The following is a 222,148-nucleotide window of genomic DNA, read 5'->3' on the forward strand; positions in this document are numbered from 1 at the left end:
TTCACTTCGGCATTAGTGATATCTTCTGTTGAAGCCTGTTTGGGTGTTTCTCGCCTATCCTCCCGATAACTGTTGAATTATACTTTTGGCAGTCTCTTATGTGTCCGCCAAAAAACTTTCAGAGGTGCTTTTTATCTGTTACTTGGTATCTGAATTTGAAGCGCTGCATTCACCAGAGAAATGTAATTTAGCAGAATAGGTAGTGCTGTTTATATATTGCTCTTGCAAGACAGGTTAACTTGGAAGAGTGAAAGAACCTGTCAGTACCACATCAAGAATTGCTTGATATTAAAAGTCCTGGTAAGAACTTCATAGTGCGTGTTAGCAGCTAAGTGATTAAGCTTTTAGTCAGTATGCCACTAAAAATCTTGGAAACTACTAAAAGATTAGAGCTCCAGGCCCATGCGCTACAGCCATGTAGTTAAGTTCCCAAGGGAGCACGTAAATGTCCAACAACCTGCAATAAAGTGTAGCCTGGATTCTTTTTTAGTCTCTTTTGTTCTACAGGTTTTAAGCCAGAATTGGAGGTTAGTGTTTCATGCATGTTGAAGGCTTTAGGGGGAACTCAGTGATTCTTATTTATTTCGATGCATGCAGTACAGAATACTTCAACATCACTGCAAAGCTTGTGTAGCAAAACTGTTCAGTACAAGATATCCTTGGGAAAAACCAAACAGCTGCAGCAGCCTACATGAGGTAAGGGTGTAATTTTCAAATGTTTTAAAGCCCTAGGAAAAATGTAAAACAGTAAATCTGTATTTGACTACAACTACTTTGCTGTCCCCTTTACCTAGAGGTTTAGCTCCTTCTGTGTCCCATTCCTTCCCTGCTCTCATGAGTTTCAGGTTTGTGAGGTCTTGAAGCTCTGCAGCTCCAGTTGTACTGATTTTTTTCGTTTGCTTTGATTTTTCCTTAGCCAGCATAGTAAGTTATCTGCTAAGTACACCTTACCTCATTTTACTGGCAGGACTCGTGGCGTCTGCTCACACAGCTAAGCGATGATACAAATCACATTCATGTCTAACACAGCTAAGCTAGAAGTTTGTAGCAGATGCTTCCTTAGTTATTGAATGGGTAAAAGTCAAGTCCAGCAGGGGCCCACAGAATGGTCAAGGTTGGAAGGGGTCACATTGATGAGATCCCCTCTCGGTCTTCTCCAGGCTAAACAGGCCCAGCTCTCTCAGCCTTTCCTCATAGGAGAGATGCTCCAGTCCCCTCATCTTTGTAGCCCTTTGCCAGACTCTCTCCAGTAGTGCCATGTCTCCCTTGTACTGGGGAGTCCAGAACTGGACACAGCACTCCAGACCGCCTAGCACAAGCATTGCGTACCGGTTCCCAGAGAAGAGTGTGAGTGAACCAGCTAGTCCTCAAGTTTAGGCATGCTCTGGGTGTTTCTGTGTGCAGCATAATTTTCATCCTTGGTACTACTGGCAGCATTGCACATGTGAACTTTCCACATAACGTGGATACAGCCCTGAAAAAAGCTGGGGTAGATAGCTCACGCTCCCTGTCCTTTCAGCTGCCTTTTGAAGTGGATCGAGAGCCCTTACTACTTTAAGGTGCATGCTTTTTAAGGCATGTCATCTCTCTCCAACCCATAGCTGAGGTTCTGGCCTTCTCCCTCTCTCTTTGGCTTTGGTTATGGAAGGCTTATGCTGCACAGTGATGCCTGCTGAAACGAAGATGATGGTTTGGGCTTCAAGTGGTGTGCTCATTATAGCAGCAGTCTCCCTGCTTCACAGAGCCTCTCTTGCCTCGGGGGAAGAACCAAGCAGATATGTGTTCCTGGCAGGCACAACTGCCCTACAATTACACCGATGACTAGCCTGACCTAGAACCACCGGGCGAAAGACCAGACCTTGGCAAGTTTATCAAGCAAGACTAGTCGGATAGATGTGTAGCTTCCAGTTCTCCAGCTGCTACCACAACATAGTTTACCAAATTGCTTCCCATTTACCCTGTAATAAATTGTTGGGCTCTAAGAACAAGTGGAAGGCAATCCCAAGGGGTATGCTTTAGCCTGCGTAATCATTAATCCACATTCTCAGAAAATTAGCCTTCAGTCACAGCAAGGGAGGCAGTCACTCTGCTGACAAACAGCTATGTCAAGGTTCACTGAAAACCATACCTCACCCTCAGAATGAATGGCAATGTTTCCACCCTTTTGCCCAGCTAGTGAGTAAAATGGGCAGGCCTACCAGAGACATGGAGAGACATCACTGTTGTTAGAAGAGTTTCTGAATAAACAGACTAGCACTTTGTCAGGAACTGTCTTGGGTTTCCCATGGAATAATTGTTTCTCTGCAAGTCTAAAGAATTTGACAATCACTTAAAAAAAAAAAAAATTCTCATGGCAACTTCTTTCTTTGATATTTAAAACAAAGCACACTAAAAATGGTAACGTAAAATCTAAGGGACGCATTCGAATAGTGTAGAAAACTAAAAGGAACTTCAGCCTTTGTTTTGGTAATAAGAGTTTAAGAGCCAGCTCTGGAAGCCACCATGGGTTAGGCTGGTCAGCTCTTTAAACTCTCTCTCTCACTTGAAAATTTTCCTACTTTGCTAGACAGCGCAGAATAAGCTATAATTTGTATTATACTGAGCCTAATAATAATTATAGGTCATCAGTTACATGATTTTTCTTTTTCTGTCACTCTCTGTAAGCTTATCTATGCCCTTAATTTAAGATGGTCTCTCACCAATTGACACATCCTTACTTGTGGTGAAATGGCTAAGAATAATGAAGCGTCCTTGAGTTACCTGCTAAGAAATGAAATTACTTAATGAATGAGCCCAGTTTTGAAATTCTGTCAGCAACTTTACAAATTTTAAATTATGTAATAGACTCATTATACATGTTGCTTATTATGTAACTGAACGGAGAAATTCTTTTTGTAGCAGCCTTGCATGCAGATTTGTGGGGGGGGGGGGGGGGGGAAGGCTCTTAGTTATGAATTCACCACCAGTGAATGGAAAGTGTTGTATGCCTATCCTGAAAGCAGTTCTGCTAGATAAAGGTGACAAAATGAGGATTCAGGCCCAAAGCCTGTGAGATGGCTAGAAAAAAGTGCAAGTTTTAATAACAAGAAAGAAAAAAATTTACATCCAGCTTATATCTAATTGACCTTCCCTCACTGTTCATGCTATCTCAACGTACAAACCAGGGCTGGATCACACATTTCGTCAGACATTTCCCTTCAGGAGTTTCACAGGGAGGGCTCTGCTCTGTGCACTGGAAATTTTGAGATACGGAGCTGAGCTAAAGGCCTGGCCAAAGACGTGCATCCAGTTTCCGTGACGCAGACAGATGTAGAAGAAAGGCATTAAAAGGAGCTGAAAGGAACTTAGGTAGGTGGCTGGGAATAAGGTATTTACTCTCTATTTCTATCCCAGTTTCGCTCTCTCTCTTCCATCTGTCTGATCAGCTGTTCTTTGTGCCTGCTACATCTATCTTCAGCAAGTGCAGAAAAAGGCCCCGTTTAAGATATCTTTAAAGTATAAAGGTGCACGTCAGGGCCTCCAACACCAAGGCCCTAAAGCAGCCAAGTAGCTACAGGACTGTGCCAGTGCTACCTTAGACACAACTGGTGAGGGGACTTGGGGACGTTCTGTTTGTGCAGGGGAGAAAAGCCACTTGTGCTCACCAGTTTTGTCTAGTCCTACTGGCATTCTCCAGTTTAGGGTAACATTCATTTTCTGCATTGCAGTTTTGCATAGTTCTTCAGACTGTGCAAGAGAGCTAACTGAAGTAGCTGTAATTAGGGAATTTCAAATAATCTGCATATCAAAATAGAAAGGTAGAAGCCCTCCTCTTACTATCATTTTTCTCAAGCATTTGTGGTAATGATGTCATGTACCTCTGTTAAGCAACATAATAAACTCTATCACTGGAAAAAGGGAAAGAAATGATATCTTATAGAAACTATACCTGCAAAACACTGAAGTGCCTTTTTGACTTTTCTTTTTCTACTTTTCCTAGCTATCTTATATCTTATATATGTATTTATAATATAAATAATTCTTTCATCCTGCATTATGACCACGTTCACTAAAGTTGACACGTATGCAGGAGAAAACCTAATTCACGTTCTTACAAGGGTAAGGAAGCTTTAAAACCGCTGGTCAAACCTTTTATTTACTATTTTCTTCATTCATTTCAACACAGGCCTCTTTCAGCAATCAGAGCAATATGTACACTGTGCACAGTGTGGCAGTTACCTGGGGTGTGGCTTCTTCTGGCGCCAACAGCCAGATCCCTGCTGAATTTTACTGTGCCCTTTAGGGCTGTACTCCCGACTAGCTCTGATATATCAAGGCTTAAAAAAAAAACTATTACTATGGTGGTGGAGTACATTTTTGCAGTTTCTCATTTGGAGGACTTTGGCCTGTGTCAATATTTACAATATTTATTTAGGGGACACAGGGGACAACACCACCACGTGGCGATACTAACTGATAACGGAAAGACACATGTTATACTGTTTACTTTCCACGTGGCATGAAGAGCTGTTACAAAAATGACACAGGATTCAAAAACGACAAGGATTGTACAAAAACGACACAGGAAAAATCAAAATAGCTCCGAACTTGTGAGCTGTAAGACTGATTGTAACTGCTACAAACTCGCCACGACTGATCACTTTTCGAAATGGAGGCTTTCCCCTCTAGAAAGAAGGGGGCAAAATCTGCAGTGTCCAGAGGAAAAACTGAGGGGCTGGATTTCTGCTTTCTAAAACTGTATCTCAATTCCTATGTCACGCACTGCAAACGACTTGCTATACTACAGTTACCACAGATATTTGCAAACAAGCCCCCAGCATCCTCCTGCTCTAAATCCTTTGTTACTGTACCTTTACACAGACCAGTGCTGAACAAAAAACTACCGACGGACAGCTCCCAAACTGATTTCCGAAATCAGTCCCCCTGCACAGGTGTAACAGGTAGTAAGAGGCAAACTGGGATACAGCTATTGAAAAACTTACACAAATGTTACTTGCAGCTTTCACTGCTAAAGACACCAAAGACGAGACGTTCTGCTTTTAGCAGTTTTAACTAAACTAGTTACTACACTTCAGAAAACGCCCCAAACCCCCGAATCAGCAAACTACCGTTTTAAATTTTCAAATAAGAAAGATCAGTAGAAAAAGGGCAATTACATGCAGCGCGCTGTGAATTATTTAAATTGAAAATATCAGTATGCACCAGAAAACAATACATTTTCCCTCCTACTGCGCTGATTCCGTACAGACCATCTCGGTCCAAAAAATTTTTTTCAAAAGCAGAATAATCTAACTGCTTAATTAGAAGAGTCCGCTCCTTTAGCCGGGCCGTTAAAGAAGGCAGTGGGTGACGGCCAGCAGCGCTGATCGCCCCCGATACCGTTATTTGCTCGCTGAACGACCCCGCCCGCGGCGCAGAGGCGCCACGTTGCTGAGGGGGCCCCAGCGGCCGCGGGCCCCAACGGCCGCGGCAGGGCCGGGCCGCGGACGCCCCCAGCCAGGGCCCCGCCGCGCCGCCGCCGCCGGCCCCGGGGCGGCCTGGCCTCGCCCACCGGGCCGGGCCCGGCCCCCGCGCACCGCACCTCACCTCACCTCACCTCACCGCGCCTCACGGCGACGCGGCCGCGCGGCGCCGCCGGGCCGCGGGGGGGCGCTGCCGCGGCGCCGCGGCCGCGGGCGGCTCCGCCCCGCTCCTGCGCGTCGCGCGGCCTCGGGTCGCGTCGCGGGCGGCCGGGGCCCGGGCTGCGCGGCACCATGGAGGCGCCGCCCGTTACCATGATGCCCGTGACGGGCGGCACCATTAACATGATGGAGTACCTGCTCCAAGGTAGGCGCGGGCGGCGGGAGGCCCGGGGCGCCTCGGCGGAGGGGCAGCCGGTCGTGGCGCGGGGGGGGAGGCGGCGGGGGCGGCGGTGGCCTGCGGGGCGCGGGCGGGCGGGCGGCGCCGCTGGCCGCGGCGAGGGGGGCCGCTGAGGAGCCGCCTCTGTGCCCCGCAGGCAGCGTTTTGGACCAGAGCCTGGAGAGCCTGCTGCACCGGCTGCGCGGCTTGTGCGACAACATGGAGCCGGAGACCTTCCTGGACCACGAGATGGTGTTCCTGCTGAAGGGGCAGCAGGCCAGCCCCTTCGTGCTGCGGGCGCGGCGCTCCATGGACAAGAGCGGCATGCCGTGGCACCTGCGCTACCTGGGCCAGCCCGAGATCGGAGACAAGAACCGGCATGCCCTGGTGCGCAACTGCGTCGACATCGCTACTTCGGACAACCTGACGGACTTCCTGGTGGAGATGGGCTTCCGCATGGACCACGAGTTCGTGGCCAAGGGGCACGTGTTCCGCAAGGGCATCATGAAGATCGTCGTCTACAAGATCTTCCGCATCCTCATGCCAGGCAACACCGACAGCATCGAGCCGCTGTCTCTCTCCTACCTCGTCGAGCTTAATGTGGTAGCGCCGGCAGGACAGGATGTCGTTTCTGATGACATGAGGAACTTTGCTGAGCAACTAAAGCCTTTGGTTCACCTAGAAAAAATTGACCCCAAAAGGTTAATGTGATTGAGAAGGTGGGCAATCAAGGCATTGGTTGTGGTAATGTTTCAGAGGGGGTATTCTTCTAAAACACCTTTTGAGGGCAAATCAAAACTGGGGGAGGGGAATAAAGGACTGCATATCGATGTTGCATCACTTGCAGTTACTCTTTTTTCTTCATTTGTAGATGTGAATAAAAAAGGACACTTAAAAATTAAGAATAATTCCATTCAAAATACCAAAAAAACACTAATACCAATAGTTTTCCTCTTTGGAAAAAGTCAGTTAGAAAACATAGGGCCGAACACTCCAAAACATCACACTTACTAGCATTCATCCTTCTGTGTATCCACATCTCAGTGCTGCTTTTTTTAAACACCATACTCGCACACTACGTAGCAATTCTTTTTCTTGCAACTAATACCTGAAGTGAATATCCCTTAACGCAAGAGATGGAAAGTGTTCTTTAACAAAAGTATAAAACCAGGAACTCTACACAGTATAAGAGAATAAGTATAAACCTTTTTACAGTAAAATAGTAATAATATAGATAGCAGCTAGAACAGCAGATACTTTATAGTGGAACTGTTTCTGATAATAGCCAACGTTAGAATTTAAACGCAGTTTAACAATATTACAGTCGCAAGAGGTATTCAGAATCTCCTTTTACCTGTTCCATCTATTTCACTGAAGTTGAGTATGATAATCTCAGCTAATAAGATAGTAAATTACAGATTTTTTTTTTTGTATTAGAACCCTCACACCTGCTAGGTGATAGACAAAACTGAAACAAGTAAGATTCATTTAGTTGAAAACAATTAAGAGTACCATACAGCTCCGAATTTTACTGCAACAACTGTTTTGTTTAGCATCTCCATAGTAGGATAGTTCCTTACCCTTTATTTCAGTGATACTTGAAACTTATGTTTGAGAGTTTTCAAATATAGTTTAAACAAAAAAGGTTGGGAAAACCAATAAAGATAACAAAAGCATATTTAAGTTTCTCATACTTTGCAGTAACTTAGAAGGCAATCGTTTCACTTACTAATAAAATGCAGCACCCTCTGCCAGAGACACTGTCGCCTTTTAACACGCTACTCGGTGTATACCAGCTAAGGGTAATGACTGCCAAACACCACTCCTATGTGAAACTTTAGGAAGAAATTTCAAGTTAACTGCTTTCAACACTGGAATTTGGGCAGAATAAACCATGGTAACTGGATTAGTGCTCATTGAGTGTGTGCATCTCAAATGTTCCCCTGATGCATGCTTTAGGTCAGAAGGCATAGGAACAACTGAGTATTTTAACACTGATTCGCTAAGCCAGCTGGCTAAAGAATGGCATTATGTTGAACACACAGCAGTGATTTTCCAATAGCGTGTAAATGATGACACAGCCTATGTGATTTTGGTCATTACCTAGGCTTGAACCATTTTGAGGGTGAGGACACATCTACCATTCTTTTGTCCATACAGAAGCATGACTTACCCTTGTTAGATTGCACGCTATGCTAGGGTTTTGGATCTGTTTCTTTAGCGTCGTTCTATACGGCTCCTGTTGTTACATGACGTAGTTTTACTGGCTGTAGGAGGAGGCTGAACTTGCTGCATTGCTCCATCATTCAGTTTGCAATCCCACCCCACCTGGTGGAATTCCTCAATGTTGGTGTCACATCCTGCCTGGGTAATGCTAGCTGGGAATCTCTCTTGCCACAGGCTTCGAAGATGCACTGCCTGTCTCTTGTGACATGAAATCTTAGAAAGCAATTCAGTGAATCAGAAGAGTTCAGCATCATATGCTAGCTTTTCAAAGGGTGCTTTCCTTTAAGTATACACAAAGATGCATAGAAAACAGCAAGTAGGTAGGCCTTTCCCATTGCATCCAAAAATAACTTGGGAGAAGACCCTGAAAGATAATTAGCACATGTGGGGACAAAAACACAAAAGACTTGCTGAAGTGACTATACAAGGCTGTATGTGCTCATGCCATTGACCATCAACTTCAGTCTAAAGGCTCAGAAAAGTAACAGAGCAAAGAAGTCAACGTATCTCCTGGAGTAAGGTTAGCTGAGGCACTAAAAACATGCTGTAGGGTGAAAGAAACTTCAGACTTCAGTCTTCAGTGAATAGTCGCTTCAGATCTTCCCTGTTCCTGTATTTTTTCTCCTCTCTGAAAATGTAACTCGGAGAAGGTACTCAAACTGTGCACATTTAAGCACACTGCTTTTTGTAAGGGGGGAAAAGAAGGCTTGTTACTGAAATGGTGGTAGAGAGAAAAATCCCACATGGAATTCCAGGCAGACCAGCTCAAGCAAAGGGGACTGAATGGAAAGGTCCCTCTAATAAAAGTAAAGTTGAAGCTTTAGATGACAGACTAACTGTTGCATGGTTTAACTTCTCCAAAAAAAGTTCCTTTTAAGGAGACTTGGCTTAAAACCGAAAAATTGCAGTAATCCACGTTACCAAGCTGTCTTTATTCTAGCTGCAGTCTACACATAGAAGAGGCAGATGCGTAGAGAGAAATAGCATTGTGTCAGTGGCTACAGGTGGGAAAAATGAACATTTTCAGGCACATAAAACTCAAATATACTTTTCTCTTCCTGCAAAACTTTTATAGCCAAAGACTAAAATAGCAATACTACTGGTAGTGCACTGGTAAATTGTGTGGCATAATCCTATTGTTTTCATTTTCTAGAGCCAAATTAACTTATTCACATGACTGCGTAAAGTACCCAACATTTCCTTGCTAGCAACTGTGTATTTTTAAATTACAAGCATAACTTATGAGACCAAGAATGCAACTGTATTCCCTTCTACTACCTTTTTTTTTTTTTTTTTTTTTTTGGCCAGCTACAATAACTGCATTTTGCAAAGGCAGGGTCAGATAAGGGCTCTGCATGTATTGCATTGTACTTAAGGCCTGATACAGCCAAGCTCTTGAAGATTTCTGGTAAGTTTTCTTTCTGTCTAAGTAATGCTTTCTGTTTCAAACTGTTTCTCCAGTTTTACCTTCTTGTAATGTTTCAGCAGCTTTATTGATTACTACATAAAGAGCAGAAATCCCTGCACAACAAATAAAGGCAGGATCGTTACTGATCCATGAAGCATCAGCTATTCCTGCTATCAATAAAGTTTGCCCTACCGAAGGTCATCTGAAGCATAGTTCCGTGCCCTACTGAAGCATAGTTCTTAATGCTTCATGCTTTAGAAAGAACACAAAGTTCCTCCCCTGACAAACACTTCTCAGTCCTTGGTCTGGGTTCTTCCCATGGAAACATTCTTAACGATGTTACTCCTGTACAAGAGGAGACAAAAGCTTTTGTTTTGTGATGATCTTGGCTTATTAGTCGTAGTTACTCTTTTTTCCTTTTATGCTGATAAAACCTTCAGTCAATACAGAGGAAATCATCTTTGAGACTACCAAAATCACAATAACCAAGCCGACCATGGTCCAATTAGTCCAGCTCATCATCCACAGCTGCACAAACTAAACTCTTCAGCAGTACACAGGTTTGGGTAAACACGCACAAGGCTGAATCTGCTGATCGCAAAGAGGTGCCACCTACTGGGTCAGACCTACTGGGTCAGATTCTCCTGGGAACTTGCTCCAGCTGACTAGGTTAAAGCAGCCCCAACAGACACATGTGCAGCAATGACCTGTGTTTATGGATTTCGAGTCTTTGATGACAGGTGGATAGCTGAAGACTTTAAAGATCAAGATGAAGCGGGTGAAGTGGGAATTCCCACATGAAGTGGGAATTAGCACATTATCATAAAATATAGTTTTAAGCCAGCAAAATAACATGCACAGTGTTATTTGATACACAGAGGTCTCCATTCCCTTTATAGAAACAAATACATGCACTGAAGTCTTAAAGTGAATTTTAGAAGGCAACACTTAACAAAACCTAGTAAAAAAAAAAGAGTTGTTTACCACTTCTCAGTTCATTTTGGGAGATGCTGCCATAAAGTGTAGTCTCAATATAAAACATTTGAACACGATTCTGATACGCTAGTACAAACTGAGCTTTTCAATATAAAGACAGCTAATGTGTCATTCAAGTTTTCACGTCAGTAACCTTAATAATACAAGAAAGCTGCTTTCCCGTTAAGTTTTACGTGCATTATAGTATTATAATTTCATACATGATCTAGAAGTTGGATACAAGGTAGAATGTTTTAAATAGAAGTTTCTTCAAAGCACTATGTGTTTAAAAATAAGTACAAACCAGGATTTTTCTTCATAATATTTTTAATACTTTTCACTTTTAAATACTAGTTTTAAATTTGTGATTGTAACATGGAAGAGCCAACTTCTTTAAATTTTTAAAACTTATCATTAGGATCATAAAGCTATTATAGAACAAACAGTTACACTCTACACACTCAGGGTACTCAAAAATATGATTCATGTTTTGAGTCTGTAGATGAACAGTGGCAATTCAAATACAGTGTTATCTGTACAACTTGACAAAAATACAGGTGGACAATCTGATTAAAGAGAATCGGCACAACTTCAGATAAACCAGCTCAGCCCAATTACGTAAAAGGTACTTTTTTCAAAGTGCATGACATCTTTTCTACAGATAATTGGTGAAAATACGATGTTCAGATTTTCAGGCAGCAGAACGACCATCTCTCATCCTTATTGCCAATACAAGTTCTATCAAGTAATTTCTTTTGGATCTAGTTTGGCAACATATCCAAATTCTCCAGAACAGAGGCAGATATCATTCAGAAAACAGGATCTGATGGAGAAGATAGCTGCATTCTCAGTCCTTCAAATTCGTTCAACCTATAAAACATCCAGTATAGCCCCAGTCAGGGGCTGCTTCTGGGATGAAAACCATCGCTGTATCAATGCAACAGTTCCATTAACTGGAAGAGGAGAACTGAGAGTGCACGTATGTGGGGCACTGGAGGAACGGGTGGCCTCAAGGGACAAGGAAAATCTTTTAAAACTATAAAAGGAGGATTCCTTCCGGAAGGAAGGATATAACTGCTGCTCACACATGGACGATCTGAGAGGTCTACTGATAGTTTTATAGGTACTGACTGACCTCTTCAGGGTCTCAGTCTTATAACTCCTTCCATATTCGGTCAGAAACCTCTTACCGATCTGATTGGGCAGGGCTAGCTGTAGAGAAGTACCAGTGCCGTCATCTAGAAGTAAAATGTATTCTTTACAAATAGTATCTGTAGTGTAATTTTATTTACAGAATAAATCACAAAAGTACATCACATTTAGTGCAAATGCAACTAATGATATAAGATTTATATACTGCTTTGTAAACTTTCCATACCTTTGTAAAATAAAGCTATCCAATTAAATTAAGAAACAGTTACTTGCCTGTGTTCAACAACAATTACCAGAAATGGCAAATAAGGAGTTAAAACTTTTTCTATTTTGGACAGTTTTTCTTTGTTTTTGTTTTTCTTTCTTTCCTTTTTTTTCCCTCCTCTTTTTTTTTTTTTTTTTTTTTTTAAAGTTCCCATCAGTGGCTATGGTGGATGAACCATCATTTGGTTGATTGTAAAAAGAGAGATGTAGTACATTTGAGGTAATAAGAATTTTTTTTTTTTTAAACATCACTATATAAAATGCTCACTGGTGATATAGTAAACATGTACAAATTTTTATCTTATCTGCCTTACTAGCATTACCATATAGGCACTTTTCTACATATTCAAATTAACAGAATAATTCTGTAATAAGGCATATTCCATGCACACCATTAGAGAAAGGCAAATAAAAAAGGAAAAGTTATGGAGCATGAAGTCTGCGTGCATGTGTGTAATGTATTATGTATGCTCTCATCTCTATAGAGAAGATGAACAGACAAAAGTTTTTTCAACATTGTGCAGATGACATTTAATCATTTGCCAAATCTTCATTAAATAACTATCTTGTATTTACTTTCAGGCACCTACTACAATATATCAAATAAGACTTTCAGCTTTCTTTTGAAAAAAATATATCTGAATCTTTTGTTTTGAGATATACAGGTTAGTGAAACACCCGGCAGTCTCTGAATAGTCTCTGACTACAGGACATGAATAAAAAGATCTCATAAGTAAGTACTGGTCTGCCACAGTTCTCTCCTAATGAGCATCTTCAGGATCAAAGGCAGGCAACATATCTGACTCTTAAATTCTCACAGCAACTAAGGGGAACTTCCCAGTAAGAACTATGCATCCTCATAGCTCTGCTGTTTTTTTTGATTAAGAGGTAAGTATTAAAGTGACTCACATTTTCTACATGAACCTCATAGCACGACTTTAAGGTGAGGGGAAAAAAAACATGCAGGATCAAAATATAATGTACTCATCCTCATTTCCAGACTGGGAATGTTGTCCTGTGTAGTCCAAATTGCTTCAATAAATATTATAGTGTACCTTCTCACAGCTTTAGGAAAGCCCTGGATATCATGCAAGAAAGCAGTCCACACTTAGCATGGACAGATGACTTCTAGCTTTCAGCTTCTAGCTTTCACGCCCTCTCATACAGAATCTACCTAGAAATTTCTGGATCATGTTTAATAACAAAAATTCTGTAGCACATATTACATAACTAAAAAATACAATAGAAATATAAAGATATCTGGAAAAAAATAAAGCTTTTCACACTCTTGCTCCTTCAGACCCAAAGATCTTCATAAGAGTAAGACAATAGAAAAGGCAAAGTCATAAGGATATTGACAGCCCTCAGTTATTAACTGACATTTTACATAACAAGATGATTCATTATAGAAACCAGCAGCAATGAACTATGATTATACAAAGAAAACAAAACCTGCCAATAAGTCACCTAGGCTTTACTGAACTCCTCCCCTTCCCCCCTAAATACCACAGATTTTTGTGCATATAAAGCACATACAGTATGCTATATGTGCATTTGTCTTTTGTGCTTTTTAGACATGCACAAAAACTGCTTAAGTATCTTCGGAAGGGTTGACGGTAAAATTCTGCAAGTTGTTTAAAATTAAAGCAGTAACCCTTAAAGTTGGTGATTCAAAGTTGTACGTTCTTCCTCTTCTAAAGCAAGCAAATAAAAATAGAGCCATATACATGTTATCGATACATGTATTTATAATTACACACTGATTCAGCAAGAAAAGTTAGCAGGAGAGCGCTAGCGTTAAATAGTCAGCCTCGTGGTGTTGCAACATTTCTTCACTTCGGTATACAAAGCCTAAAACTTGGGCCATAAAAAGACTGTAGATCCTTCGTTCCAGCATGGAGTGCTCTGTACATGGTTACTTCTCCAGCGCGGAATGCTCACCCAGTCTTGCTCCAATCACTGGAGAAAGGTAAAGAAAATGAATTTTGAACACTAGCAGGAAAACAAAAAACGGTAAGAAATTGTTAAATCCCTCAAATGATTTAGAAACACTATCATCATATCTGAACTGTCAGCTCACGCGTGACAGTTAAAACTTTTTAACGGTTCACCTACACCACTTCTCTAACAATATACAATTAAAAACATGAATCAGATATTACAGGGCTATCTGTTCCAGAAAGATCAAATGACTAAGAGTTTTGGAGTTTGACATCACAAACAGAACCTAAAAACAGAGGTAGCCTGAAGTCATGCACAAAAAGTGGTAGAAAACACATTTTCAGATCACGCTTTAACGTTAGAACTACCAAATACTGCTGAGCAGCTGAAATTCAATGGTTTGACACTACCGTTGTACATAATGAAGTATATTGTAAGGATCTACATACTGTCACAAAAAACAACCAAAGACTTATTTAGCACAAAGGCTTATGTCTGACAAATTCAGAATGCTTTTTTCATTTCCTGCCACATCATCATTTAGTTTTTAAATTTTAAAATCATTTAGATTAGTCCAGTGACACAGACCACTGAAATACATCCACAGACTTCAGAAAGCCTCTGTAAATTCCTTTATTGGGCTCATCAGAAAGACTGAAAATGTAAGACAGCATTTTAAATATGCCAGTGATTGAATTTTTCTTCTGTCAGAGGGGCTCCACTATTAATCAAAATCCTAAATCAGAATTATTCTGTCAATAAAGAAAAATGCTTTGGCCTTCATAATATTCTATCAGATGTTTGATCAGAGCTAGAATTGAAAATATGCATTACGTTCACGCTAATGGTGATAACACATTTCTAGATTAGATTCCTTTATTTGGCCTTAAGTATTGACAGCAGTGAAGCAAGAAAAGAAAAAAAAAAAAGCATACCTGCCAATACTAAAATAAAATAGGCTTTCCTGCTGTTTTCTCTTGCACATATGATGTAAAACGCTTCAAGAACTTGGGATATTCTCGTTTTGCCACTGCCCGTAACACTGATGCTGGTGCCCATCCTCCTGGGTTCACTAGAAGTAGACATCAAGCTGGATTTAAATTGAGTTCCACAAACCATGTATATGGCCAACGTGTGGGTGTATAATATGAATATTCATTATGTCAGATTCCAACTTCAGACAAGATTGGGGATTAGGCTAAGCGCTCCCATACGGAGTTCAGCCATTATCTGAAAAGCAGGGCAGCATTCAGGTTGCATGATTGTAAAAATAGTAGGAGAGAGACATAGTGAGACACAGCAAATCCTATAAAAACCAGAAAAGAAGATTTATTGCTGCAATTCCTTTTCTGGAATAACAGCCAAGAACAATCAGTAGCAGGGTTTTTTGGTGGGTTTCTTTTGGTTTTTTTTAGGCCTTTACAACTTGTATTGTAACACTTCCTACTATTTTAAAACCCAAATTCAGTGCATTTTTAGGGTGCCAGTCTATTCAGAATACATTAAACACAATATCGGGTTTGTGAGTCTTTGGAGCCCATGCCCAAATGGAAGATTCCATTCCCTAAGTACTTCTAAAGGAACAACAGAAAAAAGATTTGAGTTCTTGTTTTAAAGAAAATAAGAGTCAGCTTATGGTTTGCTAACTTCTCAATAATTATTGCATTTGACTGCAGAACTCCTTCATGTCAGTATTTTATAGATTTGTAAAGCATTTTAAGTAAAATTTGAACAGATCCTAAAATACGTTCAAATTCAGAGGTCAAGCATTTTTCTGAAAGTTGCCACTTCTCATATAATCATGGTTCAACACCTGATTTGTCAATGAAAGCTTTTTAAAATAATTTGGAAACATCTAAATAGAAACCAAAGCAGCTTAGCCCCCTCAGTGTAACATCATACAATATTATTTATACCAGATTTAAAACAAATTATATCACTACTATACAGGGAAAGGGTTACTGGAGTCATGAATAATTGCTCAGACTTCCACTCTTTGGGAGGCCATGTAATAGGTGGTTAAAGAAAATAAGGAATGAGCTACCCTTAGAAATTTTTACAATTTACTGTATCTCAACAGTCCAATATTATTAGTACAATTCTAAATACTGGGTACAGTAACAATACAGTTTGGCTTTGACAACTGTGCAGTCAATTAGAAGAATTCTATCAGTTAAAATCCAGAGACGTGAGGACTGGATTATAGAGCCTGCAAGCATGGCGGGCAAGAATTGTATCCTTACCATCAGCAGCTTTTCGGCCTAACAGGATGAATCAGGAGAAGAACTTCACAGCAACAAACGAATAAAAAGCATACTACTACCGAAACTAAAAGCTATGCCAAATCAAGCCAGTTGCAGATGTTTCTTTCTCCTGCCCTCCCCTAAAAAGGGGTTTTTAGGACTGAGCTACACACTATTTTCATTTATTCCTTCTAGAATAACACACAATGAATGATTCCATTGATTGCTGTAGCACATGATTTCAGGTCTTTCTGAACATAAAGAACACAAATGTGATCCTAAAAATAAGTTGAAAAGAAAATTCCATCAATCTTTCGTCAGCACTCAAGTCTCCAGAATTAGCATACACGACGAATGCCATATCGCAAAAATTATACTTACCATTAGCTACATATGTAATCTTGCATAGGATATTGTCTCTGCTTATTTCCTTGTTCCCCTCTGGTGGGCTCACTAAGGTCTGACAAATCATAGCAATATTTATTTTGGCACGGACACATCGATTGTTCAGCTGCCAAAAAGAAATGCTTAGTTAGCCCCAAACCAAGTTTATTTCAGCATACTTGATTAATATTTTAATTTGCTATGAAGTCTGAGATACTCCAAAAGTCACGTTTCAGAGAGCTTGCATTCCAAAGCTACATGGATGTAACATGAACACGGATGAAAAGAAAGGTGCACAGTGAACAGGGAAAGGGTTAAAACAAAATGCCTGAACCTCAGATTCCTGTTTGCTTAATATATTAGTAATGAATTACTTCAGTTATTATGACAAGTGAATAAGGAAAAACATTCAAGTAACAACATACTAGCATCTACAAATATCAGTTGGTAACTATTCCCATTATAAATGGACAGTGGAACTGGAAAAAGCACAGAAATACTTCAAAGAAAACAGTCACTGCTACTGTCTGACAGAACCACGCCAGACCTGGGCAAGCTGAAGGTTTAACAGATCTGTATCTGCATAGTTATACAAGCTTATCCCCATACAAGAACTCTTCAGTGTTGTCAGACAGTGGTATGGAAACAAATCAATTCTTTCAAGCATTATCTTATGTCCCAGAAATTTTGCTTCCATTCTTCTGCAATACCTCAAATCAGCTGAGTGCTGAGAAAAGGCAAAGCAGCTTTTGGCTCTTAACAACTTAATCAGGTCATTGTATCAACCAATTTAAACAAATTGCGTTACTTCTCCTTAGAAGCTTTTTTTCCTTACAGTAGCATTGCAACACAATCATCGCATGACAGAAAAACGGTATTTTAAAAGCAGAGCTTGACAGAATGAAAACACCACTTACAGGAGCACTGTCATGTTCCACGGAGAAGTTGCACACAATCCATGTCTCAGGGTCATTTTCACTGAATGCTGGTATCTTTCTGATGGCAGACAAATACAGCACATCCCTTTGAGAAGCAGGCCACACCCTCTGTAGAAAAACAGCTGATTATAAGCTTTTCCAATTTTGCAAAATTAAGTATTCGTCTACTATCATTTGATAAAAGAAAAACAGAAGCGTTATAAATAAAGTCAGTCGTGTTATTTAAGAAAAAAAGGTTTAAGTTGCATGCAGTTTTCAGAATTAAAACAGAACACAGTTATGGTACAGATGCATACTGGGTTACATGGCTACATTTTATTTTAAGACAAACTCAATTTAAAAGAAGTTTAAGGCAAAAGCTTAAGACCTTTGAAAGGCAAGGAGCCTAGCTGCAACAGCTGTTTTTCAGCAAAGAGGCAGCTCCCCTACAGTTTTCTCAACGTCAGGTTTGCTTTTTAGTTAATACTTGTAGCCACTGGTTCAGTTTGTTGCTCAACTATAAGTAGATGTGTCTACGGTTAGGATATCTCCACACACATACATACCAAGAGAGAAAGAAACATTTTTAACAGAAGTATTTTTATAGAGCTATCCCTTCAGTGAGACAGATATGGTAAACTGATACCATCAAGAGAGAACGTTTCAGAAGCAAAATGTCTGATAAAATAAAATAAGCTACAGAAGCCCTTTTCCTGATATTCTGGGTGAGGGGAGGGAAGGGAATCAACTCTATCTAAATTTTACCACAGCACTGCTTTATTAAAAAAAAAATTAGTCTTCTGTTATGCCAGCTTTCAGCTACCTACACTACTGGCGAAATGGTCCAAGAAAACGATTTGTCTTAATATCTGAGTATACTAATACTCAGAACCATGCAAGATTACAGATGAATCTGTATACTTCATTGCCATTTTTTTCTTGAGCCCAACTGTTGTAATTGTTGGGCTAAACTTTGAATGAGCATTCTGATAAAGATACACCAGAACTGGTTGGTGGGGGGAAAAAATCGCAACTTAAAAGAATGAGCATATTATATCACTATACCAGCAAACATACCATCTCATAATGCAAATGCCTATGTCACCAACGTGCCTTATTGCAAAAAACGTGATACAGCAGTATGAGTTTTTCTTGCTTGCAGTCAGTGTTGACTTATTGCTTTAGTTTGTTTTAGATGACCTTGTTTTGCTGGCAGTGACACACACAGATTAATCTCACCTGTTACTACAAGTTCTATCACATACACATACAGCCCATTACGCCATCAAACCAACTTCCAAAAATTGACAAAGTTCAGTTTAATACAGAACTAGTTCTGAACTGTTGTTTTAAACAGCATTTAAGCTGTTGTCTAAGTGTTTCATAATACATTAGAACACACGTGCCCCAGACTGTCTCAATAAGGTGGTGTATGCAGCTTAAGTGCTATTACCTTATGTGTCTGGTAAATGATGATTGCGTTGTCAGCTAAAGTTTCCACAACATGGAAATTTTCAATTGTTGCTAAAAGAAAAAAAAAACACAATAAACAAGCATACAGACATGAGGTCAAGATTATAAACAATATGCTTAGTGATAAACAGAACATAAGAACCAATTCCTTACTTTCCCAGTCATTACGAACATCGACATTCCAGAAGTAGTGGCAAACTTCATGCCCTGTTACACCTTTAACTGCATGTGTTGCCTTCAAAGGATCTAAAACTATTCCATTCTCTTCCACCTCTCTTCTGTACACCTATGGTCAAAGATAGTGAAATGCAGAACAAAAAATGTCAAAACTGTATTTCAATTGTTTAAAGTTTAATCAGCTTTAAACAACAAACAAAAAACTTATCTAGAAGACTAACATAAATAATTTTCCATGTCAGTGCTCCCTAGTAACTGCCAATGTGGATGTTATCACATGGCACTTTGCATTAGGGCGAGCCGGTATTTTGAGAGTCTCTTATCCAAAAATGATTTAGCTACGTTATTTACCACTAGGCACAAGGATCACCACAAACATCTACAGTAGAGTAAATGAAACAGTAACTTACCATCATATAATATTTCATAAAAATTTATGTCATTTTGATACCAAATTTTAAGTAGGAGAAAAGAAGGAAGGAATCTGCAATGATGTAAAGCTCTTGCAAAAGTTAGATCGGATTCTGCATGATTGAAATGATTAGTGGCTGTAGCTCTTGTGGACTCCAGCCCTAACTTAAACAATGCTATTCTCAGAGAGAACTATTACCAGCATAACGTGCTGAGTGATAGTACTCAAAGAGAAAAAAAAAAATTATTAATAGCATACCATCTTATATCAGCGAAGCAAAGAAACAAAAGGTTAAACGATTTACCTTCATTTCTCCTTCTTCTACCACTAGCTGCCAATTGGCATCTCCTCCTACATCTTGTAAAGAATAAGTCATATGGTTTTGTACCATCTCTTCTACCTTTAAAGGAAAAAAAGCACAAATTTTTAAAACATTCCTTACATCTTCTTAGACTGGAAACTGTACAGTACTGGAAACCACAAGTCAAGGCTTCAGATCTTGTGCAGGAGCTGAACTTGAACAGAACTCTCTATTGAAAGTAAGGACAAGCAGATACTTCCGGCATTCAGAAACAAAAAGCAAAAAACTTGATTCAATTTCTGATTTCATTCTTCATAGGCACTTCCTATTCTTCCTTTGGGGCTCTAAACTGTCAAAATTCACTACTTCCACCTACTGACCACTTTATTTCAACATTTCAAAAATTACTTCACATCTCTAAACAGAATTATGATGCATTGGAAGATATGAAAGCCAACATTCAGTGAACAGCATTTAGAAAGCTAAACAAAGTCGGGGCGGGGGGTGGGGGAGAGGACAGACCACCTAAAAGCGTGAATACTATCAAAAACTTATATTGGAACTGCGGTCATGAGCAAAGACACCCTACTCTGTTTCAGCAGCATCTTTACACAGTTGCCCACTGGAAATAATTTATAAATAGAAATGCTCACACCCCAAAAAATTAAGATGATGCAGAAACTCCATTATTTTAAAATATTTTAGTTAGGTGGACAGCTGTGTGCTTTTCTTAAAGGTCAGGTATTTGATACATTTTAAGCATTTAATACACTTAATGCATTTTAATGAACAGCTCATTTTGCTATTCCATATAATCTACATGAAAGAGGTAGTGGGACAAGAAAAAGATTTTTTAAATCTGCAACCTTATTCTATAATCTTACGTTTCTTTTATTTCCCACTCCTCCCTCACCCCCTACTATTTCCAAATCCTGCTCAAAACCAAATTTAAGTTTAGCCCCCTAAAAAAGGAGGGAAGAAAGTAAGGTGTCCACTTGCCGTTTAACATTTATAAACATTGAAAACAATTTGATAACTTTTTTCCATCTACAAAACTTAAAGGTAGGTGACTACTAGAAACTTGCCACAGGTAAACCTGTGATTGTCACTGTTTTCCTGAATTACTAGAAATGCTTTTTTTTTTTTAATTAAACAGAAAGCACTTAAAACAAAGCTTAGCTGATTGATGAATACACTGATTAATCTTAAGGAGCGCACAATCACAAGATCAGTACCCTGAACCTCGAAGTGCTTTTTGCACAACTTCAAAAAAACATTTTACACATATACACACATGTGGCTTCATAATATATAATATTTTTAATTGAGCAAGCAGTAAAAGTAGAAAGCAAAACTACGGAATATTCGATAACCTTTTCTAACATGGTATGGAATTGAAAGATCTTGTTTACATTTAATATAAAGCAGTAACTTTGTACTGTATACCTTTTGGGTGACACATAAGACTAGGAAGAAAAAAAGAAATTGATCCAAGCCAAAAACATCTAAGTATAACAAAATAAAAAACTTTGGATGGAATTTTTACTTGATCCTATTTTAACTACAGATTTCGCTATAGAAACACAAGTTAAGAGTACAGAGTTTTTTTCCTCCTGTTGCAGGGAAGGCTACAAATTAGGAAAACTCATTACATTTGTGTTTCTGCTTCTATACAGGCCATCTTTTCCTGTCAGTTACTAAAGGGCTTCCTACAAAAGGTCTACTTTCTTTCTTGGAACGTTCTTTATGATAGCACAGCCCACGCGAGGTAAAAAGGTAGACTATTTAAAACTTCAGTTTACTAGCACTAAGCCACACTTCTTTCAGAAGAGAATCCTCCCCATGCTCCTGAACTTCCTCTGCAAGACTTTCAGGTCCCTATCTCTCTCCTCCCCCAGGTCTTAACCTTTTATGGACACGGTTTGCTTGTATATGTTTACATTTTGTATTTTGCCACTTCTGCTTTATGCTAAATGCAGTGGGAGGAGGAGAAGGGCAAGGAAAGAAGAGCCCAAGGCACCAAGAGCAGCGCGTTTCAAACAGTTTAAGGCCTTTGGAACTGCTCAGCACTTGGCTCCCCAATTCCTCTGAAAACTCAAACGGCATTTTTAGCAGGCGTCGATTTTTTCCCCCCTTCCTGGTCTTGCTTTAGAGAATAAAGCTTCATTCCCGCTAATAAGACATATGACTTGGGACATCTTTCAGACAGCTGCTATCCTGAAGTGAGCAGAAGTAGAGAGGGATCACCGCTGCAACTTCCAGAGCAGAGCGAATACTTTGTTTCGCTAACAAAAGCAATCACTTCCATCTGACCAAGGAACTGCAGTGGCCACAACTGGCTAGCACATGTCCAAACGCTACATAATTTACCCACAGGTCACTGTCTGTCAGCCTGCATCTATTCCAGCTGCCACCCTGGGCACAGAGCCAAGATTCACAGCTGCTTTGGTGCATGGTAGGACACACTATTCCCTCCAGGCTTCTGGCAGGCTGCAGGAACCGTCTGCAAAAATACTTGTATCCTCTATCACGCAGGCTTAGCCTACAACTAAGCGGGCAGACAGCCCGCTACAGCCAGCCTACAACAGCTCAACCTGTTTAGAGAACTGATAGTCCTTGAAGAAATGAGAAAGTCATCTGCAAAGCACTTGCAGAGTTTAAGCCCAAGCATCTCTTTCAGCTAACAAAGACAAATCGATTCCTTTCTGAAGGCACACTGAGGAAACAGCTCCCAATAGTATACATAAACAAAATAACTTCTTCGTAAGAGCCAATTTTTTTTTTTTAACCTTACTGTCACAATTACCTCCTTTTCCAAATATCCAAAAATAACGGGAGTGTAATACCTGAACTGTTCTTTGCCCCATCCAAAAGATTAGACAGTCTTTCAACTAAAGAGGGTGAAGAACCCCAGTGTATTATCAGTCAGTGGCCAGCATTATAAAAGAGTATTTCCCTTCTAATGAGGATTCCCCAAGAGTAGGAGAGGGATGTCAAAAGGTCTCAAAGAAGCTGCAAAGGTTTTACAAAAAGATTACAAAAGACTATCAGACTTTCAGGGAATTAAACAGTGGCATAACAGAAGGAAGCTACATTTTCAAAAGCCTGATACTAAGTTGTCAGTCACTTTAAGACAGTGCTCTTAAAACAGTTGAAATTAATCTAATACATTATGAAGCCAAATGAATAGCGTCTTGGAACCTATAATGCCTCCCAGCAAAGTTAAGCACCTTGATAATATTCAGCTTCCTCAACAGCCAAGTGAACAAGCTAAGCTGCGCCATGAATCATTCACATATCCAGTCCATTTTTAAACCAGTACCCTGATTAATTCTTAGGGAATTCTGAATATTCCTGTGGGACTTGAAACTGTTCTAGACTAAAAATGGCAGGGTTACTATTACAGAATGACGTGCTCAAATCATTCTACTACTCCCCATCCCCCAAAACTTTTTCCACAATCATTTTCTTTCCATAAAGTCCGAGTGGACAGGATGTGGTAATATTCCAATACATTCTCGCAAAAGAGATGGGAAGATATTGACCCAATTCAGCAAGTTTTCACCAGCTGAACCATATTTTTATTGCTATAGCAATCCCAGTACTCCAGAGAAGTCACAGAATATCTATCCGACTTTCTTATTTGAACTGTTCAGGCACATAAAGAGCTGTTGGGAGCCACATGGCAATAGTTACTACAGGAACTTTACCACTGTTTGTTCTGGAAAAAATAATTAACCTTCAGTTGCTAATGACAAGTCTCTAGTACTTCTTCAAAGTATGAACAGATACTGAATCTTCTGAAGGAGATACTGAGGCTCGCTGTCATCATATCGGTATCTTGATCGGAGAAATCTCTTCCATCTCAGGAAAGACAGAAGATGTTCCAAACCACGGTAAAAACGCACACCCTCAGGAAGACACCTTTAGCAGGAAGATCTTGCCTACAGGGGTGCCTCAGCAATCAACTATGTTTGCACTTCTCAGTTTTAAAAACAAAGCTGCAAATTTCTACTTGATCTTTTACTGATACTGAAATTCCCTTGGTATGACTGAAGTCTAGAAATGAGTCACATTTATTCAGAATCAAGACATCAGATATTCATTTGCCTTCTGAAAAGTTAAACCCTGAGCCTGGGGATGGATGTCTACAGCAGGTTGTCACCAAGAGAAGGTATCCTGTTTTTGCCTTCAAGCCCCTGTTGTCTTTCACTGCCTGCTCACCAGCACCGAGGCTCCAGAGCAAGTGGACTGACTTGTTGATCTGACAAATCTATTCTAGGGTGTGGGGGAAGAAGGTGAAGAGAGCAGTTTCCTATAAATTAACAAGATCACCTTTTCTGCAATGAGTCTATGAACTTGAAACTGCATCCTAAGGCACTGGGTAGTCACTTCAACTTAGTATAAGCCATGCAGAGCTGAAGAGCAACAGCCTGACCCCACACTCAAGTCTGTTTAACCCTGATCCTTATCTTTAACCTGATTTGCATTCTTGTGATGAGGACCTGGTCAACTTTGGACTTATTTTTGATGGCTAGTTTTTCAGCCACACTAGTGCTCCAATATTCAAATTTACCATATGCATGCACAAATGCTATCACAAACACAAAAGGCAAAAATGGCATAAGCATATGCACATTTCAGTGGAGTTTCCCTTCAACGGAACTAGCCATGTACTCACAGTCTGAGAGGCATCCAGTTCCTATCTTTGGAATCAAAGGTGCTCTTGCTTTCTACTATTTGATCACCATCCCCCCTCCCCCCAAAAAACCACCTTTAAATACTAATTTGACTACTAGCAGACCAGTCAGTCTGTCAGAGTTTTGTAATATGACCTGCAGACTTTTTGCCTTGCTGCAAGTCAAAATTCTAGAGATGTAACTGGTTGTAATAGGTCAAGGCAAACGTTGGGATTTCAGTCCAAAGAACAAGTCATTAAATGTTAGGCTTCTGCTCACAAAGCTGAGAGTAAAACTGACAGGTGGTATGATTCCAGGCTCCATTATTCAGAGGGAGCCCATTCCTTTTTTGACAAAACAGGTTGTTTAGTGTTAGTAAACAGCTTCCAACAGAACCAAATTACAAATCTCAGAAGGAAGTCCAGTTCTCCGCTTAACAGGAGGAACCTTACAGCAGCAATGGCATGTCTGAACAGTGTTTTGTTTTGTTTTGTTTTTTTTTGAGACTAAGGAGCAGACACATGAACCCACCTGTCTAGTCCAACCTTATAAACTATAATCTTCAGAGCAACCACAGAATAATTTTGTGCATTAATAGAATGGCACTATGACTACAATCCCATATTCGGGATGTCAGACTAACCCTCTGAAGGATAAGTGAATATATTCAAACTCTTCAGTAAGCTCTCATATCTGCAGTCTTGTTTAAGGAGGTGCATTATAATGACCTTCCAGTACTAAAACTGGCTGTAGAGGTGAAAACAATACTACTGAATCTTAACATTTAGCGTCTTAAAGTCATTACAAGCGATACAGAAACAAGAATAAAAGATAAAATGAAACCTTTGATTGATTTAAAAGCAAGAAAAAAATACTGAAGTTTAAAGTCAAGCCTATCTCCATCCCACACAAAACAGGTGTTATTCTACTTTTATAATAATCAGAAATGCAGATCAAGTTGTATGCATTTTTATTAAAGCTGCTGAAATCAATCCAACAGTCTCACAAGATTTGGGCCTCTGCAAGAGTGATATGCATGCAAGCAGAATGTAAAAAGACAACCATTTAGTATAGGAATAGAGAACTCCTTTGTTTGTCTCAATGTACTAGTTTAAAGCAAGCAGTGATTTATGTAACAAAAAAACCCAGGTTCTAGAGAAGAGGATGAAATACAGCAAAGATATGCAACCCCCACTCTAAGCATTCATACAGTACCTGGGCGCTGAATCTGTGAACATCATCAGAGGCACTGACTAGATCAATGGAAGACATGGAGGAAGAGCGACTATAGGGCTACCAGAGACAGACAAAGAAAAAACCAAGTAATCAGAACAAAGGCACAACAGAGCATTCAGTACCAACTTCCAAGCACAAGATAATGAAGAAAAGGAAAACAAAAGCACCATAAGCAGCAAGCACAGCAGCAAATGCTGATTTCATGCACCTATTATGTATTATACTCCCAGTGTAGCCTTGAGGAGGGTAGTGTTTCCAGTAACACTAAAAGTAACACTAAAAAATGCCAACTGATTCTGATACAAGTAACTGAATTTTTTCTAGTTTATTCCGCTCAATACGTTTTGTTGAAGGTCTCTTAAATACACTATCAAGTTAGCATGTTGTTTTTTCTTTTTTATTTAGTATCTCAACCTGACAAGCTTGATACTAGTCAGGAGTATGCTAAATAGCTACTCAAATCAGTATTTTTTTAAGTCAAGACAGAAAACAGTCCTTCTCCAATTCCGGTTATTTTAATTAGAAAAAATGAGTAATCTATTAAAAGTTACTAGAAACATCTACAAATTCAATCACACCTACCCATACAAAATATTAACAAACAGAAATATAAGTCAGCCCATGACTGTGAGACAATGGGAAACATCTTACCTTCTGGACAAATCTATGAGTCCCCACAGCAGAATATGCATCTCCAGAAGGTAAGGACACTGGCCAATGTAATCTGACTTTTTCACTTTGAGACTGCAATGAGATGGGTTTAGTTATTAGTAGTTAGCTGCTATTGGGTAGGTTATTAAACACATCCCCAACGCATCTAATGGCTACCACACTAAAAAAAAAAAAAGCTAATGCTGACAATGATAGCCATTAAGTTGGCATCTGGCTTGAGTTTTCAGTAAGCAAACGGGTCTGGAGACTCAATTACCTGTCCATCTACTTCAAGGCGTGCTTCTGGGTTAAGGAAAGTCCATCAGCAGTATTAAGGATGTTACATCAATGAAGTAGTACAACAGTAAATCAGAACTTTCATTCTCTACTAAAGAGATCCCAGTTTAGGTAAACTGTGTTGGGTACTCTATGTCCCACTGACAAGTCTTGTGATTCTAAACCAAATCACTGTATTCATTGTATTCAAAAAGCATAAACACCTTCTAAGACAGAGCGCACACTCTTCACTATTCCTTATCATTTTACACACTATTATGCATTCTCATATTCTATATATTTCATCCCACGCGCCTTATACCTTTTTGATATTTGCCACTGAAGTGTGTAAGAATAGTTAAAGAAATAACCAGAATCTACAGATATTTTGATAAAAAATACCATAACAACTGTCTTTATTTCACACACTTATGAGAGGGAGAGTCAAAAGAAACTTCAGGGCAATAACCAGATTTTGAGAAATACCTGTATCATTCAAATATGCACTTATTTGCATATTTGCATCACTTTCAAAGATTAGTTTTATATAGGATTCATACGTACTTACATACTTAGGAATCAGAAATCAGACACATTCAAATAAATTAATATCTCCCTTTTATAGAAAAGTTGTGAATCCATTTTCTCAAAATTAATATTAAGCAAAATATTTAACTGTACAAATATTCAGAACTGAATTATACGCATAACATGTCACTATAAATCATCTGGAGTTTTAGGAGTTACACCCCAGGACAGAATTACAAGGACAGAAATCATGCATGAAATACCTGCCATTAACACATTTTTTCAAGTATCAGTACCTACCTGTTCTTCCATTTTATCTTGTCTATCGAGAGCAGCTTCAACAGCGTCAAAGAATTCTTCTTCATTAATCAGACTATTAGGACCCTCCTAGACCATAAGAAACAAAATTAGTTCAGAATTCAAAAGATATGAGACATATTTAATATTAAACAAATCCATCTATCAAGTATATTACTGATTAAAGGGCATTTCTCTATAGACCTTAAGTCTTTTCATCCACATTCTTAAGACTATAGTTCATCTGAAAACTCTACTTGTTTAAAAAAAAAAAAAAAAAGATATTCCTGTTCTGTAAGTGTAATTTAGGGGTAGTTCTGTAAACAAGTAAAAAATATTTCTGGAAGCTGACGACTGAAGAACAAAGTCAATATACTTTGCCCTCACATTTAGGCTTTAATTATACATTTTCTCTTGCGTTAATATGCTTACTTTTCTGTCACACTGTAAACACTTTAGTTATGCAATTAGACTTCCTTCTGAATATTCCAAACCTTAGAGTGGATTTCAGATAAGTGCATGACATGATAGGATGAAATCCTGGGAATCGCTTTATTGAGAATTCTTGGAAAGATTAGTTTAATACTAAAACAGCAGGCAGAGTTGAGTCAACTACCATTAAGAACTCAAGACTAATATGTAAAACAGCAACTTAAAACCAAGTGTACAGCTTTGACTGTATTGTAAGACAGACCACGGTCTCACAAAATTTAAGAAGTACTTTACAACAGGGATATCTGGGAGAAGCAGAAATTTCTTTGTAGCTAATATTGACACTAGCTCTCAAAGGTTTAATTTTCAGTGTCTCTAATTTTTCCATGGTTTTTAATATTCTACCTGCTATGCCTTAATCTCAGAATATGTTTGACTGCAAATCAGCTAATCACTAAAAATGTGAATTACAACATGCAATTCCAACATGGTTTCCACTCCCTTACATGCTTAGCTTTGCAGTAGTCAGTCTCGCAAAGAACAAATTTAATTAAGCATGCGGCCGTTTATAAAGTTTTTTTTTTTTTAATTCACAGATAACACCGTTCAAAGATATTTAGGAACCATTTAGAGCCTTTAGAAGCTTTTTATTTCTAGTTACACAACTGAGGCAGCTGCTGGGCATTATGTACCAAGTTTGGAGATAGAAAGGTGACAATGGACCAGAATTCAGGGAAATAGATGCAAGAAGGGGAATATGGTGTTTGTTCCACAGTCAGGGAGCTCTAGAAGAGGAAGGGAAATATGAAGGCAGACAGGACAATACTAATGGTAGGACAAAAAACATAAAGGAAACCTGAGGATCAACATAAGGAATTGACGGAGGAAGTGAGAGGCACAGGGGAGAGCAGACATTGAAACAATGGGGAACAGAAACAGAAAACACCACATTGAACGCAGACAAGCCTCTACAGAGAGAGAAGTTCAAAGTTTTCCATCTAGAAATAAAAACTTTCCAGTTTCCCTATTTTGGGCACTACAGCTTTCTATTTTGGGAAGACTGTACTCAGGCAGTCTTTAAACGGACTGTTCTGTTACCACTTGAGTGTAGCTTTACGTTGGATAGGCTAAAATCTCACATGCCTACGATCCTTTCCCTATAGACACCAATATACTGTTTTGGGCTCACAACAGGATAAAAAGGAAAGACATAAGAACAAGAACATATGCAGATTGAAGTGTTCCAGAAGAGCACTTAATCAAAACACCTGAACATGTATCAAGATATCCCTAGAACATGGATCAACATCAAACCTTCCTCAACATATTAACATTTAAAAATGGGGCGTTAATGAAAGAGGATTCAACGTTTTCAGAGGTAGTACAGACATTTTCTGCTTTTGTAACCGTTCATTCAAAAACAAAACTACTTCCAGTACAGTTGGTTATAGGAATGACTTAAAACTGGAATTCAAATGTAAATCACTGAGGGAAGACCTGCTTACATTTTTAGCGGCCTGAAACAATAGCTGAAAGTGTGAACTGCTGTTCATCTGAAATAAGACATTCGGATTTTCTCTGTGGCCACAGAGTCTGCATTTGCCTGAAATGCCAGCAAGGATGGAACATATTTGGTTACCTTGCAAAAGGCAGCAATTTCTTTGTCTGCACTTATTTTGTTATTCAGCTTCCCCTTAAAGTAGGTTTTAGCTTGATTACCTTTCACAGAATCACAGAACAGTTGAGGTTGGAAGGGACCTCTGGAGATCATCTAGGCCAACCCCCCTGCTCAAGCAGGGTCACCTACAGCACATTGCACAGGATCGCGTCCAGGCAGGTTTTGAATACCTCCAGGGAAGGAGACTCCACAACCTCTCTGGGCAACCTGGTCCAGTGCTCATTCAAATTGAGAGAATGATTCAGTCAACTGAAAGAAGCCTATCAGTGCTGTCAATATTTGGGAAGGTGCTATTCAGAAGTATTAAAAAAAGCAACTATTTAATGGGTACGAAGACTACAAAACTAAGTTAGAACCAGAGGCTACAGAAAATGAAAACATTAGCAAAGTAAACACAGTGTATGTTTCTTTGCTGTTCAATTTCAGAAGCAAGTGAGGTTGGCTTTCAGATGACAATAACTGGAATAGTGAAAGAACAAAAGCAGCAGAACTCCCCTTTGTCCAATAAGGATACCTCAAAATATTTTTCTCCAAAAGAGAAAGTATATCTGTAAGTGGGAAGATAAAGACAACCCCCTACCATAAGCCTAATCTGTAGCTATGCAGATTTCAGTACCCTTTTAGTATCCTTGAAGAGATTTTTAAAAGCTCAGGTACTTGTTAGAAGCTTAGTATTTTGCACACTGTATTGCCCCTTGTCTCCCATGAAAGACATTAGCTGTATCAGAGGTACACAGCTGTAAGCAAGATTCTCTGCGCTCTATTTTATTTTCAAAGCAACTGAATCAAACCAAAGAATTTAAACATTTAGGCAGATCATTGCTTAAGAAAACATGAAGTGAGACTTAGGTTATACATCTTTTTCAACTCTCATATTTCCAGTTGTAACGAAACCAACTTTCTGTATTATAAAGCAAAGAAGGTATGCAGAGGTGATTTTGAACTAGGTTTAATCTATGAAAGTAGGTTACAGTATATTTTCGGTCTCTTTTGTAGAGATTCTTTTGGTAAGTACTGCCTAAGATGTTTACAAACGTGTTTATTTCAGAATTTCACTAGAAACTCAAGAGTAGTTAGATGTTGAGACAAAAGGAATTTCTGCTTTAGTTCCTGTAAATTTTAACTTCCATGAATAAATCACTACATTCATTTCATGCAGAGATGAGCAAATAAAAGGGTTCCTGTTTGGGAGCTGAAGCTTCAGATACTTTGACGGAGTAAAGAATTTGTCAGAAAGAAACAGGTAACCTCTGGTATAGAACTGAAACAGGCTACCTTCTGCCACTACTGCCTCATTGGCTAGCACAAGGGTCATATTTTGGGTTGAGATGAAAAGGGAATAAACTCAAACTTTAAAACACGTGTCATACCCAGCTACTTAGGGAGCCCGTAATCAGGTGGACAAAGCAGAACCTGCTATCCATCCATCTTTTTCTGTTCTTTTACAGTGCGTGCCTTAGTCACAGCAGACAACCGAAGCTCAAATATCTGTTCTACCTATTTCTATCTATTCTATGTGTCGAGTAAGCTGCATTAGCTCATATTATTCTTCAGAAGGCTGTTTAAATGTCGCAGAATTTGACTAAATACGTAACTGAGGAGAAAGCTGCTGAAACACGCAATTTAAGTGAAATAAACCTAAAAAATCTGTCCATCTGACCCAATCAATAGAGAAAGCATGAAACTGTGTATGAGCACTAGCAAGCGCATAAACACATCAGAAATTTCTGCAGGTAAAACTTTATGGACAAAAGCAGAGTAATGAAATCTGAGGAGAAGACAGATCCTTTCATTTTCAAGAGATTTAAGGATGGAGATTCTTCATCCACTTTCCAAGATGGAAAAATAAAAGTAGCATAAACACATACATCACTTGCACAAGCCAAACACCACAATTTATACACATACACGCATCCCTTTGAGAAACAAACCAAACTTTTAAAGCCTTAAGGTTCTTAATTTTCAAAAGCACAATTTATACCTCATAGTCCGGCCCTCCAAAATGGGACTTCTTCTTCAGCTCGGTCACAGCATTTTGGTATGCTTCTTCTATTCTTCTCCTTTTCTCAATCTCCTGTAAAATTACACGAGCATTTGAGGCAGATAGAATGAATCAACTGGCAATAGTAAATATGCCAATAAATGGATATGTTTTTTTCTTCCAAGTAAAGTTTGCAAGACTGCTAGATTTCCTGCTTTTCTGCTTTTATTTGCATACATGCATTATGTGTTTGTATTATATATACACGCATACATAATAGAAAGCTTAAGTAGCTACCTACCTTGGCAATACCTTCTTTAAGTCACGTGGAAAAAATTAAATCAGCAAGCAGAAACTGCTTTTTAACTTAAACATAGCTATTCCCGGGTCACTGAGGGTCAGACTTTGTATCTGACTGACAGTTCACATAAACCTCCTTGACATAGATGCTTGGGCACAGATAAGGAAGAGTGAATAGTAAGACTGGTAAAAAGCTAACTTGTTGAATAATGTGAGATAATAATGAGTCATAGCGTGTAAGCTTGTATCTATAATTAGCTTGCATAGGATCCACGTGAATCATTTCATGACCTCCACGCAAAGACTAACAACCAAACATCATTCTCCCATAACAAATGTGTGACTGTACTAGAGCCATCAGGGTCCACGTCATTGTCTGTTTCAAATAAAGCAGTAGTCATGCTGGAAAGAGACTGAGATTTCCTCCTTGTACTCTACACACTGCCACATGTTCCCAGTGAACAGGTATAAACACTCCTGTAACTCCTCCGCTTCAAAGCTTTAGTGCAGCAGATGTTTCCGTTCCTTTTCAGAATCACTTTCAGGTAGAAGACAGCGTTAACAGTCTTACAGGTGACAACTGGACACTGCACGTTACTACTTGCAGATACGAATACAATTGTTTAGCAACTGACTTTCACCTTTAGCAATTTAGTGGAAAACTGTTAACACACACTAACAGGCTTGATTTACTGCTGGGAATTCAGCATTCACATTCACTTTGAAACATGTACTTCAAGCTTTTCTTTAGAAACTGGAAAGTAAAACAACAATTGCCACGTGCTGTAAAGGACAATAGTATAGTTTTCCACAGGAGAAGTCTTAGAAAGAAGCAGCACTTAGATAAAAATCAGGATGGCCATCATCTGTACACGTAGGCCTTCCCTTCCCGAAATACTATCACAAACAGGCTATACCTGTTAACATTTACATTTCAGAAAAATGGGCAAGTTTCCCTATTTTGAAAATAATCAGAGAGCCCTGAAGATGTACAAGGCATGACAAGAGTATAAATCACTAAGAGAAGGCAGAGAAGTTTCACCAGAATACTCGGAATACAAATCACATTATCAGCAACTTGCACATTGAAGTACAGACAATTCAGATGCGTATCAGAAGACAACTCTTCACTCCAAATCTGCCAGCTTCTTTTGCAACACCACTAAATAATGCAGAAATTGAGAGACTGGTTGCGCAGCAGAAAAAATCACTAGCATATTAATATTTTAGAAAAATCTAATGAGACATTTCAGTTACAAATGTCAAGGTGGACAAAATAAACCACTCATTAAATATGTTTATCTTAAGGTAAAAGTTAATTTTCAGAAAATAAGTTCCTATGTAAATATCAATTAGTAATTAGTAGGACCAAAGGAAACAAGAAGTACAGTCCCATTGCTAAGGGCTTTGTTATGGATGTAAAAACGGACCGGATACTGGAGATTAAAAGGTCTCCCTATTTATCCCTTTTCTTTATTTAAGGAAACTCAACTTTAAAATACATTCAGGAGGCTCACATTGAAAATTTCACTGCCCTGGAACAATAAAACCACCCAACCTCATGATCAGATTCATTCCTACTTAACAACTAGGAAGAAAAGGTCCAAACCACAGCTGTAGCTACCTGTGGATTAACGGCACACTTTTGCATAAACTCTCTTCTTGTCTCCATTCTAGTAACAGAGAGCGACTGCAATTTTAGAATTTTATATTTAAGTGTACCATTTTAGCACCCTCTTTCAAAATCGAGATGTTTCTATGAGTTCTTATCAAATAAAGTTTCCAACCTTTAGAATGCAATTTTAAAACCATTCCTTTTCATCTATTTACAAAAATAAGTCGACTGCTTCTAGAGACACCCACTCTTCATAGCGCTGTATGCATCTCATTTCAAACTGTAGTCACCTCTGCATTCAATAAGTTCTGCTGAACTTGAGCTTCCTTAGAGACATTTTAGGAAAGTTATAATAGAAATTCTATTTTCAAGTTTAGCAGACTGATAAATCTACCAGATGCACCTTTAGATTAACTCGGCCCTCTGCAAGACAGGGGCTATATGGGATAGCCCCGTTCCCATATGAGGCAATTACACTTACGCTTTGCTAGGTAATTGTATTTATGCTTTGCTGTTAGATAAAATGCAACTCTGAATCTACTGGAGTGAGAAGGCTGGAAAGGAAAGGAAAGGACAGGACAAGACAAGGGCTCTATTACATTGGCACCTACACTACTTCCAAAATAGTCATTCAGTTTAGCCACTGACACTATTTGCTTAGTGACAAGTCTGCACAGAATGAACCCTGAAGAGGGAACCTGCTGACAGCCAGAAGACAAACTTGACTGCTCTCTTTGACTCCTCTGGCTGGTCTTTTACACACACTGAACACAAAACTACAAGAGCTCAGAAAAACCCTCCCACCTAGCACATAAACACAAAACAGCCGCCCAATTTCAGATAATTTTTTCCTTCTAATACCTCTCAGAGAAGGTTTTCTTAAACATTATCATCTGATAACATTTACTTCCTTTTTAGAGCAGTATAAACATCTGCAACTATCCAAGAGTACAAAGATCAACACACTTCTCCACCTACATTTATGAGATGAGAGCGCAACGGCTTTTGCCCAGGCCAATTGTTATACAGAAGACGATACCACTAAACAAAAGAAAAAACTGAAGACTCACAACTAAACTGAAAAAATGTTAGTAGAGCTCTGAACAGAGAGAAGTGCTGTCTCTAAATTTTACATTAGTCCTACCAAAATCACCTCTTCTAAAAGGCTAGCAATTAAGGGAGTCCATAAGAAAAATAATTACTTTGTATTAGAAATACATTACTTTGCCATGAGTGCGCCATAAACACCAGAAACCGTCATTGACAAATAAAACTTTGGAAAACCTTGCAAATCTACCAACACAGTGTCTTAGCACCTCCAAGTTTTGACAAGCTTTTACTACTTGAATTTATGTAAAATCAAGCGCTAACAAGCTTATGACCTCCCTTAAAATCTATTTGCTCATGTTGTACGAGGTATCACATCCACACAAGACCTGAAGTGAAATTCACTTTTAAGTTTATGTTAATTAAATACTTGAAGCTAAACCTAAGTGCTTTAAAGTTAGTCCACAGGTAAAGAAAAATCTGTGACAAATAACTGACAAACATTTTAAAACACTTTAAACTATGCCCAAGACAAATTCACTTCATCCATGCTCTAAGCAAAGTCCAACCAACAGGAGGGATCAGTGTGTGTTCAGCTCAGGGGAGAAGGCTTTGGGGTGGGGGAGGGGGCACCTAATAGCAGCCTTTCAATTCTTCCAAGAGGGTCATCAAGAAGAGTGAGTCTGGCTCTTCCCAGCAGTCCATGGTTGGAGTATGGATGACAATAGGCAGACACTGAAAACAAGAACAGTTCTAACCGGATATAAAGAAAAACTTCTTCACTATGAGGACAGGTAAGCAGTGGAACAGGGTGCCCAGAAAGGCTGTGCAGTCTCCAGCCTTAACAGTTTGAGACCAGATTCGATAAAGCCCTGAGCAACCCAGCCTGATCTCATAAGCTGCCCCTGCTTTGAGCAGGAGCTTGGACCAGAGACCTCTTGAGATCCCTTCCAACCTGAATTACCCTCTGATCCTGTGAACAAGCTTCTCAGTCCTGGATCTGCTCTTTCAACTACTAGATGCAGCAGTGATGGATTAAGTCTCAACAGAAGTGGCAATATAGCTAGATAGGACCGAGACTTCGATATATTGACAAAAAAAAAAAAAAAAAAAGGCCAGGAAACAGGGACAAGGATTCAAATGTGGATGTATTTTGCCCAATTGCCTTCATTCTTTCAATTTTGCATGCCAACAACACAAATGCAGTAAAGAGCTGAAGCATGATATACATCATGTGGAAATACGTTAAATTAAAACCAAGAGACAACAACGGCAAAAGGACTGCCCAGAACGCTAGCCATTGATGGCAGGATTCTAGAAGTCAAAGCCTGAAGAGCAACCTCACCATCTGCCAGCCATCTCATCTGAAGAGAGAAAATACTGCTCCTTTTGAGCTCCTACAGTAGTTGAGTAAGCTTATCACTGCTAATCGAATTGAGATTACAAAGCCACACCCCCCCAAAATCTAACCAATTAGTGTAAACTTATTAGCTTTAAGAAATTAAAGCAAAATAACAATATCTTACTTTGAACAGACCTTTAAAGTTGGAATTGATTATTCCTCAGTATTGTCACTATCTCTTATAATGATTAAAACACTTCAGAAATTTGCACATCACTTTACAAGCTTGGTAGTTAGGTCACTCTTAAAAGGCTGCAAGCATTATGCTTATTACTATGGAAAAGTGTCAGGCTCTTTACAGATACAGAAGATATAGGAATACTACCTGAACAAGGAAAAGAAAGAATAATGAAAAACGTTACTACATCACCCGCAGCCAAATGAGGCTTTAACACTTTATAGGAGTAAATAATGGGAGTACCTAAAACTAATAAATACTGTACACAAAAAATAAAAGCAATATCTGGAGTAGAAAGATTAAACAAACTCAAGCGTCAAGCTAAAGAAACGAATTTTTTCGGCAAAAGTGAAAGGAAGATGATCTTACCTTATCTAGCCTTTTTTGCCAGCTTTCCTCCCGTTTTACCATGAGTTCAATACAATGAGAGAGCGTAGCAAGGATTCCAGCAGTAGTTGCCTTGAAAGTTATAGCTTCTCCTTTAAAGTCTATGCCATTAATTCCTTTGGGTGTCACATGTGGAAACACTAAAAACAAACATGAATCATTCACTGATATCTACCTTTAACTCAGATGAACATTTTTACATGCATGCTTTATATTAAGTGTTTGAAGAAAATGTCACACTGGCTAGATAACTTAAAAATAAAAAATGCTAATAATTTTTCAGCTAGCCACACCATAAGGAAAGAGATTCAAAAGGAGGAATGCATCCCCTATGCTTCCTCTTGCTATACTGTATTTCCTCAAGTCTGCTTGTAATGCTGTATTACTCTGCACTCTGCAGATCATGTGGGTGGAGGGAGTGGTAATACTTTGTAACAATAGCAGTTTGACAGCTTGAAGTGAGGCCTAATTAAGACAGAGCAACCTTAAAACATATCTGATACAGTACTAAAGAAAGCAACAATTTCAAAATGCAATCAAACCCAAAATGTAATAGTCAAGGTTGTTTTAAGTAATTATATATTTTAAAACTCAAAGTAAAAGGTATATGTGTTAGATAAAAGTTGTATCAAATGCTGAATTATCCAAGTACTGTGGGTTTTGCAGTTCCAACAACTACTTCATGCTGTCAAGCAAGCCATCTGTTGCTAAGGCTATTTAAACAAATCACTTAAAACGTGTGACAAAAAAAAGTACCTATTATATGTCAAACTTATATGTAGGTTGACAGAATAACAAATCAAATACAACACATTAATGTCATAAATATTAGAAAGCAGAAGTAACATCCATGTTGTAGCTGACTGAGCCTGGCAAGTTAAAGCAACTCCTGCCATGCCATGGGGCAAGCTCATGACTTACCACCCAGCTGGAACCCCATTTTTTCACTCTGTCAGTTTGTCTGTGTGGCACTGTTTTGTGATTTAGAAAGTACAAATAAATATTTGTGCAAGTTTATCTAACGTCCGTCTGCAAGGGTGAACTAGAGCTTTCAAGCAGCTCAGTTCTTGTAGGGAACAGAAATGCATTTGCTGTTCTCTGACGGTAGAGTACAGTATCTGCACTCAAGGGAACGGAAAGCAACTGTCACATGGTCTGAAAGCAATGGCTTGATAAGTCTCCAGAGGTTTTATATACACCCTCCTTTCACTAGGCATCAAACAATTATCAAGTATATGATTAAAAACCATACACTACTTCAAACACCTCAGTTAAGCATGTATGCCGTGGCAGAATACAGCTTATTTTTTGTTTCGTGTGAATCAAGAATAATTCTTAAAAGCTAGAGAGGGTGGGGGCTGGAAAGAAAAGGAAGGTAAGAAAAAAAACCTGCTCCAGAAAGAATAATGTGCAGATCAGTCCTTCCTCCCCCTAACAGCTGCAGAAGGAACACGGAGGAGGCCAAAACTGAAAAAGTGTAAGCTGGCAAGGGAATGATGCAGTAGATTCACTGAGAATAATGGAAGTTAGACAAACAAAACCTTCACCCATAAAACACTTCTCTACTAACAAAAATTGCAGCTTATAGCAATAAAATAAACCCTCCTGCTGGTATAGCCTCTGTGTGCAGGCTTACCAGAACAGCTATGCTGCTTATAGATGTCTTTTTTTTTTTTTTTTTTTAAAAACTTAAGTATACAACATGCTAGATTTGCTGAAGAAAAAAATATTAGCTGTAGAACTATTTCAGATAACTAAAATTCTGTGTCCAATTCTGGGCTCTCCAGGTCAAGAGCGACATGGCACTACCAGAGAGTCCAGCAGAGGGCTACAAAGATGATCGGGGGACTGGAGCATCTTTCCTATGAGAGGCTGTGAGAGCTAGGCCTGTTCAGTCTGGAGAAGAGAAGCCAGAGGGGATCTCATCAATGTGTACAAGTATCTGGGGGGGGAAAGGGGGTGTCAAGAGGATGAGGCTAGACTCTTCTCCGTGGTGCCCAGTGACAGGACAAGAGGCAGAAACTGAACCACAGGAAGTTCCATCTAAACCTGAGAAAAAACTTCTTTACTGGGAGGGTGACAGAGCTCTGCACTGGAAGAGGTTGCCCAGAGAGGTTGTGGAGTCTCCTTCCCTGGAGACTTTCAAAACCTGCCTGGACGTGATCCTGTGCAACGTGCTCCAGATGACCCTGCTTGAGCAGGGGGGTTGGCCTAGATGATCTCCAGAGGTCCCTTCCAACCTCAACTGTTCTGTGATTCTGTGATAACAGATTGTAAGAGGACTGCAGCAGTACAGTCATTTCCTGGAAAAAAGTCAGTCTGCTTTTCTCGACTATCTTTAACTCTCAGCTACAACTCAAGAAGCAACTATAACAGTTAACATAAAACTGACCTACCATCATGAAGACAAAGGAAAATGTTTTACATTTCACTGCCTCGTCTAACCTTTTCAGAATGCTGAGATAAGTCATTTCACTGTTAGACATAAAACAGTTCAAATCACATTTGAAAAGCTTCACTTTCTAGCAGATGACCGCATTCTTAAAAACTTAACTATTCAGCTTTTAAGTTACAGAGACACATAGAAGTAGGAACACTTAAGTGTCTCCAAATAAAACAGATTACCTGACACGCATATTTATAATAAAACCCTCCCCACCCTCAATAAGAATTTCATTAAGAGGACTACTATTTGAAAACACGCTGCCATACAGTTTTGGCTATCATTAAGTCTATAAGTCAGTCCTCAATAATGAGTCTCAAAATAGAAGTGACTTGTACAGAGCTTGCAGTTTCACCTCAAGTCTGTCTCTTGTTCCTTCCAAAATTTTGGACAAAAAAAATTTTGTTGCAGAAAGGAGTAAAGGCTATTTCTTTCAACTGATCACTCAGAGACTCTTCACTATGGATGGCAGTACTTTGGTTTAGCCCTAATCACAGGAAACATATTTGTCTTCCTAGAACATGCCAGAAGGAGACTTCATGTCTTGGTTTCAACAACAGTTGAACTTCAGAATAGTAGAACTATTTGTCAGAAGATCTGTCTACCTGGAGAGCCTGAACAGCTTTCCTACTCCTTCTCGACTAGGCTTTTGCATACTAACTACCAGATTGGGTGTTTCAGAATTACATCTCGTATCAGGAAGATCTTCCATAGGTTCAAGTAAAAGGCTAACATGATTTTTTTTTCTCCTACCTTAATTTCAATTTGAGCATCTCAAGTCAAGTGGTTCCTTTTAAACTACCTTGCCTTTTCAGCATTGTGCTTTATTTCTGAATTGTTTCCACTCTTCTCTTTCACAGTAATAGATCTTTCACACCGAGTTTTTGTCTTCTTCAGTAGCTCTTTAGCCCTTCTCTTCTACACCTGTCTGTTGCTGTCTGTTGAAAAGACTGATTTTTCCTTCTTGTTCCCAAGATGTTTCTAACACTTTCCCAGATGTCCCAAACGTTATCTGTTTGATCAACGGGCTTTAAATCTCCTTTCCACTGAAATGGATTTTTTTTTTTTTTAAAAGACAGGAGATTAAAAAACAGAGATCCTTTATCTTTACATCTTACATCACTAAACTAATCCTAAATGAAAAGGAACAGCTGGGTACATAACTAATTTTTAATTGGCACTTGCCATTGTTCAACTACTGCGGATAGCACTAGGACCAATATGATTAATTTTCCTTTAAGAACCACCACATTACTTGGACAATATGCTAGTAAATATTCTTCCTCTATTCAGAGCACAAAAATCCACCATAAATTCCACTGTGTTTTATTTCAAATTCTCCTCCTTCAGTCTTCTGGATCATCTTCAATTTTTTAATTCTAGTACAAAAACATCTATCCTCAAAAAGGTTGCTTAAACAGGTTAAACCTGCTCTTATTTCTACATAATTTAAGGCCAAATCCCTTCATTTTCTTGAGCAGATAAATGGGTACTCTTCCTGATCAAGATTCTTATATTCTATGTTCTTAGAATATAAGATCCAGACAGGTAAAAATGCATCAACCAGGCTCTTGCTTAGTACTTCATACAAATGACCATTGTTTCAGTTACCAAGTTTTCTAAATGGAAAGCGAGCAATAAATTTAAAAACTTTCATAGTCCTCTCGAACATTTCACTCAAAGATCCCTGAGAACACAGAAGAAAACTCCCTATCCAAATGTCTCCTTCAGAACAGTACACAAAGCTATACAGTCATGGTAAGTTTTTCTTCCTACCCAGTGAAGATGCAGAAGAGAACAAATTTCAAAAGACAATGCAAATACATTCACTTAGTCTTGAGTCTAGCAGTTAGAGCACTCTCCTCTGTCAGGTTCAAATACTCCCTCTTATCACAGTAGGCTAAGAGGCTGAATTCATACTCTGCACTTGCTGGAGCACTCATTGCACAACAGTCCCATGTTTAGGATAGACAGACAACCATTTCTCAGCTACAATTTATCCAAAAGATTGTTCCAGGCTTTCCAAGACTATTCAAGACAGGAACCTGAAACCCAAGAAAACAAGGAATCTTAATGTCTGCTCTGAAGCTAAGCTTCAGGAAAGGGTCAAGTTTAAGATAAATCTTTCGTCATCTGTTAAGTCTGACTATTTTTCTACCCAGTACACCTGTCTTTTGGATAACCGTTCTTAACCTGAGACACCTATTTCTCTCTCTGCATGACTTAAGATCAAGGATTCTACTATAGGCCAGGAATATATTTCCAGTCAGGTGTTCCAGCACTCAGCTTTTAAACTTTACTTACAAATTAGAAACTGCAGCACAGAAAAACTAAAATGGAGATTAATCTCTTCCTTTTTGTCAATCATTTATATTAAAAGTTCATAAATTCAGGAATCATGAGAACTGGAATTGCAAGTTCAGCAAAAACAAAGGGTTGCAGCGGTAATTTTGTGCAATGAGCTATAACACATGATTTTAGATAAAGGCACTCATAGTATACTGGAATTTTTTAGCACAGAAGCTCAGAGACTTAATACAAACTCTTTACAAGAGGAATGTGGATATCACTTCAAATTCCTGTTAAATACACACACAAAACCTGAAGAAAGCAGAAGGAACCCACTTTGCATTTAAGTGTTCTAACATGGCCAGATGTACAAAAACACTTTCCTAATGACATTTCACATATCAAATTTATATATAGCAGATACACCAGAAGAATGCAAATATGAGGGAAAGTTCTAATGGCAAATTAAGCTGAAACTCCTACATCATCCTACAAAAGCTAGGTTTGACAAAGACATCTCTTTGAAAATGAATCATGCAGTGAAATTAAATTCTCACTTAACATTTTTAGAAGAAAGCTTTTTCGATTTTCTGAAGTTTGTTCTGATGACTTTGCAGTCCTCAAAAATGTAGACTTTTTGAATAAAATAGGATCAATGGATGTGTGGCTTGCCTACAGGGGAGTTTTGCAAGCTTATCTGTGCTGGTAAGAGGCATGAGGGATTTATTAAAAACTTCCGAGTTACGCACTAAACCTCCCACTTTAGCACTACAATTGACCCTTTGCTGAGCAAGCACTCACTATCATTGAAGAATCTACTCATGTAATTAGTTCTGGAAGTATGCAGAAAGCTCCTTTTCTATCCCTTCCTCTTCCTTCCTCCTAACAGTTTCAGCAGTACTCTAGAAAGAGAGCACTTAAATACAGTAACGAAAGATGCAGGACACGGGGACTACCGCAAATTGTTAAAAAGATAACAGAAGACACAGAAAAGGCTTGCTTTGCCCATATATTTTCCAGTTTCTTGCTGAAAGCGTTTACATTTTTAAAAATAGTTTTGCTAAGTACTTCTTTTGGAGACTCCATCAGATTCTAAACTGGAGCTGGTACAACTTCATTGTTTTGTGAATTGAAGCCTAACAATTACCTTTAACGGAACTGTCAGTAGCTAGAGAATGTAAACACTGGAATCACTTTAGTCAAGAAACAAGGGAAAGTCTCAGAATGATAGAAATACATTTTAAATGTATGTGCAACTTTTGGCAGGCCAGATTTTTAGATTTTTAGAATGGCAGGGCTTGCATGAGTTCTTCATATTTACTGCATGGATGCAGTGAGTGCACTGACTATAATCAGATTCTTTAATGCAAGAATAAAAATGAAAATTCTGTTCAACATTGGGAAATATCGGGGAAAAAAGTACTGACATTATAGTGAGTGAGAATCAGTACCATAATGCTGACTTAACCGCCACTTAGCCACACAACTATAGCTGGGGGTGGGAGGGGGTAGGCAGAAGGAGTCAATACAACAACATCTTTTTCAAAAGTTTGTAGTATGGACTTGACTTTGGACACAGGGGGTGACAGACTTCCTTGGGGTAGGAAAGTCTGACAAACCTGCACTATTGGCATGTGTTAAATTAAATACAGTGCAAAGAATCATGAAAAACAACTAATGAATGATGACCTTAACATAAGTTCCTGTCACACAAGTTCAAGTACAACTATTCTTGTAATTCTCCTTAGAAAAGAGAGTAATTACCAGTCTGCTATACCAGGCTAATCATACTATTCGGGAGTTTTCGGTGGGAACAGAGTTTAGACATACTTACATTTTTCCTTATTGCTGTTACTGTTATGTAAAAAATCCCCATCGGAGCGCATTGTGGGGAAATCATCTTCATCATCTTCTACCACTAAATTTGAGAGAGAATTTGTATGTCATGAAAGGGAGAAAACCTTTCCCCAAATTCTTTAGTGAGTGAGAGAACAATTAAGAGCACCTTCATGGCTAAGCAGCATTTAAGGAAACTTTTTTCTATAATAAAATCAAAACAGTCTCCAACTCCCTGCATGTATTTCTGAGGCCACTATCAATATTACGGTCAGCCATTAGAAGACTAACATTTGCTCAGTGTCTACATTTAGCTCTCGGTTTCAGGGTAAGAAAAAAAGGTAGCTCAGAGTTATAACTGGATAAGCAAGGAGCCATGATTCATCAGCTATCTGTTCTTCTACAGTAGAGTTTGCCAAAAAAAGTAGAACTGTGCTTATTATCTACTGTCTTCTCACTAGCAAAAGTTCTAGACTGCCAGAGCAAACTCAAGGATGAAGAGAAATGCCTCAGGAGAGCACACAAATATGACAACAAGCTGTGTTCCGAGAAAAACATTCAGAGGAATATAGGCATCCTTTATTAGGTCTACTAGGATCTCAAACAGGTAAAGTTGTTTAATACACTAGCTACAGTCAACATATCTCAGGAGCCTTCGATATGGCAGCAGGTTTGGCCTTATGAAAGAATGGATTGTTCCTAGTGATTAAAACTAACGTCCTATTGGTTTGTCACAATAACGGTAAGAGATGCAACAGTAAACTAACTTGACTTCATCTTACGGGGTTAAGCAGCTATCATTTGATAAAATCAAGTGCTTAGAAGAACACGATTTCAGTAAGGCCGATAGCTACAGTTTATTAACAAAGTAAGTAGATTTTTATGGGAATCCAACTTCAAAAATGAAATCAGTTAACATTGCTCATGCAGAAATATCTATGATTGTCATTCGGCTAAGAAGCAAGTTTAAGATACTCATCTAGCGTATATGGGATCAAACACTATTTCAAGGGCTATTGTTTACTGGGTAAAAAGTTAGATTCTACAGAGAAGAGTTTTTAATTACAGTTTTACCTTTGTCCCTCTGGAGTTCATCTTTGGAAACTGCATCTGCACAAGCATCAAAATACTTCTGTAAAGTATCAACCTGTCTACACAAGATGTCTCTGAAGGTTTCCATTTCTGCAAGTTTCTCACGTAAGCTATGGCCCTTCTGAAAATACAAGAGAAAAGCGCCTTAAATACTTCCATTTAATTTGCAGCAGTTCAATGCCTAAATAAAGAAATAGCTTTTCTACAACCACGAGGACCAAATTCTTCTGATAAACTAAAGCGATGAAACACTGTTAGCATTTAAAAATCATTAACATAAGAAATTGCATACAAGTGATTACAAGTGTATTCGTTTTGCCCACTGGTCTTATTTTTCTCCTGACTGCATCTGCTACTTCAGAGCACTCTACAAAAGCTGACAGATCTTGCATACAACCAGGTTTGTACCAATTTGCCTGAAAATAGTCAGCTCTAGCGTAAGATCTCTGTCAGGTAGACTAATTTTTTCCTCACCTTTCTTCTGTTGCTTCTCTGCTGCTCACTCATCAGAAGTGCAGCCCACCCAAGCTCAAGCGTTAAATATTTATATGCATCAAAACAAAGGAAAATCATCATTTGTCAGGCGTTATTAATCACTTTTCTGAAGTCAAGGAATCAGCATTCTCTTTCAGTCATAAGCCCTGCTATTTGCAGGAGCATGCTAGGAAAAGAGAACTCCTCCTACAAGTTTGATTTTCTTGCCATTGGAAGATGATGCCACAGTTTAAAAGGAACAACTGCACAGAGGCACGTGAAAGCTTCTTTTATCATCTGTCCATCATCACATGTTGAATTACTAACACTTACAGTAAACCAAAGAGCTGGTATTTTATATTTTTATAATTGTGAGCAATTCTTCACATATCTGAAAGTATTTCTTTTCCAGCTACCTAAGTATCTTATTCACACACCAGTACTAAGAAAACATTAGTCACTAACCTTGAACGAAGAGGTGGATGTTGCAGAGTACCCACTTGCTCCAGACACAAGAGACACCATGGATCCATGGCGTCGTAAACTTGACTCTGATCCATAGCCAGATTCAGTCTAAAAAACAAACATACATACGTACATACAGAACTAGAGTGCTAAGGCTTTTATTAGAAGAAGAAATCATGAAAGCAAAATTAATGACATTTCCTCCAAAACCAGCCCAATTGTTTCCTGCCAGGAAGCGGTAGGGGCTTAGTAACCCAAATTTTGCCTGCCAATTTAAGAATATAGCTTATGTTCTGTAAAGTTACTATGAACCTTTATTTTTTGATATCCTAATGAACTAGAAAAAATACTTATCCACAACCAATTATATCTCCCAAAAGAACAAGACAATAAATATTTAAGGGTTCAGAAAAGGCATAAAGTTTGTCCTTTAGGTATCTATAATCCCTACAAAGCAATTTCACACAGCATTCAAAGGAACTACAGCACTCGGCAACTAATCAAAGGATTAGCATTGCTTCAGTTCGAAGACAAACAGCCAGAGTCAATCCTTCCCAGTCATTCAAATGCCGCCACGTTACTGAGGCATTTTAGTTTAGAAGCAGCAAAATAAAGATCATTAAAAAAGCAGATATCATTGACATCTTAAATTCTGCTTTTTCCAGACTTCAGTAACGTTCTTTATATTAGACCTGTTTGAACTGAACAATTTGAATTGTTTTCAAAGGACATATAAACCTACGTAAAGCAAGGTGTGATACTGAAAGCAAGAGGGAGAATATAATAATAGTAACTAATTAAATTACATAGTCATGAAAAACATATCTCATGATTAAAATAGTACGAAAACGTTAATGTCTAACATCATTATGTTTGACAAATTTCTCACAAATGAAACTGCAGAAGCAGATATTGAGGAACTGGAAGAAAAATGTTTCTCTACAGGTTAATATGAGTGGGTCATGCATGGCCAAGAAGGAAAACCCTGAAACAGAACGCAAGAAAACAGGTAGTTGAGAGTAATATCTAAAATACTGTTAACATAAGAGTTTGATCAAGCAGACAGGGACAGCATTACGAAGGACCTTTAACAGGAATAAGATTCTGTAGTAGCAGAGAAGTTTCAAAGGAGCAGGAGGAAGACTGAACGACATGGAACAAGCAAGAACTAGCAATGAAATTCTAGCTGTTGAACTTCTTAAGGAAGAACTGGAAGAAGCATAGGTTTCAGGAGACAGAAAAGTGCTGATAAATTAAGATGCAAATGAACTTGAAGAGCATTAAAAACAAGGAGAAAGGAGAAAAACAGTTGTTTCAAGTGCTGGCTGAAACAGGACTATTTGGACAGTACTGAGACACTCGGGACACAATACTTATGTTCGGCCACAAAGGAGCAGCAGGACAGAAACACAGCTTTGGAGAAACAAAGATAAGACTGAAAAAGAAAACACGAGTCCCAGAGTTGTCCACATAATACCTGAAAGAACATGAGTGAATGAGATTATCCAGTAGAAACAAGGATGAAGGAGCAAAGAGTCAGTTTTTAACTGGTCTGTTTGAAGAACGAGGCAGAAGACAAGAACGTGTTGAGCAAACAATAGTGCTTTAAACACAAATAGCATGAGTAGCAAAAGAAGAGAAGTTGAGAAAAGAACATGATAAAAAAAGTTGTGGTTACATAAAGTCTTGGAAGAAGAGAGCAAAGTGATCAATTTACAAAGCATTTAGGATACATTTTGAGGTTTTGTTTGTTTGTTTTAAAGAAAATTGAACTAGCCATGCCTCAGTTTCATTGCTTATTTCAGCAAAAATTTAGAGAAACTTATCTGAAACAGCAGAAATGGAAACTTAAGTTCATTGACAGCTTAGAGTGAAATGAATGATACAAGACGTAATTTCCTTAAGTCATACTCTTGGAGGTATATGCCACTTAGTATTGTCTGCTACAAATCATGCAGTTAAACCTATTTTAGCTCAGGTTCAAAGAGGAAGAGTTCTAGAAACTATAGAAGTGCAGCAACAGAGGTGCTAAACACTCAGTTTTTCAGAATCTGTATGACTATTCACTTTAGAGCATCGCTTACACATATTGGAACAGAGGTTTTGGTAAAAATCTTCATACTGATATACAGGTGTCTTTTGGAATGTCAGTTCAAGTGTTAAGAAGTACAACTTAGCAATGTATTTGGGATACTGTTTTGAATTGTAATGCATTTGCATTAAAGTGCAGAGACTGTACTTTAATTTACTGTTTTAGGACCTTGAGTATGTAGAAGTTAAATGAGGAAAAGCTTTGGTTACTTCTGAAAATACCTTTTTTGCAAATACTCAAGTAAGGGCTTTCAGATCTCTTTATGGACTTCAAGTCCTTCAAAAGCCTGAAAAATGAAAGCAAAGCATGTACAGGGATAAAAGGATTTTAAAAGGACAATCAAGAACTTTAAGCACATGATCCTGTTATTTCGTTTCAAAAAAGTGTTTGTTGAGCATAAGCATTGGGAGAACGTTTATAAAAGTTTTAAAGTCTCAGAACATCATAAAATATTTCTGCTAGGACTTTCTCTAAATGAAATTCTAAACAAAATCGCACTGTTTTATTGGTATTGTCAGTGTTTACTTAATCATATGCTATAAATATTCAGACGTCACTGAACATGGTGTTACTATAGTCACTTTGAAAGAGCGGAACTCGCTCTGTTTTCTGCTTGAGTTGTGCAAGCTAGAAAGAGAGCAAAATTTTTCATTTCAATAGGATATGACTTCATGAGCAGATGAATTTTAAAATGTAGCCAAGACAACCACGGCACTGAGCATTTTCTCTCTATATAACTCTGAGAGGACAGCAAACGTTTCCCGATTGTGTCCTCCTGCAAGGATACAACGAGCAAGACACAACTATGAAAAAACTAGATCTAAGTTTAATGACAAATAAAGCTTCTGAACGACCATATTTTTGAATATTGGTCATATTCAAGGTCATATCCAAAGAACAGACACAACTTTAATTAGAAATAGAAAGCCTTATGACTTGCATTCTGCATTTCCTCTGTTTCTTCCAATGCTATCCTTATAGTCAATGATAATTTAATTCAGAGAATAAAAACAAAAGTAATCTACCCATATTTAATTTTTCATTTATTTTTTAAGAGCTACCTTTTCAGCAACACACATATTAGATGGTCATTTGTGCTTGCGCTTCCATTAAACAGTTTTTCCATGATTCAAAACAGTGTTTGAAACAGCGACCTATCAGCTTGCAAAACCAATAAAAAGCTGCCACATAAAAAGCATCTAGACAATTTTAACTATTTGTAGCCAAGTAGCAAGCTCAGCAGATTAAACAGCACACAGTAGGAATCTAAAGCATGCGCATTTACAGATCATGTTGATTAAACTCTCTCGCACAGAATTGTGTTTTAACAACCAAAGGGAAGATTAAAAAAAAGAAAGTTAGATCAAGAATCCTTATGGGGAGGGGGAAGCACACAAAAGTATTGCTTTAGATCTGATGCACAGACAGGTCATCCAGCTCACTGCAGGCACACACAAGCAGCTTAATGCAAACAAGAAAAGCATGCATCATGCAAAGCCCACCATTCTACCACCGCAACATCTAAACCAGAGCAGGTCGCTGCTGCGTTTATGTCTTGCAAAGCGGATCATCATTAATTATTCACTGCAGAAATAGTTACACTGAGATGAGGAATATTGTCACAAACTTCTTCCGTTTATAGAATTCTTAGTTTCCCAGGATAAAAATTGGAAAAGCAAGTAGGGTCCATATATGATAGAAGCTAACAGTTCACTGCTTGAAAATAAAATAACTTGCAAGTTGTATCAACCTATAGCATTAAGCACTAATGCTGAATTACCATGCTCATTTATCTAGATGCAGTTCTTTGGAATTCCATGCATATGCGGTAGCCTCAAAGCTACACTCAGAACTGGTACTTGTTAGCACACTGCAACTTCTTCAGCTTCTATACTGCTGCATGAAATCCATTAATCCTTTCAAAATGCTTTTTCATTATGATGGATGAGAGGAAAGAGCCACATGATTCAACACTTCATGTGATTCTTTACTGGAGCAGATGCTGCTGTCAGCAACAAGACAGGACATCAGAAAAGCTGCTTTCAGTAAAATAGCTAGAGTATTCGCAGAAGCATATCGCAGACCTCCATTACAGCTCACACTGATCTGCCAGTTAAGGATTTCCTAAAGTGGGTCAGTAATACTCTGGAGTAAAGCACAGACTCATGGGAAAGCTCCCCCACTTAAAAAAAAAAAAATACTCTCATGTCTTCAAGAATTCTTTTGATTATGTCTCCATTTAATGTCTGTTAAGTGCTTCAATGTACATGTTTGTCCATCAAAACATATTTTCAGTTTGCGTTATAGATTATTTATTATTTTACATAACACACATGCAGCAGGCAGCTCCTCCCTCCCAAGACATACGGCTCACCCTAGGAGGTGCCACAACAGACATTAGGATGCAGCGATTCTAATCACGTTCTCTGCAATAACCGTGTAAAATCCTACTGCTGTCGTTTCACAAGCTAAAAAATTTAAGAGATCAAACCACAATACCTTATGAAAAACAAGACTGTAGGAGAACAAAACAAATAAAAACAAAAAAAGTGAAAAGTGCTGGAAGATACTATGAAAGACTTGGTGGGGACTAAGCAGGAGAGGTCTGTCAAACACCTATGCTCCAAAGGCATTTTTGGACACGCTGCAAAGAACTCTACGCACTTGAAGAAAGAGGGGGTAATGCTGGGATGAGCTAAGAAGGCTGTCTAGGGATGTCTGCAGATAGTAAGCAGAACGCCACAAATACAAGCGGGGCAGTCCAGGATGTAGTTAGACTAAAGTTAGGACAATTAACATGTGCCTGTAGGCCTGCTTTATCAGTTGTTCTAAAGGCTTTGAAATGGAAATTTTAGGTTTCCAGACAGAGGAGGTCATTAATCAGCAGGAAGGCAGAGACAAGAATTTCACAATCCAGGTCACAGCAGTTGGATGATGCTCCCCGCTGCATGCAGCCTTCCCAAGCATGGTGCAGGAGGCTCTTAGAAACCAAAAAGTTAAAAAGGTCCTAACGTGCCCTTTCCTCACAATTGCAAAAACAGGTAAAGAAATGTAGACATATTTTGTTCTCCTACAGTGATAAGCGTTGCAATTTCGCAGGATATAAGTGTACGTACACAGAAGGCAAAATAGGCATTTTGAGTTGAAAAGTACATGTATTAAGACAACAGATAAACAATAGAGACTACAGCAGTGTACCACAGAGATTATCAACTGTTACACTCATCTGTCAAAGTAATACGAGAAGCAAGGAGTTTGAAGATCTTATGCTCCACAGGCTTTTGGTAAGTCACCGTGTGTGGCCTCCACACAACAGGCTTCTTTAATGGTTGAGTCAGAGTGGTGCACTGTTTAATAAGCTCTGGAAACACATACCACTTTCTAATGAAAGGAAGAGGGGCAAGAAGCAGTACCAATACACAAAACACTGCAGAGGAGAACAGAGGTTGACAAAGAGGCACAGCTGCAAGAGGACAGGGAGAAGAGCAAGGTCTGGCTACAAAATGACTAGCAGCCTTCAGTGTTCATTATCCATGTGGTTCACAGCCATGTTTAGTTACATGAATGTATACCACTTCTCTGAGACCTCCCAACGATTAATACGCGCAGGAAGACTGTATTCGCCAAATATGACCCGGCAACTGCAAATCTCTTCATTCAGCATTTTGAACCAGCGCTCTGTGCCAGCCGAACAGGGAGGGACGGGCACTCCACAAAGTTTAGAACAGTCAGCACACAGAGTGCTAAGACATCCAGGAGCCTACAAGAAAGGGTAGGAACAGAATGCCTTTGAAATCCTGCTTCTTAGACTTGGGAACTTCTGTGGAAAAGTGTGATTTACAGAATAAAAGTCTTTCCTGAGCAAAAGTGCCAAAAATCAATGTGACAATATCTACTTACTTTTGCATGCTGACTTAGTAATAAAACTAAGCAGCTTGCATTGATGTTCTAGTCTCAGCTCCCAATATACTGAAATTAATTTTCAATTTGTTTCAAGGCTTTGAAAACCAGAAGTTACCATAGATTTTAAAAGAATAAGTTTATTCAAGTACATACAGCTTAATCTTGGTTTAAGGGTAGTCCATATGCACAACTATACCTTTGAAAACGAGAACAGTTCTGATGGTAATTGGAGGCACTTGCCAAGCAGTTCTCCTTTTTAATAGGCATATTAAATTACATTTAACAGTTAGATTATTCCATCACAGTTAAGTATTTAAATTTAAAAAGGGAATTATGTCAGATGATGCACAAGTACTAGCAGGCAGACGAATCTGGAGCAGGCATGGAAAGCAAGCAGCAACGCACAGCTGAGCACAAGACCCTCCTCCTGCGCACTCGGCCATGAGGCGCCCACTAGGTGGAGGGAAAACCTGCACGATGCTCGGACACAGTCCCCAAAGCAGCAAGGTGTTCTCAGGAATACAAAAATTAATACCGCTTAACAAATACGTTTTCCTAAATTACATTTACAGTCAACATGGGTATTCAAGTAGTGTCTTGTTTCTCCTTCAAAATAACAGAGAAGGAATGATAACCTTGTACTCTTCTTTTTTTTTTTTTGGACTATTTAAAATAATGAAGTATTCGATTTAATGTCATCTCTCTTCAGAAGTGGAAAAACAAATCTATAGTCAGTGTTACGCTGAAGAGTCTTGGACTGGAGATTACCACCAGATTTCAAGAGAGAGGTCATGGTTAAACAGCAAAGCTTTTTCCTCCTTTGCTCAAAGGGTTACTTGTTGCAAATCTCAGTCAGCTTCAATCTTTGAGTTAAGAAGCCTAAATTTTAGTCATTCAGAAGACATGTTCTTACATCAGGCAACTCTAGAATATAAAGCACAGCACCCTGGGTCAGGTGAAGGTAGCATTCTCACCTGCACAGTACCACTACGGCCCAACAGGGAGAAACGTACTACAGAAAGCCTTAGAGCAATGCAGAACTACAGTGATAAGCATACGTCTGGGAAGGCTTATCAATAGGCAGATAAACTACCAACAAAAGAAATGCTTCCAGACAAAAAAAGACGAATACCATTAAGTCTCCTATTCATCTACCTCAATTAATAGCTATCTTGTTGCTGCCACACAGGAACAGATTGCTTTCCCCCCTCTGTTCAATCCTTGCCAGCAGAGTAGAAATCTCTATTAAATGCTTAGTGTACTCCAGCATATGCAATAGGTAGCACTGGAGGCTGAATAAAGTTGGTACTGTCAAGGATGGAAGAGCCCATATAATGTTTGATTTTTTAAGAAAAAATGATCCTACACCTGAAGAACAATTTTGAGAACACGTTATTCATTTTAAATTACAATTTTACAACAGTAATTTGGGAAAAAGGAAAAAGGAGTTTTACATTAAATGCAGTGCTTGTTTTGCACCTCAAATCCCAGCAAACTTAACATACCCTGCTTGGCTATCAAGGCTTATTCCCTAGTCTTCCCATTTTCTTCTTGCTATAGCCTTTGTTTAATCAGCTCTCAAGATCCACTTCACTCAAAGCTCCCCCAAATACCAATGAAGGCTCGTTGCACCCATTAGAGCAGAATTAAACAACAATAGTGTTATATGAAATATGGTACTCCCTGGGTCACATATATTATATTATATGGCACATTATCCAGATTCCTGAAGTCTTCCGGGGTTGCAGTCCTTCTACTTGTCTCAAAATTAACTATGTTTGTCTAGAAAAAGCCCAGTCTGGCTTAAAAATTCTTTCTGCACACGGAACCCTGCTATCAGCAGAAGCTTTAAGCCTGTTTCCAACCATACATCAATATTACAAAATAAAGATTCCACGTCTTAAGCACAAACTAACTAGGCAATAGCCCCGTCAGTAGTAATTTTCTTTTTTTTTCCCCCCCCAAAAGATAGAAAACGATAACGGTGAAGCTCTGAAAGAGTAACTATATAAATAAAAAAGCAGTTTGGCATGATAAGCAAAAAGTTTGAACTATAAGAAGCATCTATAAGATCTTCAGTCAAACACCTAATAAACAATAGAGGTCCCTACATTAAGATAGAATTTTTAAAAAGTGAAATGAAAACATGGACTGGTTTACAAAGACTCATATAACTTAATTCTATAATCCTCAGGTTAGTTTGTGGGACAAAAACAAGTCTAGCATTCTGTTTTCATCATGTTCAAGTGATAAATTAACATCAAGTGTTTAGACATAACACCTAGTTCCAGAAATAGGCAACAATCTGCCTATAGTACAGCTCTCACCTCATAAGGCTCAAGACACTTTACAGACAAGTTTAGCTTATGCTAAGAACTCTGCATGGCTGAGTTGCAAAGAAAGGGCACACCTGCATATCCAAAAAGATGAAAATTCAGATCATCTCCAAAAGGTAGTTGCATTGCCCATCTGAAGCAGAGTATGTTTTCCCATTATGAAATATCACATAATACATTGCATTTTAACAGGTCACAACTGAACAAATTAAGTTTCTACACAGCCTGTATTCCTGCTGGATTATTTATCAATACGTGTAAGTATTAAACGATACGAGTTGATTTAATTAACCCCTCAAGTCGATATACCTTGTGACCACTAGAGGGAAATAGCGAAAAGGAAAACAGGCACGTCCAAAGGTTACTATTGGTCAAAGCCCAAAAGTAACCTTTATCCTGTTTCTGCTCCAGTCTCCCGGCACACAAACCTTTCCTTGGCAGACAATTAAGAACAGAGCCGTTTTACCTTTAGCCTTTATAATTACATTTGAAACACTGCTAAATGAGTATAAAGTTTTCTGTGCTGTATGCAAGAAGTAACAATAACAGCTATCACTGAATGACAATGAATTAGAAGTGGCACACACCATTTTAACAGCAATTAATGAAATTATTCTGAAGTTATGCCTCTGAATTACACAGGTCAAAACAGTGAACTAACAGCATATTAAATTCCCAGTTAAGATTGTCCAAAGTCATTAGCACCAAATTAAGCACAGACAAGTGTTTAGGCATAGGTTTCTTAAAACTTCATTTAACATTTTTAAATAGTTAGACTAATGTAGTTTAACTTGTTAAAGAAAGCAAGCTTTATCTATTTATGACCTACAGAAACTAAACATTTCTATCTCAAGTACCCAAGTCCAAGTAGAAGTCTTTTCCTCAGCCATTAGCCTGCAGCTGTCAAACAGAGCTCATTGTGAAAATAAGTTTTATATACTAGCCAGATTAGCTAGTAGAGAGTATGCATTACATAGGTTCTCACACTAGTTTTCCTTGTAGGCATATACACACTGAGAAGCATCAAGTTCTGGTTAAACCCTTTCAAAACCACAAAAAGTCATGCAAGAGCGGTACAGAGTTATTTAGCTTGAAATATAACTCAGTTCCCCCATTGCAGTAATTTTAAGCAAGCTTATTTAGATAGTTATTTATACAGCTGTTTCATGCAATGCAACTTCCTGAAATCTAGTCTTCGATAATTACAAATGTTATCTTACATTACATACATAGTATCAGTAATATACCAGTAAAAATAAAGCTCAGCTTCATCAGCCAGTACAAAAAAAAAAACAAAAAAAACCACCATACGCTGCCATTACTCATTCATCAACAAGAAACAGGCTGCTTTTATTTGCTGAAAGCTAATACCCTCTGTGCAAGACAATAGGAAAAACAACTTCAAGCACAGCACAGGTCTCTACAATGCACTGACCTACCCTGCCCTTGAAGTTTCAAACCTGGGAACTAGGAAAACGCAGCCACAAGAGGCTGCTTCCAGTACACCGCAGCAAAGCAAACCGGAGGAGTCAGGTTCTAAAACACTCAGGGCTTTCAAGATAAACATTACCTCCTGCACTGGATTGCAATACTGGTGGCTGAAGCATCATTAAGTTGTGCATTAAGCTGTGTGTCACTTTTTTTGTTATTACTGCTTTCCAGAGGGGTAAAATGCTTTGAATCACACGAGAAATGAAGCCAGTGCAGTGCTGGGTACCAAAAATTCTCCCCACAACAGGCTACATAGCATACTACCAATAAAACAAGTAGTTTAGTAGATTTCTGTAACTCAGTCTTCTCTTAACAGCCAAACTGTCTTATTTCATTGCAGCAGCACTGTGTTCGGTATATACCATATAAGCACTTCTGGCAGGAACGTTCGTGCCTTAGCTGCACACTGTGCTGTTAGAAGGCTAAACTACCACAGAGACATACTGCACATGAAAGAAAGCTTGCTTTCTTTAACAAGTCTTCAGAATAAAGTATGTTATAGGTTCCCATACTCTCTACACAGTGATAAAATCCAATCCCACTGCTAATTCCCATAAAGTGCTCTATTCCTGCAGAATTCATCATGAGAAAATCACCCCAGGTGTTAAGAGTTGAGTAACTGCTCCAAGCACCGATGCCATCGTCAGCAGACACTGCACTGAGGGGTAACTCCGCAGGTGAATGGCTATAGTCTGGCGGCTATCTCCTTTGCGCTGCAATACATTAAAAGGAGGCTTCCTGCCATTGCTGAGTGAGCAGGAGAAGCCAGCCTGCTGGCAATCAAGCAAGGTGTTCCCTGCCCATTCTGAACATCAGTGACAACACGCAGACTCTGCTGTCAAACCTTTACGTTCAGACAGGTCTGCATACAGCCTAGCTCATGCACGATAAAGCGTCTGCAGAAACAGAAAACTGAACCTATGGCTTTTTCATGCAAAAGCTACCCCTCAGTCCAGGATAATAAAATAAAATTTGCAGACTGTCCATGCACCATTGGGATCTATGAAGATAAGCCCTCTCTTCAAGCATTTTGCGTACTGATGCACTACACAGATAAATGTGGCTGCTAATAAGCCACCTTTCCAGCCAGTTGAGCTTTGCTTCTAAACACAGCCTCAGGTCACACATTGCAGACTTCCTCTTCATGTGACCAAGCCCAAATCCATAATGGAGCATGGGTTTTACCCTAGGTGCACAGGGAAATACCTGTCCACTCACAGGAATCCTCCAGTAAAAGAGGCAGCCAAGAGCCAAGCAAATTGCCTTGGTGGCTACGGACAACTCTGGCATTGCTGGCAGGGCACTTCATCTATGTTGCTAAAGAAATGAGTCTAGCAACCACAAAGGCTTCTTTCGAACAATTAAAGCCAAAATCAGTAAGTCTCTGAAGACCAATTAGATGCACTCAAATACATTCCCAAATCCTATCTGTTGTTTGATTGCACTACGGGAAGCGTAATTTAATCAGCTGTTACTGTTTATCTTTACACTTTCCTTTTTTACATTTCAAAATGGTAGGCTTACCTAACCGTTAGATTTCTCATCCAACCTACTAATGTCACACCACAATGCATGGAATAGATAGCGTACTTCCAGCTCTCCCCAGTTTAGCGTATCTGGGGACATGTTTAAATAAGAATGGGAATAAGAAGCTGCACTTTAGAACAGTGCGAGAATAAAGCAGAACTCCAAGGAGACTGAATTAAATCACATCCTTTATTTTACAAAGTATGAAAATTTGCAACTTCAAGGCAATAAAATCTCACTATTAAAAAAAGGATCGTTTCAAGACAGGAATGGGGAGTCCTCCTGATGTGAAATAGAAAATACTGACACAAACAAGGAAGCAGGATTTAACTGTTATTAAAAAAAATGTAGTTTTACTGTACAATCATAGACTAACTCAGGCTGCAAGGGGCCTCTAGTCCAACCTCCTGCTCAAGTATGTCCAGTTAGACATCAGTGTACTTGTTCCAGGTCTCCACCTCATGAGAAGGTATTCTTCAGAGAATAATAATTTACTTTTAAAATGAAAATGTTTATTCTGAAATGTAACTGGACACAGGCATAAAAACTACATTGCTCAGTGAAACAGCCTGCATTGTTCATAAGTAATCAAGTGTGTTCAGCTGGAATTGACTGAAAACTTTAGTTGAGGTTTAAACAGTTTCAACTGTACTTATTAATAAAGCTGCAACTTAGAGCAGCTGTTAGAACATGGAACCAAGAACAGCGAAATGGTGCCAAGAGAGACAAAGAACTATTTTTTTCTTTCCTGAAAGGGAAGTCTCAACAGTTTGGCAATGACAGCATTTAGGCTTACTGCAGCATATGCTTATGTAGTAAACTAAAACTGCTGATTCACTAGCTGTCCCCAAAGTCTTCTTTCAGGAAATACACAATGACTAGCAATGAAGGGTGCTTAGCAAATTTAGTAACAGATGACAAGCAACACTGCATGTATTAAGGGCACCTGCTGATAGCAATGCTACAGTAATAGAACGTGTGTGACATGCAAGTTCAGTTTTTCTTCTTGAAAGAGCATGTTTAATTCAACTTTGAGTAATTAGTCTTTTAAAGAAACTTATAGTTAAGCCATACATCTAATAATCTCCTGAAGGAGCAGCTTCTCTACAAGTATCAGCACCATAACATACATTAGGTCAAGTGATACTTAGCTTAGCAGCCCTTCCTATACTTGCTTACTTAAACCAGCAACTTTGAAGTCATACAGAAATACCCACTTCTTCCAGATTACTATGGGAAAACAGACACAGACACCTCTCATTTGATCTCTTCTCCCTCCCCAAAACCCAGCATACCAATGCCCACCTTCATACCAATCAATATAGCTAACACTTGAACAATAGGAGTTTAATATTAAACCTCTCTTCTTCCTCCTCTCCCATTTAAAATACATCTGTTCAACATACCAGAACCTGGATTCATCTGCAATGAGTTCATTCACCTACATGACACTAAATGGAGAGCCAATTCCTATTTCAGAGCTTTTTTTTTTTTTTTTTTTTTTAAAACAGAGACAAAAAGAAACATTCTGCTTATTCTTCTACTGCATAACTTGTATTAAAAGCATCACCTTAAAAGCTTCCAATTTGGGCAATACAGAATTTAAACAAGCAGAAGATCTCAACTCCTGCTTTTTTTTTTTTTTTTTTTTTAAAAGGAATTCCTCTTTTCAAAGTCTCCCTCAGCTTTTTAGAGTCACATTAGCTCCTGCAGCTATTTATCCCTTATTTGCTTTTTGGGGAGGTGTGGGGGGGAGGCGACAACAACCAAAAAAGCCACAGAGGCCTTGGCACAGAGTTACCTCTGTTGAATGTTACTGAACACATACCACTGCTACTTGTGTACCCCACCCATGTGGCTGAGCAGCATCTACTCCCTATGGCTAGGGTGTAACTCTGGTCTATTGGTATCAACTCAGCAATGAGTTCTGCTTTAGTGAAAGTTTTTCTATTACACTTGCTACACAGTACCGTGGATTGATGAGTAATAATTCCGAGTAAACAGAATGCAGGTCTATTTGACAAGTGTCAACTTTTAGCAGTTTAACCACTCACTACTATCACGCTGCAGCTCTGCGCTTCCTTTTTGTCGTACCAAGAGCAGCGCTGACACTAATTTGAGCAGGCAATTGCCCCTAAAGTCAAGCTTGACACAGGTCTCTTTCAAAGATTAATATTGTTTTTTGGGGTGACAATGCAAAAAAGTACTGCCATCTGCCAGGGACAACTTAAGTCTTTAAAATATTGTGTATCTTTCCGCCAGTTATAAGCACTGACATTCCCCTCATTACAATGCAGAATAGAGGATACACTTCAAAATTATCTACCACAATTTTCACAAAGTGAATCCATAATACCCTCGAGTTTACTGTTAGAATCCCACTTGTTTACAGCAAGGGTACGGGTTATTTACGACGTGGCCAGCTGCACATTTAGTGCAATCACTCATCATTAAGACTCATCATTGGGAAGAGCACTAAGATTATTTTAGAGGCGTCCATCACTTTTCCTTAAATAGCATTACAATGCTGTCATCAAAAATATTGACCGACAGACTCCTAACAGCTTAGCAGTTCTGTCACAGCTTTTCATGCTATGTGATCTTGAGTTAGTACTTTTCAAACACTATCTTTCACCTGCTATTGCATCCATGAGGGAAAGCTTTGCTAATTTGTATTTTGGCCTATAGTTTTCAGACATTATTCTTTAAACAGTCTTCCAGACGTTTCAGAACAACTTGCTTAACCCACATGGCTATAAAGTGATCAAAACATTATTTTAATCTTTAAATAGTCAATTCATATTTAGCTAATTTACATGAAAGAGAAGCAAAGCATCTCAAACTAAGTTAACTACTGCTTGGGGGCAGGGCTTTGAGAGAAGGGTAAATTCAAGACTTCTGTTGAGGTTACAGAGACTACCTGTTAACACTCAGACAAGATGGAGGAGGGAGCTTGTTCTAAGTAGGAACATATTGCAGACTGGTCACAGCTTTAATGGATACAAACATTTAAGATAATCTTAAATTCACATATGCATACAGCTTCAGAATCAGATAAGCAGCTCCCATCAGAACAACATGCAAACTCAGCCTTTAATCAAGATACTACTAAATGATCTAGTCTCTCATCAGCCAGCCAGTTTCTATTCCGACCATTCTTTAGAAAGTACTAGATTAAAAAATGCAATCCCGTAAGAAACTAAGCCATATCCAAGCAGCACAAAGAATTATTTCTGGAAAGAAACCAAAGTCCAAGATAAGACTTGGAAAGACTGCAAGTGATGGAAGAGTATTTGGGGGGGGGGGGGGGGGAACAAACAGTAAACCTCATCTAAACTGGAGGAAAATGAAGTTCAAAGTTCTACATAGTTACAGGAAAAAGTATACTGCACAAATACTGGATAGGTAACAATTTGCCAAGTAGCAGTTTGTTCTAGAGAGAAATCAGATTTAGTGGTTCACAAGCTGAACAAATGAAAAAACACCCCCATGATGTTGCAAAACCAGATAGTCTGCAAGACCCGTAAAATAATCTCGCATTCGGTTCAACACTTAAGAAACTCAGTAGGAATACCAAGTCCAATTTTGGGTGCTGTACATCACAGAGATAACTGAGTTCAGAGGAGAGCAACACAAATTATCAGACAGTTATAAAACATGTAGATGAGAAAGACTGAGGAAAACAGAGCTGTTTAGACTAACAGATAAAAAGAGAAATTTTAAGTGTTGCAAAGACGAAGGAAATAATCTGTTCTTCATATTAACTGCGAATATTACTAGTCTATAAAAGAACTCAGATTAGATGAGGATAGTGAAGAAGAAATCGTTAACAGCAGAAACAGCCTGAAGTGATTTCACAAGCTGTCACTGTTAGAATGCTTAACACTTTATGAACTTCTAAACAAACCCATCATCTAATAACAGTAATATTAGTTCACATGATATTAAGGGATTAGGATGAACTTTATGACTCTAAAGAACATCCCTTCTAGCTTCTTTCTCCTCTAACACCAAATGCCAGTAAAAGCCAGTCAGACGCCACTGAAGATCAAAAAGGGGAAGCCAGGATTCACAGGTTAAAGGGCTGGTAAACCTCAGCAGAAGACAGATAAGCTGCTTCGATCAGAGACAGCAACATTATTCTCTTGCATATTTCCCACTTTAGTCTGAAAAAGATTCAAGCCAAAATCCAAAACGTGTAATCTTATTACTGCAGAGTTCAGGCAGACTATGCCTTAACTTAAAAACATGTTACACAAGTAACCACACCAAGAATTAATTTGTAAACCTGGATATTTTAACATACAAAGCAAAAACTGTATTCTATTAGTGCTGAAAACACCATGATCTCCATAATTTAGCTGGCTGTCCCTTCTACACCAACACTTACCTTCTTGCAGGTCTTTCAAAAGCACAGTCATTTTAAGGCCTCTTTAAAAATTAGCCTTTTCATGTTTGCATGCAAGATCCAGTTCACTCTAGTACCTTGTGTACTGTGTGCATATGAGCTACATTCATACTAGTTGGTAACACTCTTACAGCAGAGACTAATACATCCCAAATTGTCAGAATCAGAAAGGAAAATTTTGAACTTTATTTGCTCATGTCCAGCAGAACACGAGGCAAGATAACATTGCAACCTGAATTTAATAAGGAATGGTAGCTGACGCCAGAACTACTTAACAAGAAGCTGGTTCCAACACTCTTAGGCCACTGATGCTTGAATAGAAGATTAAAAAAAAAAAAAAAAAAGAGTCCTGGTCACCACACTCCTACAGTCCTCACTATGAATCTGTGAAACAAAAGAAAGGTTAAACAATATTTAACTACTCCCATACCCTCCCATACTTTCCTGTCTCTGCGCTGCTGCTTCCTCCTAGGCCAGTGGTATCTGCTAAAAGTTATGGAGAAGTAGGGACAGAGGGACTGGTGTTAAGACATGATGCCAAATAAAATTAACAGATTAAGAAGCCACATTTTTCTCTTCTTTAGACCTCAACCACTGCTGCTGTAGAAGCAATTCATTTATAATTACACATTGGAACACCTAAACCCCAGGAGAGGAACTGGAAGGAGAAATAATTGTAAATATCAATAGAAACGACAGAGCTTCAAGAGTGCTGAAACAGACACTTTCCCGCTCCCCAAAATAGGACATGTCTGAAATTATACTAGTGGAAAGCTTATCTTAAAATAATAAATCAATTGAATTGCATTTATATTAGCATTCATGGATCAACATTGGGATAACAGACACTGCTTGCTACAGATTGCTTTTGACAGTGCCTGTCAGCAGCATAGTAGATAGTGTTACCAAAAAGTTACTATATATTCGTATAAAAGAACTATAGCATGAATGACTTCTGAAGGCCATTTGCACAGTATTTTGTCATGCATATACAGGCAATCCTATATAAACACCCATCTGAACTATGTATTTTAGAAGCTCCACAAAAGCTGCCAGAGAAATTGCAAAACAGTATTTAATGCATAAAACTATTAATTGGTAGCCGAAATGTAAACTTGTTTAATTTCTATTAAAAAGAAGCTTATCAGGTCAGTATTCTGGATCAAAATACTTCTATAGTGTTTCTACTCTGCATATACTTTCCTACTTATCCTGATGTTAATTATCTCACTAATGTTACTTTAAAGATTTGCAGTCCATCCTCCCCACGTGTTAGTTTCTGACCAGATTATCTGGTCAGAAAGTTTATGCTATAGTAGTAAATAGTACTAGTGCAGTGGTACTTCCAGAAACTTATTTCAACTAGCAATTTTTCAATAGTTTATTAGCTCAGCAAAATAAAAATTATTTCATAGATCAGTATTTATTTATACACCATATTCAAAAGCTTGACTTAAACACTGTTAACATGAAATTTCCTGAGCAGATTGCTTCTAGACTGAAGGCATAGCTGGATGCACTCAGGTCTCAATCTGAATAGGAAATGCTATGAATTACCGAACAAGGCACTTTAACTACATATACTTTACGTTCAAAGGGCAAAAAACACAATTAAGATTGGGCGGTTCTTATCAAATTGGAAATGAAACTTAAAGATTTTCTCTGAGCTTGAAAAAAGATAAATTGTTCTGGCGCAATCTCTTTTCCTTCGGTTCATAGGGGGAACACCACAAGGGCAGGAGGCCAAGATTAATTTTAAGAAATACTTTAGTACTGTACCTGATGTCCTCCTACTGCTTACCCAGAAGCTGATTTGTATTATCAATAAGATTTAAGCAATCTAACATTAGTTTGACCTTTTGGAATTGCAACAGTTACAGTGGTTTGAGCGGGCTCCTTTAATAATACCTTGTGGGCTTTTTATTATATTCAAGATATTTCCCATTCGCACAGATAGCCCTGTGGTGCTCTGTTTTTAGCCATTTGGGAGTTTTGCTTTTTTAGTGTTGCACTCACGTCAGATTGTATTAGAAGTCCACCTCTACCCCTCACACTTTCATCAAATATCTACCTACTACCTTTGCTGCTTCAACATAACAATTACTGAGAGCAGTAATTTTTTTTTAGAGCATAACAGCACGTTCAAGAACTCCTTCCAAAAAGTACACGGACAAGACAAAACAAAATGCAGATGACATTAAGAGTGAAGTTAATGACTTAGTACTTCGTATATAAGCTCTCATCTTTTCTAGGTGATGTGGAAAATAAGAACTATGTTTAGTGGTTAACAAACATTTAACATGAAAATAATTTCAAATTGGCAATGCTCTTTTCACAACAATATTCTACAGTGCCCTTATAAACCGCAATCAAAATTGGGCTTTTAAAGGCTTGCTCTGCAACTAGGTTCTGTCAGTCGTCATCTGAGGTCAAAGGGGAACTAAAGAACTGGACAAAGGTTCAGAACATGATCAAAAATTGAGAGCTTCTAAGCAGGCAAGATGTTTGCATATTAGTTTATGCCATATCCCAAACTTTCACTACTACAGCTAACAGCACGAAGAATAAACTGTACGGGAGAAAGATTTCATCTGTCCAGCTGTCTCAATGAAACAGAAGTCACCTTTATAAATACAACAAAAAAGAATCATGAAAAACTGAAAAATGGATCAGTGATTTTTGTTCAAGAACCAGAGAAGATGTTTCTATGACAGAAAGTATTTTTTACGGCATGAATCACTCATTCAGAATTTCTTTGTACCTTCAATGACAGTTTCTGCCTTAAAATCTTAACAGGACTGCATCCGATTTTGTAAATGTTTCAAGCAAAACCACTAAGTGAAACTATGCACTAGGATCCACACATAGAAAAGAAACATTTCAAAACTAACATCCTAATTTTAGCTTACTAGTTTGAAAATGTACCAGTGTTTAATAAAGGAAGTGAATCAAACGTTTTAGTACTTAAGCATAAATTTGACCCCATTAGCCCGCCAAAGCCAATTTTTTGATTCTTCACTGTCTTAACTAGATCTGTACCTATACAGCTAAAACAATATCAAATACAGTAGAGAAAAAACTTGGGATGTAAAGATGTTACAAGAAATCTTTTCTCAACGTACTCAGTTTTGATGCTAAACCAATGAAGATTTCAGTGTTCAAAAAAACTTAAGTTCACCTGCCCAACAAAATAATTGTTTTTTGTTGTTTTTTTAACCTAGACAGCTCTCAAACTGACCTGCAATTCAGTCCCCTCATTTACATCTCAGGGAAGTAATCTAAGTTAGTAAGTAAATGTACCTACTCTAACAAAACAGAGGGAAAAGAATGAATTTCAAATAAAATAGAAGTAGAAACTTTAGGTAAGTGTAGTATGTGAAGAAAATGCATTCAGCTTACATGAAAAAGTAAAAAAAACTCATGTTTATTCACAGCATGTAGAACGCCATGCTCTTTACTTGTTAGAAGTTACATGCTGCAAAAGTCCATGCTTTCTAGAAATCAACCCAGACATTTTCCCTTTCTCACCAAAAAGAACTACGTTTAAGTCAATTACTCTAAATTTACCTTAGAGATTCCACACTGCATTTTCTAAACCCTGCAGAAATTTGGAGTCAGTCCTTGAATTTTTATTTAAGAGGACAGCAACTTTCCAAGAGCGTCAATACCTTGCGCTCACACACCATCAATACTTTTACACTGGAGAAATAAGGGAGCCAATTCCACTGTTGAGTCCTTTACTCTAGCTATTAGATCCATCTAAGGAAAGGTCATTACCCATCTTACATCTGACTACCTCTTACGGTAGCTTCCTAACGATGCATACTCTCACAACCAGATTATTTGGCAGATGAATATCTGCTCAGTAAGTCTAATGAAACTTTTAAATAGAAGAAAGGACTCCTGGTTACGCATAAAATATTCCTTCATTTGGTTAACTGAGGGTCTTACCGCTGTCCTCAGAGTCTTCCTCCCTCCAGTTTGGGGAGATTAAGAAATACTGTAGAAGCTGTACCTGAAATATTTTATCTGGTAAATACTCAGGATCCTCTATACAGGGAAAGGCTAAAGCAATCCTAAAAGACAAAGAGCAGCAAATTCTAACACAATTTTAATGCTTGAACATTAGATGCTTTACATTTCTCAGCTACCAGCTACTCATTAGTATTGCTAAGCAGTAAGTTTTTCTAAGTCCACTCATACTCAAATTTGATACAAAGTTCATTTTAAATCAGTGTTTTCTCTGTTCTGAACACAATGAAACATAGTTGCAAAGTTTCAGTCTTTCTTTCATACTCTAAAGATAAACAACCTTGTGACATGCCACAGTAAGTCTCACAAACATACTTTTGTTAGCAAACAGCTTAAGCAGCCTACTAGAGCTACCTACCCACTCAGTAAGCTACAAAGAGTCTCAAAAACAAAACAAAAACCACAGTACTTTATATAGCAACAGACTCAAGTTGATCCAAATGATTTGTTAGTACAAGAAATAAAATTAATTTCCCATCTCAATTTTACTCAAAAGTATTATGCATCATTTCAAGAACATAGTTTTCAAACAAAAACATTTTTTATCCACTAATAATAGTTTTTCAAGGGAATTCTGTTTGGGTATTGGTAATCTGACCAGAAAAGTTCCTTTGGAAAATCTGAGAGTAAGCATATATAGATCTAAAAGTTCTGCAGTAAAGTGTGGTATTTTGTTTCATAAAAAGTAGTCCAGTTTCATCTGGTCTCAATCAAGTAAAGTTACTTAATTAAAATTAAAGATCATTGAAGTGTTCTTAATACAAATTCAATGGAAATTTAGATGAACTTCGAGCCTCTACAAAAAAAAAAAAAAAATCTTTCAGATCCTATTAGTATTATTAAGGAGCAGTAATTTTTGCTACAAAAATTCCAGACTACGAAAATACAGCATTAACCACTCCATCAGAAAACATCTCATTGGAATGTGACCTCTGGAAACATGTGTTCCTTCTGAAAAAAACATTAAAGATAACCAGCAGAAAAACTGGATTTGGACATTTGTTTTATCTGTAATTAAATCAAGCACCTATTTACGTGCATATAGCACTTTTCCATGGCTTCGAGTATTCATGTTCCCATGCATTTTAGTAGGAACAGAAGCACCTCCAAACCTCCAACACTTATCACACTAAGTTCCTACTTCAAATTACAGAGACAATAACAAATATTGCACTTGAAAAAAAATGCTAAAACTTCATGATTTTCCCTGGTTGTTGTAATATATTCCTACCTTCAGTCCAAGCTTTTGCTACAAAAAAGCATTACCTTTTTACTGCTTGCCTTGCCTTGTATTGATCAAGGTATTTAGTTGCATTCTACAAATAGAATGCTTTTAAATAATGTATCGCTTTAATATATTAAATGGTTTGACAATTTCTTTAGAAGTGAGGTGCCAAATCACTTTCTTCTCCTTTTAAGGATGCAGACTACTACCATCTTGAACACAGTAAACAGTACAGGATTAAAAGGAGCATATATAAAACCCTAAAAAATGTTGAACTTCATAGCAACAAAACTGAAAGCCAGATTCTGAACAGTGAAAGTCCAGTGTTGCTACAATGGGACAGCAAAAGGCAAACTGAACTACTTTTGTCAGTTCAGTATATACAGAAAGAATTTTATTTCCACTTCCTACTTGTGGACATAGTTTTCTTCAGTTTATATAACACTCCAGAACACGTAACTTGCTTTTTTAATACCAGGCAGAGCGATAACTTTAATAAAACCATGAAACAAGCACTTGTGACCCCTATCCTGATATCAGAGTCCAAGTAAATACTGAAAAAGTTGGACAGGTGAATTAGCTTCCAGGAAATCTCTGACTGCGTTCCCTAAGCAGGAAAATAGTGAAGGCTGGTACAAGCTGTTCTTTTTCTTTAAAAAAAAAAAAAAAGTTACTGACTTTTTGCAAAGTATAAAAGTTTAAATTGTCCAAATGCTCATTAATATTTAAAGTAGAATCTCTTAATTAAAAAAAAATTTAAATGCATAATTAAAGTTTCTTCACAAAGAAGAATGCTAGAAACCATGCAGTTCAACATTCATTAGTGATCTAAACAGAAGCCTGAATAAGATGACTAAGTTTACCAACATCACTAGGCTAATCAAGACAAAACTTCGTGATAGTGATTGGGCAATGGGACAGGAGATAAAATTCAGTGTTGATATGTGCAAGCATTTTTTTGTGACACAGACAATTCTAAATTTACATATATAGCAATAAACCTTAAACTGTTACCACTCAATACTTGCACATTATAAATAGGTGGTTTAAGATTGCCAGCTCAGTGCTCAGCAGCAGTTAAGGACAGCCTTATAAGAGTGAAGACCAACATCTGCAGGACTCCCCTTTTAGGTGGCAGACAGTACAGTTGAAGAATAGGATTTGTTCTCGAGCCACCACTCTCCCCACCTTCATGGTAGGGTGCAATGATTCAGTGCATGTTTCTGCTTAACCTAGCCTTTGCGTTAACAATTTGCAATTCACCAGTTAGATCACACAAACCTAATCTGAATTTCAGCCCAAGGTTAAGCAGCTCCAGTTCTATGTCCCCACCTCCTATGCCTATAAAACAAAGGTTCTGAAGCCAACTCCATAAACACAGAATCCAGCAACTTGCTCAGTGCGTTGTCTTAAGTCATTTCTTTCAGGTATTGCAAGAACAGCAATTTGCAGCATTTTGGTCTGAGAAAAATTCAATGGTTAACTGTATTTTTTGACTAGACTACAGAAAAGAAGTCTGGTTTTGCAGCTTAATTCTGTATGTTTTAAGTGCTAACTCTGTCTTCAACTGAAGGAAAAACGCCAAGCTGTAAATAGGCTAATATTTAATTGTGAAACTATTTTTCTAGGGAGCTGTTATCAAAAGACAGTCTTTCAGTTTAAGAACACCCACTGCTTGTAATAAGGATTGTCCATTAAAAGATGAAGCTTTCTAATCACATACAGTACTTCTATAAGCAATGCTTTAAGTTCGGTGTAAAAGCATTTACCTACTTAGACATCTATTATTTGCATTCCTTTAACACTTGTATACCCCAGATATAGGAGTTGTACTGCACTGGGCATTGGATAGTTAGGCTGTAGGACAGTGACTATCTTGTACCTGAAAACATATGTGTTTATATGATACAGGCTTTAAAAACACCTGACTTTCAAGACCTTTACTCTAGGTAAAATGAAAACAACTGAGTTAATTGAAAGAGACACAGCATAGATCAGGAAGTTGAACTAAAATGCTGAAGAAGAGTAGGGCCTTAACAAGCAAGGGGACAAGAGCCAGCATCAGATACAGTAAAAGGAGCCAAAAGACAAAACAGATTAGCTTAGAACCAGAATGATAACCTAGGAGGATGAACTTTAAGACTAACAAGGTTAACATCTAGAACACAGAAGAAATAATTCAATAATCAGTGAGAGGATGGACAAAATTATTAAAAGGCCACTCAAATATAAAGCAATTTTTTTTAAAGCTAAAAGAAAGGCTCCAGAAAAGTTCAAGGTGGTTAGCTCCCGCTTCTCTAAATCCTTATCTGTGAAGGACAAGCAAGTCAACTCCTTTATTTAACATCGTACTTCAATCTTCCATCAGTTATACATACCTTGAGTACTTCTAATGACTGTACAATGAAGTTTACAACTCTCCACAAGCACCACCAGTTCTAATGAGGGAGTGAGAAAGGAAATCAGAAAAAACATACCTTGTGTTGTTCTATCGCATCTACCCACTGTTGTCTGTGGTCTGGGTCCTGAGCTCGGAGGTACCAAACACTATCATTTACGCTAATATCAAATCTGCATTCATCAAAATCATGGGGCTGTGAACAAGAAGAGCGTAAGAGTAGTCAAAATTAGCAATCAACAATATTTCACAGAACATTTGACACTATATAATGCTGTAATTTAAGACTGCTTACGATCTAAGCTGCCTTGAATAGCTGCTAGATTTTTAATTTTTGTTTTCTACAAATGTCTGAAATAATGACCTAACATATACTTTCATAATGAAAAATGCCAGTCTTCTGAAACAGAAAAACTAAACGACGTAATACATTTTTAGATGGAAGGAATGCAAAAATTGTAGCAAACAGCACTAGTATAGAACAAAAAATACAGATTACAGCAAAACGACAAGGAAAAAGAAAACTAAGCGAAGCTGCAGCACCTTCTGCCTCCACCTCTTATTTTCACCATCTAAGATAGGGCTGTCAGATAACGGGGAGCAATTTGCAACCCCTTCCCATACCACCACTCAAGCACATCTAGCTTTCAGTTCACACGCTGAAAATAATAAAAGGCTTTTACTAATATTGTAATGAAGCTGGTCAGGGAATTATGGGGGACCAAAACAGCATTCTTATTTGCCTGGTGTATTGTCAATTCAAAAAATCTAGTCCCTGTGAAACATCCCACATAAAGCCTAGCAAGATGTTTTTTCCTCTCTGAAGGCTATTCTTAAAGCAAAGAAACTACAACGTGGGTATAGCTGAATGGCTTTTGAATTTTCTGCCATGTTCAAATGACAAATTATGCACTTGCATAACTGCAGGAAGATAACAGGCTCTAAGGTTAAAGAAAATGGCGTGGTCTGGAGGACCATGAATATGGATCCATGATATCAAAGACAAGACTACACAGGTTAACAATTTTACTGTTCTATGGTACGCTCAGTAATCTTGCAGACAACTGAAACACTACGGATCACTCACAAAATACCCCACAAAAGTAGACTTGAACAAGTCTAATCTGTTGTGTCATGCAAGAATCTACCATGTCAATGGAATTTCTTTTCAAAGGATCTGGAAATCAAAAGCTACTTTCACATAACAATCTTTTTTGTTTAAACGTACTGAGAAAAAATAGGACAACGGAAGCCAACTCACACAAAGCATGAGCTGGGAAAAGGTTTACGGAAAAGTACACAGTTTCACCCCCACTCTCAGCTTCACATACTTGGTCAAGCATTTGAACTTTAAACTTCTCTCGGGAAGTCAGCAACGTTGTCACATAAATCAACTACCAGCTAATTACTTAATATCTGACCATCATAACTTTATTCAGTTAAGGAAGTTTAAAACATGGCTGTACACTGTTTTGTTTTCACTGAACCACAGAACACAGGGATGTAGGGGACAACCAGTCCAGGCACCTGTTTTTTAAACAATATTTGATACATTATTCATTACTGTATCAGAGAGGTTTATCCAGTTCGGGGTAGCAAACCTATCTGCCTTATCCAATTGTCAGGTTTACAAGCCTATTCACAGTCACCTCTCTACCAGGCCCTACCTTGGCCACGTGAGAGAGAATATGCACAAAGCAACTAGGAAGAAAGGGTCTCCCAGAAAAGCAAGTATGCAAATATCCAAATTGTTCCTACCGTGGCACCATTCTCTTGCACTCTCTCTCTCTCTGAGGCCCTTTTGGAGGATTTGAAAGCAACTGGTCTACCCTGTTCGATGGCCTTGACAAAACACATCTCAAAAGCTGGCAATGTTAGCGATCCACGCTTCCATAAGCAACTTGTTCCAGCGCACAACTATCCTTGCCATCTCTAACCTAAATTGTGCTTATGGTGATTTAAGATCATTACCTCTTCGTCCTATTCAAAAGCAGGTTTATGCACACCCTTTCTCTGCATAGCAGCTTTTAATATGTTTAGAGAACTATGCCTCTCAAATACAAAGGAGAAATGCTTTCCTTGAGGTCTAGCCAAACCTTTCAAACACCTTTCTGGACCATACACTGAACGTACACTTCTACATCATTCAATAGTATTCAAAGATGGGAAAAGTTAGGAGTGTACCAAATGGCAATGTACCAAAAAAAAAAAAAAACACACAAACACAAAAAATCTAGGTTTACATCCAGCTTGCTGTGCAAATTCATTCACAGAAAAGCCAGTCTAACAGGTGGTCCTGTCAGACAAGTTGCTTAAACAAAGCAGTCTCCACTAACAATGTTTAATATTGCATCAAAAGGAAATTCAGTTGGCATGACAGGGTGTGCTCTTGACAAATACATGTTACCTATTTACCATCCTACTTGCTGTCTATTTTCCAATATTTTTCTAGCAACAGAAGCCAGAGCCATTAACTTACTTCCCTCCTTATCCTCTACCTCCTTTTAAAAGACAGGCTCCATGAGACCCTCTAGAATCTGGTTTATCTTTCACTTCCAGCCAATTCTAAGTTCTCTACTACGCATTTTACCAATATCAAATAAAACACTAGAATCGCACCTAACCTGTTCTTTTCTTAGCCCAGAACAAGTTACTGTCACTTAACCCTTTTCTCACAAGCTAGAATAAGTTCACACTTCATTTCATTAATAACTTGGCAGATTGTTAAATACGTAACATACTTGGTATCATCTGCTACCTTCCTCTCCCTGTTGAGCGGTGGACAAACTCTTTGGTTTTGATCTTGCTATAAATATGCTTTTACTGTTTTCTCTAGTTGCAAGCAATAGAGGCTATGAAGTGTCTTTCATCCTTTTTTCAGGTCTGTCCTTTATTCTAAATTCCTCCTCGGACTAGTTTAAGCATCTCCTTAATACTGCTTTAAGTTTTTCCATTTCTTTCTTTTCGACTTTCTTCCTGTAGAATCTTACACACCTCATTTCATTTAGAGCTCCTTTTTCTGAAGTTCACTATTTCTAGCCTACTGTTCACTTTCCTCTATAGCCTCAGAAGCAATTATAAAATGACATAGTTCTCAGTCAGCCACCTGACAAGATCCTGGAGGAATAAATAGGGATTTTTCATAGGTAAAAAGCTCAGAACCTGTGTTGAGGCCAGGATATGTCCTACAGCTCCTGGTCCTTTCACAACCAACATAAAGCAAGGAAGCAGAAGAATGTTTTAGTCACATAAGGAAGTAGAAAGCATATAGGAATCACCTGTCTACCCTCAGGACCTAAAGCAGGTTGGAGAACTTTAGCTGCTTTTTCCTACCCGCTCCTCAAGCGGTCTCAGGCAGCATACAGACATACCTAAATTGAGAGGGCACTGGGGAAACAAAAACCCGGCAGATCAACATGATACTGTGAACGAGAGCATCTGAAAACCCTTGCAGAGTTTTCAAAGCTTAAGGTGTTAGATTGTTAGAAGTCTTGCGGCAGAGGCAACCTGTGCGTGCCAAAGGCTCCTTCTAGAGCTGGTATTTCAAAGAAAAATACCTAAATCATAATTCCATGCTGCTTGAAACTGGCCCACAGTCCTCTAACATCCCCAAGCATCCTTTCTGCCTCCTGCCTGTCTTCTGAGGCACCTGTAGAGAAATTTGCCAAAATAAAGGCAATTGCGGGTATTCAACCCTCCCAGATCTTACTGTATAAAACCAATTGATATTAGCTCCTAAACAAGCAAGAGCAGTTCACATGAAGAAACATTTACTTGGCTACAGTTACTGAGGAAGTCTGTAGCTAGCTCAGGTCTCATGAGTCATAGCTGACTGCATTGCCACAGAGTCCTTCCTGCTATACAGCTCTCAAGTTTGAGGTATTCATGAAACAAGCTTCAGAGTGTCTCCTTGAAAATACTGGTTTAAGTGAATCACATAGGGAGGTAAGTGCTTTCACACAGTTTGTAAGTTTCCAGAACGCTCCATGAAAGAAAACAGCTGAATGAAGAAACTTCTGCTTGTCAAGTCAGTCTCTCCCACTACTCTATATGGTGTTTCTTCCTTTCCAGTAGGAGGATTACCTCTTTTCTCTAGAGAGGAAAGCCAGGGCAGTTTATAGTAGATCCAAGTCAATTCTGCACATCATAATTATCAGCTATGTCTGTGCTGCTATCCCCATTGCAGAACTAAAACTAATCTACAGTAAACTTGCTTAAATTTTTACTTGTTCCCTACTGAAAAAACACTGAGCAGGGCACTAGGACACTAGACATTAATGATCTAGGCCTACGGAGGGGGGGAAAAAAAAAAAAAAACAACAGTCGCCCTACTTCAGTTCTCTCTCAAACAGGAACGAAACTAACATAAACGTGATAGGGACTGTATGTTACCTATTCTAGCTCCAGTGGTTCAGAGTTATTAACAGAAAAATATCATATACTGCTACAAAGATAACTGCAGCTTGCAACACACTAGCATCACACACTGCAACAACAGATACAAACCTAGCACGAACAGTCAAATATTGTATGCATGTAATTCAGCAATACAAAACAATTTATCCCTGAAGCTTTGACAGTTTTAAAATTTTGTAATGCCAATTTTTTCATACAAGATCCAGAAAGAAAAATATTTAGCATAGCCGCAGCACTTGGATTTGCTCATAGCAAAATGCGCAAGTCTGTTCAACTGCTGAATATACTTCTTGGTCTTTTACTGTATTCTGGAATTTCTAAGTTCAGGGCAAATTTGGAAAGGCATTGTCCTTGAAGCCAGATTACAGAAAGCTTCATAACACTAGTTTTGGTATCCATCCTGCTAGAAAAATGCATTTACTTTTCTGCGGATTGAGTTATTACAACCAGAAGATCTCATGAAAGATTTATATTCACACAAAAATAATTTTATAATTAAAATAATGCTTAAGTACTACTTACTTTATTCCTTCCAATAGGACTATTACAAAATTGTGAGCAACCACTGCCTTAGAAAGTGTGTTTTTGTAAAGCAATGCATTTTGTTTTAATTAGGTTTCACAAAATTCTCTTAAGGGAGAAAGCTTGAATATTCTGCCTCCGATAATCAGTCATCTTTTAATCATTTGCAAAGTGGTAGAACTATTTTTTACTTTTCCTTCTCTTAATATTTATAGCTCAAAGCAAGTTAATAAAAACATTCCTTACTTTTCCCCTATAGATTTAAGGGGAGTGTCAATCTGAAAAAATTTAGAAAGACTTTAATTGAAAGTTAAGAACATGAATTAAAATTTCTCTAATCAAACTGCATGTTTTTCTTAAAGTCATCTAAACTTCTGTGCCTTAAACCAGAAAACTCAATAGGTTCTGGACCCATTCACTGAAACACAGGAACCCCTTCCATCCACCCTAAGCTTCCAAAAGGGACTCCAGAAGATCATCCCAGGACAATGTTTAGGACAAGAAAGGATAGGGGGTAACATGCATCAGAATCAGAATACACTAAACTGCATCTATGCATCTATCACCTGAAGTTACTTTTGCAAGAGACAAGCTCAAGACCAGGACTGCGCATTCACATATCTTTACGGGAAGCTCCTCACAAGAGGCAGCGGGCAATCCAGACAGAGGCACAAAGATGTGCATTTGATATTTAGGGAGTGGCAGACAAACGCACAAGATGAACAGAGAAGGCCTAACACGTTGCATGATGAGCTATAGAATTATGATGCTGGGGAAACTTAAAAAGGAGTTTATTTGATGCAACAGAAAAAGGGGAAGCTCGTGGAAGCAATGTAAAGTGACAGGTAACAAGATCAAGGAATAAAAAAGTTCTCTTCCCTCTGCCATTTTTAGTGGCTGTAAGCAGAACAGGGAGCAGCACGTATCAAAACCAGAAATACTGCATTAATTGATTAGTGAGACCAAAAAATCGAGATCAGCATTGTGAATTTGGAAGCAAGTAAAAAGGGAATATATATATGAAGCCAGGAAAGAATAAAGTTATATGAACACTTTTGATAGGCACTTGTATGTAGTCTCTAACACAAATCTAGAGATAGAAAGATTACTCTAAGATTTTTAAACTAAGTCTTCCAATAGCATACATGAAAACCATACTTCAGTTCTCATGTAAAAACAGTGTTTCACATTTGCAAGGGTTGCAATAATTCACCTAGCAAAAAAAGCCATTGAGAAACCTTTGCCCAGTTTCAAACAACGCACATCTTAAAATATTTTTTCTGAAGCATTTCATCCATGACAGAGGCAAAACTTTAGAGGAATTATGTCCCCTCCCTCCCAAATTTAAAATGGCTGAAAACATGCTGACTTATTAAAAAAAAAAACACTGAATAGGAGATACTGAGATGAAGTACCTCAAGTGATGCTTTAAAAGTTATATTTGATATGGTAAATTGTACTTAAAATCACTGAACAGAAAAATTTTCAGTCACTTGTTTGGAAATGTCTCTGCCTTACCAATGAGTACTATGCTTAGTAAGAATTTTACCAGACGGTAAAGGTAGGTCTGAAAACACAATCTCGCCCTATCAATTACTAAGTAGTATTCGGTCAAGTTAGTGTATTTCTTTCTGGAGCGATGCTCATTTTTCAGAATACAGCCTGAACAATGCTCTTCTAAGTGGTCTGCTCTTTGTTGCATTATGTCTTGACTTTATTTCCTCTTAATGAGTATCATCACCGTATTTTCCCCTTAGAGACGACCTGCTTTCCCCAATGCTCAAGCACATGCAGCAAGAAAATCTCACCTCTGCTTGGGAAAAATCCTTACCCCCTTCCTATTCATTCAAACAAGTACACTTAAATCAAAATCTATGTCTATGATGATTCTCAAGACTTATTATAAAAATGTGTTAGGATCCTTTTGCCTTTAACTATATGAGGTATTTTTGAAGAGACTTAACTCTAGAAGTACAGATATTAAAGTTACCAAAAAAAGCCATTAATTTAATTTTACTTTTTTTTTTAAAAAAAAAAGTTAGCTATCCTAGATTTGATTCTCAGTGAAAGGTAACTTAGAGTGCTGTATTTCAACACAAATTTGCCTCAAAATGCAACCAAAAGCCAAGAAATATGGCAAATTCTAACTCACTTTATTTGCAACATTTTTTTCCCCTGGTCAAAGTCACACACCTGTGAGCTTGAGAAAACCAAAATTCAGAACACAATACAGAATTCTGTTTTCACTTTTCAGATTCCAAAATCCAGGGAAACCTGGATAGAAAAATTTGACTACGATGTTATGTAAGAATAACAACAAGCAAAGAAAAGACAAGAACCTACTCTTTAGTTATGTTGCTGGCTGTACATTTCCATATAGCAAAATTATTTTATAATATAGCAAAATTATTTTATAAATTGCAAATAAGCAAATAAATAAGATACAATATCTTTTTAATGTAGTAGCAAACTACTGGGCAATGTGCTCTAGATGACCCTGCTTGAGCAGGGGGGTTGGACTAGACGATCTCCAGAGGTCCCTTCCAACCCTAGCCATTCTGTGATTCTGTGATACTAGCTGTCCCATATTTTGCCATCTAAAAAGAATCCTCAGTTCTTTGGTAGGCATAAAGCGTTCCCATAAAAGCATACTTACACACGTAGAAGACCTCATCACATTTTTTACACTCTTTGTTACTATCCAAACGTTTCACCTGAGATCTTAGGTTAGGATATTTGTTTTTCCAAAATGTAATGACCACTGGCTGCATTTTTTACCCTTTTTCCTCAAATTAGAATTTAGTTATTTTGTTTTTCCCAACTGTAGCTAAAGCAGATGCCTGCTGTACCCATGAAAACGGGAGCACGCTAGGGGAGTTTAATAATAGCTTGTTAGTATGCTATGCAAACTTTAATATTAGCTTGGTTTGAATACATTGTGAAGAAGCCTTTGCATCTGAGAACCACCTTCTTAAGTCTGGAACAAGCTTATGTTGTGTCTATTACCTCAGCAATACAACCACGTTTAAAGCTGAAGCTTATGCTTTGTAAGAAAGAACGCAGTGAATCTGGTGTTCTGCATGCTAATCAGAGGGGTTCAGGTGCACAAAGAACTAGGTAAAACAGTTTTTAGTGATTTTTGGGTGGAATCAACTGTCCTACAGTCTTACAGTATTCAACTATTTAGTATTTTACTCAATTATTGTCCTGTTAATAATGCACACTGTGGAATTATGTATATCATGCTGTATTGTTTTTATGTTAACATACCATACATGTTATTCCCAATTGCCTAATGAAAAACTAATGCCTTGTGACAGAAAAATCTGATGTACAACAAACACCTGAAATATCAGTTAAGCTTTGATCAAAGAAATGGAACAGCACTGTGTTATTAGAAGTACGGGCCAAAATGTTATATAGCTGTAGAACAGTGTTTGCACATAGCCACTGCCTGATGTGATCTATCGGTTACAGTGGATACCCTATGCAAAAAGCTCAATGGATTAGTGACGGGGTATTAACAGATTTATATAGGCACCCTGAGAAATGCAATGGGCCTGCCTGTTTGAAGAAGCCTACACTTTAGTAAAGTGGAAACTACTTGTGTGCAAAGGCTACTAGCAGTTAATGATTCCAGGCTCTATGATACAGGAAATGGAAGTATGTGTGTTGTTTCCTTGGAGGGAAGTTACACCAGAGAACTGAGTACCCTGTTACTGATTTTTTTTTTTTCTTTCCATAAGATAGTCAGCTATTGAAATAGGAATCACATATGTAGAGCTGCATCCCTTAATCACTATTTCTGCATTACTGGCTTTCTGTAACAACTCTTCATACATAGTGCTGCGTGCCATGGAGGATCCAAGAGCTGTACATACAACCAGGAACACTGGAAGCTCTGTACAGATCTCTCAAGAACACAATGAGGCAAGACTGAACAGGATATCTACCCTAAGAGGAAAAGCATGCTTTGTAGCAGTAGTCTTGGTTCCTTGCACCAGCAAGGAGAGCACAGTATCCTGGATTCAGGCTCACAGCAATGGGAATGGTAAGTTCCTATCCCAAAATGAGGGGAGCTGCAGCTAAAGCAGAGGCCTGCTGTACCACAAAACAGAAGCACACTAAGCAGACTTTAAGATTAGCTTGTTTTGATCCAAATATATGGGTCCCCATATACAGTACAACTGTATAAGCATTCCTGTAAAGATGGCACTGCCATTACTAGTAACAGGCCACAGGCCTTGTGCTAACTACGCAAGTCCCCAGGCCTGATCTGTTAGGCTTGTTATCAACTTGTTATGAAAACTTGCTCTGTGAACCAGAGCTTAGTACCAGGTGTCCCGTGTTACAATGTACAGTTTAAGTATGAGATAACAGCAAAGGCCTTGAAAATATGGGCACGGGCCAAAAGTAGGAATGTAAACAACTCACTGCTGGTCACCTACTGGATAGTGAAAAAGTGCAACCTCAGGAGCTGGGAGGACCGCCTTTGCTGCAAGTAGCAGCAGCTACAGAAGGGAGGGGGAGAGGTGGGCGCACCACAGCCAAGCAACAGGGTAAGGCACCTGCTGCAGCCTGGGAAAGTAACACCCACCAACACCATGCACTGCATGGCCCAGGGGCAGAAGCCAAGGGCTAGAAATCATCTAGAAATTTAACCACTGCATAAAAGATGGTTTTAAAAGATCCCAAGCTCAGGGAGTGGAAGAAAATGCACCCTTCAATTCTGCTCCCGCCTTGTTAAATAGCTCTCCAGTTTGGTCACCGTGACCTCAGCAACTAGGACCATCAAGGACAGATGAAGCTGACTACACAGCATCATCTCCATGGTGCTGCATATTCACAGCTAATTTAGGATCCAAGTATTAAGGACTGACTGCTTTGAATACATAATGATTGAAAATCTGTAAGAACTAATATGTAGCAATAATGATTAATAACATGTAAGAACTCATTATTAGCACAAAGCATCTTACTAATGAATGTCGACCTAAAAGCTTTGTTTTGAAGCTTAATATTGATCTGATCTGTCAGTCTTCTAAACACTCCCCCCACAGCCACCTCCAATTTCTTGGTGGGTGGGTGTATACACACACATACATGCACATTTAGTTGAAATGCAACCTTATTCTCCTGCAACTTAGTCTTTTAGAGTATGTGAGACCCAAGTCGCAGACAACTGGTACTTAAGCACCTAGGGACATGGGTAACAAATTCTGTCTGACTGTTCCTCTTCTAACCAGGGAATGAAGACATACCAAACAAACCCAGAAGTTGCTGAAGCCTTCCAGAATATTTGATCTGAACTACACTGTCTAGAATACACGAGTAACATGGTAAAAGCAGTACAAAAGTTTATGTCTAGAGGAGGAGGCAAAAAGATGAACTCCAAAAAGCAGAAGCAACACTGAAGGGTCACCTGGGGAGAGCTATCCTGAAGAACTGTCTTGAGTGTATGAACAGAATCAAAAGGCGGATGAGACAGCAGCTTCGAAGCAACGAGACAGAAGGCCTTGTGTAGCAGCATGTAAATAGATAAAATAGTTTTCAGACCATTTTATTCAGAGTTCCAGAACAGGAATGCACAGGCAAAAAGTGAGGCCTGGCATTCTACAAATTCTCAGAGGAGATGTTAAAAACATGTCATTAATAGCTATCCCAAGACAGAATAAATAATCAGCTAGGGGCTACCGAGCAGGACTGCTGAGTGAGACTAAGACGAGTGGAGATAGGTGTCATATGAACAAGCTGTACCCACTAATACTACATCGACTATAAAGCAACCTACGAAAGTGTATTGAAATTTAGATTCAGCAAGATTACAGAGTGGAAAACAAAAAAATTGCCCACGAATAAAACTAACTTCAACACCAAATGCAAACATTGGAATTTTACCTGAGGTGTGTGGTATAACACCTGGGAGAAGTGTTCTACAGCACGAAAATATTCAAATATAACCCATGGGCAGGAAATACACTTCTGAAGTGGATATTAAGTCATGAACACTGTTAAATCTTAATTAAATCTCTTAATAAAGAAAAAAGTCAAGTGTGGGAACAATATTCTAATTGTTAATAGAAAGAGTTGAGAGAAGTACTGTTGGATTACATCCCTAATTTGAAGTCTGTAGTAACATATGATTGTACTCAAGTACTGAAGCAGAAATCTTCAGCAATACTAAGCCACCCTAAAATATTTAGTTATTTAATACATGCTACTCGGTCACCCCCACCCCACACATCTTAACTGCTGTGGAATTATTCTGGATAATATAAACATGGTTATTTAAAGTATACATCAAAGCCTAAAAGTACTAATTGCATGTGTCCTAAATAAATCCCTATCTAGTTAGGGCCTGAATTCTCTGGCTTAGTTTATTCAGATCGTCTTTTCAGTAACAATTTAGACGGAGGAAGCACTTTATCAAATTACAGAAAGTGAATTGGTCATTTATATGTGCATCACTTCACACTGAAACAGATTGGTTTTTCAACTTCAGACAGGCAGAAACAAATTACTATATTTCAATGCAATTAGTGATTATTATAAATTCACTGCTTTAGTATTTCTGCCCAGGGCACTGATTCATAGTTTAGGTTTTTTTCACAAAAGCTTTTGCCAACTGAAAACAATCAGTTAGTATTCAATTTAACTAACAGTGGACAGAATCAAACCTATCAGTACATAAACACTTCAACTGTAATTCTTCTCATATACATAGTTCTGCTAAAAAGACCAAAGGTTGGAACAGTAGCGAGAAAAAGCTAACCCAAAGTTTACCTGTATCAGTCCTCTATGTTGGCCCACTTCAGAAATGCTATTTCCCATTTTATACAATTTAAAAGAAGAAACACACCAACTTAATGTCACAGTAAGTTTTTGAAAGTATTTTGAAAGACATAATTCATCACGCACTTCAAGTAACACTATTAAGAAAATGTTTAGCAATGGCATATCCTTCAATTAATAAAAAATATAAACCTTTAATTTAGAATTTAAGTATTTGTAAAGCCTAAAGTTTCTGTGAAAAAAGTTCTCATGGGAAACTTCTGTATCTGAATCGACAAATGTATGGAGCACCCTCTGCTAACTAATTGATCTATTTTTAGAAATGTCAGCCCATACTTCCCAGAAGTGTCCAATTATTAGTGGTGACCAGCATTATACTGTAAATAAACCAGAAACACATCTAGTCAGAGGAAAGATGTTAACAATGTTAAATTAAATGTTAGAATGTTAAACTCACAGTATCTTTAAAAAATAACGTGGTGAGAGCTTTTATTATTAGCAGTGGATTACTGGAAAAAACTGACTCTACTTTCTTCAGACTATCTGCAAAGAAATGAGAAGCCTGAAAAATGAAAACTGTCATTTTTGCTCTTTCAGGTAGGAAATTCTTGTGCTTCTGGTAAACTCGCATTAAAGTACATTTATTCTACCTCTTAATTTATAAGATGAATATGCATTAAGTGTTTTACAGTAACAATTTATTTTACTTAGAAAAAGCTAAGACAATTACCCAGGCTGTACCCCTCAGGCAGAGGTCGGTTTTCTAGTTTCTTGTTTGTCCTGAGCTCCAGACACCCACCGGCAAGATACTTGAAAAATACACCCTTTCAAACGCCCATTTTGAAGGGGAATGACTTGCAGCTTGTATATTAACATAAAGCATCATTACTACCTTCGTTAAGCAACAGTTCTTTCTAATCAATGTTTCTGGAAACAAACTAGTTCACTAAAAATGCCTCCGTTATGCAAACGGCATTCATTACTCAATCCTGAGACATCTGCCATAGAATTGTCTAATTGTCTCTTTAAACACAATAATAATGAAACATTCTGGAAAAAAAAGACCAGTAACCAAGAACATGTTTCCATTTAGATTTTGACATGAGCATGTATAGATTCAGTATAAGCAAAACCAAAGAAAATCATTGCATCAGCTATCAAATTTTGTTTCACCTACCAAATTAAAAATTAAAATTTTCTATGCCTGTTATACAGAAATTAAAATGAAAGTAAATCACCGGATTAAAACAGCATGGCAGTATTTTAGATATGAATCCTATCTGAAGAAAAGCTCAAATGTAAGTTGGAATACAAACTTTTTGAACTCTTGCATATAGTCATTTCTGATGACAGCAAATACAAAGTGCACACCACACATGGTTGAATTTAAAGATTTTTAAAATTCTCAAGCATGACATTTCTCTAAGTGCTTTTCAAAGTCTTCCATATGAACCCATGCAGAAGAGCTGTTCTCACCAGTCAAGCCTAGAACTCATGAGATAAATATTGTTAAAAGTTTGTAAACAGGTTTTGAAAGATCCATTAATACAAATTCCCACTAAGTTACTGCTGGCCTTGCTTATAAGCGTGGAGGTAGGTGGGTATAGAGGACGCAGGAAAGGGCTTACAGTAGTTGACCTCCCAGCGTCTCTTCAAGCCTGAATTATTCTATGCGTACAATCTTTCTTCTTGATAGATCATGTCACTCCATGAGTTAAAGCAGTGATGACACTATTACATTAGAGTCAGTAATCACAGCAAAGATAGTACAAGATGAAAGGCCAGTTTCCACTGGAAACCAGAGAAAGGCAGACTTCCAAACTCTATAAAGCATCTCTGTGTGTGGCCTTTTAGTGAGGGATCCTAGACCTTCCTGTTCCAAAGCTGGAAGCATGGATCCACTGTTGCTCATTTCTAACCATGTATATACAAGCTCCTATCAAAAGCCTGACTTTCTACAAACCTTGATGGTAATGAAGGATATCTTAGACAAAGCCAGCCAGTATTTTTCAATCAACTACAGCAGTAATTTATGATGCCCAAGCTAGAGTAATAGAACAAAGCTTAAACCTGTGCCATTTACTAAGTACTCATAACACTCATGATCTCTTCACATTCCTCGCCCATGTAGCAAAACTCTTAACTCAGAGCTCATGCCTCAAATAAATTTATTAAATTTTGTTCTAGGTGTTTTCTTTGTCTGGCTAAGAGTAACTGAGTCAGCATCATGTACTGACTTTCATTGTTCGCTTTCACAACTTAATTCATATGTGGTCAAGTCTTTACATTTCATTACTTGAAGCTATTTTAATAAGCTAATTTAACAAGTCTTTCCTTTAACAAAAAGGAGGGAGAGGAGTGTCTTCTTATAAAACATCTTGCAGAATTACCTATCAATCTCCACACGGTGTAGTAGGGATGATAAAACAAGATCAGAAGGGACTGGGGCATTCTTAGTACAACGTCCATGTCTCACACTTAATACTACGACATATTATCCTGATCTAAGACTACTCAGTGACAACGGCTTTCTAAAATTATGCCTAAATGTCAATAAAGAGGGGGCATTCTATACTAGTACCATTAAGTACTTATAGCATCATTATGTCCTTAGTTAAAACTAAACACATACGTATACCTAATATTACTGCCTAAAGGAAAACTTCTTGAGAACCCAGTCCCCTAAAGAAACATTACAGCGACAACACCATCTCATATCATGTATGTCTGTCTTTGTGCTAAAGGAAAACTCCTTTTAATAGGCCAGACTAGGAGACAGTTACTTAACCACACCTGACTAGATCAGCAAGATCAAGGAAAACCAAGTTAAAAGTGCAATATAAGCCTTAGAAAAATGTTCATGATGGAGTTTCCAACTACATCAGATCAGTGCTACTGAACATTCAGTAAGAAACCCGATTTCCCTCTCTTCCAAAGGGATCACAGACATGTACAGTAAAGAGTAAGTTGTTAAACATCAACATTTATTTCATCAGCTTTCCACATTTTCCTATATGTTTAAATACATCATCCAGCTACTGAGACATTACAAGGACATGAAAGTAAAGATTAACTATCTGCCTCAGGAAGAGTGCAAGATGGATGAATATTTACAATATTTGATTGGAATTCATTTTATTCTATTGAAAAAGTACTAGGTTAAGAACAAAAAAACTATTCATCAATTGGCTACCAAACAGCTACCAAACCAGAAGTACTCCTTCTAAAGCTCTGGCCTAAAAGAATGACTTCTGAAAAATAAGTGATAAACAAAAATTATTGGTAGTTTCAAATGCAAGTTTCCAAATCCTAGAGAAATCCTAGAGAAACACCAAATGATCCAATCGTATACCTGAATCTCTAGTACTTATGCAGCAATCACTTTGTTAACTGCAGCTGGGGTAATAAACAAGAGTATACCAGGTTTCAGAGATGCCATTTAAAACTATGCTCAGACAATGCAACTGTCAAATACAGCTCTAACACATGATCCCAAATGAAAAGGGAACTAGAGTATCAACTTAACTTAGAGGATGGTGCATACTTTCTCAATATATTTAAGAAGCTCAAGAATTGGAGGCAGGGAGGGGGGAAGCAACAATTCAAGTTCAAGTTACCAGATGCAACAAGTGCCAGATAGGAGAGAAGAGAAAGCAATCTGTGAGAAGTTTCAGTGTTACACGCTTCCTAGCTAGAAGATAAGCAGCGTTGCAACTTCCCTTCATGAAGGGCAATACACAAAAACATCCTAGCAGTGATATCAGCACTGCTGTTATCTTTCTCTCCGCCCTCAAAATTGGGATTCAAGCTGCTGAGAGTATGCTCAACAACATACTTTAAGACCTCCCTTGGCTTACCTCCTTGTCTCCATCTTCCTGTCTCTCACTAGCTGGAATATTAAGCCACTTACTAGCGAATGAGAGATCCTTTTGTAACTCTTGACCATAGGCTGCTACTAGAGATTGTCAGAAGTAAATTTAAACGGGCACTTCTAGAGCCGATTGCTGCCCATCGCATAGTCCCAAATAAGTCAAATCTGAAGTTTTAAAAGTTTAAAGTTCTTCATAAAACTGTTCAAACAAAATGATCTGTTTCAATTCGCAGATGAGTGCAACAGCTGACAAACATCTAAATGTAAAAATCTGCTTTACCTTTGCAATCCATTTTCCAAAATGCTATAATTAATCCAATCACATTTTTCAAAATCTAAGTGCTCTTTAATAACACTATTGCAAGCTGAATATTAGTAACAAAAGAAATCTTCTCATGTCATCCTCAGTTCCGTTAGAATAAACACATTTGGTGGATTAACAAATAGTAAGATTAAATATTATTGCTTTTGTACACTTACACACGACAGAGTCTAGCTAATATTTCCTAAAAATTAGCTATTTAGACTTAAGACCAACTTTTTAGCTCAAACTAACATTAACATGGATTTCATTCATATGTAGTTTCTTTATTCTTACCAGCACAATATTGGATCTTCTAGCATTAGGCAAGAAGACCAATGCACATGATACTTTTCTGCTCTGAGGAAGAAGCATGTGGTAGAACACTTTCTTTGGAAACATTCTATAGAGCTGTGTTACAGAAAATGCAGTCAAACACACACAGTCCACACTAGAAAGAGAGGGTAGTAAGGACTGTGATAGATGCTACCTCCTTTAGAAATTCATTGCACGGCCTTAAGCTGACCCCAGGGAATCTCTCTCCTCCACAAGCACACTGTACCTCTCCCTGTAGAAACCTTTAGTGTAGCAGAGATTAAAGATTATTTACCACAGCCGCAAATTAAGACAGCTGTTTTCTTATTAGGAACTCCTTGCCCTGCTCCACAGTGCTACGCTTATATCACTAGTTCAGTATTAAATTACATAATAAAATTAATTCACCATAACAATATTCACTTTCAAAAGAAATTCACTACAAATATAACACCCTGGAAAAAATGACAATTCTGAAATAGCACTTACTGTAATCACAGCCTTGCTCAGACAGATAGAGCCTCTGCAGCCATACTCTGTTTCATCTTCAGACTTGTAATAACTGAGTGTGTTGCTTTTCAGAACTACCCATCGATCCTGCCACCCATGAATGTAGTTGGTCCACTGCAAAAAAGGAAAGAAAGAGAGGTCAGCTAATAGAAAAATAACAACAAAAAGTTTTCTTGATGTTTCTCAAGCTTTCAAGCACCAGAAATCAAAAAGCAATGTCTGAAAGTTCTTTCCAACTGAGAACTTCATTGCTGTTCTGCCCACAGCTCTTAAAATCACTTTTGCAAACCACTTATTAAAATCAGGGTATAAAAAACAGTGCTATTTCAAATGAGCAATAAAAAAAACAGATCTTTCCACTGCAAGTGTAGTGTCAAGGCCAGTAGAAAGAGAGGTGTTAAACAGATCAATGACAAAACATGTGTGCACGGAAGAAACCAAATATTAATAAGTTAAGTTTTAACCATCTGATTTAAGACTCTGGAGTCACACAACAAGCCAAAGGAGAACACTAAATAATTTTTTTTTAAATTAAAATATAATTTGTATAATAAAGATCTTAAGAGTATCTAGTTCTCTTCGTATACATACACACTTGCCACAATCAAGTTCAGTATACAACTATTAAAGAACTGACTACTCTAGATATTGAGTCATTTCTATATTGCTCATAGACCGAGAATATGGATACTGGAAACACAAATGTTGGTTTAGGTTTTAATTCCATAGCCACCTTCTCATTAAGAAGATACTTGCTTATCAGCAGATGCTCCCCTCATCCTTGTTACTGAAATTTTTCTAGAGACCCCACACATGGAATGAAATTGATATTCCAGTAACAAACCCGAGATTTGTCATACAAAGACCCAGTTAGAAGTGAATTATAAAGTTCTAACTATTAACATCTTAAGTTTGCAGCATCTTGCCAGTCACGTTTGAACTGCACTTTGTAGAATCATGACACTGATACAACACATCTGTCCCATGCAACTCTGGCCACAGATTGGCATTTGGTCTTCAGCTACTTACAGTGCAAGAATTATAAACTAGATAACAATAGGAAAAAAGAAAATAAAAAGGTTCAAAACAATTTTATTGTTTAAGCATTTCCTTGATCATGACAACAGTTATTTGACAAGATACGCACAAAAACAGTTGTAAAATGTCTCTTTAACATGTAATCCAAACTATTATTCACCATTTCGCAATATATAAATAAAAAAGAAGAAGAAAGTGGGCTAACAGGCTAGCTTCTACATTACAGCACATGCATTAGTTTATGCATGTCCTATAGCTAGCTGAGTGCTAGCTCTATTGAGAGCAAGAGATACTCTATATGATAAGAAGGAAAAGTAAGCAGTATTAGCTGAGGAATATTTAACAATATCCAAACACTGATAACACCTAGATTCGCTCCCCTCAGATGTAAAGCATTTGACAATCTCTTAATATATCAAATTGCTAAGTTCAGTATTTATTAAAGAGAGCCTCACCTGTGCTGGTACATGCGTTACATGTACTGGTAGCACAAACTGTCATGGAGGTACACTATTTCCACCTTCCTCTTTACCCTTCCGTCATATTCCCTACTGCTCCCAGATTGGAAATGCAAAGTCCAATGTTATCTTGGACAAAAGAGCAAAGGAAAATAAATCACCTTTCCTCCTTTGACACAGTTAAGTGAGGCAAACATAGCAGTCAGAATCTTGCATTTGCTGTTGCAATCAAAATTCGCTGTTGCAATCAAAAAATGTCATGAGTTACAAGACTCCTTGAAGCATATTGGGTAGAAAAAAAGGTTGTGGTACACTAAAGACCACTAGGTCAAGCATCTCGATTCCTGTATATCAATAACAGATGGTTCCACATCAAAGTTCTCAGTTTGCATCCACCTTAAAACAGTAAGCAGTAAATAAAATGAAGAAAGCCTAGAATTCCAAAACGTCTTAAAAGACCAGTAAGACATGCTTTTAATAAGCTTCTCTAACCAAATTATTCAATTTTATTCAAAGCTTCTCTCTTTACCAAAGGGCAGAACAGCTGAAACACTACTATGCATTCAAGGAATTGCAGCCTACTAATTTAGAATTATACTATTATGCAAATTTTTTTTAAAAACTTTGCATTTAAGTTTGGTACACTACCATTTCATTTTCCTTGTCTCAAGTATTACTGAGGTATTGACTAGCAAAATGGAAAATTAGAACATTCAGTGCAACAGGTTTCATCAAACTTCTTCCTTCAGATCATAACCCCTGCATTCTCACATGAAAGGCAGACTCCGCTTCAGTCAGCAAGACCATCTAGAAAAAAGTTTGCATATACATAGCTTCATAGTAAGCTACAGATCAGAAGAAGCCATAGCTTCACCTGCTACTCTATAAGAAATAGCACCCAGATTTATCAAGTATTTAATTTGCTAACACAAAAATGAATCATATCCCACAAATATCAGAAATTCCAATGATGAGAATCATCTAGTCAAAAGGAAAACTTTGCAGAAGAAAGAAAAACTAGCAATAAAACTACGCTACTGAACCTAAACCTCACATTTCGACTGCTGTACCATCTCATGTCCCTCTCTCATGCTCTCCCTCCCCCATCCAATATTAGAAGAGAAGATCTCACAGATGAGAGCCGAGCCCTTTTCTCCTCAGCATTCCTCCCATCTCTGGGCTCAGAAACATTTTCAAATTGGAAAGAGTTCAGAGTCCCTCACAAAAAGCGGCTAAGTACTGGCTCCAGCACAATTGTTTTCTTAGTATCCAGGGCCTGCTCATGATCTCAGTATCCCATGACCTGTGCATTCTACGCTGGCTTGTGCCTGTCCTTATGATGTAGCACAGGAAAGAAATTCAAAACATAGAGCTTTAACTCTAAAGATTTTTCAGTATTATTCTGAAGTTACCTTCTGTAAAAATTATATATATACACACGTATTTTTTGCTTCCAAAGTTAATTTTGCAATGTCTAACCTTTAAAGTAGGGCTAAAAATAAAATTTCCTCATCTCACCTAAGACATACTTGCAAGTCATCTTATTTTCAGTGACAAAAGAGAAAAAAAAGAAACAAAACCGCAAAACGTACGTTCAGTAGCACGCACTTTTTGAAGAGGGAAACACGCAGACACGAGTGCCATTTCCCCTCCTCCCAGCCCTCTCGCTGCGGGGGGGTATTTTACGGCACGGCGTAGATACTCGGCCTAAAGGTTGTGCCGCTCCCGCGCAGGCTGCGGCCGCCGCCCCGCTCCGCGCCTCGCCTCGCCGCCCGGGCAGCGCCGCTCGCCGAGCCGGCGGCCGGGAGCGGGTGAACGGAGGGATGAGCCCCCGTGCCGGAGCCCCCAGGGCGCGGGGCCGCTGCCGCGAAGCCCGCGGCTCGGCCCCGAGGAAGGGCTCCCTCGCGCCTCCGTGGCGGGGGGCTGCCGGGCCCGGCACTGAGGCGGGCGAGGAGGCGAGCGAGCCCCTCCGGCTCGGCGGCGGCCGCGACAGCCGGTGCCTCCGCCTCAGGGAGGGAGGGGGGCGCGGGCGCTCCGCCGCCGGAGTGAGTCACCGGCGGGCTCCCCCTGTCAGGCGGCAGCTGCCCCGGCCCGGCCAGCCCGTCCCTGCCGAGGCCCCTTCACCGGCACCGGGGAAGGGCGGGCAGGACCTGCGGCCCGATGCGCGGGGCCGCTGGGCGGGCAGGGGCAGAGGACGGCGCTGACAGCCCTCCGCCGGCAAAACGGGGGAGGGGGCCGGAGCCCGAGGGGAGCGGGGGCCCCTCGGCCGGCCAGGCGCCGCGCAGGGAGCGGGGGGAAGGCGCCTTACCTTGCTGAGGACCCCGCAGAGCTCAGCAGGCAGCCCGAGCTCGGTCTCGGGATCCTCCTCGGAGCCGGAGGAGTTCCAGCTCTGGTTGTCCGACATGGAGACCCGAGCCGCAGCCACCGCCGAGCAGGGAAACGCCGCGCGGCCCCCGCCCACAGCAGCCTCAGCCTCCTCCTGCCCAGGGGACGGCGGCGACGGCCGCGGGGGCGGGGGGGAGGAGGGGGCGGAGGAGGGGGGTGTCTACCTGAGCGACACCGCTGCGCGGTGGCACCAGCCCTAGCCTGAGCCCGCCCCTGCCAACGAGCCACCGGCGGCGAGGCCTCGGGCTTCCCCCTCACTGCAGCACCGCGGCCCCAGCCCTCAGCGAAAGCCACAACATAGAGGTGGCGGGGGGAGGAGGAGGGGCGGGCGGGCGAGCGCGCGTCCGTCTGCCGCTCGCTCCACTCAGCGCGCCGCTCCTGCTGCCGCCGCCATCTTACGCGGGGGGGTGGGGAAAGGGGGGGGGCGACTGTTCCACTATGTACCAGCTCCGCCCCTCGCCCTTCCTCCTAGCCCGTTGGCGGGCCGCGCGCCGCCTGCTGGGAGTTGTAGTCTACCCGAGGGAGCCGTAGGTACCGGCAGCCGTTGCATCTTGGCAAGGGTAGGTTTTTAGCGCTCACTGAGCACCGCATGCTGGGAGATGTAGTCCGCTGCGTCTCTAGCGTCTCTAGCGTCTCTGACTGCGGCCGCCATCTTGTTGCCGCCTTCTCTGTAACGCAAACGGCTTTTTTTTCTTTTCCCTCCGTGGTCTCCCTCGGTCTCCCACTGAGAGCAGCGGGGCTGCTGGGGCCGATTTTTTTTCTTCTTCCGGGGGGGAAGAGTGAGGGCGCTCTCTCTCTCTTGAGGTGAAGCGTTCCGCCGGCCTCACTCGCTCTCTAGTGTGGGCCCTGGGCGCCAGGGAGAGAAACAACTTCTTCTTCCCTGCCCCGAAGCGGTGGGATTTGGGGGTGAGTGGCCCAGCCGTTCCCTTAACAAAAATGGTGGCTGAGGAGGCGCGCGGAGGCTGCAGGAAGGGGTGGGAGGTGCTGCCGGCAGCGGTGGGGGCAGCGGCGGGCGTGAGCCCGTCCCGCCGCAGGTAAGGGGGCTCTGCCGCCCGCCGGGCCCCGGCTGCGCGGGGCCGCCAGGAGCAGGGGCTGCCGAGGGCGCCTCTGCCGCGCCTTCTTTTGTTTGTTTGTTTTCCTTCTTCCCCTCCTTTTTTTTCTTTTTCTTTTTTAACCGCTCGGCGCTTGGGGCGAGGTCGCTCACCCTGCGGGAGGGCGGTCACTGCGGGGTTAGGCTGCTAGAGCGCCTCTGCGCCGCCGGCGTTGCTTTTGCTTTACCGGTTCTGTCTGAGGGTGTGCTGTGAGCAGGGTAAAAGGTGGCGGTCAGAAGCCTACGTCAGAGGAGTTAGCAGTGTCCTGTATTTTTATCGGTGTAATGTTTTAGCAGTTCAGGGAATAAAACGAAAACATTTTTTTTTCCGGTATCCCTCACCGATATTTATAAGCAGAGAAATATTTGCGGAAAGCAACAACAACAAAGACGGTCGAAAGTTATAATTTTGCAGTTGAGCTATAGATGTAGTAGTTTGCAAATGGCTTTCAATTTGTGCTGGCTCATCGCCTTTCTCATGATCTCTTGAAAAGGTTGTGTTAAAAAATAGTTTTGGGTGAGGAAGCTTTAGTATTGGGACATGTTGTCCTGGTTATACCTTAAGAGCAATACCGTAATATTTTCTGCGGCTTCCTCCTTGTGACAAATCATTGTGTAGTTTTTCTAGACTATGCTGCTTGAAAGTTTCCGTTACGGGATTATTATTTTGTTGAAAGAGCTGTTAGTATTATTACGTATATGCATTCCCCACATATGTGACTGCTAGATGTTAGGTAATGTTAGTATCAGCTCAAAGTCTTCACTATAAAGATGTTTGCAATGAATGTAAATCTGCAGCACTGAGATGGATGGTAAAGCAACATCATTGTCATAAACAGCTGGAAGTAATAGAGTCATAGAAGTGTTAATACTCATTTAATCGTTGGAATGCACAGAAACATTTTTATGCAAGTTGATTGTGGATGCTGCTTTTGATGATTCTGATATATCAAAAAGTTGTTGAGAAACTGCTGTTTGATTCACCAGCTGTTTGGGCAGAAACAAAGATATTTTTCTTAATGTCTGTTGCAATGTATTGCATCTATTAAGTAAGATGGGTAGTTGAGTTTTGTATATATTTATATATATAAGAATTTATCGTTCTCTCCAACGAGAGATCGTTCTCTTCACTTTGAAGGGCAGTCATGTTTTCTCTATCAGACTCTGAATGAACTTCTTTAACTGAGAGCAGGAAGTGAGGAGACGTGTCTGAACAAAGCTTGTTGGCTATGGCGCTGCTGTGTACTCACATCACCATGTGCTCTCATGCTTTCAGTTGAGGACTGTCCCCTTCATTCCAGCAGTAGCTCTATTTTTTTTTTCCTCTCTGTAAAGTATAGATTGACTCAAACAGGCATCAGAAATCAAAAATTCAAAGGGTAGACATTCTTTCAGGTTGCTTACAGAGTCATCCTTTTTCAAGAGAATATATGTATTCTAATGATTAAGTCTAGTAAACATTTTTGAACCATAACTTTGAGTTTGATGGCTAGATGTTTGCCTTTCCATCTTTTTATATAACGCTTCATCTGTTCTAACAATTATATATTTACATCTGCCACATCCTCCTATGATCAATTTTTCGCCATGGTGTTACCCTCTTATGTTCCTTTTGACAGACTTGCTAGGATTGTGAATACCTGAAATGTATTAACTCTTCTTTATAATACTGTGACCCTCCTTTCTGTGTGTAACTAGTCTTTTGTTAAGGTCATATCTTTGTTAGCGAGTGGTGTGGTGCGGTAGGAGCAGATCTGTAGAAGAAAAGACTTAGAAGCTGAGGACCTGAAGTTCGTCCTATATCTGTTTTAAGAGGTTTTACTTTGGGTTAGCTGTGGTTTGGTCCCACGGATAGAATCTCTGATAGCAACTGGAATGATCAGTTGTCCTCCAGAAGCTCATCTTTCAGTTTAGGTTAGTTTGAAAGGAATTGAGTTTGCATACTTCAAGACCAATCAGTGATGCAAACTAAAACCATGGTAAATGAAAGTAATCAGGAGATACACTTCAAAAGCATGCTACTTATCCAAACAGAAATGGTGTTGTAGACCACTCACTCCTCTCTACCTCCTTCTGTGTCTTTTCTACTAGACCTTTATTTTGTTACTGTGTTCCTTCTTTCTTTGGGAGCCCCAGAACGTAATTTTTACTCCTGCTAGTGTCTTAGATACAGGTTATGAGGTGTTTATAAATTATCATAACTGGAAATGGTCATCACCTTTCTTTTAATAGTGGGACAGATACTATTATAAAATTACTTCTTGTGGTTTTACTTCTGACGATGTCAGTCATAAATGTCAATGACTAACTTCCTAAATATCTGATCTTTTTTATATCCTGTTTTTCTACCTCTTATTTCCACTACTACTGTACCTGCTCCTTCTGTTGCTCTTGATTGCCTTTCTCCTGTGAATCCTTGTATTAACACAAGTGATATATAGCGTTGAAGGTAAGTTGTAGAGTGTTCATTGTGTGTTATTAAAACACATTGATCCTTAGTGCATATATCATTTTCTAGTATGTATGTGCTTCTGCAGTTACATTTGTTCTTATGTTTAAAACTATTTTCCTTAAGATGACTCTTGAAGGAGTTTTGTTTATACAGCACCGTATTAACTAATAGGCTCTGAGATATAAGCTATTCGAAAAATATTTTCTTTCTGAAGTAAAACGTATAACATTTGTTTTCACTAATTTACAAAATACTAAAGTAGGAAATCTTGGTTAGAAACTAAAATAAATCTTTTTCAGTTTAAAAGGTCTTGTGAAAGGCTGAATAGTAATTGAGACAAGGAAAGATACTCACCAAATTCTCTGCCCTTGGCATAAACACTGAAGTTTTAAAGTCAGATAAGGTTGTTCTTTTTGTTTGTTTGTGGTTTTGTTTTTTGGTCTTTAAAAAAAAAAAAGCTACAGAGGAGCTGAAAAAAGGACTTATAACAGAATTGTACTGTATCTTCTATGTAGAAAATTAATCAGGGATGGATAGTCCAGTTATTTTACTTAGCTCTTCTTAGATAAGAGTAACTTGAATAGTTTGATGAAGAGTACAAAACAGTTATGTTGACATATTTTCTTCATTTTTGTCATTGTCAGAAGTAGTCTTTATCTGTTTACTTTGCAATGTGAATCACTTATTTGTAAAAGGCTTAAACTATCTGTATTTTGTTACATCTGGAAGCCAAAGGTTTCAGAGAAGACATGATTCCAGGAGCGGTCTTTCTGAAGGCTGACTCTAGATACTTGGATGGGGTCTGAGTTTTTATAACATGCTAAGTCAGTTGTTATTTGAAAAATAGTTCAATTCTGCTGTGTTAGCTTGGGCCCTCAGAATTTTCACTTCTGTGAATTGCCCAAAACTGACAGGAGTCTGCTTCTTGGGGCTGTTCAGGAACCAAGGCTCTAGTAAATATCAAGCCCCCTGTGGCTGAAAAGAATTGAGCAGGTAGTTCAGAAGGACAGTCCGATACGCCTGCTTGCACGTGTCTTTGTCGGTGGTCCATCCTGCTGAGAAGCAGAGACTTTATAGCGGCTGACACTTAAGTCATTATCAAAGGAACGTATTTTTTACAAGGAAATAAGAGTTAAGGAGTTTGTTAAATTTGATCCTGTCAACCTTAATACTCTTTGCCAGGTGAGTACTCGGAAGAGGCAGGTGCACTTCTTGAAGGATCCTGTGTAACATAATGTTACTTTGTTGGGATAAAATACTTAGGCGAATAATGGATAATTCAAGTATTATGAAATCGGATGTAATAACTGTAGTGTCACCTTTTAATTATCAGAGATGTTCAAAATATTTTAGTAGTGTTGAATTTTCCTAATTTGCGAAATGAAAACCCTTAGGAAATGTATGTTTGATCTTGCCTTAGGAATTAAAGAGAGAAAATAGTGCATTTGTGGGAGAAAACCATGGCTCAGATGGCCCAGCTCTGTTGATGGATTAACTCCTATACCAAGGTAGGTAGCTGAGATTTAATTCTTTAATGATGGTGCTGCAAACAGCTACATGCACAGCCTTGATGAAGATAATTCTGTGCAGTGGGTGGAATAAGACAACCAGTTGCATGGCCACCAGCTTAATCTTAATTAGCAATTGGAGCAAAAACAAAATGGCCTGTTGGTTCTGCAGTTGCTCTTCAATTCTCTATTCTTCAAGCGTTCTTCAGTATTTGGCGAAAAGTAATGAGGTAGATGCAGATAGTACTTCAGACGTATTTATGGAGGATTTTCTTTGGTACAAGTGATTGTCACTTCCAAGAGTATCCCCGTTCACTTGTGCTGTAGTTTAACCGTTTTCCACACCTCTTGTCAAAACAATTGTCAGAGTTCAAAAAAAAAAAAAAGTCTTGATCACTTGTCTTTTGACTCAGTATGTACATGACTTCCTGCACAGTTTCTTTGAACTGTATTTTATATTTTATATAGACTGAAATTCTGGCCAATGGATGAATACAAGTTTTCCTATCTGAGATCTAGAATAGTGACTGTTCATGATTAAGGGTTATCTGTGTCATTAGTTTATGTTTCCTTTAGTATAGGAAGCTGCTTACAACAATAAGCTTTAATTTCATCTCAGTACAAAAGTAAGTAACTACAAAAGGTGGTTATAAGTGACATTTTTTTGTAACGTTTGCACTAGGGAGATGCACTTACCCAGCTTGCTTACTTTCATTCATGTTGCTTGTCTTGGCTTATGAGTTTTTCAGTTGACCTAAGTGTGTGTTATGGTGAGGTGGGGGCACAGTGATCTTTTACAACAAATGTACTTCTTGAAGTAACTAAAATCATTTTGACTCTTAAACTGCTGAATTAACTGTCTTACCGAAATGGGTTAAAACTAGGTATTTCACTCATGGTTGACTTTTGAGGCTCTCTGAACTTAGGGAGTGCTCAAGGGAGTTTGATTTTCCTCACAACCATCCTCTATATGGATGTGCTTATTTTAAATAAACCCAAGATGTCTTTCTGAGTTTAAGTACAACATGGAAGATGTTTTTCCACCCCATGATTGCACTGAGTTGCCCTAACTTTCAGTAATATTTGATAATGGGTCATTTGTGGTTTTTTTCATTGGAAAAAAAAGTCAGCAGTCTCAGCTGTACATCCATATCTCAAAGGAAGTTTTTCGATCTTTTTTTTTTCTTCTTCCCATTGATGCTTTTAGTGTAGTACTAGCTCAAGAGTCCCATATAACAGTGATCTGCACTACACTAAGCCTGATTTTAGCCAAAAGCTTGATAAGTGATTCTTCATAGTCAAAACTGGATGAAGTAAGTCTTTCATCTGACTTGATTAACTGTCTGCTGTGCTTTCAGTGCAGTTACACAAGTCTTATTAACATCTTGGCCTTGTCACTGAAATTCATTGTAACAACAATTCTTTTTTCTGGTGTGACCTACTTAATGATAGGATTACTGAAGCTATCCCTTCAGCTGTTTTCAATGTTTGCATGCGAGGTAGCTCTTACAGTTTTGCTTTGTTTGTATTAAAATAAACACACTGGAAGAGCTAAGATAAAAGAGTGTTCCAAATAGATTTTATTTTGAAGAAAATAGGAAGTTTATTTCAGGCTTATACTGTAATAAAATGAGGTGCCAGATTTTGATTAAATGATGTGTGGCTTTTATAAGTTTTACAGAAATTGAAGGAACCATGTAATTGGGATCCTTACTTTAGCTGTCCTAAAAATAATAATAATTATAATTTAAAAAAATATAGAAAGAGGACTTGAAGTAATTGTGTTGCTATTACCAATATCAGTATTTTTTACACACTCTGAAGACTGACTTTGGGCAATCTAGATACAAAAGATGGTTCCTTACTTGTCTGTAATATGCTATTTGGTTCTTACATTCTGCTTTTGAGGAGAAGGGGAGGTCAGCAGTGATACATCTTAGTAACTTCTTTGCATCTCATTCTATTTTTTTTGTTGGCATAAGTGTCTGATGGCAAAGATGACAGAATTTGTTTTCCTTTATGAGGACTGGTACACAATTTACATGCATCAAATCATCATTCAGTGTGTAAGTAAATTCTCTTCCAAGGTTTTCCATACTGGTGTCATTTTCCAATTCTCATATTTCTTTTTAGTAAGCTGTTACACTGTCAGTGAAAGGCAAACTGTTAACACTTTTAAAGTTTCTTATTACTTTGCTAATAACACTGTGTCCACCAAGCTGAATATTCTTAGAAATATTTTTGGCCTTCCTTTTTCTCACGTATTAGTATTTTTACATTTAAGGATGAAGGCATTTAAGTTTTCACACAACACACTTGTTTCTGATGCTGGAATTGCTGGATTTTTAGTGAAGACAGGCTGGAGGAGTGGCACAGTGTCAAAAACAAGCCATTTCCTTCAGGCTAGTTGAGTCAACCATCCCAAAAGATATTGATTTTGAATAAAGGTGGGGGCGCTTGCAATTAAATTGTGGTTCATTTTTTTTCTGTTTCAGTCTTATGACGTTTTCACCAAGACACTATGCAAGTGCCTCAGACGTTTTCATATGATATATAACCCTGATTAATTCAGTTCAGTTTCTGTGCTTGCTCCTAGAAGAGATTGACTGGAGTTCTGTTGGGGGTCTTCTACCCTTGCATAGATGTCAGGTTACTAAAAAGGCTCCCCCCCCCCCACTAACTGCCATTAACTCTTGCTCTTTACCTTTGGAAGTCCTTTTAGTAGCAATTTGAAAGTAACTCCTCCATTTACAGGTGATTATCCTGCTCCTCTCTACTATCCCCAAATCAAAGGAATAATAGGATCGTGTTTAATTGTAGATTGCCTTCACAAGCTTCCCTCATTTCACACCCTACTTACTTGGTGTGATGCTGAGAGATATAACTTGTCCTGAATTAGAGGAAACAGCTCAGTCTTGCAGCAGAGTCTTGAGGTGACAGCATGCCAAAAGTATGTCACTCTTTGCCCAGACTATTCTGAGTTAATGTTTCATCACTTTATAAACCTTTCTTCTGTTTTTCAAGTTGTTTTAGATAAAACTTTAGTAAGATCATGTTGCTACAAGCTAAATGTTTTCCCTAGGTTAATTTTGCATTGAAACCGTTACTAGTCACTCTTACTAGTTTCTACACTGGTATTTTGTTCACATTTTGCATAGTGTTTCAAATTGTGCTTCTCCTATGTTTCCTTAGATATTTTCACTTTGTCAATGGCAGATGATTTACTGGTTTTATCTGACAGTGGTGTACTTATTGTCTTACTGTAGCTTCTATGATTCATTTAAATACACTAAATACTTTAATTATTTTTTTCAGACATATCATTCTAAATACGAAAATATCTTCAGGTTTTCTTTTCCTTAAGCAACTGAAAATTGTCGTTGTTATTAATCTTTTCTCTTATGTACACCTTTGATCTTTGGTGGAGAACTAACACTATGTCCCCAAGTAAATGATTTCTTGTCAGTTGCAGTTAAGCTAGTAATTTTTATACACTTCATTATTTGGTACTAGCAATGTATTCTATTTTGCGCAAGAAGCTCAAAAGATAAAGCACATCAGGAGACAAGCGTTCATGTGACATTTTAAAGGCAATTTTTTTTTTTTCATCACTGGTATTATCACGGTCATTTTTCTCACAAGTTATATAACAGTGTGCTAGAGAAAGCATTTCACTGATATGAATTAATGTTTGAAGCCTGTGCAGAAAAACAGCCTTTAAGAGTGATCTGAATGAGGAAGGGGAAAGATCTGTATATCCTAAGGATAAAGATACTTCTTCTGGAATATGGAGCAGCATAAAAAATTTGCAGAGATTGGAATGGTGTCTGGCAGCAATAATTTTCTTTTCATGCCAGCTTCTTGGAAGGAATGGGTGATAAAAGAGCTAAGGAGAGTAACGGAGGATCTGAGAGCATTTACTCTGAGGGAAGTGTTTATTGGGAGTTATTACTTAACAGAAATTACCAGTAACAATGTAATCCCTGTGGAGCTAATTGACATGGGAGGTGTTTATGAGCTTTGTGTGAAACACGGAACTGATGTGTGGACTGCAGTGCTTTTTCCTTTGGTTGAAGTCTAGCAGCCCCATTCTGGTAAAAGTGTATGTTAACCGTAGGAGATTGTCCTGCCCTGCCGCAAGTGCAAAATTCATGAAAATGTTTGCCATCATAGTCTTTTACTTGATAGATGCACAGAGAGCTACTCCCGTCACCAGGTGGCATTACAGTGGCTAAAGTGCTCCTGAAGTGTCAAGAGAAGAGTTCTGGTCTCCTCTTTTTCTTCTGTTCCTTGAAATGCAACAGACTGGCAATAAACACGGTATTACAAAACTGGTCTTGCATCTTCTGAAGACATCATGAATAATAATCTCAATGAATAGACTGTGATTAAAATTAGAATATTTTTGTCCAAACTTTTTTTTTTTAAAAGGATGACTTTAATACGTGACTTCAACTGGCTAGCGGGCTTCAGAAGATGATCTTCAGGAAAGTGACATTGCCACCCTTAGTTTTAAAGAGTCACCTATGTAGTTCTTTAACAGCAAAAATTCAGCTCTAAATGCGCAAATTCATAATGACATTCTTCAGCTTGCTTGGTAATGAGTGCCACTGAACTCCTGGACTGGGAAAGCAGCATTTTAAATATCTTTCTACATGAGTTATAACGCTCTTCTTAGATTTGCATAGTTTGGGGTTGTATTGAACAGAGCGGCTGTATGTGCCTGAGAGGGTGTGGCTCCTCCCAACAGGAAGGGCTCCTGTCGCAAGGGGCAGCTCAGAGGGGAAGTTCAGGAGCAAGTGTGCTTCCTGCTTGAGAGTAAAGCTGAAACTGAGTCAGCAGCTCAGGGTAGGAAGAAACTCCCTCTGTATGCTTTTTCAATAATAAATACATGTTAAGTAATTTATGACAGTGTCACACTTGGACCCTGCTTGTGTGCTAACCCAGCAAAAATAAGATCACAAGATCATGCTACAGAGGGCAACATTTGTATGTTTTTTTAATATAAATGTAATATCTAAACAATTTACCATGTAATTAGAGACTATGGAAGGGTTCAGCTATTTACTTTCATAAAGAGCAAGGGAAATGTCACAAGTTTGCATATCAGAAGTACCTGAATGTATAAGAAATTACTGATGGCACTAATTGAGTAGTAAAAGCATGGTAAGTTCTAGTGGTTGGATGCCATGGCTATACTTATTCATGGAAAAAAAGAATGAAGGAATTTAACACTGAATTAAACAATAAAGTTTTATTCAAAGCTTTTAATTTAAACCATCTCTTCCTCAAACATGAGATATAACGCAAACAAAAATTTTGAATTTGAGCTAGAAATTACTGGGAAAGATTCTGTGGCTTGTCTCAAGCAGGAATAAGGACAAAATGAACAGTAGTCTGCTGCAATTTAAAATCATCCTTTTTTAATGTAATAGTCTAGTAAACATTATTATTTTGTATCTAAGGCAATAGCGTTTCTTCTTATAGGCTAATATATGGACATAAATCTCATGTATATACATAAGGTACTGGTCTTTATCGGAAACTGATAGTATCCGGGTATTTCTGTAAGGGAGCTTTTAGAAAAGGATGTTTAATTTACTAAAAAAGTAAAATCTTACTGTCTCCAAATACTGACAGAGTTACAGGTGGCTTTATTTAGTGAATGTGGTGACTCAGCTACTTTACAGAAATGCAAGTCTTTATATTTGTGGTATGTGTATTGTTTTCATGTATATATGTAACATACATCAGATGAATTCCACAACTTTTTTTATCGTTCAGCTGAAACTTGGAGAGAAGTATATGACTTAAATTCTTTTTGCAGGTATTAAGTCTTTGAACAAGTTCTTGTTTTCGAGAAGAAAACATTCCTATGGATGACATAAAAGTGGATAACACCTCTTGTAACGATGGCGTTCTACTTAGAATGGGCCTCAATGATAACAAAGCTGGAATGCAAGGTTTGGATAAAGAGAAGATCAATAAAATCATCATGGAGGCTACCAAGGTTGGTTTGTTTGCTTTTTTTCTAGTGCTTTATCTATTGCACAGCATCAAAAGGGCCCCCTTCTTGGCTTCCCCAAATTTTCTCCCTCACCAATGTAAAAGGAGGGCAGCTTCTCAGATTCAACTATATGGAAATGTGGTGAAACAATTATTTTATATTTTATACCCACTATCTTGAAGATAATGCAAAGAACGGTTTGACGTTTATTTACCATTTTTAGTTGTTTTCTGTAAACATAACAAGGTTTCTGAATAGTCTCCCAAACTCTGAGTGTATCTGAGAAGGAAAGATATTAAATTTGTGTCATTTGAGAAGACATATGAAAAGCACCTTTTGTCTCTTTTGTTTCAGTTACATAAAAATCCAAAATATTAGAAACCCTTTCTGTATTTTAAAGATTAAATTTGATCATTCTAAATATTTTCAAATTATTTTCATTAAAATTCTTAATTTAAAGTATACGGATATTTTACTATTTAGTTATTTGTAGGAAAAGGCAAACAAATAAAAACCTTAGCGTTTTTATGATTTTTTTTTTCTTACAGGGTTCTAGATTTTATGAAAATGAACTTAAAAAAGATAAGCAAGTTAACCAACGAATTGAAAAAATGATGCAGCTGAAAGAGAAAATTACGAACCAACAGCTCTTGAAAGCACAGCTGCAGGTACTAATCTTGTAAAAACTTTTAAGAGTAAATGGAGAATAATAAACATTTTAATGTGCTCTACATTAAATTCTGGTGCTGAGCACAATGCTACCTGGCATTTTGGTGTTAGTCATGCAAGTAAAAATCTGCAGAATATTTTGGTGATGTAAGCTTCATATACATTTGCTAGAAGAAAATTAAATATATTTAAAAATTTAGCAGAAATGTTTTCTATGTACAAAAAGTGAAGCAAAGTAACTCCTGTTCTTCTAAATCTGAACAATTTAAAAGGATATCGTTGTGTTTTATGAAAAGTTTTGTTGATTACTTTGTTAGTAAGTATCATAGCAATCTGTAGTTTACTTGCTATATATTTAATATATGTATATTTGTATTAAATAGCCTACAATGGGATGGGGGGGGGGTCAGACTTGTCAACTCTTCTGCAGGTAGTTTATTCCTTATTTGTGGTAATTAGTGAAAAAAGCATCATGGTAAGCAGTCATGAGAAATACAACTGAACTAGAATGATGAAGACAATATTTCTCTTCAGATGCTACAGTGATAGATAACAGTATCCTAAATAGTACTGCATATCAAAGCTTGTTAAAAGAAAACTGCAATACCAAGGTTCTACCCTAAGCATTCTTAAGCACAACAGAATTGAAGTTGCTTATACAGGCTTAATTTGTTTCCTTTATCATTTGTCCTGTGATTCAATCTTTAATTGCATGATTGTGTGCATTTTTTCCCTTACAGAACTGCCGCTTCATTCAGTGCAGGGTGTGGACAGTGCTCACTGAATGAGCAATTATTCAATATTTACTCTTGTCCTCATTGTTCAATGGGTGGCCCCAAGCCTTCTTTGTTATACACTAGTCTAATCCACTTTTGAATGCAGAATTACCGACTTCCTCACAGGCTTTACTCTGTTGTACACTATGTAGTGTGAATTCTTTAAAAAGTTCTCTCAATACTCCAGCAGAGTAAGTGATATTTTTGTTTTGCAGATGAGGGAGGAACTGCGGCAAATAAAGATTAAATGCATCCATTAATTTTGCATGCCACTGTGAGGCTTACAGGTCCTGAGTTTCAGTGTGCAATCTTTATTTGTTCATTACAGATCTGCAAATCTCTTCTATAAATTAAATGACAGTGTCTCAAAGTGGGGCCCAGAAAAGCTTGCAGTTTGTTTTTGTTCATCCTTAACATAAATCACTTAGGAAGTCTCTGCCTATCAGTTTTTTGACTTTTCTGTGGTAGCATCATTTAACCATGAAATCATACCTCCATTTTTCAGCCTTCTTCACTATAGAACTCTCTTTTTACAGAGAACACAGTCTTTCTTATAAAACGAATGAAACGGGTCCTATAAAAATGAGTGTATGATTGTGTTATTTAAGAGTGTATGGCGCATATATGAAAGCCAAAAGATTTGAATTGCTTGGACAACCTAACTGCTGTCTTTTTCTAAACTTGATTCTTTGATTTTGGAACACTAACATTCTCTCTTCTTTTTAATGTTTTTTGCGCAACTTACTTCATTTAAAAGAAAAAAGTTACAAAGGAATGAAATTCTTTCATGTGGGTTCTACTAAAACCTACATTTCAAGCCTCAGGTTTGAAATCTTTAAACCACTTGTTCAAATAGCAGTCGTCTTCAGTTCTAGTGGAGTAACTACTACATACATCAGCTGCCATCCTGCATGAGAATCATCCTTAGAGGGGATTGAGAATCACACTTTTTTGCCAGTTAATTTCAGATCTTTCCTTGCAACCAAGCTATAAAACATTTGGAAATCTTGCACTTTGTTCCACCATTTGTAGGCAGATGTACTCTGGTCTGTGACTGTTGTGTTGCCTCATGTCTTCATCCCAGGGTGTGACCCTTTTGCTCCCTGCCTATCCTAAATCTTTCTCTCCTTGTCACACATGCCCAGATTACCATCAGTCTTTCCAAAGCAGTCCTTGTCTATACCTCCAGGGGCCTCATTTAAGTTCCCCCATCTCCTGGCCCAGCTGGTCTTTCTCTCTTGCTCTCTTGCTGTTTGGGATCCTAATTCCCTCTTGTCACTTACCCTTCAGATACTCTTTCCCCAGGCTATTATCTCCACCCTTAACTCTTTAAGTCTGGTTTGTCCTTTTTTAAGTGTGTGGGTTGTATTTTTTTTTAAATCAGCTTATCTAGGTTTCTTAGATACAGGTTCAGCTCTCATTGTGATCTTTCCTCCTTTATTGTTCCTGTCCATCGAATTCTTTAACTCCTCCTCTTTTCACTGCTACATTCTAATGTACCATGAGAGAATTTGTTCTTTTCCTGGAATTCATAAGCGGGAGTTGTTCTGGAAGTAAAAAGTTATGCATAAATCTGCTTACAGATTAACACTAGAAGTTCTTATCTTCACACCAAGTCTTCCTGGTTTGTAGGATGGTTAGAGGCAGAGATATGACTTTTTAAGTTGGCAATTAATGCAAGTGTCATAATGTAAATACAAACTAACTAAAAACCTCAAGGTGGTGTTGGATTTGTTGGACAAAATCTTGGTTGCATGTTGGAAAAAATAAGATGAACAGATTCTGCAGCATAATGCTCTCTTTCTCGATGCTAAAGTGTATATATACCAAGAAATCTGTGATGATATTTTAAGAAACCTAAAATGTCTGCTAATATTTTTACAATATTCTTTAAAAAGCCCTCTTTGCAGAAGGGCACTTATCACCATTGGTGATAAGCTGCCGTTTCCTTTTTGGAATATTTCATAGTTGTTGGTTTTTTTTTTTTTTTTTTTTTTACTAAACTGAAATATAAAAGGTAATTTGGAGTTTTCCTAATGAATGTCACTGTGGTCTTATAGGGAAATTTTACATATATACACATGTATAGAATCATGCAATTCTTTATTTTTGAGAAACTGTCTGTGACAAATTTAGAGTAGTCTTACTGCATACAGTGCAATTACTTGAAGCGCAGCAGTAGTTAATAATACTTTAAAGTATATTCAACTGCTACCAGATTTGCAAGCTGTTCTACTGATGTTTGCTATTTTATGCATAGGGATTTTAGCCAGATTTTTCCTCTGTAAATAATTGCTGTGATCTTATTAAGTGGTATCAGTGTTTGGTCTCTCTTCGCCGTGTCAGATGCTTTTACAAATATAAAAGAGATTTTCAATAAGTTTTTCATATCTTTCTTTGATAAAGCAATTTTTTAATGCAATTTAAGATACAAAAATTACACTTTTGCATCATGGGATAAGAAATAATGCCAGGTTACTTTTTAGATCGTCTAAAAATAGCTAGAAGCAAAATTTAATTTCTCAACGATGAAATTCTCAACCTGGCTTGCCTCTAAGAAACTATTCCATAACTTTCTTCATCTTACTAGAGAAGTGTAGGTGCACAGGACTCTTACAGTAAGTCTAGGTGTATTTATTTTGGCATATTACTTCTATTTTTTTTTCTCTCTGTTTGAGGGGTTATTATTTTTGTATTTCTCATCAGTTTAATGTAATTTTACCTTTTTGGGGGAGGGGGAAGGATATGTTAGCTAATCAATAAATATCATGTTAGACATACATTTGGGAAGAAAAAGCAAAAAAAAAAAAAAAGATTTGTTATAAATATGATAAACCAAGATAAAGATTAAGTTACGTAACTAGAGAAGCAAGAGAGAGTATTCTTGAAAGTAATTAAGCAATTTGAATTTGAGGGTAACCCGCAAATGACTTGTAAAATACAATATTTAAAAAAGCAACATAAAGTCATCCTTTTGTTGATGACAGGATGACTTAACCCTTGCTGAATTAATAGTATAACGAAAATAAGATTAGTCCAGAAGGATTCAAATGTGACAATCTATCCTTTTTCTATGTATTGCATCATGTAACTTCTCTGCTATGTCTTTGGTTGCTGTTTGAATGGCTTGCCTGCAGCACTTTCCCCTTGAGCCCTAAATTTGTCCAAACCATTTTGCCCAGCCTAGTAACCTCAGGGAGCATACTGTGTTCTTCTTTATGGAATAGCCTAATTTGAGGACCCATTCTAGCCTTTCACTCCTCAAAAGAACTTGGAGCAAACCAGAAAAAAGGTTGGGAAATCATAATCATTACTCAGGTGCAACACTCATAGCCACCTGTCTTTGTTCAAGTATTTTCCTCTCTAAGGATGTTTCTTTGGATTAGTGGTGTGTGTGTGTTTGTTTTTAAATAACTCGGGGGGGGAAAAAAAGAGAGGAACAGTGTTCAAGTAACTGCAAATTGCACAGAAATAATTCCTCTTCAGGACCACGAACCTAGTGCAAGCAAGCCAGAGACACTTCTGCACTGGTACCTTGATGTCCTGTGTGTGTGAGTGTCCTTATACTTGCAAGCAAAGTAAAACTTCAGTTCCATTTCATTACTTCATGTTTTGAGCTCTATGATGCTTGAAGCTCATTGATTCTTCTTCTTCTTCTTTTTTTTTTTTTTTAACAGCAACAGCCTTTTGTTGTGTACATAGAGGTTAGCATAGTCATTAATGTGGTTAAAAGATCACAGTTTGATAGCACTTCCTTTATTCTTTCCTTTTTTTTCCTTTTCAGATTTGCTTCTCTTGCTTCTAGAACGGTGTGTGGTACTGACCACATATTTATCTAAAATCAGTATATTACAAATCTTAAAAATTGCCTGTTAAGTAATACAGTCAAGTTTACTGATGAATCTCACGGTTCTTACCTCGTTCATATTTGAAAGGTATTTCAGAAACAAACACAGCATCTGCAAGTCTTTTTGTAAAGGAATGCAAACAAATTAAGAAGCACGATCAAGAAAAAGTTTTGTCGCGAGAACTGTCTGCTTGGTCTCTGCCTTGGACCATGGTGGAGCTGATCAAGCAGAGTCCTGCTCAGTCTACAAGAAGATATATCTTCTTCCCTCAACGAGTTGTGTCTTTAACATACAAGAGCAACTCTCTGCTTTCTATGTATGGGCTTCTTGTCAAAGTCACCTTGCAGTTTTGCTAGCCTTCCAGCCTTATATAATATATATTAAGAAGGGATTAGCAGTAGCTTACTAGGCGGGACAGGGACCTGTTTGTTTCTGAGACCTACTTTTTCCTGACAGGACAAGATAGAAGGGTCTGTCCTTTGAGTTGTTGGTCTCTTCTTTACCTATCTGAGCCAGTTTTCTGAAATGTGATAGCTTCAATTAGGAGTGCTGGAAATTTACATTCTATTAGCTAATATTTTTTTTGTTTGTTTTCAATAACCTGTGTCACATTAGCTGAAGCTGCATCTTCAGTGGGTCTTACCAGGCTTCTCTCTGAATTGGATAATGTGTCTCTCCCCCCTCCAAGTTCTAAGGGAAGCTGCAGACATTGGATATGTGTAAAGGATCTGATTTTTGAACTTAGGAGGCAATGCAATTACAGTTTTCTCCCTCCCTCCCTCTCCCTGACTCTCTTACAGCTTCTCCAAAAAAAAGCCGAAAGGACAAATTATTTCAGCTAAACAAATCTGTAACTGTATTTTCTTCAGTGCTAAACTTATTCTAACTCAGTAACCTCTAGAAGGAACTTCTGAGCTTTCAACTAAAACCCATTCTACATTGATAGTGTTTGTGAAAAATGTTTTAAGTCAATGATACTTGCACAGGTTTTTACTCAACATTGCACTATTATTGAAGCCTCCTTTGCTGATACAAACATTTACACGGAATAATTTTGTCTTACTGTATTTTTTATTCTAATTCATTTTTTAGTTCAAGATTCCAGCACTTAGGTGTTTTTGCCGGACAACTTTCTGAAATGAAATACATACATGCAGCTCTTGAAAGAAGAATAGATTGCTAAATTGTATGGTAATGGCAGTTCTTAAAGACCAGAAATGTTTAATTATAGCAGTCTATGTGTATGTTCTATTTTTTTTCTCTCCCTTTTGCTGTAAGATCTAGCGCAAGCAGGAGTCTGATAGTGAAGGAAGTAAAGGTTAAAGGAGGAGGCCATACCGATTGCGTCACCACTTAGGAAGATGAGAATATTCATGTAACAACAGCATTCTAACAGATACAGCCAAACAAGATTTGCTCCTTATGTATCTTGATATTCCATATATCCAAAATGGAATACAGATTTGTTCAGAATATCACAAGGACCTCAGTATAGATGCAACACTTTTAAAGATATCTAGCAAAAAGAATTTGGTTATTGGTACATATCAAATATAAATGGTGAATGGCTATGCATGAATAAACTTTTTTTTTTTTTTTGGAACTTTTGCTGCAGCAGGGTTCTCTCAGAGAATGAGTTGCATCAGAAACTTTTTTTTTTTTTTAAACTATGCGCCAGATGCTTTTGAGTTTTTAGAATGATCTATACTAACGCACTTCTGCCAGGTAAATGGGGTTTTAATTATTGGTTGTATACACTGTTCAGGTGGACAAACTTGTGATGGAACTGGAACAGAGCCGTGACCTTAGCTGTACTATTGTGCACATTGACATGGATGCCTTCTATGCCGCTGTAGAAATGCGAGACAACCCAGAGCTGAAGGAGAAGCCTATAGCAGTGGGATCAATGAGTATGTTGGTAAGGCCAAATGTCAAGCTAGTACAGAAATAGATTATATGACTCTGAAGAATAATTAAACGTATAATAGCATAACATAATGATACTGTTATAAAGAGAATTTTTAAGAGTGTATGTGGGAAAAATAACAATAGAGGAAACATCTATTCTTAGACTGTATAGGATGGATTTTATTTTTTAGTGAAATGTAGTGATGAATGTTTAAAGGCTGTAGACAGATGGGAAGGGGAAAAAAAAACTTGTATATTAACCCTCAGCTTCATCAGTTCTTTCTATGTGGAGCTTTGTAGTTAGAACTAGATTATTGAACACTAAAACTATTTCTTCTCTCCCAAGTCCACCTCAAATTACCATGCTAGGAGATTTGGTGTACGTGCAGCCATGCCTGGGTTTATTGCTAAAAAGCTATGTCCACATCTAACCATAGTGCCATTAAACTTCGAAAAATATGGCAAAGTGAGTAAAGAGGTAAGTCTGAAAGAAGTCTAACCAAAAATCAATGTACTCTGTTCTTAACTTGATGAATACAACAGTTTTAGATAACATGAAAAGTGGTAGTTTAAATTTTTAACTCTTCAGTGATATGGCTTTGAATATAAATTAAATAGAACATTGGTGCTTTTTGGCAAGGAGGTGAAAAAGCATTACATTCATCCATACTGCGATTTTAATGAAGTCAGTAGTGATGCTGATAGAGGTTTTCACAACTATATAATGAATTAGTAACACCAATTAAGCCCTATTATACTTTTATTATATGGAGCATAAACTGATTATTAGGCAGCTGCAAGAACGTAGGAAGCTTGGAGATATCTATTTCATACAAAGCATAATAATCATTTGCAGTGCTAATTACTGGAGAGAGAAGCAAGGAGCATTAGTGAGTTCAAAATGAAGATAAATTAGTTTTGAAGTAAAGTGCAAACAGTTATGGAGGAAAGAAATCACATCTTTCTCCAAAGGAAGAAATTTTACTCAGCATCAGGAAAAACACTTAGAATATGCACAGTCATGTTAAAAAAAAAAAAAAAAAAAAGAGAGAGAGAGAGAAAGGGAGGGAGAGACTGTGTGCTTTGTAGATTTGTAGATCTTAAATCAAACTCGTGCGTGGTACAAGTCTGTTGACTTCAATAAGATTACACCAAGATCCATTTTTTTCAAGCCTGAACTTCTTCCCATGGATAAAAATAAGCTAATTACTAATTTTGTTTGAATTTGATTTTGCTCACTTCTGTTTTAAGTAAATAAAAGTATTTGAGAATGGCTTTGAACTTGTTAATGATCTCAGATTACATGATATGTATTTCATTTGTTATTTCAGATAAAAGGAAAAGTGTTAAAGGTGCAGATTGATTGGTTTTATATTTATTCTTGGGATTTGGATTGAAAACATTTAAACGTGTTGTTTCATTTTGTCCTTGAAAGTTATGCAGCGAATCCTATCAGTTTCAGAAAGATGAAGTACGTGTGACCAAATGTTATGATACCTAAGAATTTGACCAAAACTGAAAGAAAACATGAGGCAGTCAAATTTTCCTTCTTTTTAAAAAAAAAAAAAAAAGAAAAAAAAAAGAAAGAAAGGGAAAAGGAGAAAAGATAAAGATTTTATTGTGGCAGTTTGATTCAAGATGTTGCCTTTTGGGAGGATGCAGCTATCATTAAAGAGTTTGTGATAACTTTTGTCTGCAGTCCTGAACAGTGCTCTAAACTATCCCCAAACCATTGATTATTACTTTAGTTTGAATGTAATTAAAAACCTAGTTTTTCTCTACATAACCTGTCTGATGCACAGTGCAAGAGAGTGCATCAGGTCATGCACTTGTTCCAAAGTTCAAACGAGTTCCCAGATCCCCAGTGTTTTGCTCATGAGGTTACTGTAATGTCTCTGAACCTAGTTGTCTGTGGGGTCTTTATACACTGATCTTAGTGACCCTACAGTAAAAGGGGTTACTCAAAACCCCTGTTTAGCTCTTACTTATTTCTGTTATCTTGCTACTTGTGAGAATCGGTGCTATACGTTTTCATTGACAATAAATTATTTGTTCTATAAATATCTCAAGTATTGCTTGGTCATCATGAAGCCTCAGAATACATTTGTTCACCTGAAAATTATGTATTAAAATATGCTGTTACAGCAAAAAGGCTTTAAACTTTCACTATATGTTTGTCAAGGTTAGAGAAATATTGGCTGAATATGATCCCAATTTTATGCCTATGGGCCTAGATGAAGCCTATCTGAATATAACAGAGTACTTGGAGGAAAGACTGAACTGGCCTGAAGATAAGAGAAGGTACTTCTTCAACACAGAAAACACTACAGAAAATGGTAAGTTAATTGCTCTGTTTTTATGCACTTAATGTACACATCAAATAAACTGCACCAGTTTAAAAGTACAAGTACTTAAGCGTAAGTCCATGGATGATTTGTACTGCCATGTACTCTCTGCCTCTGATTTTTGTATAGGTTGTGTGTTAACTTTCTCTACTACTCACCCATGCATAAGAGCTGTGCTGATGATGAATCAGAATTGGGGAAGTGTTTTCTGTTTTTTTTTTTTTTTTAACTTGCTAATTATTTCATGTGATAAATAGCACTAGGTTTGTTAATCCCAGCTGAATGTTTTAGGTATGTATTTTGCCTTTACAATTCAACAATTTAATTGTGCAAGTAAGTAGGATTAACCTTATTACTTTAAAAGGTGTAGAATAAGTAAATGTGTTGTTCTAAAGGTTATTGATACTTTGAAAGGGTGTTTCCTAGTAGTACAGTAAGTCCTGTATAGCAGAAACATGAGATATTATCTTGCAAAGACAAGTGTGCATAAGATCTATTAATGTGACTGTTTTACAAGACTAAAAACGTATAAAGAGGTGAACTCTGCAAGAGTACAGTAGTGATTAAAATATGACTGCATTGCATTTGGCTCCAGAAGATGTAGTTGGAACCACACCCACAGCGATATGCACAGCTGGGAATAGTAAAAAAGAGTCATGCTGATGTTTGATGCACAAACCGAAACATTTATATTCTCAGTGCTCAAAAATGATTGAAACAGCCTTTGACATAGCCAAGAGGATAATCAAGGATACACTATACTGAAAAGCATTAGTAGAACAAAAAGCACCAAACTGACATTGTCTTTACAAAATAGTTGTCGCTAACGTGTAGTCACATGTCTCTTTCTTTGTGCTTTTTTTCAAGTCTGTGTTCTTTTGAAACACAAGCAAACAGTAAGAATGTGAACCTGTAATAGTAAAGTGTTTGTAGAGTCAAATGCAAGGCTGCTGATTTTACAGATTCTGTGATGACTGCAGGTACAAATAAGAAGCTCACCAGGTTGCTATTCTAGAACTAGATATTCTAGAACCTTAATTTGCTTGGAGAACTCTGAAAAAAGCTTCTGCAAAGGATTTTTACTTCTACAAAAAAAGGGACCCTCCATCTTTCACTCTGATATGAAACAAAAATAATGCCAAAACCTTGACGTTCTTCTGCTGTTACAGCCACAGGGCTTTAAACCTTGATGTTTTTCTGGAGGAAAAGTCCAGTCTCCTAGCCAGATCTTCTAATCTAAAGTCAAGCTCAAATCATATTACTAACAAAGCTGTTATGACTCCCCTTTCTTAAAATAGTTGTATTGCTTGGTTGTTTTAGGTAAGTAATTATACACTTTTTCTGTTCGAATAAAAAAAGTAAAGTTGCTATTCTACTTCTTTTCAGCCACTGCAGAAGGTAGTCAATAAAATATACATTGTATATGGATGGATTCATTGTGAATTCTTTTGTAACATAGATAAACAGGATATGAACATGTCCACCAAATTCAATTTAAATGAAGATACGTTCTCTTCTTCACCGCTACTGTTCGAAGACAATGCATCTCTGACAGATGACCACCCGGAACAGAGAAATCTGCCAGCAGTGAATTCGATCGTCTTTGGAACTTCTGCAGAGGAAGTTGTGAAGGAAATTCGCTTTAGGATTGAACAGAAAACCAGACTGACTGCTAGTGCAGGTATTCAGACACGTATGAGTGATAATGCTTTGTATTTCTATGACGTCTTCCACACAGAAATCTCAGAGGGCATTACAGCTATAAGAAATCAGCATTGCCACAGCATTCTTGTGCTGCAAAGTAGTATGACCTGTTTGCAGGTCTGTAAAGACTGACTTTCAGGTCTCTCAAGAAATGTTATAGGAATCAAACCCAGTCCTGTTTTTATTTATTTATTTATTTTTTTATAAAAGCTTTCTCAGTATTTGCAAAGATCTTAGCAAAAAGAACGTGACTTTTTCTTTCTTTCTTTTTTGAAATAGAAGTAACATGGAAGAATGACTGGGGGCTCAGGTGCTAGTCTTAACACTGATGATACTTGTTAGTGCCTCACATAGATTGTTTTTATAAGCCTGTGTCATAGAGAAATCTGTCACTGGCTGCTGTTGGTTGGTATAGCAGACCTATATAGTTAAGTACTCTAATGGTTCTCCACACTGTTGTTCCTTGATTATGCAATATTAAAATTCATTAAAATGTTATAAGTAAGTTTTGAAGTTCAAAAGCTGGTAAATAGTTTATTAATATTTATCTTTCAAGTTTTAGATCTTTTAACTTTATGCAACCTACCTGCAAGTGTCTACTGTTCTGACGATATCTGGATTAGGTCCTTAGAAAATAACAAATTCCTAGCCACTCAGTTTGGATGCTGTCCTTGTGGCTTTGTGGTCCAGTACAGTGAGTCATCTGGGAGTGCTGAGCTTTATGAAGCAGGTGTGGAAGAATGGGCAGCCGAGTAGTGATCAGGGAAATGTCAAGTGTAAGCAGAGGTAAAGGAACAGCTAACGGGAAGAGGCAGGATAAGACCCCACAAATATTATATCACGAGTGGTGGCAAAATAAGAATTTTATTCTGCTGAAGTTTTGTCTTCCTGAGGATGAGCTGCCGTCTAGAAAACAGACGTAGCTCTCGTAAGTGCATCAGGGGTTTTTATACCCAAAAGTGAAAAAGAGAAGGCTGAAAAATATGATAAGCGGTAATGATAGAATTATTTCTACCATCTTGACTAATAAATTACAGCAATAATTTATTAAACAAATCAAAAGTTAGATCACTTGGACTGTGGAGGAGAATAATTCTATTTGTCTGTTTATTATTTCAGAGTTTATTTCTAAAAACTTACTTTGGAAAAGAGAAAAGTCCCTTCTCTACCAAACAGCATAATTGAAATATATATATATATAAATACTAAATAACTACATAGTAGTGGTAGTCCACAGAAGAATTTAGTTTGTTAAATTTAGTCAAAATTAATTTAGTCTTTTTGCTGAACTGTGATTAGGAAATATCTCCTTTAGATTGGACTTTGTTATAACTAATGTAAACATTTCCTTTTCTCTTACTGTAATTATTGGCATCATAAAATTGTTCAGTCAGGTAACTGATGTTATTTTTAAACACGTGGAATTTAACCCCTTGTGACTGATTACAGTAACACTGTTGTGTTACCTTGACTATCTCGAAATAGTTGGTATGCTTCATCTGGTGCATCAGTTATATTCAAGCTGCCCTATGTATTTATATACTTAAGTTCTTGCATGTCTATTACAAAAAATTCTGCAGAATTATAACAAATCTAGTTATCATCAGTTATCTCCTCTTTTGCTTATGTTTAGTCTTTGCCAAGTGTGTAGGTTACTCTTGCACCTTTAGCTCCTGAACAACTGAAATTAAAGATTGTCTTGTATTTTAAATAAAGTATGTTTATTGTTGCGTGTGTATGTGTTTTTTTTTTTTTTTTTTTAAGGAATAGCTCCAAATACAATGTTAGCAAAAATGTGCAGTGATCATAATAAACCTAATGGACAATACAGAATTACTCCGGAGAGACAAGCTGTGCTAGACTTCGTGAAAGATTTGCCCATTAGGAAGGTAAGAGATACCATGACATTTACTATACAATCGTATATGCTTTTTTATGCTCTAAAAGCAAGATTTTTACTAAATAAATACACCTTTTTTTAGGTAATTTGCCCAGTAGTGTTTGAAGTAAATTGTGTAGATATTGAATCTACAAATGGGAAGTTTCCAGCTCATTGATACTTGCTCTTTTTCAGGTGCCAGGTATAGGAAAAGTAACAGAGAAGATGTTAAAAGCCCTTGGAATTGTGACTTGCTCAGAACTTTACCAGCAGAGGGCACTGCTTTCTCTTCTTTTTTCAGAAGCGTCTTGGCATAATTTCTTGGAGATATCACTTGGTTTGGGCTCAACACATTTGGAAAAGTATGTTCTGGGGCTTTTTATGCATTTGCAGTTTGTTAAATGCTTTATAGTATGTGTTACATAGTATATATTTTAAGACATTTTACTGGCAACTCAACAGATATGAAAATGTGGCTCATTTAATATATATATTTTTAAGTAGTTTTGTGGTGCCTGTGTTGTTAGTATGCTTACAAGAAAGATACAAAACTTTTGCTTTATAATATTTGGCCGTTATGTGTAACAGCCATGTCTAATATGTGAAACCCAAAAAGGGTCATAGAAGTTGTGCCTAAGTGTATATCAAGATATTAAGGTAGTATTGTTTAGGATAACTTCATAATTACTAAAATAACTAGTGAGAAATGAGTAATTGACCCTAAACAGAGATTCTAAGAGCAACCCTTGCTCTTTATTATTACTGTATGATTGTAACATTCACATCGGTGTCTGATCTTCTTCATTCACTATTGAAAGTAAGTTAAGTATCTGCCTTCAATTCTGTGCCTCCCTTCATGTTTGTGTACATATTTGTAATAACTATTTGTGAATTTGCTGGACTTAGAACGGAGTATTTCTATACCCCCCTTCATGTCTGTTCTTTGAAGGTCATACTACTAGGGTATCAGAATGGGTGATTAGCCTCCTTCCTATTTGGAAGGGGGGAAATTATTCTTTCCAGTAAGTACATCTTTTCAATAATATGCGTCACTGCTAAGGCTGCCCTGAACATAAATATGTAACTCTGTCTTGTTCTTAAAAACAAAACAAACAAACACAAATTTGCTGTCTTAAGTAACCAAGAGTCTTAATTAAGGACTCTGAGCCCTTTCTTTTAAGTATTCCTTCATTAAATATTGCTTCTAGGTAGCTTTCAAAAGTGCTGAAATTCTATTTAAAAGTGATTTGGGACTTTGATTTGGTTTAATTAGGAGTTAGGTTCCAAAGCGTCTTAAGTACTTCAGAAAAACCTATTCTGTGTTATTTACATTACTTCTCTGACAAGGATTGATCTTCCATTTTTCACTTGATGACAAAATCATATATACAGTTAGCAATTTGTAGGCCACTAGGGTACTACCACAGATCTTAGGGGTTTTTCTTTTCCCTTGCAGAAGTTTTAACTTGAAACAAAATATGCAGGAAGGTTGACTTTGTAAAGGTGACTTGCCAAAAGATGAAATGAGGTTGTCCAAATACTTTATTTCTGTTCTGATAATGCAACCTCAAATGATTCTTTAGGAACTGATGCACTATCTTCCTTTGTTTACCCTGTTTAGCTGTTGTATAGTCTGGGAAATCTCATAGTACATTTAAAAGAAAAAAAAAAGTAGAAGTATTTCAAAAGATGAAAGTGAAGAAAATGTTTTTAATTGTATTGTCTAAGAAATTGATTTTTTTAGTTTGATTTTTACTGATACCAAGTTGATTTTGTTGATTTTTAAGGTGGAGAAAGCAAGCCTGTAACATATCAACATCTGATTCATCAGTAAATGTTTCATCTTATAGTCATTGTCTTTGACCAGCTTCTTTTAGGAAGGGTGAGGATACCAAACTTGTTATTTCTCAGACTTATAAACAGAAAAAGAACTTAAAGAAAATCCTCTGAGGAACTGCTTTTATGAAGAACAATTGTTAAAGGATGCTTAGTCAAAAGAACGAAACAACCATGAGGAAAAAAATATTCATCCCCTTTAAAAAGGACGATAGTCTAAGACAGAAAGCAAACTAATCCCTCAGATGAACAAATATTGGTAGTATGCTCAGGATTTTTGTCAAAGTACTTTGTAGTATATAGCTTGGCAAGACAGTGTAGGAATTGTAGTTAGTTTATGTTAGTTTTGTTTTTAACTCAACAGACTCGTAATAATGGAGAAGGCTGACTAATTTTACAAACTGTAGACTTTTTATTGACATCTGTGACTGTTCTATGACTCTACTTCATCTATAGTAGTATAAGTTTTATGGACATATCGTTTCCTTTTTGTACGCTCTGAAACTTGTTATGTAAGATTTGTAGAAAAAGCTAACATCCAGACTATAGAAAAGGTTGCTGTTATTTATTGAGACGTGGATGGTTGACTCGGAGTTTATTAAAAAGGTAACAATTATAAGTAAAGTGAGTATATAAAATATTTTTTCTTTTAAAGGGATGGAGAAAGAAAAAGTATGAGCACTGAAAGGTATGCCTTTTTAATATTGAAAAGATTACCCACTTAATACCAACTAGTGTAAAAATTTTTTTTGTCAAATAATTTCACCATATAGCTGCCTGTGTTAAAAAGCTAATTGCATGTACAGTGAGTTCACTACATCAGATTATCAAATTCAGTTCAGATTCCTTTTTTGCTTCAGAATTTTAGAGTTACTCCTGTCTATTTCTCTCTTCTCTTTTCTCATTATCTGCTTCTCCTAATGCCTTTAATGCATCAAATGGTCTTTAAGCCATAATATGCAGTGGGAATATAAAAATTTGAATTTTTTTTTATGTTCTAGGTTAATGTCTCTAATATGTTCCAATTTTTAACTGTTGTTGTTGTTCTGATTACATTCTAAGGGAATGTCTGCAGTCCTAACATCATAGAAAGGTGGAGAAACCTGAAAACTGATGAAGTCTACCATCCTCCCATTCCTAAGGCAAAATCACCTATACACGGGTCACTCCTGAGAGACTTTTGTGTAGCTTGTTCTTAAGTCTCTGCTGAACAAAGCACCACAATCTCCCATAGATAAGCTATTCCAGTGCTTTGGTGTCCTTGCAATTAGGACAGATCTACTTAACTAGTAAGTTAAGCCCTAATTGTTCTTCAGATCAATTAGATTTCCTTCCTCTTAGCAAAACCTTTTTGTGTACTTAAAGACTGTTATGTACCCCCCAGTCCTGGTCTTTTCCATTTTTACCACCTAATTTAGTGAATCCAGGCCATCAATAGAAAATGATTGTATTAGTTTCTATGGATGACATACTTTTCAGTATGCAGTTGAGAGAGCTTTCTCATTGGCTCACAAAGGCCTTCATATGACCCGAAGCTTGGAAGTTTATGTAGTTTTCGGCATGTTTCTATTTTATGCCAGGATAAGCACATTATATGTGCTTATCGCTTCCTGTGATGAAGTTTTGCTAAGATATTTTTATGAGTTTCCAACCGCTTTCTTACGTTTTCTCTTTCGTTTCTTCTCTCTCTTTTCCCAGCATATGTTTTCCCAATTCACATAGTCCCAGTAAAATCTCAAGCATGAGATCATAGCTACCTCTTCACAAAATTAGGCAATCTTCTTGAAAGTGTCCATGTCATCTCCCCATTTTATTCTTGCTTAGTATCTCTTCAGTTTTTCAAAGAGAAATTGAAAGAAAATCTGATGCCTTCTCTTCCTTGTTGTTTCTTATCTGCTTCTTCTGATGCACCAAACCTGTTTCATCTTCCCTCTTCTTTTTCTGATTTCCATGCATCTGTTCAGTGTGCAGAACGAATACAGCGTCAGTCTTTTAGGAAAAATAGCCTGCAGTCACGTGTGAAATGAGTATTGCATAATGCAGACTTGCAAGGCAAGTGCTAACTTTGCATGGGCAGCTGAAAATGTTACATTTCCTTACTTATGTTTAGTAACTTAAAGTGGCTTAAGCAGGTGCTGTATGTCACTTTCTAAGGTTTGTATTTAAAAAGGAGATATTGTGGGGAAGGAATCTGTGCAGAGCTGTAGTAATTATTTCTACCCTCATGTGTTGTCTCATCTTAGAAAAGAAGATAGGAAAAGATTCTTATTCATGTTGAGACTTAATAGTTGTGGGCAGCCTAAATAAGCTCCAGAAGATTTAGTACCACCAGAGCTGAGAAACAGAACTGTAGTCTTGTGCTGGTTTTGGAGGCAGATGGATAATCTGGGTAGCCTCTTGTACCCTTGTATTTTTCTTCTCTTCATCTCCCCTTCCTGAGAGAGATGGGTTTAGACTAGCAAGAGAGATGTGCTGCTGAAGTTGTACAGTTAGTTGCATGGGGGGAAGAGATGGGCCTGAAAATGCACTCTCTATCCTACCCCTTCCAAAGCTACTGTTTTTACAGTTTCCCAATTACTGCAGCATTGCCATGCTGTGTTGTCAGTACAGCACTTGGATAATGTTATAGGACCCACAGTGAAATGTTCGTCCTTAGTTATTTTGACAACCTGCAAATGTTCTTAGGGGAATGTGAATCGTGATAGGGGATGACTTTTCCACACAGTCAGGTAAACCTGAATGTCACTTAAGAGATGGGAAATCGACAAGTTCAGGGACCTCACATTCCTAAATACAAAGGCTAGCGTGAAACAATGGATCTGTGAGACCTTCCCAAAAGCATCTGGCAGCCATAAGTTTTGCTACCAGCTTCTCTTAAAACCACTACAGGCCAAACGTTGCCTTTCCTCTCCAGTTAGTACTGAAAGGCAGATACACACCAAAAAAAAAAAAAAAAAACACCACCCAGAACTGTAATTCCCCTGCTAAGGAACTCTCTTGGGAAGGCAGTTAGCAACATAGCAATATTTTTGGCAGAAAGCTTGTTTTTCCTCCTCTGAGGCTAGCCATAATTATTCTAGCTGGCAAACTTTTTCTTAGCATCTGCATTATTTATTTCTGGTACTTGGCTCTGAGGTTGACTTTCTAATCCTTTCATTCTTCTGATGTTACACAGCACTGTACAAAGGAGACCACATACAAATGAGTTGGCTCACTCCGTGAATTCAGTTGGTGTTAGTGTTGTCTCATGTAAATACTGAAGCATTAATGAGCTTAAATCTGCATTTTTAAATACTTCATGAGAAGCTGAAACTGCCAAATTATTTGGAGGGGTTTGTGATCTTTTTTGAAACACATATACGTGCATAGATCTTTCTGAATAGTATTCATGTTAATATTCATTCTCCCTCTGAAGTCAACACTTAACCCCTACAACCTTCTTCTGATGTAGTTTTGTTAAAGTGCTCGAAACATATTTTTTAGATAGTCACTGAACAAATTTTAGGATTCATACTGAAAAAATCTTATCTTTTCCTTAGAACGTTCAGTGAAATTAACACAGCAGAAGATCAGTATAGCTTGTGTCGAGAACTTTGCAGAGACCTGGCTCAAGAGTTACAGAAAGAGGGACTTAAGGTATTTGCTCTTCTCTATTACTTGCAGAAAGATAACACTTGGCATTCAGGTTTATTAAATGCGGTGTTAGTGCTAAGGCTTTCAGCAGTATCCTACCCTGCATTCTGTCTTCAAAAGATTCCATTCTTTAATTTGCACATGATTTAGACAGAAATTTGATTTTGCTCAGATGGCTGTTTAATATCATCTCTGGAAAAATTAAATTAATTCACCAAATTATTTGACATACAAGAGATTTTATGCTAAAAAGCAATGTTAATAAACAAATGGAGTGACTGAAAAGAGTGGACTGTCTAGGATCTGTGCTCTGGCCGATCATATAGTTCTGATGTGTTTAAAGGACGGCGTTCTGTCATGATCTGTGTCATGTATTCACAGAGGATCCAGCTGATAGCCCATAGCGTAGTTCTAAAAGGTTCGTGTGTCCTGTACTTGCTGAAAAGGTATTCATATTTTTTAATGGTGTGAATGGTATAAACAGCCTCTGTATTTCTTCTCCCCCCTAATTTCTGTTTTTTCTCTGGAAAAAACAGTTCATATTTTCTATAGTGCTCTTTGTGGTAAAGCAAGGAATAACATTCAAGACCTAGAAGAATTCTGATTAGCCCTCTTCAGCCATAAAAAAAAATTGGTCTCAAAAGATGACAGGAAGAAAGGGAAATCAGTGGCTGTGAAGGACAAAGGGTAAACTTTCAAGAGTACCAAAGTACAGTTTATTTACGTTTGGATGGACATGCTAAATGACACAAATGGTTTCAAAATTGTTGCCAAGGGCTTTGTATTTGAAGAAAAATATGGCAATTACTTTTAGATTAGCGGACTACTAAGCAGCTGAGAATTATTATGTGGTTACCGAATTGCATACATGCAATTCAGAATTCAGTCAGAATTTTGCTCTTCTGACTCTGTATTTACATACATAGATGCTGTGTGTTGTTCTGATAGCGCCGTGCGGGAGGAAGTTTTCAGCAGACCCTTCATTGGATATCACCTAAGGATCCTCACTCGTTTTCTCAGCAAGGTTGAGATAACTGGTGCTGAAAGTTCCCGGGTCAGGAAATAACATTTGTGATAGGCAGTGGCAGAAGTTCTGGCTGCAGCCAGAGCATGAAATGTATTGACTCTGCACCGCTGGCAGATGGTCTGCTGGGGACTGTAGCCAAATGAACCAGTTTACAAAATTCATCTTTGGCAGCAGTTTGGGAGCAAGTACAGAATCTTATAGACAAGTCCTTGGCAGTGCCCCTTGCCGTGCCCAAATACAGGTAGAGTCTTGACTAGGACTTTAACGCCTTTATATAGAAGTTACGTAAGAATTGTTTCTGTGCCATGTGGTAGATGTGTAACTTTCTTTCGTAGGGTAAAACTGTTACCCTGAAGCTGAAGAATGTGAACTTTGAAGTAAAAACAAGAGCTTCAACTGTGCCATCTTCTGTTTCTACTGAGGAGGAAATATTTGCTGTTGCTAAAGACTTATTAGGGACGGAAATTGATACTGTTTCTCCTCATCCTTTACGGATAAGACTAATGGGTATAATATTTCAAATTTGTTCCTTTTTAGAGTTACTGTGTATCAAAATAATAGATTGTACTCTGAAGTAAAATTGGAATAACTGATTTATTCTTTTTCCGTTACCCTGCTAGTTTTTGCATAGTGGAGCAGTTCTGGAGCGCTGAATAGTGACTCAGGATTGTTTCACTATCTTAGGTTGTATCTTTCCTACCACCTGTTGTCCCTGGAGCAATGTACACCTTGGCATGAGAGCAGAAACTTAATGCGTAGCAGTCTTTGGTTCTACTTCCTTAAAAGAGCTTTTAAATCTGCTTTGTACCACAGCAGCATAGAAACAAAAGCCTTAAATAAAAGTGCTTAGAATTTGAAGATGCTGTGTTTTGACAGAAGGTACCAGATTTCTTGCAGAAGTTAATTGTACGTTTGAATTTTAAGACCCAACGTACTTCAGGTGCTTGTACGTATTTCTATTTGAACCATTCAGTGATAAATAAAACTGATTTGTTCTATTAAAACATACTGAAGGAAAAAATATTTTTGATGGGAAAATTTTACGCAGAACTATCTTTCAGACTTGATTTTACGTAACTATTAAGTTCATAGCCTCCCATTATAGTGCAATCAGTTAATACTTCATGGTAACTGAAGTTAGTTATAGAGTTGGGCAAGTATTCAGGCATGATGAGAAAGTGTATGGATCTTGTGATCCACTGTTAGCATTTGCAGGTAGTATGGCTTCTGTTTAGAGTTAGGGTGTGCTTTTATTGAGTTGTTATATACCTGAGAAAGGTGTTCATTAAGTACTAATGTCAACATTTCAGAAAATTGGTGTTATAAGCTGTAACTTTTGTTTTTCATCATTAGGTGTACGAGTATCAGGATTTCTAAGTGAAGAAGAGAAGAAGTACCAACAAAGAAGTATTAAAAGTTTTCTCAAATCAGGAAAAGAAATCAATTTTCTTAGGCTTGAGCCAGGGAAATCCAACCAAGAACTCTGCACAAAAAATTCAGAAGCAGCTCCCAGAGGGAGTTTTTTTGATAAAAAGCGAGCTGCAAGGCAACAAAACAGGGAGGATCTTTTTCTAAATGAAGATGTAGATAAGCGGGTCTTTCATGATAGGAAATCATCAGCAAATTTTATGGAAGAAACTAGCAAAGTCACAGCCATGCAGAATTCTGCTGTGCATAAGATCTTCACCTGCCCTGTGTGCTTTGAGGAGCAAAGCAGCAGTAGTTTGGAGGAGCTTAACAGACATATTGATGAGTGCCTTGCTGGGAGTCTTGTTAAAGATACTGTAGAAATATTGAAGAATGAGAGTTCAAAAGAAAATACATTTAACTCTATTCCATGCTGTAAAAATGAAAATGTTGAGGTATGTCAAAAAAGTAATATGGATCAATTAGCAGGTACATGCCAGTCAGCAAGTACAGATGTCAACTCTGCTAGCAGTAGCGCAGAAAAATTCACTCAGATGGTAGTTGCTAAACCTCACAAAGAAAGACAGCCTAGCCAGCTTGGTGATATTGCTAGAAACGTGTGTATAAAACAGTGTCTTTTTCCCAAAAGAATTTCTCTGGAGAATGCAGACCATCTTGAAAAGATTGAGAATACGGAAGAAACTAGTTCATCCTGTTTCTTTGAAGCCAAAGAAGACAATGTTCTTGTTTGTCCAGTTTGTAATTTAGAACAGAAAACCACTAGTCTTATGTTGTTTAATAGACATGTGGATATCTGCTTAAATAAAGGCATTATCCAGGAGCTGACAGAAAAAAACAATTGTCCTACTAAGACTTATGATACAGAAAATTCAAACAGAGTTGGTGAGTATGCGCATTAAGATTTGTTTGATTGTTCAAATTACCAATTTGTGTAATAAAAATAATGTGATTATGGTATACTTTGAACTTTTCAGGGCCTTGAGACTGTTGCCACAAATTAATTTGAGTAAGGTGTGTGTAAGAGTAAACATTTTTTTTAAATAAAAATATCAAATCCCTTTCAATGACAAATTAGATTTATGAATTTGTAGTAGTTGCGCAGTGCATTCTCTTTTGCGGTGAAGGTGATGTAGGAATTACTACTCATTTCTGTCTAGTCCCATGTTTGCTATCCCCCAACCATGCTCAGAAAGGTGTTTGTAAGGTCCCTCTGAAATTTCTATCAGTGAAAATGTTTTTAGCCTGGATCATTTCATTCGGTTGACAGAAAAGTTCCATTAAGTAGTATGTTGGCAAAAACAAAGAGGTTGTGAACTAAAGCATAAAGGCAGGAACTTGCAAACCTTTCCCCCCCCCCCCCCCCCAACAATAAAATATATCGCATAACAGCACTTGTGACATGCCAAACCAATTGCTTATTTACTCAAGCAGCTTCTCTTTTTGATGAAGAATTAATTTGAGGGTTATAATGATGAAGAATCTTTGACAAGATTAGAGGCCATGCACAGATATTTCTGTAGCTGCTGAAAATGCCTTGTTCGTAATCTAGCTTGGGAGCTTAATGAGAGAAAATTAAAACATTAACGTGTTGGAATTACTAGAACACAGTTAAGACTTACAATATGAATTTTTTACAAAGGAAATGTTATAAGCAGTGTGATTATTAGCTGTGCAGACAGGCTTTGTTTTAAATGAAATATCTTCCTGTTAGTAAAGATTCTTTTTTCCTCTGAAGGACAAACAATTTGAAAACATAGTTTTCAATAACCGCCTTGAAAATCAACTACGTTCTGCTGAAATATTTATGAAAACTGCAGCAGAGTTCAAATTAATCCCTTAATTTAATAACTAAAGGTTTTTTTATAATAACATATTTTTTAAAGAAAATATATGACAGTACTGAAACTGCAGATAATAAAATGTTACCTGCTTCTTGAGAGAGATTCAGTTCAGGTATGTCAGAAAAGAATGGGAAGGAAAAGCTTTACTCAGAGCTATTCTTTTAAAAGTTCTGCTAGGTCTGTATTTTCCACAGCATTCTTTCTGCATAAGTAATTCATTTTGGTTGTTCCCAATTGTTCTTCAGGAAGTTTAAGCAGAGGACAGCAGTGTACAAATCAGTCACAAGGAACAAAAAGGTAAGAGTGTTTTGGAAGCTGATCACACAACTCTTACTTTAAAATAATAACGCCGTCAAGTTACTCAGTTTTGTAAAGTTGTGTGAATGTGTTGTGTATGTTTCCTTTTTTTTTTTTTTTTTTTTTTTTAACTTTAGGTCTGGACTTGCAACTTCACAGTCAGTATCAAAAAAGGCCAAGTCAAGCAATTCCAAGCATACAATTGAAATGTTTTTTAAATGACTATGTAGCAATGTATTCTGTATGAAGTATTTCATAATGTTTTATGACTGTAAATTAACTTAGCATCAGCGGTAGGCTTGAGTGAGAGAACTATCTCTTTGGAGTCATTGCATGTCTATGTAAAAAGAACATGATGTTTGAAGTAGAATACAACTGAAGTAATTTAATTTTTTTGAGAATAATACAATTTTCTCAGTTGTTTCTGAGAAAAAAAATCTGCTAGCACTTAATTTTTGTTTGTTTATATTGAAAATGTGAAACTACTTTGTTGGAGTCACCAGTAATCTCGTGGGTTGCCTCCGCTGTTCAACGGACAGAGCAGGGAGGTTAGAGCTGCCACACTGAGCAAGCCAACAGAGCGACCGCCTGAGAAAGCAGGCGTTGTTAGCTGGGGTGCCAGGCTGTGCTTACATGAGGGGCCTCTTCACAGATCCCAGCTAGCACCTCTGCAAGGCCCAGTGCTGTGTTGCATGTGGCAGACGAACTAGCTCAGGCTTGCCCTTCATCAGACAATTCAACAGCAAACCGAGTTGCAGCATTAGCTGTGTTATAGTGAAGAAGAGGCGAGTTTCCTGATTTCACTTCTCATGAACATTTGTTTCATCAGTTGAGACAAAAATTGGTTGGTGTTGCAGTTTCAAAGGAAAAGAGCAAGAATTCAGAGCCCAGGCAAGCTTCTGCTGTAGTCCCTGGAAATTACTTCAATAAGAGGTGATACACCAACCCTGACAGGCTCAATCTTATGAGATACAAAATGATTCCACTGATTTAAAAAAATGAATAAACCTGTTGATGAGAAAAGGGATGGCTCCAGGTTAGTCAGATGTGTGCTGTTTGATCCTTGGCCTTTCGAAAGAAACCGAGAACTTGAGGTTTCTTTGAAACCGTCAAGTTGGTACCTTTCAGTGGCAGTAAATTCGGGCTAACTTAAAAATCTCATAGTGCAATAATAATATGAATGATATCTAAATATGCATGATGCTGAAATGAAGTAACTTTCTTATTGTTACTCATCTTTCTCCTTTAAAAATGTTTTGTATTTTTGAATAAATATTTTATTATAATTGAATAATATTTATCGAGCAAATAATTTATGATGGTAGCATACTTAAAGCTATACAAACAATGATGAGCCCTTGTGGAAATATAAACTACTTTATATTTTGTAATCTTTAAAGAAGTGTTGTTGTTAGAAGCATCTGTTTTGTCGTTGAAATGTATTGGGATTACTCTCTGGTGGTTTTTGTTTTTTCTGTTTTTTGGGGGGAAGGGGAGGGCTGGGGAGAAGGAGAGGTCTTTTTTTTTTTCCTCCAAACAAACGTGTACTTGATCTTTTCTGGATGCTCTGGTTAAGTCCAGAATCTGCTTCTTCACTTCCAAATTTGCTGGAACGATTTAGAAAAGCACCATCTCTACCTACTTATCTCTACTCATTTGCCAGAAGCCACTATGCCCACAGCTCTGTCATTTGAATTTGTGTCAGGGCTCCCTAATCTCCTTTGGACCAAATCAGCTGGGCTAGTTCTGACTGCTGTGTAAGCTAGCTCAGTTGACTGTCTAAAGCAGGTCAGTGAGCATTCAGCATGTGCTGTTCTGCTGATGGAGCTGGGGGATGGAAATTTTTGGTTGGAGAGACATAAAAGCAACTGGGGGAGCAATAGCTTAAGTTGCCACTGCTGTTTAGAAAGTGAACATCTATCCCATAGTTAGCCTACATCTGTCTGTATGCTCTCTCTTAAGTCCTTGTTTGAGTTGCTAGACTGTTCCTCACTGTCACATGTTAACGCAAGGTCTGATTCAATAAAATATGTAAAATCTGAGTATTATCTTCCCTTTGTGTGTATTTCTTTAAAATTTATATTTTTTACATATGCATTACTTAGCGCAAAAAAACACCCCTACTGTAAATGCTTGAACAAATAAAATAAGTCTGTCTTAGCCTGGGAAATTATTTTATCATCTCTGTAAAAAGTGTCATAGAGCTATCTTTGAGTACTGAAAATTAAAATCAAGGACTATCTTAGTTAATGGGAAAATAAAACTCAGCATTAATCTCAAGACAGAAATATACGTATTTCAGATGTGTATAAAATGTTACTATCTTATAGAAAAGTGATTCCATATATTTACAGAAGATGCCTGGTGAACATGTTTTACTATTTTCCATGCAAAATATTTATTGTAACTTGGAAGTATTTTTTCTATTCAGTGTAAGCTGTTATATAGCACTTATTAGTGTTTTTATTTGAAGAAGGCTTTCAGTGCAGGATTAAGTAGTGTCATAACCTTCTGTCATGTTTTGTATGTGTGTGTGTGTTTTTGATTTTGGTTTTTTTTGCCCCTCAGCTCTTATGGAGAAAACTGTGCAAGTGAATATTTTCTGTCCTGCGTTTTTCTCAGTGCATATATATCTGTATGTATATAGTACCTGTGTGTTGCATTGGTAATAAGTGTCCTTAACTTAAAGTCTGCTTTCATTAACATCCAGAAAGTTCTTTATCACTTGCCTGATCTAACTTAAGGTATAAATTATTCCTGTGTGAGCCATTCCACACTTATCAAATCAAGTGTCCTAAGGACAACTGCTCTAAAGCGCTTGAATGAGCTAGGATGGCAACAGATGAGAATTTTTGCGTAGTGTAAGTATCTGTTACTTACAGTCGTTGTGTGTATATATGTCCATCATCCTGAATTTCTCTTGTAATTAATTATGTATGATAGAGAAAAGGATGACAGTTCTGTTATCTTACTTTTTTCTCTCCACCACTTCTGAAGAAGACGAATGCAAACATGTGCATGGTCACGGAGCGTTTATTGGTAAGGGTTATGTGCCTGACGTGATTAGTTGCAGAGATGCCTTTCCCCACCCAGTACCAGGCTCGTTTGAGTTGATCCTGTAAATCACCAGTACATAAAAACTTACAGAATAGCATTTTCCTATTGAATCTGTTTACTGCTATCTATAGTAATATCTTCATTTATTTTAAGTTTTGAAATATATTGTCTGTAGAATGTTTTACTGTGGTTGGATATTAGTCACCCGTTTTGTTCAAGTTCATTGGTTGTCTGACCTGGGAGTTTGAGAGATTCTTTATATTTAAAAAGGTTGGAGATTTGGAAAACATCCAGCTCTTCATATTGGGAATATAGGTAAACTGTTGCTTGTGTTGCTTCGTTCTCAAAGTTCCTGAAGTTGATTTTTAAAGTGACAGTAATTCTACAGGTAGGAACTTCAGCAGGGCAGAGTTTGGGCTGGAATTGCTCTGTCAGTAGCTTGATTCTTGTTGGAATTTTTACCATGTTTATAACATCTTTCTCTGTCTCTTATGTTGCAGTATGCAGGGCCAAGCAAGAGATTATATCAATGTAGCTGTCAAGAGTCATATTGCTGGCAAGTGAGCCTGGGGAGCAGCCTGCAGGTGCCCTCGATTTGTTGTCCAGCTGGTGTTCTGTAGGATCTGTGCCATGTCTTTTCTTATTTCCATTGCTGCACAGCAGCACCAGTTGAGATTCGGCTTCTCCATAAACGTTTTGATGAGCACTCTAAAGGCAAGCCGCAGCAGCTAGTCTAGCTGTAACAAGGGGCCGAGGGGGGAGAAGAGTGTAACTGTAAGGTGCTACAGTTGCACAGGCCAACAATTTATACATCACTGGATTCAGAATCCTACAAAATGTAATACTTCTTATTAAAATCTAATACTTGCTGCCAGGATGTTAGGTTCAGGTCTCGCCTCCTTTTATAAGACATAATTTTTGTTTGTTCCCTTTTCTTAATGCACTATTTCCAGCCATGCTTTTGTCTCGCTTCACTGTTTTTTCCTTCTTACTGGATTTACTTATTTATGTATTTATTATTATTATTATTTTCCAATGTTAACAAATAATCTCAATTCCTCGTGTTCTCCATTCCTAGAAGAGAGGAGTCTGTGAAACAAGTGAGTAAGATGTTCCCGTAGTCCCTTGCTCTGCCCTCTGATATGAGTGGTTTCCTCATTGGTCTTTTCTGCAAGTTGCTGGGGCCTTTGGAAAGAGTCACTATTGCAGTGAGTTGTATAGAGAATGTGGTGAACTTAGTACTTGCAAAGTTTGAGTATATAAAGCAACTGTCCTGAAAAAGTTGATTAAGAGAGCAGGGATAAGCTATGAAATAATAGTGTTGTGTGATAGCAATTAGAACCTGAAACCGATAAACAGTGTTTCCAGGCTCTGTGTACAACTGTCCCTGGTTTCGAGGTTCTTGCTGCAATTCTGGTTATGTTTGAGGCTGCAGATCTAGCATGTCTTTGGTGCCAGCTGCGTGAAGTGAATCTAAGAATTCTAAGGTTGTCCTTTTTCTCTCCTGTGGGGAAGGAGCATTAATACTGCAAACAGTGGGCCTGTGTTACGTGCTCAGTCCCCACACAGAAATAACGCTCTTCCTCTGAAGAAGCTGTGCTGGAACATCCGACTCGCAGGAAGCGAGTAAAAGTAAAATCTCCATATGGCTAAATCAGTTAGTTCTTGCCGCTCAGGGTCAGTTTTCAGCTGGAAAAAGTTCCTCTACTAGAGTGCAGTTAATGTATCTAGGTTTCATAAGACAGTTTTATCACATGTAGATAATACTGTACATCACAACCTGCTGATATAAAAAATGTTTGAAGGAGAAAAGAATTATAAAATCCATTTGTGTACAATAAGCAGAATCTGAGCAAATAGTTTTGTATCCAGACTTGCTTGATTTATAAACTGCTTTGAGTCTTTCAGATTAAAGTTACCATGTATATTTATAGTGTTAATAATTTTAGAAGTTAAGATGACTGTGTAATCTGAGGTAACCATTATCTACGTAAAATGAAACACCAGTGCTTGCTTAAGTAGATGAAAGTAATAGTGGAGTTGGAATTGCAAGATAAGCTGGGAATTCTCTGATTAGATAGGTCTCCAGAAGATGTCAGTTCACTAAAACCAAACCTTTGGGGATGTATGTATCAATTTCAATTGGACTTGGACAAAAGGGAGTATCATCTGCCTGAAAATTAACTGTGTCTTGTGTAAGACTACTTACGTGCATGTTTCTGCCCTGAGTAGTTCTTGCCAGAAGCACCTCAGTCTCTAACATCCCAAGAGTGAGACAGGCCTGCAAGGGGCACAGAGACAGTCTCCTCTGATCCAGTGAACGCTGGTCTAGAGTAGAGTAACTCCAAGAGGAATTTCCCAAGAAACTGGCCTTCAGTCTGCAGAGAGCTCCATGACTACCCTGCAATTAGTGACAAAGCTCCCTAGCTCTAGGGGCCCATGCAAGCTATAGTGTCCGCTCTGTGTGAACGCATGTAGCCATGTGTGTGCGCGCACACCTGTGTGTGTGCCCACGCATATTTTTTTGTAGCATCATTTTTGAAAGTGCCTCTTGTTTGTGTGACGATTGGGAAGTGCTGCAGAAGTAAATAGGACTGCCGCTTTGTCCATGCATGTGTTTGCAGGTGCAAATTGCTATTTACTCCCAAGACTAACAGCTTAATTTGTGCTGTGCTAGAGAGGACCCTAGGGAGGACTATGCAAGGGTGACATGTTGCCTAGCTAATGTCAAAAGCTCTGTGTATTTAGTCCCCACTTGCTTTTGAAAAAAATACCTAAAGCTACTACTCACCCTTCCCTCTTTGGGACGGTGTGGCCAAGTGCTAGTGTAAGGCAGCGCTGCAGGCGTGCTGGGGAGCGCTGCCAGGCCCGCTGGCTGGCTGTGCTTGGGTCCATTTGCAGCCCTAGGAACCGGTTTTTCAGTGCAGCAGAGAAAACACACCCCAGGCAAATGCCTAGCACCTCCCTCAGCACACCACCTGAGGCTCTTTCCCTCAGAGGAGAAAGAGGACCTGAAAGCTGCCATGAAGGGGCTGAGCGCTCTGTTCGGCGTCAGGGAGGAAGCGAGGCAGGTGGCCGCAGCAGCCAGCCACGACAGCCGTGAGTGAGCGGGGACGGGGCAGCACGGGGCACTGAGGCGAGGCCTGGCTTTAAGTTGGTAACTGAGAGAGTATCGCTCTAGGAAGCAAATAGCTGGAAGCACCAAAGGGCTTTCTGTGCCTCTTGTACTGTGCTGGGAGGGGAGAGCAGATGGTTTTTAAAATCACTCGTCACTAAACTTTGTGATGGGAGTCAGCCTGGGAGGAGGGGAGTTCTCCTTTCACCTTCACCTGCTTGAGCAGTCAGTCCCAGGTAGGCAGCTCTGCTTGTGCTTCTCCCCAGGCCCCTGGGGTGTCTGAGACCTGCCGTTGTGCTTTGGTGTCCTGCGGAAATAAATGGGGAAGCAGGAACCTAGGTGGGCAGAGCTAGCTGTGGGCTGCTGCTGCACCTGGCCACCGTTTACTCCAGATCCAGCCGAGGCCCAGGCCAGTGTAAAGGCATGAGGAGCTGCAGACCGTGTCCAAAGGCAACGGGCTAGGTGGGAGTGGGGCAGCACACAAACTGAGGTCAGGGTTGCCAGCGCTGTCGGGTCCGTCTGAATCTCCCTTTTATCTCAAGCAAAGAGCAACGTGAATTGTGAACAAAAGGAAGATAAATGTGAGTTGTTTTTTATATAGTAAAAAAATAGCAATGAGTACATGTAGCACCTTTATTATTACTGCTCTGCTAGATCTGGGACCAGGAGTTGGATGTGGCATGTCCATCTTCCAAAAACTTGGTCCTGCAAACCTGGTCTGACACCCCACTTTTAACTTCACTCCTCAAATTGTCTGAGGGTGTTCACCAGGATTAGTCATTAAGTATGTGTAAACAGGCCCTTAGTCCTGGGGCAGGGAGAGAGGAAGTTCTGGTCTCATGAAACTCAGCGGTGTGACTCGGTGACGGTGAACTCTAGATTTCCTTTTGCAGATCAGTTTGACAAGCGGTGTGTTGCAGCGTGGGCTGCAAACAGTGCAAATGGGTTATGTGTAGAAACTGAATGGTAGTTGTTAACCCCTACTGTGACCGTGTCCTGTGATCTCAATGTGATAACCAAGCTCTGGTCTTCTGGCGCATGCTTCCTGTTTCCAGATTTGCAAAGAAGGCTGAAGAGAGCAGATAAGAAAACATATGAATGAAACATCACTGTTAGATTCAGTAGATAGTTTTCCCATGAGTTCTTTAAATCGGAACATGATTATTTCAGAAAACGATTCTCGTGACTTAAAACTATAACCACTTTGCTCTAGTCTTTTCTTCTGTATGAAAAAAAGCATGGAAATGGAGAGAATTTTGAAAGAAGAAATAATGTTAAACATGATTTAATTTTTAGAAAATGTAGAGTGAAAATAACTTGGACTATAGTGTTGTCATCATTTTTGTATTTTTCCTCATTAGAACTCTTCAGCCCATCCAAGTTCATGTTTTAGTCTGTTCTTTTCAAGATCCTGACAGATTTCATATTGTGGATACCACACGAGGAAATTCAAAAAAGGGAGGAGGGGAAAAGAAAAAAGATGTACTACATAAACTTCTTACTCTGTCTTTAAATACTGAAATATCTGATTCGTGTTTTGATTTAAGTGGAAGTTGTTCTTATTTGTTGTATCCTGAAAGGAGGATCAAGGCCACTTACACTGAAATAGCAGTTAAATATGAGAAGAGAAAAACTGAAGATATTTCAAAGCTTGAGTGTCTGTTGAAGAGCGTTAAACAATTTAGTTCTCTGCATCTTTTTGCTTCCTTGCTTTTCCAGAAGAGGAAAAAATATTGGGTAGTCAACACACTGTTAAATCCTGCTATGTATTTTTTGTAGATAGGACTGTCTACAAATGGAATCAACTGATAAAATACGTTTTTAATTAGCTCAAAAAGAAAAATTGAAAAGGAAATATAATTATTTTGATGAAACTTGTATATCAATGAGCCAAAAATTTTGTATAAACCTATGGAAAACAAAACAAAAACAATAGTCACAAATGGGTTATGTATTGCTGCTGCTACTTGAAAATAGAGTGACTGCTGGTAATGCAAGGAACACCAAGTTCTGGAAACCACAGCTCAGACAGAAAGCTTCCAGAAGTCTGTCATGTGACAGTTCTATACTTTTGTAACTTCAGGCATGAAAAAATCCTTTTGCAGAAGCAGCAACAGGTTGTGCAGAAGGTTAGCACAGCGGTGTGCCTGGAATGCCGTTTTCTTTCTTCCTGAATTAAGAGGTATTGAGAGAGGTTAGAAAACATCATACCCTGAGCAAAAAGTAGTCTTTTTAACTGTGTACGTCCGGTTCATCACTGGTGAACAGGAGAGAGAAGAACAATCGCTAATTCCTTTTCAGAACTGCAACAGAACTGTCCTTTCCAGTGCACACACCGTAAAGAAACATTGCTTTCTCTTGTTCCTTGAAGGTAGTGTAAATAATCTATTGGGATTGTTCCTGAATGTCCTGAGTTGCATGTGTTTATCTCTGCACCTTCATGTACGGTACGCGTACAAGTGCTAGTCGGCAGCCACTGGGAATGAATGTGACCTAGTTATGACTAGACCCAATTACAGGTAGTTGGTGACCTACATTCATTTTTTGGGGGGTTTGTTTTTGCCACAAATGTTCTTTGAACAAGGTATCCTGTGACCATTGGTTTACCTGTGTTTGACGCCAAGGCAGTGGAAATCTCTGGCAGGTACATGTTTTTGGGTGTAGGCTATGAAAACTACAAGTGAGACACATGTTCTGCAAAGATCACTGCTCACAATGCTCATTTGGTTGTCAGTCATACTCCTTGTCACAGATGCGAGTTTTATGGAACTCTCTTTACATACAGTTTGTCTGAAAACTTGGAAATAACACATTTTAGATATGGAATATTTGAAGAAATAGGATGCGTAGTGGTAACTTTGGTTAAAATCTTTGCATGAATCTGTACAAATATTCTGTGGAAATATTGCTACCACTGTGTTCAGTTTTTACGGATCTTCCTAAGGCATCGTCTATCAGCCACAGTTGGAGGCGGGATATTGATGCAAATGGACCTTTGACCTGATCTTTGTAATAACGTGGCAGTGTTTTGGTGAAAGCCGGGTGACTTTTTCAACTGAAGGGAAGGAGGGTATTGCCTTTAATATTTGAAAGCTAAGACAATAATCATAGCTATAGCAATACTACTATTTAAATATTTTGTGTATATGCACATTTTTGTTTGCAGCTGCTTGTTTGCTTGGTCTACGGCCCCTGTTTTGTAAAACGACGTATTCTCTGGTTTGAGTAGAGTTTTGGGAGGGTGATTCTGTTGTTTGAGGTATGTGGATAGTGTCACAGAACAGCCTGGAAATAGCTTTGGACCTGTCCGGTTTAATTTTTCACTTGTTTTGTGCAGCACAACTGTGATTATTCCCACTGAGATTATAATCATGAGTAATGTGTAAGATGCAATTAAGTAAATGGCATGCTGATTTTCTTTAGTATGCTTTGCAGTCATACTGCCTCAAGCAGTATGCTCATTAGCTGTTAATAAACAGAATGCAGTAGGACAGAACTCGCATGAGATCTCTCTAAGGAACAAATGGTTGCTGCAGTTTCTAGTTTGACAGATAGTGCTGTCCTCTTTGTTGATAACACTGGTTAAAGGCATTCTTAGATATCGTCTCCAGTGTATTTCAGACTGAAAGCTAAGTGATTAATTTTTTTGACTGTGATATGCTAGTAAATTAAGAGTAGCTGATAACATTTTTTGCAACTAATATTCTAATTTCATCCAAGCATTAAATGTTAAGGTAGAACATGCTGATAGAGAAATACTCTGACTTCCAGATTAGCTAAAGTGGTTATCAGACTCATTTTCCAAAGTTAACTTAAATATTATGTATTTTGTTACAGCTGTACAAATGCCTGTTGTAGCTACTTTAGTTGACCAAAGAGATGTTCTGTTTTGGGTTGAGGTGTTAAAGGAAGGTCTTGGCAGAACAGTGAATTACCCATTCTGGCCAAATTTTAAGTTCAAGTACTAATCTTTTTTCCTGTAAACCTCCTGCTGTTTCAGTTGGGTCATACCATTTGGTTACTAGTGTATATTGTTATGTGTTATGGTGGTGTATTCTGCTGTAAAATAGAGCAACTTTTTCCAAGGATATGAAATAAATTCTGTAGTTTGTACTGTTGGCTGTTACATTCGTGAAATGCCTTGGGATCCATTTTCATAGCAGGAGCTTCATAAATGAACTCTCGTTACCATGAGCAATAATGATAGTTTGTGCTGTAAAAAGTCTATTTGCACTTAAAATGTGAAACATTTGCCAGATGTCTCTAGAGGAAAGAGTGCAATCCTAGAACGCTTCTATGATGAGAAGCAAATGTTTCACGTAAAATATTAAATCAGGACAAATAACAGAAGGTAAGAACAGTATCATCACTTAAGTTTGTTATGACTATTTCTTTAGTAATATACCTTTTTTTGTCATGTTTTTCACAGTATTGCCAGATGAGAGAGAATTTCAGTATGCTGCTAAAATGAACAATTTGGAAACCATGGAAAAATTATTTAAAAAGAATGTTAACATAAATGCTGTAGATACCGTGAGTATGAAGTGTCTGACAGATCAGTGGTCTGAAACGTGACTCGTGCTGGGCTGCGTAGGGGTATCCCGGTGTAACTAGTGCAGTCAGCTGCAAGGTGATGAGGCTAAGGATCCCCTTCTAGAATCCACCTAAGTAGTATTTCATGCGTCAGGTTAGACTCTGTAGGATTTCATGCAGCAAAGCTCACAGGCCTTTGAATTTAGCCACTAGTTTGTGCGTAAAATTGGGAACCAAGGGTGTCTCAATTGTGGTCCCTGCTCTAATATTGGGTCTGTGTTCTTGGGTGAATAATTTCTTTGTCTCAGATTTCCCCATCTTCTAGGTTGGGAAGACTCACAGACACTTTTAAGAATGAATTTATGCTACTAAAATTACAGATTTAAAATGCCAGTGAAGTGATACTGTTCAGTACGTGCAGAAACATAAAGCATTTGCCATGTCTTTTTGGCTTCAGGTTGAGATCAGAGTTCAGATTTGCCATAAATAATAAGAATGAATATCTAACACGCTGATACCAACTCTAGGCCTAAAATCTGAGGCAGCGTATTTCACGGTATGAAAATATAGTTCTCTGTTCCACGTTAGAGGCCATTTGACAGCAATTCAGTTGTCTTGGTATTTAGTCAGAGAGTTACCAGAAATGGAGAACAGTTTGTTCTCAATAGCAATGTATAAATCATCTAACCATGAACATCCTAATACTACTTAACCATGGCTCCTGAAAAAACTTGCTTCCTATGCCCACATGCGTTTTTCACCACTGGGAATCAAGGAAATGCAATGTACAATTGCTTTCCTTGGTTTGTTTTTTTTTTTTTTTTTTAAAAAAAAGGGGGGGGAGAGACCAAGAACTCTTTTTGTTAAAGTTACCTTGAACAAAGATAGTGTTCCTGCCAATTACATAGTACTGTAAATACGTAGAAAGTAACAGCAGAACCCACTTACTTAAAAATAGTTCTTGCCTCCCTATTCCTTTCCAGAATACAGAGAATTAAACTGAATACTGTTCTAGTCCAGTAATTTGAGTCTTTACTGCCTCATCCCTAAATCAAATCTATCCTATAAGAGAGTTACCAGTGTAGTTACTTGGATATTGTGTATTGCTTGTTCCTAGTGGAGACTGTCCTGGCAAAATTGTTCTTTTGTTCACACTACGTATTCCACCCACAGTATTTTCAGGCAAAATAGGCTAGGCTGCCAAAAGGTGAATTTGTTGATATAACTGTTTCTATGCTAAGAGGCTTTCTGGCATAAGTTTGACAGCCATCAGTCCCAGCTTTTTATGCTTCTAACTCGTATAGCTGTAAATTTAACCTTATACATGGATACGTCAACTGATCTGCGTGGAAGCTCAAGAAAACAAATCCAAACTCACTTTTAAAGTTAATTGGTTAAATCTTGTTATATCCTTGTAAGGGAACTTTCAGTGAATCATGTTAAACCCAATTATGGTTATTTTAATTGTAAATGAAGCTCTCTTCACTATGGCTTAATGTGGTTTATCCAATCCATTTTAAATTCATACCTTGACGTTACCTAAATGAAAAAAATAATCAAGTGTTTCTGGTAAGCCTTGAGCCTATTCGCAAGTGTGAAATTACTGGCTATGTTTTCATGGTGGAAACCTTCATTTACATAAATGTCAGTTTGGAAAGGTGACTAATACTGAGTGAAGGAGAAATCTCATCATGCTTTGAAGAGATAGTCAAAAGCAAGCAGGATACCAAAATCAAACCTGATTGCAGAGATCTAGTTCTTTTTCAAATCAAACTGAATAATTAAGTAGTAAATGTGAATGCATTTTGCATTGCATGCATCTCTTCTAGGCAGTGTGTGATTACTTAATGCCTCTTTGACCCTTCAGTGAATTTCAGTGAAAGGATTACGATAGAGTAGCATGGTTCTGGTTCTATTAGAAATCTTTAAGATCAATATTTAAATTCTATTCAAGCAAACCGAAATGCAAATGAAGGCTAAGTCTGACTGTTGCTGGAGAAATATACCAATGTATATTTGTTAATAAGAAAATAATTCAGAAATCCTGATCATCTGCATAATGACAAGAACTCTGTTATGGACCTGTCAACCAGAGCTTTGTTTATTTCAGCTGAAGCGCACTGCCCTTCATTTTGCTGTTGCAAGAAATCATGTATCTGCAGTGGATTTTCTTCTCCATCACAAAGCTAGACTTGACATTGCAGATCAGGTAAGCAAAGCTATTTTTTGTAAAATAATTTTACATATTTTGATTCATATATTATAGGAACACATTAGGGAAAAATAAAGGTATACTCCCTTGTGCTTTTCCTTTTACAAAGTTACATGCTTGCTGCAAATGCTTCAGTTTGTTTCAAAACTGCACACATTCACATAAAAGAAACATTGTTAGTATAAAAAGCATAGCCCAGACTGTTGGCTGTGTTGAATACTTGTGTGAACACAAAGGCAGTTGAAGCCGCTTGTACAAACACGCTTTCTCTGTAGCAGCTGTGTATTGATCTGAAGCCACATCTGTAAAAAAGCAATCCCATTAGATCCAAGGATCGCTAGGAGCTCAGAAGGTGACAGCCTTCCCTCCTTCCCTTTTTTTGTGAGTAGCTTAATACAAAACTATTACCTACTCCGCAGCCTCCAAGACATTAAAGGTTGAGTAGTTTGTGGCTAATTTAGTTGGGAAGCATGGTAACGCATAGTGATGATAGTGGTGATGCAGGATTTGATTCAGAAGTTAAAGCCAAATTAGTGGTATGTTATTAATAACAGACTGTTCAGACTAAGAGTTTTACAATGAACTGCATGTACCTTTTTTCCAGAGAAGCTGTTTGTTTCTTTTTTTGTATTTCTGCCAGAGCAATGAAAGCAGAAAAGTAGATGTATCATTTACCTTTGTGTGTGTGCATGCGCACGCTTTTTCTTCGTTGTTGTTGGTTTTTGTTTTTTGTGTGTGTGTGTGTGTGTGTTTACCTCTCTCTTCTTATCCAGTGTATGCTGCAGTGTTTCAGTGGTGAGTAAGGCAAAACCCAGGTTGAAGGGTGGGGAAGAGGAAGCTTCCTAGTTTGTTTTCACTTTCTGTTGGATTGAAAATAAGACGAGACCTGTCCATCTCAGTTACCAGCAGTTTCTGGCTTGGGCACTCACCTATAATATGGGAAACCCGTGTCCTGTTTAGCTTAGTTTAATTTGCTCTGGAACATTATCCTGAGTTTCCCATCTTGTGAGTATCTTACACGCAGAAGGAAGGTGCTGAAACATGTTTTGAAGAAATATGACTATCGTTCTGGGTTCTATCAGGTCCTAAGTAAATCTTGTACTGTTGTAACCAACGTTTTGGTAGCTCTTTAACTAGGTAATGATTTCCCTTTTGTCTGATAATCTGAAAGACATTGCGTGAATAATAACAAAATACTCTGAAATTAATAGGCTACGATATAGAGTAGTTCTATAAGAAACGGACATTGTTCTTCAAGTAGTACTGCTCTGTAGCAACAGGTAAGAAAGGGGGTTCCTGGATCTTTTGCACAGTATGTTAATGTGATTTTATTCTATAGCTATTGTAATTTTTTCTCCATGGCAAATTATATGTCAGTGGCTATCTTCTAGCTTTGTTGAGGCAGTGAGGTGATTCAAAGCATTTTGTGGGTCCCTTATTACCCGTAAATACCCATACCCAATAGGGCGCACTGAAAGCAGGTTAGAATTCCGGCACTCTTATGTTGGGGTCCCATTCAACATGTCACTCAGAATCTCACTCTAACTCAGGTTTACAGTTTTAAATAACAGATGTTGTTAATCATCTTTTCTTCCTTCAAAGACACTTATTCCATCATGATTAGCTTACAGAGGTTAATTATTATGGCATTACATATTATATTTGACAGGGGTTCATGTGCTCTTTGGCAATCAGTCTCGTCTTGCAATTGAGAAGAAACAGAACGAAGATACTATGACTTTTTCTTACCCAGTTTCTGCCAGAATTTTTGTATTAATAGCCATAGGGTTTTAAACATTCTTAAGCAGTATTGGCCCCAGTATTGACCCCTGGGTTATACCACTAGTGACTGGCCTCCAGCTGGACTTCATGCCGCTGATCACAACTCTTTTGAGCACAGCAGTTTACCCAGTTTTCAGTCCACCTCACTGTATGTTTGTGCCTCATCAGTTTGTCTGTTAGGATGTTGTAAGAGACAGCGTTGAAACCTTTACTAAAGTCGAGATAAACAACATTCGCTGCTCTCCTCTCATCCACTGAGCTAGTCATCTCATTTTAGAAGGCTATCAGGTCTAATTCCTTTTTTCTTGTTGGTCACAATTCTGTCAAATTCATACCCAAAAGAGGCGTCTTAACGTTGTTACCTTAGGCAATTTTGGTGTAATAGGGTGTTACTGATGCAGCTATGTATGGGAAGGTGACCTTGCATCCCAAGACTTCCTTCTGAACCTTCATGCTTATTACGTTTCACCTACATTGCATGCTCTTCTGGACAAAGTTTTCTTTCTTTAGCCTTGACTCCTGTACCTAATTCTAATTAAATACAAGTAGTTTCTTATGTTATACACAGCTCGCATGCTGGAGCGACAGTATAACCGATTTTGTGCTCACATGGTATCTGTCCTTGAATAGTTTTCATCACAATCCTGACTCCCATCAGTGGCTTTAGCTAGTTTGGAGGCCTGGTGTTCCAGCAGGACCTCTTGCTTACAATATAAAATGTCTTTTAATCCTTTATTCTGTTATGCTGGTCTATTGAAACAATATCTGATAGTTATATCTGTGGAGATACTAACTAGTGTGTTTGTGGTTTTTATTTATTTATTTCTGAAAATATGACTTACAGAGAACTTTCTGCTGGTACTGGGAAAATAGTACCCCTATTTCCCAGGCAGTTTAGCATTTCTAACACGTGCCAACTAGTTCTAAAAGCTGTGATCCAAGAAGGTAGCTGCAGAAACTATTACAGGTACATTTTAAGGGCTTTGTGCTGTCAGTGCTTAATTATATGCTGAATTTTGAGCGTGTTTGTAGTCCTGCTGCAGCTGGGCACATGCAGTTGTGAGTTGAAGATGTGAATAAAAGATGATCATGAGATTTTTCTTTTTTTTTTTTTTTAATGATACTGTTCTAAATATTATGGTCTGAAATTGAAAGTCTCTTTCAAATTACCCTTTTTAAAATTAATGTTTAATTTTGCTCTCCTGTTTAGTTCAAAAATTCTTTCAGGGCAGGTTTATAAGCCACAGTAAGAAATTTTCTGTCTAGAAATCCTCATCTTAGAGTGGGATTAATCTTTCTCTGGAGATGCCCTCCTGTTAAGAAGAGGAGGAGCCTGAACATTTAGCTAAGTCTTGCTGCATGACATTTAGCTTAATTTAAGTGAGATGAGTCTCAGTCACAGTGCCGGATGATAATACTAAATGACATTCTAGTGCCTGCAGAGCAGGACCCGATCATATGCTGAATTAATCAACAAGACTTTAAAAAAAAAAAAAGAAGAAGAAGAAGATATGAGATATTTTGGTGGTAATTTCTGCCTTTTTCATTTTTTTTGAAGCACGGCCTGACAGTGATTCATCTTGCAGCTTGGTCTGGAAATCTGGATATAATGCGAAAAGTAGTTAAAGCAGGTGCTGATCAAAAAGCTAAGAATGAGGTTTGTTGATGATAAATTTTAATCAACTCTAAACATGTTTATGCTGAGAAAAATTAAACTTGTTCTTACAGAGTTGCCTTACATTTTTTAGGAGGGAATGAATGCACTGCATTTTGCAGCTCAGAACAACAATGTTAAAATAGTCGATTATTTTCTCCAAGATCTTCATCTGAATGACTTGAACAAGCCTGATGGGGTACAGTATGTTACTTTCTGTTTATTTCTTTGATGTTATCTAATGTAGAATATAGGCCTACATGTAGCTATCCTACATGGTGAAGAGTGTAGGTGCACCAGCTTTTCAGCAGTGCAAGGACCTTGGCCTCACTGGATTTTCTGTGCTTGTGTTTCGGACCTCACTGTGTTGGGATCTCTCTTTGAAGGTTTGCCTAGCTAAGCAGGATATTTTCCCTTGACATGGGGAAAAATGTAGGATCTGCCCCCAAAATAACAAACCTCCTTTTGTATTGTATTGACCTGATTCTGCAAAATTCTGAATGCTTTCTACATATGACAAGGCAAACAAAGCTGAGTTAAGATTCTGAAACGCAAAGTTCTGTTTCGTTAAATTATCTATGTTGAGATCATTTCATAATTATCTATTAGTGCATTCTTGCACTTTTTTCTTAGATATGTAATATGGACCACTGTCTGGTAGCCTTTGGTTAGATGGCCTGTCTGACCAGTGGTATCATTTCATGTCAAGAGAGATTTCTAAGATTGAATTGTAAGCAGGGGGGAAAGTTTTTGTTGGTTTTAACCAACAGAAAACAAATGTAGAGCACTAAATCCTGGATGAAATTTCTGGGATATGCTGGTTGTGGACTGTTTTTGCAGAATTCTGATGAGATGTGTTATGCCATGGAAATAGATCTTTGAACTGCCTTGATGCCTGTTTCTGAGCACCGCGGTCTTTGGATGAAACAGTTCTTCTGATGTATAGTTTTATGCTTAGAATAATTAAGAACTCAATATTTGGAGCGCGTTCTCTGCTTTGTTTGTTACTTTTTCTTGTCAATTTTCCTCTAAATATGCAAGATGCATAATCTATTTTTTACCCTAAGGAAATTTTGCTTTGCTTTTTTTTTTTTTGTTCTCACCCTTCTTGTATACATCTACTTTTTTGTTGGTTTACTTAGTCATATGATATGCAAATGTTTATGCAGAATATATGTGCATCAATGTAAGCCCTATATGTAGTAAGTAGAAGCAGAATATTTTTACTTTCAATAATATTATATTCTTTGCATGATTGTTTTCTAGAAAGGTAAAAAGCCATTTCTTCTGGCATCTGAAAAAGGCCATGCTGACATGATAAACAGTTTGATTGCGCTAAAGATGTTTACCTCTGAAAAAGATAAGGTAAAGTTTTCTTTTCAGCAGAAATAAAAATGAAAATGTGCTTATGAAAGATTACTTCGTTTCAGTGTATTGACGGGCCAACAATGACACAAAGATAATGATTTTTCAATAATTAATGGAGGACAGTGGTATTTCTGGTCTTATTGCCAGGAATCTTTTCTATATATATATTAATAATTCATGTAAAACAGTACAAATGTAGGCTGTCTGTTGGGAGGAGTGGGAAGGTCTAGTGAGTAAGGTGCCAGCCTCAGTACTGGCAGACCAGGTTTTCCAGTTTCTAGCTCTGCTCAGCTACGTCTGTGTATCACTGCTAAGACCTGCATGACAAGGTTTTTAAATGCTTCCAAGACACAAATAAACACGGGGATTTTTCAGAAGTGCCAAAACAGTTAAATCAAATTGAATTTACTTTTGGTACTGCATTTTAAATACCATTCAGAATCTGCCCTTACTCCTTACTCTACTATTTGTGAAATGAGGATGTCAGTGTTTCTCTAGATCCTAGGCATTGCAAGGATAAATATGTTTAAAATTGTGAAATGCTGAGATACTGTTATTATAGAACCATGCATGTAAGCATCCAGTAAGTTATGCTAGAAAAGAAATGAAACTTCTTTTCTTTTTTTTTTATATTCTGGTAATATTTTAAAAACTACAGTACAGCATGAAGCTCTCACATGCTAAGCACTCTATCAGCAGAGGCTGAAAGAGAGTATTGTCCTAGAAAGATAACCAGCTGAACAGGTAAAGCAGCAATGATAGGAGGTGAATGCTGCAATCCTACAAGCAGAATAAGTAGGTAAAAAGTCAGGACAGGAACTTATCTCCTTGGTCACTAAAAGCAATCACACCGTATATGTCTGTCACTTAGCAACATAACTTTTTTGTAAAAAGAGCCTTTTGTTTCCCCTACTGGTGAGACTGGGATTTTTCTGAGGGTTATCCTTCTCCCAGTTTCCAACTTCAATTTGTTTCTAGCCAGTTTTATACTTCTTCTTGTAACAGCACTGTCTTTTAGCTTAAAAGTTGCTGCTGCTCTTCCTGATGCTTATCTAGATTGCTCTTTGTTTTTATTTGCTTGCTTGTGTGCTATTTTTTTCTCCTCAGCTAGTGAGGAATTGTGTTGTTGCTGAATAGGTTTGAAGATTGCTATGGTGGCATCAAAGGCATTATACCATTATATATACTTACATAGATTTTGGCCCTTAATCATTAAATCACTGCTTTTGGGGAGCTTGACCAAGTCCTCATCCTTGTAGGATCCAGTGCCCAAAGTTAACAGTTTTCTTCTGAATCGTTCTTTAAGAGTTAGAATTTCAGGCCTTTCCACTGGTAATGAATGCTCTGCATTTTTCATAGTATATTGAAACAACCATAAAGTCCTCAGTTTCAATAGACCAGCAAAGTTATGTCTGCGTACATGTTAAAAGGCTCCTTTTGGATTAGAAAAAAGTCTGAATTTGGAACATTATGTGGAACTACCCCTTTCTCCTTGTATGCAAGAATGTGATCTGGAAAGACCAAAGGTTCTGTATTTAAATGCATGTTAACGGAGGCTATTGTTTTTACTTTAATCTGGGTTTTAAAATATCTGCTTTGACGTTTTAATTTCAAGGAGGGAAACACAGCATTGCATCTAGCGGCTAAAAATGGTCACAGTGAAGTTGTAGAAATTCTGCTCGAACAGTGGGAAGAAATAAATGACCTCAATCAGGTAAGAACACAGAACTTACTGAAGGAGATACAGATTTGAAAAAATAGATATATATTTTTTGAAAACGAAGGAAATGTTGCACTGAGCAGATTTCATTAGTTCTGCTGCTTTCCATTGCTTGTGTCCTGTTTCTTGATCCCTCCTAGACTAACTCCTTCAATGTCTCTTACGCTGTCCTCTGTTCCTTGTGCAATGGCATACTCTAACCAGTGGTAGAATGAAAGGCAGAACAAATATGGCTGGTTGCAAGCTAAGCAGGTGATACTTTTGTGACCCATAGATGTTTTGTGCTTATGTGCAAGTCTGCAAGCCAAGCAAAACTCTTCAGTGTACGCTGTGTCCTGTCTGTCAGCGAAGATCACAGAATCATAAAGGTTGGAAGGGACCTCTGGAGACCCTCTGGTCCAACAACCCTGTGCTCAAGCAAGACCAGCTAGAGCAGGTTGCCCAGGGCTGTGTCCAGTCAGGTTTTGAGTATCTCCGATGGAGACTCTACAGCCTCTCGAGATGTTAATATGGTCTCTTTTTTTCTGTAACTGAACTTTGTAGGAAATCACGGCTGTGATTTCACGAGCAGCTGAGTGGAGAGGAGTCGAGTCCTCCACCTTCTTTCCATCCTCCAACGTTTCTGGCCACATGATCCTGTTTGTTGTACTGCCTCTGGTATTTTATAGCCCTCTGTGAGACAGTTCATCGTGCATACCCAGCACATTACACCTCAGCAAAGAGGTCTCAGATTTGTTTGTTGTTCATCCGATCTCACTTGGCCTCACAGAATTGGCTTCTCACACTGTCTACCCACTTTTTTTCCCTAGGTTAGTATTCGTGAGTCCAGCCAGCGTATTCATAAAGTACGTACTGGCTGTGAAAGTTGTATCCCTGAGCTGATGCACTCATGAGCATATGTGTAATTCATGCGTCATTTTAAGATGTAAAGTACATGTGAAGGAGGGGAGTCTAATCATTCAGTTCATAATTACTGCTTTGCAAAAGGAGCTGTGTCTTCTGCTTCCTCTGGGGGGCAGCTGGAATGAATTGAGTTAGTCCAATTCTTAGTGGGCAAGCATGCCCATTGCAGAAACCTGCCTTGTGGCTGACAGTCTCTTCTGCTGGCCCAGCAGAAGACTCTCTGAAATGAGTAAGGGACTTCCGCTCCTACCGAAGGTCCTTCTCTTCCTTTATCAAGAAAAGATTTATGGGTAGAAGGATTATTTCTTAGCCAACTAGCCTTTTTTTTTTTTTTCCAGCTATGCAAGCTTTGAGACATGAGTCCTTTTGAAATGTGAAGCCCTTATGTTTCCAGAATTTGTCTGAGAGGTGTTGCTTCTGCATGCAGAGCTTGTACTACTTACGGCCCTACCATGTCATGGCTAAAAAGAGTTGGAGATGTTCCGTTCTGTGAATAAACAGAGCTTTCTCATCTCAGCACTAGCAATGTACTACTACAGTATATTAAAGTTTAACAGAGTAACAGTGGCAGGAGCTCAGGCAAGGAAGAAATAGGGAATTATTAATGCTTCAGTGAATGCTGAAACACTGGAGTAACTTTAAATAAACCTTTGCATGTTGTAATATTTCACATGTTGGGGTTAGGTCATTGTGCAGCTAATGTAACTTATTTTAGAGACTTGCTTTGGAGACATGGATATTTTGGGGATGTGAGAAGTTTTGAAAAGAAAAATATGCAACAGGATTACTGCTCCTTTTAACTACTGGTAGAATTGAGAATGCATCAGAAATCCATGGGACTGGATTAACAGAAACTGGCCTTTGTGGCATGCGCTGACATGATAGCATTGTTGCATAGTAATTGCTGCTATTCAGCACTAAACATCATGTTTGTTTTTGTGTCTGCTGATTGCAATGTTCTTGCAAAACAAAGAACACAAAGAGGTATGAAACAGTTATCTGTACGCTTTAACTTATGTTAACATATGTTGACATAAATGACATCCACCACTTAAGGAGTGGTGAGTTGTCATTTCATTTGTGTGTTATTTGGGTGATGTTCTCTTGTTACCGTCTCTCCTTTTCTGTTGATCTGGATGAGCCTGAGTAAGCTTATCTGTTTTGTGTGAGAACTTTATAATTGACTGTATGGCTGATTTGGCTATACATAGCTTAAACTAGAACAGACATTTTCTCTCTCTTTGGTTTAGAATGGAGAAACTCCATTTTATTTATCTGTTGAAGGAGGTCATGAAAAATGTGCTGAACTCTTACTGGAAGCAGGGAGTGATATCAACCTTTTAACTCAAGTATGTACACAGTATTCTTTTAGCACACTGTTTTCGGGACATCCTGGGCTGTGGGAAGGGTCATATCTTCTCTGTGTACTAACAATATATTTGTTCTGCTTATTTTCATGAAACAATAAAAAATAATCATTTTATTAAAATATAAATGGGAATGTGGAGAATGTTAAGAGTACAACATTTATATGGAAGAAATATAGCATAGATATATTTGACAAAATGCTGTGGTGGGGCTTTTATATTTATTGTTTATTCAGTAGTAAACACGGCTAGGAAATGTAATCAGCTATGGGATAATTGAAAATCCTGAATTTTGTCAGTGTGTATGACTGAACTGAAGATAAACCTGTTTTCAACATCTGATTCCTGGATTCTAGTATAACTCAGACTTGTTTAACAGCCTTGGTTTGCCTGTTGCAAGAATTTGCAAGAATTTCGTTCCAGGAGACTGAGAGCTTGTTTCGTTTAGCAAAAGTATTAAGGGGAAAATTTCTATCAATTTACAAAATTTATTAATGTGAATGTAATTGCTTATTAAAGGTCATGCTGAAAGACCAGGAGATATATGGGAATTGTCATTGTCTGTGATACAGGATAGCTGACAAAGCTGTTTATCTCTTTCGTAAGAGAGATTGGAAAGGACTATGGAGCACTGGTCTTTTCAGAAAATTTCTTGCGATACAGTAACAATGTAAAGTTCCTTTAGTGTTTACAGAAACACATCATACTAGCTGGTGTCCTACTTCATTTTATATCATTTTATCAAAGGGACTCTTTTCTGGAAAATAGCACAAATTTAAACGAAAGATTATTCCGTATTGATATGCTGTTTATAACGTCAATTTCAGAACAATAACAGTGCTTTGCAAATTGCAATTCAGAATGGACATCTATCCTTGGTCACGTTTCTTCTTGATAAGAACATTGACCTTATCCCTAAACCAGAGGTGAGCATGTATTAATAAAGCTTTTCTGCTGATGTTCAGGAAAATTTGTCCTGTCTTTATAGCCTTTGTTGAGATTTGCTGTCCGTAAATGACACTAACTAGCTCTTTTGTTATTTTTACAATAAATATTGTAATAATTGTATATTATATGAATGTTTATTAGCAATGTGTAGAGACTAGCCAAGACAAGCTCCTGTTCCACAAACACAGTGAGTGCCTGGATAGATTAAAGCGTTGTATAGAGGTGGCCAGGCTAACTCAAGGACTGGGCAGTATAAGAAGATAAAGCAAATAGAAACTTCAGTGTTTTCACCCCCTGTGCTAAAGGCAAATGCCTTCCAAATCTGCATACAATCATTCCTTGGAGTGATAGTGGTTGTTGTTTTTTTTAAGTCTCACTTCAGATGCAATAGTTGTTACATCTGAGACTTTCTGTAAATAGGAAAATTTTATGCTTCTGCAGTACAGGATGAAAACAGAAATCTAGACTTTGTGATTTACCTACCGTGATCACTTGACCGTTGTTTAATGTTGTCAAGGAAGAATAATTTGTAATGTCTTTGAAATGATTTATTTTAAAGATCAGCTGGTGGTTGTGCTGCTTGTTTGCACTGGTTTTCTGTTGCAGAAGCAACTCTAAAAACTGTAATGTAAGTATTGGAAACGTTTCCAGTACAGTGCTGTGTGAGAGCTTTAATATTTTTCTGTAGCCCTGAAGAAATGACTGTGGTTTATAAAGACGCCAATGAGTAGGCCTCTGGCACTGATGACTGGCAGTGGTATGAATTTTTTTTTAGCTATCTTTAGCAAGAAAGTGATGAGTCACAGGTTCAACATGCAAATTGATCTTGCCAATCTAATGGTTGGATTGTGACTGTGTTGGACTTATGCCACAGTTATTTTCATGAGTAATCACTCAAATAACAAAGCTTAATTTCTTTCTAGGTATAATTATCAAGAATATTTAAAGAAGCAATGTGTTACAAGAACTTATTCCTGGAAAGTAGATTAGTTATATACTTGATTTAGAATGGTATTGTCTCCATCTGTTCCAATAAGGGCAAACCAAGTTTTTTGAGGGAAAAGAAATACTGCCCGAAAGTCTTTATTTTGAATTAAACATAGCAGCACATTTCATGTATGAATAAATTAAAATGAGTGGTTTGCTGACAGTTTGTAAGCACCGACGTACTTACTAGTAAGCATGGTGCACTGAAAAATTATGGATTTCTCCAACGTTTTTGTTTACAAGCTGCTGTACGTGTTGCATGAAGAGGAAGAAGCTAGCCATGCAGCTCGGTAACTGGACCCCTGTAGCATAAGTCAGTACCTGAAGTTGTGTTTTTTGCAGCTTTAATCTCTGCTGGAGCATATCCTGTGTCCTATTTGCAGAGGATAAATTTTGACAAGTACTACTTTTTTGTCTGAAAGAAACTTTTAATGAAAGTACCCTAGTATAATAGTGTTATCTTGTTTTTTTTCTCAACAGCAGAAGAATTCTCCTCTCCATTTAGCAGTCATCAATAATCATCTACCTATAGTAAAAAGCCTCTTGGATGCCAATCATGATATAAACTCCTTAAATCATGTAAGAAAAAAAATGGGAAGTAACATTACTTCACTGAGAAAGAGGAGATTTTTTGGATTTTGTTTGAAATAGAATGGATTGGTTTGTTTTTGTTTTTTTTTCCTTATGGGCTTAAGGTGCAATAAATAAGAGGCAGTTCCCTCCTTGTCCTCCCTCTTGTGTGTGTGCATACGTGTTAGTCACTGGTACAGGCTGTGCTAGTACTGTTTGTGCAAGATACGGATAGCAAGATGCAATATATTCAGAAAATGTTTGGATTAATTTCTTGTTTGTTATGATTTATGAATAATAAATGACAAAAATGTCTCAGAGATATGGGTCTTAGAGGAAAACCCAGTGCAGAGAGCCATTTGCCTGGAAGGCTGCCTTTAGCTCACAGGAATTCTTTCAGTATAAACTTTCTAAAGCATGTAGACAAAGAAAGCTATCACAGGCTCCCAGGCTCCATTCAGGATTTTTTCTTTTAATTAATGGCAATTTTGGGCAGGTCTAGCCATATAGTTCTAGATTAGAGAGGTTCCCCTCGATCCTTTTTTAATAAAAAGCAATGAAATTCCATGAGGATTAGTGCACTGAAGGAAAAAAATTAAGGCTTTCCAGTTAAACATGGAACACTGAGGATACAGAGTTATTCTGTTCATTTTTATGTACATTGTTTTTGGGGAAAGAAATAGTCTTTGTGGAATCTGTAGCTTCCGCCATCCCATTGTTCATTTTATTGAAATGTATATGATTTTTTACGGGAGATAGATAACCCCCTGAAAGTCTGTTATTTGTAGCTAGAGTCAAAATGCCTGTGGTGATAAGCTACTTTGTTGAATAAAATAGACAATTTTGTAAACTTCTCACACATATCTTTTAGAAACTTTACTTGCATTGTCTCTAGCATACTTGAAGTTGCACACAGTAGTAGGTACATACATATCTAAATTATTGAAAAAGAGGATGTTTCTTTGGAGGAAATTTGAGGTCATGTAATCGGAGTATTCTCAAAAGAGCTTGGATAAGACTATGTGAAACCCTTAAGCTGGTGTATCTTTGTGTGTAAGGATCTGTTTAACTCTGCGACCTGTCAGTTAAGGCATGATTTTAAGAATTACCTGAGGACCTAGAAAGTACTCTTACCACATTTGCAGAATGTAGACTTGCATCATTAGAGGAGCATAGGTGCAAAAACTTTGACTTAAAAGGATGCTGTGTCATATGAAACATACTGTGGGACATTTCCAGATATGCAAGAATTCCGTAAATGATAACACATTTATTTGCTGCTACATTGCACCCACAGAAGCTTTCCTAAAATTAAGAATAGTAAAGAAAAGATCAAGAAGCAAATCCTTCTTTGTGACAGGAATAGATATCTACTCTGACTGTTAGACTGCTGGGCTTCCCTGCTGCTTAGTGGTAAAACTGAGTTTCTTCATAATACTCTATAGAAGAATAAATAACTAGATTTTATGGGGGTAAATGGAGCAGTTTAGAGACTACACAAGTACTGTGGACCCAAAGACTAGATTTGAAGCAAAATGTTCCCATCACTATAGTTTTTGTTAATGGTTTGGTTTTGTTTAATGCTTTTGTGGTTTAAGGTTCACCAAACCCGTTATGGGTCAGGCAGATCTCTGTTCTGCCTTCCACTTGATCCCAGTGTTTGGGGGCAAGGCTGGCTAAGAAAGTCTATTGTGAACTGTGGCACAATGTACTGTTGAAAATTCTGAGTGTCCAGTTGTCTTTGCATGAATTTCAGCAGGGAAAAGTTACTTGAGAGGGTGGTGTGGGGGTTGGCAGTCACATGAAGCACTCTGCCCCAAACACCTTGTTTTAAGAGGGTAGAGAGAGCTTGTTACGTTACAACACATTAGAGTGGCATGGCACTGGCCTTTTCCAGGGCTGTCTGGAATTTCTGTGTATTTTTCCTGTAGAGATCCCAGACGTTCTCTTGTTTGCCTGAAACAAAATTGGCGTTTAGATCATTCGAAAGTTAAATACTTTCATTCTGTTCAGTATTTTCTAGCTAAGGCCATCTCTTGTTATGAATCTGATTGAGTTTCAAATTGTAAGCGTTTCCTTTTCACTGGGGAGTTTGGCAAATTATATTTGTTTGGTGTTATTCATTCCAGAGGCAGGAAACCCCTTTACATCTGGCAGCTGATCTTGGCAACGTGGAGCTGGTGGAACTGCTGCTGAAGGCAGGCTGTGATCTCAAGACTATGGATAAGGTATACTGCATTACTCATGCAAGCAAGGATTATGTGATTTTTTTTTGTTTTGTTTTGTTTATAACCTTCTTCCCAGAGATGCAGGAAGTGTATGTTTCCAGCCCTCTTTTGTAAAATGAATGCAGCTAAGTGTTAGGTGTTACAAAGGAGGTTCCTTTTCGTACTACCTTGTTACGAAAGAAGTTCCATTTTAATATTGCCTTGCCTGCAGTTTGCAGAGATCTGAAGTTGTTTTAGTGAAGAGCTGGTTTTGGGTACAGATGTGATGAAAGCCAGTGGGCTTAAAAATGTAAAACTTCTAAACTCCATGGTTTGAAGGGTAAACCTCACTTTCAGACCTCTGATTTCAAAAGGACAAGGACAACTTCCACAGAGTGGAAGTGGTGTGCAGCCATTACAGCTGTACACCCACAGTCAAGTTTATTGCCAGGAGGCATGTAGATAGTTCAAATCTCACTGACTGTAGCGATGGTGAGTTTATTTTTAAGTACACTGCGCCATCTGAAGCTGGTGGTGCCTGGTGTCCCTGAGGAACCGTCCAAGATACATTCAAGTGAGTGCTTAGACCCTGAGTCATCTGTTACTGAGGTCTAGTCTGGAAAGACTGAGGCAAGAATGGCAATGACTGGACAAAGCACCAAAACAAAGAGTCTCTGAGGAAGCGCCTATGTAAGGAGAGAGTACTGAATCTTTTTTGGGGGGATGGTATTTTTTAATTTTGTCACTGTTAGATTGAGCCTGTCCTTTTTATACTGTTACTGCCATGTGGATTTTCTATATGACTGAATAGATATCAGATGTATATAGTGAGCAAAATCTAGCTCTTTAGTCATTTTAAAAAAACAAAGTAATTTTCATGCAAACAACTGTCTTGATGAGGAGTAAAGCCTCATGGAACTAGTATCACCTTTCTGTTCCCAATCTGACAAGAGGCTCAGGGCTATTGAGTGTGAGTGACATAGTTGATATGTTTTAGGAGGCTGAGGTAAGATGCTGCAATGCAGTTAAGTCATGTCTACGCTGGCCAGAGACCTGTGACTTTTATACAGGCTAACCCAGACTGAAGTCCTATCCACTTTGGACAATGCTTTGGCTATTGGAAAAATGTCTCTACCTTTTTATATGCCAAAGGGAGACAATGAAAATTACATCTTGATGCTTATTCTGACCTTAAGTACCTGCAAGCCTTTGAGCTGGATAGTGTCCTGATGTTATAGCAGTGTTGACAGAGTTCAGGGCATGTTATTAGCTTGTGGCTTTGAGCCATTACAAATTTTGTCATCTTTCTACACCGCTTTTATTTCTTGAAAGAGCTGTTTCCTTGTCTGTTTGCTGGGTGAGCTCTGGGGCCGTGTCACAGCTGGGAATGTTGGCAAGTACAAGAGTCTTTGAGCTGAATTGGTACTGGGGTGCTAAAGATATTCCCCTCCTTGCTCCCTGAACAGCAGGCTGGGAGAAGGGGAGCCTGCTTGGGTTGCCAGCTCTGTATTTTTCTGGTGCCTGTTCCCTGATAGCAGGAATCCTCAGTCTCCAAGTGTGTAATGCATCTGTAAGAGTTGCTTGCTGCTAAAGCTCAGGAAATGCTCTCCTGGGAAACTTTACTTCCCCCTGTCTTCAGGTGTAGTTTTGATAGCCAGGAGAGCTCTGTGTAAGATTGTCATGCTGTATGTGCATGCAGTATCCCAGTGGTACTTGAAGCTAGCAAAGGAGGCCAGGCACCCTCTTTTTTCCACCCCTTACCCTGGGAATGCAGAGTGCCTTTCCAGAGGTGGGCCCCAAGGAGCTGTCGCAGTCTGTGGTGTCTTCTCATGTTAAGCGCTTCTGTGTGAAATGTAAAGTCTTTGGCTCCCAGTGTGATGCTTTCTACACATGGGATAATTATAATGATCTTGAACAGCCAGGAGCTAGAATTCAAAAGGTATGTATCAGGAAACTTCATAATAGCTGGAGAGTGGAAATGCCTTATAATTTAATTACTGAGCCTTCTAATTTCGAGGGGTTGACTTCTTTTAGGCTTAATTTTCTAGAGTGCCTAGCTCCTGTTATGTGAAAAATACCCGGAATAGTCACATCTGAGGCATCTCCGCTTAGCGGCACTCCACTGAAAGTGGAAGATTACAGAGAGAACCCTGTAAAGCCATTGAAACGCCCATATGTCAAAATGTTGTAACAGAGATTAGTTCAGATAAACTGAACGGTCCTCTATAGCTGGAATTAAAGCAACAGCTTTTAATTCCTTTGATTGTCTGTACTACCCTCAAAACATCACCTTCATTGTGCATACTACAGTCATCGTGATAGTCATCCACATGCCTGCTTCGTTTTGTGACCCAGCTTCTCTTACCATCTAGAACAAGACATGGGTTTGTTCTTAGGAGTTTTGCAACCTTGTCATACCATCCACCTGAAATGGCAGCTTAACCGTAGCAGGGGGATGAACCGTATTTGCAGTAGTTTTCAGCCTGTGGATGCCTGGGATTCCACTAACTTGGAAATAGTGACTGAAGAAAGCATGTTGATAAAAAGCGTGCGCAGTCTGTGCATAAGAGGTTTCTGAAGCCAACTGCACCTCACTAGAAATGCTTTAGCGGTCCTCATGTTGGGAAAACTTGACCACCTCTGGATTCAGGGGTTACAACTCATACAAAGCATAACATAATTTTGGTTGCAGCCACCTTGAAGCCATAACATTCTAGTATATGTATTTTCTTGAAAAAAACGATAGAGCTCTGTAAATTCTATAATGTAATTATCCTCATATATATATATATATATATATATATATATATATATATATGTATTTATGTGTGAGATCATGTTATGATTCACTATCTCTGCTTTCAGCATGGAAAAACTGCACTTGCTGTGGCAGCAAGGAGCAATTATGCCCTCATCGTAGATATGATCATTAAAGCAGAAAGGTATTATGCTAGAAAACAGGTAAGACATCTTTCACTACACTAAAGGAAACCGTGAGGGAGAAGCTGATCCTGATCTTAAAGTCTCTTTTGCCTCAGATGATTTCCTCTTGACAGGTTGTAAGACTAGCCTTGATAAATTGAGGTTAGGATTAGAAATTGGAAAGCCTTTATCCAGTCCAGGTTTTGTCCCTGACAAGCTGTAAAATTGTAGACAGAACATACCGTTTTGCAGCATCATGCACTAAACAGAGAAGAAGGGATGGAGACGTATTCTGACCCAAATTCAGACTGTGTGCTATGAACGTCAGAGTCGAGATGATCTGAATCCATGTTGACCCGTGTGTCCTTTGGTACTGCAAAATCCATGATTTAAAAAAATGAACTGCAGGAGTCCGTCCTTCCTTTGCCAGTGAGAACGACGAGCTCAGCTACTGTAGTGAGAGCTCCCTCTTTGGTTTGATGCAGTTAATTACAAAAGTCAAGAAATAAACCGGGAAAGAGCCAGGCAACCATGTGAAGTGAGGACATTGGTTAGATTGGCCTCGATTGTCTGAATATCTAACTTTGTTTCCCTAGTTGTCACACTTTTTTAAATGTAGGCTGCTTAGCCTGCATGGCACAGGACCTTGGTTGGGACCATCTAGAATTCTGAGGAAGTTTATTTATTCTGATGATGACATTAGCAATGAGTATGCTATACCTACCTACTTGATAAGATAAAAGGGAAGTATTTCAAAGGATGGTGAAGGTTAATTTTAGACTTATGCTCCATAAATAATTCAGTCGTGTATTGAGCTGCTCAGTTTTTCCTGTTTGGAGAGACAGTTTTATGCAAGCTCTAAGAATTGATTAAATCTGCTGGGTTTTGACATAATGCAAGCTAAAATCCCCAAGCTATCAGAAAGCTTTTGCTTTCTGATTGGCGCTAGTGAGGGAGTGAAAGCTGTCTATTTTTGTTGCATCCACCATAAAAACTGCAGGACTTAGGTGCTACAGCTACTTATGTAAAGCAAATAATTCTGTGAGCACCTGAACTAGCAAACTAGGCTAAAGGGACTGGTGAAAGGAATTTAATTGATTGACTCTGTTTCAGGGTGTAGCTTGAAAACTATTTTGCCGCTCTTTCTCATTGCTAAGATGCTACTTAAATCTATAATCTCGTTCTCATTCTTGCTTTCTGCTAGTATTTGTTTTACCAAGTTAGACAAGTGTCTCTCAGGTCCTCCAGGCATGCTTGATCCTGCCTGAGTGCAGGCACCCGAACTAGCTGGTCTTTTACCATCCTCTCCAGCCCTATATATCCGTTTCTGTGATATTTAACGGTGCAGAGAATTGTGCTGGTAAATCATAGATCTAGATTAATTCTAATTAAAAACATGTCCATGAGCTGCATTTGTTGTGCATAGCTGATTTGCTTCAGTTCAGCTGGAGTTGTCAGGTACGTTATTGTTTCTTTTGGCTCAAAGGCAAATTAGAAGTGAAATCATTTGTCAGGGAGGATAGGAAAAGTCTGATAGCAGTGAGCAAGTAATGCTCCTAATCTTTTGGCATTGTTTAACTGAACTGCCTGAGAAGAAGAAAAGATATTTAAGCAGATGGTTTTCTTCACAAGCAAAACAGATGTTGGGAAATAGAAACATAAGTGTTTGTATCGCCTTACCTGAAGCTAAGCGCACAGCCTCTGGGAGCAGTTCAAATGTTACAGTTATGGCATATAAAGTTGTTCAGGTAGTGTTACTGCACGTGAAACTACAGTGTTTTGAACTATTATTGTAAGAACTGTCTTTTTATTACATCGGGCTGACTGTGATTTGTGACAAGGCATCTGTTGCAAAAAGAAATGTCACGTTGCTGTGAGGAAGTGCACATGATACAAATTTGTGTGAAAGACTGTCTTGTTCTGTTTTTCCTTTTTTCTATTTATTGCTTCATTCAACCTTTCACCACCCTTGCCAAGGCTGTTTCTGACTGGATTTGAGGGTTGCTGCTTGTGTCCTACCCTAGACGCGCAACTAGCAGCAAAGGGAAGCTGTTGTGCTGCAACGGGAGGAGAGAGAAGATTTTGTGCTTTGTTTTTTAAACCCAGAAGGGAAGCGCTTTCCTGGAGAGAGCCTGAGCCACTAATCAAGGCTACCCTGTGACATGTCCTAAACCTCACCTTGCATGCTTCACGAAGCGCTGCACCAGAAAAATGTAATCTAACATATATGACAATAGCTAATTATCAAACTGAATTTTTTTTTCTTGCAAGTTAGGAAGGTTAGAAAATAATACTGTTATTACAATTCTTGGCGTTTAATCTAGAATGGAGTATTTTATACTTAGCACTTCTAAAATGTAGCATGCTGCCATGTCCTCTTCTTGTCTAGGATCTGCTTTGTCATCCTGTATCAGCTTCCTGAAGAGATTTCATTTGGGAGACTGTTTTGAAAAAGGACTAGCATGAGCTTATCTACACTAGGAAATAGGATTTCCACTAGGCAGCCCTCAACTGGGGCCAAAATAACTGCTGGAGAATGCTTTTGCAGGGGTGCCCAAACGTGAAGCAACTAACGCCATCATTCCTGTTTCAGGCAAGCCGGATACCATAGCTACATCATTTTTTAACCTGATGCGTGGTATGCCTGTGATTTAGTTGTATTTTTGGTTTTGGTGTATGTATGTGGTTTTGTCTGTGCAGGTAATAAAATTAGCTCCAGGTTCAACGCACACGTGCTTATTGGTGCTTAGACACTTTCCTGAATGGGGCCTTGCAAGCCAAACCCAATGGTTCATACCGCTATCGCGTCACCTAGTCAGGCCCACTTCAGCCAAGCGGAACTGATGGGGCGAAGATGGGAATGTTCTGAGAAAGTCTCATGCAGATAGTGGCTAGCCTCTTTTTAGGAAGGTTAGCACTAAGAGAAGCAAGAGGAAAGAACAAGAACTGCGGTTGAACCCCAAACACATTTAAAACATTGTTTGTAATGTAGACACAGCCAAAGAGCGTCGTAGTGCTTGGATATTACTGCAAATTACTTGCTACTATGTATCAAGCACTAGAGAAAACAAATGCTTTGTTTTGTATTTAACTGAGTGATACAGAGCAATAAACCCAGGAAGTCTTTTTTTCTGTCTGTTCTGTTGTTAAAACTGTTAGAATGGATGACATTCTAAGATATCTCCCAAAGGTGTGAAGATTTTTTTCCCCATAGAGCTCTGGTAGCCAAAATAGCTAATTCTTACAGTTCCTTTATCTGCACTGAGCAAATCACCTGCCAGCAACCACATACGGGTGTATAGACCAGTGCTGGCTGCAGGCTAGGCAAAAAAGTCTTCCTACCTTCATTACAAAATTTATCATCTGCTTTCCTTTTCAGGAACGTCTAGATCATAGTGATGTTGAGTCAGATTTTGTTTTATCTTTCAAACAAGATCACAGTACACAGACCAAGCAAATCCGTTCCTCCCTTTGGAATCTGGCATACAATCAGTTAAAACCCCAAGAATGGAAAAAACTGGCTCTGTTCTGGAAGTTCACAGAGGAACAAATTAAAGCTATTGAAGAACAATGGACAGGTAACAACTGTTTGAATGGATAGACACCATATAGAAGTAATATAAATCAAGCCAGGGCATATAGTAGCTTTTTAAGCTAGGAGAGTATCCCAGATGCTTGTTGGCCATCCTGCTTTCGTTCAGTTCGTGAAAAGGAACAGTGATATAAAAACTTGAGGTGAACGGATACAGCCCTTGTCCCTGGCAAATTCTGCTGCAGAAGTACAGGCCACTTGCGTTCTCCCACTTTCTATATGAAGAAACTTTTCATCTTTGGGAAGCAGGAATTGGAGCAAAGAGCAGCAGGGAAGGGTCTCGCAGTTCACGTGCTGCTGCAAGGGAGGCCTTGGGAACAGAGGAGGACCTTGTTCATGCTCTGCTTGCACAGCCCTCATGAAGCGGCAGTTTCTCTCTTCAGGCAACACTAGGGTTGGGAGACTGATATTTCTAGAGCACACGTTGCACTCATTTACTATTACTCTAGGAAGTATTTCAAAAAGTTAAAAGTGAAAGGAAGAAATTAATTTTTAGATATATTAGCATTGATTTATCTCTTTTTTTCCTATTAACCTTCTTTTAAAATTACTTTTTTTTAAACCTTTGTAAGTCTCAGTCTTCATTTTGCTTCTAGGTAAGAAAGGAAATAAGAGTAAATGAGTAGGTTTTAAAGTCTCTTGGGACTGTAAAAGTGCAAAATACAATGTTTCCAGCATATGGAACAGGAAAATGCTTTGTATATTGCATAGGAAAAAAAAGTTATAAGGAACATGGACACAGAGTGCTGCTCATCTGGTTACATGGCATATTGCTGGCTCATCAGAATCCTGTCAAACATATATACGAAGATCTGATGGAAGCAGGATTTCAACATTTAGCTGGTAAGTAGTTTTGTGATATAGACAGCATAGTCTAGCGTCCTCTGCAAAAATACAGTGAAATGCTGAGGTTCCTGCCCTGCTGGGGGAGATGCGTAGCTACAGCAGAGCTGGAGGACATTCTCTTCCTTCTGGGAATCTACCCTTGGTAGGGGTTGAGGAAGAGAGTTGAAGTCAGATTCAGCATTTCTGAAGGAAGAGAAAAATATGCAAACTCTGCTTCTCTCCTTTGTCTTGCAAACATGGTGAAAAATGCGATCAGCCCTCCTTCAGTTAGATTAGTGCTGACCTTGTAAAGAGCAGCGTCTTTAGCAAACGTTTCTTCCTCTTGCTTTACAGAGAAGATCAGAACTGAAAGTAGCACTTACAAGGAGTTCAGCAAGTGTGCAATTTCATGAATTCATCAAGGGAACATGGTGTATATGATGGAATTACAAGCCAGATGGAATGTGACTTTCAAATAAAAATAATTTTTCTGGAAACTAAAATTGTTTTGAAGTTGTATGACATTTTACGAGCTAGGACTTGCACTCCTGAAATTTTGATTAGTTGTTTCTCTCATGCTTTGCCCTACAATAATTGACAGCTTTTAAGAGTGAGTGGCTGGCTGGTCATTTATGACTACACTATTAAGAGGTGTTTTTTCTCTCCCCCCCCACCCCCAAATTTCTGTAGCTGACTTGAAATTCATACACTAATTCCATGTTGGAACTGCACAATTAAGTTTTGTTTGACATGAAATATAAATGAGATGTTTTCTAGTTGAAAGAAATTAAATTTAGTAAGTGAAAATTATACATATACATCAACAGTTCCAGAAATAGGTTGGCACCTGGTGGCCTCATTTGGGATTCAGACTTTTTATACAGTCTGTTGCTAGGATTATAGTTTTCCTTTCCGAAGAGGGCTTTTCTCTTGATTAGTGCTAGGACCTGGAACAAATGTTTCTTCTTAAGCATTTGATTTATGTAGTGAAAATACACAAAAATGCCATATCTATAACCATGTGTGACTGGCTTCAGAACTTGTCTGCTCATGCCATGTCCTTGTGTACATACTCAAAAAAGGACATTGATATTTTAATACTTATTTATAAATTAAAATTCACCTAGTTCTTGTTCATGTCTTGATTTTAATATTTGGTAGTGTTTTTCAGAACATGGTTCAAGGTTTTCTGTTTAGATGACTGAAAATATTTTAAGTAAGTCTAAAAAATTATGTAAATGTTTATCTTTTTGGTCTCCTTTACAACAAAGCAGCAGTGGCTCTAGCTGTGTTCAGAGAGACAAGGCAATATTTCAGTTCTTCCGTTAAAGCTTAAATTACTTTCTACTGAACCTTACTGTTTGTAATAAAAATTCTGATAATGTCTATACTTTATCTGAAGTCTTAAGCTTAACTCTGACCTCCTGTGTGCAACACATTTTGACATGGCTGTAGAGCTCTACAAGAGAGTGAAGCACAGGTAGGCAACTCCCCAGGTTTTGAAACTGGGGATCTAAGATGAGTCACAAGTTCTCAGATGTACAATGGGTAAGCATCAACTCCTGTGACATTAGCTTGAAAAATGAGAATGCTTAGTGATTTGATGATTTAGGTACCTCACCTGAACCACATCACATCCTGGTTGTGAAGGTTACCCCCTTGTTATTCTTAATTTAAGTACAATGTAGGATTTAGGTCTGCAGTTAAATAGGATATTTAAGAGCAAATATAACTAAAATATGATTTTTCTCTTGAAAGTAGGTATTAGTAACATCCTAATGAAACAAAAGAGCTTCAGACCAAAACGTCACATTTGATCCTTTATTTAAAAGTGTTCAACAGATTCCTTAAATAAAGTGTTATCTTAATAAAATAAGTTCTGAAAAAGTTTGGAGGTAGAACAATGTTTCAAGGTCATTCCCCCCCCACATGCTTACTATAAGCATTTTAACAAATTTTTAAAAAAAAGTAAAAACATGATACAACAGTTAGGCCTTGCTATGTCAAGTCTGAAAACACTGGGAAGCGCTTTAAATTGTACGTTGGTAAAAACCCTCCACCTGTGAGAAAGATTTGTGTGTGTAAGATATCCACTCAGTCAACAACCTTTATTGACTGAACGCTGGTATGAGGTTGGCTCTGAAGCATTCGCCCAACTTGTCCTGCAGGTCTCACAGTGGTAGAACCAGAAGCATGGAGCACAGTTCGAGGATATTTAGCAGCAGTGGCTTGGGATATGGTTTGCTGAAAAGTAGTTAGATACAACAAAACACAGTATTTAAAAAAAAAAAAAATCCCATTATATTAGCTCTAAATGAGCTATAGTTTAAGATTTGTGATCTATATACTTCTCAAAAAAAAATCATAAGGTGACTTTAAAGGTATGAGTGATTCTTTTTTTTTTTTCTTCCTCATCTGTAATAGATACTTTTTAGAACACTAAGAGAAAAGTGCTAGACTTCTAACTAGAGATCCTGAGCTTGTACCACCTCAATCTTGTTTCAAATTGTTTGGCATTTTTTTGTTTTTCCATAGTGCTGATTTAATCATGCCAACATTCCTTTTAAGTTCAGTATTTGTTATAAGGCAGTTAAATTGGTCTCTGAAAGGAAGAGATTTGCGTTTCCTTGACAAGAATGAAACAGCTAACGTTGTTACTGTAATTAACAGTAGTCATATTGCTCTTAATCAAGGTAAGCTCTCTCCACTATCAGATTAATTTGAAAGAAATACTTCAATCTGATTGAATTCTAATTAAGCATTTATTTACAAGAAGAGTACATGGCATATGCTTCCAAGAATGTCACGTGCCCGAAAGCAGAACATCCCTCACAGGAACAGATGCCAGCAACTCCCATCAGCTCAAATGAAGGGATCTGAAGTGCCTCCGCTTGTTTTGGTAGTATCACTCAGGAAGAGCTGGACTTTTAAATGGCTTAGAGAAGCCTCATATACTACTTTACAGGTTAAAATATAAAACATCTTCAACTAAGTCATGTTTTGAACACTTTGTCATTAAAAAAAAGAAAAGTTTGCTCAGATTAGTCTTAAGAAAGTGTAGTGACTGTATAAGTCACTTAGGCCACTGTTTACAGCCCTCTTTGTTGTTTTCGTACCCTGTTAATGCACTTAACTTACAGCGTTTTCTGTAGGAAATAGGGAGGGAGTAGGGCATGGTAAAAATGAAAATACAACAAGCACCAGGCTTGATGAATTTTTGTTGCCTCCGGACCCAGGTTTTAATTTCTTCCAGTAAATTCCTTAACCTCAGCCTGTCACTCTAATATATATCTCTACTGCCTTTGGTCCAGTCACTCTTCTCCCTACACTCGGTGAAGCTTGTCTTTAAATTGTAAGTGGTGAAATAATGACAGCAAACACTGCAGTACCACTGAACGCTTCCATGAAGAAGTAGGCTCACATGAGACAGCTGAGCCTAATCTACCTCTGAAATAATTACTACAGAAACAGGACAGATTAAAGTTGCAATATTTACTTCCTCTCCTCACAACATGACTGTGCTATACCTTCTACCTAGTCCAAAGACAGTACTGCTTATTATTATTATTATTATTGCTTTAACAGGACTCAAGTCTGAGCCTAGCCATGAAGTCTCTCTTCGTGGCAGTCATTTAAAAATATTACTGACGTATATAATAAGAGTAATGTTACAAGCGTAATTCTGACTTACCTGAGTGACTGGATGATGTTTTTCAACAATGACTGAACTCATGGGTGGAACAACTCCCATCACTGCTAAACTACTACAAATTCTGGGTTTTTGTCCCATATCAGATCGGCCTGTGATTCGAGCAGTGATTGTTCTTCCTGCTTTCTGTTGAGCAGATGTTATTACTTTTGCCATGGGCTACAAATAAACTAGATGTTAGTTGGTAAAAATTCTAAACTTATCATCTACAATGCTCTAATATAGCTTCTTAATTTTATTAGCCATGTACCTGAATAGAACATGGGACATGGTAATAAATTCAGTCCCATATAATGTAACTGGATTATTGGCATAGTTGAACCTGGTTTATTCCACCCTTTTTCAACTCTAAGTAAAGAGACAGTTTAGTGCAAGTGACCATTATGCTGGCGGGAGTAAGCCTAATCTAACCAAGCACGTTTAGCTTAGCTCTTTGGCTGCGTACACCAGTGACAGCTGCAGGCATTTGCATCACTCTGGCAAGTCTTTCTAGCAGTGACATAGCAGAGACAAAAAAACTTCTATACAATGAACTGCTGCATCTTTCTGTGATGGTAGCAAACTGTATGAAAGGAGAAAAGGAAAGGAGAGTAATGCAGAAAACAGTGGAGAAAAGTAAAAAGGACAGTTTAGAAACAAATACAAAGGAGGGAAGGGGAGAGACATTGCAAACAGCAGGATGACAAAGTAAAGCAGACTTTTTCCATAACTAAACGGTATCACGTGAAACACTGTTACTATTGCGTTGGATGTGAGTGTGCGTGCACTCTCCAGTTCCTCACTTCAGTCACAAATATTCCCACTGCCCCAATCATTTTAAAATGCTCTTCACATGAATGGCTGTTCTTTAACATAAACGAGCATTTTCAAGCTTCTCTCTTCACCCCTCTGTAAACGCTAAGGCAGTTTCCTCGGATACATAGTGTTGCTTTGAAAAACTGGGAAAAGACATCTAAACAAATATTTGTTATAATTATGTCTTACAAAATTAAAAAGTAAATTTTAGCATGTTACCAGTTTTTGAGCTGATGTCAGACCAGATCCTGCAGTTGTGCTAGTGGTGATTACTGGAGAATCAGAATCTAGCCTGGTCTGAGGAGTGCTGGCATGACCCAGGTGGGTAGAAAACTGTGAATGAATCAGTTTACAAAGAATAACTAACTTTTCCAAAAATCCAGTTTTATACTTTAATTAGTCAATATTTTGATTATTGCAATTACCCTGCTAAATTTAACTAACTTCTTTACAGATATTATAGCTCTTTTCTCCCCAGTTTTCTGGCTAATTTGAAACACGTCAAAGATGTTAGAAACTGAGTAAAATTTGATAACTATTGGAATGAAAAACAGAGCAGAGGAAAGCATCTCTTCTCTATTCTATCCTATACTATAGCGTGAAATAATTGTTTTACAGTGATGTCTTCACCATGACTCCAGTGCAGGTCCAAAACATCCAAGGTACTGGATAATGACCTGGCTAAGCTGATGTGACAGGACAGTAAGCTGAGTTCCAACACTGTCTATATGCTTATATTTTTAAAAGGAAGCTTTAAGTCAAGGTAATTTCTGCCTTTTTTTTTCTTTTTTCCCCCAAAACTATATTAAGTTCAAGTTCTTCACAAACAACTCTAAGAGCTTTTTTCCCCCCAGAAATATCCTTAGAAGGCAAATTCTGCCTATAATAGAGACTTTGTCTTCATTAGTTTATGATTTTTTACTAGAAGAAAAAACAGAGCTTAATGAAAGCACTGCCAATCACAGAAATCATGCCACAGCTACTTTGTGTTTAAATTCTTTCAATTCATGGGCTATTATTGCATTTATATGGAAAAAGCACCAACGCAGGCAATTTGTTTTCATCTCTAGTGAACACAGTTCTGCTCCCAGCTACATACTCACCATGTCTTCCAGCTGAAGACTAGCTGCTGTTGGAGGCGGTGGTGAAGGAGGATTATATTGTGAAGACGGTAGCCTTCCTGCAACATTGGTACTATTATCTTCTCTCCTACTTCCTACATCTATTAAACATAAAGTAATGGGATCAGCACAGAATGTAGCAAACCCTGAGGGGAATAGAGATGAGTCACTGTAAAATTTTACTACTCCTTTGGGATTTCTGTGTAATCTAATTAAAAGGATTAGTCTGTTCTTTGTAGGTATATATTTTAAAACTTTCCTGTATTTGAACTTGCTTTTTGGAGGCTTGAAAATAGTATTTTCAAGGGGTGAATTTCTGCATTATGCTTCTACATCCCGGTGTACTTGTCACATAGTGGTAGTGCAAAGAACTAAGATTCTGAATACAGCTTACCAATATAAAATCTACTGGGCAAGAGCTACTTTTGCACTAAGGGCCCAACTCTTGTTCAGCTGGACAGCAGCAAAGCAGGAAAGGCTGTACCATACTGGACATCTGAGACAGCGTGAGATCCTTACAGGGACTCCCTATCAATCAGTAGGGCAAAATGCTACTCTAACTTTCCCGAGAACATACTGCAATTTCAGGGAGCCACAGATCATGCTCAGCGGCCCCTCACCTCCACATGCAATGTCTGTACACTGGCTGCATGTTGGCTGTGGGGCGAGGACACCCTAGGGGCACTGAGCTGGCCCCATCTTCCCTCATGCTGGGAGATGTACCCGCAGGGCATTGTGGCTTCCAGTCCACCCAAGCAAAGGGGGATCAGGCCGAGCCAGAGTTTGTGGTCCCCCACCCAGTCTGGGTGGAGACTAAGATGGGTTCAGAGCAGATGATGATTGCTTCTGTGCTTCACTGCAAACATCTTGGGGAGGTCAGAGTTGCCCACCTAAGCTCAACAGCCCTTTCAAGCAGTTTCAGCCTGTTCTTTCAGAATAAGTACTACTTTTAAAGGAAGCAGAGAGAGAGGTATTCTCGTTTAGTCTTCCCTTTCTAGAGCAAATCATACTATCAGGGGTGCAAGGACAAGGGTATTTTTTTCATTCCAAGGACTAGAGCATCACCATGTGGTAGGTTTCTGTTTTGTCTGTATTTTGGACCAAAACAAAACACTAAAATTGCCTAAGATACATGCATCTAAATTTGCTCTCACAGTAAACAGGAAAAAATATAATAAGGAAGGCAGTTCAGTTAGTGTAATACTCAAATGATTTCAGGAGTAAGAAGTGTTAGTTTTCTTTTCTTTTCTTTTTTTTAAACATTTTGTGTATATACATACACACAGTAAGCTTAAGCAAAGACAGGACCAGTGCACAATTACAGACCAGTTGAATAATACTGATCTATGTTACTTAAAAACAAACAAAAACCCCCGAACAAACCACCCTGCTTTCTTAAGTAAGAGTGTATTAATTCTGTGGCTTTGATGTCCCCTTCTTTAAATATATAAAGAAGTGAAAATCTCTCCCCTCCCCACCCCCCAAATCAATCAGCAAATCGAGCAGGTAAATTTTTGATCATCACTACTGACTCTTAAGTAAGTAAGTGTTACGGACCCTTTAAGGTTGAGATACTTGCATGCTATTAATTTACTTCCTACAAATCTATTAAGGGACTAAATTCTGCTTTTACTTACTGCCAGTGACAGTAGATGACACTGCAGTGTTTGTATAAATACATAACTTCCTTGTGCCAGAATAAGTCAGTGGTTTCATGTCCACAGATTAAAAGACTAGGCCAAAACACAATAATCTAACCTGATGTTTTAAATCCTCTAATGTCTTGATGGGTGTTCTGTTATTCCTGAATGGGTATGCAAATTAATGGCTGTGCAACCGTGTTAAATAATTATGTAACTGAGTTCACTAAAAGCAGCTGGCAGCAGCAAGAAAGTCTTGTGTGCCTGGAGCAGGGGAGCAGGTAGTAGAGGGAGATGGCTGGCATGGCAGCAAGGACTACAGAAACTACGGGATGTTTTGAAGCCTGATGAGGACTACAGCAACTCCGGGAAGTTAAGCACCACCATGCTGGATGCCCCAGCAGTCACAGATGGGCAGTGCCCCTGCAGTGTCCAGCACAGCAGAATCTCTAGTTGCTGCACTGGCATACAGCATCAGCTCCTACTTTATTGTCAATCAAGCAAAATGTTTGGTCCATGGACCACAGAGGTTGGTCACGTTGCAGCTCTAGAGCTCGGTTTTCCTCATTCCCTTCCTGCCTAATCTCTTTTCCTGTTTTACATCACTTAGCTACCCATCATTATCTGTGAGACCTGCTGCATTGCATGCTTTTGGAAAACGATAAACAAATACAAGATAAAGCCTTGACAGAGAGTAGTTCCTAATTTATAGTACAGTGGAAAATAAAGTATTTGGCAGTACCCTGCAACTTTATTCCCTTATTCTGTATCTTCAAAAAAATAGTTCATCTTGACCTTTTCTCCAAACACCGATTCTATGTCTGTAGTAGCACACAGCTACTATACATAGCTGATGCCATATCCTAGTTCCCTAAGCAACTGAACGTTATTCCAGTGGATACACTTAAAGACCACGTATGTTTAACCAGACTGCTACTCAGGCAAGTACCATCTTACACCTTCTTTAGGTTTCTATTTCTTCATATCTACATTTAGGCCATAACATTTTGGGGGTTTGGCTTTGTGAATTTCTCTGAAGTACTTCAGAAACTTCTGGTATAAGACTGTGAAGTTTAGTAGCTGAAGTTACTTTGTCTAAGGCCATTAAGAACTCTTGCCAGTGCAGCTGGTGGCTAAGCCATATGTACAGCTGTGACATTTTCCTAGCACATCTGTGTTCTCTTTAATGTAAACTGCTGCACCAGCCAGACTCTGCTTGTACTGCTGCTGTTCCTTGTTTCACTCTAAGGGGATGATTTTATTGAATCAGTAATGGAATATAGCCCTTCCGTGCATAGCTGCAGATGTTTTACAAGTGTGTTACTGAAATACTTACACTGGTGTTTCCTGTACTGGCAAAGCACTCCTACTAAATGCAGCACTTTCTTGCCCTTCTGCATTATCAGGCAAGATTAAAAAAAGGGAGGGCTGTCCAGGAAAAGCATATTCACTGCATACTGTAAGCTTCCAGAGAACAGAGGAGGGTTTTGCAGGATTTTTTTTCCTAGCAAAGCAGTACAAAGTTCAGCACCAAATTATTTCCTAACAATAAGTGAGATTTTTTTTTTAAAAGCAGTAACAAGTTGATAAACTGTGTGTTGCCATAAGCCCTCACGTTAAAAAAAGGGGAGAATTCTTTACAAATGCTACCAGATTACAGCTTTTATACTGACCAGGATCTGTCCTACTGTCCTTGCCCTGAAACATGGTCATTGCTTCCAGGTTCAAAGCACATACACCGCGCATAAAGGCTTTCTTCATGGTGTCTTCATACTGTTCTCTTTCACTGTGCAGTCGCAGAATCTCAGCTTTTGTCTGTTCCAAAGTAGCAGTTAGCTACAAAAGAGAATAAGGAAACAGCTTTTTGTACCTCCAAATGCAAATCATGAGTATACTCCTCAATTACTTTAGAAGCCACTTACTACTTTTACAAAGATAAGCCTTTTCACTTCAAAATCTCCAGTTCATCAGATAAAACAGTTACTTGCCATCTACTTCTACTAGAGCACATGACTTGTACTAGAGCACAGAGATTACTAGAATGAAAATTATCTTGCCAGTTTTAACTCGTCTAGAAGTCAGGCAACTAGCCCAGGCGAAATTTCATCAGTAATTTGGATTCCCTCAATAGTCAGAGCAATAAATTTCCCCAGAAGACAATTCATCTTGTGCTCAAATAGTTACCAGACAGCGCACTTTTCTAGCCATTATTAAAACGAAACAAATACTGAGAAATGAAAGACCGAGCGGCTTGTGTAAATCACTGTTTTCTGATTGTATTTTTCCTTTACTGCATTTTCCAAAATTCAGCCTTTTCAGGTAGGTTTCTCGGAAGTTTTCTGAACAAAAGTCCCACTGTTTGGAAGGACTCAGTTTTAGAAATCCCACTGATTAGAAACTGGGCTTCAAGCTCTAATTTATCAAATAAGTGCCTATACTTGCACATACTAGTGTTAAGGAATTTTATTTCAGAGCAACTCTAGCTGGCAAGCAAATTCTTAAAATTTCTAGGCTTAAATTTTTGCTAAAATATATAGCTTTAAAAATGTGTATTTTAAAACTAACTTTAATTTACTCTGGGCACCAATATGCATGTTGACAAATTGATTTCACCTTAAACTTTCAAAATACTTTGATAAGCTTAATTGGCAAGGTGAAGTAAAAGCCAAACTTAAATTCAGCTTTAAATGGAATAGCTATTATAGAAAAAAAAAAAAGAGGTATTAATTTTGGTCATTCATAACAATAATAGCCTTTTATTTCCACTAAGTCTTCTTCAAGAAGACTCCAGAATGCATAGCAAATATTAACAGTGTGCTATTAGGAAACGAATATCATCCCCTTTATAGGTGGGCAAACAGAGATTCATCTCATTTCAGGAAGAGTCCAATTTTCTTCACCTGCTTGTGCAGATCAGCATTGTTTTATATTGGTTGCAGAAAATAGGGGAAAAAAAAGTTCAGATCTAGAAATTGAACTTCCATATTAGAGATCTTAGATCTCGTCACATCTCCTCCTGTACTTGGAGCTTTTTTCTGCTGTTCTTTTGGAAAGTCCTCATGTATTTCACGTTTGCAGAGAAAGAGATACCTGGAGGGATAGGAGGGAGAAGAACGAAAAAGAAATCTTACCTCTGCAATTTTGGCTTCATAATCATTAGTGAGCTGAACACAGACATCTTCTGCCCTTAACTGACAGGCTTTTGCTACTTTTTCTTTCCATCTTGCTTCACTAAGGGAGCGCCATGCTGCCCATACCTTCTTCATCAATGCTGTCTGAAATTGTCTGTCTGCTATTCTATTTGCATATCCCTTAGGAAACATATAACCACATTATATGCAAGTTTTTTTAAAAACTTAAGTACTCAAAAGAGCGTTGATGATTGTTTTTTGCAATGTGTTACACTGAACACAGGAGGAATGACTAAATTAAGCTACACATGCCACAGTGAAGTGGTTCACAAACATTGCGTGAACAATTTGATTCTTCTTCCTGCATACATGTCCAAGAACATTACTGTCCCTAGTGTAGAAAACATATTTGAGAACTCCTAGGTTACACAAAACTCTCTTTTTATTCTTAGTTTAATGACATTTAAACAACCATCTCACACATATGCTGTCAGCACGCACGTACAAAGCCATTAAGTTGGTATATGGCACATTTTGAGTCACTGCAAGAACCACATAAAACCCTGCAGTCACAAGCGATCCCTGACAATTAGCATAAGTCACTTAGGGAAAAAAAAACTATATATACAAATAATTAAAATATTTTTTCAGAAATTGATTAGAAAAAAGTTGAGAAAATTCCCAAACTAGACTCCTAGTAATTAGTAAATTCTAAGATCAGGGTGAGAGAAAAGAGAAAATGCTGCTCCTCTCTGTGCATTTACTGTAAGCAGATCACAATAATGGAAGCTATATATAAAATTATGTAATACATTTTAAAATGTATATTATATATAAACATACATATTATATATAATGATATAAATACAACAATATAAGTATAATACAAATATGTAATATAAATCTCTCTCTCTATATTTATATCTTTAGATATATTAAAAACTAAAAAAGCATGTAGGTTTCATTTTTTCCTCATCCCACAGGTATTCTGACCACAGTGTCCTTTTTTGAATTGATGTTTTCAAACTGTTATTCAACACTATCAAAAATATCAACACTGGAACACTGTCATTTCTTCAAACTGTAACAAGAACATCAGCAGCTATGACCCTTTTGAGTTCAGAGGTTCCACTTTCACCGTATTTTTATTTTGCACACATACCTCTTGTTTGGCTTCGACATGCTGAACCCGCCACAGCATAAATTTTCTCATCAACTCTATTCTCTCCTTTTGCTTCTCTAATGCTTGAGTCAAGTTAGCAATTACCTGCAAAAATATTTCTATTTATTATTTCAATAGCAATAATATTTTTAAGATAAAATAAAATGTACTGCCTTCATCAGTTATTTGTCATTTCAAGCACTCACTTTTAGAAGCAGCTTTCCATTAAATCTTCCTTTAAGTCTAATCAAGCAAAAAACAATCAGAGTTCAAATCTGGAGTGAAATTCTTTTGGCTTCAACCTTTGGACTCTGCAGCACTTAGACACTTTCACTGAGTAGCTTTAGGAAAAACTCAGCTGAATTGTCATTTCATCCCACAGCATCTGCAGGATTCTGTTCTACTTCCTTGTAATCAAATGTTACTGTAGTATAAAGTCAGAAGAATCATCTATTTACAAAAACAGCTTGGTGAATCAACCAGCATTTATATTGTTAAAAGTTTGCTTTAAATCAGTATTAATTGACTGAAATGTAAGGAAACAACTGTTGATCTGTATAAAATTTATTCAATGTGCTAAACAGAATAAGCAAGCTAAAGAATTGCTAAGAACTAGGGGGGGAAAAAATCAAAATAAGAAATGTTATTCTCTTTAAAAGGTCTCATCAAAGATACCATCCAGATGCCTATGAGAATCAAAATTTGAGAAGCAAGATGGCTTACTGGACTGAGAATGTAACTGAGGACTTCAACCACCAACCTCTAAATACATTATAATTAGTGTAACAAGAACATCTGAGGTTCACCGACTAAAATTTACGCGAGACATGATGCAAACTGATTATAGCAAATGACTGAGCTGTTCTCTACATTTTTGCCTAGCCTCTTAAGCTAGATTCTTCTGAGAAACACTAATGGGCAACACTGACAGATTTTGGGAAATGAGTTACCTGCATTTAAAGTTATTCTAACCACTGCATAAAGATGGTAAGGAATAATCTTTTATGGTGTTATATGCTATTAATCATTGAACATAAGTCAATGAAATGACTAGTACTCAAAATAAAATTTACCTTTAAATCAAAGCAATTATCTAGCAAATAGTTCAAAGCTCCTAAGTTTTGGTACAGAATTTGATACACACTGCTCTAATTGTAATTTGCAGGCTATTTAAGAAATACTACTAGATAAAAGCTTGGTTTCTTTAAGGTGGTTAGACTTACAACACCAGCAACACATGAAGGTCATTTTGACACATTTAAAGTAATTAGAGCAGAGCTGTCTTGAGTTTTTAAGAATGAGTTCTTCATAACACTGTGTTTTAATATATCTAATTTAATTAAGCTACTTTTCTCTGCTTAAGTATGACCAATTTTAACTTTCACAGTTTCAGAATAAAAATGCGTTATTTATATATTAAATAATAATTTGAATTGATCTCGTATTAGAAATAAATTTTCATAAATTGTCAACAAATCAATTAGAAAAGAGAAAGCAAAGAAACTGAGTATAAATAATTTACTACCTTTGTTGAAACAGTGCGATACCCTAACTTAAACCATCAACTTTTGCTACTGCAAACAGACCTAAATCTGTTTGTTAATTAATAAATTTTTGCCATTAAAAAACATAAGAAATCTTACAAAAGAACTCCAACATGAGAGCAAGAACCTAAGTTATGAATAATGTTTGTGAGGCAGATTGACTTCAGGTTGTGGCCCCATTAGAATTCATCAGTTTTGATGTCTATGCTGTCATACATGGAATTACTGCCACCTATCGTTACGTCAAATCATTCTCCGTGAAAAGAATTTTAGAAACAGAACGATAAAATCGGATAACAAAATTGTTCCACTTAGCAGATAAGTAACACCAAGAATTATGACACATTAAATATGTGTCATAATTATGGCACATTAAATACGATATCCAACAGCATTAAGTAGGTTTGAATGGTATACCCTGAAATAATTATGGGCCTGAAAGTATGTCCCAGTTAAATGATACTGTGCTAATCCTGCTCTTCCCATGTTACAACATCTGTACATTTGCTTGGTCTGTAAAATCTGGTTGTTTTCCAAACCGATACGGAACATGACCTTTCATTCTTTCTCCACGTTTTAATTCCTTCCAAGAGTGTTCTAGAATAGAGTGCAATTTTTTTTTGTTTTTGTTTTTGTTTTAAACTGAGAAGAGGAATTAAAAATCTGGACTCCATTAAGTGTTCTCAAGTAGAAGGTTAAAAATTCAGGACAGAAATAAGAGGACCCAATTAGGTTATGTTACTGCAGGGCTGTCACAATTTTATATTCGCTCCCACAATTTGGTTTAATTTCAAAATTGCTGGTGTTGACGCTAGTAGAAAACTGTATCTGAAAGACCACAAATCTACAACCCTAAGAATTCGTCAAAATAGAGACTCTAAACATTTGGGAGACTGCTGCGTAGTTGAAATACGAGAAAACCCATCCAATCTTGGCAAAAATTAAAAAGCTCTTCAAGTGTAATAGCTAAAAGACTCATCCAAACTGGCATGATTCTCATGAAAATAACAAATAAAGTACAAGAGCAGCCCCTAGATTTCAAAAAAACCAAAGAATGCAAAATATATACAGACGACATCTGTTAAATTTCCACTTTTAATACGTCATTAGCAACAATGATTCTTTTTTCCACTATACAGTCTAAATATACTATTTACTTATCCATGTTACTTGCTGCAAGAAGAATTCTGTTGTTCAAGTATAATTAAGATGGATGCAAATGAGTCAATGTGGAGATTTTTGAAAAGAGAAAACAATTGAATTATGAAAATGATATATTACCTCATCTTTTCTGCCAGTAGAGATTTCATAAGTATGTAGCAACTCTTTCAGGTTTTCCATTTGATTGTTCAATTGTCTGACATGTGCAGCGTGTTTCTCTCTTTCTTGTTTCATTTCAAGCTTGTGATGTTCAATAAAACTAAGTTTCCATTTTCTCAACTCAGTCAGAACATTTGTCTGAAAAGTTAAAGGAATGGCAGTAGCGAAGTTAGTAAAATTATTCTCTGCTCCCCAAAGTTGTAATCTTAAAACACTCAGTAATTCAGTGGACGTGAACATTTGCAGTGAAGCATTCAGTAGGCAGGCTTTTTATAAGCATTACCAGACATAATGAACTCTTGAATGATGAAAATTGAATATCCCTAACGGAGAAAGTTATTCCAAAGGTCCCTAGCTCTTGTACAAGATATTGCTTACATGCAATAAACAACAACAGCAGCAACAAAACTCCACAACAAAAATCATTTCCCAGTGCAATCACATGACAACTTTTCTTGCACTATCACTTATTCTATGACAACACACTGACGTCTGCATGTTATTCTTAAGGTTTCAAAACAAAACACATACCTTAAGACTTCCGCTCCAGAGATCAAGTATGCTTTCTATTTGGGTCACTTTTTCATCAGGAACAGTTAATTCGGTCACTATCTCTTCACTGATTTCTCTTGGACTGCATGCAGACCCTCGAGAAGAAGTCTCTTCTGAGAGAACAGGGCAAAGGTGTTCCATGTTGGCCTCACAAGGCCCCTTCACTGACGTTAAAACTAAAAACGAAGCAAAGAGAAAGGACTGATACTCTGGAAAGGCTAACTGGTCTGAATTCTGGGTGCAAGTCAGAAACCAGGCATCTGGAGGAAAATTTTATGCCACTAAAAACCTCCTTTTCCTGTGTAAAACAAACTGAACCCAACTCAAATATATGCTTCTAAGACATAATTATATTTAAACCACTAATTGCACTGTAACAGTAGTCAAATCACAACTACTGTTGCCTTAAAAAACTGAAACTTTTAAGGTCATTCATGTTAAAGAGGATGATTACAGCCAAGTATCATGAAAATAGTTTTGCCAAAAACTAAAAGCCCATTTCTCAATAAAGACTGCTTTTAGGTAAATATCTCATGTCAGAAACCCACAAACTTTTGCCATTATCCTCAGTGTGACTGTAAACTCCCCAGGACAGTGGCTTGTGTATCCTTGTGCATTTGCAGCTGCACACTGTAGTGCGTATTTTAATGTTGGTATGTATCTGCAACCATTGCATGGCCCCTTCTCCCCTCCGCGCCCCAGCTAAGAGTTAGTACCTCCCTAGCTCAACTCTTCATACTACTTTCCTTATACCCTTTAATTTGCTCATGTATTTATACTTTGAGCTCTGAGACAAGAAATGTCTTCTATGCACTTATACAGTGCCTTACACAACAACGCCTTGCTTTCAGGTGGTGCCACGAACTATGACTACAACAAAAGTTAAGATATGCCCAGAAACCAACGGACACGGCCTTGAGTTCCAACTGATGAGAGAATGGGCTAAGATTAAATGGACTCACATTTAGCTGAACACAGGTAATTAAAATATTGTTTCATAATTAGTTGATCCTTATGGAAAATGTGTCATTAGAGTTGACAGCTGAAAGATTATAAGGAAATTTGGAAAGAACAAGAATTAGCAAAATCCTTGTATTACTGACAATTAGGACAGTTTTAGAAGAACACTTTCCTTCTTGCATAAATGAAGAGAGGAAAACTCCAACATTTTAGTTTTCCTTTTCGAAAATGAACATTGTACAGTTGGTTTCATAGTGGGTAGGTACTGCTTTCTAGTACAAGCAAGCAGAGATAAGCTGGACTGTTTATCACAAAGCAGTGGTTTCAGTGGATGCTGGAAATCTTTGTTTCTGACTTAACACTATCCAAGCGCTGAGCCTGATGGCTGACAGTCTTTTACAGCCACTGTCACAAACCATTGCAGGAGTATTAAGTCTTCTGACAAAGGAGGTGAGACAGTCTGTGGATAGAAAAGCTGTCTGGCTAATATTCACTCCCAGCAAGTAGGGTGAATTGAAACTACCTCACTCATGCTCCGAAATAAGGATGAGCTGTGATGCAGAGGCAGAGTTGTATTCTTTTTTGGTGTTTCTTCTAACAAAATACACAATTGCACATCAAACTTACCATCAGACTGACTTGGAGAAGCCCCATCTAACACACCATTTCTCTAGACTAAATTCCACACTTCATTACATAAGCAGAAGTCTAAAAGTAGATTATTCCCAATCACACCAGTATACTAAGATCGGCATCTAGGGTTTGTCATTGTTTCTCCTGCAAATGAGAAAAGTGTTGCTTATGTAATGGTAGAATTTGAATACTCAAGTGTCTGTAAAGGACTGTAAAAAACAACATGCAAAACAGATGCATTTCAAGTAGTTTTGGTCATCTAATTTCAGTGATGTAGAATCTGGCTGGGGTTCCACAGTATGTACTATTTCAGCATTATTACTGTCAAGCATTCCCAGTTCTGTCCTTTACCACTTTTTCCCATCCCTTTGTGGCAATGTGCTCCTCCTTCAACTGTGCCATTGCTGTAAAATGTACAAAGGGTTTTTTTTAAGTTTTTGTTTGGATTACAAAGATATCTAGTGTATACTGCACAGTTCAAAAGATATTTTTAAAGAAAGAAACAGGAAAAAACGAAACCAGTAAAAAAGAGGATATTAAGCTAGGTTGACAACTGTCACTGTCCTAGATTGTAGTACTACAAGTTCATCTTCTTCCCACTGCCCCCACCTTATCCTCCCTATGGACAGATTGTCCTAACTTAGCTTTCATTCCTTCTTGTACCTTTCTTTGAATCCACTGAGTAGATTTGTTACATGTCTGTATTATCATTCCATGTAATTTATCCTGATCTTGTAGTACTGTCAACATTTCCCAGTTGTATACATATTAAAGTCATTCTTGTCATCTCTTCCTTTACTTCATTACATGATGCCACTCAGTTACAGTACACTAAGTTATCAAGGACATGGAGCCATTCAGATATGATAAATACAAGAAAGTACGTGGAATGCACTGTCTAAAATAATAAGTCCATATATTTACTCCAACATATCTCTAGACCATCTTTTTATTTATAGAAGAGGTCATGAAATTACTTGTTTTTCTGGCTGTCTGTTATCCCAGTATTACTGGTCTTTTTTCTATGTACCTCTAATATCTAACTTTTTGTGGTTTCGCTAGGTAAATACACTCTGACAGACTTGCACAGAAGCAGCATTCAGATGTAAAACTAGGCAAAACCAATTTTTTTTAATAGAGATATGCTGTATCCTAATTATATAATCTTGCTTTCCATTCATATTGAATGATAACTGCTCAGCACCTTTTAGGTTAGCATACTAACAGTGCCTTCAGGAACACCTGATACCTAAACCCTGAATGGAACTCTGACTTCTTTGCACTTTCAGAATAGAGAATGAAAAAATACAATTATTCAGTAAATTGAGAAGAATTGACTTGGAATTTGATCAGATTCAGAATTAGGTCTTGTGAAAACGTGCCACGTGACCCCCAGTGTTGTCTCCAGTCAGCTGAATTTTTCAGGAATCTGTGTTAGTTCTATTTTAATTTGCAAGCAAGCAAACCTAGTTTTTAGGTTAAAATTGTCATGTTATTGCTCAGACTGAATAGATAAAATATTTGCATGCCTATTTTACATGTAAACTGTCAACATCTGCAGTTTTATACTTCAGGTGCACACTATGGATTAACATTTTCTGATGATATTGCAAGCATGTGGCATATTAAGTGGCATACAGTACTTAATACCACCTTTTAAGGAGAAATTCAGGGAAGAAAATATATGCATTATAGTATATAAATGATCTCATAGTCTTTTATGTTTAAGAACTTTATAATTATTTACAGAACAGGATACAGCTGAGGCTCTCATTCACTCCATTTCTTAAATGCATGAATGACCAGCTTTATTCCAATGTACATTTTTCATCAGTTTTCATGAAGTGGAGAGGAAAAAAAAAAGCTTTTTCAGTTCACCAGTAGCCTCCTCTATCCCTTTCCCCCCAAAATTAACAGAATGTGTTTCTCAGCAAGAGGTAAATTTAGAAGAAGTTGAAGACTTAACAGTTCTTTGTCAGAATGAAAAGCACTATTAAGAGTTTTAGTGAAACAAGTATTGAGAATGCTTGGAAGAAATTCCTAGTAATAAAAGATCTCCTGTCATTTTAATTGAGATCAAGCAGCTCCTACTTAATTTGTCTTTGACAGATGCCTTCAGTTAGGAAATTCAGCAGTCAAGATACTTCTGGACATAAAAACTAAAACCAAATAATTCTATTTCCTTATGCACTACAGGGAAATTAAAAAAAAAAAAAAGCACTGAATACTTCTCTTTCTTCTGACCTTCAAAATATGTTGCAGAAACCATTTATTCTTTTTAATAGAGGAAAGTTAGAAAGATTATACAATTTTTTTTCCTCAAACATGAACTGCTATCATTGGACCAAGCTGGAGGTAGCAATTTGTTCAAATCTTTAGAATTTTGTAAAAATGTTCTCAGAAATTTAATGGCTCAATACTGAGGATTGATAGCCTGAAGAGAAAGAATTTTCCCACTGTCTGGGTATGAGTCACCATTCCACATCTTTGCTACTTTACTGCTCCTCTTATGTGCTTTCAGATTTAATCAACTAGACTGATAACAAGAACAGGAAATTAAATTTTGGATTTCAAAGTTTAAAAGCATCTGGGCATTAGATTGAATAGCACAGTATGCTTTATTCCAACTATTCTTCATATTTGACTGGAAGCTTTTAGTGAAGTTTAGTGAATTATTTATCACTAAATTTACTGAAACAAATAAAGGTTACCAGTAACTGGACTTCTACAGTCATAGTACACCACTAGGGCAGTCAAAAATCTTGGAAACTGCCACTTTAATTTTAAAAACCTGATGAAAAAGTCAAGAAGTAGTACCAAAAGATACTCCACAAACACAACTTCATTCGAGAAGACATTACGTACCAAAATCATGTGGAGAACAAAAAAAAAAAAAAAAGAAAAGAAAAGAAAAGAAAAGCTTTGAGATTTTCTGCAGAAGAGTGAACTTTCTGTCTTAACATTACACACAGTATAGACATGCCTTTTATTCTACAAACTTACAGAACAATACCCTGATAATTTATGATTTAGTATTTTAACACAGCCACAACATTATAGCAGGACAGGAAAAGAACTAATGTCAAAGAGCCTGATTTGTAACATGAACTTGTAGCAATCCCAAAAGAACGGGGCTGAACAAAAAAAATCAGAACTGTCCTCTTGAAACAACCTACCCATCTACCAGTATCAGACGTGTAATATTGAGCTTGAATTTGTCTACATTTCCACTTTTCATACAATGCCTTGTCTCATCAGCAGCCAAAAAAAACAAAACAAAAAAACCCAAACCCTGCGACAAATACCACTGAAATATTCAATCACCCTTGATCAATACTGGAGGTTCTGTAAAAGAGTTGGACATATTTTGGGCAGATCCTTTTTTAAGGTTGAAATAAATTTAACCTTCTTTCAATAATTAGATTGCATGCAGATCTGTAACTGTTTCAAGACACCTCCCTCCCAGACTGACAGGAAGTAGTGACATTTTGAACAGCAAACCTATATTTTGATAAAGAAGCTAAGCTCTACAAGTTGAAATACTGTGTGGTTAGTAGAAGCATGATGGAGGCCATGTAAATATTTTTCTTGCCTCAGTCTCTGATAGAAGAACAATGCGCTAGTTTGCAAAGATAAACATATAAGTATCTACAACTGAGAGGAAAAGCTGGCTTACATAACGAGTCATATACAAAACTGCGATTGAGAAATTTTGATTAACCATCAAGTGTAAGAGCATTTCCTTGCTGCTAGGGCAACTACAGCTTACAAATGACTATTCTTATTTGGTAACACCAAGTATATTAAAAAATAACTCTATTCTAATCTTTAAAGAGACAAATCAAGGAAATTACTGTCCTCTCACGTCTATTGTGCAACTTTAAGGAGTGGAAAGGAATATAGACTCAATATGCTACATTTTTGGCATCAAAACAAATGTAAGAAGATAACCCCTCTCACAGAGATAGCAGGAACCGTAGCTAGGGCTGGCAAAAAGTTCTGTACTGAGACACAGAAAACCGCAAATGGAATACGTACAATCACCTACCCCAAAAAGCTGCAGTCTACTGTTTTGATTCTGATCTTCTTCCTTATGAAGAGCAACACCACGCACCACAAATACTGTTATAAAAGACAGTTCCACTCAAACCGAATGACAAAACTCAGCTGTTTACTTTCATAATTCTGAAGAAAAATCATACGATTAGCCAGAAACCTAGATCCACCTATATAAACATAGAAGACTCTGTGGATGATATCTGAATAGGGATTTGCTCCACAATGCTGATCCGAATGGTTCAGTTTGGAATTGTTCTTGTTCACCTTCTAAGAGAAACTTCTCAGGCACAGGAATGTTTCTAGCAGTTGTCTTGGAACTGCTCTAAATTCTAGAGTTTTGCAGTTATATTTGAATACTGGCAATCTACTAGCTACAGGGCTTTCTTTGGCTGTAGATATCAAAGATAGTTTAGTAATAACCTTTACTTTAATCTAACATGCTGCAATTTTCGCTGCCTTGTTGTATCATTTGATACAACAAATGAGGATGTTTTTGTCCCCAAATTAAAACAATCATCCGTAGCATAATTTTTGTTTGATTGTTTTGTTTAACCTACAACTAACTGCTTTCATTTTAGGAGTTGCAGGAATTTCTGTTACTACAGAGGAATATTTTCTACAACATTTGACTGTTTGGGAATAATTGCCATAGCACAAAATATCAACAGCTTCTACTGATCACATTTTTTATACAGCCTTGGCATACCTCTTCCATGGGACATGACTACACTGGATGAAGTTAATCAACTTCTATGCGTAAAATTCATAAACCAGAAGTTCCATAGACTATTCTTGAAACTTCTATGTTAGCAGAATTTTTTCTAAAGTAATCAACATTCCAATTCCGGATCCTGTTTCCATTACAGGACATTCTCTCTCTCTCCGAACCACCATTCTCTCCTGCTTTCAACAACGGCAAAATCATGCCTTGTACGTTTCCTATAGGAGTCTGATATTCAGAGAAACAACTACAGTAATTCTGTACAGGGGGGAAGTTACAGATACAATATCCACAGGGACTAAGTTCTTCCACTGGTTGACAAAATGACAAAACATTTCTCCTTATGGCATATCGGAGGGAAGTACTGATTTGAGGGCCTGAATGTGACTAGATGCCACTGCACACACTCACTGCGGAAGGAGAAGCACACAGAGCATAACCAATACTGCTGTCCTCATTTTAATCACATTCCTTATTTTAAGAACACTATTTCTAGATCAGTTTTGGTTTTAATGTATTAACATGAGTTAACTAAATGGCAACTAATAGCTTACTAAGGCTGATGTATATTCTAGTGAAAATGGTAATTTCAGCATATGTACTTATTTTTGGTCATGGTTCTTTCTAGTATGAGAGAAACTTCTGCCAGCGTCTGCACTATCCTTTGCAATTGCACTAGTAAATTTCTGTTAGTAGAGAGTTATTTAGCTCTCATCAGCATCTCTTGCATACATCAGCCATGAAGAACATTTACTCCAGTGGAGACAATTAGCACCAGGTTTACATACCACTTCAAGGCACTTAATCTCTATTTGTGGAATAGAGATTCTACCCACTTCCATACCCTATGCTCCTCTAAATAATAGAGACAGACCTGGCATCAAGGTCCCAACTTTCCTTGAGGGCAGGATACAGAAAAACAGTCAGCAAAAAACTGTAGATAAGTATTTTCATCATGAAAGGACAGACCTTCTAAACAACAGAAGTTAGTTTAAGGTAAGTTCTTCATGATTCTTTAAGTTAAATTCCCTAGTAGAGAAAGAATACAAGTATGATCATTTACTGTTTCTTCTGCAACAAAATGAACAGAACTTCCTCAAGCGAAATGCTAGTGACAAGAGCAAACAATACATAACCATAAATACCAGTGTTACTCTTAAGTTTCATCACAATACATCACAAAACACAATGTGTACACATTCTTGAAGAGCAAGTAACAGAGTAAAACTAGAACAGAGTGAACTATTGAACTGAACTGAAGGTAGTGCAGTGGCAATGCACTACTCATGCAGTGACTGGATTAGCTATCACACAAGGCCCCTTTCAAGTAATTCTTACTTCAAAGTAACAAACCTTTAAACACATATTTATCTGTCATGGCAGCACAGGTATGAGCAAAAACAGCTGTGAACTCTCAAACTTCTATAAAAAATACTCAGGGAGGACTCCAACTTTTGCATTATTACACCAACCACCTTCAACATTTCTTTTACACATTATGCCATGGTTAGAACAAAGAACTGTCAGCACATCAATACCATCACCTGAAAGCTATGTTACAGAGAGAACCTTCAGTGAACATAATACCTCCCATAATATTTCTTCTTGTTCAAAATGTAAATGTATTATACATGCACTGTACATTCCTTTCAAATAGAAGCTATTAGAAAAGTTTTATCGATAACATTTTATCATTGTTCTTGTAAACTCAACTCACAGCTTTGCAGGTATTACCTGGAGTCTTACGGTGAATGACATCATCTGTTACATTTGAAAACCTGTTACCTGCTCTCAGTTCTGAGGCAGGTTCTGACCACTTTGGGACACGATGTTCAAACTTTGGAGTCACTACAGCATAACGAAGCAGCTCTTCATATTCATCCTGTTACAAAATGGGGACAAATAGTTATAAAGCTATGATTATGTTTCCAAAACTTAGGTAGGAGGAGGAAAGTGTGGAAATGATTTTAGATAATATTTTGGGAGTATTTTGTATTATAGTTGAAACTAAAAGGGTTTTCCTTAAAACTGCAAAAGCCACCTATTTTCTTAATATTTAGAAGTCATTTATAAGAGTTTATCACTCTCTTATTTCCTGTTCTAAAATGCATTCTATTTACGACTAGATGCAGCGTAGTAGTTACAGCTGACAATTTTGCTAGATGCCAGAATTAGATATTATAGTAGGCCCCTCAAACAAAAATACAAACTACGAAAACAGATTTCAGAAAAGCAATCAATTAATACTATTTTTGAGCATCACTGTTACCACAGAGCTGTAAAAAAATTTTATATCCATGACAAAGATGCTACTGAGCAGAGAGTCACATTTCACATGCTGTAACATTATAATTTATTTGGGAGGAGTTACAAAGCCAATCATCAGCAGACATTTGATTATCCAATATTTTTCTTTAATTAGATACAGCTATTCTCACCATATATTATACATTTCTTAAATTATATAGCTATGGTGGTGGTGTGTGTATAAAACTAACATAAAAGCTTGCCCTTTAAAAAAAATTATGAATCAGTGCAACTGGTATATGGCTTTATACTACATGCTGATGTAAATCAAGTGAGTTAATGTTTTCTTGAAGTTTCCTAATTAAACAGATTTTCAGAATAGAAAGAGTGAGTTCAGCGTGAAGCTGAACAATCTGTATTACAGCTTAAACATTATACAATCCATTCCAACAGCGATTAAAAAAAAAAAAACGGTTCCACTAGCAGTTAATGCTTACTGAACAAAGCCACTAATTAAAATGTGTTCAACAACGTTAGTTTGAAAGTATTAAACCAGGACACTAGCTTTTTCTTCATTTAACATTATTTCACTAGTTCAGTTTAGCATCCTAATGAGTTCAAGGCTCAGAAACCAATTGCGAATTGAAAAGTTATTTTCCTGTTCAAGCTGGGAAAAGTCAGAATGGAAAAAATCAGTTTAAATGTACCGATTGCATGTAATACTTTGTTGAATCAATCAGCTGAAATGCATAATGTTTCGACACAGTCAATGTAATCTATGTGGGTTTCTACTAATCAGAGAACATTTAAAGAAGCAGGTTTTGTGTTTTAACTGAATTCTAATTTCCTTTCAACTTTCCATTTCCCATCTTCTAGGCTGTCGTGTTAAAATTAAAAGCCCAAGTAATCATATATGAAGCTATATGGTTATAAACAAGTACGTATAGCATATGTTTTTGGTAAGGTAGTACCGCATTCCATGTAAAAGTTATAGTTAGTTGCAAATCAACAGATTACCGGTTTTTTAGATTTAACCCCTAAAGGAAATAAAAGTGCAGAGATAACAAGATAGCACAAGAGTGAACCATGTACATCCAGACTTCCTGATTTCAAACGTAAATCCTGATTCAAATTGTGACTTAAACTGGTTTTACTTAAAGGGGAACTATTCTTCAATGTATGTTCTTACTCTGTGCAAGAACTGGATAATATTACCATAAAATACATGCAAGCCCTAAGATAACGCTACATGCTTCATTAAAAAAAGCTAACACACATCTGCAGTTAGGCCATGCATATTGTTTAACGGTACTAAGTACTTACTTAAACTCCTTAATATGAGCACAATTCGTTTTATATTGCATGTTATGTGAAGGCCAAAAGATGATGAGCAAATTGTTGTCTAGTATATTCTGATGCTATCAAGCCCCAAATGCATAAGAACCTTTAATATGTGAGCTGATATTCATAAAACAAGTCACTACTGTTAACCAGAACAACAAAGACACAGGTAAGTATCTGAGCAATGAGACCTTGGCATTAAACCTTGGTATTAAAACTTGCAGACTTCTTAGTCCAATGAAAGAAGTCTGCCCATATTTCCTTTAAAAGTTCTGCCCATACAGATGTTTTAAGACCAAATTTATAGGACTATCCTAGAATATTCTAACCACGCACGCTACTGTATTCTACCACTTCAAATGCATAGTCATTGCTTCCTACAGAAGTACAGTTTAAATTCTATGAGATCTCAGAAAAACGAAGAACTCGGGTATCTTCTAAATAATTGGTGTTGCAAAGGGCACAAAAGCATTTAGAAGTTTTTCCCCCTCCTTCTTAAAGGATAATAAAGATCTATAGATGCTGCATGGAATTTGTCCTTCGGATGGCAGTCAGGGTAACTAAACAACAGGAGAAGAATGGATTGAACAGCTTCAGCATGTTTTCCAACTACAACAGCCACTGGAAACACAGATGAATTATTTTTGATGAATACAGATTAAGAAATCTTATCCACAAGACATGTGTGAAAAAGTGTGAAAACCAATTACCCCTAAACAGGTAGTTTAAAACGGATAATGTCAATCCACAGGAAGAAAAAGTTAATTTATCAGTGCTTCAGCTGTACACACCCATTGTGCTAGGTGACCAAAGCAGGGACACATTTCTACATGACAAATAGCAAAAATTATTAGTGCAAAAGTAGCTTGTTTTGGATAGAACCCCATCAAAGAAAAAGATACTACCCAAACTGCAATAGCCAATTATTAAATGATGAAACTCTACCTCTTTCAAGACAATAGGATAGAGACTTTATTCAATACTTTCACATCCTCTCAAAAGGACGTTGAGCACAGTAAAGCAAAAAAACCCCACCATTAAAGTTCCAGTATACAGTGGCACATTTGTTGCAGGAAAAAAAAAAACAATGTTTCTTTTGAGACACCAACTTAGGCACAACCCTACTCTGCGGGGAAATCTGCGGGGAAAAAATATCCATTAAACAAACAAACAAACAAACCACTTCTTACAATATCATTTAAGAAGACTATTATATAGCTGTGCTTCATCCCTCACAAATAACGGGTTTCTACCTTACTGTGTCAAATTTACTCTTCTCAACCAGACTTATCACACATATAAAAAGTAATATACACACAAAAGAAAACTGCACCATTTTACTTATAGCTGTCAGTGACCTGTTTCCTAAAGTTAGATGAGACTTTCCCATATATTGAAATTTCTTGTGAAATGGACAAAAGAGAAATTCAAGATTTTTTATTCTCAAATTGTACTTGTCTGATTTGCTTCCTTTCACTAACATTTATACTATTTTTCCCACGCACCTAAAATATAGAAAGGATGCATGAGTTATTTGTAACATTTCCTCATAATTATCCTTTGCCAAAGAGAAAAAAAAAAAGCTGTCATAAGAATCAAATGAGGTTGCTTCTTTCCTACCTGAAGATCTGAAGAAACAGAACTGCCACGAACTGAGTCTTTTGGCAAAACAGGACTTGTGCTTTTCTCCTCATCTGATGACATTCTGCACAAAGTTAGTCTATAAAACAGTAGAAGCTGAACTTCACTTTTTAGTTCGAACAGGTTTGCTCTATGTTCACCTGTATTTTTTCCAGCAACACAAACTCCACTGTAGTAACTACTTTAATTCACAGTTGGTGTGCTAATCTGAACACGTGTGATGTTACTGTATAGTGTCTGTACTACACAATGTGATGAGTATAGACTGGTAGGTATTTAACTGCATGATTCAAACCATACTCAAAGCCGTGAAGAGACTTCCACTGACTTCAAAGGATTCTGAATAAAACAACAGAGGACTCAAAAGCAACAAATTAAAAGTTTTCTGTTGTTCTGAGTTAACGGAATAAGTTCGTCATACCTAATGTTCTATGCTACACAACACAAAATTTTGCATTAAAAGTAACAGTAACTAACACGCACTGCCAGAGAAAAAAGAAATAGATATATAAAGAGCGAGAGAAGCCTCAATTTACTGTTGCATGTCTGTGTCAGTCCCTCCATCTTATTTACACTTTTGGAGCTTATTAGCTTGTTTCAGTACAAAATTCCTACGGAGTGACATAGGAATCGCTAAGCTCCGTTGTGACTTTTTTCCCCTGGAGCTACCGCAACAACAGTCCAAGTTGACAGGATGCCCTGAACACTCCAATCCTAACACCTTGAAGCTTCTCCATAGTGGTCAACATCAGTCTTCCTCCACCTTCTACTCTGCTTCAGCTGTCACCTTACAGCTCCAGGAAGATGACCAGATATTGAGAGGACAGGCAATTCATTCTTAGCTCCAGGTAATGTCCCTCATTCTAGCAATTCCTAGGCAAGGTAGTGAAATATTCTTGAATATCTGGGAAACAGTGATGCTGCAGAAATGATAGGAAACTTGACTTTCTAAAAGTTTTTTTTTTTTTTTTTTTTTAAATCTACTGCAGCATTGCAAAACCCCCTTCAAGCTAGAAAACTTGAGAGGATATGGGACACGGAAAAACCAAAAGAATTAAAAAACTAAGTGGGAGCTGATTATTAAGAGATAGGTTAATGAATGAAGGGCAGAATGATGCAGCTGTCTGATGAATGTGAAAAGCCATGATCAGACACATTCGAGCAAGGGAATTGTCAGCAGAGAATATGCATGGGAGGAAGACCAACATAAATAATGAAAGGAATTGGCTGCCTGTACTGTGTAGCAAACAATTATGCAAAGAAACATTTATTTTTAAAGAGACATTTAAGAGTGTCAACTATAATGATTTTTTTTTTAAACAGATGCGTTTTCTAACAGAAATGTTATTTTTAAATTGCTAGTTGTACTGTCACTAAATTGGCAGGATATATCCTCCTTAAGTATCATCATCTTTTTTCAAAATTTCAAAGAGACATGCAATAATCTCATAGTTCTGTATATAGGAATACAGCTGGAAGTTAATTGTCTTTTTATTCTAGATACTGATTCTTCCTGCACCATAAAAGCTCTGCCACAGTGAAAACTTTTTTACATTCAGCTTCTGCCAAGCTAATTCCCTTTGCTTCTGACCCACGGGAAGAAAAGTTTCCTGAAAAAGTCATGTTTTAGCAGAACTATATTTTACAAAAATCAAATGCCCATAACAACAGGTATTTGAAATGGAAACACTGAAAGAACTTTCGACCTTATAAACAGCTAGTCTGTAACAGTTCACTTCATAAAATGGAACTGACAAGTGAAAATTCCAATTATTAGTAGCAAAGATAATTCTAAATCCTGCAACTGTACCGACATGAACTGGCCTTGGGACTTATTCAGGGTATAAACTTACATTTTGATTATTGCAACATCATTTTCCTGAGCTTGATCAATGTAATCTTTCCATATAGACACCCATCCAAAAGCCTACTGCAAAGGTAAGTTTCTTAGTTAGTCCTTTGACTTCCTGAACCCTTTCCAGGAATCCTGTCAACGTCTCTCCTTCTCTCTTATCTTTACTTTCAAGACCCTTCATAAGCTAACCCCACCATACCTATCAATTTTTATTTCCTTCCACTCTGCCCAAGTTGCTAGCCTGTACTGCTCATGAGTACAGTTTTCCAACAACTACTTTGCTTATTCTCCCATCTGTCTGAAGAACCACGACCATCAAAAGCTGATCAAATTAGCCAGTTTCCTTATTTGTTTGTATGGTTTTGCCAATACTAAACTGAAGTTACAATTACATCACGAACCAGACCATATTCTCACATTATAAATTGGTCTGCTTTTTTTTCTTTTTTTTTTTTTCCAAACCTTTTAACCAAAGATCTTTGCTCTGTTCTAGCATGGCTGTTTTTGTATTTGCCTGAGCTCTGCTCAGTATTTTATGTTTTTGGATTTGTTTTTGACTGAAAGTGATGCTTTTCAAATAATTTAATATTGTTACATTCAGATCAGGGGATTCTACACCAAAAAATGGAAACTATTCTTTCTCCCCGTACAGTCAGCTCACCTCTTTTCCCTCTAACTGTACCCCTTTGCAAACATGAAGTAACACTGCTCAAATCCATGTCCTCAAGCTTCTTGCTACAGCAGCTCTGCAATCTCTGTTGATGCCTGCACAGGTCATACTACGGCGACTACTAACTATCATGTCACCTAGCGAAGAGCGGCCAAATCACGAAGTGGGGGAGAGGGGAGAGGTCCACACATCTCTGGAGGGCACAGCCAGGTTGGCGCACGGGTGGGCAGAGAGGAGGGAATACGACTTCACATGTGAAGAGGAGAGGTTTTTTTTTTTTTTTTTTGGTCATCTTTAAAGCAACCAGGCCAACTACCCGGGGAGAGGGGAAGGGGGGTCGGCGCTAACGGCGGGTGCCCACGGGGGCCGAGGACCGCCCCCTCGAGGGACGGGGGCCCAGCACGACTGTGCTAAACTCGGCCTGGGGGCGCGGTGAAGGGCGCTGGGCCCGGCCCGGCCCGGCCCGGCCACCCTCTTGACCCGTCCCCGCCGCCTCTCACCTGCAAGATAACTGCCGCTCCCCACCCGACGGTTTCAAACTGCCAGTAGGGAAGAAGAAGCAGTTTTCTGATAGGCTCGGCTTGCTTTTAGAAAGCACTCTCTGATTGGTCAGCCTAGAGGAGAAGTAGCCAATTAAAGAGCCTAGCGGCGGGGGCGGGACGTGTTAGTCGTTCCCGTTCCCGTCCCTCTTTTACCTATAGGCGCTGCTTTCCCTCGGCTTCTGCCTGTCAGCGGCTGCCGCGCGCTGATTGGCCGGGGGCGTTCCCGGGGCTGGGGCGCGGGCTGCGGGCGGCCGTTGGTGGGGGCGGGAGGGACGGCGGCGCGAGGCAGGGGCGGGTGGACGGCCGTGTGGTAGCAGTGGCGTGGCGGCGTGGCGGCTCGGCCGTTATGGGGGCCGGCGGCGTGACTGAAAAGCTGTGACTTCAGAAAGAAAACCGAATTCTGTGGTGGACATACTTCGCTCAAACCTTTCTAGTTCATGGTAACTAGGAAGCTAGAGGAACTCATTATGTAGCTGCCTTAAATCATTTTTGCAGTGCATGTGGTCCTGAGAGTTGCTTTCATATCAGTTAATTCTGGGCTAGAATAAACGCACCAAGTTTTAAAGATACTCTATCAGGTGCCAGGGAGAAGAGAATCTTTCCATTATTGTTCTTCATTTATTCTTATACTGTTTTCACTGTTCCTTTTGTAATGCAAGCTGTGACTTAGAAAATCCTTCCACAATAATTGGAATGTGAATTCTGGTTACAGCTGCAAATATATACAGAAGCCTTATTCTAGAGCATTTTGTATCTGCGAAACACTGTTCAACAAGTCAGGAAACCATCACAAAACTTCATCTTTCTGGGAGGCATTACATTCTGTCAAAGTAAGACTCCTTTCAGTTATAAAAGGCCTCCTGCAATCTCTTTTTCCCTGAAGTCGTGGCTTTTGCAGCATCTCCTTAACTGCTTATCTGATGCAAAGCTTCAGAAAGTTGAAGCGGGTATGCCTTTGCTACTTCTAGCTCTTAGGTCTGAGCCATACAGGACATGATCAGAATAAGACTTTATTTCCTCATCAGTTACGTTTCAAACTGAAGTGGCTAACAACGTCTAATGACAGGAATGACTGGAAAGTTTTTATTTTCTAGTGACTTCTTTCAACTCATTAGAAAAGATTAAATCTTTCAAAGATAACACTGAAAGTTTTTGAGACCAGGATGTTCCTTTAGTTTCAAGAGAATCAAGCCTAAGGAGATGCAAAGATTAGACTGTAGCACAAGTCACACTGAGTTTAAATACTAATACATATTGCTTGTAAAGGATACGGAGGACACCCAAGCACTGGATTTTTCTTTTCTTCACAGGGAAATATAGCGACAGTGATGTGAATATCCTTCTCTCACACAATTCTTTATGTGAAGTTTATGCAAATAATATGTAAGACGTATTACTGCAAAAATGTATACTATCTAGGTGGTCACTGAAAACCCAGATAAGCAACTAGATCAATAATAAAATTAGTAATTTTAAATATTGCTAAGGATGATTTGCTAAAAGTAAGACTGATACAAATATGATATACACATTATCTTTTCTTTTATTGTTTTACAGATTTTTCCAGGTATTTTAAGATAAGTCTGTTATCATGGCATATATCAGGTATATTTTGAAAATGTCATAACTTGACTTTTTTTAATATGTTGCTTTGTTCTCTATAGTATTTATAATATGTTCAGTTATTTTTTGATGCAAAAACGTGTTTCCCCAGTTCTTAGGTCAAGCTCTGCCCTAATCACAACCAGGTGGCTGATGTCTGTATAGACATCAACAAAAGCCACTTTCTTAGTTCAGCCGTACACTTTCATGCCATAAACTTAAATTCTTCATTCCTGCTTTTCTGAAAGCATCATCTTTAATTCCAGCCTTTTTTTTCCCCTAAAATTCTAACTGTGACTGCAACTAGAATTTTTCCTAGGTTATAGAAATGATGTGCATCTTCTAAAATTAGACTTAAATCATTCTCTACCTGCTAGTACCACTCTGGGTTCGGCACCATAGTCATTGAGAATCCTACAATGAGCCAAACCCTTCAGCTATTTATTGCAAAAGAGTAACCTAGCCTCAACCTTAAATCTTATCTAAATCTTAACCAGGTACATCCGTGCTTGTTCCAAAACTAAACCTAATATATTCAGCGCTGCCTATGTCAGCTTCATCTTAGCCATCTACCTATTCAGAATGGAACAATGAACAGGTAGTCAGTCAGTCTTTTCGCAGCCCTTGGCCCTAAGTGCATCCCTGCTTCTGGCCATAGCCAAGTGAGCAATAGCTGCACCAGAAATAAAATCGTGGTTTATTGTCTGAGACCCAGGATGAGCCCTTGCGTTGGCAGAAGTAACTAGCCTGTGATTGCTTTTGCTGAATATATGCCTTATTGAACTCTGGTTATGACTGGAATGGGAAATGGAGCTGGGTTTGGTTTCTAACCTATCAAGGTTTGAAGATAGTTTGCCATTTCAAGATACTGTGAGGTCGGTCGGAAGGGGAGGGAGGCTGATATCTATACAAGTGACTGTTTCTGTTTTTTTTTTATTTAAATGGAATTTGTTTAAGTCTACTTTGGAGACTTAAATTTGGAGTTAGGGTTTAGAGAAAGTAGGGACAGAAGGCTGTTTTAACTGTAGCCTCAGATAAGGTCTGCATGATTATGATGAGCAAGAGCTCCAGCAAGTCTGAGTGACTCCTCATTAATTGTAGTGCAGTCTCTGTTTTATTAAGGTCTGTGATGATGCTTGTTAAGATTAATTTTCAGAAAAGCAAAATAGAAGAACTGTTCGCTGATGGATTATGGTAGTGCAGCAGTTGTTTCAGAGAAACATCGGGTTTTATTAGTTTATTTGTGGGTATGTATGATAGAGTCTTGGGTTACAGCTAGGATCGAATTTGGGGAAAAGAGAAACTTTGAGTTCAGATTTTTCCTCCCTCGTGGAAGGTTTGCATGAATAGGAAGAATGCTGGTATCAGGTCTTGTCCCAGAATTGTTCCCTTTCTTGAATGCTAGACTGAATCCTAAATCCGTCTGTAAACATATCTAGGTGACCAATGCGTGCACCAAAGCAAAATGTAACATATTTTTGCCTGCCACAACTGGCCTTACTGCAAGGCGGCAGCTGAGGCTAGATTTTGTAATAAACCGAAATTTTCAACATTTGTTTCCTGAAATCCTGTCTCTGGGAAAAAGGGAGCAGGATTGCCACTGAATCTTAACATGAATTTGTAGAATTGGACCTTCCCTAAACCCTAAGGGTTGTGATGAATAATATTGTGTGTCCTTGGACTGAGTTGGCTTCCATATCAAAGTGCAGGAGGCACAGTGGAAATTGTACTCGTGAAGCAGAGCAAGACATGGGGTCACAAGACCTTCTCTATGCATACTTCTAATATTTAAGACTCTAATTTGAGAGGGAAGGTCTTTCAAAGAGTGTTTTAAGAGCATCTAATTGGTCTCCACATGAGCTTTTCTGATTCTCCTAACGGTACTAAAAAAAACACCCTCCTAATTCAGATGTTTATTTGGTATTTAAAATCAAGTCACATGAATTTAGAAATACTGTATTGTTTTGAAATGACTGTCAACAGCTGCACAGATTATCCCACTTTTCAACAAGTCTTATGCTGCACTGTGTCCACTACATGTTAGTATAACAGGGCACAAGTTCCTTGTCTCAGACCTGATAATGACATCTACTCTGTCATGCGGTCTGTGGTAATTTGTATTGCATGCTGCTGCTGTAAAAAATATGAAGTATCTTTTCAGCATGTTTTTCAAATACATGACTGCCATCAGTGCATAAGATGTAGCCTTTAAATATGTGTTTACTTTTTAGTCTTATGCCTTTGGGAAAATGCAGACATTTGAAAATTGAAGCAGATTGCCATGGGTACTCAAATCAATCTTTGTGATGCAAACATCTACTGCTACTTTGTAATTAGATGGATAAAAAGCAGAAGAGATCAAATGGTATAAAGCTGATTACTAGTATAAAGGCATAATTGTAGATAGTTAGAGTGCAATGAAATGACAATAATTATCCTACTCCCACACTTTGGGTTTTGTGGAGTATCTGGTAAAACCTTCTGTTGAAACTATCTGATTCTTAATTGTACATCAAAAATACTAATCATCTTTAATGTTGGATTGTATAGTAAAGTAGAACGTACGGTTATTTTCGCAGAGGGAAGGAGATTATTTCATGCCTTTCTGACTACTTAGGTTCATTTTCTGCTCTAGACAAACAAAACCTTCAGTAGTGACCTGAGCCAGAAAAAGTATGGTCGTCTGTACAGACTAGGAATTCATTTTGGAACTGTTATAGTCCTGTGCTTTTTTGAGGGGAATGGGGAGAAGGAAGTCAGAGAAACGGAGGTTGAACTGATTTAATAGTATTTGCACAGCTACAAGAGCACATCTCTTGTTCTTTGAAACAGTTTTTGAAGGATTCAAAGTGCGAAGTAATCATAGTCTACTTTACATTAAACACTAACGAATTTTTAGTAACATCTGTAATTCTATAGCTTGTTGAAACACCTATTCAGTATGTTTTTTCTCCTTTAGGTATCAGAGTTAGTTTGACAGAAAAGCAGATGCTTTGTAATAACCTAAGTGTGAATATTGGAGTGATTATTGTTTGACTCTGCCAGATTAAATATTTGGATATTTACTGTATGAATGTAAGATTTGTCTTGACTCATTCATAGTGTTAGAAGCAGCTGTGGCCGCTAGGTGGACCTATCTCTTATGCAATACAGTCCTGCAGCTTCTCTTCCACACTGTGATTCCACATGCCTCTTACAGAAGGATCTAGTATGTGCAGGGAAAAAATCCAGAGAGAAGCCACAGAGCTGCATTTTGGAGGGCTTTACATCTAAAGGACTGACACATTACGGCTACAACCTTGTGCTATGGGGCCTTTGTGATTGTGGGGCCTAGGACCGTTCCTTTCCCGTTATGTGAACTGAAGTAGTTGGTATAGCTGATTGGTAGATCACACATTTCAAGATTCAGATAAATGTTTTGTTCCAATTGAAATAAAGAAACATTTTTCAAAATACCAGCATTTCTCACAAAATTGAAATCCTAACTATACACAAAAAACAATGTCTATGGGCAGGGTGTACCCCACAATCCATTAGAGGACTGACTGCATTTCCATATATTTTGAAAGCTATTAGCATTCTTTTCTTATGATAATGATGATAGCAGTAACAATTGTGTCCTGTGAATTCTGGATGCATCATTGTTAAACAGCTCTGTCTTCTACCAAATAGCCCTCTATCCCCTTGTAGAAATGCTGTTTTAGTCATTTCATCTACCAAGTAATGGTACCTCAGTGCATCTGTGAAGTATATATACTTCTCAGAGAAAGCATGTAAATTAAATTAGTATTGAGAGATTGAAGGTAGTCTTGAGTCTCATATTTGCTATATCTGAAAATATGTTCTCCCATTTTTTTCCACAGAAGTATCAGTTCATAGCCTGAAGGTCATTTACAGGAAACTATTGAAGGACCTATAAATGTTATAGGCCTGTTCATATACTTATATACTTAGAAGTTTCTCCTAGAGCATCTGAGTTTTTTCACTCAAGTAAGCTTTCTGTCAGTCTTTTCCACATCAGTAACAGAACCTATCATGACCGAGGTTATGAATGGATTTTACATGAATTGCAAAAAAGGTTCTTCTACCATAATGACGTCTTGGCATGTTAGATAAAGATTTTCAGTTACATGGAAGCAAGTGCTTCTCTTAAAGTGGAGCTAGTAACACTTGCACTCACCTGTTTTTCAAGCCTCTAATTTTTTTCTCTGTGTGATATCACATACAAAAACAGATCTGTATGCTTTGGCTGAAAGTACATAAAATGCTTTCCTCAGGGTTATCTGATCTTCCTTTGCCAGACTTTTTCCCTCAGATTAGAGAAGTACCAGAATCTTGTGCTGTGTTTAGACTTCCTGAGTGAAACAGGATCACCAACAGATTAGAAGAAAGGAATTTCAGTGATTGTTCCGTTCTGAGTATTGAATCAGAATGGAAGAAGTTTGAATATCCTTGCTTGTATTCTGTATTCTAAACTCTTTTGTGTGGCTATATATGTCTTCAGGAATCAGCTCTTTCTCTGTGGCAAGTAATAGTAGCACTACTGTCTCTAAAATACACTGTTCCTGTCAAGTAATCATCTAGGTCAAATATATAATAGCAATGCATTCTGTTTCTATTTTTTAATTATTAAAATAATAATTTTTGCTGCAAACTTCTGAATTGACAAAAGCTATAATAGGCCTTGATGAAATTTCACAGTGCAATGAATACACTGGATAAACCAGGAAGGAAGCAGGAACATGTCCATGACTTCTAGTCATGGGTGTGTTCCTATTATAAGAATACTTTTTAATTAATCCAAAAAAGAGCTGTCAAAATTTGCCAAAAACCATCTTGAATATTTCTGTGTGAAGATACTTTTCTCCTTTTAAATTTTACAGAACAGGTGATCAGTTAAATCTCTTTTGATAGGAAATCAAAAAATCCACATCCTTACAGACTTTTAGCGACAAGGCGCAGACGTACAACATATTTATGATGACATATTCTGCTGCAGGGGCAGTAGAACACCACTGTGCTATTGAGTATTGAATGACCATGAAATGCACAGTATCAACATCTTTCAGGACTAGCATTAAGGCTATCTGCAAGTCTGCTATTCAAAATCATGTCTGAAGATAGAATACTGTTTTTTGTTTTGTAATTGTTCTTCACAGCAGCATTTAGGGTTTTAAAGAAAGGTAAAAACATCTTACAGAAGTCTATAAACAGCAGTTGGCAATAATTAAATGGTTTTCTATGAAAAAAAGTAAAAGGCTTTCAGAGCTTAATTATATTAACATTCCATTCCTAAGGACAACAAAATCTTTCTAAATAACAATTGTTGCCATCATTATCTCTATCTTAAAAAACCTGAGCACCTTCCTTGCTTTATCACTTTTAAGAGTTTCTTTGTGCGCAGGAATACTAGGCAGGTTCTTTAAATGAGATTTCCGTTGTAAAGCACAGATCTGTTTGGCCACTGACATGCAAGAAAAGCTGAAATGATTACGGTAAAGCAGACTTTCATACTCCCTCTAAGAACAGCCATTTACAGAAGTGCTTGTGTAACAGTCATAATGTTTCAGCTTCTCTGCAGCAGCTAATGGCAGGATCAACGCTTTATTGTTTAACAGCTGTAAACAGGCACGTTTGCCTTCCAGTTTGAGTGCTTCCAGTTCCTTTGCCTGCAGTCATCACTTACTTTCTCCCATTTCTCAGACAAGTTCTCTAGTCTCTCTGCTTGTCAGCCTCACAAGATCACAGGCTAGAGGGCAGTTTTTTTCTCCAGAGCTGATTTCCTCCCAAGGCGTGAGTCAGCAAGCACGGAAGCTGACAACACTGCTAGGATGTTCGACGCAGAGATTTGCCTCTGCAGTGACGCAGCCTTTGCTCATACAGAAGTCAACAAGGATTTTTACATCACGTCTACACAAGATGGCAACACATCATGCTGCTAGGCTAGTGAGCTGGACTTAAAAAAACGCTACTAATATACAGCAGTCTGTAGAATCTAGTAAGCGCAGAAAGGAAGAATCAGCTATGTGTGTTCAGTCCTTCTTGTTCATATTCTGTGCACTGCTAACCCTCCCCTGAAGGCTCCTTTAGTTAGCTTTAAAGGAGCTTTGCCATTTTAAAGAGCCCAGCAAACTCTCCTATCAGCTTGAAGAGATTTTCCCCACGAGAGAAGTCGTGACGTTCAGCTATAGGATAGCTCTAGACCAGTCCCAGGACTGATACAGGGCATGCATGATACAGGGGTGGTGCAGGGCAAGCTAGGTTGATTGCTTGAGATGCTTAGAATCATAAAGCTGTCTAAAAGCCATGATTTGTTGTTCCACTCTGCTCACCAGGATGAGAGGGGGGCAAGGATCACTTCGCTCATTTTGGTCTCTCTTGCTTGGGTCACAATATAGAATATGATCAAGTGTTTTGGATGCCTTTTAGAATTATAGAAATTTCTAGAATTGGGGGCTTAATGAAAATGTTTACTTCTGTGACAGTCACAAGAAGATACTGGATATTGAGTTTCATTAGTGTAAATTAGTTCTAGTTAGCCATTTCATACAATTTTACTAGCTACCAACGGGGATGGTTTTCTTGATTGCTTCTAGAATCATTAACATAGCAGCTATTAGACATTTCCTGGCTCTGCCAACCTTTCCTTTCTTTGAAAACGGATTAAGTGATCCTGTAATTTATGTTGTAGGTATATAGACAAAGACTGATGGAATGCTGTTATCTGGTAACAAAGTTTACCATTTCCAGTAAGAAAGTCATTTAATCAAATGGAGTGTAATACTGTACACCAAAGATAAGTTTTCAAATTTTAAAGGGGATTGTTAGCATTCATTTTAAGATCCAAAATACTCTACGTTATGATTTATGCCATATTGCAGTTTTTTCTTTCAAATTTTCTGGCACTCAGGTAATACAGAAGTTTTCTCTGCTAACAGAAAGATTCTTAGTCTTTGAAGGACTAGCATCTCCAACTCAGATGCTAAAAAAAACTAAGTTACTATAAAAATGGCATTCAAACAAGTATTCAGAAAGTCTGCTTATCTGTATGTGTCTGTGACTTTCAGGCTGGAATGTTCTGGGTGATACTTACCTTGCTAACTTGAGGCTTTTTTATTGTAGAGATCTGCTTCTGGGCTGTTCATTCTGGATTCCCCTTCTAGTTGCTTACGGGAACAGCTGAGATGTAGGTTTCTTCATCTGAAAAATTTTCCAGTCCTTTTTAGTCCTAGAAGATAAATAAGTGCCTGCAGGGTTCAATTGATCTCATACATTTCTAAAAGGTCAGATGAATCATACCACAAAAGTGCTTATCTCTTTGTCGTGACTGTAAAGAGAGTCTAGACAGCTGGTTCACATTTCGACGTTTTAGACATTTGCATTTGCTCAGATGATTTCTATCTTTTGAATGTGGTTGTACTTAACTTCAAATGGAACTAGAAACTCTCAGAGGCTTTGATCATTAAAGCTAAAATTTCTCATTTTGGGCCCCTGAAGTCTGCAGGTATGTCTTAAATATTGATCTGAATGATTTTAATCAATTTCTGGACTAAGTAGACATCATACCCATTACATCAAGTGAGGGATGAATCTGCTAGTGCTTGTTTCACTTCATTCTAGAGCACTATGTTAACAAAAGAAAAACGTAGTAAATGGAATGTAAAAGGAAACTGTTAAAAGATTTAAATAATTCATTCTCTGAAATTTATACAATGAATGTAAAAAGCAAAATGTGACTGTGCTTAATAAAAGTTTGTGAAGTATTTAAAATGCAAATAAATAAATTGAAAGATGGGACATTTAGGGAAGATAGTGTTATGAAAGACGATGCGAAAATAAAGGATATAAGAAAGAAGTGATGTTGAGAAAATCTAATCAGTGACAGTGAACTGAAGTTAAGAGAATAAAAGTGGTTATGGAAATATGCATCCTTAAATGAAAGGAGGAGGCAGAGGAAGATAAAGGCATGTTTGTGTAGATAAGCAACAACAGTTATGGCAGAATGTCAATAGCTTTGACATTGGGGTAAAGGCAAATAGAATCGGTGGAACGTGTACTTGTATGGGACAAGTTTACAGTGAATTGAGTAACGAGCGCAAGTCAGAGGCTACTGTTCCAGAAATCCTGGGAGAATAACTAGGGTTTAATTATTTATTTTTTGCTGTGCAAGCTACTACTTTGCAAGGTTTTCTGATTTCAAATAAACTAGCAGTGTAGGTAAAATAAACACTGCCTAGCACTCACAGACCATCTCTGATTATCATTACAAGAAGACCTAGAGACAGTGACTGGAGCCTGAAATGGTAAATGTAAACAAATGTATTGTGATGCACATAAAAACAGTCCCAGCTTTACGCATAAAATGTTGGACAGTGAGCTGACCATCTTAACTTGGGAACAAGATCTTCAGTTAATACAGATTATTTTATAACAACATCAGTTTGGTGTTTACGAGCAGACAAAATGCTAGGAGTGATTCAGAAAGGAATACAAAACATAGTGCATTGTTATGCTGCTGCTGTTCTCCCGGCTTAAAAAGATATAGCTAAACTGGGAAAAGTTCAGAGAAAGGCAAAAACAGCGATCTAAAGTAGGAAGTGGCTACCATAAGAAAAACAATTAAGAAGCAAGAATTGTTCAGTGTGGAGAAGGGCCTGTTCAGTGGAAATATAACAGGGCTAAAAAAGCAAAAGTGATATGAAGGTGGTGTGTTAAGGATTTCTTATTTAGGCTCTCTTCCAGTGAAAAAGCTGGGGAGTGTTGAACTAAGCTAACGGAAGCCTGGTTCAAAGGAAACAAAAGAGGTGGTTCTTCATCTTCCCTTAGCATCTTTAGCATCTGTTACAAGAAGCCCCACAAATTAACTCTACAAAGTTCGCATGCGTTCAAGAGAAGACTGACTATGAAGACGTTATCTCTGTCTGAGGAAGTCCCTATGTCACATATTTTTGGAGGTTGGGAGATCATACAGGAGAAGTGCTCCTACATGCCTACCACATTCTTCTACTCTTTTTATTTGGCCACTGTTTTGGAGAGAGGATACTAAGACTGATGAACCACTAGGCTTTGCTCTGATCTAGAAGGGCAGTTATGTTAGAAAGAATGCTGATTTTAAAACACGTTGGATTTAATTGATTGTTCTAAAACAGATTTACCACAAAATTATGTAATTTATATTGAGATATTTTTCAGGTAGATAGACTAAATAGCTCAGATTTCATTTAAGGTAGAGTGAATGCTTTTTATCATGTGCGTGACCTGCTGTTGGTCATACAGTAGTTTCAGGAATGTACTTAAGGATATGTTGAAAGTTTTCAAATATGTCAGTCTTGCAGCAAATATTGTGAAGACTATAAATAGGAGAATAAATGGTGGAGGGACATGTTGTCTTTAACCCTACAGTTGCCTAGTTTTCTTATCATGAATATTTATTTTGCTTCTGTTTTTGGTCTAGTTTGCCAGTTTTTGTTTAATTTATGTAGTTGTGCCACACAAAAACATTCACTTCCTGTTTTCCATTGTTATCAGCGTATTTCTTTTCCATTTATTGGAGAGCATACCTACTTAACAGTACCAAATCTGCAGCAAATAGTGCAATTTCTCGCATTTCTTTGCTTCCCTTCTTCAAGATTGCAAACTATTACACATTTTTTAGCATGTTGTGTGTCAGACTTAAAACACAGGAGAGAGACATCAAAAATTTCGATTTTCTGGACTGGATTGACCTTTGGTGAATACTGATGACTTTTTTTGCAGGGAAAGAACAGCACACTAGTAAGAAAGCACTAGTAAGAAAGGTCACTTTCATGCACAGTGGCTAGGGGCAGAGGAAGAAAAAGTAGAGGAGGAGATGCAGTAGAGAACTAGAAAACCGTAAATGTAACTGTGTAGTCTAGACAAAGACAGAAGCAAATGCAAAAGCAAGCAAGCAAACAACCTCTCTCTTAAAAAAAAAGAAAAAAAAAGAGGTGTTCCATGCCAATTTAAGAAACCTTCTAAATGTTTGGGGTGAGATTGTGCTTGCCTAAATTTAGACGTAAAACTCAGACGTATGTCCAAGCTAGAAGTCAAAGCTCCCTTTCCAGTCAGTGAAGAGATACATGCATGTTTGAAGTGTCATTTATTTTATCCTAATGTGGAAACATAAAACCTGTTACAGGAGTCACTTAGGTGACCAGTTCAGATATATAAAGGTAGATGAGAGGTATCCCATTCTTTGTAACAGGTGTAGGTGCAAGGCTGCCCTTACTGTGGTGTTGTGCAGGGGAGAGAGGAGTGGTAGTGGAGAAAAGTTTCTTTTTCAGGGTCAAGCTTATAAGATGCAATATTCATTATCTTGCTCTCCGGAGAATGTTATAATAGGAGATCAAACACTATAGCTTCTTTGGCTTAAGAGAATCATAGTTGAAATTAGAGACTTTTGAAACAAACGAGTCAGTCTGAAAAGAAGTGTAAAAGAAGCATGAAAATTTGTAACATGGGGGGAGAGGTCTTGCACTGGAAACAGCACTAGTCAAAACCTGGTTTGACGCTGCCAGAAGTTGCTCTGCTGGCATTGCAACCGCTGCCTGAGCAAGAAGGAGCATCCTCTCAGTCAGACACCATCAGGATTCTGTACCCAGCTAGTGAGCTCTCAGTACGGGGTGCAACTAGTAGGCACCCACACCTGGCATGTGCATGCTAGGGATGATTTCTCACTGGCGTGTGGTTTTAGTGGGCTGTAAGGAGCTGCACAGATGCACGTAAAGTTGGACCACCCATACCTCTAGCAGGAGGTGTGTATCTTGCCAGTCTGTGAAATGCCTACAAATTAAACTTTTAAAATTTTTGCCTCAGAATACAATGAGCATATCATGTAAGGGTCTTAGTTTCATATCAGCTAACTTACAGTAATTCCTGAGGGATTCAGAGGTGAATCTTTCTAAAAGTAGGAGGTTTTTTTAGGAAACATAATTCTGGAAAGAAAGCTCATAGTTAATTCATTATGACCCTCGAGTAAAAAGGGAAGTAGAATGACCATTACTCATGGTAATTAATAATGCACCAAGAACGTTTCCTGTGAGTCTCTGTGTGAAGTGCAGCATTCTAGAGTTTTATTATGAACAGATTCTTCAACTACAAAGACTTGATTAAAACACTGGCGATAAAAGAGATACAGGAGTTATAGTTGGAATCAGTTTTGCTTTAATTAATTGCATTGTTAAGCTATGTTTCAATTTTAAGGTCTAACAGTATTTCTAATCTTTTTAAGAGTTTATATCGATTTCATAAACTTTAGTTTTTAAAATGTTCTGGCCATTTCAAATTGACACAAAGCTTTAAACCTCCCCATTTGAGATGTATTGTTTGAATTAATTTTAATGTTAAAAAAGAGCTTTTCTTAAAAAGAAGTGTGAACAGTAAGCCAAGACCATAAGCTGTGTTGAGATTGTTAACGTCTTCTGAGGAAATAAGACAATATCTTAGGCACAGGCTCAGTTGTGCCCTCCTTAACTATTTAATTTTTAGTCATTGAGATTCATTATTTGCAAGATAGCATCTTAGCTTTCTTCTTAGTATTGACTTGTGCTACAGTTTTAATCATTTTTGTTTGACGTCTTACAGAGAGACTGGTGTGTCTTGAAAAAAACATTTTTATTTAGTTCTAAAGGGAGCAATTTAAATGTATTAGGTAGCTTCCATAAAGACTCATTAACTCTACCTGGTGGCCTTGGCAATCTTTTAAGAAAATTTACATTGCTATGCAAAAAAAGAAGTTTTTTCTTCTTCTTGCAGGCAGCCTAGATGTAACATTGCATCAGAGCAGAGCGCTTAAGTATTATAATCACCGATATTATCTGGCAAGTACATTTCAAGTCAAGCAATCTAGACGCTATCAAGACACAGAAATTTCTTAGGCCTGGTTGGATTTATGTATACTGAGAGGCAGATGGGACAGCAGACTCTCAGCTCTGTAGCTCATTATATTCCTTGCACCTAAGGGACGATTTTAAGATCAATACAAAATATTTATTGGTTGTGATATATTTAGTTAGAGATGGGGGTTTTGGCCAGCCCTTTGGTAATCTGTACCCGTCACTTTTCTTTACATTATAATGACTAAATCTGTTTCTAACATTAGGCGGGCAACTTTCTCTTTGCTTTCTACATAAAATCAGAATTTCCTGAGATGCTACTGCCTGCCCGTGCTAATATTTGAGAAAGAGAAGTACCTACTGTTCCTAATAGAGAAACTAATTGGCATTAAGAACATCTGATTTATTGCTTGATATCCTAATACATTTGTGAAGCACTTTGAAATCTTGCTAGAAAAGGTACTAATATGTACAGCAAAGTATCCCTATTTGTTAGATAATCATTATTCATAACAAGCAATCAGATCCAACACCATTTTTTGTCTGCTTGTCTTTTTATTTACTCCCTCTACATTCAGGTCACAGACATCATTTAATGAGACCAGCAGCTCAACAAAATGAGAAATGGTGAATCTGAAAGGACAGCTTTGGGAAATCAAGAAAACGCCTAACGCTGCTTATGGCTAGAAAAGCTGTAAGGTATGTGGGTTCTTAATCACTGATCTCTTCAGTGACTTCTGATCTTTTTTAATCCCAAATAGAAGTTTACATTTTTTAAAGCCTTAAAGTAGACCCAGTATTATAATTTGACTGACTGATTGATTGCCATAGTACATCTTCCAAAAGCTATATTTTCACTGATATCTGGTGGTAGCTTTTCTTAACAAAGCCATGCTTACACAGTAGTCCCAGGCTGTCTCAAAAATACTCTGATACAACTTCTCCCAGGAGACAGTACTAATGTGGTTGTTATACTTGTCAGGCTTGTTGTGATGATTGTATTTTAGTTTTTTTTTTTCTTGACGTTACATAATGTTTATCATTCATAGGAAGTGAAAATTACTTTTATAATTTTCTCTGATCTCACATATCTTCATTCCTCAATGTTTATTATTAAGATCCCTTAAGATTTGGTTATGCATATTTCAGTTATGTTGTGTCGCAAATTTAGCACTTACAGACTGTCATGCTTCTCCCCTGTCTGGATAAATTGGTAACAATGTGAAGACTCCTTTGGATTTGACACTGTTCACTCAAATACAAATCCTATGTGTGTTTGCTTAGTTTGTTTTGCATTATCTCTTTTCCCAAAATATGTAATATATAAGCAGCTGCAAATGTGGAACTGTGAACAGCAATGCTTAGAATTTTTTACTTCTGTTGTGTGAGATAGCCTTTGTAATTGTTTATTTATTCACTAGTTCATTTCCCATAATCTTGCAAATGAACCAGTTTAGGCTTTTGGGAACAGTTCTGTGATTAGGATTTCTGGATATTGTGGGGATGTATTTGGAGGAAGAAAGCTTTTCTTAGAGAAGTATGTGAAATTTCAGAAAGAACTTTTCCAGTAAAAATGTTGACCCACATTGTGAAAAAAGGAGAAAAGTGAATGAAGAAAGGAAGTGATGGTGTCCACAGAAAAATGATTCAATGAAACAAATGCAGGCCTGGAGGACAGGAATTTTGGCGTTAGCCTTGTATTCCTAAAGCTGTCGGGTCTTAATCATGGTTTGCACTTACATAATATTATTCAAAAATGATTTAGTTATGAAGTAGCTAAACTGGTTCCTTCACTTTGTTATATTTGTTATATTCACTGATACTGGGTTCACTCCTGAAAGGTGCTGAGCCAACTTTTAGCTACTATATTCTTTCTGAAGTGCCCTTTCTTACCACCGCATCTGAATGTCGAGTGAATATTGTCTTCACATTCATGCCTAATGCTTTTTGTGCCCTCCCTCCTTGGAGGCTGCACTGAGAATTTTCCTCTTGAGGTAGGTTGGAATTTAAGATCCTCAGTACCCCTTATGAGCCACACAGCCTCTTACTGGATCTGACTCATTAATGATAGCTTCAGCAGTTGCTCAGATAATGTGGGCCAAGAAATAAATAAGGTCAAGTGCTACCTCCACCTGCCAATACAAGCATCTGTTAGCAAAAAATATGGTAAATTAAGGCTATGTCTATACTAGTAAATTAAAAACTCTCCCAGGCACTAACTGGCACATAATGTCCTGTATTTATGTCAGTAAATTCACTTAGCCTCCAAAAATGCGGTGGTTGTGTGCAAACTCCTTATTAGGAATGATTCCTGGAACACTCTGTCTCCCAAACCATGCTTATGAATTCTTTGGGAGAGGGCTACCTGGTACATGACAAAATTATTTTAGGGAATATTTTAACAGTTGGCATGTATAGGCAAGTATGTTCGAGTGTTGAGGGATGTTCCTGGATATTGTTTAATTCAGTATTATACACATAACCTTCAACATAGTGTGAAAATCACAAAATTTGGAAGAAATAAAAGGGGAAAAATCAGTGCCCCTTAGGGAACTAGAGGGTTGGCAGTCTACCAGAAATCAGCAGGAAAGTATTTCAGCATGCACATTTTGAATTCCATATATATTCTATGACTGGGAAGATATTTGAGTTGAGGGCTAATTTTTACTAGCAAAACCTAGGTTAATATAACAAGTGATGGAACTTATTGCAGGTCTTACCAAGTGCAGTTTTATAGCCAGTACATATATATGTGTGTGTGTATATATATATATGTATATATATGTATATATATCTGTACATGTATATATATTATGAGAATGAATGATAACAACGGTACTTTCTGACCCCAAAGGTTAAAAGCAGAGTTCATGTTACATATTTTTTACTAGGGGAAGCCCATAGAAGACAAAAGGATGCATGGAACTCCAGAGCTGAACCCGTGTAACTCATTAGTGTTCTTTCAAGGTATGACTTGTGGATATTGGCGTAGCACTGTCTTCCTGTGGCTCATAGGACAGTTGTGATGGGAGCTGATTCTTCTTCAGCGGTCAGTTTCCCACATGTTCACCTTGAAGTACTAATGAGGCCTAGCTTCAGTAAAGCTAACTAGGCAATACACACACAGGCTGTTGTGTCCACAGTGACCTGAGACAGAGAGAAATATACTTAAATTGCTATTTTCTGCTTTACTGCACTGGGCCGTTAGAAGCAGAAGTCCCTACAAGCTGCGTATTTGCCTCTCTCCCTCACACTGTTGAATTAAACCACCTTGCAAACATGAGAAGTTGAAAGGACTAGAAGGTGGTTACCTCTGTCCAGCAAAGAACAGGTAAAGAAATACCTGTTCGAGCAGCTAGTGTTGGTATAATGTTGATGTAAATTTAAGAGAACAGAAATTGAAGTCTGCTAATTTGGAATCTAAAATTTTGGAAGGATGTAAATGGAGGTTGGAAATTGTGTTAGAAGTTTTTCAAATCCATGATACCATCTGGCTCAGTAAGATATTAACATGCTGAAAGTCATTCTGATCTGACCCTTAAAGAGTATGAAGCTGTGCTCACTCAGTGAATTAAAGAGCAAGCTTAAGACCAGATATAAGTATGCCAAGTGCTGTGGTGCATTCAGTTTCCATCAACTGTCCTGGCTGTTACCAAAGGACAATATAATAGTGTCCTGGACACAGCCTTCTGGAAGTGTAATCCAGGATGTTTTATGTGTGTTTTAGCATATAGTGAAATTAGGAGATAGAACAGTTGCACATTTTCCTGGTATAGCACTTTTGTTTAATAATTGCCATTAGAGTGGAGTAAGGAAGTCTGTTCTGTTCTGGGATTGGCAATTATTCATCACCTCAGAAGAAGTCAGCCTGATTGATAGCATATGTTGGACAGTCCATTACCATCTCTTAATGAGACACAAGAATATTCCACTTTTAGGAGAAGAACTCTGTTTTTACAGTGACCTGATGTTTGCATATGAGTTTTTTTAGAAGAGCCACTGAAAAGAAACTGCAAGTTTCTGTTCTTCAGTGTCTCAACAGACACCGTGGTACATTGTTCTTGATGTTACGCCTAGGCATGCAGAATTAATCAAGCCATTGTCTTAGTGGTTGGACTTCATAATTTTGCAGCCATTAAGTGTATATGCTACTTTAAATATCCCTTTATTTAATCTTAAATGGAATGCTAAACTCCTAGGCTTAGAGTGAAACTTCTGTGTGTATGAAGGGGAATTCTAGCTAGCGTGGAGAAGGGCTTTGAACAATAGAGTTAAATTTTTACCTCAGGGGTCCTAAATATAAAAAGAAATGGACACTGGCCTGGTGTAAGCTGTGTTTTTTTCTCAATTTTATGTATTTTTAAATCGTTTTTCTGGAATTAGGGTTCACTGAATTATAATTTTTAATGATTTCAAGCATTCTCAAACCTGTTAGTTAATCACTGACTTCACAGTAGTTTTGCTTGTGAATTGAAGCTGCTGCTGAGTGACAGTATCTTTAAAAATATAGTTAATGGTTTTCTTATTGTAATTGTTAAAATTTCAATAGTCTTAATCTTGCTTTTTTCCTGAAGTATGAATAAATCTTTTCCCCATTATTGTGGCACTAATGGCATAGTGTCTTTCCCAGCATAAACTAGACCTAATCTGCTAAATAAACAAAATCTTGCATATGAAAGAGTGGATTATAGTCTGAAATAATGACACATGGAATTAAGAAGATAGATTACTCAGCATGAAGGTGGTTGACACCATTTTTGCAGAAATCTGAAATAATTCTGAAATAATTCATTTGTAGCCTGGAGCCAGGGAGTGGTCTTCAGCGTTCCATCAGCAGTCTTAACCCACAAAACATCCTGTGAGTTTTATATCTTTACAGCTCTTACTTATGGGGTTAACCACAGGGCGTAATACACAGTATTTTCGTTTCTGCTGGGTATCTTTCTGAAAGATTCAAGCGTGAGTTCTAGGCTCAACTCTAAAGTCACGGGGGAGGTGACTCCCCAGTCTGAGTAGACAATGATAATGGTCCCCTCCAGTCATGAAAACTACCTTTTTTGTGTTCAGCATAGAAAAAATCTGGACCTTTTTGTCTTGGTATTAGTTACCTGTGCCTTTGGTCACTTTAATAGTCTATGTTCAGAATTATTTAGATTTATATTGACTCTTTTTTAATGGAAAAGCTTGCAAATAAGGATATTTTTTCAGTGGGCACGTCTAGATTCTTTCCTCAGGGCAATTTCAGGGTCATCCTGAAGACTATGTTCACAGGGTAAGCAGAAACCAGACGATGAATATTCAGTTATGAAGGCCCAATGGGATCTGTGTGTACAAACAGCCTGGTGAATTAACACACTGCTAGTCAAGGTCTGCATTTCCCTGCTCCCTGTAATATTTTTCTCCCTAAGCTAGCTTCTCAAAGTCTAACTGAGAGCAGGCTAACGCTGCATAGGCTGTAATGTGCTGTTAGTTGAGAGGCTAGCCTGCAGAGGTCTGGAGAAGAAAAGCCCAGTTTATGTCTGCTCTTCCCAAGCCGCTCTCTCTGCCCTGCTGGAAGTCGGTATAGTAGGGCTGGCACTCCTGTGTTTGAGAGAATAAATGAGAGAAAGGTGGAAGAAAAAATAACAGATGATGTTAGGATACCTTTATGCTGACTCCAATTCTATTCAATAACCTCTCTGTCTCTTCCCTTTTCTGTAGAGAGAAAATGACTTGGAGGTTAGTAATATAAAGTATAGGGCCTCTGAGCATTATCAGTCTCTGGGAAGATTCCAGAGCTCCTTTCTCTTATCTTAGTGCAGCATAGTATCTGGGTAGGAAAGCAAAGCCCAGTAGTCAGTCATCCTTGGCGGAGCAGAAAGCTGCTGAAGAAATTATAAAACAAAAGTAGTCATAACTGCTGACTGTTGAGATCATTTATTCTTTAATTTCTTCCTCCTTTAGAAGTAAGAAAGTGCTGTCTTTTAAACTGTTAACATTAAATAAATGTTGGAGTTAAGTTGGAAAAAAAAACCCATACTCATGCCTTCCTCCTATCCTGTGGAGAAAGCTGAAATCTTCCAGGGAAGCCCTTCCCAGCTCTGCTGATTTTCCAGGTCTGGGGTTGTAAAATGTTGGCATTTTATTCATTTACATAGGTAATGAACTGAAAACACAAATAAATTATTTTTTTTAGGAAAGCTATGCAGCTGCAGTAGCCCTGAGACATTGCCTCAGAAAAACGTTTTCCTCTGTAGAAACAGTAGAGAGTACTGCAGTACTTTCAGGTCTTTTGAACGGATTCAGCTGGCCATGAGATGGTGCAATACAGGAGACATCTCAAGGATTTTAGTTGTGTGCAATGATTTTAAAAATTGGACTTCTTCCTAAGAGTTAAGGAACTGAATTTTGTTGGTGACTTTACTGAGATTGATTGCTCTTCATGGTAGGTTGTTAAATTTTGGTCTACAAAAACTATTCATTCTAAAAATGCATAAAAATAAGAGGTATTATGCAAAAACAGGAATAAAATGGCATCTCTACATAAATTTAAGAAGCAGATTAAATAGCCACTGATCTTAGAAGCATCAATATATGCAAAAAAAGCTAGACTAAAACCAAACCAGAAAGTAAACACTACTGGATTAGGCAGAAGAAAAGGAACATGATATAGGAGTGCAGTAGTTTTACTGTTGCTTTGTAATTTTATTGTTACTTTGTTATCTGAGACCAGTTCTCATTTTCTTTGCTACTGAAAGTACTATATATTAATAACATATGATAAAGGAAATGTTCCTTTTTGTTTCTGAGGAGAAGTGGGGTAGGATTTTTTGTGATTAAATGCAGCTGTCACAAGTCTGTGCTTAAGAGAAGAGCAGGGTTCAGAGCAATAGATTATATTGAAGGAGAGAGCAGCACTCAGCAGCAAAACTTTAGCTGAGGTAAGACAGGTCTTCACTGAGCATATCTTCTATGGTTTTTAACATCACCCCTCCAGGAAAAAAAAAAATCTCACCTGGTTTTGGGAGCGTGTTGTGCCTTACACTGTTGAGATGAAGGTTTAGAGCCCAAGTTCTGGTGTAACCCTGGTTGAAATTTGTGTGCTTCCACAGGAAAAATGTGAAGTCACTTCAGTGTAGGAATCTTTCAGTGCCTTTTGACAACTCTCTCTGAAGCAACAGGCTGTGTCCCAGCCACATACATAGCAAGGTGCAGAAACTGTTAAAAGCATCATAATATGTATGAAGTTTTGCTGTGAAGACCTTGCACCAGAGCTCCTGTAAATAGGTATCACACTGCTCTTTTGGAAAACTTGGAAGGACAGTTCTGCTGTTCCTCCAAAAGCAGAGAGCATTCTTCTGGCTGTAAGGCTAACTGTGAGAAATGGCTGTTTGCATAAATATTCTCCTTTTTTGCAGGACCTCAAGTCCACAACTCAGTCATGCCTGGCCTTTATGCTAGGTACTTGGAAGAATTGTTTTTGTGCCTCCTTCTAAGTGATATTTCCCCTTCCACAGCCAGGCACCAGTCTGGCTTGTGGGGACAGATGTGCGGGTATGGGAATGGAGTTTTTAATGCCACTTTTTTCTTTAGCTAATGCCTCTAGCCTTCTATCAATATCAGGCTATGACTGAGTAGGGCTTGGTATTTTTAACAAAGAGCATTAATTCATTTTTGTGGAGCTCATTAGGAGCATGATCATACATCCACACACGTATCCTATTAGGCATATAATAAAATATGCAATGCAATTAGCTGTGGGGCAGTGATGAATAAGCAGCATAGTATCTTTCTTCCAAATTGTATGCTGCTGTTTATTATTTCTGGGACTGCAGTTCTCTTTCCTCAGAATCAGTCTGATTCATTCTGAGTCATACAAAACACATCCTCATTGAAATGGGGTGCACAGCAGCGAGGGCTGTCATGCTAGTTCTGCACCATTAGGTAATTGTTTGAGTCTTTCTGGTGGAGGTGTCTGTTACTCAGGCAGTACAAAAAGACTAGGAGGATGTGGGCGTCTGGTGGGAGGATTCAAAGTTAGAGGAAAAATACCTTTTAGAAAAACTTCAGCTTGATCTTGCTTATTACAAATTCACCAATATTTCAACTCAAAAAAATGCAGCAAATAATTTGAGGTATGAAAATGATTGTTTGTATGCAGAACAGATTCTCTTCAATACAATGAAAAAGGTCTGAAGATTTATCTATGGAGATTTGGGGCCCAGTTCTGATATTATGTCAGTTCTCATGGCTGACATTTAGTGAAATGGTATTTGAAAATGTGTCTCAGAAATCAGACACTGGGTTTTAGTAATGTTGGTGAGTTTTATGGGTTAACTCAATAGTCCTGTTGATAATACAACTCAGGCAGCTGTTACTCATTGCTTTTCATCCTTCAGTGTCATTTGATAAAAAATTCAGTAGGGTATATTCTGGTTTACAAACAAGGTTACCCTCTATGTGTTAAAGGTAGAATTTGAAGTAGTGATAGCACTACAGTAAGTGTATTTTAAATTGATTTTCTCATCTACAGCCTAAAATTCAAAAGCTGTTTATTCAGAAATAATGCAGCCTACTCCTCTACTAGTCGGAGAGATACCAGATTAAAAAACAGCCACCAAGGATAGTATATCAGAAATGATATATATAGTGAGAAAGGGAGTATTTATTCAGGGATGAGGCACTTCCCTCCCTCATGCTGCAAGCTAGTCAAGAAGGAATGTTATGGATAGCTGAAAAATCACCTCTTCCTTCATGTTACTGATGACAGAAGAATAGAATATCTTGATAGTTGATTTGGAGTAAGAAGTAGAGCAGACTAGAAGTGCTGACATTCAATATGCTTTATTTTTAAAGCATTGGTTAAAGTAAAATTGATTTGCCTTGGTAGCAGCAGGGACTTAGGTTAGATAGAAACGTGAGCAGAACTCCACAAACAGCAAGGAGTGAAACTTACTACATTAGCACAAAAAAGCCAAAACATATCACTATTAATGAAAATATTTAAAATTAATGTAAAGAATATTATCGATATTCCTTTCGTGGAAACAGTACTGTGTAAAAATAAAATGTGTAAGTCTGTTTTCCATATAACAGATCTCTTATTTATTTTGAATCCTTTTTTTTTTTAACTCTGAAATACCTTCCATGGCTGTAAATTATGAGTGTCTTTTTTTTTTTTAATGTGTAGCTTTCAGTAAAATCCATTATCAGTTCTTTGTTTGAATTCAGTTCACATCATCTTCTCATAGGCTATAAAGAGGTTCAATCTGTTCCAGAACAGTAATCACAGTCCATTAAACTCTGTTCCCTGTAGTCTTTGTTCCCAGTTACATGTGATACTGTAATTGCGTGTGTGTAAGAGGGAAAAAAAATCTTTAAGCAGCCTTGGAAAATTGTCATGAAGATCTACCAGTCCAGGGAAAAAGATGCTTGCCTTCGTTTTAGAATGATGATAATTTCCCTGAAAAATTGGAAAATGTTTTACTTGCCCAATTGAAAAAAAAAAACCCACAGCCTGTAGAGGAAGATCTTTGCAATATTGTATCTAAAAGAAGTATTCATATATTAACTCATTACCGTTCTTGATTGCCAACTTAATCTACATGCTGCAAAGTGCAGCCTGAAAAAGATATTTTCAGCTTCTCGTAAAATATCCTTTCATATTAACTTCAGAGATAACAGAGTTTGTGATCTAAAAGGTTGTTTCTATAGATTGAAGGCCTGATATTTTTCTGCCACATCAAACCAGTTTTGCACAGCTGTAACTCCATTGATTTCATCAGGGCAGATCATAAATCTGGTGTGACATCATAAGGTTTTTGAGAGATTTAAGTTAAATATTAAATACAGTAATAAAGGGGAATTAGATTAAAGCTGCAACCCTGTGTGGTTTTTAATGTGTTTTCTTAATAGGGGGATGAAGTTTCTCAAAGACAGGATGTCAGCTGAGCAACCTGTCTGATCACAGCGGTTGAGAGAGCTGCAGAAGAAGCAACCCATGTTCTTTTTACAGAAAACCGTATTCTCAGAAAAGTAGAGTATACTCTGGAAACCTTCAGAGAGCTAGGGTATCCTGATTTTTATTTAACTGTGCAAGGAAAAATATGTTCAAATGAGGAACGCTGAATCAGTTTTACCAGAAATGTGGGTGATCTGATTAGCATTTTAGCCCCAGATCATTCATATATTTGATCTGGAAGAAGCAAGTTTCTTGGGTTTCAGTGGGCTGCTCATATGAAGTTCAGAGCTTTACTTGTTTTACTGAAATAAGACCAGTGTGTTCTGCAGTTAGTAGGCTTGAGCTTAACAGGCTCAGAACTTAATAGGCTCCAAACCTTGCACAGTATGGCTTGGGATCTTTGAATGCTTTGGTCTTTTGTGTAGGCTGCCTTTGCCCCACAGCCTACTGAATGGTAAATTTATTCAATGTTGTTCCAGCCAATTTTAATTCTCTCTTTACCCTTAAAGGAAAAATACTTACAATTTAGAGGAAAAATTACTATTTCAACAGAGAGCTCTAATGCTGGTTAGTAAGAGAACGGTCAGGAGAGCCTTTTTAGTCTCATTATTCTGCTGGGATTCATACAAGCACAGCCTCCTCCTTTCAAGGCATCAGAGACTCCCTGGAGTTTGTGTTATCGTTCCTCTTGAGGAGTTTTGGCTAATAAAGAAACATGGAAAGGAACTTCCGAAGCTAATGCATGGAGAGTTGCCATAAGTATTTCTCTCTTTATACGAACAAGCACAATCAAACTGTAGTATCTATCTATTTCTTTCTTCTCAGAACAAATGCTTTACTGTTATTTTCTAAAAAGGATGAATACCTACCAGCAAACTATTACTCCTGAGGAAACATACAGAAAAAAGCAGTATGTATGCGTGAAGAAAAGACAAAGATTTTGTGAGGAAATAGATTTCAATTTTTAGTATTCAATGTTTTATTATATTACCAAGGAGAAAGGACTGTTTTATAAAAAATATTTTGACAGTGTCCTAGTGTCCTTTTAAATGGAAGCTTTGATTTCAAGGCATTTAATTTGTAGCATGATTTGACTGTGAAACAGACATAGTAATTATCTGGCTTGTTCTTCCTTTTTTTGTATAACAAATTTGTTTAATTGGGAATTAGATAGCAGGTATGCTTGATGTGTATTTGGGTGAAACGGAAGGGATATTGGGCTGAAAAAAATTGCTTGTGTTACATAGTGGACAGATGAAATAATATATTCTGGGGGCTTCATTTATTGCAGCTAGGAAAGTCATTGATTAAAGGCAAGTGGTATACTAGATTACATTCTGTTAGGAAATATGGTTCAGAAAGACAACCTAAACTTATGTAATAGGGCAATGGTCATGCTCTGAAACATGATCAACAGGTCAGCTAAAAGTGCTGTCCCGGAGTATATGAGCATGGTCTTAACTCACGGCAGATATGAAATATTTCATATTAGTTTCTTGTGAGATTAATGAAGGTTAGTTCTGGACAAATAGGAAATTTTGTAAAATATGCATGCTCTGTGGATCAATAATTTTGTCTGTGGAAGTCTGAAACATGTAAAATATTGCAGTGTGGCATGCATATATATACTATATGTAATAGTATATGTAGTGGCACATGGTACGTATATATAATACTACTGTATTGTAAATATTGTAGTACAATAGTACTGGCAGTGGAAGGTTAAAATTCACTCTTACATTCCTATTGAGAAAAGCTTCTAATTTCAGTTTGGTTTGGATATGAGCCTTTGATAACTATAGTGTAATATAGTGTACTATATATTATATACTATAATACTATATACTATAATATATAGTACACTCTATATTAGTGTACTGTACACTAATATACATGTATTAAATTCTCAGTTCCATATTTTATAAGTTTAGAGAAAAATTAAGGAAGACTGCATATGTATGCCTTGATTTTTTAAGACATGTATTTCTTATATTTAACCTAGGAAGTACTGATTTCTTACATAAGTAGGGAATTAGGGAAAGCTGCAAGAGACCCTTTGTATGTATGTAGTTCCTGGACAAATACAAAGTTTACACTTGCATTTGCTTCTGCCCCGGATGTAAATAACGCTAACATCTTGGGGATCAAAACTCCTTTTTGAAAGGATACTTTCATTTTAATCTTTTATATATGAGCACACAAACACATAGTTGAAGAGAAAAAAAGATCATTAAAAGAATATTAAGTTTGAAAGGTGAAGCTCTGAAAAGCATATCAATTAAGGTTCATGTAAGGTTCGTTCTTTATATAGTATATACTAGCACTATATCTGTATGTAGTACCATAAAATCTTGAATTAAGGCCAATGTCTAAAAACTCCACAATACAGCAATGTAGAGTTTTGTTCAATTGAGTTACACATACACATCAGCTTGTAATACTGTGTACTTTGTGTATACCACATAAGCAGACTATGATAAGCACATGATAAGATGTGCCACATATGAAAAGCTGAGTCTAGCTCTTATGATAAAGTTCATTTTAGGGATTTCAATATGATGCTTGGGAGCAGTACTGTTACCTGTTACTAAATTTACCCAACATTTCCCATGATTAAATTATTGCTTAGAATTATCTCAGACTTTGATTGCTAGGTCTGAAGTTTTTCTGGTGGGTTTTCAGCCATGCTTTTTTAAGATAGAAGGTACCTTTTTTGCAGTGCTTAAAATAAAGGTAAATAAAAATTATTTAATTTGACATTCTTGTGCCTTTTAGGAGGGAATTGAAATTGCCATAGGAATGGCCTTTGACTCAAGGGCACGCTGCTTTTGTTTGGATAACATTCTATTCATGTAAATCCATGAAAAATTCTAAACTGCATATGCACAAGCATTTTAATGTTAATCAGCTCAAATTGCAAAAAATCCTGGTCTGTCAGGACAGGCCTCAAGCTTATACAGCTCCTAATGCTGTCAAGGCCATGCGTGAGACATTCAGGCAGAGTAATTAAGTCAGGCTGAACAAGGACACTTGGACTAGGAGGAGAACCCTGAATGCCAGACTCGTTAAACAAAGAGAATAGGAGCCAGGCTGGAGATCATGAACTGGTGAGACTGGGACAAGAACTTGTTGAAAGGAACAATGCAAAAGGTCCAGGCTTAGAGGAATGGGTTGAAAAATATACATCCATTGAAGAAAACTTGACCCTGTATTCAGAAATGGTGTTCAGGATTTAATTCCTCTGTGGTCAGAAGATATTTGTAAAACACACTGACAGAGATGCTAAGAGAATGACAGCCTACCTGAGGTTACTCCGTTTAAGTGGTAGAGGTATGACTCATGGAGGTGTCATTAAGATAATGTATGATGGGATTTTGGATTCTCAGTTTTCTTTCATTAAAACTTAGTTTGTGTGTGTATTTTCTGTATTAAAATCTCACAAAGGTACGAAAGTTGGGATCACAAAAATAAAATTAAAAAATTAAGATTGCCATTTTGCAGATGATTTGTACTACCATCTTTAATTACAAGCTCACTTTCTGTTGTATTTTCCAGATTATGGATGATAGTGTGCAATAGATGGAAATTCTTGTTTGTAGGATCCTGCCTCATTTATTGCAGTAAATGAAAGCTTCACAGACGGGATTGTAGAAAGTGGGTGGAATATCTTGAAAATAAACTTTACAGAGTTTAGATCAGTTGCATGAACAAAAGCATTTGAGATACCGTAAACTATCCCACTTGGCCTTACATTGCTAATTCAGAAGGACATGAAACTTCAGTAGATCCTGTGTCATATGTGACAGCCTTGTGCAAATATCTCATATATTCTATGGCATAGCATTAGACACCTGTGACTGGGCAACTGAATTGGGACTCAGATATTAAATTAGTGACTACACTGGGAAAATTCAACAGATAATTAATACTATTCTTGACATCAGACAAATGTTTGAATAGAATGATGTAAATTAGAGTTAGGGTCCTTGCATTGAGCAATGTGGATAAAACAAAATAGCTTATTATTAAATGACCATAGGCCGTTCAGTGTGGAATGAGACAGGTGCCCTATATGAGAAACAGCAGAGTAGGAGTGTAATTCATTATCTTCATACACGGGCTCAAGTCACCACAGGCTTACTTGCATTCTAGGTCCTTTGCTTTAGAGCCTTTACCCTATTAATAGCTTTTGTGTGGAAGCATGCAATATAAGAGTGGGAAAATTTGGCTTTGTTTTCTCTGATCAACAGTGCAATTAGCAACACAGTACTTCACTTCTGTTGTAATGGGAAGTGATGCTGCTGGTTGAAGTCTGTGTGGTGAAGAAAAACCTTAAATATATGCTTCAGAAGAGTGTATACCCGAATGTCTCAGTAAGTGTTATGAACCCTCTGGTAATTATTGTAAATATAAAGCGGTGTACAACATGCAAATAACAACATACAACCGTTTAAGTTTAGGAAATACAGCAAGTATGTAATATATTGTACCTGTTCAGATCATCAAGTATCAAGAAATATCAGCATACACATGTAAAAAGGTTAAACTTTTAGGTTACCAATACCCAGGTAGTCAGTTCCCCTGTTTGTATTCAGAGTAGCTGTGCATTAGCTTTATAGACATATACTTGGACTCTTATATGCACCTTTATGTTGCCTTACACTAAAGGGAAAAGGCCATAAGAAAAATTATGCCAACTTCATGGCAACTAAGGATTCCCCATAAAAATGAAATCTCTGTATAGCTGCTACTTGAGCGTTCAGGATGATCTTTGCTTCTACAGTGGTGTAATACCCAAAGTCTGATCCATAGAATGTAGCAGAAGCAGTAGTTGTGTTTTTCTTTGGCAATATGCCACCATTATTTTGGCATTATAAAGATAAAAAGCAATTGGGTATAAATGGCAAATAAAATGCTAATCTTCCCTTGCTTTCTCTCTTTGTTTTTCTCCCATGTTTCTCACTTCTTTTTGGTTAGAAATCAAAAGAAGAGTCCAGAAAGCTAAAAGCTTCTCTCCCAGCAGTGTGTGTATATACTTGTGTGTGTTATGAAAGCTTGCACTGATTGCCTCAGCAGGAGCTGGCTTCTGGGAACAAAAGCTGTTTTCTCCCCCTGCCATTTCCTGTTCAGAAATTAATCTTGCATGCGTGAATGTGCACACACAGACAAACACCCCTCAAAACATAATTGGGGCTGTAATGCACTTCCTCTTCCGTGTGTTCCATGTATCTCTCTGTGTGAACTAATACCGTAGTTGTAATATGCAATCTTTTTGCTTCTGCAACTTTATTTTTAAGATTCTATTGATTTCACGTTACAATAAACTTTACAAATTTTTCTTGACAGAATGATTTCATCTAATACAGCCAACTGTTGGTCCTTCTCAGAGAGAACAAGCTGTGTATTTTTTTTTTTTTTTAATAAAAGCTGTATGAGATGAGGTTTTCTGTTTGGCAGCACAGAATGAGAAAGTTGAGGTAGAAATGCCAGGAGTCAGCTAATGAGTTATAAGGGGAAAACTGGAGAAAAAGATCAAAATGAGACTTTAGAGATGTGAATTCCATCATCTGTGGCAATGTCCAAATCAAGTGACAATGCCAAAAATTCCAGCTTAAAGTGTTGTGCATAAAAAATTGAAGGCGTGCTAATTAAGGCTATAGCCTTGCTGACAGTTTTAACCTTTTTAAAACCTGTACTTCTTAAATTGATGTAGTGGAAATGTAGATGAGGAACTGAATGGATAATTTCATTTCCTGGGCATGCAAATTCACCCTCTTTTTTTTGTCTGAAGTCTTGGTCCATGCTCAGAGTGGAAGGCATACAACTGGTACTGGAGAAGAGTACTAAGGAGTTTAGAAGCACCTTCCTTTATAGCTACAGGCTTGGTTGAAGTGTAAAATTGGCCAGCAGGATTTGAGAAAGTAGTAACTGAAATACGTTGTCATCCGAATTCTGGGCAAGATAATAGTATAGTACTGACGTATGGCCTGCTTTTATGGAAATCTCAGTCACCATTTCCACCTTCTGCAAAGACATCTGAGGGATAATTTATTAAGTCCCTGAACTGTAATAGCAAGTTCTTGTTACAGTTTTTTTTTTGTGTGTGTGTAACTGAAACTCTGAAATTCCTGATATGGAGGAAGAGGTGAGAAAGGAAAAAAATCATAAATACACCAGAAGATTCTTCTTACTTTAAATGAAAGAGGAAGATGTGTGGTGAAATTACAATAGCCACAATGCTACTGCTTTCAGTCCTTCACAGGATGTTACTGGTGTTTGTCATTCCATCCACAAACTGATTTTGTACTCTGTGAAATGCATCTACAGTCCTACCATGCAGCTATTTTTTTATTTTTGTAATGGAAAGAAAATGATAACTGAATGTTAACTACAGAAAACTCTAGGATTAGCGTAGAGAAACAAAGCTTTGGAATAAAATTGTCTAGGTATTAATTTGTAAGTTTTCAGTTGGGTTCTGGATAAAGCTGTCAGCTGCTCTTCAGTCAAATCAGCATTACAACCCAGCATCTAATATCTTTCTTGTAAGCAGCTGTTGGAACAGCATTTCTTCCTGAGCCTCTGCTGTCTTCTCAAAATTGGCTTTGTCAGCTTTTGCAGAGTATGGAGCCAACTAAGTGATGATTTCCTGGCTGAAACATTTAAATAAATTGTAAAACGAAAATTTAGGAAGGCTTTTGTTTATTTCTTAGCAGGATCACACATGCCTGTCTGTGATCAGTCTTCCATCTGATAAAAATTTGAAAGCATGAATGAGAAAAAATAAAAAGAACATGCTTAGGTTCTAAACTTGCAAAACCTACTCTCATGCTGTGTGCATCAAGGTAATCCTTGCCTTCCCTTTCCTCATCTACCTTAAATGGAAATGTACAAAAATGATAATAATGCAAACTATATGTAGCACTATCTTTATAAAGAATTTAAACAAATTCTTATGTCTTGCTGGGGACAATTTAGCTTAAACATATGGTTAAAGTTATGCTCGCGATCAGGTGGCTTTGCTGAACAGGGATCAGATTTATGCACATACTTAAATATGTTCCTTGACTGGCATCTTTGTTAGATTTTTGTCACAGTTACCTTTTCCAATGGCTTATTTATTTAATTTTGACTTGTATTTAAATCAAAGTAGTTTAGGCTTAAAATCCTTTTCTGATTAAAACATTAGGTGATAAGTAGGAAATTTTAAAAAGACATGTTTCAAGCAGTATGAAAACTGAACAGTAAGGATGCAGGATGAGAAAATAAAGCATAATACAATCTGCTACTAGAAATCTGGGAGGACAGATATAACTGAAGAGGTACCAAATTGAATGCAGGATGAGAATCTGATTGGATTTGCTGGAGTTGGGATCCAGCTTGACTTTTGCAGCTTCCAACATTTCTTAAAGAGCATTACTTTTCCGTTGTATTTTAAAAAGCAATAGTAAAAATGTTGGTAGCTCACTGATTAGAACTCTTGCAGAAAACCACTTGTATCATTTCCCTTTGTGCCTGGGAGCATACGGATGTCTGTGAGGGAAATACTCCTCAAGAAAAACTGAGCCATTTATTTTCTGTAATAATCTTTTCCATGAATATACAGTGTTCAGGCCAGCAATATGCAGGCCAGTGAAATAATAGGGACCTGCCTCTGTGAGCAGAAGGTCATTGGACTCTCCAAAATGTGTATATGCATAGCTGTGATTTAACAACAAAACTGCAGAAGCCTTCTGGCAGTGCCAAAGCTGGGGTAACTTCCTTTGCTGATACAGGAGATAGGTAGAAAATGTTCTGGTAACAGTAACAATGGCCTACTTGTAAGTTTTTTTCAAGAGTTTATTTGTTATCAAATCTGTGTCTACTAGGTAAACCTTGGCCCTACTGAAGTCACAGAGAGGTCTACGCAGGACTTGGGTAAGGCTAGGATTTCATTTACTGAACTTACAGGCTGCAGTTCCAATGTCATGTGAGCATGTAGTGAAATCTGTTCCGAACAGCTAATTACTGATTGCTGTTGACTAATAAATAATAATAGTGATTATTTAATTTTCCTAACTATATATTGTGATACTATATTTATTGTATCATTTATATTATTACAAGTGTATATATATATAAAATATAACATATATAATAATGATAATAAACAGGTAAAATTAGACAAACTTTTGCACTTTGCTGGCTTTTGGAATATATCAGAATGCATTTAAAAACTTGAAAATATATGTGTGTCAGTAAGGGGAGAAGGGAAGGATGTTTTTAAGTTTTGTAGTCTTACCAATTAAAAAACCCTTTTTTTCTAGAAATGAATTGCTAGTAAGACTTGAAGCTAACATGATTTTTTTTTCCGCTTCCTTAATTATGCATGGCATTGATCTGTGCTTGGAAACTTATTTTAGCCCACTATTTTTAGTTGGTTTGGCTCAGATTTTCAAATCATGTTGGGTACAAAGCTGCAAATCTTCCATTAATTAACAAGAAGGATACCAGGAGATGCGTCTTATTTAACAAGTCATCCCTAGCTCAAATATTCAAAGAAGATAATTAAGATTATTGGAAATATGCAATAATTGAACTTAATATTGCATTCAGAATCAGTAATATGGGTCTAAAAATGAGATTTTAATGAACATATATGCCTGGTACACATTTGACTAGTAACAAGCACATCGGAAGAGTTTTTCCAGGTTCATGTTTTTCATGCAGTTTTGGTTTAGAAAGGGCCATAGCTGGCATGCAGTTTTGCCATCCAGATGACAAAAGACTAAAACCAAATTAGGATAAGACTGTTACTGACACATATAATGAAAGAGAAGGGTCAGAGATGGGCTGGAGAGCCAGGGGAGAGTCCTAGAGAATCAAGCTTGCCATTCCTTCCGTCTTCAAGAGAAAGGGAGACTCACAAGTGATACTTACCACCACATGAGAGGGATCATTTTCCTTCCTCCCTCTCCTCCAGTGGTAGTTGCTGATCCCACTTGCTCAGTGGTGGCAGCAGCAGTAAATGCTTTTTTAGGGCTCTGATAGAGGTAAAGTAGTAGACTATGACAGTTTTACTGCCTCCAGGAGTCTTCTGTACTTGTCACCTCCAGACTTTGCTTATGTCTAGCACCAGCTCTGTATTTAGATCTTGCATCTTAGCTGGTCGTTTTAGGTTTGATGATATGCATACTTTGGATGGCTTTTACCTCATTTTTAATTGAGCCTTTTGTTGCAGATTGTGTGGAGTTTATAAAAAGACACATAGAATGTATCTTATTGGTAAAGCCTGTTACCTGTTCAGAATAACCTTTCAGTGGATATCACTTGCTTATCCCATCACACATAGTGGTGGCTATCTAATCTGATGATATCAAGCTCTTTGTTACATATTAATTGCTCTTGATTTGCCTAACATGCTTTGTTTCTAACAGGTCCACAGTTTTTTTTTTTACTCTAAGACATTTTTCCTCCTAATGCTATCTGATTACGTACTTAGCCAAGAGTAAATGTTGGGCTACATATTTTTTTCCTAGTTCTTCCTTTCTAGCCTCAATAATAATAAAATAATATGTTTAGGATCCAATTTTTCTGGATCACTGTGAAAACATATGTCCTTACCAGTTAGGAAAATCCACTGACTGTTGGCAAGTTTGCTAGTTAAAAAAACGCCAGCAAGTCTACTGGAAAAAAGTATGTGCCATATTGAATCCTATAAGATTTTCCAGTTCTGCCAGCAGCACATATTTCTCCTGTCTGTGATGTGTTCCTCTTCACAATGACTAGATTTTAATTTTTCTTCCATTTTATAAACAGTATCACAGATTGTATTTTGCTTTTCTTTCTACCAAGCAAATACACTGTTTGCTTGACTTTGTCATATTACTTGAATGGACTGTAGCTGGATTTTTATAGTACATAGGGTAAAACCAAGTTAACCTGAGTCAATCTGAGGCTCAGGCCTTCAGGGAGAGATGAACTGAAGAACTGCATTTTGAAAATCTGAGCCTGCCAGTTCACTCGAAAGAATACAACAGACCAAATTCACCATTGGTATGACTTAGCTGAAGCAGATACCATTCTTCTGCCGAAGAATTTGGATCAGTCTGTCACAAGCATCATGAGACCTTTTTCCCCCCCAAATTCAGAAAAGTTCAAATGTAACAGGAGTGGCAAAATATCAAGGACAATATGTTTTTCATTTATCCCTTATAAATATGGGAGATTTTAACGTAGGACAATAACAAGACACTACCCCTGTCTAACATGTTTTACAAGTTATCATTTGTTCATGAAATGTTTAGAGGAAGGCTGACTTTGATCAAGAAGCTGGATTTGTTCAACACACATGCTTTTGGAATATTGAGTGTGGGGGGAAGTATTCTCTTACTGTGTGTTTAAAGGTGACATGGTTTGTTCTGTATCTCAAATTCTAACCTCCTGATCTGTGCATGAATCTCTTATTACTGTTGTGATAGCATGGCAGAAGTACTGATCCTGTGGTCACCAGACAGTATATGATCGAGTTCTTTTCCAGCCCTTGCGTGGAGGTCTCCTTTCATCCCTTACCATCCCTGGGAAGGAAGGGGATAGTAGATTGGGATCTTGTCCCAGTGTGGTTTGAAAGGTGGCTAAGCTGTATATGCACATCTGCAGTACTGGGGAACACTCCCACATCCTGCATCTTAGGTATAGCCTAGTATATGCAATAAACAAAGTACTATGCAATAAAAATAATGCTTTTGTATTGACCCTGGTCCCATCCAATATGTCCTTGCTATTTCAAGTAGTTTCTGTTACCATATGTTCCATATATTATTATTCATTATTTGTAACGTACTATCCTTTTGCCCACTGCTGAGCAAACAAGTAATATCCTTTTATTAGTTTGGCTGGAGAAATGTTTTGTACTTTTAAAAATGCCAGTCCTTGCATTTAATTTCTATAAACAAAGGAGTATATATCTTGCAAAGAGACACTGTGTGACCTAGTGGCTGTGTTCCATTTTAGTATTTTACCTTTAAAAGGTGTGGTGCTCACAATGCAGAAGAGGGGAAGTAAAGCATGTCAGGTGATTAAGGAGTATTCATAAAAAGATTAGGGTGCAGCTATTAACCAATTGTAAGGAAAGGCCTTTTGCTACCTATTGATTCCATTCTTATCCTCTACTGTTCAGTCCTACAAATTATTTGAAGAATTGGTGTAAAAGTAAAAATTAAATCCCAAGAAAATCTTGTTTAGACCTACTTCTATGCTTCCAATTCTGATAGGATAGTACCTTCCATTGCAGTCTGGCTTGGATGCAGGAATGTGTTCTAAGCTTTGCAGAACAAGCAAGGGAAGGGGAATGAGAGGTAAATTAGTTCTATGAAAGCAACAAATTTTTTCGATTTTCTAAAGATTTCCCACAAGCTACCATGCCAGTTAATGTTTTTCACTTTCTTTTTCTGATGCTCTTTGGCATGATCAACTGCTGTGGTACAGAGTGCAAGTTGTTTATAATGACACTGGCAGTCTAAGTCACTCAGTAGTTATAGCTGGTGCTACTAAAGGGAGGAAGATACACTATCAAACAGTTTAACAAAAATTTAACAAAATTTGTTGCAGCTGAAACATTCTGGCTTAGGGTGGCAAATGGACATCTTAATTTACCTTTTTCTAAGGATATTTTTCCAGAAAAAGCAAACTTCATGGTGAACAAAGGAGAGAAAATTTGGATGTCTTTCCTATTGCATATATTAAAGAGTAAAAACAGCTCAAAACAGGTTTTTGAGAGGCATCTTCAAATACTTCTAAAAAGCATCACAGCTCTCTTAAATAAATATATCTGTTCCAGACAGTTATTGCAAAGGGGAGCATTTAAATATCACAGTTCAGTAACAAATTTTCCTTTCAGCAGTTCAGTTTCTGCTATCCAATGTGTTTGGGCTCCATATTTGTTGTTAACCATTCTAATTTAGTGACTGTTATTGTTGGCTTTGTATCTTTTCTCTTTCTGGGCCCTGTTGCTTACTACACATTCCCATTAAATATATGCAAATACCAGTTCTATAGAAGCTTAAAATGAAGTTTCTTTTTTTAACCAGATTTCTATCTTACTAC

At 37.9% G+C, this 222,148-nt stretch overlaps 5 protein-coding genes across 35 annotated transcripts; 3 read left to right on the plus strand and 2 right to left on the minus strand.

Moving 5' to 3' along the window:
- The first annotated feature begins 5,657 nt into the window (after positions 1 to 5,657).
- Positions 5,658 to 6,678, plus strand: LOC138064551 (mediator of RNA polymerase II transcription subunit 18). Its single transcript, XM_068927673.1, has 2 exons — positions 5,658 to 5,826; positions 5,996 to 6,678. The coding sequence occupies exons 1-2, from the start codon at positions 5,754 to 5,756 to the stop codon at positions 6,547 to 6,549; spliced, it is 627 nt and encodes a 208-aa protein (XP_068783774.1). The 5' UTR covers positions 5,658 to 5,753; the 3' UTR covers positions 6,550 to 6,678.
- A 6,913-nt stretch (positions 6,679 to 13,591) lies between these two features.
- LOC138064550 (ceramide transfer protein) lies at positions 13,592 to 89,172 on the minus strand. 2 transcript variants are annotated; one of them, XM_068927648.1, is made up of 18 exons: positions 88,941 to 89,172; positions 85,116 to 85,250; positions 68,489 to 68,605; positions 44,998 to 45,105; positions 44,041 to 44,179; positions 42,965 to 43,048; positions 36,381 to 36,538; positions 31,470 to 31,562; positions 27,382 to 27,468; positions 26,278 to 26,370; positions 25,606 to 25,683; positions 19,715 to 19,810; positions 18,975 to 19,107; positions 18,802 to 18,872; positions 17,349 to 17,477; positions 16,429 to 16,558; positions 14,740 to 14,876; positions 13,592 to 13,822 (listed from the first exon to the last, which is right to left on the minus strand). In XM_068927648.1, the coding sequence occupies exons 1-17, from the start codon at positions 89,034 to 89,036 to the stop codon at positions 14,749 to 14,751; spliced, it is 1,875 nt and encodes a 624-aa protein (XP_068783749.1). In that variant the 5' UTR covers positions 89,037 to 89,172; the 3' UTR covers positions 13,592 to 13,822; positions 14,740 to 14,748. The 2 variants fall into 2 exon arrangements, with proteins under 2 accessions (XP_068783749.1, XP_068783750.1); XM_068927649.1 differs by lacking the exon at positions 25,606 to 25,683.
- A 248-nt stretch (positions 89,173 to 89,420) lies between these two features.
- LOC138060882 (DNA polymerase kappa-like) lies at positions 89,421 to 125,310 on the plus strand. Of its 11 annotated transcripts, none has more exons than XM_068927643.1 (17): positions 89,421 to 89,923; positions 93,980 to 94,067; positions 96,050 to 96,133; positions 99,895 to 100,077; positions 100,623 to 100,742; positions 107,133 to 107,285; positions 107,622 to 107,753; positions 109,458 to 109,611; positions 111,080 to 111,301; positions 113,089 to 113,213; positions 113,399 to 113,565; positions 115,695 to 115,727; positions 118,579 to 118,675; positions 120,035 to 120,206; positions 121,053 to 122,009; positions 123,214 to 123,265; positions 123,403 to 125,310. In XM_068927643.1, exons 4-17 carry the CDS (start codon positions 99,943 to 99,945, stop codon positions 123,485 to 123,487), a joined length of 2,604 nt encoding a protein of 867 aa, XP_068783744.1. In that variant the 5' UTR covers positions 89,421 to 89,923; positions 93,980 to 94,067; positions 96,050 to 96,133; positions 99,895 to 99,942; the 3' UTR covers positions 123,488 to 125,310. The 11 variants fall into 11 exon arrangements, with proteins under 11 accessions (XP_068783744.1, XP_068783745.1, XP_068783739.1 ...); XM_068927644.1 differs by having other exon boundaries at positions 89,421 to 89,577; XM_068927639.1 differs by lacking the exon at positions 96,050 to 96,133 and adding an exon at positions 92,539 to 92,556 and having other exon boundaries at positions 89,854 to 89,923.
- Positions 125,311 to 129,238: 3,928 nt separating this feature from the next.
- LOC138060908 (ankyrin repeat and death domain-containing protein 1B-like) lies at positions 129,239 to 169,572 on the plus strand. 14 transcript variants are annotated; one of them, XM_068927667.1, is made up of 16 exons: positions 129,239 to 129,421; positions 129,980 to 130,018; positions 133,867 to 133,970; positions 136,081 to 136,179; positions 139,523 to 139,621; positions 139,713 to 139,817; positions 140,885 to 140,983; positions 142,602 to 142,700; positions 144,860 to 144,958; positions 145,837 to 145,902; positions 147,392 to 147,490; positions 149,611 to 149,709; positions 152,554 to 152,649; positions 155,990 to 156,188; positions 156,914 to 157,045; positions 169,245 to 169,572. In XM_068927667.1, exons 1-16 carry the CDS (start codon positions 129,346 to 129,348, stop codon positions 169,289 to 169,291), a joined length of 1,557 nt encoding a protein of 518 aa, XP_068783768.1. In that variant the 5' UTR covers positions 129,239 to 129,345; the 3' UTR covers positions 169,292 to 169,572. The 14 variants fall into 14 exon arrangements, with proteins under 14 accessions (XP_068783768.1, XP_068783762.1, XP_068783759.1 ...); XM_068927661.1 differs by having other exon boundaries at positions 145,804 to 145,902; positions 169,245 to 169,421; XM_068927658.1 differs by lacking the exon at positions 169,245 to 169,572 and adding an exon at positions 162,602 to 162,713 and having other exon boundaries at positions 145,804 to 145,902.
- On the minus strand, positions 158,835 to 186,735 carry LOC138060856 (centrosomal protein POC5-like). 7 transcript variants are annotated; one of them, XM_068927653.1, is made up of 12 exons: positions 186,629 to 186,722; positions 183,583 to 183,682; positions 180,109 to 180,256; positions 171,981 to 172,177; positions 171,411 to 171,587; positions 168,586 to 168,690; positions 167,424 to 167,603; positions 165,966 to 166,128; positions 162,635 to 162,753; positions 161,751 to 161,864; positions 160,719 to 160,895; positions 158,835 to 159,271 (listed from the first exon to the last, which is right to left on the minus strand). In XM_068927653.1, the coding sequence occupies exons 2-12, from the start codon at positions 183,664 to 183,666 to the stop codon at positions 159,122 to 159,124; spliced, it is 1,614 nt and encodes a 537-aa protein (XP_068783754.1). In that variant the 5' UTR covers positions 183,667 to 183,682; positions 186,629 to 186,722; the 3' UTR covers positions 158,835 to 159,121. The 7 variants fall into 7 exon arrangements, with proteins under 7 accessions (XP_068783754.1, XP_068783755.1, XP_068783751.1 ...); XM_068927654.1 differs by having other exon boundaries at positions 160,719 to 160,862; positions 186,629 to 186,676; XM_068927650.1 differs by having other exon boundaries at positions 162,635 to 162,798; positions 186,629 to 186,676.
- Positions 186,736 to 222,148: the final 35,413 nt, after the last annotated feature.

This window comes from Struthio camelus, chromosome Z, assembly GCF_040807025.1.
Source record: "Struthio camelus isolate bStrCam1 chromosome Z, bStrCam1.hap1, whole genome shotgun sequence".
NCBI classification, from domain to species: Eukaryota; Metazoa; Chordata; class Aves; order Struthioniformes; family Struthionidae; genus Struthio; species Struthio camelus.

Excerpts from the sequence above, each read along its gene's own strand:
- LOC138060908 (XM_068927657.1), top strand. The coding sequence starts at position 129,346 with ATGAAGGGGCTGAGCGCTCTGTTCGGCGTCAGGGAGGAAGCGAGGCAG. Across the intron at positions 156,189-156,913 it reads TATTGAAGAACAATGGACAG|GAAAAAAAAGTTATAAGGAA; the intron begins GTAACAACTGTT and ends TATATTGCATAG. Across the intron at positions 157,046-157,381 it reads AGGATTTCAACATTTAGCTG|AGAAGATCAGAACTGAAAGT; the intron begins GTAAGTAGTTTT and ends CTTGCTTTACAG.
- LOC138060856 (XM_068927650.1), bottom strand. The coding sequence starts at position 183,666 with ATGTCATCAGATGAGGAGAAAAGCACAAGTCCTGTTTTGCCAAAAGAC. Across the intron at positions 162,799-165,965 it reads GGACAGTAGGACAGATCCTG|GGTTTGCTACATTCTGTGCT; the intron begins GTCAGTATAAAA and ends TATTCCCCTCAG. Across the intron at positions 161,865-162,634 it reads GTCTTCAGCTGGAAGACATG|TTTTCTACCCACCTGGGTCA; the intron begins GTGAGTATGTAG and ends ATTCATTCACAG.
- LOC138064550 (XM_068927648.1), bottom strand. The coding sequence starts at position 89,036 with ATGTCGGACAACCAGAGCTGGAACTCCTCCGGCTCCGAGGAGGATCCC. Across the intron at positions 25,684-26,277 it reads CTCATAGATTTGTCCAGAAG|CCCTATAGTCGCTCTTCCTC; the intron begins GTAAGATGTTTC and ends TGTCTCTGGTAG. Across the intron at positions 14,877-16,428 it reads GATTACATATGTAGCTAATG|TGAACCCAGGAGGATGGGCA; the intron begins GTAAGTATAATT and ends GTCTACTTCTAG.
- LOC138060882 (XM_068927643.1), top strand. The coding sequence starts at position 99,943 with ATGGATGACATAAAAGTGGATAACACCTCTTGTAACGATGGCGTTCTA. Across the intron at positions 107,754-109,457 it reads ATGGCAAAGTGAGTAAAGAG|GTTAGAGAAATATTGGCTGA; the intron begins GTAAGTCTGAAA and ends ATGTTTGTCAAG. Across the intron at positions 109,612-111,079 it reads AGAAAACACTACAGAAAATG|ATAAACAGGATATGAACATG; the intron begins GTAAGTTAATTG and ends TTTGTAACATAG.
- LOC138064551 (XM_068927673.1), top strand. The coding sequence starts at position 5,754 with ATGGAGGCGCCGCCCGTTACCATGATGCCCGTGACGGGCGGCACCATT. Across the intron at positions 5,827-5,995 it reads GATGGAGTACCTGCTCCAAG|GCAGCGTTTTGGACCAGAGC; the intron begins GTAGGCGCGGGC and ends TGTGCCCCGCAG.